The sequence below is a fragment of the Hyperolius riggenbachi genome, chromosome 1 (assembly GCF_040937935.1).
Source record: "Hyperolius riggenbachi isolate aHypRig1 chromosome 1, aHypRig1.pri, whole genome shotgun sequence".
Taxonomy (NCBI): Eukaryota; Metazoa; Chordata; class Amphibia; order Anura; family Hyperoliidae; genus Hyperolius; species Hyperolius riggenbachi.
In genome coordinates this window covers 618,714,147-619,002,504 of record NC_090646.1, presented here as the reverse complement: position 1 = coordinate 619,002,504, position 288,358 = coordinate 618,714,147, and the positions used below count along the sequence as shown (strand labels likewise).

The window sequence follows — 288,358 nt, the reverse complement described above, 5'->3', positions numbered from 1 at the left end:
ATGGCAACCACAGATAGAGAGGTTATTTCTGTCAAGTCTGAAATGGGCAAAACCATGCATGATGATAATGTTTATAATGCATCTGCTGATCAGTTTCCAGGTTTTTTGCCCCAATCCAAAGCTTATGTGGATCCTGCTATAGGTAGGATCGCACACTATATTAAAGCAGTCAAAAAATCTGTACTCGTTCCTGATCCCCACCCATATGGAGATTATTTAGATACTGGGTTGTTCGAACCGCCATTTGCCTCATGGGAAATCGGGGCCTTGGTGGAGGAATTTGATTTGGATTGGAAAGCCTTTTGCGATTTTTACATCGCAAAAAGCGCGGATGTCCTGAACGATTGTCTTGACTCTGTGTACCTTTTGATTGATTCTGATGAATGTGACAAGTGTGTTGTGGATCTGGTGATGTATGTGTGGCAGATCATTTTGGATGAATTACACACACACCAATTAATTGATCCCAATAAAGAGGTAAAAGATTCCCGTTCTGTTCCTGCTCCAGTTCCATCTGTAGACTGTGCGCACTATGATTGTTCATCCTTTGTTAAGTGTGCATGGGAGCCCCCGTTTGAGAAATGGGAGATCGAGCTCCTGGTCTATGAATTGGAATGTGATTGGAGATCGTTTTGCAATCAATACCGTTCTAAAAACGAAGCAGTTTTGTATGCGTGCATTGAGTCTGCGTGCACTTTAATCAAGACTGGTGAATGTATCTCTGACTTTGTGACTCCGCTGTTTGACGTGTGGAGAATGATTTTGGATGAACTACATGCGCTTCAATCTGCTAAAAACACATTGTCAGCGGACGATTGTTCCAATCCTCTGGATTTAAAGAAAGTGAGTTTTGAATGCATTCCCTTTCCCAAAGCAACTGAGTGTTTGAAGTCTGAGTGCAAGTCGTTCAGAGCAGTTGCTTGTGTGGAAGTTGAACCAGTGCGGTCTGATGTCGCCACCGCACGTATGGCTGCAAAAGGTCTGTGTGGTCCTGTGTCTAAGGAAGACAGATTTTTTCCCTCAGGATCTCTAAGATCGTCCGTTTGTGAGCCTGCCATGGGGAAAATTCCTAAGTTATGCAACTTTAAGAAAATTATTGATGTGTCTAATAAAGTTTCTCCTGTTGTTGTCGCCACTTCTTTTGCAAATGAATCTATGTCTTATTCTGTTCGCACCTGTGCAGGCCTGTTGCCTGATGACAGTTGCTCCAGTGTTTCTGTCCTAGATGCCTTGCAGTCTGCTCCGCAGATCGCGGAGGTTTGCGATATGGAAGCGTCAGTTTCGCAACCTAAAGCGATCGTGGATCCGCAAATTTTGCGTTCTGACTCCTCGGATTCGACCTTGTTAGCCGAATTTAAGAGTGAGACAGCGCTTCGGTTTTGCGAATCTGATGCTGAAGCTTCTTTGCCTTGTCCAGAGAAGCTTTCTCTGAACCTGCCCTGTACCATGAATGAAGGCATGATGTCCACTTGCATTGACATTTGCGAGTCTGATTCTGAAGAAAGTATTGACTCTCCACCCAGTACTCTGGATGAGTCAATATTGCCTTGTATAATATCTCCTGCCCTGCCCCTAGAGGCTCGTCTAGGTATTGCTGCTATTTTTACCTGTCTTTCTGCAGTTTTGGAGTTGCAAGCTAGTTTGATTACTACGCAGAGTTCTGGGTGCAGCGAGATTAAAGTTAGGGAGTCAGTGTGTGGTCCAGTGAATATTCCTGTACGTTCCACTCATGATGATGAAATTCAGTCTCAGTTTATGGTGGAACCTTCCCTGGGACATCTGCCCTGTTCTCAAAGTAAAGTTCCAGTTTTGCCCTGTAACATGGATAGTACAGAATCCTTCTTAGACAACTTGAAAAATGATGTTCCTGAGGTCTTGTTTGATGATCTGAAGGTCTCCGAGTTCCTCCCAAAGGGTGCAGAACTTGAAGGAGATGTCTCCTGCCCCCCAGGTCCTTCTGAGGTGTTGCCCACTTCAGTAGGCATTGCTGCCTTTCTGACTACTTTTGCAGCTCTTGTGGAGCTTCATTCATGTGTAGTCAATGATGATATTACAGTTACAGAAAATTCTGAATTTGAGTCTTCTTTTGAAAGACCAGTACCTGTGACCTTTACTCGTGATGATTTTCTGCCCGGTACTGGTTTTGGTCTTGTCGTGTCGGACTCTGAGGTTGGCAGTTCCCCGACATGTCCTGAGGTTTCTCCTGTACTAGTGTACCCCGATGTGCTCTGTGACCCAGAAAGCCCAAGTGTGCCTCGGTTACCAGCGTACTCAGATGCTTCCTCAGTGGAGACATGTTCTGATATAGCCTGCCTGCTTGCATGCCCAGAAGTGGTCCCTGAAAGTCCTGATCTTGATGGGTGTCCTGCTAATTTTGAGTCTGGAATGATCATAGGTTCCATAGGGGTTCTTGGTGGTTCTCCATGTGAGCCTGGTGAGCGTTCTGGCTTCTTGGGATCTCTGCGGAGCTTCAAGGCGTTCTGGGAGATTCCGGGAAAGGTTTTGCTTGGTGCCCTGAATACGATCAGCAATGGCTTTGGTGTTGTAAGGGACACTTCGAACAGGTATTGCGGCAGGTTTGGTATTCTTGGACGCTCCTTGGAAGGTGGTGGGTATTGTCTGGAGGGTGTCGATGGCTTCTTCTCTGGTGTCCACAGTCCTGATGGGTGTTACGCTGAGACTTGTAGTGCTGATGGGCATGTTTCGGAGGCTTCTGCTTCCGATGAGGTCGGTTTCGGATGGACTGACTCTGGAATTGGGTCTTGTCGGGCTGTCCTGACCTTCATGAGTCTTCAGTTAGAGTTTTGCGATGTTACCAGTCTTGAGGGATGTCTGGAATCCATCCCTAGAAGGGGGGGTACTGTGATGATCCGCTCAGCTGGCTGCACAGGCAGACAGCTGTTTGTCCATTCCTCTAGTCTGTGGGCTGCAGGTCTCTGGAACAGAGACCTGTCTTTTCATTGCAAGTTTCTGTTCTGTTCTCTTGCTGGGGAATTTGCATACATTCGTTATGCAAATCCCCTACCTGCCTTCTTTGATGACTGGCACTATAAGAGCTTTATGTTTCCCAGAATGCTTTGCTGGTCATTTCCCTTCCATGCTCAGTTCCTGATGGACACTGCTGGAGTGTCAGCCATTGCTATCTAGTATAGTTAATTCCTGGGGGTTGCTTTAGGCTCCCCTTCTAGCCCAGTCAGGTTGTATTATCTGTATTGCCTGTTCTGTCTTGTCTTGCCTGTTTGCCATTGTCCTGTCCCTATGGTGGTTGACAGGAAATGGTTCTGATCTATGTTCTTGGAGTATAGCTGGTGCAGCGGTTGCTACCAGCTATCTCTTCTGTTCTGTTTCCTGGGATCGCGCTAGCTACTTTGTGCTAGCGCTGGGGATCCTTCTGTTCTGTTTCCTGGGATCGCGCTAGCTACTTTGTGCGAGCGCTGGGGATCCTTCTGTTCTGTCTTGTCGGTCGCGATTGCGCTGTCACCAACGGCGGTTGATAGCGAATCGTTCTGTCTTGCTGAGATCGCACTAGCCGCTAGCGTTAGCGGCTGTGGATCTTTCTGATCTATGTTCCTGCTTGGATCACACTTGCTCTGGCGGAAGAGCGGTGGATCCTTCCTGCCTAGTTCTTGTTTTTCGTGTGTCTGTCTTGTCCGCTGCGCTTGCTACAGGCTCGGTGAGGTAACCGTTAAGCAAGCGCTCGCGTCCCCTGTTTCATGTTTGTCTGTTTATGGTTAGTTAGGCGTGCTTGTCTCTATTGTGCTTATCACGTGGAGATCGCGCATAACCGCGTGCACTGTTGCGAATGAGTGCGGTGTTTGCGGTTAGCTAGCGGTTGTTATTTTCCGTATCTCCTTATTGTATTTGCTGTGCCTTTGCTACCCTTGTATTCTATTCTGTTCTGCCTTGTGTCACGTCTCGCGATCGCACCTCTCGCGATCGCGTTCCTATTTCGTATCTGCTGTTGTGTGTGTGCGCGGTCGCGGAGTGGCGACTGGATTGGCGCACACACATACAACCTGTCCCTTTTGTTCAATCTCATTCACAATCGCCTCTCTTGCGATTGCATTCTGCGCTTCGTACAATTCCTGTCTGGCACTTGTGGAGGTGCAGAGGATTGGTTCCTCTGCACTCCCCAGCGCCATCTGCCGACGGGAATTTCCCTCTACAGGTGCGTAGCACCTTTTGCTGGGTTCCTGCAAATTATACGCTTGTGGAGGATCTCCGCCGTGTCAGCGCACGCGTTGTGCGCTGATCACGGGGAAAGTTCCACAATCGTGACATCTGCATTTTCCAATTGAAAAAGTACCCAAAAGTTGATGAAAAAGTGCTATCAAAATGATTTTGAGTATTTCCTTGCTTGCTGGTGGCTTAAATTGCATATTATGTCAAGTTGTGAAAAAACCACCTAGGAGAAAAATAGTGAATTGCATATGGGCCCTGGGCCTTGATTCAATTTACTTTTTATCCTAAGTTTTTCCCTTCTGCAGGTGAAAAAGTACCAAAAAGTAGGTGAGAAAAGTACTGTCAAAAATTATTCAGATTATTCTCTTGATTGCTGGTGACTTGAAAGGCATTTTATTGATTAGTTGTGAAAACATCACCTAGGAAAACTTAAGATAAAAAGTGAATTGCATAAAGACCCTGGGCCCATATGCAATTAACTTATTCTCCTGCGTTTCCTCCTAAAAGATATTTTCACAACGTGTAAGTAAAACCCCTTTTAAATCAACAGCAAGAAAATAAATACACAAAATTATTTTGATAGTAATTTTTCAACTACTTTTTGGTATTTTTTTTATTTGCAAAATGCTGAAAAGTTATTTTAAAGGGAAGATGAAAACTTATCTTCTAAGAAAAAACTAAGGAGAAAAAGTAAATTGCATATGGGCCCTGGTATCTTTTCCACAGAGTTCTCAATTAACAACCATTCCACAGAGATCACCTGGCAGGACTAAAGATGTTGCAGATGGTGATAAATTTCAGAATGTAAATCAGGGAGAGGAAAGCTCTTACCATGGCAAACACCGATGGACTGAGGCCAGAAATCCACTAGGACCGATTTCTAATCGCTAGTGATTTGAAAAAGCTCTAGCTAATGCAATGCTATTGGGGATTTTTATAAAATCACATCGCTCAAGTGAGATCACACCCATAGCAATATATTAGCAAGAGTTTTCTAATCGCAAAGCGCTCCTAAAATCGCTCCTGATGCGTTTCTGGCCTTAAATCTCACTAATATTATACATGCAAAAGTTTGGATGTTTGTTACTCAATCACGCAAAAATGGCTCGATGGATTTGAATGAAATTTGGCACACACATAGCACATTACCTGGAAACATATAGGATACTTTTTATCCCCATAACCAAAAAGTAGACATAGACGAATACAAATTTCACTAGGAAAATGTAAACTGCAGCGATTCTTACACTGTTACCATAATGGCAGGGTTCTTAAACTTTGCACAGTTGGTCACTGGGTCACAGGGATTAATATTCAGAAAAGTGGGTGGAGCCTACAAAAGCCAATCAAAATCCACCTAAATTGAATTTCAAGGGGAATATTTACCGTATTTTTCAGACTATAAGATGCACTTTTTCTCCCCCAAAACTGAGGGGGGAAAGTCGGTGCGTCTTATAGTCTGAATGTACGCATGGGGAGTCTGAGAGTGTGGGTGGTGAGCCTGGGGGCGAGTGTGCAGAGTGCAGGCGGGGAGCGTGGGCATCCAGCAATGGAGGGACATGTACAGTACTTCACAGCACGATCCTCTCCAGCTGGTTCAAACCTCCTGCCTGCATGTGCCAGCCCCTTTGTGCCCAGCGGTGGACACTCCTGAATGTGCAGCATTTATCAAGAGGAGAGCAGACCCAACCTGATCTGGCCACAAGGAGTAGACAGCAGACTCGATACGAGGTGGCGGCGGGAAGAGGACAGCAGACCCGATCTGAGGTGGCTGCGAGGAGAGGACAGGAGACCCGATCCCAGGTGGTGGTGATGAGAGGACAGCAGACCCGATCCAAGGTGGCGGTGAAGAGAGGACAGCAGACCGGATCCAAGGTGGTGGCGGGGAGAGGACAGCAGACCCAATCCGAGGTGGCGGCGAGGAGAGGACAGCCGACCGGATCCAAGGTGGCCATGAGGAGTCCTGCAGCTAAAGCGTAATCCCGGGCTCGGGGAGAAGAAGCAGGGCAGCGGAGCTTTGGGACAGCTGTGACTACGCCTGGTAGTGAAGAGGAACTGGCAGGCAGACTTAAGATCAGTGGTGCTCATCCGGATTCCAGATATCCGGGTTGCCCGGATATCCACATTTTTTTCAGCTATCCAATTCGGATGCGGATTCCGGATTTTTTTCAAAATCCAAATTGCACTATGTGGATATTTGGTCGCATACCCGGATATCCGCGGATATCTGCGGATATCCACAAAAATCCGACTATTGAGATGTTGTAACTAAGAAGATGATGTCCATGACTTCATTGAGCCAATCAGAGGGCTCCGAGCAGAAGCCCTAGCAACCAATCACAGAAGGGAACCCTGGCCAGCCCCACCTGACTGGGGTTCAAATACAGAAAAGGGGGTGGAGCCACAAACAGCCAGTCAGATTTGTTTCACCTATTGATTTTCAAGGTGAGTATTTCATTGCTGCCATGAGTAATTGAGTAATTGTGTGTAAGGGTTAGAAAAAGTGGGCACAGCCAACACCAGCCAAATACATACCCGAGCAATGCCAGGTCATCAGTGGGCAGAGACAAATACAAATTTCACTGGGAAAATGTAAACGGCAGCCATTCTTGCACTGTTTATGGTAGGGTTCTCAAACTTTGCACAGTAAGTCACTGGGTGACTGGGATTAATATTCAGAAAAGTGGGTGGTGCCTACAAAAGCCATTCAAAACTCAACTATTGATTTTCACGGGGAATATTTAATTGCTGCCATTCTTGCACTGTTAATGGCACAAGTCTCAAACCTGGTACAGCTGGTCATTGGGTGACTGGGGTTAAAATTCAGAAAAGGGGGTGTAGCCACAGACAATCAGATTTGTTTCATTTCAATGTAAATTATTGATGCTAAAGACAGAAAACTCACAAACTAGGTCATTGAGTAATTGAGTAATTGTGTTAGAGTTAGAAAAAGTGGGCAGAGCCAACACCAGCCAAATACATACCCGGGCAATTCCGGGTCATCAGGTAGTAGTTTATAAATAAATATTGTTAAAAAAATGCAATTTTATTTTTTGTTATTTTGACTGCAGTGCTTTAATGATGCCTGATGCAATTTTCTTATACATTGATGAGTTGAAGTAGGTGGTCATCATCAGCACCTGTTATTTGATTTTGAGTCATTCATGGACAATACAACCTTATGGACCACTAGTTTAACCACTTCCCCTCCCCCGGGAGTAACTATGCCCCTGCATTTCCTCATATCCTCTTGCAGGGACATAGCTACTACGTCCCTTGCTGCACCCGCACTCATTCTCACCCCCTATTGTTAGACGGGAGATCAATGAATGGGAACACAGTTCCCATTCATTGATCTGAGTCCCTGTGTGAATGACCACTGCCATCAATAAGATAGCACCGTCATTCACAAGAACCGATACTTACACATCCATGCATTACTTCCTGTTTGCGTAGTAATACTATGCACAGGAAAGTTATGCACCAGGACATCTTGTGGCCAAATAGTAAAATTACATCTACAAACATTTTTTTTCATCAAAAGACTTTTTTACATTTTAAATTAACCCCTTACCTCCCACACTCCCCAATACAGTAGTTCCCCCCCCCCCCCCCAAAAAAAAATTGTAAAATAAAGTATACAGTTAAAAAAATACATAAAAATACCAAAATAGTTACTGAACTAATTGGGAATGAACTTTTTTAATATGTATGTCAATAAGGTATATTACTGTTATATTATGGGCTTGTAGTTAGGGATGGATGCAAGGCTGAAAAAAATGCACTTTTATTTCCAAATAAAATATTGGCGCCATACATTGTTCTAGGGAACAATTTTAAAGGTTGCCATAATTGAGACAAATGGGCAAATAAAATGTAATGGTTTTAATTACGGTAGTATGTATTGTTTTAAAACTATAATGGCCGAAAACTGAGAAATAATGAATTTCTCCATTTCTTTCTTATTTTTCCTGTTAAAACACAGTTAGAATAAAATAATTCATAGCAAAAAGTAACCCAAAAGAAAGCCTAATTGGTGGCAAGAAAACAAGATATCCATTGTTTTGTTGTGATAAGTAGTAATAAAGTTATAGGTGAATAAATGAAAGGAGCGCTGACAGGTGAAAATTGCTCTTTTTTTTTAAGGGGAGAAACAGGTGAATTGCTTTAATAAGAGGTACCCAATTTGTGGTTTGCAAAGAAAAGGATTCTGTTTGGGCGAGTAAAATCTTTGTGGTGAATGTATAGTTAGATGGGAGTATTATTAACAATAAGATATCCATAATGACATTCAAACACTCCTATTTCACTCTTCATGGACAAAAGGATATATCACCAACTTCCTTATTCTTCTTTTATTAATGTTAAAAAACTTGATCATGATTTAAAGACATTTCTCTTCAAGAGCAATATTACACCAGTGTAAAAAAAAAAAAAAAAAAACATAGAAAAAAAATCATCAAGTCAATATCTCAACAAAATTGTGTGCATTCATTATTATATTTGACCAGAATATGGCTATTCGCCCCAGGCTGTTCCAAAAATCACGTGATTTCACTGAACAAATCCAGCAGATTGCATTGAAGTCAATTGCAAATTTGCTAGGTATGTGAAGGAGAACAGTGGGAAAGAGAGGAAAAACAATTTCAAAAAGACTTTGCAGTTTTAGAGAAAATCGATTTGAAAGTTATGATAGGGGGAGCTCTGAAATATGTCCATGCCTAACCCCCCTCCCCACCTCAGGTGAAATGGGTACTGAAGTAGTGTTAAAGGGAACTAGAGACGAAGCATAGGTAAAAAATGAAAAAGATTTTATACATACCTGGGGCTTCCTCCAGCTCCATAAGCCTGGATCATTCCCACATTGCCATCCTCCGCTGCCTCTATCGCCTGTACCGGGTCCCGTCACTTCCGCCGGACGCGACTAGTTGTACGCATGAACAGGGGCTCCCTTCGGCTTTGTACGCGTGCGCCTGCGTAGTACGGAGGGAGCGCACTGCGCTTGCGTCCACTGGCTAGTCTGGCGGAGATTATGGGACCCGGTACCGGCGGACATAGGCAGCTGAGGACGGCGGCGTGGGAGCGATCCAGGCTTATGGAGCTGGAGGAAGCCCCAGGTATGTATAAATCTATTTATTCTACGTCTCTGGTTCTCTTTGAGGGTGCTAATAATTAAATAAAAACACAACAATGAGAAAAGTATTTTAACGTTCTTAATTAACCATAAATACTTACTTTTACTGTATGTTCCCACACCAATATCCTTCGATAGGTCCCACGACATTATCCTCTGATACCATGATTGAAGATCTGCACACTGCCACCACACATGCTGCTCCACACTGACTGCCACCAGTACCCGCTGTCCTCCCTGCCTACACACACCTAAAGCACTCACCCTGGCACCTAGACCACCCAGGGTGCCAAGGCTAGGTGCTCTAGTTGCTCTAGGTGCTCTAAGTGCCGAAGGGTGGTGGATGCGATACATGTGGATGGGGAGGACAGCACGTGTCGGTGGCAGTCAGCTGGTCGGGACTTGTTATACTTTAGCATAGCAAGCCTCACAAAGCATCTTTGAAAGTCGCTCCAAGGCAACCCATTGGTCCTTTATCCGGCCCTGGAGGATTCAAATTGGTCTGACAAAGGACCAGTGGGCAGCCCTGGTGGGACTTTTAAAGATGTTTTGGGAGGCTCTCGCTATACTTAACATAGCAAGTGCTGTTGGCATAGGCCAGTGAAGCCGCATCTAGTAGACATAAAAAAACCTTTGAATTCAGTTCTTCCAGGCGCCATCCCTGCGCATTTGTGACAAGCATGATAATCTATCCAATCTGTTAGCCTGTTTTATTCATCTTGTGCATTTATTTGTGTTATTCTGAACCTTGGTAAATTCTCACACCATCTTTCATGTGGGACAGGCAGGCTAATTTACCACAGGGACTTTATTTATAGCTGGTGTGGGTTTCCATTACATATTTATTTTGGTAGTCTATAATTTGGGGTAAATTATCATGTCACCCTCTTGTTGGACAAGCATACTAATTTATCATGGGGACATGGCTGTGATGAGTCTCTATTATGTTCTTTTAATTTTGATTTCCTTTTGTGTATTGATTGCATGGTACATTGTAGGCTATTAAGAGTACTGTGGGAAACGATGTACTATCCCAATGCAGACAGTTTGCCGGGTATGGTCCGAAGCGGTCAAATACCTAGGCGCGGGTAACTACATTTCCCCATACACCCCATTATGGGACAATCCTAACCTTGTACACTTCACCCAGATTCCAGATCCTAGGCTATGGGCTAAGACAGGAATCAAAAGTCTGCAACATATCGTCAAAGACGGCTCTTTATTAACATTTAATGAGTTAAAACAGCTATACTCCGTTACAAACAAAATGTTTTTTCGCTATTTACAACTCCGACATGCCTTTGCGGCTCAGTTCCCTGGCGCGGCGCCTGTATTGGAGGTACACGACCTTGAACGTACTCTCCTGATGCAGAGCCTAGATAAATCCCTGTCCGTGATTTACTCAGTCCTTATGTCTAAAAATAATGAGAAACTCCTTAGGTGTCAAGAAAAATGGAATGCTGACATACCAGGTCTGGATAATACAGACTGGGAAGATATCCTTGAAGACTTTATAAAGGTTCCTATTTCAGCCAGAGACAGGTTGATCCAAGTCAAATTCTTACATAGAACCTATCTCACCCCAACAAGAATGCATAACATTAGTAACACTAATAGTGCACTGTGCCAGAAGTGCTCCGCCGCAAATGGCACGCTCTATCATATGTTCTGGAGTTGCGGGAAAATCCAGATATTCTGGAAAAATATATTTGATACTATTAATGAAATCCTGGAAACATATGTTGAATGTACACCCAAACTTGTATTGTTGGGGCTGTTTGAGGAAACGTCCTATAATAAATTCACACAATACTTGATCCGTATTCTATGCTTTTACGCACGTAAAGAAATATTAAGGGTATGGAAAGGCGAAGCCATTCCCTCATTAAATATGTGGAAACGTACTATAAATCAAGCTCTTCCATTATACCAAATGACTTATAAAAATCGCAACTGTCCACTAAGATTCCATAAGATTTGGGCGCCTTGGTGCGACAATATCTCTACAACTGGGTCGAATACAGAGTCTGATTAATATATCATTATTCTTTTGTTGGATGAAAGCAGGGTCTAGGTGGCTTGATGTCGTCTGTGCGGTGGCGGGGGGTGGGCCTGGAGCCAATCTTATCTTTTTCTTCCTTCTTTTCCTCTTCTCACTCTTTCCTTCTGTTTCTCATCTGTTCCTCTACTTAACTTTCTCCTTCCAGTTGGGACCCCGGGTCTCTACACGCAACTGGTGTGTTTAACTCACAGTAAGGGAGAGTCTCAACCCTGATACCTCAAAAATGGATTGCCAACGTATCTGGAAAATCATTAATACTATGCATGCGATTGTAGGAAACATTTCCTGATCTGTGTATGATATTGGTAACTCTTGTCTTACCTGTGATTACGATGCCTTGGTAATGATAATGTATATATGATGTACTCTCCTGTGTGTGGGAGCTCAGGATTCCTTCTACTGTATCTATATCCCTTTGTTGTTGTTTATCAAAATCAAAATAAAAACTGATTTGTTAAAAAAAAAAAGAGTACTGTGGGATTTTCATTAGCCCCTTTTGGTATAACCTTGTAACTGTGTCAACAATTCTACTTTTGAGTCCATTAGATGCACTTATTTTAGTCTGCATAGATGACATGAGGACCAAGTCGGGCAGTTTAGTCTCTTTTGGTCTGCATAGATGACATGAGGACCAAGTCGGACAGTTTGGTCTATTTTGGTCTGCATAGATGACATCAGGACCAAGTCGGATAATTTGGTCTATTTTGGTCTGCATAGATGACATCAGGACCAAGTCGGACAGTTTGGTCAATTTTGGTCTGCATAGAGGATATCATGACCAAGTCGGACAGTTTGGTCTATTTTGGTCTGCATAGATGACATAAGGACCAAGTCGGACAGTTTGGTCTATTTTGGTCTGCATAGATGACATCAGGACCAAGTCAGACAGTTTGGTCTATTTTGGTCTGCATAGATGACATCAGGACCAAGTCGGACAGTGGGGTTAAGTGGGGACAGGGTTGAGGAGCCTGTTTTTTAGGAGTGGCAATCAGCAGATCCCTAAGAAAATGCCGTTATTTCTGCAAAAATAATGGTACTTTTCTGTTTATTATCATCATATTTATAATGGTGGTGATCAGCTACTTACTGGATGCTGATCGCCATTTTCAATGTATTTGGTATTAACTGCCACTTCACTAATTGCGAGTCTCCTCTTTTATAGTGTTGAATGGTATTGTTATCAGCTAAGCATTTATTTATTATTATATTTATGTAGTATTTAATGATTTTTTAATTTTAATTTTATATGGGTATGCCATGTGTGTCTACTATCTGTCACCCCCCCCCCCCCCACCCCTCTTGGTGCTCAGTGTTGCCAGAATCTATCCCCCTCCCACCTCAGCAAGTATCCTTCCTGCCCTTAGTAATCAGTGCAGCTATTCCCCCTACCCTTATTAACCAATTGCAGTCAGTATTGCCCGCTCTTAGTAACCCACTGCTGCTAATATTGCTCCCCCCAGTAGCTGAGGCCAGTAACCAGGGGCATAAGTATAAATCACAGGGCCCCCAGCGAAACTTTGATGCAGCCCCCTAACGTTCACACCCTTTCCCATGCCAACACCTTGTGACCCTTGGGAGGCCCTTCTTGCAAGGGTCATAAAACAAGTGTGGACATCGTAATCTTCACACCTATAACAAGTATCGCCACACAAACACCTGATTTGAAGGCTGTATCTCTTTATCAGAGGATATGACAAGTAGTTGGGGCCCCCTTACAGCTCTGGGCTACCCTGTATTTATGCCCTTGCCAGTATCCCCACCCCACCTTAATAACCGAATGTGGCCAGTATTGCGCCCCTTTTAGTAACCAATTATGGCCAGTATCCCCTCTTCCCTTAGTAGCTAATTGCAGCTAGTATTGCCCCCTCTTAGTAACCAATTGTGGCTAGTATTGCTCCCACCCCAGTATCCAATTGTGGCCAGTATACCCCTCTTCCTTTGGAAACCAATTGCAGACAGAATTTCCCCTTTCTCAGTAACAAATACAACCAGTACTGCTCCCCCGGCAACCAATTGTGATCCATATCTACCCCCTTAGTAACCAATTGCAGTCAAGTATGGTGCCCCCCCCCCCCCCCCCCAAAAAAAAAAACCTCAAGCAGTAGTGGAGCACACGATCTACAAAACACCCCCTACCCCCAGCAGCGGAGTGCAAAGTATGCGCCCTCCCCCCTCCTCAATGACCATCATTGGGCAGTATTGTCAGTGGCAGTATTTCGCTTCCAAACTGCATCTGCTTAACAGAATGGTAATTTATCAACAGTCCAAACTCCTCCCCACCTTCACTTCCAGCAATGACTGAGCGAGTCGCGATGGAACTGGGCAGGCAATGCCAAGCAATCTTCAGCCTGATCTCTATACACCTACGTAGATTGACCAATCAATGCAAGCTGTCCCTTGAGCTGGTAGGCAGCATGTGTTTTGCTTTACAATAACCAGGCTTAACTATACTAGCAAAAACCACCTTTAAAGCCGACCTGAACTCAGAACTTCTCCAATCCTGCAAAAAATCTGAAGTGCGTCTACTTCTTGCTTTCATAGAAGCAGAAATATTGTTAAAGAGACACTGAAGCAAAAAAAAAATTATGATACCATGGATTGGTTGTGTAGTAGGGGTAATTACTAGAACATTGGTAGCACAAAAAAAATTCTCATATTTTTATTTTCAGTTATACAGCTTTTTTTATAACATTGCATCGTTCTTTAATACTTGCAGTTTACACATTACTCAGCATTTTAAACGTTTTTCAGAACAGGCACTGAATGTTTGACCTATCCTGAACTGTTTTCTGCAAAATAAAAACACAATACAGCTGAGATAATCTAATCAGAAGTCAGAGCTCTCCAACACTTTCAAAGTTGCAGAGCTCAATGGCTATTTGCATAGATAACAACTGGAGTTTCTTAACTCTTCCTGTACTGGAAACCAATATTAGACTTACGTCTCTGCTCCTAATGCTTTATTTCTTAGCTGTACTACACAACCAATTCATTATATCATAACTTTTTTTCGCTTCAATGTCTCTTTAACATCCTGTGTTTACCAATGAGCTCTGTGTCGTGGCAGTCAGCTGACGCAGCTAAGGGATCAAATTACAACTTGTGATTAGTCACAGATGAGTGGGAATTAGAGAAGCTAAACTCTCTAAATACATACAATGTGCATTCCTCTATGTTTTCCTTCTGTCCTGTGTAAGAGTTCAGGTCCATTTAACCACAATATAAGCTCCTTATGCAGTTGGCAATACCTCAGCGGGCAAATACAATAATATAACCAGGATTCACCATGAAGATGAAACCCTGGACAATACAAAAAACTCTAGAGCCCATATGCAATTAACCTTTTCTCCTGTGTTTTCTCCTAGGAGATAATTTTTCATCTTTTTAAAACATATTTTCAGGATTTTGCTATTGAAAAAAATACCAACAAGTAGGTGAAATAGTACTTCAAAATTATTTTTAGTATGTTCTTGTTTGCTAGTAGTTTAAAAAGCATTTTATTTACAAGGTGCAAAAATATCACCTGGGGAAAACTCAGAAGAAGTTAAATTGCATAGGGGCCTAGGAGCTCAAGAAAAGTCACTTATGGGATGCAATTATGAGATGACATGGAAGCGCAAACCCTTACCCTGAATTGTGCCAATGATGAGGGCTGGGCCTTGGCTGGAGAAGTGTGGGCTGCAGCATGAACCCCCTGGTGATTGCACCCAAAACCTCTGCCATAGTGCTTTGGCCCCTGACTGTCTGCTGCTGCTGCCTCCTCCTCCACACCCCAGACATTGTGCAAGTAGACCCAATCAACAGTCTTGTGCAGGATTGGTGGTCCAGAGCTTCCATCCTCCCTGTTTGCTTGTACTGCTGGTGGTGGAGAGGAGACCACTACCTATTACTAAGGGGCACATCTGGCTGGCTGTCAATATACTGAGGAGTGATGATCTAATGCTGTGGGCACATCTTCTGGCTATCAATACGGGGGAGGGGGGAACCTACCTAACACTGAAGGCACATTTGGCTGTCTATACTGGGGAAGGGGTGCGCTACCTAATAGTAGTACGGAAACATCTGCTTATACTGGGGGGGGGGGGGATACCTAATACTGGAGGTACATATGTCTGTACTGAGGAGGGGGGGTGCTACCTTATACTAGGGAAGATCTGACTATACTGGGTAGGGGGGGCTACCTTATACTGGAGGTACATCTGTCTGTACTGAGGAGGGGGGGGTTGCTACCTTATACTAGGGAATATCTGACTATACTGGGTAGGAGGGGCTACCTTATACTGGAGGTACATCTGGCTACCTATACTAGGTGGGGGGGAGGGGGTACCTAATATTTGGAGTACATCTGGGTACCTATACTGCAGTGAGTACAATTCGAGGAAGGGGTGGCACACTTCTTCTCTTTTGACGGGGAATCTTGTCCCAGCCATGCCGATGATGTTCAGTGGACTGTTTGGGCTAACTGGCCAGCTGCAAAGACATAAACGGAGTGATGAACAACAGATTATTGCATTTAACAGCTGTTTTTGAAAATTACCTAAGGTGGAACGCTTTAAAGCGGAACTTAAGTGAAAGGGGGGGATGGGAATAAATCAATACATTGCAAAGTGAGAAGTTAAAAAAGAGAGATGGAGACATTATTGATATTCCCTTGTAATTTGTTCATATTTTTTGATCCACAATCAGCCTGCACATCATCATCTTTACTACCAGCAGACATGAAAAAACAGACAGCACCAACTGCCATTATCTATAATTTCACCCACTAACAATGCGATAGGCTAAAAGGTTGTTTTTTTAATAGATATATGTATGCACAGAGGGAGATATTGGTTGCTTGGCAGTTGGAAAAATCTGTTATTTCCCACAATGCAAAAAGGTTCACAGTCAGCAAACTGTCTGGACCTTGGTCATGACATCACACTGTGGGAGGGGTTTTACCGCAATATCAGCCATACAGAGCCCCCTGATGATATATTTGAGAAAAAGTAAAGATTTCTGATGGGAAAGGGGGTATCAGCTACTCATTGGGATGAAGTTCAAACCTTGGTTAAAGTTCCTCTTTAAATGAGCTCAGTTAGGAACTCACTCACACATGTATTCGCTCTTCCAGTAGGAGCAAGCAGTGTTGAGAAGTCACAGATGCAGCTGCTGGACAGCTCCCTTAGTTGTTCCTTATACTATCCCATGCATTGCCCATCAAGAAGAGGCATTTTTTTTAATTTTAATAAACTTATTATGTGATATAGCAACACATAGCAACAGTCATTCAGTTTGTAATTCAGCAGTGACTGTGTTAAAGAATAGTTTCCAGCCACATAACTTATGTTCTTTCTCTGTTGTATGAAACCATCACACAGACCTTTCCATTTCATTGGACAGCTGCTGTAACTTCGAAATACTATCTAAAAAAAAAATAAACTAGGTGTGAGGATATGTGAATCGGGAGAGCCGAATGTCAAAATATTTGCTTCAGTGGATCTTTAGAGGGGTGATGTTGGAGATACACTGAAGTCAAAGTTCAGCGAGAGGTAAAGAGGAACTTAGCAGAATGTAATTTAGAGACAACTTACTGCAGTCCCAACGCAAGGGCAACAGCAAGTTACGCACGGTACTTGGGGTTACTGCAAATCTATGGGCGATGCACGTAGTGTAAATGATGGAGCATGGTGTGTAGAGGCATGCATACGCGGACCGGCGGGTATCTCTGGAAATTCCAGCAGGGAGTACGTCACAGATCAGGGGTGGTGCTATGCATATGTCCCTGTCAGCACACTCTGCCATCAGGGAGTACATCACTGAGCGGGGGCGGTGCTATGCATATGTCCCTGTCAGCACACTCTGCCATCAGGGAATACGTCACTGAGCAGGGGTGGTGCTATGCATATGTCCCTGTCAGCACACTCTGCCATCAGGGAGTACATCACTGAGCGGGGGCGGTGCTATGCATATGTCCCTGTCAGCACACTCTGCCACCAGGGAATACGTCACTGAGCGGGGGGCGGTGCTATGCATATGTCCCTGTCAGCACACTCTGCCATCAGGGAGTACGTCACTGAGCGGGGGCGGTGCTATGCATATGTCCCTGTCAGCACACTCTGCCATCAGGGAATACGTCACTGAGCAGGGGTGGTGCTATGCATATGTCCCTGTCAGCACACTCTGCCATCAGGGAGTACATCACTGAGCGGGGGCGGTGCTATGCATATGTTCCTGTCAGCACACTTTGCCATCAGGGAGTACGTCACTGAGCGGGGGCGGTGCTATGCATATGTCTCTGCCAGCACACTCTGCCATCAGGGAGTACGTCACTGAGCGGGGGCGGTGCTATGCATATGTCCCTGTCAGCACACTCTGCCATCAGGGAGTACGTCACTGAGCGGGGGCGGTGCTATGCATATGTCCCTGTCAGCACACTCTGCCATCAGGGAATACGTCACTGAGCGGGGGCGGTGCTATGCATATGTCCCTGTCAGCACACACTGCCATCAGGGAGTACGTCACTGAGCAGGGGCGGTGCTATGAATATGTCCCTGTCAGCACACCCTGCCATCAGGGAGTACGTCACTGAGCGAGGGCGGTGCTATGCATATGTCCCTGTCAGCACACTCTGCCATCAGGGAGTACGTCACTGAGCGGGGGGTGGTGCTATGCATATGTCCCTGTCAGCACACTCTGCCATCAGGGAGTACGTCACTGAGCGAGGGCGGTGCTATGCATATGTCCCTGTCAGCACACTCTGCCATCAGGGAGTACGTCACTGAGCGGGGGCGGTGCTATGCATATGTCCCTGTCACCACACTCTGCCATCAGGGAGTACGTCACTGAGCGGAGGGCGGTGCTATGCATATGACCCTGTCAGCACACTCTGCCATCAGGGAATAAGTCACTGAGTAGGGGCGGTGCTATGCATATGTCCCTATCAGCACACTCTGCCATCAGGGAGTATGTCACTGAGTGGGAGCAGGGGCGGTGTTATGCATATGTCCCTGTCAGCACACTCTGCCATCAGGGAGTACGTCACTGAGCAGGGGCGGTGCTATGCATATGTCCCTGTCAGCACACTCTGCCATCAGAGAATACATCACTGAGCGGGGGCGGTGCTATGCATATGTCCCTGTCAGCACACTCTGCCATCAGGGAATACGTCACTGAGCAGGGGAGGTGCTTTGCATATGTCTCTGTTAGCACACTCTGCCATCAGGGAGTACGTCACTGAGCGGGGGGCGGTGCTATGCATATGTCCCTGTCAGCACACTCTGCCATCAAGGAGTACGTCACTGAGCGAGGGGCGGTGCTATGCGTATGTCCCTGTCAGCACACTCTGCCATCAGGGAATACGTCACTGCGCAGGGGCGGTGCTATGCATATGTCCCTGTCAGTACATTCTGCCACCAGGGAATACGTCACTGAGCGGGGGGCGGTGCTATGCATATGTCCCTGTCAGCACACTCTGCCATCAGGGAATACGTCACTGAGCAGGGGCGGTGCTATGCATATGTCCCTGTCAGCACACTCTGCCATCAGGGAATAAGTCACTGAGCAGGGGTGGTGCTATGCATATGTCCCTGTCAGAACACTCTGCCATCAGGGAGTACGTCACTGAGCGGGGGCGGTGCTATGCATAGGTCCCTGTCAGCACACTCTGCCATCAGGGAGTACGTCACTGAGCGGGGACGATGCTATGCATATGTCCCTGTCAGCACACTCTGCCATCAGGGAGTACGTCACTGAGCAGGGGCCGTGCTATGCATATGTCCCTGTCAGCACACACTGCCATCAGGGAATACGTCACTGAGCGAGGGCGGTGCTATGCATATGTCCCTGTCAGCACACTCTGCCATCAGAGAGTACGTCACTGAGCGGGGGGTGGTGCTATGCATATGTCCCTGTCAGCACACTCTGCCATCAGGGAGTACGTCACTGAGCGAGGGCGGTGCTATGCATATGTCCCTGTCAGCACACTCTGCCATCAGGGAGTACGTCACTGAGCGGGGGCGGTGCTATGCATATGTCCCTGTCACCACACTCTGCCATCAGGGAGTACGTCACTGAGCGGAGGGCGGTGCTATGCATATGACCCTGTCAGCACACTCTGCCATCAGGGAATAAGTCACTGAGCAGGGGCGGTGCTATGCATATGTCCCTATCAGCACACTCTGCCATCAGGGAGTATGTCACTGAGTGGGAGCAGGGGCGGTGTTATGCATATGTCCCTGTCAGCACACTCTGCCATCAGGGAGTACGTCACTGAGCGGGGGGCGGTGCTATGCATATGTCCCTGTCAGCACACTCTGCCATCAGGGAGTACGTCACTGAGCAGGGGTGGTGCTATGCATATGTCCCTGTCAGCACACTCTGCCATCAGAGAATACGTCACTGAGCGGGGGCGGTGCTATGCATATGTCCCTGTCAGCACACTCTGCCATCAGGGAATACGTCACTGAGCAGGGGTGGTGCTATGCATATGTCTCTGTTAGCACACTCTGCCATCAGGGAGTACGTCACTGAGCGGGGGGCGGTGCTATGCATATGTCCCTGTCAGCACACTCTGCCATCAAGGAGTACGTCACTGAGCGAGGGGCGGTGCTATGCGTATGTCCCTGTCAGCACACTCTGCCATCAGGGAATACGTCACTGCGCAGGGGCGGTGCTATGCATATGTCCCTGTCAGTACATTCTGCCACCAGGGAATACGTCACTGAGCGGGGGGCAGTGCTATGCATATGTCCCTGTCAGCACACTCTGCCATCAGGGAACACGTCACTGAGCAGGGGCGGTGCTATGCATATGTCCCTGTCAGCACACTCTGCCATCAGGGAATAAGTCACTGAGCAGGGGTGGTGCTATGCATATGTCCCTGTCAGAACACTCTGCCGTCAGGGAGTACGTCACTGAGCGGGGGCGGTGCTATGCATAGGTCCCTGTCAGCACACTCTGCCATCAGGGAGTACGTCACTGAGCGGGGACGATGCTATGCATATGTCCCTGTCAGCACACTCTGCCATCAGGGAGTACGTCACTGAGCGGGGGCCGTGCTATGCATATGTCCCTGTCAGCACACACTGCCATCAGGGAATACGTCACTGAGCGGGGGCCGTGCTATGCATATGTCCCAGTCCGCGCACTCTGCCTCAATGCGGCAGGAGCATCACATCTCACCACAACGTTAAAAATAAGTGTAAACCTCTGTGAAAGTTATTCAAGAATCGGCGGGTGCCTAACTAGTAACTCACCCACTCCTCTGTAAATCATTATTCCATTTATATTTTACAAAATGTATTTATGCATTATTTTGTCAGTGTTTGCCATTTGCAAAATCTTTCTTCACCCTAATTTACATTCATACATTTCGGGTTTGATTCACTGTGCCTTATCACTTAGTGTGCACAAACTACAGCGCTAACCTTATCTGAGGTTAGTGTGCCTTATCTGAGGTTAGTGTGCCTTATCTGAGGTTAGTGTGCCTTATCTGAGGTTAGTGTGCCTTATCTGAGGTTAGTGTGCCTTATCTGAGGATAGTGTGCCTTATCTGAGGTTAGTGTGCCTTATCTGAGGTTAGTGTGCCTTATCTGAGGATAGTGTGCCTTATCTGAGGTTAGTGTGCCTTATCTGAGGTTAGTGTGTCACCTGAGTTTTCTCCTTGAAGATAATTTTTCATCTTCAATTTAAAATAACTTTCCTGCACTTTTCAACAAAAAAAAAGTACCAAAAACTAGGTAAAGAAGTACTATCAACATAATTTTGAATATTTTCTTGCTTTCTGGTGGCTTAAAAGGCATTTTATCAACAACTTTAAAAATATCACCTAGGAGAAAACTCAGGAGAAAAAGTGAATTACATATGGGCCCTGGTCTCCCAGAGTTTTCTGGGAGGAGAAGGCTGCATAACCAAATAGCCTAGGCTAAATATTAAAGGGAGCACAGGGTTACATACAAATATATAGCTATATATACATATAGGAAGTGTTTCTGTTGCTAAACCAGGATAATAAATGTTACATTGGACATTCTGAATGATGTATTGCATTCTACTATATGTTGTTTGCTACTAAGCAAAAAAGTTAGCAAGTTAATGGAAGGATTAATACTCAATTTTTCACTTCACTTGGCTGTTAGTTGAAACGATTGCCTTTGCCTTCCAAAATTGTCAGCTTGTGTTGGAAGTGGACTGAGCTGTGTAAACAAAGCAGAAAAATGCCTGCCGTATCCAATATATCTATGTCAATTTGATAATTTGCACGGAAACCAACCATTTTATCATTTAGATTCAGTTTAAATATGCCTTCAAATGACATTAGAGCAGTATATACTGCTTCATATTCGTATTTTACTGTGTTGAATCTTTTAGAACAAAAATTTTAATTTTGAGTTTCATCCCACTTAACCCATTCTGAACAGCAGCAGGTGCTGACAGTTCTGAACAGCTTGGCTCACACTTGAAGCTTATCCTACCTTAATGGCAATCACTTTACTGACAGGCATGTTGCCTTTATCTTTTCCCCTGTTTCTGTTTCCGCCCACAGCCTAGTGTAACCCTCTAAAAGAGGATAATATGCTGTGTAATGTATTTCTGGGTGTAAAGTAAACTTAGCATCTAAGGTGGAAATTCGCCTTAGAAATTAGCATGGTGGAACTAAAACGGCGCATGGAGAGAGAAGCTTAGGCACTCATATGGTCGCATAGACTGGTTGCTAAGGCAACCATGCAAACAAAGCAGTGGAACCTTCTGGAAGCTCTGTTCGGCCAGTCAGAGAGTACAGCGCAGGTGCAGAGGGGCAGAGCACAGGAGACATAGCCAGAGGGAACTGGTTTTAGCCAGTTTCCCTCAGAGCACTCTGGGGAGTCAGGAGGGGGCGGTGAGCGGGAGAGGAGGCTGGGGAGAGAACGTTCGCAGCAGTCCCCCCATGAGGCAAGGAGGGGACCCGGCGGCAACCCAGAGACCACCAGCAGAGAGAGGAGGGAAACGGTACAAGGCCAGACAGTTACCGGAGGCCAAGTGCAGTGTATACAGGCAAGATCCGAGCTAGCGAGGATGGAGAGAGACTCTGACAGGCCAGATGAGTATAGGCCTTTCGCCAGCTACAAGCCACAGTGTGTGTTCAGAGAAGGGCCAGCGTTCAGTAGTGGTTTGCTAAGTACAAAGACAGTTAACCCGAGTTACTGAAGAGGCATATTCTGATCAAAGTGGTGTGACTAAAAACTGCCTGTTTGATAAAGCCTTAAAGAGACAGAGACATTGTGGTGATAATTCATTTGTTGATGCAAGGTAGTGCTGCCCAGCCAAAAGAAATAGAATCTGCAGCTGAGTCTATTAAGTGTGTGAGCCTTTCTGTCATCAGAAAAGTTATCAGCCTTCATTAAGCTCCCTTAGAACTGACACAGTTAGCCGTTCGCAGTAATCCTGATTCAAAGACATTGTTCCTGTCAACCTGCTTCAAGTCAACAGTTCAGAGTTCATTTGTTCATCAGTTGATGTGTTCTGCAGTGTTTACTAAAAGTCAGATAGGAGAAGTGAATCAAGGTGTGATTTATGTGTTGCCTAAGTGCACGGTCTGAGAGAGAGAAAGATATCAAAAGCCGTGGAGATAACTAGAACCTGTCAGTGAAAGATAACTGAGTCTGTTAACCTGTCAGCGTAAAAGAGGATGAGTTTCCTTGCATCTCGTGTTACTAAGTGAATTACAGTGAAAAGTGGAGTGACATCTGACAGAGATAAAGAGTCAACAAAGTTGGATTTACAAGTTTTCCAACATAACAAAATTAGAGCTTATTCAGCCTAAAGTTCAAATAGCATAAGAAAAGAGTTATATTTAAGGAGTGGGATATTGATGGTATAGCTGGGTGCATTGGTCAATTTTGTGCGTTTATTTTATTTATTTTTATTTTTCTAACCCCATTTTGATTATTTGATTCTTTCTTTATTTTGTTTATTTTTTTGGGAAGCCCTATCCAAACAAGTGGTGCTCGAGAGTATTGTGAGTTGAGATACAGTGTAAATAGTATGAGTCTGAGATATCTTCCGAGTAAAGTGACATTCTTTTGGATGCCATATTGCCAACCAACGAACTGTGGAAACTGTTCAGTACCATATAAAAGAGAGTAACGAGTTCCCTAAGGTTTTGCTGAGCAATATAGCTTGGACTTGGCTACAAGGGACTGAGACTTTTTAGGAACTGAATTGCTCAGTAGACATGTCCCTGCCCAAGCCCCTATTCCTCAGTAGTGGTACTGTGATTTAAAGGTGCTGTATTGTAAAGTGGTTGATGATTGTACAAGAAGACCTTTTGTAGCTCAACTTTCATATAAAAGTTTTTGTGTAACTTAACCTTTTTATTTTACCGGTGCACCGGCTGTGAAGAGGAGAAGATTGTATTATTTGACCTATGATGTGCAAGGGAAGTGTATTTTATTGTTGAAGTGTCACTGGTTGAGCAAAGTTACCAGTGACCACTGTTAGGTCACAAATAAATCCTTGATGATCGCAGTCAGTGTCTGGCGGATTCTTCTCAGCTGGGGCCGAGTGCTAACGGATAAATCGGGTTACACTAGTAATAGACGAACTTTGCCTAGTCTGCCCTCTGCCTCGACCTCAACCTGATCATGGACCATAGTTTTGTCTGCTGCCCGAACTGACCTTCAGCCTATTTAAATGGTGATTGAATTCAGTTGATGGGTGAGCTATCAAATAATGAAATGTGGTGTTTCTGAACATTTTTCTTACATAAAATATACAAAAGATTGTGCTGTTTTGTAAATGACAATATGATTATAAGTGAACATGGGTTGACAAACATTAAAATATTTGCTTATAAGTTTGCTGGTATTAATTCAAAAAGTTGCCCTTATCCACTATGAGTTACACGACAATAATCAAAATGTGGAATAAGGCCTCGTTCTCATTGCGTTCTGATAGTGTGCCCGTGACGTTGGCAGTTTTTTGAGGCATTTTTTTTTTCCTTTCTCGGTGCTTGGGTGTGCGATGCGTTTTTGTTAAAAGTGCTTTTCCAGAGCGTTTTTTAATTCACTCCCTGACGCAAGTCAGGAAGTGAACTCTTTGATACAGAAAATAATAACAATGTATGTATTCGTAAAAAGCACAAAGCGAATTTGTGAGTGTTTTCCTACACCTTCCATTCAGGGCAAATCGCCCTGAAAATGGTCCATGCAGTGCTTATGTCAACTGACAGCACACGGAACGCCCCAATCCATGGTGTAGCCACTTTTAGGGCGCTTTTGAAAAATCGTCAGTGCTTAAAGTCCAAAAGCGCCTCTAGTGTGAACGAGCCCCCAATGAGTGCAGAACATATACAACTTTCTGAAAAAGACAAGAGACAGAATAAGTGAATATACAGTATTAGCTCAAATGTAGGCCACACCTTCTTAATACTTATTTTAAGATTTCTGAGTAATTATTTTATGAAAACTGATTAACCACTTACCCACTAAGAGCTTTTTCCCCTTAAAAACCAGGGCAATTTTCACATTTCATACGTCTCCCATTTATTCGCCAATAACTTTATCGCTACCTATCACAGCTACAGTGGCTTGCAAAAGTATTCAGCCCCCTTGAAGTTTTCCACATTTTGTCACATTACTGCCACAAACATGAATCAATTTTATTGGAATTCCACATGAAAGACCAACACAAAGTGGTGTACACGTGAGAAGTGGAACGAAAATCATACATGATTCCAAACATTTTTTTTACAAATCAATAACTGCAAAGTGGTGTGTGCATAATTATTCAGCCCCCTTTGGTCTGAGTGCAGTCAGTTGCCCATAGACATTGCCTTATGAGTGTTAATGACTAAATAGAGTGCACCTGTGTGTAGTCTAATGTAAGTACAAATACAGCTGCTCTGTGACGACCTCAGAGGTTGTCTAAGAGAATATTGGGAGTAACAACACCATGAAGTCCAAAGAACACACCACAAAGGTCAGGGATAAAGTTATTGAGAAATTTAAAGCAGGCTTAGGCTACAAAAAGATTTCCAAAGCCTTAAACATCCCACGGAGCACTGTTCAAACGATCATTCAGAAATTGAAGGAGTATGGCACTACTGTAAACCTACCAAAACAACGTCCACCTAAACTCACAGGCCAAACAAGGAGAGCCCTGATCAGAAATGCAGTCAAGAGGCCCATGGTGACTCTGGACAAACAGCTCAGGTGGGGGAATCTGTCCATAGGACAACTATTAGTCATGCACTGCACAAAATTGGCCCTTATGGAAGAGTGGCAAGAAGAAAGCCATTGTTAACAGAAAAGCATAGGAAGTCCCATTTGCAGTTTGCCACAAGCCATGTGGGGGACACAGCTATTTCTTACTTTTCAGCTATTATAGTTTTTAAATAAAACGTGCTATAATAGATAAAACCCACACATTTTATTTGCCCATTTGTCCTAGTTATTACAAGAGTCGATTTTCGCATGAAATCTTGCGGGAATCAACCTAGTGATGCCGCCTCCTCATCTTGCTGCCCCTGGCATTGTATCCCTAGTGTAAAATGTCCCCCCCCCCCCCTTCCCCATTGCCTGTGTGTGAATACTTTACCTGTTGGTGTCTGCCCCCTGCTTTGTCTCTGCACTCTTCATCACATACATGTGTCCCACATGGTTGCGGCTGCATGTGTAACGTCACATCAGTAACGTCCCGAAATCTCATGCCGTTGCTACTTCACTCCGGATTGAGCAAGTCGGCCCGACAACTTGGAGCATACCTGATCAATACATGCAACCAGTTTCGGCCCGAAATTGGTTGCATAGTGAATCGTGCATGTTCTTAGCTGCACTGATTTTCATCTGATTTGATTATAATTATTGAATTAGATAGTTAATTGGCTGCCAGGTTGTCTGATGTGTGACCTTATGAGAGACACACAGTCTCAGTGCAGCATTGTTACCCAGAGGTCAAAAAAGTGAAAGTGAGATATTGTGGCCCACAGGAGCGACGGGGAACAGTATGCATCACTTGCCTGTATCTGAGGGATGCATCTGTATGAGTGAATGGCCAGAACTCATGTGTGTGTGTGTGTGTGTGTGTGTGTGCGTGCGTGCCTTAAAATGGTATTAGACTCAGAACATTTGAAAGCAAGGGGCTTGATTCACAAAGCGGTGCTAACCCAGTTAGCACGCCTAAAGTCTAACAAGTCTAACTGGTGCTAACTAGGACTAACCAGGGTGTTAACTAGGTTAGCACCAATTTGTAAATTTAGATCGCGTGCAAAGTCCCGCGCGCAAAATTTTGCACGCGCACAGCACGGTGCGCGCAGAACGGCGCATCGCGGTGCGACCATGCGACGTTCAGGTCGCACCCAATGCGACTTTATAAGCACATCGGGTGCGCCGTTGTCGTCGCACCGCGATGCGATGTTTCGCGCACACCGCACTGTGCGCGCGCAAAGTTTTCCACGTTGGACTTTGCGTGCGAGCGCTAATTATCGCACGAGATTAGGTTTTGGCCGTAATAAGTGACTTTTCACAAGTGAATCAAGCCCAAGGTGTGGGATTGCTTTTTAAATGTTCTTTTCCGTAACTAAGAATAGCTACTGAAATTTTTGTTCTGGGAATATAATCCCACTTTAAGAGAGTTTGAAGGAAGCCCCTCCCCTGTGATAGTTAAAGTAATTCCATTGGATTTTAAATATAATAGATAGCTTCACCAATTAACAGGTGACCTGAGGAGTTTGACTCAATTTACATTCAGCTTCATTTTGCCTGATCGCATTTGTTGCTATTTCTTTAACTGCCAACAATCTGATTAAGAAAGGGCAGCTGGCAAGTGTTGAAGTCACCGCCCATCAGCTGCTCTCCTGCACCAACCAGGGAACGTGTTAGCGCTCGGTACCGGCGCTGTTCAGGCGTCCGTCCCACCCCCCCCACCGGCCTGGATGTGTGAATCTGTGAATGCATTTGTTTGAACATTTGCATGTGATTTTGCAAAGGGTTAACTGTCTTTTTTTTTGAGTGTTTTTTTTTGCTATTCTTCTAGCCACACCCCCTTTAGCACCTCCCTTTCATTTAAAACTTATTTAAGTGTCCTAACTAGAGGTGATGTGCCTGAATATATGTTGGGGGAGGGGGGGGATTTGAGGGGGGGGGGGATTAACGACAACTCACCAAGAAGATTGCCTTTAAAGTAAACATTAATAGCAAAGAAAAGAGTCTCATATTTTTATTTTCAGCTATATAGCATTTTTTTTTTTTATAACATTGCATCATTCTGTAATAGTCAGTTTTAAAACCACACTCTGGGCTTGATTCACTGATGCGTGCTAACACAGTTAGCATGCCTTAAAGCTTTGCACGTGCAAACTGCTTAGTAGTGCTAAGTAGTTTGCATGGGCAAAGCTGTTACTGATCGCGCGCTATTTGGTGCGTGCGAAACGTCGCACCGGTGACAGCGAATTGTCGCACCATCCGCATGCAAAGTTTGCTTATCAGGCTATTTTGCACGTGAACAGTGCGATGTTTCAGGCGCACTGCTAGACTTTGCGCGCGCATATTAGCGCATGCAGAGGCACTTTGCACGTGCTAAGGGCTTTTCACTGGTGTGCTAACACTTAGCACGCTTTTGTGAATCAAGCCCTCGGTGTTTTAAGCTATAAAATAAAGCAGAAATAATGACCCTTAGAGGGAACCTGAAATGAGTACAATTATTTAAAATAAACACATGATGTACCTGCAAATGAATATTACATACTAACCTCCCCGTCAGTTCCTCTCAGAAGCTCACCATTTTCTTTTTACAGTGATCCCTTTCAGTTCTGACAGCATTTTGTCAGAACTGAAATACACCAGTTGCTGTCAGTTATGTATCAGTAGCTGTCAGTTACAACTGAATGTGCAAGGTAATGTCCATATTTTCCTATGGCTCAAGTGGGGATATTACAGTTTAACAGTGTGCTGACCAGGAAGCTGTTATGGGGTAATGGCCATTTTTAAAATGGAGGACGGAGAATTCCATTGATCACAGTGGACAAAAGGGACGCAGGAGAGGAGAAAGTGATTGAGTTGTAGACAACTCAGGAGGTAAGTATGACCTGTGTATTGTTATTTTGACTTTTTATTTTCAGTTCAGGCTCTCTGTAAACTTTCCTGCAGTAAAACCTTATCTCAAGATGTTTTAAGCTTGGCGGCGCAGTTGTGCACAGGCGCAGTACGCTCCAGATGACGTGGACACGCAGACGCAGATCATCGGATCGCAATCATCAGGGCCAGCGAGCGGGGACACGGAGGAGGACCGGGGCTGCGGTGAAGGACTGAGATGGCTGAGAGGTGCTGGAGGAAGCCCCAGGTGATTAAAAAAATAGATAGGCTGTTTCGCCTCAGACGTTCATTAAGTGCTTCAGAAAAAATGACTGTAGTGGGTTGAATAGCTCAGAGAAGCTCTTTTGCATAGATAACTGAAGTTTTTTTAACTCTTCCTATACTGGAAAACCTTTTTCTTTGCTATTAATGTTCTCTTTCTTAGCTGTACTAAACATAAGTTTATTTTCGCTTGCAGTTTTTACTTGTATTCAAGCCCAATTTAATTAACAGAATGAATTCAAATTTTCACTTCATTGACCAAATACATTTGCCGAGCTGAGCCCACCGCACTGCTCTATCCTGCACTGGCAAACAACAACCAGTCATGTGGCAGCTGTACCCAGCAGGGGCCACATCAATCCTCGGCTGGGGTTCAGACATTGTGTATTTAGCAACACAATCAGGCTTGAATAAATAGAACTACTAAAAGATCAATACCCACACACAGGTGATAAAGCCGATAATAAGGATCAAATATTACAGAAACAGCCAGCTGCTTTCCCCCGTAAAGTAACAGTCTGACCGCCCAGGCTGGGACATGTCTGGTAGAGAGTTGTTTCTTCTTTGTTGTCAGAGTGCCAGGCCCATGTGCCGCACAGGTGACAAATTACATTTCCCTGCTTAAACCGACTGAGTTTTCATAGGAGTTTGTCCTGATAAAATATGTCTTAGGAGTGAGCAGAGATCAAAGGGATCTGAGGCCACCTGCAGTCTATCTATTAAATCCTGGAAGGAATGGCTTGAGAAGAGCAGCCAGACACAGCGATTCTCCATGTACTGCAGATTGAACATTCTTTCCATAAAGGATTTGCCAGCTCCTTTATCAGGCATGCAATTTTTCCCTAACTACAGTAGTTATTTAGCCTCAGGGGCGTAGGAATAGACCCTGCAGCCCCTGCAGTTGCAGGGGGGCCCCTAGCAAGTCAGGGGCCCGGAGGAGGAAAGGCTGTCACCACCGGCGTACCTACCGGGGATGCGACTCTCTCAGCCGCAGGGGGGCCCGGCCGCCCGGGGCTGCTCTGGGGCCCGCTCACTGTGCGTGGGGGGAGCGCTGCTCTGGACCCCCCAGCAAGGTGCTCAACTGGCCGCAGCGTCTAATAGACGCTGCGCCAGTTCATTCCCTGCAGCCCCGCTTCAGCAGCCTGCATAGTCTCCGGCAGGCAGAGCAGGGCTACGGCAAGATGGCCGCCGAAGAAGCCCTACACTGGAGACTTTGTGTCTCTAGTACAGGGCTTCGGCAGCCATCTTGCCGTAGCCCTGCACTCTGCCTGTCAGCGCGGGAGATGTGCTGCAGGAGGACTCGGGGAGCTGCGAGCCAGAGATGCCGGGAGAGGAGAAGACTTCTGTCAGGTAAGTGAATTGGTCTTTTTTCACAGGTGCATTTTTTTTTCTAGTGTCTGCTGCCTACATTGTGATTTTCAGGTGTCTGCTGCCTACATTGTGATTTTCAGGTGTCTGCTGCCCACATTGTGATTTTCTGGTGTCTGCTGCCCACATTACGATTTTCTGGTCACTGCTGCCCACATTGCGATTTTCTGGTCACTGCTGCCCACATTGCGATTTTCTGGTGTCTGCTGCCCACATTACGATTTTCTGGTGTCTGCTGCCCACATTACGATTTTCAGGTGTCTGCTGCCCACATTGCGATTTTCTGGTGTCTGCTGCCCACATTACGATTTTCAGGTGTCTGCTGCCCACATTGCGATTTTCAGGTGTCTGCTGCCCACATTGCGATTTTCAGGTGTCTGCTGCCCACATTGTGATTTTCAGGTGTCTGCTGCCTACATTGTGATTTTCAGGTGTCTGCTGCCCACATTGTGATTTTCAGGTGCCTGCTGCCCACATTATGATTTTCTGGTGTCTGCTGCCCACATTACGATTTTCTGGTCACTGCTGCCCACATTGCGATTTTCTGGTCACTGCTGCCCACATTGCGATTTTCTGGTGTCTGCTGCCCACATTACGATTTTCTGGTGTCTGCTGCCCACATTACGATTTTCAGGTGTCTGCTGCCCACATTACGATTTTCAGGTGTCTGCTGCCCACATTATGATTTTCTGGTGTCTGCTGCCCACATTGCGATTTTCTGGTGTCTGCTGCCCACATTACGATTTTCAGGTGTCTGCTGCCCACATTGCGATTTTCAGGTGTCTGCTGCCCACATTGCGATTTTCAGGTGTCTGCTGCCCACATTGCGATTTTCAGGTGTCTGCTGCCCACATTACGATTTTCTGGTCACTGCTGCCCACATTGCGATTTTCTGGTCACTGCTGCCCACATTGCGATTTTCAGGTGTCTGCTGCCCTCATTACGATTTTCAGGTGTCTGCTGCCCACATTACGATTTTCAGGTGTCTGCTGCCCACATTACGATTTTCTGGTGTCTGCTGCCCACATTACGATTTTCTGGTGTATGCTGCCCACATTAGGATTTTCTGGTGACTGCTGCCCACATTGCGATTTTCTGGTGACTGCTGCCCACATTGCGATTTTCTGGTGACTGCTGCCCACATTGCGATTTTCTGGTGACTGCTGCCCACATTAGGATTTTCTGGTGTCTGCTGCCCACATTACGACATTCTGGTGACTGACTGCTGCCCACATTAGGATTTTCTGGTGACTGCTGCCCACATTAGGATTTTCTGGTGACTGCTGCCCACATTACGATATTCTGGTGACTGCTGCCCACATTAGGATTTTCTGGTGACTGATGCCCACATTGCAATTTTCTGGTGACTGCTGCCCACATGGCGATTTTCTGGTGACTGCTGCCCACATTGCGATTTTCTGGCCCACATTACGATTTTCTGGTGAACACTGCCCACGTTACGATTGTCTGGTGAATGCTGTCCACGTTACGATTTTCTGGTGAACGCTGCCCACATTACGATTTTCTGGCCCACATTACGATTTTCTGGTGAACACTGCCCAAGTTACGATTGTCTGGTGAATGCTGTCCATGTTACAATTTTCTGGTGAACTCTGCCCACATTACGATTTTCTGTCCCACATTACGATATTCTGGTGAACGCTGCCCACATTACGATTGTCTGGTGAATGCTGCCCACGTTACAATTTTCTGGTGACTGCTGCTCACGTTACTATTTTCTGGTGACTGGTGCCCACATTACGATTTTCTGGTGAACTCTGCCCACATTACGATTTTCTGGCCCACATTACGATTGTCTGGTAAAATGCTGCCCACTTTACAATTAATTTACAGTGAAACGCTGCCCCATTACGATTATTTGGCACCTATGGGGGGGCCCCATCCAAATATTCGCAGGGGGGCCCAGTGATTTCTAGTTACGCCCCTGTTTAGCCTGTTCAATTAATGGGCGCTAGATTGCTCTGCCGCCGTACTGCTCATGCGTGGCCATGTGCATAGTGCCACCACAAGTACACAAGGCCGCAGCCCCTGCATGCTTGTGACACGCACCCCCTTGCATGCACAGCGCATGGCCATAGCTGTGGTCCCGCAAATGTGCACTAACCCAGACGGCACACACGGACATAGATGCAGGTAGACACCTGTGCGCAGGCCTGGATTTACATCCCAGGAGCCTTTTGGCACAGATGTCCTGACACCCTAAACTTCTCCCTCCATGTACCTACAACCCCCCACCGAACTGCACCACAAGTGTGTTGGCTGGCCCAGCTTTCACCTCTCCCTTACTTCCCTTGCCTGGCGTAGGTAGCTACAGGTGCCCCTTAATACTGAAGGTACCTCTGGCTACCTTTATTATTATTATTATTATTATTTAGTATTTATATAGCGCCGACATATTACGCAGCGCTGTACAATGTATATATATATCTTGTCACTAACTGTCCCTCAAAGGAGCTCACAATCTAATCCCTACCATTGCCATATGTCTATATTATGTAGTGTAAGTACTGTAGTCTAGGGCCAATTTTAGGGTGAGCCAATTAACTTATCTGTATGTTTTTGGAATGTGGGAGGAAACCGGAGTGCCCGGAGGAAACCCACGCAGACACGGAGAGAACATACAAACTCTTTGCAGATAGTGCCCTGGCTGGGATTCGAACCAGGGACCCAGCGCTGCAAGGCGAGAGCGCTAACCACTACGCCACCGTGCTGCCCCAATGTGTCATACCTAATGTGATGAACCGCTCAGCTGGCTGCACAGGCAGACAGCTGTTTGTCCATTCCTCTAGTCTGTGGGCTGCAGGTCTCTGGAACAGAGACCTGTCTTTCCATTGCAAGTTTCTGGTCTGTTCTCTTGCTGGGGAATTTGCATACATTCGTTATGCAAATACCCTACCTGCCTTCTTTGATGACTGGCACTATAAGAGCTTTATGTTTCCCAGAAGGCTTGGCTGGTCATTTCCTTTCCATGGTCTGTTCCTGATGGACACTGCTGGAGTGTCAGCCATTGCTATCTCGTATAGTTAATTCCTGGGGGTTGCTTTAGGCTCCCCTTCTAGCCCAGTGAGGTTGTATTATCTGTATTGCCTGTTCTGTCTTGTCTTGCCTGTTGCCATTGTCCTGTCCCAATGGTGGTCGACAGGAAATGGTTCTGATCTCTGTTCTTGGAGTATAGCTGGTGCAGCGGTTACTACCAGCTATCTCTTCTGTTCTGTCTCCTGGGATCGCGCTAGCTACTTTTCGCTTTTGCTACCAGCTATCTCTTCTGTTCTGTCTCCTGGAATCGCGCTAGCTACTTTTCGCTAGCGCTGGGGATCCTTCTGTTCTGTCTTCTGGGATCGCGCTAGCTACTTTTCGTTAGCGCTGGGGATCCTTCTGTTCTGCTACTCTGTACCTGGATCGCGCTAGCCACTTTTCGCTAGTGCTGTGGATCCTATCTCTCGCTTGTCCCTGTTTTCGTGTGTCTGTCTTGTCCGCTCCGCTTGCTGGAGCCTCGGTGAGGTAACCGTTAAGCAAGCGCTCGCGTCCTCTGTTTCATGTTTGTCTGTTAATGGTTAGTTAGGCGTGCTTGTCTCTATTGTGCTTATCACGTGGAGATCGCGCATAACCGCGTGCACTGTTGCGAATGAGTGCGGTGTTCGCGGTTAGCTAGCGTTTGTTGTTTTCCGTATCTCCTTATTGTATTATTTGCTGTGCCTTTGCTACCCTCGTATTCTATTCTGATCTGCCTTGTGTCACGTCTGGCGATCGCACCTCTCGCGATCGCGTTCCTATTTCGTATCTGCTGTTGTGTGTGCGCGGTCGCGGGGTGGCGACTGGATTGGCGCACACACATACAACCTATCCCTTTGCTCAATCTCATTCGCAATCGCCTCTCTTGCGATTGCGTTCTGCGCTTTGTACAATTCCTGTCTGGCACTTGTGGAGGTACAGAGGATTGGTTCCTCTGCACTCCCCAGCGCCATCTGCCGACAGGAATTTCCCTCTACAGGTGCGTAGCACCTTTTGCTGGGTGCCTGCAAATATACGCTTGTGGAGGATTTCCGCCGTGTCAGCGCACGCGTTGTGTGCTGATCACGGAGAAAGTTCCACAATCGTTACAGAATGACCAGCCCAACCCAAAACCCCAGTGTAGACGGAATTTCCGATTTGTACGATTTTGTCGAATATGGCTCTTGTACCTTTAAGAGATTTAAAAAAACTTGAACCTGAATCAGCAGACGAATTTTTGTCTGAGTGTACGAAACTGTTAGCGAACCCTGAATTCCAATGCACCCCAGTGTCTACCTGGGCCCCCCAAATGGTCTACATTCTGTTGGGGGGCGAAATGTCAATGTGGGGTTATGATGTGTTAGATCATACCACCCTGAGTCAAAGACCCCTAGAATTCTTGGCCTTTTTAATTCACAATTGGCTGAGATTACCTCAATTACCATACCCCCTTAATGAGTTGTTGTCAGCAGCTCAATCAGCTGTTCCATCTACTCTTTCATCCATAAAGCAGCCATCCAAAGCCTCTAAGTCTAAACGTAAAAGATCTAGAAAGGCTTCCCAGTGGAAAGATCCGTTGCCCATGGCAACCACAGATAGAGAGGTTATTTCTGTCAAGTCTGAAATGGGCAAAACCATGCAGTATGATAATGATGTTTATAATGCATCTGCTGATCAGTTTCCAGGTTTTTTGCCCCAATCCAAAGCTTATGTGGATCCTGCTATAGGTAGGATCGCACACTACATTAAAGCAGTTAAAAAATCTGTTCTTGTTCCTGAACTCCACCCTTATGGAGATTATCTGGATACTGGCCTGTTTAAACCCCCATTTGCTTCCTGGGATGTTGGGGCCTTGCTGGAGGAATTCGATTTTGATTGGAAAGCCTTTTGCGATTTTTACATCGCAAAAAGCGAAGATGTCTTGAATGCTTGTCTTGATTCTATGTACCTTCTGATTGATTCCGATGAATGTGACAAGGATGATGTGGATCTGGTGATCTATGTATGGCAAACGATTTTGGATGAGTTGCACACACACCAACCAATTGATTTCAATAAAGAGACATCGTTGTCGGATGATTGTTCCTGCCTTTCTGGGGTAAAGCATGAGAGTCTTGACTTTGTGCAATCTGAAATGAATGAGTATGCCACTGTGGTTGATTCCTGTGCGAATCCTGAAGCATTCTCTCCTGACAGTGTGCAGTTTGAATCTGTGCGATCTGATGCCTGTTTCTCGGATGTTCCTGCAGATTGTGATCGGCATGAGTCTGCCGGTTTCCTCAAGGATGTGTGGGATCCTTTGTCATTTAGAAACAGATCTTTGAGATCTTCCATCTGTGACCCTGCTATGGGGAAAGTTTCTCGACTGTGCAGCGTCAAAAGTAAAATAAATATGCCTAATAAAGTTTGTCCTGTTGATGTCACTATTTCTTCTGCAGATGAGTCTCTGTCTCACCCTGTTCACACCTGTAAGGGCCCGTTGCCTGGTGACAGTTGCTCCAGTGTTTCGGTCCTAGATGCCTTGCAGTCTGCTCTGCAGATTGCGGAGGTTTGCGCTATAGAAGCGTCAGTTTCACAACCTAAAGTGAATTTTGATTCGCAGGTTTTGTGTTCTGATTCCTCGGATTCGACATTGTTAGCCGAATCTAAGAGTGAGGCAGCGCTTCGGTTTTGCGAATCTGATGCTGAACCTTATTCAGAGACGCTTTCTCTGAACCTGCCCTGTACCATGAATAAAAGCATGTTTTCCTTTCACTCTGCCGTTTGTGAGCCCCTTTCTTGCTCTGAGGGAAGTTCTGACTCTCCACCCTGTACTCTGGATGAGTCAATATATTGCCTTGTACAGTATCTCCTGCCCTGCCCCTAGAGGCTCGTCTAGGTATTGCTGCTATTTTTACCTGTTTTTCTGCAGTTTTGGAGTTGCAAGCTAGTTTGATTGCTACGCAGGGCCGGATTTAGATCTAGGCCATCGTAGGCCATGGCCTAGGGCACCAGAGGAGGAAGGGCACCAAAGCAGCAGGCAAAACTGGTGCAGCATGTGCAAGCTTGCAAATGCTGCAATGCAGGGAGATCAGGCGAGCACCTGACTGCTGCCAGCCACCTGTGCAATGGCCACCTTGCTCTCTGTGCACGTTTGCATTGTGGTCGGTGGCTATGGAGCATTGGAGATGGAAATGAAAAGGAATCATCTGCACTGGAGATGAGTGGAAAAATGAGTGACACTGATGGCTGCTGCTGTGGTGTGAAGGTGAGCTGGCTACCTATACTGAAAGGAGGGGGGGGGATTAAGGGAGTCATCTGGCTACCTATACTGGAGGGAAGGGGGGAGGGGTCATCTGGCTACCTATACTAGAGGGAAGGGGGAGGGGTCATCTGGCTAACTATACTGGAGGGAAGGGGGGAGGGGTCATCTGGCTACATATACTAGTGGGAAGGGGGTGGGGTCATCTGGCTAACTATACTGGAGGGAAAGGGGGAGGAGTCATCTGGTTACCTATACTTGGAGGGTCATCAGGCTACCGACACTAGAGGGAAGAGGGGAGGAGTCATCTTGCTACCTATACTGAAGGGGGGCGGCTGGTGACAGTGGCCTAGGGCGGTAAAGAATACAAATCCAGCCCTGCTGCTACGCAGAATTCCGGGTGCAGTGAGATTGAAGTTAGGGAGTCAGTGTGTGTTCCAATAAATATACCTGTACATTCCCTTCATGATGATGAGATCCAGTCTCAGTTTGTGGTGGAATCTTCCCTGGGACATCTGCCCTGTTCACAAAATAAAGTTCCAGTTTTGCCCTGTAACATGGATAGTACAGAATCCTTCTTAGAAAACTTGAAAAATGATGTTCTGGAGGTCTCCGAGTTCCTCCCAAAGGGTGCAGAACTTGTAGGAGATGTCTCCTGCCCCCCAAGTCCTTCTGAGGTGTTGCCCTCTTCCGTAGGCATTGCTGCCTTGCTGGCTACCTTTTCAGCTCTGGTGGAGCTTCAGTCATGTGTAATCAATGATGATATTGCAGTTACAGAAAATTCTGAATTTGAGTCCGAGTCTTCTTTTGAAAGACCAGTACCTGTGACCTTTACTCGTGATGATTTTCTGCCCGGTACTGGTTTTGGTCTTGTCGTGTCGGACTCTGAGGTTGGCAGTTCCCCGACATGTCCTGAGGTTTCTCCTGTACTAGTGTACCCCGATGTGCTCTGTGACCCAGAAAGCCCAAGTGTGCCTTGGTTACCAGCGTACTCAGATGCTTCCTCAGTGGAGACATGTTCCGATATAGCCTGCCTGCTTGCATGCCCAGAAGTGGTCCCTGAAAGTCCTGATCTTGATGGGTGTCCTGCTAATTTTGAGTCTGGAATGATCATAGGTTCCATAGGGGTTCTTGGTGGTTCTCCATGTGAGCCTGGTGAGCGTTCTGGCTTCTTGGGATCTCTGCGGAGCTTCAAGGCGTTCTGGGAGATTCCGGGAAAGGTTTTGGTTGGTGCCCTGAATACGATCAGCAATAGCTTTGGTGTTGTAAGGGTCACTTCGAACAGGTATTGCGGCAGGTTTGGTATTCTTGGACGCTCCTTGGAAGGTGGTGGATATTGTCTGGAGGGTGTCGATGGCTTCTTCTCTGGTGTCCACAGTCCTGATGGGTGTTACGCTGAGACTTGTAGTGCTGATGGGCATGTTTCGGTGGCTTCTGCTTCCGATGAGGTCGGTTTCGGATGGACTGACTCTGGAATTGGGCCTTGTCGGGCTGCCCCGACCTTCATGAGTCTTCAGTTAGAGTTTTGTGATGATACCAGTTTTGAGGGATGTCTGGAATCCATCCCTAGAGGGGGGGGGTACTGTGATGATCCGCTCAGCTGGCTGCACAGGCAGACAGCTGTTTGTCCATTCCTCTAGTCTGTGGGCTGCAGGTCTCTGGAACAGAGATCTGTCTTTCCATTGCAAGTTTCTGGTCTGTTCTCTTGCTGGGGAATTTGCATACATTCGTTATGCAAATCCCCTACCTGCCTTCTTTGATGACTGGCACTATAAGAGCTTTATGTTTCCCAGAAGGCTTGGCTGGTCATTTCCTTTCCATGGTCTGTTTCTGATGGACACTGCTGGAGTGTCAGCCATTGCTATCTCGTATAGTTAATTCCTGGGGGTTGCTTTAGGCTCCCCTTCTAGCCCAGTCAGGTTGTATTATCTGTATTGCCTGTTCTGTCTTGTCTTGCCTGTTGCCATTGTCCTGTCCCAATGGTGGTCGACAGGAAATGGTTCTGATCTCTGTTCTTGGAGTATAGCTGGTGCAGCGGTTGCTACCAGCTATCTCTTCTGTTCTGTCTCCTGGGATCGCGCTAGCTACTTTTCGCTAGCGCTGGGGATCCTTCTGTTCTGTCTTTTGGGATCGCGCTAGCTACTTTTCGCTAGCGCTGGGGATCCTTCTGTTCTGCTACTCTGTACCTGGATCGCGCTAGCCACTTTTCGCTAGTGCTGTGGATCCTATCTCTCGCTTATCCCTGTTTTTCGTGTGTCTGTCTTGTCCGCTCCGCTTGCTGGAGGCTCGGTGAGGTAACCGTTAAGCAAGCGCTCGCGTCCTCTGTTTCATGTTTGTCTGTTAATGGTTAGTTAGGCGTGCTTGTCTCTATTGTGCTTATCACGTGGAGATCGCGCATAACCGCGTGCACTGTTGCGAATGAGTGCGGTGTTCGCGGTTAGCTAGCGTTTGTTGTTTTCCGTATCTCCTTATTGTATTATTTGCTGTGCCTTTGCTACCCTCGTATTCTATTCTGATCTGCCTTGTGTCACGTCTGGCGATCGCACCTCTCGCGATCGCGTTCCTATTTCATATCTGCTGTCGTGTGTGCGCGGTCGCGGGGTGGCGACTGGATTGGCGCACACACATACAACCTGTCCCTTTGCTTAATCTCATTCGCAATCACCTCTCTTGCGATTGCGTTCTGCGCTTCGTACAATTCCTGTCTGGCATTTGTGGAGGTACAGAGGATTGGTTCCTCTGCACTCCTCAGCGCCATCTGCCGACAGGAATTTCCCTCTACAGGTGCGTGGCACCTTTTGCTGGGTGCCTGCAAATATACGCTTGTGGAGGATTTCCGCCGTGTCAGCGCACGCGTTGTGCACTGATCACGGAGAAAGTTCCACAATCGTTATACCTAATACTAAGTAGCTAGTGGTGCCCCCGGCTGGAGGGAGATTTCGTCAGTGGGATGCAGTGAGCTGGGAGAGTAAGCTCTCATTTATGCTCTGCATAGGGAAGGAGGCACTAGGGGAAGGGAGTAAGCCGCCTTTCCATCCTCAGGCGCCTGTAGGCATGCGCCTACAGTGCCTTATGGTAAATCCGGCCCTGCCTGTGCGGGTTAAATGTATTTTCTCCTCTCCCCTTATATTAAGAATTGTGGATACTTTATTGAATCTGGCATCAGGCCCAGGCTCAACCGGGATGAAAGTTTTAATTGGCTATTGGTCTTCAACAGAGCACTCCACAAGGGATGAATGATTGGCCATCACCCCTGACAGACAGTGGAATGCTTTTCTGCAAATAGACACTAGAACAAGACCTCTTGCCTCACAAAATCTCCAGACAGATCTGCAGAAAAAGAAGAAGATAGTTGACAGTCTAGGACCCTCATAGAGTGTTTCTCTTGTGTTGTGTCTCCTAATACAAGGTGCTGCAGAGGAAAGCATGAGCAGATGGCAAAACCACACCCCATCCCATGGAATGCAGCAGGTTAAAGTAGGAATGGCAGCTTGGGCAGTGCTCTCTACCATAGAATGCTGCATGAGGGAAAGAGCGACAGCCTCTACCACGCCCCCTTCTCATAAAGTGCTGCAAGAGGAGGCATGACCGGCAGCCTGGGCAACACCCCTTGGAGAAACTGCAGCAGGAGGCTAAGGGGCACTGCAATGTTGCTGAACCCTGTCTACCTTCAAAAAAGTAGAAAGCCTAGCCTACAGACTAATGACCTCTGGGTTCTACACTTCAGGATAAGAAAATTCTACCATTTTTTAACATAGGATACTACTGCTTATGTCCTTTTTGGGGGCGGGAGTAGCAGACAACTGCAAATAAAAATTAGCGGAGAACTGCTTCAATTTTACTACTATGTACTCTAATCTGAGATCTGAGAGGAAACCTGTAATAGTTGATTTTGTACACATGCTGTGCTACACAGTATTCTGTTATTATAGTTACATAATAGCTCTACCTGCTGCTATTGTTTTCAGTTACTAATGCCAAACTATCTATGACCATATCTCAGAGTTAATCAGGCAGAACTGGTGCCTCAAAGCCAGGAGCAAAGTTAATCCCAACTGTTTAGTGGACACACACTGATCTCTGTCCTGGCCTGAGCTGCATGCTGCACATGGAGTCCAGCCCCTTCTAGACAGTGGTCAGTCTGTTTCCCTCACTTCTTTACTAATTTCTCCTTTACGTGTTTCTCATAGAGATTGTAACGATTGGTGTCAGCATGAACAGATTTTCTGATTATTGGTGATCTGCAGAATCACCAATAATACAAGTATAGCAAGACACAGGACACACAGGTGTAAGATAGTGTTTGGTGCAACAGTAAATATTGATAGAGATACCCACTATCCCAGAGGGCTGGTAGAAGGGGGTATCTCTAAAGAACACAGTAATCAGTACTCCAGCAGGCTGGAGACACAGAGGGATAGTGATAGTTTCACCCGAGGAGCGGGTGATGCATGGTGAGACCGTGTAGAGTGATCACTCGAGGAGCGAGTGATTCAGATTGTACTGCAGCAGGTGATTCCCTGAGGGGCAGGAGATCTAGACAGTACGGTAATAGCTAGTCACCTGAGGAGCAGGTGAATAACCACTTAACGGCCGCCTAACGCCGTTAGGCGTCGGCGGGTCGTTAGTGGTATAGCATGGAGCGGCCTTTCCATGCCAGTTCATGGAGGGTGTCTCCGTGAACAGCCGGAGACCCCGATAGTCAAGGCAAGGTCTGAGCCCACCGTCCTTCTTTTGCACAAAGAAGAACCCAGCTCTCGCTGGAGATCTAGAAGGACGGATAAAGCCCTTGGCCAGATTTTCTTTAATATACTCCTGCATAGCCAACTTCTCTGGTCCAGACAAATTGTAGAGATGGCCTCTATGAGGCATACAACCTGATCTTAACTCAATGGGACAATCGAAACTCTGGTGAGGTGGGAGTTTGCCTGCCGATTTGGCACAAAATACATCTGCAAATTCTGCGTACTGCACTGGCACCCCTTTGACTTGAACCTTGGTGGCACAAACAGCAACTCTCTCCAGACAATGATGATGACAATGGGTAGACCAGCTCTGTAGCTGACCGGACGCCCAGTCAATCTGAGGGGAGTGTAGTTGCAACCAGGGCATACCGAGGATAATGGTAGAGGTTGCCATCTGCAGGACAAAGAACTGTAATTTCTCCTTACGTAGCACCCCTATAGTACACAGCAATGAGGGAGTCTGAGAAAGAGGTTGTCTACACTGTAATGGAGAATCATCTACTGCTGTCACCAAAATCTGACGGTCCAGCGGAAGCAAAGGAATGCCCAATTTTTTTACAAAGTCATAGTCTATAAAGTTGGCTGCAGAGCCCGAGTCCACGAATGCCTCTGTGGCTGTAGCCCGACCCTCCCAAGTGATGGAACAGGGGAGGAGCAAACGGTTATTGTTTAGAGGTATGAACGGCTCGCCTAGGGTATTACCTCTGACTACACTTAGGCGGCAGCGTTTCCTGACTTTTTAGGGCAGTTCTGGACAATGTGACCCTCCTCAGCACAGTATAGACAGAGTCTTTCTGACCTTCTGCGATTCCTTTCCACTTGCGTCAACCTCGAGTGACCGATCTGCATCGGTTGGTCTGGAGGTGACGAGGGTGGAGAAGAGGCGTAGGAAACAGATCTTATAGCGTTCTTCCCACGCGTTTGTCTCTGATAGCAAAGGCGGCGATCAACCCGTACCGCCAACGCAATTGTTTAGTCTAGAGATTTAGGCTCAGGATGCCCTAACATTAAATCGGAAACTGCATCCGATAATCCTGACAGGAAACAGTCTAACAATGCATATGTTCCCCATCTAGCTGACACAGCCCACTTCCTGAACCCAGCAGTGTAAACCTCCACCAGATTACGACCCTGCCTAAACATTTTCAGTTTACTCTCAGCAGTCGAAGCAATATCCAGATCATCGTAAATAACGGCCATGGCCTTAAAAAACTCCTGAACTGAAGATACCGCTTGATGCTCAGCATTCAGACTATATGCCCATGTTTGTGAATCTCCTGACAGAAGGGTCTTTATGAATGTTACCCTCTGGTTCTCAGATCCTGACAGATTGGGCCTCAACTAGTGTTGGGCGAACACCAGGATGTTCGGGTTCGGGAACGTTCGCCGAACATGGCCGCGATGTTCGGCATGTTCGGGCCGAACCCCAAACTCCCCGAACATCCCGCTTTTGGGGGCCCTATGGGGTCGCAGGCATTGGGGGAGCATGCCCCGATCGCGGGGGGGTCGGAAATTCCCCCCACCCCCTCCGCTAGCGCTCCCCCCTCTGCCCGCTTCCCCATACAAAAGTTTGATGAAAGTAAAATAGTACCGGTGGTGGTGGCTGGCTGCTGCAGTGGCTGGCTGGCACTATGAAGTGACTGAGGAGGAGGAGTCGGAGTAGGACGCGTTGAGGGAGGCCGGGCAGCGGGCGGTTCAGCGGTAGTACCCTTGTGGTACTTCCGCCCTTTCTCTGACCTCACGTCCTCTGCGTACATCAATTTCTGACCCCCCCCCCGCGATCGGGGCATGCTCCCCCCTTATGCCTGCGACCCCATAGGGGGGCCGTATCCGGCCGAACAGGGCCCTGTTCGGCCGAACAGGGGCCCTGTTCGCCCGGGCATTCAGCAGTTCGGGCGAACCCGAACAGTTTGGCCGAACACCACCAGGTGTTCGACCGAACTCGAACATCACCCAAACAGTGTGATGTTCTGCAGAACCCGAACAGTGGCGAACTCAAAATTAGACAACACACAATTCCTGAAATTCTGAAAGTCAGATCTATGGCCAAAAAACGTTTCAGGTACGGACATGCGAAGTTTCGTGACTGGAGGGGATCGCACTGCATCAACGGCTGTCTGGAGTACTTGTACAGTCCCAGACAATTGAGTAATCTGAGTCTGTTGGGTATTAATCACCCCGGTAAGATTGTTTACCGCGGTGGTCAGGACTCCGACTTGGTCACGCAGTGCGTCCATATTGTTTGGTCTGCTGTTCTGTAACGATTGGTGTCAGCATGAACAGATTTTCTGATTATGTGGTGATCTGCAGAATCACCAATAATACAGATGTTATACCTGATTATGTGGTGATCTGCAGAATCACCAATAATACAAGTACAGCAAGACACAGGACACACAGGTATAAGATAGTGTTTGGTGCAACAGTAAATATTGATAGAGATACCCACTATCCCAGAGGGCTGGTAGAAGGGGGTAACTCTAAAGAACACAGTAATCAGTACTCCAGCAGGCTGGAGATACAGAGGAATAGTAATAGTTTCAACCGAATAGCGGGTGATGCACGGTGAGACAATGTAGAGTGATCACTTGAGGAGCGAGTGATTCAGACTGTACTGCAGCAGGTGATTCCCTGAGGGGCAGGAGCTCTAGACAGTACGGTAATAGCTAGTCACCTGAGGAGCAGGTGATTAAGACTGTACTGCAGCTATCAACCTGAGGAGCAGGGGATTAAGACTGTACTGCAGCTATCAACCTGAGGAGCAGGTGATGCAGACTGTACTGCAGCTATCAACCTGAGGAGCAGGTGATGCAGACTATACTGCAGCTATCTACCTGAGGAGCAGGTAATTCAGACTATACTACAGCTATCTACCCGAGGAGCAGGTGATTCAGACTATACTGCAGCTATCTACCTGAGGAGCAGGTGATAACTAAGCTGAGAGTCCCTCACCAGGACTAAGCTCCCTGGTGAGGGCAGAAGAGTCAGACAAGCAGGTTCGGCCACACATGCACAGATAGGGTACAGAGACAGGAAGCTAAAGCAGAGTAGTAGTTAAGGCAGAGTCGGCAACTTTTATATTAGATAGGCAAAGGTACCGAATCAGAGAGCAGAAGAATAGTCAAACCAGCAGAAGGTCATAACAAATAATACAATTCAATTAGTACTTTAAGCTATCAACAGAATCTGGCTAAGTGTGGATCCCCAGCTCCAGCTGGTTCTAGCGCACTGACTAGGTCTGAGTGCTAACACGTAGCATATGCAACAGCAGACGTGGAACAACTGACAGTCAGGTCCTATATATGCTAAATGCGCTCTATAGTGCCGCCCCGGTCAATAAGCCAATCCAGAGCATAGCTGGAGTCAGCTGACCGAGTGATCAGCTGACTCCCCTTCTAGATGCATAAAGGTCCTTTCACTCGGCGTGTTCGTAGCCCTTAGTCTATGAGCAATAGAAGGACCAGGCAAAGCACCAGCATGTAACTGTGCGGCGGAAACCGCCGGCTGCGACGCAGAGACAGCCGCCATGCCGCCTGCTGCAGCGGCGGCATCTCCGCTATCCATTACAGAGATCTAATGGACTCTTGGAGTGTACTTATATCATTTTAAACAATATAATGTGCTTGATCTGTTTTACCTTCAGTAGTGTCTGCCTGTCTGGATCACACACCTGATACCAGCATGCACCAAATCCAGTCAGACTTCAGTCAGAAACACCTGATCTGCTGCATGCTTGTTCAGGGTTTGTGGCTAAACACATTAGATGCAGAGGAGAAGCAGGACAGCCATGCAGTTTGAATTGTTTAAAATGAAATAAACATGGCAGCCTCCATATCCCTCTCACTTCACATATGCTTTAAGTGGTAATCCTCCCCTCGAGAACCACCAGATGTGTGCAATGCATCTGGATAAAATAAACTAGTAATGACAAAATAAGTCTCAAGGTGTCTGCACTCCGGTTTCCTCCCACATCCCCAAAAACACAGATAAGTAAATTGTCTTGCCCCTAAAATTGACCCTAGACTGCAATACATACACTGCATGATACATACATAGGCATATGACTATGGCAGGGTTTAGATTGTGAGCGCCTCTGAAGGACAGTTAGTAACAAGACAATATACTCTGTACAGTGCTGCGGAAGATGACTGCACTATATAAATACTAAATAATAATAATAGTAATTATTATTATGTTGTTGTTATTATTACAACCTTTACTAAAGGCTGCCATTTTTACAAAATCTGCACACTTATATTGCATTTGGTGGGATGATCAATGAGAACATTCAAATTTTCCAGAGTTGATTCAAATTTGGATGCAATGAAATTGGAGTAAGGAGTATATTTTAATCAATGATAAAATCATCTTGACATTTATCAGGCATAGCGGTTTTTCAGATGGGCTCCCCCCCCCCCCCCCCCCCTCATTTGTTGGCCACGTCTTGGCACATCTGTCTGGCTGTGAAATCTGCTGCAAATGGTAACTCAACAGCATTGAGGGCATACACTCCTGCAGCTCCTGCAGACTCGCATATGGGTTCCGTCTCCTGCATGGAAGTCTGCATGGCATGGCCAATATACAAGGGAGAGTCCATCCGAAAAAACCTCTCTGGCTTATCAACATCAAGAGTACATAAGTGCAATAGATATTTTTAACATTCTATATTAAAACAGTTTTACACTATTTGGGTCTATTGTTTGTCTGAGATTTAATATTCCACAAATATTCAAAGAAGATTATATTATTATGGACTGCGCACCACCTTTTATGAAGTGTATGTGATGAGAGCGCAATTTTAATATCAGTTTATATTGTAGCTTTCTGTCAAATATGGAAATTCACATTTGTCTGCTTAATGACTTTGGAAGCACAATTTATGGAAAAATCCATTAAAGCATACATGTCAAACTCCAGCCCCGCAGACCAAATCTGGCCCTCAGAGCCATTAAATTTGGCCCTCAAGTGGTTTCCCCACTTTGCATTATATTTGGCCCACTCTAGACCACCAGGGAAGCTACAGTATATTGGAGGTGTAGCCCTAGATCACAAGGGAATACATATGGGGAGGTAGAGGGAAAGCACTAAACACTAGGGACTGTATAGGAGAGGGTGGGGTCCACTAGACACCAGGGAACTTTATAGGGGAGGGAGGACCACTAGACACCAGGGAACTGAATAGGGGTTGGAGGGGGGCCATTAAACACCAGGGCAATTAAAAAGGTGGCCAGCAGACATTGAGGTTGACTTGTGACTAGGTCCCAGTGTTCCATTTTGGCCCACTTTGTATTTGAGTTTGAAACCCCTGGCTTAAAGTGAACCTGAGGCGAACCTCGGGTCAAAAAACGAATATTTACCTAAGAAGAGGCAATCCTGAGGAGCATTCCCGTGTCCTCTTCGGGAATGTAGGCGCAGTACAGCAGTGATCGTGCATGAAGAGGAGCACAGCCCATATATTCAATCTGACAAGCTCTTGTCAGATTTCTTTGGAAGCTCCCTAAGCAGTAACGGAGGCCCAGAGGATGGTGTGGAAAGCCTCTACAGGATCCAGAGGCTTCCCTCTTCTTAGGCAAGTATGTGTTTTTTGCCCCGAGAGCTTGCCTTATGGTGGCCATACATGGTACAATTTTTTCATACAATCTTACCATTTCTATGTAGTATAAGGGTAAATTAAGGGAATATACTGAGAGGATAAATTAGGCAGTTCCCTTATATTACATAGAAATGGTAAGATTGTATGAAAAAATTGTACCATGTATGGCCACCATTAGGCACACTTTAAAGAAGAACTTTAACCCAGGATTGAACTTCACTCCAGTCAGTAGCTGATACCCCCTTTCCCACGAGAAATCTTTTCCTTCTCTCGAATAGATCATCCTGAGGGTCTGTATGGCTGATATTGTGGTGAAACCCCTCCCACTGTGCGATGTCATGACTTGAACCGGATCATCCACCAGGAAACCTAAGCAAGTGCTTGGGGACTAGTGGGTGTCAAGGGGCCCACCTGCTACCTTCTTTGACCTCTCTCCACTAGAGATGTCCCGAATGGTTCGCCGGCGAACGGTTCCAGGCGAACTTCGGTGGTTCACGTTCGCCTGCCAAAGGCGAACTTTCCCGGAAGTTCGATAATGCTCTATTGTGCAGAACTTTGACCCTCTACATCACAGTCAGCAGGCACATTGTTGCCAATCAGACTGCACTCACTGCTGGAGCCCCCCCCCCCCCCCTTATAAAAGGCAAGGTCCTTGTGCCGTTTGACTCACTGGTCTGCCTACACTAATTAGTTAAGGGACAGCTGCTACACACACTCTGCTAGTGAGAGTTTAATTAGCCTCTTGTAGGCTCCTCCCTCCTCCTTTCTAGCTATTCCCTCCTACCAGAGGGAGGAGGGTCTCATCTGCCAGGCAATTACAGTATTTCAAAAGCCGGCTTACATACCGTGGCTGGGAATTGAACCCAGGTCTCAGTGTATGGTAGGTAAATAACATATCCATTATGCCACCAACACTACTAGTTGAAGCTAGCCTAGCATGTACCATTTATGCTCAATCCAAAAGAAAAATAAGACAAGACAAATAACATTTATATCACGCTTTTCTCCTGGCAGACTCAAAGCGGCAGAGCTGCACCCACTAGGGCACGCTCTATAGGCAGTAGCAGTGTTAGGAAGACTTGCCTTAGGTCTCCTACTGAATAGATGCTGGCTTACTGAACAGACAGAGCCAAGATTCGACCCCTGGTCTCCTGTGTCAGAGGCAGAGCTCTTAACCATTACACTATCCAGCCACTGCTTATGGATTTGTAGCACTGTACCACCAACACTACATGCTGAAGCCAGCCTAGCATGTACCCTTTATGCTCAATCCATTTATGCTCAAAAATACAATTCCGCGGAATGCGGTGACCATCCCTACTAGAGAGACAGAGAGAGAGAGATGAATCTACCTGGCTATCTGGTGTACTCTTTGGACAACTGTTGAACACAAAAGGCAAGGCCATGCCTGGCTACAAATCCTTCAGCAGTGGCTGGATGGTGTAATGGTTAAGGGCTCTGCCTCTGACAAAGTAGACCAGGGTTCGAATCTTGGCTCTGTCTGTTCAATAAGCCAGCACCTATTCAGTAGGAGACCTTAGGCATGACTTCCTAACACTGCTACTGCCTATAGAGCGTGCCCTAGTGGCTGCAGCTCTGGTGCTTTGAGTCTGCCAGGAGAAAAGCGCGATATAAATGTTATTTGTCTTGTCTAATTTTTCTCTTGACAACTGTTGAACACAAAAGGCAAGGCTATGCCTGGCTACAAATCCATAAGCAGTGGCTGGATGGTGTAATGGTTAAGAGCTCTGCCTCTGACAAAGTAGACCAAGGTTCGAATCTTGGCTCTGTCTGTTCAGTAAGCCAGCACCTATTCAGTAGGAGACCTTAGGCATGACTTCCTAACACTGCTACTGCCTATAGAGCGCGCCCTAGTGGCTGCAGCTCTGGAGCTTTGAGTCTGCCAGGAGAAAAGCGCGATATAAATGTTATTTGTCTTGTCTAATTTTTCTCTTGACAACTGTTGAACACAAAAGGCAAGGCTATGCCTGGCTACAAATCCTTAAGTAGTGGCTGGATGGTGTAATGGTTAAGGGCTCTGCCTCTGACACAGGAGACCAGAGTTCAAATCTCAGCTCTGTCTGTTCAGTAAGCCAGCACCTAATCAGTAGGAGACCTTAAGCAAGTTGTCCTGCTACTGCCTATAGAGCGTGCCCTAGTGGCTGCAGCTCTGGCACTTTGAGTCCGCCAGGAGAAAAGCGTGATATAAATGTTATTTGTATTGTCTAATTTTTCTCTTGACAACTGTTGAACACAAAAGGCAAGGTCATGCCTGGCTACAAATCCTTAAGCAGTGGCTGGATGGTGTAATGGTTAAGGGCTCTGCCTCTGACACAGGAGACCAGGGTTTGAATCTCGGCTCTGTCTGTTCAGTAAGCCAGCACCTATTCAGTAGGAGACCTTAGGCAAGTCTTTCTAATGCTGCTACTGCCTATAGAGTGTTCCCTAGTGGCTGCAGCTCTGGTGCTTTGAGTCTGCCAGGAGAAAAGAGTGATATAAATGTTATTTGTCTTGTCTAATTTTTATCTTGGATTGAGCATAAATGGTACATGCTAGGCTAGCTTCAGCTAGTAGTGTTGGTGGTATAATGGATATGTTAGTTACCTATCATACACTGAGACCTGGGTTCAATTCCCAGCCACGGTATGTAAGCTGGCTTTTGAAATACTATAATTCCCTGGCAGATGAGACCCTCCTCCCTTAGGGAGGAGGGTCTTCCTCCAGGTATTAGATCTCTTGAAATGTGTTTTTTATCATTTTTCCAGCCAGTAGAAAGTCTATTGCGGTTCGCTAACTTTTTCGTGAACCGAACTTTCCGCGGAGGTTCGCGAACAGGGTTCACGAACCGAAAATCGGAGGTTCGCGACATCACTACTCTCCACTTCAGCTTACCAAAAGGATTAGACGGGAGCCCTAAATCTACTACCTTGCCTAGGGCCCCATTACATCTTAATGCATCTCTGGTCTTGACCAAGGCAAAGACAGTTTGCTGTCTTTGAACATCATTACATTGTGGTATTGTATTAGAATGTTATTTTAAAGGAAAATTAACCAGAATAGAAAGGACTAGTGTGGTTTGAATTATAAACCAACTTATTTTTGGTATGAAATGTTTATGGTATGGGCAAATAGGGGTGTGCTGGGGGTGTGGTTAGAGGTGTGACAAGGGTGTGGCTTAAGTGCCCCTCTTTGTTATCTCAAAAAGTTGGGAGGTATGCTTTAACCTCCTCAGCGGTATGGACGACTATACACGTCCATCACCGCCGGAGGTCGCCGCTCAGGCCCTGCTGGGCCGATTTGAGCGAAATAAAAAGCAGCACACGCAGCCGGCATTTTGCCACGATCCGCCGTGAGCAGCGGCGAAAGAGGGTCCCCCCAGCCGCCCGAGCCCTGCGCAGCCGGAACAAAAGTTCCGGCCAGCGCTAAGGGCTGGATCGGAGGTGGCTGACGTCAGGACGTCGGCTGACGTCCATGACGTCACTCCGCTCGTCGCTATGGCGACGATGTAAGCAAAACAAGGAAGGCTGCTCATTGCGGCCTTCCTTGTTTATTCTGGGCGCCGGAGGCGATCGGAAGAACGCCTCCGGAGCGCCCTCTAGTGGGCTTTCATGCAGCCAACTTTCAGTTGGCTGCATGAAACAGTTTTTTTTAAATTAAAAAAAAACCCTCCCGCAGCCGCCCTAGCGATCTTAATAGACCGCCAGGGAGGTTAAGTAATGAACATTTCCGTACAGATCACCTGGCAGAACTAAAGATGTCACCACCAGTGATATATTTCAGAATGTAAATCAGGAAGAGGAAAAATTTTACAAACACTGACTAAATAATCTATAAAATGTTATTGTAAACAATAAGCAGTTTTATTCATTATGCTATTTTCACTACAGTTTCTCTTTAAAGAGAACCCGAGGTGGGGTTTACTTATGCTAGTGGGGCACAGAGGCTGGTTGTGCACACTAACACCAGCCTCTGTTGCCCCATGGTGTGCCTCCAGGACCCCACTGCGCGCCGCTATACCCCCCGCAGTGCTGGCGACACGCAGCGTGTCACCAGCATAATGTTTACCTCTGCCTGTCTGTTAGCGCAGCTCCCCCGCCTCCTCCGTATCGGCACTACCCGCCCGCGTCACTTCCCTCCAATCTGCGGGAGGGAAGGGACGCGGGTAGTAAATCCCATATCGGGTTCTCTTTAATGTAAACCAGTCATGAGAGGGTGACTGAGTTTGTTGGCCTCTTTTTTGAAAATGCTAATTACAACAGAATCCTCCAGATGATTTGCATACTTGGTCTCAATTAGTGACTCCGAAAGCTTTACATCCAGAGGATCAACATAACAATCAGACAACCAACACTTCCTGAAGCCTCCATATTTCTCTTACCACAGGTGTATTTTACACTTCTGCAGCAGGCAGCTTTACAGCAACACTTTCCTATGTCTCATCTCAGCCTGCCTGTTATCCTCTCTCAGAAATTCCTCTCTTTCTCTATCAAGCATCTTTCTTTCTACAGACTTCCTTCCCTCCCTGGGTGCAGCAAAGCATCCTGGAGGATACAAAGACATGAATTGTTTACACACATCACGCAGGGGGATGAGAGTGTCCCACAATGTAGCCCACGTGAGACAGGCCTCCCTTGTCTTCTCTCTGTAGGTTAGTGTACAGCGTAACAAGCTTTTCCGCCTCACAAATAAACAGAGAGGATTGTGCGCCTCAGAAACTGTTTTTTACAGACTGGATCAGCACCTGTTTGAAGTAAAAATGATTTAGCTCCCAATTGTCCTTATTGCCACGGCAGCCCTTCCACATTCAGGGCCGGTTCTAGTGACAATGCGGCCCCGGGCAAAATTGATCCCGGGGCCCCCCAATAGACACCCCCAATTAAAAATAGGCAGTAGGTACCCTTTGTTGCAGCCAAATTACCACCCAAGGCCCCTAAGGCAGGGGCTGACACCACCTGGCTCAGCCGAAGACTCTGCAGGGGCACCGGGGGACAACAGTTAATTTGGGGGAGACACCTTGGGGGCCCCTACAGGCTCTGAGGCCCTGGGGCAATTGCCCCCTTTGCCTCTATGGTAGTGCCGGCCCTGTCCACATTGTTCTGTCTGGCTGAGTGCATAGCTCCCAACTGTCCCTCTTTTGGAGGGACAATCCCTTTTGGGAGTCCTGTCCCCTCTGTCCCACTTTCCTCCTCATTTGTCCCTCTTTCAGGACTTTGTCCCTCTTTCTATGTAAATATATATGTTTCTCTACTTAACCACTTGAGGACCCACCCTTTACCCCCCCTTAAGGACCAGCGCTGTTTTAGCTGATCTGTGCTGGGTGGGCTCTGCAGCCCCCAGCACAGATCAGCGTGCAGGCAGAGCGACCAGATCGCCCCCCTTTTTTCCCCACTAGGGGGATGATGTGCTGGGGGGGTCTGATCGCTCCTGCCTGCCGGGTGTTGCGGGGGGGGCACCTCAAAGCCCCCCTCCGCGGCGAAATCCTCCCCCTCCCTCTCCTACCTGGCCCCCCCTGGAGATCCGGGCTGCACAGGACGCTATCCATCCTGTAAAATGTTCAGAGAGTTTGGCAGGCACTCAGGGTTTGCTGTAGAAGAACCAGACAACATTCACTCAGGCAAGCTATGTGCTCAAGATCAAAAAAGGAGTAGTATATGCAAACATATGGAGAGACAAGAAAAGATCTGGCACTATAGCTTTAATTGTAGCAAAAATAGACAAGTGCTAAAGTGCTGTAGTGCAGTAATACATGCTAACCTGAGTGTCAGGGAGGTAGCAGGTGTGGGTGCCAATTGGTGCACGGCCTTACGCCGTTTCGCAGGGCAAACGCCAAGCTTCTTCCGAGGAGTGCACTCCTCGGAAGAAGCTTGGCGTTTGCCCTGCGAAACGGCGTAAGGCCGTGCACCAATTGGCACCCACACCTGCTACCTCCCTGACACTCAGGTTAGCAAACCACCTTGTGCTATTGCCATTTTTCAATGTTTTTTGATCAATCACGATCCTGCATTGCTTTATGTATTACTGCACTACAGCACTTTAGCACTTGTCTATTTTTGCTACAATTAAAGCTATAGTGCCAGATCTTTTCTTGTCTCTCCATATGTTTGCTATCCATCCTGTGCAGCCAGTGACAGGCTGTCTTCTGTCACATGGCGGTGATCCCCGGCCGCTGATTGGCCGGGGATCGCCGATCTGCCTTACGGCGCTGCTGCGCAGCAGCGCCGTACAATGTAAACAAAGCGGATTATTTCCGCTTGTGTTTACATTTAGCCTGCGAGCCGCCATCGCACGAGCAGCTGCTTCCTGATTAATCAGCCTGCAGCTGGCGACGCAATACTGCGTCGCTGGTCCTGCAGCTGCCACTTTGCCGACGCACGGTATAAGCGTGCGGTCGGCAAGTGGTTAAATAATGTGTTTCATTTACTCTGAACTTTATTCCCATCGTTTAAATTGATATAGGTATTACTAATTTTAAAATGTTACTATAAAGGAAAATGAACTAGGATAGAAAGGACCAGTGTGGTTTGAATTATAAAACAACATATTTTTCTTATGGAATCTTTATGGTATTGTGAGAAAACGCGGAAGAGCCGCCGCAAGTGTTCAGAGTGAGGCGGCTGATTCTGCGTTTAGCATGGCATCTGGAGTGTTTAGGCACGCGTCCATTAGCAGGGCGGAACGCGGAGAAACCACCACATGCTCAGCGGCGGAATCCGCGTCCGACGCGGCAGTCGGTACGCATAGGCCTACTACTGACACAGTGACTGAGCGCGGGGAGACCGCCGTATGCTCGGTTGGCAGTGCGGCTGGTCCCGCGCTCGAACAGGCTGGCACATTGCAAGACATGTCTGGTGTGGCTGGGACTGGTAGTCCACACAGGTTCAGAAGGACGCGCGCGTGCGCTGAAAGGCAGAGCTTATATGACACTCAGAGGAGAGTCAGCTGACCAGGCCGGTCAGCTGACAAATCCTTCTGTTCTCATTGGTCCAGCACTTAGGGGAGGCGCTGGGAAGCGCTGGTGTATATATACTGGGTGCTGGCCAGTCCTCTGGTGTCTGGCGTTGCGATCACTACGTGGTAGCACTCAGACCTTGTCAGTATCTGTGTTTATTGGACCAGTTTCCAAGGTGTTGATGGCCAAGGATCTCACACCTTAGTCTAGGAAGTCTGTTACTATCTGTATTATATTCTAGTTCAGTTTCCAAGGTGTTAATGGCCAAGGAACTCACACCTTAGCTTAGGCATTTGTTATGACCTTCTGCTTTCCTGACCATTCTTCTGATCTCTGATTTTGTACCTTCGTCATTCTGATACTCTGTTGCCAAAACTCGGCTAGTCTCTGGATTCTGCATCTGCCTCCTGTCTCTGTACTTTATCTGTCCGTGTGTTATTGACCTGGCTTGTCCGACCTCGAGAACTATCTCTCCTGTTAGGAGATAGTTCACAGATCTGTCAGTGACACTTCACCATTGGTGTCACTCACGTTCTGTCCTTCCCTCTCTCTGTCTGACTCCTCCCCATGGAGAGTCCAGACTACGGAAGGAACCAGTTGCGAGCAGTATTCCTATCTGCTCTTGCACCTGTTTTCCAGGTGCGGTCCTCAAAGTATTACTGTTGCACCAATACACTCTTATCACTCAGGTGTCCAGAGGTTAGAGATATATCTGATTATCGGTGATACTGCAGATCATCAATAATCTGGTATATATCTGCATTCTCGGTAATACTGCAGATCACCGGTAATCAGATCCTTTCTGTGTTACACCGATCGTTACAGAACGCCAGACCAAAAAACAAATGGATGCACACAGCCGTCTGGGCACACTTGCCACTTCGGTGGATAACATCAACCAAGTACTCGGTGGTCATCAGACTTTAATAGACTCATTGTCTGAATCCGTACGAACCCTCCAGACAGCTGTAGATGAAGTGCGATCCCCTCCTAGCACAGACATACGTATGCCTGTACCTGAGAAATTTTCTGGTCACAGATCTGACTTTCGAAATTTCAGAAGTAGAGTGTTATCATACTTTGAGTTGAGACCTAGATCTTCAGGAACCATGGCCCAAAGGATCACATTTATTAAGACTTTGTTATCAGGCAATTCCCAAACTTGGGCATACAGTCTACCTGCCGGAGATTTAGCTTTAACCTCGGTAGATGAATTTTTTAAAGCCATGGCGATAATTTACGACGATCCAGACATTGCCTCGACCATCAAGGCAAGGCATACGTCAAGGCAAGAGTCGGGTCGAGGATTATGCCGCAGAATTTAGGAGGTGGTCAGTTTCAGCCAGGTGGGACACCTATGCCCTTCTAGATTGTTTCTTATCAGGGTTGTCAGATAAGGTCTCAGATCCTATGTTAAGTCAGCCCGAACCTAGAACCATCGATGAGGCCATTTCATCGGCCATTAGGATTGATCGCAGATTACGCTATCAAAAGCAGACCCGGGGTAGAAACAACATTAAAATGGTGTCCTACGCTGCCTCTCCGGTGACTCCACCTCCTCCCGACTCACCTCCACCCGAGCCAATGCAGATTGGCCGGTCCAGATTGTCTCAAGTGGAGCGGAGACGCAGGATTTCTGAACAGTTGTGTCTTTATTGTGCAGAGGGGGGGTCATAGAGTGCGGAGTTGCCCTAAAAAGTCGGGAAACGCTACTGCCTAGGAGTAGTTGGGGGTAATACCCTAGGCGTATGACTATCACCCCTAGAAGACAAACGGTTACTTCTTCCTTGTACGGTCACATGGGAGAATAAATCTGAAGTCTCTGAGGCCTTCATAGATTCCGGCTCAGCGGCTAATTTCATGGATTACGAGTTTGCAAAAAGATTGGGTATCCCGTTTACCCCGGTAAAACCACCCATCCAGGTTACGGCAGTGGACGACTCCCCCCTGCAACGTAACCATCCTCTGTCTCCAGGGCAGGATTTACCATAAGGCACTGTAGGCACGTGCCTACAGGCGCCTGATGATGGAGGGGCGGCTCACTCCCCTTCACTAGCACCTCCCTCCTTCCCTATGCAGAGTCCTAAGCAGAGCGTCAATGAGAGTTTAGTCACCTAACTCTCTGCATTCCACTGACAAGATCTCCCTTCAGTCGGGGCACCACTAGCTGGCTACCTAATGCTAAGGGACACCTGTAGCTACCTATGACTTGTAAGGGAGAAGTCATAGCTGGGTCAGCCAGCACACTTGCAGTGCAGTTTGGCGGTGGTTTGTGGGTTTCTGGAGGGCGAAGTTTAGGGTGGCAGAACATCTGTGCCTATAGGCTCCTGTGATGTAAATCCAGGCCTGTCTGTCTCAGACACCAGAGGTGGAAGTCACTATAGGGGTACTGCATAGGGAAAAGTTACAGTTTTTGTATTGCACATGTCTACCTCCACAGTCATCCTTGGCATGCCATGGCTACACCTTCACTCCCCTCAGTTTAATTGGGCCACGGGTCAGCTAACCAGCTGGTCAGCCCATTGTTTCAATCATTGTTTAGGGAAGGTGACCTTGGGTCAGACCGGGATTCGGGTGGAGGGAGTACCAGAACAATATTCTGAGTTTTCAGATGTATTTTGTCCCAAAGCTGCTGATAAGTTACCTCCACATCGCCCTTTTGATTGTCCTATTGATCTCCGATCGGGTTGTATGCCCCCTAGAGGCCATCTATACAATTTGTCTGGGCCGGAAAAAGTGGCCATGCAGGAATACATCCGTGAAAACTTAGCCAAAGGATTCATTCGCCCGTCCCGGTCGCCTGCCGGAGCAGGTTTCTTTTTTGTTAAGAAAAAAGACGGAGGCCTTCGGCCATGCATTGATTACCGGGGGCTGAATAAGATTACAGTAAAAAATCGCTATCCATTACCCTTGATAGACAATTTATTCACGCAGGTCACCAACGCTAAGATTTTCTCAAAATTGGATTTACGGGGTGCATACAACCTGGTACGAATCAGAAAGGACCATGAATGGAAGACGGCCTTTAACACACCCGACGGGCATTACGAATACCTGGTGATGCCCTTCGGGTTGTGTAACGCCCCGGCCGTCTTTCAAGAACTAATCAATGAGGTATTCAGGGAGGTGTTGGGTAAATTTGTTCTAGTATATCTAGATGATATACTTATTTTCTCAGACGACCTTTCCAACCACAGAACTCACGTCAAGTTTGTGCTGAACAAACTAAGACTCAACATGCTGTACGCCAAATTGGAGAAATGCATTTTTGAGAAAACTTATGTCGCCTTTTTGGGGTACATAATTCCTACCTCGGGTCTTGCTATGGACCCTGCTAAGGTCTCTGCTGTGTTGGAGTGGCCCCAGCCAGTGGGCCTGAAGTTCCTCCAGAGATTTTTGGGATTTTCTAATTACTATAGAAGGTTCATAAAGGGGTACTCCACAGTCATAGCACCCCTTACCAGTCTCACTAAAAAAGGGGCAGATACAGACCACTGGTCCCCTGAGGCTCGAGTTGCTTTCTCTACTTTGAAAGAGTTGTTTTGCTCTGCACCCATTCTGAGACACGTAGACACCTCTTTTCCCTTCAATGTTGAGGTAGACGCCTCAGAAGTGGGAGTAGGGGCTGTGCTGTCTCAACGCTCTGGGTTGCAGGGAAGATTACACCCGTGTGCCTATTTCTCTCGTAGGTTTTCACCAGCAGAGAAAAACTACGATATAGACAACAGGGAGCTCCTAGCCATTAAATTGGCCTTCGAAGAATGGCGTCATTGGCTAGAGGGAGCAGAGCATACGATTACCGTTTACACTGATCACAAAAATTTGGAATACATTGAGGGGGCTAAGAGATTGAGTCCCCGTCAGGCTCGGTGGTCACTGTTTTTCTCGAGATTCAGATTTATAATTACGTACACTCCTGGTAGTAAAAACGTTAAGGCAGACGCCCTGTCCAGGTGCTTTGAGCCAGAGATAGCACAGCCCTCAGACCCCGAGACTATTATTCCACAGAAAGTTGTGTTGGCAGTCACTGAAACTTGGAAAGACTGGAGGGAAACTTTAAGTCCTTTCCAACAGGATGTTCCTGAGGAGAAGCCTCAGGGGGTTATGTTTGTGCCACTGCCTTTTCACCTTCAAATATTACAGATGTTCCACTCGCACAAGAATGCTGGACATCCTGGGGCCTCCAGAACACAGGACCTAGTCGCTAGGTGTGCTTGGTGGCCTTCATTGTCAACAGACTGCAAGGAGTATGTAAGAGAGTGTGCTGTATGTGCAAAAAGTAAACCCTCCCGGCTGGCACCTGAGGGAACGTTGCAGCCTTTGCCCACCCCGAGTGAACCGTGGACCCATTTGTCCATGGATTTTGTGGGGGAACTTCCAAAGTCTGAGGGCATGTCGGTCATTTGGGTGGTAGTTCACCGTTTCAGCAAAATGGCCCATTTTGTGCCCTTGAAAGGACTCCCCTCGGCCCATGAACTGGCCGCTCTTTTCATCATCCACGTTTTCCGACTACATGGTATTCCGGAAAACATAGTGTCAGATCGGGGAGTCCAATTTATTTCCAGATTTTGGAGGGCATTTTGTCGTCAAATGGGCATGGAACTGTCATTTTCATCAGGCTACCACCCACAGACCAATGGTCAGACTGAGCGAGTGAATCAGTCATTGGAACAATTTTTAAGATGTTATGTTGCGGATGCGCAAAATGATTGGGTCAAGTTCTTGCCATTCGCAGAATTTGCGCACAATAATTGGAAAAGCTCTTCCTCTGGGTTTTCGCCATTTCAGGTGGTTACTGGGAAGTTGCCCAAGTTCTCCCCATTGCCAGTGGCTTCCACTCCGTTTCCAGCTGTGGAGGCATGGCAAAAATCATTTAAGGTCAATTGGGGGATTGTAAAGAGTAATTTGGAAAAAGCTTTTCAAAGTCAGAAAGGTCAAGCTGACAAGAGACGTTCTTTAGAGTGGAAGTTCCAACCAGAAGATTTGGTCTGGGTGTCCACCCGTCATTTGGCCCTGAAACAACCCTTGCCCAAGTTGGGTCCCAGGTTTGTGGGTCCTTTTCCAGTCACCAGGAAGATCAACAATGTTACTTATGCCATTGATCTTCCTGCCAGCATGCGTGGGGTTAGATCTTTTCATGTGTCCCTGCTTAAACCAGCAGTCCATGTGGGTGTCACTCCTCCTGTGATGGTAGATGACCAACCTGAGTACGAAGTAGAAAAGTTTTTAGACTCACGGTTGGTACAGAACTCAGTACAGTATCTAGTTCACTGGAAAGGGTATGGTATGGAGGAAAGAACATGGGTACCTGAATGTCGCAGGCACGCGGACAAATTGAGAAAGGAATTCCACGCTTTGTATCCTGAGAAACCTGGTAGGAGCTGTCCGGAGTCCACTCCTCGGGGGGGGGGGGGTACTGTGAGAAAACGCGGAAGAGCCGCCGCAAGTGTTCAGAGTGAGGCGGCTGATTCCGCGTTTAGCGTGGCATCTGGAGTGTTTAGGCACGCGTCCACTAGCGGGGCGGAACGTGGAGAAACCGCCGCATGCTCAGCGGCGGAATCCGCGTCCGACACGGCAGTCGGTACGCATAGGCCTACTACTGACACAGTGACTGAGCGCGGGGACATTGCAAGACATGTCTGGTGTGGCTGGGACTGGTAGTCCACACAGGTTCAGAAGGACACGCGCGCGCGCTGAAAGGCAGAGCTTATATGACACTCAGAGGAGAGTCAGCTGACCAGGCCGGTCAGCTGACAAATCCTTCTGTTCTCATTGGTCCAGCACTTAGGGGAGGCGCTAGGAAGCGCTGGTGTATATATACTGGGTGCTGGCCAGTCCTCTGGTGTCTGGCGTTGCGATCACTACGTGGTAGCACTCAGACCATGTCAGTATCTGTGTTTATTAGACCAGTTTCCAAGGTGTTGATGGCCAAGGATCTCACACCTTAGTCTAGGAAGTCTGTTACTATCTGTATTATATTCTAGTTCAGTTTCCAAGGTGTTGACGGCCAAGGAACTCACACCTTAGCTTAGGCATTGTTGATTATTTGTTATGACCTTCTGCTTTCCTGACCATTTTTCTGATCTCTGATTTTGTACCTTCGTCATTCTGATACTCTGTTGCCAAAACTCGGCTAGTCTCTGGATTCTGCATCTGCCTCCTGTCTCTGTACTTTATCTGTCCGTGTGTTATCGACCTGGCTTGTCCGACCTCGAGAACTATCTCTCCTGTTAGGAGATAGTTCACAGATCTGTCAGTGACACTTCTCCATTGGTGTCACTCACGTTCTGTCCTTCCCTCTCTCTGTCTGACTCCTCCCCGTGGAGAGTCCAGACTACGGAAGGAACCAGTTGCGAGCAGTATTCCTATCTGCTCTTGCACCTGTTTTCCAGGTGCGGTCCTCAAAGTATTACTGTTGCACCAATACACTCTTATCACTCAGGTGTCCAGAGGTTAGAGATATATCTGATTATCGGTGATACTGCAGATCATCAATAATCTGGTATATATCTGCATTCTCGGTGATACTGCAGATCACCGGTAATCAGATTCTCTCTGTGTTACACCGATCGTTACAGGTATGCGTGACTATGGGATGCGGCAGGGGCGTGATCAGGGGCGTGGCTTAAGTGTCCCTCTTTCTTATCTCAAAATGTTGGGGCGGTATGTAAGTGTATGTGTTTTGCAGTGTTTGTACACACAGAAAGTTATCTGCATACCCCCCAACTGTTTGAGATAACAAAGAGGGACACCTTTAACCACACCTCTGCCACGCCTCTAATCTCTAGTCATGCATATCACAAATAATTCATAAGTAAAGTCTGTGTTCCCACATGAGCGGAAAACGGACATATTTTGTCCATTCTTTACTCGTTGCTAAGTGGACAGTGAATTTATAATGTAAATAGCAACTGTTCACACTTGCTACGCTGCAATGGATTCGTGGGAGTAAGCAGACCACACTTCTGTGCAGTTTGCGACAGTGATGAGCGTAATGACCTAATTACTATTACGCAAAATTTCGCATAATTTGCGACATTACGAATATTGTCGTAATTGAACATTTTTAATTTTGCGAAATTACGTGAAATTTCACATTTATGCAGAATTTCGCAATTACGATCGTTTTTCGTAATTACGATCGTTTTTGTAACGGAAACTAAAAGGAATTTCATGTTTAACGTGGAAATTTGGCAGTTCTCGAAATTGTGTTCCAGTCCAGATCCTCCTGATACATTTAAAGCGACAGCACATTTAGGGACCTTTGCATTATTAAATATTGCAAGGCCCAAAATCAAGTGTCTCAGCATGCATGACCCTTAGGTGCACCTTTACAAAGAGCACCTGTCTTAGAAGTGGCTGCAGGTGCAGGTAAAGCCTCCTGATACATTTAAAGCAACAGCATGTGCAGGGGCCTTTGCATTCTCAATAATTGCAATCAGTAATTGCAATCAATGAGTGACTTTTCTGAGTTAGTAATTGCTTAAATTTGCATAATTACTATTAAAATCAAAATGATGTCCATTTTCATAATTAAAATGACTGTTTCTATAGAAAACACAAAATTACGAAATTTCGTGTTGAACACGAATTTGCGCCGAAATGTGAAATTACATGATGGAAATTTTGCTGACGTAATTTCCAAATTCCTGTTTGTATGGCAAATACAAATTTGCGACGTAGTGGCAAAATTTGTCTGTAATTACGGAAACATGAAATTACGTAAATTTCGGCTCAACACTAGTCTGTGATAATCCTGGGCAGGTGGATGCATCAGGGCCATCAGCAGAATTTTTTTGGCCCTATACTGGGCAAACCTACTGGGCCCCCCTGACTCCCCTCTGCCTCCACATGGCAAATCACAATCTTTGGAGGCCTGAACACACTAACGTCTGTGTGTCCGCTTGTCACATGGCTGGGAGTGTTTTGCGCATGCTCAGTTCATTAACTGCGCTTGTGCAGAATGCTCCCAGATATGGGAACATGATGGATGAGGCCCGGAACAGTGAATGCCCAGTGCCCTGCAACCAAGATAGATAGGGCAGACCTCACAGGAGCACAACGGATCGGATTGGACCGGAAGGGTATCGAGGGAGCTGATGGACTACAGAGGCCTGGAAGGAGCCCCAGGTAAAAATCCATTTCTCCCATTTGTCTCCGGTTTACTTTAATCACTTACTTACTATGGTAACTTCTGGATGAGCCTCCTGGCACCTCTGACCACATTAATGGGCAACCAAAAGGACAGACACAGACAGACACAGACTGCAGCTGGGTCCTGTGTTTGACACTGTTCACCGGGCCCCAGATTCACTCAGGCCCCATACAGCAGTCCCCGCCATAATGCCATGACGGCGGCCCTGGGATGAGTTCCCCCATATAGCCTATCTTCCCCATAAAGCCTATATAATGCATCTTCCCCAGGCTACACCCAGACTATTGAAGTGGACCTTACACTGTCTGCTCCCGCTGGCCAAACATGACCAGACGTGGTCCAGGAAAAGTGGGAACACAGCCTTAAAGATGTAGTTTTATAATTCCAACTCTGCTATCCATGTTTATAATAATTCGTTTTCCTTAATATTAACATTTGAAAAAAAAAATAAGTTGGGAATATAGTTAGCGTCAAATAAACACTTTTTTGAAAAATATATTTATATTGGTCTTTACATGGGTCCTGAAAGGGACAAATTAGCATGAAAAAGGGCCTGTCCCTCCGAAAAAAGGGAAAACTGGGGGAGGGGGGGTTATGGATTTGTTGAAAAAGTCATTTCTGGTAAATATGAACAGTAAAAGAAGTATCCCTGAAATTAAAGCAGGATTGGTATGTCGCACATCCAGAGGTTCCCATTTTGGTATTTTCTTGGAGTGCGACCCACCAAGTCTGACAGGAGATACTATATACAAGTGCAGACAGGATTCTCCACATGCCTGATACTGGCATTGCCTATTAGCAACACACATTTGTAAGATGAATAGCAAAAGAAAGCCACGGCACTTAGGAGCTGTGCGCAGCAACAAGCTGTATTGGAGCAAGCATTAGCACTGCATGTTTCGGACGGAGCCCTTCCTAGGTTCCAGACAGCGGTCCTGCGGCCCACATTGTGTCCAAAGTCCAACCGCACAACTGGGACATGAGTTTTCAGCCAAGACACCTCCAAAAAATTATGCAGCAATTGTGTTTTGGGATAAATATAGGCGGTATCAGTGGCCTGTGGCACTCTGTCCTGGAGGTGGGAGCTGCACAGGCAGAAGGAGCAGGGCAATGCTGCAGCAGCAGGTGTAACGTCTGCCAGGAGCATGACGGACATGGCAGGTGGCACATGGCACTTAGCACGTGTCACTTGGCACTTGGCACGTGTCACTTGGCACGTGTCACATGGCACAGTTAGTGTGCACTAGTGTCTTCTCCTCTGCTGTCTGACTGTCACTCGGCAATTGGCATGTGTCACGTCTGGCACTTGCCAAGTGGCACTTGCCAAGTGTCACGTGTGGCAAGTGACACGTGGCAAGTGCCACGTGACACGTGCCAATTGCCGAGTGACAGTCAGACAGCAGGGGAGAAGACACTAGTGCACACTAACTGTCACGCTGCCACTGCTCACAGCACAGCGGTTCTGTAGGAAGCTAACACAGTAGTACTACTACTCTAACAAATACTAGCACTGACTACAGTACTACAGTACTACTAACTACACAATAACACAGTAATCCTATCCCCTAATCCCTAACCTAACCTATACCTAAGGCTAATAGCTAGCCAGCAGGCAGCAGCTGGCCTGGTCTGTGCACAGCACACACACAGACACATAGCAGCTGCCTGCAGCACACACTCTGACTGTCACACAAATGACATCAAGCTAATTAATGATTTAACAATAGTGTAGTGATAGTGAAGGGGTTAAAGAGAATCTGTATTGTTAAAATCGCACAAAAGTAAACATACCAGTGCGTTAGGGGACATCTCCTATCACCCTCTGTCACAATTTTGCCGCTCCTCGCCGCATTAAAAGTGGTTAAAAACAGTTTTTAAAAGTTTGTTTATAAACAAACAAAATGGCCACCAAACAGGAAGTAGGTTGATGTACAGTATGTCCACACATAGAAAATACATTCATACACAAGCAGGCTGTATACACCCTTCCTTTTGAATCTCAAGAGATCATTTGTGAGTTTCTTTCCCCCTGCAGCTATCTTCCACTGAAGTGTCAGGCTGTTTCTTCCTGCAGAGTGCAGACAGCTCTGCCTGTATGTAATTCCTCAGTATGTGAAAGCCCAGCCAGCTCTAAGGAGGATTTATCCAGCTTGTAAAAGATAAGAGAGAAGAGAGAAGCTGCCCTACTCTAAATAATACACAGGCAGTGTGCAGAGAGGGGCCTGGAGGAGGGAGATGCATCACAGAACCACAACACTGAAGAACTTGGCAGCCTTCCAGACACAGGCTGACAAGTCTGACAAGAGAGAGATAAGTTGATTTATTACATAGATGGTGATAGTAGAACGTGCTGCAGTAAGCCAGAACACATTAGAATAGCTTTTGGAAGTTGTAGGATGATAAAAAACAGGATGCAATTTTTGTTACGGAGTCTCTTTAATCACTGAACAGCTTTCGGTTTATCACTGCTAGGCCAGGAGCACTGGAGCACACACTCTGACTGTCATACAATGACATCAATCAAGCTAATTAACAATTTAACAATAGTGTAGTGATAGTAATGAAGGGGTTAATCACTGAACAGCTTTAGGTTTATAACTGTGTACAACATTTCCTAGGCCGCCAGCACTGGAGCATGTCTCTCAGTGAGCATTCAGCAAGATAAGACGATATGTCTCATTATGGCAGCCCTCCTTATATACAGGAGGGCTGGACAGTGTTCCTTTCTGTGATTGGGTGCCAGGGTTTAGGCTGGGAGCCCTCTGATTGGCTCAATGAGGTCAGGTGGGGCTGGCCAGGGTTCCCCTCTGTGATTGGTCGCTAGGGCTTCTGCTGGGAGCCCTCTGATTGGCTCCAGGACGTCATTTCCTTAGTTACAGTATTTCGGATCCGGATACCAGCAATATCCACGGATATTTGCATTATGCGCCCAAATATCTGCAGATAGCTAGCCGGATTTTTTTTAAAAATCCGGAATCCGAATCGGATAGCGTAAAAAAGTTTGGATATCCGGGTTACCCGGATATCCGGAATCCTGATGAGCAGCACTGATAGTAATACAAATAATCTAGAATTACATACAATCATATAATATTGCAATAGATTAAATAATGAAGTAAGATGTATTTGGTTGATTTATGATCTCCAATTCTCCATATCTTAAAAAATACTACACTATATTGGCACTTCTGTTTTTTTGTTTTTTTTCTGTTTCCTCCTTTTTTCCCGGTCCCCTGGAATTGAATGTCTGAGTTTCACCCACTGGACACCCCATACAATATGATGAAGGTTGTAGAGGGTTGTTAGTCTAACCAGAAGCTGGAGGCACGTGGGTTGGAGCGGAGTCATTGACCACTGTCAAATATTGCCAATAAGGTCTGTATGTGTGAGAAAGGCAGACCCTCTATGTTTTCCCTCTTTTACCCCTCCTATTCTCTCACCACCTCCCCATGACCCATTCCCTTCTCGCTCTGTAGCCCCTAACCTTGTCTTTTTATTTCTTACTCACTTGGTTAAATGGAAGCACAGAGAATAATTGCGGGGAATGTTTACATAATGATTTATTATTTGTGCTAAAGTCAACAAAGATAGCCTGTGTGCTGAATACAATGCGACTCAGCTACTTCGCTCACATTTTTCTGTTCACATTTCTAATTTTATATAGGAGTTGATTCACAAGACTTATCTCATGATTTATCTCTCCTTAATTATTTTTCACCTAATCCTTTTAAAGAGACACTGAAGCGAAAAAAAATTATGATATAATGATTTGTATGTGTAGTACAGCTCATAAATAAAACATTAGGAGCAGAGAAATAAGTCTAATGTTTTTTTACAGTACAGGAAGAGTTCAGAGACTCCAGTTGTTATCTATGCAAAAAAGCCATTGAGTTCTACGACTTTCAAAGTCGCAGAAAGCTCTGAACTCTGAAGGTTGTTATCTGATCTGTAAGTCAAGGATTTTCTTTTTCTCTGCCAGAGGACAGGTCAATAGTTCACAGCCTGCTCTGTAAAAACATTTAGAATGCTGAGTGTTATCTAAACTGCACATATTAGAGAATGATGCAATGTTATGAAAAACATTATATAACTGAAAATAAAAATATGAGAATTTTTTTCTTTGCTACTAATCTTCTAGTAATTATCCGTACTACACAACCAATTCATTATATCATAATTTTTATTTTGCTTCAGTGACTCTTTGACCCCTTTTACGTGCTTAAAGAGTAACTGTCAGGCTGCAAAAGCTAATTTAAACCTCTATTCTCCTGTGTTAAACAGTTTAGAAGCAAGCCAAAAAGGCAATACTGAAGTTAAAAATCTCTCTTACTATGATGTGTGCTGAACAGCAAGGCTGTTTATTCCCAAGCTCTGAAGGAGGCCGGCAGGATGCATAACAGATACTGCAAAGCATTCTGGGGCTGCCTCTTCTCCCCACTGCAGTACCTTGGGTCATCCGCTTCATTTCCCTATCACGCCCTAAGGCTGCTTTCATTCACAGTGAGAAGTTACAGGCTCATGTTACAGCAGCTTGTAACAGCAGCCTAAACTGAATAATCACAGGGCACATGTTCCGTTAGAGTATACTGCATGAGTCCGCTATTGTTCCTAGCCACATGGCTAATTAATATTCACTGCACAGTAGTGTTGTCCATTAGGATCTGTTTTGTGAGTGGAATCATCAGGAAGCAGGGAGGATATGACATCACAATTGGCTTCATAGGAGACAGACAAACATGGAACCTGTTGTAGGAGGCACAGGAGATGTGAGGAAAGGTTGGCACTACAGCTGGATCTACATAGGATATGTGGGACCAGCAGGGTTACAGCAAGGCTGGTCTGTGGTCTTGATCAGCGTGCTCAGACTAAATAGTCAGTTGCTGAATATGAGGTACAAAGGTTGTAGAGTCGGCACTGCTGAAAACTGTATATTTATTCCACAGGTGGAAAAACATTACATCACGTGCAGATAAGAAGAGGTACACATACCATGTATTGAAGGATGTGAGCTGCCTTCAATACATGGTATGTGTACCTCTTCTTATCTGCACGTGATGTAATGTTTTTCCACCTGTGGAATAAATATACAGTTTTCAGCAGTGCCGACTCGACACCCTTTGTACCTCACAAACATGGAACCTGCCATGAGCTGTCAGGAGCATCATTCTCTGCAAATACTATATAAAAATTCTGTGAAATCCAAACGTGGACAGTGAAATGCATATGTAATGTAAGTACAGCCAATATTTAGCTACTGATATATGTGTTTTTTTCTCTGAGAGCCTATACCTAACAGCTCCTCTTTAACAAGCAAACATGACTAAAACTGAAAGTTAATCTAAGCAAGAACAACTTTTTTGAGTGATTTTGTTTGCTCGGAACCTGCTGAAAAATTATTTAATCAATAGTGTGAAAAATAAGAAAAAAAGAGATAAATCATTAAATAAGTTCTGGAAATCAACCCTGTGCCTAACCCTGTGTCTTATACTTCTAACCAAAATTCAGCTGGGAGTCCATCCAGACCATAACATTTCCCTCTCTGGTGAGCTGTTTACTGCCTCTATAAATTCTACTTTAGGAATTGTTAAATCTAGTAATTTTAATAAAAGAGGAATCTCTTACAATAATTCCCAAGGAAAGGAATGAATGTATAAATCACCACCCAATAGCTTTAATTTAATGGGGTATAAAAATGTATTCCAAAATACTATTCATGAGAATGGGAAAAATAACTGACTCTATTCTAAGAACTCAACAAGAGGATTTCAGAAAAAAAGACAAATGCAGGATAATATTTTTTCTATCATAAGTTTCTTGCACAAAGCAGGTCACAAAACAAAGAGGGCACCCTCACCACTATAGATGCTGAAATGGTGTAGATATTTCTTACTTGAAAGTTTGAAGAGATTTGGCCTGAGAGAATGCTTTTAACAACAGAGTTAGGGGTCTATTCACAAAGCTTACTTATTTACACCTTAAAGCGGATCCGAGATGAAAAACTAACTATAACAAGTAACTTGTCTATATATCTAAAGTATTCGATAGTTTACACAGCAAATATAGCTGCAAACAGCTTTAATAGAAAATAATAATTTCTTCCTGTGATACGACAGCAGCCATGTTGTTTGTAAACATTACACAGAGGCAGGCTTATCTGTATCTTGATCACTAAGCCTGTGAAAAAAAACCTAATCCCCCCTCCTCCCTCCTCCCCTCTGCCTCTGAAATCAATGGCTAGTAACACCTCCTCCTCCTCTTGCCCAGACTGAACTCCCATGAGCCCTTGCTACTGCCAAGGCTCTCTGAAAACCTGTGGGTGTGGTTTATTTCGTTTATATGGAATTAGAGTATTAAAACAAAAACAAAGAAGTATTTGGCTTGAGGAATGCCCTATAAACAATAGGAAAGGAACACAATTATGCAATGAGTAAAAGTTCACCTCGGATCCACTTTAAAGGAAACATCAGGGAACTGAATAAAAATGAGATCTACTTACCTTCCTTCAGCCCCTGAAGGCACATGTCCCTTGCCGCAACTCCTCTCCAAGCCGTTCTCCTGAGGTCCCCTTCTTAGCAGCCGCTGACTTGGCACATGCACGAATGCACAGCCGCGCCAATTGAGAGCTCGCTTCCGTAGCCAGGAGCGCTCTGCGCAGGTGCAGAAGTACTGCCTGGCCATGGGAGCACAATCATGGTAGTGCTTGTGCACGCGCCGAAGCTACTGACCTGGCTGGGATGGCAGCTGCTATGGAGGGGACCCCAGGAGAACGGCTTGGAACCGGGCTATGGTGAGGGACACATAGGCTTCCAGGGGCTGGAGGAAGCCCCAGGTAAGTAGACCTGATTTTTTTTAGTTCCCTGATGGTTCTTAAACTGTAAGGTGAGCTAATGCATAAGATAAATAAATAAGGGGAGATGGTTGATGAGATAAACAGATAAGGAGACGTAAATCATAAGTTAAGTCGAATAAGGAGAGATAACCTGGACGTTTTAAAACGATCAGCAGACGACCAAGATACACCCGCGGGTACCGCTGGGGCGGATCAGTGAATGATGGCGCACAGCGCCTATGCATAAAAATGGCGCCGCATTAAAAAGATACGCTTATCGCTATTTATCGTTAGTACTGCATAATAATGGCGCACAGGGAAAAAAGAAGAAAAACGGCACAAAGTGAAGATATTTATCAATAGCGCCGTTCATATGCCAAACAGCAGACATTATTGCGCACAGTAACGTTATTTATCAATAGCTAACCTACATAAGCAAAACTGCAGAAGTTATTTAACTGCAAAACGGTGAATGGATTTAATGTAACACTGTCAAGGTTAGGGTTAGGCACCACCAGGGGAGATTTAGTGTTAGGCACCACCAGGGAGGTCTTAGGGTTAGGCAACGCCAGGGTGGTCTTAGGGTTAGGCACCACCAGGGGGGTGCTTAGGGTTAGGCATCTCCAGGGAAGTGGTTAGGGTTAGGCACCACCAGGGGGGTGGTTAGGGTTAGACACCACCAGGGGGTTGGTTAGGGTTAGACACCACTAGGGCGGGTCTTAGGGTTAGGCACCACCAGGGGGTGGTTAGGATTAGGCACCACCAGGGGGTGGTTAGGGTTAGACACCACTAGGGCGGGTCTTAGGGTTAGGCACCACCAAGGGGGTGGTTAGGGTTAGGCACCACCAGGGGGGGGGGTTTAGGGGTTAGGGTACAGAGAGTTCTGTGTGTTAACGCTAAATAACGATAAGGCTTTAATGCTAAATAACGATAAGGCTTTAACGTTAAATAGCAATAAGCGACAAACGGATTAGCGGCAACACCGTGTGCCATTATTCGCAGGCACCATTTTTAGATGGATCCCCGCTGGGGAGGGGGCGCTTTTCGCTGCCTATGGGCGGTCTGTAAGTGTTTAAGGAGATATAAATTATGAGTTAATAAGTAAAGTGAGATAATTCAACAGAAAAGCTTTTTGAATCAGCCCCTATATGCTAACCAATTTGCATAGACAAAGTTAATAACCATTTTTCTGACAAATTTCAAAAGACTAATGGTGTGAGAAAGTGGCAAAGCCGGGACAAGGTCCTCCGGCACCCAATGCTGAGACACCAAAATGCACCTCTACATCCCACCCATGCCAGCCGTCACACACTGATTACTATTAAACTAAGTGGCGCCCCAGGCCCCCCAACACATTAATCTCTAGTTAACTGGCTTGTCACTGCCATGTATCCCCTTTTCTTATTTCTCTCTGCTTCAAACAGAATAGGGGAATGATAGCTGAGTGAGTTGTGCGCCCCCTCCTACACTGCGCCCTGAGGCTGGAGCCTCTCTCACCTCTGCCTCAGCCCGGCGCTGGGCAGTGGTGCCCATTATCACCATTCCTCTTAAACGCAAGTTAAGAACCGCTGACAAAAACCATAGTGGACAATCCTATGGTAGGAGCGTAAATACAAGGATTCTAGCCTACACAGATGACATCTCACACGCACAGACCCTGCAACATCCATTAAAGCATGCAAGAGTTAATTACGTAATAATTTCAGCCAGGACACCAACTATAAAAGTACCAAACCAAACACGTCTTTCTGGACTTGGGTTGTTATGCAGGTACTAAACAAAAGATCAGCCTGTACAGAAAGTTTGGAAAAACCATTTTAGGGAGAGATTCAGTAATAAAATGAAGATTTTGCCTAAGAAACTGTTTTTTTTTTTCTGAGTTTACCTCCACAGTATGTGGTTCTGAGATTCCCATGTCTCCCGCTGAAATAAAGGGCCCCAATAAACACTTTCCACCATTTCCTGTCCTGGGCAATATTGGGCCATGATGTCTCTGCATTCTTCATCCTCCATAATTCCTCTCAAAGTTGCTTTTGCTCTTTTTCCTTCTATTGAGGGGATTCACCTTAAAGAGAACCCGAGGTGGGAATTACTTTTACTATTGGGGCACAGAGGCTGGTTGTGCGCACTAAGACCAGCCTCTGTTGCCCCATCGTGTGCCTCCATGTCCCCCCTGCTCGCCGCTATACCCCCCGCATTGCTGGCTGTATCGCCAGCTCAATGTTTACCTTGCGCTGTCAGTCAGCGCCGCTCCCCTGCCTCCTCCGCATCGGCGCCACCCGCCGCGTCACTTCCCTCCTATCAGCGGGAGGGAAGGGACACAGGCGGGTGCGCCGATGCGGAGGAGGCAGGGGAGCAGCGCTGACTGACAGCGCAAGGTAAACATTGAGCTGGCGACACGCTGCGTGTCGCCAGCAATGCGGGGGGTATAGCGGCGAGCAGGGGGGACATGGAGGCACACGATGGGGCAACAGAGGCTGGTCTTAGTGCGCACAACCAGCCTCTGTGCCCCAATAGTAAAAGTAATTCCCACCTCGGGTTCTCTTTAAAGGGATATGAATGTTTTCTTTTAAACAATACCAGTTGCCTGGCAGCCCTGCTGATCTCTTTGGCTGTAGCAGTGGCTGAATCACAGACCTGAAACAAGCATGCAGCTAATCCAGTCTGACTTCAGTCAGAGCACCTGATCTGCATGCTTGTTCAAGGGCTGTGGCTGACGGTATTGATCAGCAGGAGAGTCAGTGAACTGGTATTATTTTAAAAGAAAAAATCCATACAGTGCTGGGCCGAAATTACGCATGAGCGTAATTACGCATCGTAATTCAATTTACTCGTAAGCGCTACGCGTAACTTACGGTCTTACGCGTAATTATTTACGCGTAAGCAGTTAAGTGGTATCGTAATTACACTGTCTACCGTAATTGCTAGGTATGCGTTATTTTACGAGGACTTACGCGTAATTTTACGCGTAATTACTAACGTAAAAACTCCCCTTTTCTAAGAGTAGCCAATCAGTCAACATCCTAAGCAACCAATAGTATCTTCTCCCGCCCTTCAGTATAAGCGTACGTTTTGACGCATACGAATGATATGTACGCAATAACTGTCACATTGACGGCTATTGCGTACACATCGTCCGCATGCGGCAAAAAATACGCATTAATGGGTATTACGGCACTACGCGTAACATCGTAGTGTAAGCGCCTACATTACGGTATCCTTACACGTAACTGCGTAAGTTAACGCGTAATTACAGTGATGAACCGTAGATAATTTCCTACGCCGTAACCGTTACGACCATTACGACCAGCACTGAATCCATATCCTTCTCGGTTTAGGTTCCCTTTAACACATCTTTCTCAACTGTGCTGTTCTTGTGAAGAGTCTGGTCAATCAATCCCCACTTTCTTTGTGTGATCTGTAGCAGTAGAAATGTTTCTGCATTTGTGTGATCTGGGAATTCACTGGTTCTTCTTTGCCTCTCTTCCACAGTATTTATTTGAAATTATGATTGGCCACCAGATATTAATTATTCTTGTGAGGCAGCGATTTCCAAAAATATGAGGCTTTTTTTTATCTCTATAATCACCATCCATGTCTCACAGCCATACAGTAGGACTGCCTTCATTTTGCTCTGGAATATTTTGAGTTTAGTTTTTAAGGGGATATCATGGGATCTCCATATTGGATACAGTTGTACAATGGCTGCAGTTGCCTTCCTGAGGATCTTGACATCAGAACTGGCACCATCATCCACTGTCACCAGATAGATACTGAAACTCTGTAAAAGTTTCAATGTGTTTCCCAATTATATACGAGCAAAGAGTCAGGACAAAATACAGGCTTGCCTACAAAATTATGGCACAAGACAAGAACAGGGGAGGTCTACCATCCCCAATATTTTGCTATATTATAAGAACAAAAAATAAAAGTACCCGCCCTTCTCCAATGAACTTTGCCTGACCACCCCCTGCATCACCAAGTCCCATGCACGCCTCCAGGACTTCTCAAGAGCTGCTCCAACACTATGGAACTTCCTACCTTTACCCATTAGGGCAGCCCCCTCCTTCACCATCTTCAAGAAGGCCCTCTGTGATGAATAGCGGAAAAGCCGCCGCATGTTCTGACAGTAAGGCTGCTGATTCCGCGTCTGATGCGGCGCTTTGTCCGCGTCAGCATGCGTTTGGGTTGTCTGGAACTGGTGGTGCACATGAGAGGAATGGCGTGGGGGCTGCCGCGTGTTCTGACGTTAAGGCGGCGGATTCCGCGTCCAGTGTGGCGGTTTCGCCAAAGCAACATGTGTCTGGGCTGTCTGGACCTAGTAGTGCACACAGATGGAGAGCTACGCGCGCGCGCACTGCAAGACAAGCTCTTTATACCAATAGGAGGAAGATCAGCTGATCAGAGCGGTCAGCAAATCCCTGATCAGTCAGTGAGTGGTTGATGGGAGCTGGGCGGCGCTGTGGAGCGCTTTACTATATATATCACCTGCTGTTCAGTTGCTGGTTGTCTGGCGTTGCGAATGCCTATGTGTTAGCACTCAGTCCTTAGTCAGATTCTTCAGTGTGGTGGAACCAGGAGGACCTGGGAATCCACACTTAGCCAGTTACTGTATATCATCTGTGTTATTCTCTAGCATAGTTCCAGGGTGTTGAGATCACGGCCCTCACACCCCAGACTAGGAATACTGTATATCATCTGTGTTATTCTCTAGCATAGTCCCAGGGTGTTGAGATCACGGCCCTCACACCCCAGACTAGGAATACTGTATATCATCTGTGTTATTCTCTAGCATAGTTCCGGGGTGTTGAGATCAAGGACCTCACACCTCAGACTAGGCCTTGTTCTGATATCTGTTATGACCCGTAGCTTTCCTGACTATTCTTCTGATCTCTGATTTGGTACTTTGCATATCTGATACTCTGTTGCCGACCCGGCGTGTCTGACCTTCTGGCTGTCACCCCCCGCAGGGTGTCCAGCCTTTCCGCAGGGGTCCCCTGCTCTACAGAGGGGACACTGCTCCTTATCAGTCAGGGACTCCCTCTCCAGGTGTCCTTGACTGCAGTAGGGTCTTCTCTACTTATTGGACCACCTGCTACCCCGGTGGTCCAAAGGTAACTGTTGCACCAAAACACTTACACACTCAGGTGTCTAGAGGTTAGACATATTTGATTATTGGCGATTCTGCAGATCCCCAATAATCAGGTATATCTGTATTCTTGGGGATACTGCAGATCGCCAAGAATCAGATTCTCTCTCTGGTTGCTGACACCTATCGTTACAGAACTCCAGACCAAAACAATATGGACGCACTTAGCACTCGTCTGGACACACTCACCACCTCAGTGGAAAATCTCATCAGAGTGATGGACGGTCATCAGGCCCAGATCTCTGCTTTATCTGGGTCACTACAAGTCCTACAGACGACTGTCAATTCAGTGCGATCCCCTCCAGTCACAGACTTGAGAATGTCTGTACCGGAAAAGTTTTCTGGCCATAGATCTGACTTTCAGAATTTTAAGAATCGTGTGATGTCATATTTTGAATTGAGGCCTAATCTGTCATGGACAGAGGCACAGAGAATTACCTTTATCAAAACCTTACTCTCAGGGGATGCTCAAACTTGGGCGTATAATTTACCAACAGGGCATGAAGCACTTAAGTCAGTTGAAGAGTTCTTCAAGTCCATGGCCATAATTTATGGCGACCCAGACATTGCGTCTACCTCTGAGCGGAAGCTAAAAACCTTGCGTCAAGGCAAGGATCCAGTGGAGGTCTATGCGGCTGAGTTCAGGAAGTGGTCATTGTCGGCTAGGTGGGGGGCTTTTGCACTACTAGATTGTTTTTTATCGGGGTTGTCAGACGCAGTTTCTGGGCTGATGTTGGGATACCCTGAACCTAAGACACTTGAGCAAGCAATCTCTCTGGCAGTGCGTGTGGATCGTCGGTTACGATACCAAAAGCAAACCCGTGGTAAAGACAGGGTTAGATATGTCTCCTATGCCACGTCTCCCCCTACCTCACCACCACCTGAGCCAATGCAAATTGGTCACTCCAAATTAACTCGTTCAGAGAAGAATCGTAGGAAGACGGAGCAGCTTTGTCTATACTGTGCAGAGGAGGGTCATATAGTGCGGAACTGTCCCAAGAAGTCGGGAAACGCTGCCGCCTAGGTGGAGTCAGAGGTAATACCCTGGGCGCGCAGTCTTTACCTCTACATAATGATAGTCTGTTACTCCCTTGTTCGGTCACATGGGAGGGTCAGACTGCTTCTACGGAAGCCTTTATTGATTCTGGTTCAGCAGCTAATTTTATCGATTACGAGTTTGCAAAAAGATTGGGTATACCCATGCTTCCCTTGAATCAACCAATCTTGGTCACTGCGGTAGATGACTCTCCTCTGCAGAGTAACCGCCCCTTGTCCCAGACTCCTAATGTGCATCTCAAGGTGGGGGTTTTACATGGGGAGAGTCTGCAATTTCTGGTCTTGCATATGGCAACCTCTACCATCATTCTTGGCATGCCCTAGTTACAAATCCACTCACCTCAGATAGACTGGGTTACGGGTCAGCTAACGAGCTGGTCGTCCCACTGTGATCATCATTGTTTAGCGAAAGTAACCCTGGGTAATACCAACGTTCAGGTTGAAGGTGTACCAAGACAATACGCAGAATTTGCTGATGTCTTTTGCCCAAAGTCAGCAGACAAGCTTCCCCCCCATCGTGCCTTTGATTGTCCTATCGATCTGAGATCTGGTTGTATGCCGCCCAGAGGTCATCTTTATAATCTGTCTGGGCCAGAGAATCTAGCTATGCAGGAATACATCAGGGAAAACTTGGCGAAAGGGTTCATACGTCCCTCTTGGTAACCAGCAGGGGCAGGGGGTTTTTTCGTGAAGAAAAAAAAACAGAGGTCTTCGCCCCTGTATTGATTACAGAGGACTGAATAAGATCACTGTGAAAAATCGCTACCCTTTACCATTGATTGACGATTTATTCACACAGGTGACCAACACCAAGATTTATTCTAAGCTAGATCTCAGGGGTGCATACAATCTGGTTCGCATCAGAGATGGGGACGAATGGAAGACGGCCTTTAACACACCCGATGGGCATTACGAGTACCTGGTGATGCCCTTCGGGTTGTGCAATGCGCCAGCCGTCTTCCAGGAGTTAATCAATGAAGTTTTCAGGGAAGTGTTGGGGAAGTTTGTTCTGGTTTATTTGGACGATATACTAATCTTTTCGTCCAACCTCGCTGAACATCGCAAGCATGTCAGATTGGTATTAGAGAGGTTACGACAGAATCAGCTGTATGCCAAACTAGAGAAATGCCTCTTTGAGGTAGAGTTGGTAGCCTTCCTAGGTTACATCATCTCCACTTCTGGTCTCTCGATGGACCCAGGGAAAGTTTCTGCTGTCCTGGACTGGCCTCAGCCTGTGGGGCTGAAGGCACTCCAGAGGTTCCTGGGGTTTGCCAATTACTACAGAAGGTTTATTAAGGGGTACTCTACCATCATCTCTCCTCTCACCAGTCTCACCAAGAAGGGGGCTGATACTCATCATTGGTCACCTGAGGCTCATACGGCCTTCTCGACTTTAAAGAAGCTGTTCTGTTCTGCCCCAATACTGAGGCATGTTGACGTCGCCTTTCCCTTCATTGTAGAGGTTGATGCCTCAGAGGTGGGGGTAGGAGCGGTGTTGTCACAAAGGTCAGGATTGCAGGGCAAGCTAGATCCATGCGCTTACTTTTCTCGCAGATTTTAACCTGCCGAGAAAATTATGACATCGTCAACCGAGAGCTCTTAGCCATTAAATTAGCTTTTGAGGAATGGCGACACTGGCTGGAGGGTGCAGAACATGTTATCACGGTTTACACAGACCATAAGAATTTGGAGTATATCGAGGGGGCTAAGAGACTTAGCCCCCGTCAGGCCCGGTGGTCCCTGTTTTTTGCTAGATTTAGATTTATAATCACGTATACTCCCGGAAGTAAGAATATCAAGGCCGATGCACTCTCTAGGTGTTTTGAGCCCGAGTCAGTGCAGTCTTTTGATCCGGAGACTATCCTGCCTCCAAAGGTAGTCCTGGCAGCTACTGAGACTTGGAGAGATTGGTCAACCACTTTAAGTCCCTATCAACAGGATGTTCCAGAGGGGAAGCCAGAGGGGGTCATGTTTGTGCCACTGCCCTTTCGGTTACAAATTCTACAGTTTTTTTATTCTCACAAGAATGCCGGTCATCCTGGAGCCACCAGAACTCAGGATCTACTGGCTAGATGTGCCTGGTGGCCTAGTTTGGCGTCTGATTGTAATTACTCAAAAAAGTTTGGGACCAGCACCATGCAAAGTAATATTTTATATATATATATGACAATTCAAAACAATATATCAATTAGAATGTGCTAGGGGGGAACAGGGGAGGATACACAGATGAAAGGGGTAGGAAAAGGAACCCCCACAAACAGCACCAGACTAATGAGTATCAAAATATCAAAATATATCAAAATATATATCAATCTTTATACTTCACATCCAAATTAAAATCCGTGGCATGTGCTATGGCCCTAGAAAAAAGGCAAAGACACCAAAAAAATGCAATTACTCAAAAAAGTTTGGGACCAGCACCATGCAAAGTAATATTTTATATATATATATGACAATTCAAAACAATATATCAATTAGAATGTGCTAGGGGGGAACAGGGGAGGATACACAGATGAAAGGGGTAGGAAAAGGAACCCCCACAAACAGCACCAGACTCATGAGTATCAAAATATATATCAATCTTTAAAAGATTGATATATATTTTGATACTCATTAGTCTGGTGCTGTTTGTGGGGGTTCCTTTTCCTACCCCTTTCATCTGTGGCGTCTGATTGTAAGGAATTTGTAAGGGAGTGCACGATCTGTGCAAGGAGTAAGCCCTCTCGTCAGGCCCCCGTGGGCACGTTACAGTCTTTGCCAGTCCCCAATAAACCTTGGACTCATATTTCCATGGATTTTGTGGGTGAACTCCCTCGGTCTGAAGGCAAGTCGGTCATTTGGGTGGTAGTAGATCGTTTCAGTAAGATGGCGCACTTTGTCCCTCTGAAAGGACTCCCCTCGGCCCAGGAACTGGCTGATCTCTTCATCCAGCACATCTTCCGGCTGCATGGCATTCCGGAAAATGTAGTGTCAGATCGGGGAGTCCAATTTGTTTTGAAATTTTGGAGGGCCTTTTGCCATCAATTAGACATGGAACTCGCATTCTCATCAGGCTACCACCCTCAGACCAACGGCCAGACCGAGAGAGTTAACCAATCCCTGGAACAATTTCTCAGGTGCGATGTTGCTGATGCGCAATCGGATTGGGTAAAATTCTTGCCGTTTGCAGAGTTTGCACACAACAATCTGAAAAGCTCTTCTTCTGGGTATTCCCCTTTTCAAGTGGTGTCAGGTAGATCACCTAAGTTTGCTCCTTTGCCAGTCGCATCAACTCCTTTTCCAGCTCTGGAGGACTGGCAGAGGGCCTTGAAAGAGATTTGGGGAATGGTTAAGAGGAAAAAAAAGCTTTCCAAACCCAGAAGAAGCAGGCAGATAAACATCAGTCAGTAGAGTGGAGATTCTCCCCTGGAGATCTGGTGTGGGTATCCACTCGTCATTCGGCCTTGAAACAATTGTCACCCAAGCTAGGTCCTAAATTTATAGGACCATTTCCAGTGGCCAAGAAGATTAATAATGTCACATATGCTGTTGATCTCCCACCCAGCATGAAAGGTGTGAGATCGTTCCATGTGTCCATGTTGAAACCAGCTGTACAGGTGGACTCCTCTCATCCCCAACCCCCCCCCCCCCCCCCCGTGTTGGTGGATGACCAACCAGAGTATGAGATTGAAAAGATTCTGGATTCTCGCTAGTGTTGGGCGAACAGTGTTCGCCACTGTTCGGGTTCTGCAGAACCTGTTCGGGTGATGTTCGGGTTCGGCCGAACACCTAATGGTGTTCGGCCAAACTGTTCGGCCATATGGCCGAACTAAGAGCGCATGGCCGAACGTTACCCGAACGTTCGGCTAGCGCTGTGATTGGCCGAACGGGTCACGTGTAGTGTTGGGCGAACATCTAGATGTTCGGGTTTGGGCCGAACATGGCCGAACTCCGAACATAATGGAAGTCAATGGGGACCCGAACTTTCGTGCTTTGTAAAGCCTCCTTATATGCTACATACCCCAAATTTACAGGGTATGTGCACCTTGGGAGTGGGTACAAGAGGAAAAAAAATTTAGCAAAAAGAGCTTATAGTTTTTGAGAAAATCGATTTTAAAGTTTCAAAGGGAAAACTGTCTTTTAAATGCGGGAAATGTCTGTTTTCTTTGCACAGGTAACATGCTTTTTGTCGGCATGCAGTCATAAATGTAATACATATAAGAGGTTCCAGGAAAAGGGACCGGTAACGCTAACCCAGCAGCAGCACACGTGATGGAACAGGAGGAGGGTGGCGCAGGAGGAGAAGGCCACGCTTTGAGACACAACAACCCAGGCCTTGCATGAGGACAAGAAGCGTGCGGATAGCAATTTGCATTTTGTCGCCATGCAGTCATAAATGTAATACAGATGAGAGGTTCAATAAACAGGGACCGGAAACGCTAACCCATCACAGATGTTCATTGTTCATGTTACTTGGTTGGGGTCCGGGAGTGTTGCGTAGTCGTTTCCAATCCAGGATTGATTCATTTTAATTTGAGTCAGACGGTCTGCATTTTCTGTGGAGAGGCGGATACGCCGCCGATCTGTGACGATGCCTCCGGCAGCACTGAAACAGCGTTCCGACATAACGCTGGCTGCCGGGCAAGCCAGCACCTCTATTGCGTACATTGCCAGTTTGTGCCAGGTGTCTAGCTTCGATACCCAATAGTTGAAGGGTGCAGATGGATTGTTCAACACAGCTACGCCATCTGACATGTAGTCCTTGACCATCTTCTCCAGGCGATCGGTGTTGGAGGTGGATCTGCCCGCTTGCTGTTCTGTGTGCTGCTGCATGGGTGTCAGAAAATTTTCCCACTCCAAGGACACTGCCGATACCATTCCCTTTTGGGCACTAGCTGCGGCTTGTGTTGTTTGCTGCCCTCCTGGTCGTCCTGGGTTTGCGGAAGTCAGTCTGTCGGCGTACAACTGGCTAGAGGAGGAAGAGGATATCAATCTCCTCTCTCAAACGTCTGAATCTCACGAAATGTCTCATGCAGGTAGAAGACATATTGTTAGACTTGGGCTCCAAAGATGGGTTCCCTACATCTCTGCAAGCCAGAGTTACAGGGCTCCAAATTTGGTAAAATCACCCATAGGCTTTCATTGGACCTCCTATTTACAGTTCCAAAATCTCACATCTTTTCAAAGGGCAATTACTCACAATTTTCTAGCATTGTAGGGACCCTTAGGGGGAACATGACTGGTGAGTTTCGGGCCCCTAGGCCAAAGAGGTCATAGCCTAGGGTCACAAAAACCTGTTTATTTGGGCTATTTCAATGGTAGTGATGGTGACGTACATAAATCGCAGCAATGGCCGTTAGCAAAGTCTGAATCTCACGAAATGTCTCATGCAGGTAGAAGACATATTGTTAGACTTGGATTCCAAAGATGGGGTCCCTACATCTCTGCAAACCAGAGTTACAGGGGTCCAAAATTGGTAAAATCCCCCATAGGATTTCATTGCCTCCCTATTTCACTTTCCAAAATCTCACATCTTTTCAAAGGGCAATGGCTCAGCAGTACCAAATTTTCTAGCATTGTAGGGACCCTTAGGGGGAACATGACTGGTGAGTTTCGGGCCCCTAGGCCGAAGAGGTCATAGCCTAGGGTCACAAAAACCTGTTTATTTGGGCTATTTCAATGGTAGTGATGGTGGCGTACATAAATCTCAGCCATGGCCGTTAGCAACGTCTGAATCTCACGAAATGTCTCATGTAGGTAGAAGACATATTGTTAGACTTGGATTCCAAAGATGGGGTCCCTACATCTCTGCAAACCAGAGTTACAGGGGTCCAAAATTGGTAAAATCCCCCATAGGCTTTCATTGGGCCTCCTATTTACCGTTCCAAAATCTCACACCATTTCAAAGGGCAATGGCTCAGCAGTGGCAAAACTCACCAGTCATGATCCCCCTAAGGGTCCCTACAATGCTAGAAAATTTGGTACTGCTGAGCCATTGCCCTTTGAAAAGATGTGAGATTTTGGAAAGTGAAATAGGGAGGCAATGAAATCCTATGGGGGATTTTACCAATTTTGGACCCCTGTAACTCTGGTTTGCAGAGATGTAGGGACCCCATCTTTGGAATCCAAGTCTAACAATATGTCTTCTACCTGCATGAGACATTTCGTGAGATTCAGACGTTGCTAACGGCCATTGCTGCGATTTATGTACGTCACCATCACTACCATTGAAATAGCCCAAATAAACAGGTTTTTGTGACCCTAGGCTATGACCTCTTCGGCCTAGGGGCCCGAAACTCACCAGTCATGTTCCCCCATAGGGTCCCTACAATGCTAGAAAATTTGGTACTGCTGAGCCATTGCCCTTTGAAAAGATGTGAGATTTTGGAAAGTGAAATAGGGAGGCAATGAAATCCTATGGGGGATTTTACCAATTTTGGACCCCTGTAACTCTGGTTTGCAGAGATGTAGGGACCCCATCTTTGGAATCCAAGTCTAACAATATGTCTTCTACCTGCATGAGACATTTCGTGAGATTCAGACTTTGCTAACGGCCATTGCTGCGATTTATGTACGTCACCATCACTACCATTGAAATAGCCCAAATAAACAGGTTTTTGTGACCCTAGGCTATGACCTCTTTGGCCTAGGGGCCCGAAACTCACCAGTCATGTTCCCCCTAAGGGTCCCTACAATGCTAGAAAATTTGGTACTGCTGAGCCATTGCCCTTTGAAAAGATGTGAGATTTTGGAAAGTGAAATAGGGAGGCAATGCAATCCTATGGGGGATTTTACCAATTTTGGACCCCTGTAACTCTGGTTTGCAGAGATGTAGGGACCCCATCTTTGGAATCCAAGTCTAACAATATGTCTTCTACCTGCATGAGACATTTCGTGAGATTCAGACTTTGCTAACGGCCATTGCTGCGATTTATGTACGTCACCATCACTACCATTGAAATAGCCCAAATAAACAGGTTTTTGTGACCCTAGGCTATGACCTCTTTGGCCTAGGGGCCCGAAACTCACCAGTCATGTTCCCCCTAACGGTCCCTACAATGCTAGAAAATTTGCCACTGCTGAGTAATTGCCCTTTGAAAAGATGTGAGATTTTGGAACTGTAAATAGGAGGCCCAATGAAAGCCTATGGGTGATTTTACCAAATTTGGAGCCCTGTAACTCTGGCTTGCAGAGATGTAGGGAACCCATCTTTGGAGCCCAAGTCTAACAATATGTCTTCTACCTGCATAATACATTTCGTGAGATTCAGACGTTGCTAACGGCCATTGCTGCGATTTATGTACGTCAGACTCGCCACCATTGAAATTGCCCAAATAAACAGGTTTTGTGACCCTAGGCTATGACCTCTTCGGCCTAGGACTGCATTGAACGCGACCCACGCATTGTGCGCATTCTGGACAACACCAATTACTGGGTTTATACCCTTCTGGATCCACGGTACAAACACAATGTTCCAAAACTGCTTGAAGAAAGAGCCAGACAGGTCAAAATGGAAGAATACCAGCAGGCCCTTGTGGAGACTTTAGAGAGGAGATTAACATCCTCCCCCTCCTCTAGCCAGTTGTACGCCGACAGACTGACTTCCGCAAACCCAGGACGACCAGGAGGGCAGCAAACAACACAAGCCGCAGCTAGTGCCCAAAAGGGAATGGTATCGGCAGTGTCCTTGGAGTGGGAAAATTTTCTGACACCCATGCAGCAGCACACAGAACAGCAAGCGGGCAGATCCACCTCCAACACCGATCACCTGGAGAAGATGGTCAAGGACTACATGTCAGATGGCGTAGCTGTGTTGAACAATCCATCTGCACCCTTCAACTATTGGGTATCGAAGCTAGACACCTGGCACAAACTGGCAATGTACGCAATAGAGGTGCTGGCTTGCCCGGCAGCCAGCGTTATGTCGGAACGCTGTTTCAGTGCTGCCGGAGGCATCGTCACAGATCGGCGGCGTATCCGCCTCTCCACAGAAAATGCAGACCGTCTGACTCAAATTAAAATGAATCAATCCTGGATTGGAAACGACTACGCAACACTCCCGGACCCCAACCAAGTAACATGAACAATGAACATCTGTGATGGGTTAGCGTTTCCGGTCCCTGTTTATTGAACCTCTCATCTGTATTACATTTATGACTGCATGGCGACAAAATGCAAATTGCTATCCGCACGCTTCTTGTCCTCATGCAAGGCCTGGGTTGTTGTGTCTCAAAGCGTGGCCTTCTCCTCCTGCGCCACCCTCCTCCTGTTCCATCACGTGTGCTGCTGCTGGGTTAGCGTTACCGGTCCCTTTTCCTGGAACCTCTTATATGTATTACATTTATGACTGCATGCCGACAAAAAGCATGTTACCTGTGCAAAGAAAACAGACATTTCCCGCATTTAAAAGACAGTTTTCCCTTTGAAACTTTAAAATCGATTTTCTCAAAAACTATAAGCTCTTTTTGATAATTTTTTTTTCCTCTTGTACCCACTCCCAAGGTGCACATACCCTGTAAATTTGGGGTATGTAGCATGTAAGGAGGCTTTACAAAGCACGAAAGTTCGGGTCCCTATTGACTTCCATTATGTTCGGAGTTCGGGTCGAACACCCGAACATCGCGGCCATGTTCGGCCTGTTCGACCCGAACCCGAACATCTAGATGTTCGCCCAACACTAATTCTCGCCTGGTGCAGAATTCCGTGCAGTATCTGGTCCACTGGAAAGGATATGGCATAGAGGAGAGATCTTGAGTGCCAGATTGCCGCATGCATGCGGAGGATTTGAAGAAAGAGTTCCATGATTTACATCCTGGAAAGCCTGGTGGAAAGTGTCCGGAGTCCACTCCTCGGGGGGGGGGGGGGGGGGTACTGTGATGAATAGCGGAAAAGCCGCCACATGTTCTGACAGTAAGGCGGCTGATTCCGCAACTGATGCGGCGGTTTGTCCGCGTCAGCATGCGTCGGGGTTGTCTGGAACTGGTGGTGCACATGGGAGGAATGGCGTGGGGGCCGCCGCGTGTTCTAACGGTAAGGCGGTGGATTCCGCGTCCAGTGCGGTGGTTTCCCCGCAGCAACATGTGTCTGGGCTGTCTGGACCTAGTAGTGCACACAGATGGAGAGCTACGCGCGCTGCAAGACAAGCTCTTTATACCAATAGAAGGAAGATCAGCTGATCAGAGCGGTCAGCTGATCCCTGATCAGTCAGTGATTAGTTGATGGGAGCTGGGCGGCGCTGTGGAGCGCTTCACTATATATATCTCCTGCTGTTCAGTTGCTGGTTGTCTGGCGTTGCGAATGCCTATGTGTTAGCACTCAGACCTTAGTCAGATCCTTCAGTGTGGTGGAACCAGGAGGACTTGGGAATCCGCACTTAGCCAGTTACTGTATATCATCTGTGTTATTCTCTAGCATAGTTCCAGGGTGTTGAGATCACGGCCCTCACACCCCAGACTAGGAATACTGTATATCATCTGTGTTATTCTCTAGCATAGTCCCAGGGTGTTGAGATCACGGCCCTCACACCCCAGACTAGGAATACTGTATATCATCTGTGTTATTCTCTAGCATAGTTCCGGGGTGTTGAGATCACGGACCTCACACCTCAGACTAGGCCTTGTTCTGATATCTGTTATGACCCGTAGCTTTCCTGACTATTCTTCTGATCTCTGATTTGGTACTTTGCATATCTGATACTCTGTTGCCGACCCGGCCTGTCTGACCTTCTGGCTGTCACCCCCCGCAGGGTGTCCAGCCTTTCCGCAGGGGTCCCCTGCTCTACAGAGGGGACACTGCTCCTTATCAGTCAGGGACTCCCTCTCCAGGTGTCCTTGACTGCAGTAGGGTCTTCTCTACTTATTGGACCACCTGCTACCCCGGTGGTCCAAAGGTAACTGTTGCACCAAAACACTTACACACTCAGGTGTCTAGAGGTTAGACATATTTGATTATTGGCGATTCTGCAGATCCCCAATAATCAGGTATATCTGTATTCTTGGGGATACTGCAGATCACCAAGAACCAGATTCTCTCTCTGGTTGCTGACACCTATCATTACACCCTCAAACTCAAATTTTCACTCTGGCCTACCACCCCTCACTGGTGCTCTAAACCCACAGCTGAACTCTGTTCCCCTACCTTTTGCGTCCCTACCTCTCCCTCTAGATTGTAAGCCTTTGGGCAGGGTCCTTCTACTTGTATGTCCTACCTGATCATGCGCCTCCATGACTGTGCACCCATGCTATGCATCTGAGTGAACTCGACTTGCCTAATCTCCATGATCCCATCCAGTGACTGACTAAGCATTACCTTGTACTCATACTGTGCTGCATGATCTGGTTTGTATGTATTCCTGTATTGTCTTATTGCTATGTCACCCCTAATATTGTCTGTAACTTTAACTAATGTCCAGCGCTGCGTAATATGCTGGCGCTTTATAAATACATTAAATAAACATTCACCTGGCCAGGATGCTAATTAGATTAGAGGATTTATGACTAAAAAAAATTGACAAAAACATCTGCACAATATTGGGCCTAGTCAAAGGTATCAAGTCCTGATCTTGGCCAATGGAATTATTTCTGTGCACATACCTTCTGAGAGATGATTAGATAGACTGATATATTAACAGACAGATAATAGTGTCAACTTTGTGAACAGTGAACTCTGCTTAGAAGAACAAACCTTCCTGCAGCTCACTTTTTGATGGAGCAGAGTGTTCTGTACACACAGATAGGCTCCCAGTATAACAAGTTAGAACTCTTTACTGCACAAAAACAAGCAGAGATTCAGTATATCATATATCACCATCAGGAAATGCAGCTTAGTTAAAACAGAGAGTAACATAGACAGTGAATACAGGAAATGACAAAACCGGAAAGATCAGCATCAAATTTTACACACACTGACATCTTGTGGTAGTTTTACTATACTGCAGTTTAAAGAGAACCCGAGGTGTGTTTAAATAATGTTATCTGCATACAGAGGCTGGATCTGCCTATACAGCCCAGCCTCTGTTGCTATCCCAAACCCCACTAAGGTCCCCCTGCACTCTGCAATCCCTCATAAATCACAGCTGTGCTGTGAGGCTGTGTTTACATCTGTAGTGTCAGTCTCAGCTGCTCCCCGCCTCCTGCATAGCTCCGGTCCCTCCCTTCGTCCCTTCCCTCCAATCAGCAGGGAGGGAAGGGATGCAGGCGGGGACTGGAGTTCTGCAGGAGGCGGGGAGAGCAGCAGACTGACACTTTAGAGATAAACACAGCCAGCTCTGACAAGCTGTTTGTCAGCAGCGTGGCTGTGATTTATGAGGGATTGCAGAGTGCAGGGGGACCTTAGGGGGGTTTGGGATAGCAACAGAGGCTGGGCTGTATAGGCAGATCCAGCCTCTGTATGCAGATAATATTCTTCAAACCCACCACGGGTTCTCTTTAAGGTTATAATGTTGTTAAATCTCTAACAATTTTAACTGAGAGCAAGATATAAATGATCTTTCAGAGCTTCTTATAAACAAAAGAATAGATGTTTTTGAAAATCAAGCACAACTGATAATTCTTAAGGTGGCCACACACCATACAATAAAATGATCCGATTTTACAGCAATTCGATAAAAATGATCAGATTTTCTGAAAAATCGAAGCTTTTTTTTTCAATCGAGCAAGAAGTCTGATCGTATTTCCCATTTTTATTTGATAAATGTCTATCGGGAGTGCTGGATTTTTCTGATCAATTTTTATGAAAATTGAATGTTGTGTGAGAGATTGTCAGTGTCCTTATATATACTTCCAAGCAATTCTCTCAGAGTTTTCAATCATTTTTTTCATAATTGGGTAAAAATTGACCACACGTGTGTGGTACGTTGGTCAGATTTTTTAAAATGTTACAATCAGTTAGAAAAAATGATTGCAATTCTTGAATTGAAAAGATATTTTAAAAACTGTATGGTGTGTGCCCACCTTTAGGGAATGGCTTTATTTAATATTTGGTGGAATTCTTCTGCAGTTGTGCATAAACCACAAATATCTTTTTGTGAAGTCCTCTGTTTGTCCTCCTGTCATCATTGTTTGAATTCACACAGCAATAGTGAATTTCACAGAATTGCGAGGCGGATCAGCTGCTTCCTTTTTTTCCCTTTTTACTGTGTCTCAATCTTATTACTCGTTTTACTTTATTTTTCACACTATTATACGCTTATAATACAGAGGAATGATATTTAAAATGCTTAAAGCAAACCGAAACTGTAAAATAAAAGTTAAAATAAACAAACATTATACTGACCTCAAACTTAGTGCACTTATTAATCTTTTTCTCCTCTCTTGCATTTCGTTCAGCAACCTTCAGAATTGAAATTCTCTGTCCTCCATGGACCATAAAAAATGGTGTTGACCGTGTATCAGCTATCTGGCCAGTAACCTGTGATATCGCCCACTTGAGCACGGATGTGAATGAGCCAAAAGTGGACAAGCCCAAAGAGGGGGATGGCCCAAATGCAGAAGCCCACCCCTCTTCAGAGAGAGAGAGAGAAGCATGGAACTGGAAGGAATTGTTGTCAGAAGAAAACGGTGAGCTTCTTAAAGCAACTGATGGTGAGGAGGTGAGTATGTAATGTTCATTTGCAGGTATATCATGTGTTTCATGAAACAGAAAGATCGCTACTACCACCACATACCAACCAGACTCAGGAGCAGGACTAGGGAACGGCCCACTTATCATAGGCAAATACAGGGGGGGATTTCAGCTGCCCAGAATCCCCCCTCAGACCAGGGCCGGTGCAGTGTCTGTGGTCAGGCACAAGTTGAGATAGAATATCTGCAGGTATCCTGCAGCTCACAGCACTGCCCCCTTTCTTTCCCGATTGCAGTTGACTTTGGATGTAGTTTGCAGAGCATGGAGCAGCTGGGGAAGCTGGGGAACTGAACAGAGTCAGGAATGAGCACAGCCTTGTGCCCTGCTGGGTGAATGCTTCACTTTCCCCTTCATTAGCAATGTCGGCTGTCCTCATTATTATCTGTATCCAAACTGCTCCTGATCAATCCCGCTGTCAATCAGGTGCAGATCAGACATTTAGGAAATAATTGTCAGATCCTGTCAGTCAGACGGGTAATTGCATTGTGTGTACCCAGCATGATGTTCTACCATATTATTGTACAGTGTTGTGTGTGGCTGAGGGAGACCTTTCAGGAATCCCTGCCTTGAAAATCCTGGGTTTGCCCCTGCTTATGGAAGAAAAAATAGTAAGGTCATGCTACACCAAGGTAGCATAAAAGTCCAATCTTTATTTATGTTACTGTGAACCTGCAGTATAACAGCAACCGTTTAAAAAAAAATATCACAAAATGCAAAAAAATAAATAAATCGAGATACATACTGTATTTACTCAGGGTCCCAGCCACACAGACCAGGTTTACAATTAACAGAGAGTGATGCTGGTCTTTTACCTTCCTCTAAAGCAATTAAATCAATAGACCCACGTTTGTACACACAGGGAGACTCCTACCAATAGATCTCCCTTCCTTCTTGCCAGCCACCGTCTGTCCACTCTAGCTGAAAGTCTCAGCAAGCATTTAGTATAATCCGGCATGTGTGTACGTACATTTGGCGTGGTGTCGTTACTGCCCTCCATAATACATCTAGCAGTAGCCAGTGGTGTAGCTAAGGAGTTGTGGGCCCCGATGCAAGTTTTACAATGCCCCCCCCCCCCCCCCCCCCCCCCAAGCACTCTATACATAGCAATTGACACCAAAACCTGCCAATGGCAACTACAGTGTCTGAGGTGCAAGAAGGGGTTGGGGAACAGTTTGTTAATAATTGGTGCTCGGATACCCCTTTTCAAAATCCGGATTGGATTGGATCCGGATCCGAATACCCAGATATATCCGATCCGGGTCGTATATCCGATTTCAAAATTTTCCAAACCGAATCCGAAACGGATATCCGACCCCAGTATCCGGGATATCCGGACAAATTAGGATATCTGGATAGAAAACCCGGAAGTGGCCTTTAAATTGCTTTAAAAACGTTTTTTAGGGTGAATGAGGCATGTAGCATCATTATTTTTTTAAAGGGGAACACTAATTGATGATGTGGGAAATTAAAATTCCCCCCAAAAAAAACAAAAATTGGCTGTCAATTAACATCAGGCCAAGGTTCCAGACAGCGGTCGTGCAGCCCACATTGCGTCCAAAGTCCAACCGCACAACTGGGACATGGCAGTTTTCACCTCCCAAAAATTACACAGCAATTGTGTTTTGGGTTAAATATAGGTGGTATCAGCACAGCAGCAGTGGCCTGTGGCACCCTGGAGGTGTGAGCAGCATAGGCAGCAGGAGCAGGAGCAGGGCAGTGCAGCAGCAGCAGGTGTAACATCTGCCAGGAGCATGCCGGATGTGGCACTTGGCAGTGGCACATGGCACGTGGCACTTGGCATGTGGCACGTGCAAAGTGCCATGTGCCAAGTGCAAAGTGTCAAGTGCAAAGTGCCACGTGCAAAGCGCCAGATGCAAACACATGTAAAGTGCAAAGTGCCACATGCAAACACGTGCAAAGTGCAAAGTGCTACGTGCAAAGTGCCATGTGCAAAGTGCAAAGTGCCATGTGCAAAGTGCCACGTGCAGGTGGCACATGGCACTTTGCACATGGAACTTTGCACATGGCACTTTGCACGTGGCACTTTTCACTTTGCACGTGTTTGCACGTGGCACTTTGCACTTTGCATGTGTTTGCACGTGGCACTTTGCACGTTGCACTTTGCACGTGCCATGTGCCACCTGCCAAGTGCAAAGCGCCACATGCCAAGTGCAAAGTGCCACGTGCCAAGTGCAAAGTGCCAAGGGCCACGTGCCAAGTGCCATGTGCCACAGTCAAACAGCAGAGGAGAGGACACTAACTGTCACACTGGCACTGCTCAGCAGCACAGCAGTTCTGTAGTAAGCTAACACAGTAGTACTACTACTCTAACAACTACAAGCACTGACTGCAGTACTACAGTACTAACTACACAATTACACAGTAATGCTATTCCCTAATCCTAACCTATACTGTAGCTAGCTAAGGCTAATAGCTGGCCAGCAGGCAGCAGCTGGCCTGGTCTGTGCACACAGCACACACACAGACACATAGCAGCTGCCTGCAGTACTGGAGCACACACTCTGACTGTCACACAATGAAATCAAGCTAATTAACGATTTACCAATAGTGTAGTTATAGTGAAGGGGTTAATCACTGAACAGCTGTTGGTTTATCACTGTATACACACTTGCTAGGCCAGCAGCACTGGAGCATGTCTCTCAGTGAGCATTCACAAGCAAGGGATGCTATTTCTCATCATGGCAGCCCTTCTTATTATACAGGGGGGCTGGCCAGTGTTCCTTTCTGTGATTGGGTGCCAGGGTTTAGGCTGGGAGCCCTCTGATTGGGTCAATGAGGTCAGGTGGGGCTGGCCAGGGTTCCCCTCTGTGATTGGTTGCTAGGGCTTCTGCTGGGAGCCCTCTGATTGGCTCCAGGACGTCCTGAACATCATACAGTATCTGAATAGTCGGATTTTGGCGGATATCCGCGGATATCCACACTGCCAGCCAACTATCCGCAGATAGCTATAGGATTTGGGCCCAGGTATTCGGAATCTGAATCCGGTCGGATAGCTGAAAAAAGTTTGGATATCCGGGTTACCCGGATATCCGGAATCCGGATGAGCATCTCTGATAATTACTACTATTTAAACTATCTATAGAAGTGATTATTATGAACACAGGACCAATAGAGAGCTAATAGTGTAGTTGAGGGAGGGCCCTTTGGGGCCTTTCTGGCCCAAGGGCCCCGATGCGGTGGCTACCTCTGCAACCCCTATTGCTATGTCCCTGGCAGTAGCTTAGTGGCTATGCAGTGACGTACTAATAGGGTATTTGCAGGTTGCAACTACACTGGGGCCCAACAGGGCCAGCCTTAGGTTTCACAGTGCTCTGAGCGAAACCTGATTTTGGTGCCCCCCTTCATCCTCTTTGCACGCGCGTACACACAAGCCCATATGCAATTCACCTTTTCTTCTGAGTTACCTCATAGGACAGTGGTTCTCAACCTTTTTAACGTGGTGACACATCACACCAAATGCTCAGATCTCCGTAACACATCACATATGTATAATAGAAGAATACTAACAACCGCAAAATGGATGGAAAGAGTGCATTATCCTGAATAAACTTAAAATGAAGGCTAGAACCTTTCAGGAATATTAATAAAAACAATCTGTGGGATAGTTAGAGCCCCCCAAATTTGGAATGATAGTACAGCACAAACAGTTTGCACTGCGCGTTATAGCCCCCCCCCCCCTGAAAAACCGCCCTCAGACTCAGTATAGGTAGGTAGATAGCCAGGTATTGGTGCCCTCAGTATAGGATCTTATGTGTAAGTGCCCTCAATATAAGTAGCCAAGCATAGGTGCCCACTCTCAGTATAGATAGACAGCTATAGGTGCCCCCAGTATAGGAAGTCACGCGTAGGTGCCCCCTGTATAGGTAACCAGGCATAGGTAGCTAATATGGTTGCCATCAGTATAGGTAGTATAGTTACCCCAGTATAGGTAGCTAGTATAGTTGCCCCAGTATAGGTAGCTAGTATAGTTGCCCCAGTATAGGTAGCTAGTATAATTGCCCCGGTAAATGTAGCTAGTATAGTTTCCCCAGTATATGTAGCCAGTACAGTTGCCCCACTTTAGGTAGCTTATATAGTTGCCCCCAGTATAGGTAGTATCATTGCCCCCATATAGGTAGCATAGTTGCCCCCACATAGGTAGCTAGTATAGCTTAGTGATGGGCGAACAGTGTTCGCCACTGTTCGGGTTCTGCAGAACATCACCCTGTTCGGGTGATGTTCGAGTTCGGCCGAACACCTGACGGTGCTCGGCCAAACCGTTCGGCCACATGGCCGAACTAAGAGCGCATGGCCGAACGTTCCCCGAACGTTCGGCTAGCGCTGTGATTGGCCGAACGGGTCACGTGGTTCGGGCCCGAACGCGCTCTGATTGGCCGAACGGTCACGTGGTTCGGGTAAATAAATACCCGAACCACGTCATATCTCCGCCATTTCTCTGTGGGTTTAGCTTTGGGTAGGCAGGCAGGGTAGTTCGCTCTCCAGCCACGCTAGCCAGGGTCCCCCCCAGTCATTGTGTGTCGCTGCTGGGAACAGTAGTACACCGCTCGCTCAGCCACACTATATAGCATTCTGTTTACTGCCACTCTGTGTACCTCGCTCAGCCACACTATATAGCATTCTGTTTACTGTTCTGTGTCTGCTGGGAATAGTAGTACACCGCTCGCTCAGCCACACTATATAGCATTCTGTTCACTGTTCTGTGTCTGCTGGGAATAGTGGTACACCGCTCGCTCAGCCACACTATATAGCATTCTGTTTACTGTTCTGTGTCTGCTGGGAATAGTGGTACACCGCTCGTTCAGCCACACTATATAGCATTCTGTTTACTGTTCTGTGTCTGCTGGGAATAGTGGTACACCGCTCGCTCACCCACACTATATAGCATTGTGTTTACTGTTCTGTGTCTGCTGGGAATAGTAGTACACCGCTCGCTCAGCCACACTATATAGCATTGTGTGTACTGCCACTCTGTGTACACGGCTCAGCCTGACTATATAGCATTGTGTGTACTGCCACTGTGCACCTCGCTCAGCCACGCTATATATAGCATTGTGTTTACTGCCACTCTGTGTACACCGCTCAGCCAGACTACATAGCATTGTGTGTACTGCCACTCTGTGTACACCGCTCAGCCAGACTCTATAGCATTGTGTGTACTGCCACTCTGTGTACACCGCTCAGCCAGACTATATAGCATTGTGTGTACTGCCACTCTGTGTACACCGCTCAGCCAGACTATATACCATTGTTTACTGACACTCTGTGTACACCGCTCAGCCAGACTATATACCATTGTTTACTGACACTCTGTGTACACCGCTCAGCCAGACTATATACCATTGTTTACTGACACTCTGTGTACACCGCTCAGCCAGACTATATACCATTGTTTACTGACACTCGGTGTACACCGCTCAGCCAGACTATATACCATTGTTTACTGACACTCTGTGTACACCGCTCAGCCAGACTATATACCATTGTTTACTGACACTCTGTGTACACCGCTCAGCCAGACTATATACCATTGTTTACTGACACTCTGTGTACACCGCTCAGCCAGACTATATACCATTGTTTACTGACACTCTGTGTACACCGCTCAGCCAGACTATATACCATTGTTTACTGACACTCTGTGTACACCGCTCAGCCAGACTATATACCATTGTTTACTGACACTCGGTGTACACCGCTCAGCCAGACTATATACCATTGTTTACTGACACTCTGTGTACACCGCTCAGCCAGACTATATACCATTGTTTACTGACACTCTGTGTACACCGCTCAGCCAGACTATATACCATTGTTTACTGACACTCTGTGTACACCGCTCAGCCAGACTATATACCATTGTTTACTGCCACTCTGTGTACATGGCTCAGCCAGACTATATAGCATTGTGTGTACTGCCACTCTGTGTACACCGCTCAGCCAGACTATATAGCATTGTTCACTGCCACTCTGTGTACACGGCTCAGCCAGACTATATAGCATTGCGTACTCTGCCAGTCAGTGTGTATATTGCTGGGATCAGTAATACTCCACTCACCGTCAACCACTATATGAGCTCACCATGAGTTCCTCAGAGACCTCCGCTGTGAGCAGCACTCCCAACAACAGCAACAGCCAACGCCCCACGCAAGCTATAACATCCACCCCAGCAGCCAGTGGTCAGCAGCAGCCCTCCCCGGAGGAGAACGTTGTGTCCATCGGTCCGGCGCCAGAGCGATTAATGAGGGCTGCCATTGAGGGGATGATGGGGCCTGATGTGGAGGAGGAGGTCGGGCTCAGGCCAGCATCCCAAGTTAATGTTGAGGACGATGAGGGGTCTGTGACTGTGTCTGGGGATGTTGGGGTGGCAGAGGTGGTGGGTGGGTCAGACTCAGGAGAAGAGTTGTATGATGAGGATGATGATCGGGACCATCTGTATGTGCCTCAGAGTCCGACCCCGGAAAACATGTTGTATCGTGTGTTTAGGTACTAAAATCTGCGTTCCCAGTAGTGTTGGGCGAACAGTGTTCGCCACTGTTCGGGTGCTGCAGAACATCACCCCGTTCGGGGTGACTATATAGCAGACTATATAGCATTGTGTTTACTGCCACTCTGTGTACACGGCTCAGCCACACTATATAGCATTGTGTTTACTGCCACTCTTTGTCTGCTGGGAACAGTAGTACACCGCTCACCCGCCACTGTATAGCATTGTGCTCTGTGTCGCTGCTGGCAATAGTGGTACACCGCTCACCCACCACTGTATAGCATTTCTGTACTGCCACTGTACTGCTGCCAGTCAGCGTGTACTGTAAGGATAAGTGAAATGAGGAAGAAATCCGGTGAAAGAGGGAGGGGCAAGGGAAGAGGTGTTTCCCCTGACGGTTGTGCTGGGGAGCTGTACTCCACGGCGGCGGCCCCCCACAATGACATATGACGAGTTTGAGGAGATGGAAGAGGAGGGTATGGACAATGTGGACATAGACCCAGATTTTGTTTGTGAACGAGAACATCGCCGTCGTAGCAGCAGCACAGATGAGTCTGTTGAAGAACCCACTGCTGCACGAGTTCGCCTTGTGCCACAAGGTAGGCGGCGCGCAATTTCAGGCACCACAAGCGTGGAAGTTCAAGTGAGAGGCAAAAGAGGCGCAAACAGAAATCGCCAGCAAGGCAGGTGCTCCAAATTCTGGGCTTTCTTTGAAGACTGCACTGAGGATGTTACCATGGCGATTTGCAAGGTGTGCAAGACCCGCCTGAGCAGGGGGAAAAGTATTAACAACCTCTCCACCACCAGCATGAGCCGCCACATGCTATCCAAACATCCCACTCTGTGGGCAAACGCGGCAGGACAGGGTACCACCAGCAACACTGCCTCCCTTGGGTTCACCAGACTCACCACCAGACCCGCCTCAGCAGCAGCAGTAGCCCAGCCATTGCGTGGTTCAAAACATTCCAAAAAATCAGATGACGCTGACACTGTCACTTTCCGGAGTAGTGCTCTTGAGGTCTCCCAGTGTTCATCAAACACAACAACCAACAGCCCTTCGTTGTGCAGCCCTACGGTTCAGTTGTCTGTCTCGGAGATGTTTGAGCGCAAGAGGAAATTGCCAGCAAATGACCCCCGGGCCGTGGCAGTAAGAGCCAGCATAGCCAAGCTTCTGGCCTGCGAAATGCTGCCATATCGAGTGGTGGAGACAAACAGCTTCAAGGGCATGATGTCAGTGGCCATCCCACGTTACGTGGTTCCCAGCCGCTACCACTTTGCGCGCTCTGCAGTGCCTGAGTTGCATGAGCACGTGGTCAGCAAAATAACCCGAAGCTTGAAGAATGCCGTTGCCTGCAAGGTTCACGTATCCGCCTCTCCACAGAAAATGCAGACCGTCTGACTCAAATTAAAATGAATCAATCCTGGATTGGAAATGACTACGCAACACTCCAGGACCCCAACCAAGTAACATGACCAATGAACATCTGGGATGGTTTAGCGTTTCCGGTCCCTGTTTATTGAACCTCTCATCTGTATTACATTTATGACTGCATGGCGGCAAAAAGCATTGCTGCTATATCCGCACGCTTTTTGTCCTCATGCAAGGCCTGGGTTGTTGTGTCTCAAAAAGCATGGCCTTCTCCTCCTGCGCCTGCTCCTGTTCCATCACGTGTGCTGCTGCTGCTGGGTTAGCGTTTCCGGTCCCTGTTTATGGAACCTCTCATCTGTATTACATTTATGACTGCATGGCGGCAAAAAGCATTGCTATATCCGCACGCTTTTTGTCCTCATGCAAGGCCTGGGTTGCGTCTCAAAAAGCGTGGCCTTCTCCTCCTGCGCCTCCTCCTGTTCCATCACGTGTGCTCTGTGCTGCTGCTGCTGCTGGGTTAGCGTTACCGGTCCCTGTTTATTGAACCTCTCATCTGTATTACATTTATGACTGCATGGCGGCAAAAAGCATTGCTATATCCGCACGCTTCTTGTCCTCATGCAAGGCCTGGGTTGTTGTGTCTCAAAGCGTAGCCTTCTCCTCCTGCGCCTCCTCCTGTTCCATCATGTGTGCTCTGTGCTGCTGCTGCTGCTGCTGGGTTAGCGTTACCGGTCCCTGTTTATTGAACCTCTTATCTTTATTACATTTATGACTGCATGGCGGTAAAAAGCATGCTATCTGCACGCTTCTTGTCCTCATGCAAGGCCTGGGTTGTTGTGTCTCAAAGCGTGGCCTTCTCCTCCTGCGCCTCCTCCTGTTCCGTCACGTGTGCTCTGTGCTGCTGCTGCTGCTGGGTTAGCGTTACCGGTCCCTGTTTATTGAGCCTCTTCTCTTTATTACATTTATGACTGCATGGCGGCAAAAAGCATTGCTGCTATATCCGCACGCTTCTTGTCCTCATGCAAGGCCTGGGTTGTTGTGTCTCAAAAAGCGTGGCCTTCTCCTCCTGCGCCTCCTCCTGTTCCATCACGTGTGCTGCTGCTGCTGCTGGGTTAGCGTTACCGGTCCCTGTTTATTGAACCTCTTATCTTTATTACATTTATGACTGCATGGCGGTAAAAAGCATGCTATCCGCACGCTTCTTGTCCTCATGCAAGGCCTGGGTTGTTGTGTCTCAAAAAGCGTGGCCTTCTCCTCCTGCGCCTCCTCCTGTTCCATCACGTGTGCTGCTGCTGCTGCTGGGTTAGCGTTACCGGTCCCTGTTTATGGAACCTCTTCTCTTTATTACATTTATGACTGCCTGGCGGTAAAAACCATGTTACCTGTGCAAAGAAACATGACATTTTCAGCATTTAAAAGACAATTTTTCCTTTGAAACTTTACAATCAATTTTCTCAAAAACTATAAGCTCTTTTTGCTAAATTTTTTTCCCTCTTGTACCCACTCCCAAGGTGCACATACCCTGTAAATTTGGGGTATGTAGCATGTAAGGAGGCTTTACAAAGCACAAAAGTTCGGGTCCCCATTGACTTCCATTATGTTCGGAGTTCGGGTCGAACACCCGAACATCGCGGCCATGTTCGGCCTGTTCGGCCCGAACCCGAACATCTAGATGTTCGCCCAACACTATAGCTACCACCAGTATAGGGTATAGTTGCCCCTGTATAGGTAGCATAATTGCCCCCAGTGTTGGTAGTATATTTGCCTCGTATAGGTAGTATAGTTGCCCCCCAGCCCCCCCCACCTTCTACGACACTGGCAGTGGGCGGGGAATGACTAACCTGACTTCCGCTTTCCAGCGCTAACGTCTCTCTTCTCTCTCCACCTCTGCTCCATCTGTAGTTATGCATTTGTGGACATCGGCGACCATTTTCTTGTAGTCCTGCTCTAATTACAGATGGAGTGGAGGTGGGGAGAGACAGCGGGGCAGCACTGTGACAGCAGGGCTGCAAGGGGCGACACTGTGACAGCGACGGCAAGGGGGGGACACTATCCTCTGCACATGCACCCTTGAGAGCTGGCTCCCTGAGTGACCATTCCGGTCGCTCAGGTCAAAGCCCAGCCATGGGTCCCAATGACCAGAGGGACCCTTCCTTCAAGCACTATAATAGCTCTTCATTAGAACTATACTGGTAATGATCACCTTTATATGTGCTTTTAAAGAGAAAAGTTAAAAAAAGTTCAGTACCTGCATCTATTTTCAATCCACAGAGGACACCATCCGCGCCCTCTGTTTTCTTCCGCCGGGTCCCCGCTCTGTTACCAGCCCCCGGTCGGCTCCCAACCCCTGTCCCCGGGTTGGGCTCTCATTCCTCAAGTAAAATGGCCACCGGAACTTGCCGCGGCTGCGCAGTCTGCATTGACGCGAGTGCGGCTGCGCAGTTCTAGGGCCTCCCCCCAATCCACGTGCAGGAGACAGCCTGAAGCGAGGACGCGGCGGGAGGAGCCCTGGAGCTGCGCAGCCTCACTCGTGTCTATGCGGACTGCGGGCAAGCTCCGGCGGCCATTTTACTTGAGGAATGAGAGCCCGGCCCGGGCTGTGGGGTCGGAAGCTGACCAGGGGCTGGTAACAGAGCAGGGACCCGGCGGAAGTAAACGGAGGGCGCAGATGGCGAATTTTTTTTTTCACCTCGTAAGTCCTTTAAATTGTGATAACCATAAAAAGTGTGGTGGTGGAGAAGAGTGCACGGGTGGAGGGCCTTGCAAATAGGCTTACAATATAAGGGGTGGGATGATGATGGTGAATTTTCATTAGTTAACAATATGCCGTGTTTTGTGCATTGCATATCTTTTTAAAATGGCTGTAGCTTAATTTCCTGTTGAGATTAACATTTTCCTAATGTGAAAGATACAGTAACTCCCTCCCCGTCCTGTCATCACCCACACATAAAGTGGAGAGTAGTTTGGAGGGGGTGGCAGCTTGTAAGCACAGATCACCTGACCTCTCCCACCCCCGTCCTCTGCTGAGAATGTAATTCTGTGAGGCTTGCATCACAGCTCCAGCCCAGTCTCATAATGAATCTGCTGAACTGCATGACCACACTAAAAGTCTAGGCCGGCCAGGGAATATGTCAGAGTCTGGCAATGCCAGACTGAAGAAATTGTTATTACCCACTTCTACTCATGTTATATTTGATTGATCTTATGGACCCAATTGCATACTATGTTATGTTAATTTGTTTCTTCTTTAATAAAAACAGAGTTACAAAAAAAAAAGTCTATGCCGGCCATAGCTATTCAAATGGAAGAAGAAGAATTTACTGTTTATACTCGAGTACAAGCCTAATTTTGGGGGTCTGGGCTTATGCTCGAGTCACTACTCTTTGAGTAACTGTAACAGTGCCCCCACTATATGCGCAGTGGTGCATCATCTGAGGGAGAACACATACTTGACATTTCCATGGGAGGTCCCAGCTAACCTCATATTGAGTTGTAGCCTTGCAAGGCATACAGGGACAATGTCTACTAAGTGGTAAAAACCCTTTCATTCCTATATCAAGTTTTAGATACATGACTATGTAGCTCTGCATTCCTTGCTTCATCTTTATGCCAGCTTAAACTTTGCAACAGGAGTTATTTGCACGTCCTTCTGCATTGTAGGGCTATGTTCTGGCATATTATTGCAATCTGTTGAATGTATGCTGCTTTTCTAATATATGGTTGTGCCCGGCCATGGCTGTGAGTGGTGTTGTGGTTATGGCTTTTGCCACCCCCCGGCTTATACTCGAGTCAAAAAAAAGTTTTGGGGTTTTTTTAGGTAAAAGTTGGGGAGTTGGCTTATACTCGAGTGTAAGTTTTCTTTTACTGATAGAACAATTTTTTAATAGACTGTAAGAGAAACTTGTTTACACAAGCTTTAAGTAGCAAACAACAAAATATATACAGCTTGGTGCTTACTGTAATCTGCTATGAGGGCAAATAAGCTTTAAGGTCCGTACACACGCCGGACTGGAGGCAACGACGGGTCCGTCGTCACCTCCCGCTGGGTGGGCGTTCCAGCGACAGTCCGGCGTGTGTCTGTCGGCGGATTGATACGGCTGTTTCTGAGCGATACGCCGGGCAGATCGCTCAGAAACAGCCGTATCAGACTATACACACGCCGGACTGTCGCTGGAACGCCCACCCAGCGGGAGGTGACGACGGACCCGTCGTTGCCTCCAGTCCGGCGTGTGTACGGACCTTTAGACAAGAAATGATAAAAGGCACTTAATACAATCGCATGCTATTAAAAAGTAAGTGTAGGGTATAACCCAGGTATGCAGTAAGATCATTGGGAACACTTGACACAGATCACATTACATGATATGCGATACACATATGCAATAGCTCTATGCACACCACAAACAGACCTGCTCCACTCAAAAATCAATAAAAATAAAAGAAAAAAAATGTAAAAATCTTCAAAGGTGAGGAAAAAAGCTACATGATTAAAAAAGGTAAAACAAATTAGAGCTGAAGTGAAGGTTCAGTGCTAGATTGATATGAGATGACACCTTGAAAATGGACAGATAATAAATAATGCTTGCTGCACTGAAAGCCAAGAGTCAATGGCTTCAATTCATTAAGCTTATCTCTTGTCTTTAACCTATTTTAGTTCCTGGACGTAGTTTCTATGTCCAGGAACCATGCGCGCACCCGTGGCCGATCGCGCGCGTGCACGCGCGCTCCCGGCCTGCGGTTCGTTAGCCAGGCAATCAGTGAATTGGGCTATGGTGCCCGATCACTGATTCGTCTCCCCCGCTGAAAAAGCGACAGCTTCTCCCGGAAGCTGCGTATGTTACGCTTAGAGTGACGTTATGTAAACAAACTCATGGCCGCCATCTTGTGGCCAAAAAGTAAAACTACAACTAAAAGTAAAAAAAATAAAACTAAACACACATTTACATTATAAAACTATTGTTTACATCCCGCCCTCCCAAAAATACCCAAATAAAATGTTTAATATGAAAAAAAAATGTAAATATTTACCTAAGGGTCTAAACTTTTTAAATATCAATGTAAAGATGAAATATTTCTATATTTTTTTTATTTTAACCCATTCGCGTTCCGTCGTTTTCACTTAAGAAATGTTCACCTCCCATTCATTAGCCTATAACTTTATCACTACTTATCACAATGAACTGATCTATATCTTGTTTTTTCCGCCACCAATTAGGCTTTCTTTGGGGGGTACATTTTGCTAAGAGCCACTTTACTGTAAATGCATTTTAACAGGAAGAATAAGAAAAAAACGGAAAAAATCATTATTTCTCAGTTTTCAGCCATTATAGTTTTAAAATAATGCATGCCTCCATAATTAAAACTCACGTATTGTATTTGCCCATACGTCCCGGTTATTACACCGTTAAAATTATGTCCCTATCACAATGTATGGCGACAATATTTTATTTGGAAATAAAGGTGCATTTTTTCCGTTTTGTATCTATCATCACTATTTACAAGTTTAAAATAAAAAAAAAATATAGAAATATTTCATCTTTACATTGATATTTAAAAAGTTTAGACCCTTAGGTAAATATTTACATGTTTTTTTTTTGTTTATTGTAATGTTTTTTTTTTTTTATATTAAACATTTTATTTGGGTATTTTTGGGAGAGTGGGATGTAAACTATAGTTTTATAATGTAATTGTGTGTTGTTTTTAATTTTTTTTACTTTTAGTTGTAGTTTTACTTTTTGGCCACAAGATGGCGGCCATGAGTTTGTTTACATGACGTCACTCTAAGCGTAACACACGCTTAGAGTGATGCAGGGGGGAGGCAACGGCCAGAAAAAGCACAGCTTCCGAGAGAAGCTGTTGCTTTTTCAGCGGGGAGAGGAATCAGTGATCGGGCACCATAGCCCAATACATTGATTCCGTGGCTACCGAATCCGCGGCCGGGAGTGCGCGTGCACGCGCGCGATCGGCCGTGGGAGCGCGCGGTAGCGCGCATGGTTCCTGGACGTAGTTTCTACGTCCAGGAACCAAAATAGGTTAAACTTGTAAATAGTGATAGATGGAAAACGGAAAAAATGCACCTTTATTTCCAGATAAAATATTGTCGCCATACATTGTGATAGGGATATAATTTTAACAGTGTTATAACCGAGACATATGGGCAAATACAATACGTGAGTTTTAATTATGGAGGCATGTATTATTTTTAAACTATAATGGCTGAAAACTGAGAAATAATGAATTTTTTCCGTTTTTTTTCTTATTCTTCCTGTTAAAATGCATTTACAGTAAAGTGGCTCTTAGCAAAATGTACCCCCCAAAGAAAGCCTAATTGGTGGCAGAAAAAACAAGATATAGATCAGTTCATTGTGATAAGTAGTGATAAAGTTATAGGCTAATCAATGGGAGGTGAACATTGCTCAAGTGAAAACAACGGAACGCGAATGGGTTAATAATGTCTCTAGAGTGATCACCATGGTGATGAGGCATGTAGTATTTAGGAAACATTTTACCTCAGGCAAACCTAAAGTTAAAGAGACTCTGTAACCTCAAAAAGATCCCCTGGGGGGTACTCACCTCGGGTGGGGGAAGCCTCGGGATCGTAATGAGGCTTCCCACGCCGTCCTCTGTCCCACGGGGGTCTCGCTGAAGCCCTCCGAACAGCCGGCGACAGGCCCAACTGTAAAATCAATATTTACCTTTGCTGGCTCCAGCGGGGGCACTGTGGCTGCTTTCCGCTCCGAACTACACGGAAATACCCGATCTCAGTCGGGTCCGCTCTACTGCGCAGGCGCCGGAAACTTGCGCCTGCGCAGTAGAGCAGACCCGACGGCGATCGGGTATTTCCGTGTAGTTCGGAGCCGACAGCCGTCAGAGCGCCTGCGCAGGAGCCGGGAAGGTAAATAATGACGTCATCTTGTACGGAGGGCTGCAGCAAGACCCCCGTGGGACAGAGGACGGCGTGGGAAGCCTCATTAGGATCCGGAGGCTTCCCCCACCCGAGGTGAGTACCCCCCAGGGGATCTTTTTATGTTACAGATCCTCTTTAACTATTCTGTCTTTAAGTTAAAGGATACCCCAACTAAAAAGGCGACATAATGAGATAGACATGTATATGTACAGTGCCTAGCACACAGATAACTATGCTGTGTTCCTTTTTTATTTTTCTGCCTGAAAGAGTAAAATATAAGGTATGCAAGTGGCTGACTCAGTCCTGACTCAGACAGGAAGTGACTACAGTGTGACCCTCACTGATAAGAAATTCCAACTATAAAACACTTTCCTAGCAGAAAATGGCTTCTGAGAGCAAGACAGAGGTAAAAAAGGGGAATTTCTTATCAGTGAGGGTCACACTGTAGTCACTTCCTGTCTGAGTCAGGACTGAGTCAGCCACTTACATACCTGATATTTAACTCTTTCAGGAAGAGAAAGAAAAAAGGAACACAGCATAGTTATCTGTGTGCTGGGCACTGTACATACACATGTCTATCTCATTATGTCACATTTCAGTTGGGGTATCCTTTAAGGTGAGATCTCTAAAGTTAACTCTTCAATCCTTAAAATAACCCCAGAATGGCTATTAATTAACTGCATGTGAAAATAACTACAGAAGAGGGAACTTAACTACAGAGGAGTTAACTTAAGGAATTAATAGATAAGTTAACTCTCTCACTGTGTGGTGGCAAGTTTTCTCTTGCCTTATTATCTCCAGCATGATCTTAGTGAATTGAGGCCAAGGTGAGTTCTCACAGAGGTAGATATCAGGCATTGTTAGGTGTAGGTTGTTTAATAGCCCCAACAGTCCCAAATGTTTTTTATAGATAACTTCAAACTCCACTGAAATTATATTATGCATTGTTGAACAGGAGGGAAAACCACCACAATACTAATGAGGATGGGAAAAAGAAACTCACACATGGTAGGAGTGTAAACAGCTTTACCACAAGTCGATTTCTACCTGTGATGTCACTGAAAGGCCTTTTACTGTGTACTTCATCAGGAACAACATATTTTAAAAGCTCTTACTTGCAAGGTGCTGAATAGCTATTTCATAGATTTTTTAGGTGCTGAATAGTTATTTTCATAAAGAGCATCACAATCTAGTTGTTCATTAAAGTGAACCTCCAAACTAAAAACAACACATAAATAAGTAGATAAATACTTACTCGACTTACATAACATATGTTTTATTGCACTGTCCATGTTTTGATTTTAGTGATTTTCATATAGTAAAAAAAGAGAAAATCCTTCTTAGCATTTTCCATCTTGACTGTGTCTGTCTTGAAGCCAATCCTGATGTCATTTCCTCCCTTACTCTTTTTTTTTCTCCTCTGCCTGATTGTGTATGCATTGCCCGCCCTCCTCCAAGTCTGCAGACACTCCCACCCAGCTCTGTAGTAAGAAGTGCATTGTCATAAACTATCATTGTGTAACTTTGCAGAGCTGGTTTGTTTGTATGGATCGGATTTCAAAAGCTGCTGCAGGGGGTGAGTCATTTTCTCAGCTTCTCATCGCGAGAAATTTTGGCCAATCAGAGAGGAACAGAGGTGTGGGTGGGGAAAGTGGGAGGGAAAAAGGCTTCAGCCAATCAGGCTGCATTAGTTAAGTCTTAGGGGAATAACTATTAGAAGGAGAGGTAAGTAAAGAAGAAGAAAAAACCTTATGCATTGCAACTTCCTTTGTCCGGCAATGTACCAAATAAGAGCCAGGGGACCTGGAGAATGATATTCTATGGAAATGAAAAGTAAGAGTGATTTTGAACTTTTGGATTGTCTGGTTAGCATCGTCATTGATTAAAAGATAAAAATAGAGAATTCATTTTTTATTTTATGCCTGACAGTTACTCTTTAAAGCAAATACTAAGCAAAAAATAGACTTATAAGATAATGAATTATATATGCTGTACAGATAACAAATAGAACATATTTTTCCAATACAGGAAGAGTTAAAACACTTGAGTTATTATCTATGCAAAAGAGCTTCTCTGAGCTATTCCACCAACTTGGTTGAAATCAGTCCTGTTTTCTGAAGAGCTTAAACAGCCAATAAACAGTTAGAGACAGCTTGGATAAGGTTTTACTGCAGGAAAGTTTAAAGTTCATTAGCTGTTTTACAGCTTAAAATACAGAATGTGGTCTCTAAACTAGAAACATGACACAATGATGCAATCTTATAAATAAAGCTATAGTATTAAAACTATGAGACTCTTTTCTTTGCTGCTAATGTTCTATTATTATCCATACTACAAATACAATACATTGTCTCATAGGTTCACTTTTGCTTCAGTGACTCTTTAAAGATGTTCTATTGATAATGTGTGATGGTATCTCTTGGGAGAAAATTAAGGAAAAAAGTTAATTGAATATAGGAGAGATAATTTAATAGATAAGTTTTGCAAATTAACTTCTTATAAGAAATGCTTAGTACTTCATGCCTTTACTAATAAAATTACCTTTCAGCAGGAACTAACAAAGCACTCAATATAAATTGTTCCTAATTGAATTTTTGTATAAAATTTTCTTTTTGGATTTTTTTGCTGGATTGGTGATATAAAAATGAATACACATATGGTTAAAATTCTATTAATAATAATAATTATAATAATAGGGTGAGCTACCACATGATACTTTGTGCAATGGGGAGGTGTATGGTATCAGTACCATCAGTACCAAAAGAGATGATGGGAAACTGCTGAGATGTAAAAAGATTTTCTTACTAATCAAATCATTTTTTGTGATATACATTAGGAATGGGATAAAGCACATTTCCTATATAGTCTCTATGAGTTGCTTGCTTAGCGCCAGGGCTGCCAGGCTTTCAGAGGCATACCTATGAAACAGCAGACGGGAGATTTGGGCGCAGGATAAAGACGATATATGGCTTACCTTCTCCTGAACAAGTCCTGGTGGAGTTAATTACTATTTCCCCTCCAGGTCGCCATGGATAGTGGGGGAATGATATAATTCGGCTTCCAGCGATTGCTGGCAGCAGAATTACAGTGTTTTAAATGTAATTGAACTTGGTCTTTTGATGGCACCCAAATTATTCTCTGAACTCTGTAATTCCTATTATGGCCTATGGTGACGTCGGCTGCACCCAAATCTCCTGGGCTGTTTTAACGGCGCTCGTTTCAGAGATGTCCATGACCTTGCCCCCACCCCCAGTCACTAATTTCCTTATTTTAGTATAGACTTTTTCTGACAGATGAAAGATGGAAAACCTTATGCTCTATCCATTAACAAAGGTTTTCAGTTACAAGAGAAGTTTTAAGAGAACCCGGGGCGGGTATTTTAAATCTTAAGAGGACACAGAGGCATGTTCTGTGCGTAATCACATGCCTCTGTGTCTTTCTATTGCCGCCTCTAGTCCCCCCCGGGGTCTGCTGTGCCCCCCTGAAAAAAGCGACAGGCTAGCGACAATCTGCTTGTCGCTAGCCTTCTATTTACCTGCAGCCTGTGATTCAATCCGCGCTCCCCCGCCTCTGTCCCCGCTGCTGCCCGCCTCCGTGACCTTCCTACAATCGGAAGCTAAGCCGCGATCCAGGAAGTACCTCCCAGGTCGCGGCTTAGCTTCTGATGTGATTATGTACAGAACATGCCTCTTTGTCCTCTTAAGATTTAAAATACCCACCTCGGGTTCTCTTTAAGTTCACTCAGCTAAAATATGCTTTATCAGAGTGATGTTACTAGCCAGTTATTGGATTGCGTTCCAGTGGTGTTCCAGAAACATGCTTAGTACCTAACTAGAATGTTATGCTTTTACACCAGGAAAGAGTCTCAAAAGTCTGGAAAATTAGTCCCGGGAATAATCAGTCAACTCAGCATTACCTATGTACTGTCACATTATGCTAATAGGAATTGCCCAAACAAATTTGATAAAGTGTGGACACCCTGGATGGAACACTCAGACACAAATCCCATGTCAGGGACAAGTGACTGATTAGGATAGGATGCAGGGAGGATGAAATCCGCACACCAACGGGTAAAGTCCAAGGGTTGTTTATTAAATCAAATCCAACTCACAAAACAGTAAAAATTGCCATTTTTACTGTTTTGTGAGTTGGATTTGATTTAATAAACAACCCTTGGACTTTACCCATTGGTGTGCGGATTTCATCCTCCCTGCATCCTGACGTGCCGTCTGCTTTCCAGCACCCTGCACAGGGTAACAGAGGTAGAGCGGTTTCTTCCTTCAATCTTCTGATTAGGATAGGACCTGTTGGCCCAAAACTATGTTCTTCCTCTTTCTTCTTGCCCATGGGGCACATAAATTCATTTCCTAAGAATTATTGCTCAACATTAGTAATTAATGTCAACACAGTCAGATATAGTATCCACGTGTAATGAGTAATGGCGCACCTAAAAAGATGTGGTAATAGATGTACAACTTTACTTTCTAATATGTTATTGTAACGATCGGTGTAACACAGAGAGGATCTGATTATTGGTGATCTGCAGTATCACCAAAAATACAGATATACACCTGATTATTGAAGATCTGCAGAATCACCAATAATCAGATATATTGCTAACCTCTGGACACCTGAGTGATATGAGTGTTTGGTGCAACAGTAATACTTTGAGGACACTACCTGGAGAACAGGTACAAAGGCAGTAAGGAATACAGCACTAGAGAACAAGAACCTAACAGTAGCCTGAGAATCTCCCGAAGGGAGGAGTCAGGCTGGGAGTAGGAAGGACCAGAGCGTGAGTGACACCAATATGAGGATGTCACTGACTGATCTGTGAACTATCTCTAAACAGGGGAGATAGCTCTCGAGGTCGGGCAAGCCAGGTCGGCAACACACGGACAGATAAAGTACAAAGACAGGAGGCTGATTCGGTAATCCTAAGGCCCGCAGGGTTTGGCAACAGAGTATCAGATATAGCGAAGTACCGAATCAGTGATCAGAAGAGAGATCAGGAAAGCAGAAAGTCATAACAGATAATAACAATGCCTAGTCTTGGGTGTGAGCTCCGTGATCATCAACACCCTGGAACTAGTCTGACATATAACAGAATGGTAACACAAGTCCCTAATCTTGGGTGTGAGGTCCGTGATCATCAACTCCCTGGAACTAGTCTGAAGTATAACAGAATGGTAACAGATTCTGACAAAAAGGTCTGAGTGCTTCCACGTAGTGATTGCAACGGCAGACAACCAGTAAATGACCAGCACCCAGTATATATAGCACAGCGCTCTCCAGCGCCTCCCCTAAGTGCTGGACCAATGGGAACTGGTAGAATCATCAGCTGACCGGCTTGGTCAGCTGACTCCCTTCTGGCTGTCATAAAAGTTCTGCCTCTCAGCGCGCGCGTCCTTCTGAACCTGTGTGGACTATCAGTCCCAGCCACTCCAGACATGTGTTGTGTACCACTACCACCCGCCGCGCTGGACGCGGAACCAGCCGCACCGCTATTAGGGCATGCGGCGGTTTCTCCGCGTTCAGCCATACTAGCAGATGTAGGCCCATGCGTGCAAACCGCCGCGTTAGACGCGGAATCAGCCACCTTGTTCTGAGCACACGCGGCGGCTTTTCCGCGTTTTCTCGCAGTTATCTTATGAACTGTATGTACAAGATCATTGTGAAAAATCCTAATAAAAAGTATTCTTTAAAAAAAATGCATGATGGTCTCGACATTTCTCACCCATTGTTCAACTAACTGTTACCAATATAAATATTTATCTCAGTGTAAAGCAAGCACCTAAGGAGTTTGAGTTGCGATGTGCTATGACTTGCAGTGTCCCTGCACCAATGGACACTCTCCCCAGCTTCCTTTCCATCAGTAAATATAGCTCTTTATTGGCTAAAACAGCAGCATGACAGTCATCCTGTTCAGCGACAGCCTCGCTGTTTCGGTCCTCAGACATTTTTCAAGCTGTACAGAATTCTATACAGCTTGAAAAAGGTCTGAGGACCGAAACAGCGAGGCTGACTTGACTGGAAAGGAACCAATATAAATATTGAAATTTCCTTTTCTCACATACAACCTTAACTCTATTGTAAACCTTTCTGATGCCAAACCTTAACACCGAACCACCACACGAACACACACACAACTCAGTCTTAGCCCTTTCTAATGCCTCACCTTAACCACCCACCTTAATGTTGGCCCTTTTGGAAGTTACCTTCCAAGCCCCTAGCCTCTTAACTCTAAAACGTTGATCCAGGCTTTACTACTCTATCTGCTAACCCTCCTAAACTGATGCCTTATCCTAACTGCTTATCTTAGCCAATACTCACCTTCCGTTCGTTGTCTTCAAGCCAAATCCAAGCACCTGGAGATAAAATCTTAATAGATGAAAAGCTAGCATAGCTGAGTCCAATTATCCAAATGAAGTTCCTATGACCTTTAAGAGCTGGTTCAGACGGGCATCTGCAGGGCGTTTACCTTGGCGTTAAACGCTCCCATTCAAGTGAATGGGAGCGTTTGTACCAGGCTTTTACTGGTGTTTACGCGAACGCGGCGTTCGGGTCCTGATTTTCCCTGGCGTTCAAGGCGACCCTGGGCGCTACATGTAGCGTCCTGGGGCAGTTAACCGCCATGGGAAATGTTCCCTTAGGGGAAGAAAAACGCAGACCACATCTGAAAGCTACGTGAAGGCTGTTGAAAGCCCAAACGCGTCGCCGCCGCAACGCCACCAAAACGCGACGCCACAGAAAGCCAGACAGATGCCCATGTGAACCAGCCCTTACTCTCCAAAATGCCACACCCAACTGAGCAGCGCCTCAGTCAAATACTTTTCCAGAAGTAATCCCAAGCAGCACCACGCAATTCTGAACTCCGCAGGCATGAATTTTGAACTGTGCGCATGCAGAGAAAGCAAGGGCTCACCCCTAAGCCCTTTCTTTTCTTGCATCTGCACAGATCAGAATCACTCTGTGTCTCTTGGATGAACTTCCAGGAGATTGGGGAATTAAGAGGAACGGGAAAGGAGAATGAGAGGGACTCCGAGGAGAATGAGCAGCATCTGGAGAGCAGCAGGTGATGGCCCAGCAGCGGACAGGCGATCAACAACACATGCAGCCAGGCCAGCGCCTTTGCACTAATGTCCGGCCAACCAGGAAGTAGCTGTGGGGGTATCTGCACAAGAAAGGAGGAGGACGGAGGAGAATGGCTGAGTGGTGGGCATGAGGACAACTTTATATACATACCTGCTCCCCTCCTTTTTACTGTATGTTTTTAGCTCTGGTATCCTTTGGGCAAATGATCCAATTCTACACTTCAAGTTATGAGTCCATTAAAAATTCCTTAGCTAAATGCATATTTTCAAGCACTTATAGATGTCGAGAGGGATGAATACTAGAAAATACTAGAAAAACATTCACTTTTTCTCCTAAGATTTCTCCTAGGTGATATTTTTACACCTTCTCAATAAAATGCCTTTTTAACCAGCATTAATAAAATACTCAGAATCCTTTTGGCAGGACTCTTTCACCTACTTTTTGGTACTTTTTCAATTGGAGGGAGCTGAAAAGTTATTTTAACAAAAGATGAAAAATTATTTTAACAAAAATGATAAATTATCTCCTAGAAAAAAAAAACAAGAAGAAAAAGTAAATTGAATAAGGGCCACCGTGTTTGATAAGCAAATAAATAATTTTGATACTGATCACAAAGGATCCCCTTTTGTTATTAGTTAAAGAGGAACTGTAGTGAAAATTACAAAATTAATAAAATTGCTTATCTTACACAATATTTATTTATAGATTATTTAGTCAGTGTTGGCCCATTGTAAAATCTTTCCACTCCCTGATTTACATTCTGAAATGTATCACTGGTGGTGACATCTTTAGTTCTTCCAGGTGATCTGTATGGAATGTTCCATCATGCACATAGCGTGATATTGCTTTCTTGGCAGGTGGAAAAAGCCATTATTTCCCACAATGCAACGTGGTTCACAGACAGAAAACTTTCAGGACCATGGCCCTGACATAACACTGTGGGGGATTTCCCCACACTATCCGCGCCACACATACCCCCCCTGATGATCTATTTGAGAAAAGGTTACGATTTCTCGTGGGAAAGGGGGTATCAGCTACTGATTGGAATGAAGTTGGATCCTGGGTTACAGTTCCTCTTTATTTATTTATTTATTATTTATTTATTGTATTTATAAAGCGCCAACATATTACGCAGTGCTGGACATTAGTTTAGGTTACAGACAATATTTAGGGGTGACATACAGCAAAATGACAATACCTGAATACAAGAAAGACCAGATCATGCAGCACAGTATGAGTACAAGGTAATTCTTAGTCAGTCGCTGGAGGGGAGCATGGAGATTAGGCAAGTTAGGTTCACTCAGACGCATAGCATGGGTTCACAGTAATGGAGGTGAATGATCAGGTAGGACACAAAAGGAGGAGGACCCTGCCCAAAAGCTTACAATCTAGAGGGAGAGGTAAGGACACGAAAGGTAGGGGACCAGAGTTCAGCTGTGGGTTTAGAGCACTTGGGAGGGATGGTAGGCCAGAGTGAAAAGGTGAGTTTTTAGGGCATTCTTGAAGATGTTGAAGGAGGGGGCTGCCTTAATGGGTGGAGGTAGGGAGTTCTATAGTGTTGGAGCAGCTCTTGAGAAGTCCTGGAGGCATGCATGGGACTGGGTGATGCGGGGGCGGTTAGGCGAAGTTCATTGGAAGAGCGGAGTGAGCGGCTAGGTGTGTACCTCTGAGTAAGATCGGAAATGTAGGTTGGACAGGTTTTGTGGACAGATTTGTAGGTCAGACACTGTTCTTGAATCTGATTCTGGACTGGATAGGAAGCCAGTGGAGGGATTCAAGGAGGGGATCCGCCATGGTGGAGCGATGGGAGCAGTGGATATTTCTGGCTGCCGCATTTATGATGGACTGCAGTGGGGCTGTTCGGGTCATAGGGATACCAGACAGAAGGGCATTGCAGTAGTCAAGGCGGGAAATTATGAGGGCATGGATGAGGAGTTTGGTGGTGGCAGAGGTCAGGAAAGGGCAAATCGTACAGATGTTACGAAGATGGAAGTTGCAGGACTTTGTGAGGTTTTGGATGTGGGGAGTGAAGGAGAGTGCGGAGTCCAGGGTGACACCCAGACAGCGTGCTTGAGAGGTAGGGCGAATGGTAGTGTGGTTAACAGTGACATGCACATCTGGGAGGTTCATGGATGGCCGGGGTGAGAAGATCATAAATTTAGTTTTGTCTAGATTTAGTTTCAGGAACTCAAGGAGGAGATGGCTAATAGGCAGGAGGAGACCTTGTCCATGGTAGTGGTGGATATGTTAGGGGTGTGGAGGTAGATCAGGGTGTCATCTGCATACAGATTATAGTTAAAACCCATGGAGGAGATAACCTTGCCAATGGAGGATGTGTATAGGGTGAACAATAGGGGGCCAATGACCTAGCCTTGGGGGACTCCCACCGAGAGGTGGTTGGGGGTGGAGGAGGACTCATTGGATGCGGTCATGAAGGAGCGGTTGGAGAGGTAGGATGAAAGCCAGGTCAGGGCGAGATCGTGAATGCCCATGGACTGGAAGGACTGGAGGAGTAGGGGATGATCTACTGTGTCAAAAGCAGTGGCGTACCTAGGGCATTTGGCACCCGGCGCTGGGTATTAAAAGACACCCCCCCTAAACAAATGGGCGTGACCACAACCTGCGGCATACTTTGCGGCAAAAATAGGCGTGGCCATGACCGGATGAGGGCGGAGCTAACTGTAATTTAAAGTATTAGCTAGTATAGTTGCCCCCAGTATAGCTAGTAGTTTCCCCCAGTATAGCTGCCCCCAGTGAAGCTAGTATAGTTGCCCCCAGTGAAACTAGTTGCCCCAATGAAGTTAGTATAGTTTCCCCCAGTATAGCTAGTTTAGTTGCCCCAGTATAGCTAGTATAGTTGCCCCAGTATAGCTAGTATAGTGGCCCCCAGTATAGCTAGTATAGTTGCTCCAGTATAGCTAGTATAGTTGCCCCCAGTATAGCTAGTATAGTTGTCCCCAGTATAGCTAGTATAGCTGCCCCCAGTATAGTTGCCCCAGTATAGCTAGTATAGCTGCCACCAGTATAGCTGGTATAGTTGCCCCCAGTATAGCTAGTATAGCTGCCCCCAGTATAGCTAGTTTAGTTGCCCCCAGTATAGCTAGTTTAGTTGCCCCCAGTATAGCTGGTATAGTTGCCCCTAGTATAGCTGGTATAGTTGCCCCCAGTATAGCTGGTATAGTTGCCCCCAGTATAGCTAGTATAGTTGTCCCCAGTATAACTGCCCCCCAGTATAGCTAGTTTAGTTGCCCCAGTATAGCTAGTTTAGTTGCCCCCAGTATAGCTAGTATAGCTGCCCCCAGTATAGCTAGTATAGCTGCCCCCAGTATAGCTAGTATAGTTGCCCCCAGTATAGCTAGTATAGTTGCCCGAAGTATAGCTGGTATAGTTGCCCCCAGTATAGCTGGTATAGTTGCCCCCAGTATAGCTGGTATAGCTGCCCCCCGGTATAGCTGGTATAGCTGCCCCCAGTATAGCTAGTATAGTTGCCCCCAGTATAGCTGGTATAGTTGCCCCCAGTATAGCTGGTATAGCTTCCCCCCAGTATAGCTAGTTTAGTTGCCCCCAGTATAGCTAGTTTAGTTGCCCCCCAGTATAGCTGCCCCTAGTATAGCTAGCATACCCCAGTATAGCTAGTTTAGCTGCCCCCAGTATAGCTAGTATAGTTGCCCCCAGTATATCTAGTATAGTTGCCCCCAGTATAGCTGGTACAGTTGCCCCCAGTATAGCTGGTATAGTTGCCCCCAGTATAGCTAGTATAGCTGCCCCCAGTATAGCTAGTCTAGTTGCCCCCAGTATAGCTAGTTTAGTTGCCCCCAGTATAGCTAGTTTAGTTGCCCCCAGTATAGTTGCCCCCAGTATAGCTAGTATAGTTGCCCCCAGTATAGCTAGTATAGCTGCCCCCAGTATAGCTAGTATAGCTGCCCCCAGTATAGCTAGTATAGTTGCCCCCAGTATAGCTGGTATAGTTGCCCCCAGTATAGCTGGTATAGTTGCCCCCAGTATAGCTGCCCCCAGTATAGCTAGTTTAGCTGCCCCCAGTATAGCTAGTTTAGCTGCCCCCAGTATAACTAGTTTAGTTGCCCCCAGTATAGCTAGTACAGTTGCCCCCAGTACAGCTAGTACAGTTGCCCCCAGTATAGATGCCCCAGGAGGGGGGAAGCAGTGCTAGAAGGAGGGGCAGTGGGGGCAGCGGTGGGGAGGGGGGAAATATCCCCCCCTCCCTCACCTGGGACCCCTCCTTCTGCCTCTCTCCCCCGCCATAGATTAGCAGGGGCAAGTGTGCGCCCGGCGGCGGGGAGACATGCGCAGAATTACTCACCACTTCCGCGTTCCAAACGCTGACAGCGTCATGTCATCACAAATCTCCGCCTTCAATGACGCCCACTGTGCTTCCGCTAATCAGGAAGCACAGTGGGTGGCTTCGAAGGCGGAGATCTGTGACGACATGATGCTGCCAGCGCTTGGATCGCGGAAGTGGTGGGTAATTCTCCGCTTGTCACCCTGCCGCCGAGCCCGCACTTGCCACCGCTAATCTATGGAGGGGGAGAGAGGCAGAAGGAGGGGTCCCAGGTGAGGGAGGGGGGGATATTTCCCCCCTCCCCACCGCTGCCCCCACTGCCCCTTCTTCTAGCGCTGCTTCCCCCTCCTGCTCTGCTGCTGTAGGGGGTCGTGGTGACACCCCCCTAGCTGTCTGTCACCCGGTGCACCACGCCCCCCTGCGCCCTACAGTAGGAATGCCACTGGTCAAAAGCTGCTGAAAGGTCAAGGAGGAGAAGAATGGAGTATTTACCTTCAGCTTTAGCTAAGGCAAGGTCATTGACCACTTTGGTGAGAGCAGTTTCGGTCGAGTGGGCAGGCCGAAATCCAGATTGCAGTGGGTCTAGTAGTGAGTTGGCATTGAGGTAATGGGTCAGGCGTTTGTGAACCAGATGCTCAAGGAGTTTTGAGGCAAAGGGGAGAAGGGAGATAGGGCGGTATTTGGAGGGTAGCGAGAGGTCGAGGGAGGGTTTCTTGAGCAGGGGTAGTACAGTGGCCTGCTTGAAGTCTGAGGGGTAGTTGCCTGTGAATAGGGAGAGGTTAAATGGGGTAGTGAGGACTGGGGCCAATTCCGTGAAGTGAGGCTGGAGTAAATCAGAAGGGATGGGGTCAAGGGGGGAAGTAGTGGTATGTGAAGTCTGCAGTAGGTGGTTGACTTCCTCGGTGGTAGTAGGAGTGAAGGATGTTTAAATAGAAAATGTAGTTCCCCAGATCTGTTCATAAATTCTAAAAATAAAAAAGGGACAGCAGAGGTGAAGAGAGGGACAGGAGAGTTTATCCAAAAGTAGTACAGTCACTGCAAAAAAGGGACAGTTTGGAGCTATGCATGGACTCCGGTGGGTAACGTCTCCGCAGGGTCGAGTTTTGCATTCCATGTAAAGCACAACTAACAAAGTGTGAATTGCTCTGAAAAGGAGGAAAAAAAACACACAGGGATGCCAAAGCTAATCAATATTCAAAAAAGCAAAGAACCTTTTCTACCCAGTTAGAAGTTCTCTCCCTCTGTTCTCCCTCTCCCATACTCTGCTCTTGGCCCAGGAGTCTCCTCCTCTTTTCTTAAGTCATGCAGTCACAGTAGTGTGCAGCAGAACACATGCTCACAAGTTCGCTCTGTCTCTGTTCCTCCTGTGTCCTCTCTCTAGAAGCTCCACACTTGAAAGGTAAGCCACAGAGGGTCCTAATTTCCCCATCTTTTCCTCTATAGCTTCCTCTCTGCAGAATAACCATGATCAGAGAGTCAGTACAAAAAAAACCAAAAAGCTCTTTGATGTCAGGCATTCTGTAGCATAGAGCAGCATAAAGAGTCCTTATGTATATCTCACATTCCAGCTGGCTGCCGTACAACTGCAGTAGTCCACGTCTTTGTATCTGTTTTACATTGGCTAGTCATGCATTTTATTAATTTGAGCATACTTCTACTACTTTCAACTTTTTGAGATGAATGATTTTGCTGCTGGCTTTTCTGATCTGCACAGCAAACTCGATAGATTTGTGCAGAGTTGTCAACATTCCACCAGTGACTGTTCAAATCATCTAGTCATTGAAGTAACAATCTGTTCTTTATTGTCGATGAGTGACGGGAGGCGAAGCAGCTGCTAATGTGGCTGGTATTTAAATCTTTGCAAAAAAAAAAATAACAATAATGATTGTGATTGTGAGTTAATTCCATGGCTGATTTATTGAAAGGATTTTAATCTTAGGCTTAGGTTCATGACAAAAACAATCCAACAGGTTGAAGAATAGGGATAGTGGTGGTGATTTTTGGGGGCAATTTAACGGTAGTTTTTTTATAAGAACCTAATTGATTGGGTACGTTAACATGTTAGAAGATCACAAGGGTGAAAATAGTTTTTAGAGTTTATGTTATGCTATCTGTGTTTTTCTTCAAAACTTAACTAAACGCATTTTGTAAAAGAATCGGAAACACAGTGTTTGAATGCGAGTTTATGGAGCAATGTCATCTTTCATTCATAATGGATTATTTTTATCTTCTTTATAGTTTGTGTGCTTTATGTTATTTTTATGTTGCCTGTCCAGTAATGCTGCTTTTGAAATGCTTCTGTGACGGCACTGAGATCAATGTGAACGCAATGTTCCTGCACGGTCTGATAACTCAAACACATTTCTAATATGATAAAAGCACATGGTAAAAGACTTTGTCAATGCATAACTAAAGCATCCTTCTATCCCAAAGTGCTTAGTGTGGTTTGCCTGGCTTAAAACAGAAGGTATTTGCAATTATTCTGATTTATGTCTAACTGTGGTTACCCACAATGCCCCATTACTGAATATGCAAATTATCTCTTTATGCCGCTGAAGCTAGGTTTATATCCAGACCCACCGATGTACAGCAAGCCTATAGCTTATACATTTTACAGAGCCACATCAACCCAACATGCAGACAGCCTATTTCGGACTTTTGGTCTTCCTCAGTGCATAGTAGGGATTGATATGGCTCTATAAGATAGGGGCTTGGACCAGTACAACCGAGTACCTAAGAAGCAGGGAGACCCACTAGGAAAGTATAGGGGACTAAAAGTGACTGAAAAGCCCTCCTACTGAAAAGCAATGCTTAGTGTGGTTTGTCTTCTTAAAACAGAAGGTATTTACGATAATTCAGATTTAGGTGTATAACTGTGGTTACCCACAATGCACCACTACTGTGTATGCAAATTATCTCTTTATGCCCCTGAAGCCAGGCTTACATCCAGAACCGCTGGTGTGTAGTAAGCCTACAGCTTATAAAATATACAAAATCCCATGAATCCAACATGCAGACAGCCTGTTTCAGGCTTTCCTGAAGTGATGCCTTTCCTAGGTTGTGGTTAACTTTCTTCATGCCTGACATTCATCTAACAACCTGCCCCCCTCCATAGAGTGTAATTAAGGTAAACATACATGGGGTTAAATTTTCCAGTAGATTTAAACAGATTTTTATTGTGTCTGCTAATAATTGTTTCGGTAGCACCTGTCAAATGGATTTCAGCCAACCTGCACGGGTTCATGGTGGCCCAATTTAGCAAATGATTTATCAGTCCCTGGTTCCTAAATCGTTTGTGTAGTAGTGATGAAAGTACCACCACATTCCACTCAATCCCCGATTAGGTTTTATGCGGTTAACGTTCGTCATGCCTGACATTCATCTAATACTTAGTGACAACCTGTGCCACCCCCACCCCACCACCACCACCACACCACCACATTTCCATAGAGTGGAATTAAGGTAAACATACATGGGGTTAAATTTCCCAGCAGGTTTGAACACATTTTGATTGCCTGTGCTAATAAGTGTTTTGGTAGCACCTGTCAAATGGATTTCAGCCAAACTGGTCTTAAGCCAGACAAACACTGGTTCATAATGGCCCAATTTAGCAAATTAATAATCACTTCCCATTCCTAAATCAATTGGGAAGTAGTGATCAACTTAACACCCCGTTCCACTCAAATCCCAATTAGATTTTAGTAATTGAACTACTAGCATTATTCCACTCATGATGCAGAGATCAATCCTCTTCCTGATCAATAAAATTTTTTACCATCAAGCCTCATCACCCTTTCGATAGATAAACTGCTCAAATTTAATCGGATAGGTCGGGACAGTGGATCTGTGGCAGATTCCATCAAAGTGATTGGACCTTCCATTAAAGTCGGCCTGCATATCAGATCACATAGCAATCAACAGTATGATCGGGAGCAGCAGTAACGTGTCATGCATTGAGCTGTGCAGTGATTAATGCCTTGTACACACCATGCAATTACCCGTCAGATAAACGGGTCAAATAGATTATTTCCAACAACAAGTCCGCTCTTATTTCCGATTGCTTTTCTGATCCATTTTCTGATCACTTCTACATAAAAAATCTTTCAGAAAAATAATCGGAAATCAGATCAAACCAGTAGAAAATAATCGATTCTACCCGTCTATCTGACGGGAAATTGCATGGTGTGTACCAGGCATTACAGAGGCATAGTTGGGCATCGCATTGAGCAGTACAGGACTAGAACGATAGCCAATTGTTTCTTTTTCTGAGCATATTGCAGCAGACATTTGCTCGACGTGCAATTTTTTTAAACTTGGTGGACCAATTAAATCTTAATCAATAAGGTTTTTGATTAAAGAGGTTTAGCCGTTTGCATAATTGTGCAAGAAAGGACGCATGTATCGCATCTCAATTTGTGACCTGCAGATGAATTGCAATCAATCACTTCAACACAAGTCCGGCATACAATGTTTTCTATTGATAATTTTTTTCCTGGCCGTAATTAGAACTTGACCAACCGCGAGCTGTCCTTCTTCTCTTTGTATTTTTGACTAAAACACCTTCATAGACAGAACAAACGTTTAAAGAACATGTACAAGAGGAAAAGGTGGGAGGTGCACAGGTTCGTTTTCCATTGGTTCAAAGAAAGTGAGCAAACAAGCGTTGATCCTAGTGTTATTTAATAATGCCATACCCTTGTTTGCCCATTCCCCCTTGTAGTTTCCGTGTACAGCAGTGCAGCTTAGTGCAGAGAGTGCAAATACTTTTACCTGTTCAATATGTGGAAAGCCGAAACATACAAAAAAAAAAGACAGGCACATTATAGGATTATATCATCAGGAGGATGTTTTGAGATGATGTGGTCAGCACATTCCTGTATCTCTAGGGTCTAGGGTGGCTGGATAGTGTACTGGTTAAGGGCTCTGCCTCTGATGCAGGAGACCTGGGTTCGAATCTTGGCTCTGCCTGTTCAGTAAGCCAGCACCTATTCAGTAAGGAGTCCATGGGTAAGACTCCCTAAAATAGCTACTGCCTCCTGGGTGCATCCCAGTGGCTGCAGCTCAAGTTCTTTGAGTCCACCAGGAGAAAATAGCGCGAAAAATGTTATTTGCCTTGTCTCAAATCCCAGAGACATCATCTGCATGGAGTTTGCATGCTACCCCTAAAAAAGTCTTTCCTCTTGGGGATCTCATATCTCCTATGATGAATAGACTTCTAGGTTATTTGGTGGCCCCGCCAAATTACCTAGAATTTACTCCCCTAGAGTAAATGCCACTTAGGGGCAGTAAAGCCTGGTACATACTTTCAATTATGATTGGCCAATCAATGAACAATTTTTCCACCTCCATGTAGCATGTGGGTTTATCTACACAATCTGCTCAGTATTCAACATCTGTTGACCCTCATAGTACATGGAGGAGGTAAAATTGGTCAGTGATTGGCCAATCATAATTGAAGCTGTGTGCCAGGCTTGCCTCAGTCACACTCAGGCATTTTCAGCCCACGTTTCGCACTTTGCTGATCGCCAGTGATCAGCAAAGAGCTGTAGCACAAGTAATGCTATGGGATTACTCACACTGCTGTGATTGCAGCACATTTGCGATTTCCGCAATCGGCGAAAAATCGTGGAACGCAGCAATGCAAAATTATTGTCGCAATTGCTAGGGGATTGCGATTTGTGATTGGAATTTGCAGTTACGATTGTGACTGAGGCCTTAGGTTGCCTCACACATCCAATTTTTATTGACCAATGATTTGTTCAATTTGACCTCTTCCATGTAGTATCAGAGTTCACTTCCACAATCTATTCACAGTATTACAAAAATGTTGTCTCTCATCCTACATGTGGTAAAATTGGCCAAGCATTGGCCAATAAAAATTGGATGTGTGTGCGCACCCTTATGCCTGGTGCACAAAATGCAATTTTCCATCAGATTGATGGTCAAATCGATTAATTCCGTCAGGTGCGATCATATTTCTGATAAACGATTGGAAATCAGATGTGACCTTTCGATCGTCAATCTAATGGAAAATTGTAATGTGTGTATCAGGTGGTATAATACAACCTGTTTTATTATTATGTTTTTAAATGTGCTTATTTGCTTGGAGGGAAATGTTTCAATCAAAGAAGTCATTTGTGCTTCCAGGGATCTGATATGGAGAAGATCTCTATCACCTCTATTCAGAAGTGCAATTACTTGTCTAAACTCACTCAGTAGATCAGATGTCTGTCCAAGAGTCGTCAGACCAGTTCACTCCTATAGAATAATGCATCTTTACCCTATCTCAGCGTATTTCAAAGTGGGTATCGAATTACACAGAAAGTACAGAATGTACAAGGTTGCGTTATTTAGTATATTAAAAAGTCTTGGCAGGCTCTTCCAGATGTACAGAGTGTCTCTTTACTGCTATCTATCAGCAATTCAATTGATCTGGACTTGTTGCATAAGCCATCTCCAGTGTGAGACAGGCTGTACTCTATATAACCATACATAAAATGCTGAGGAATGTTCTGAGCCAGGAGCGATTCTGACAGATGCTGTGTCACAAATGGAATCCTTCTGTGAGATCGGGCCAGCTATAGATTGCATGCAAGGGGAATAGATTGGATTTCCCATTCCTACTCGCTACAGGAAAGCATGACATCTCTCACTTTTTTACCAGCCTCTGGATTTGGAGTAAACGCAATGGCCGATGCATTTGTGGGCATGCCGGCGTATATAAAGGAATTTAAAACATCCACAGTGTGAAATTTAAGAGGACTAAGCTCTGAGCAATAAAAGAGAAAGTATAACAAAGTCCAGATTTATGCAGAGAGAAACGTTAAAAGCAGACCTGAAGTGAACAAAAACATATGATATATTGAATTGTATGTGTAGTGCGGATAAGGAATAGAACATAAGTAGCAAAGAAAATAGTCTCCTATTTTATTTTCAGTTATATAGCTTTTTTTTATAAACATTGCACCATACTGTCATATTTGCAGTTTAGAAACCACACACAGCTATAAAAAATAAGAAATAATGACCCTTTGAACTTTCCTGCAATAAAACCTTATCTCAAGCTGTCTCTCACTGTTTCTTGGTTGTTTAAGTGCTTCAGAAAACAGGACTGTATTCAGCCCAGTGGGTCGAATAGCTCAGAGAAGCTCTTTTGCACAGATAACAACTAAAGGATTTTTTTGTAACTCTTCCTGTACTGGAAAGCAATATGAGATTCTTTTCTTTGCTACTAATGTTCTATTTCTTAAGGGGCCCATACACTGGTCGATTTCAGCCATCGATCGATCGATTCTATAGAATTGATAGATCGATCAGAAATCGATTCTTTCAAATCTATCGATCGATTGATTTGTGGTCGATTTCGAATCGATGTCGATGGATTTGATCTATCTGACAGGATGAAAGATCTAGGTCGATCTGCTGCTGGTAGCAGATCCCATGGCCCATAGAGTTGCATTGGATCTAATGGTGCAATAATGCATTTAGATACATTTCCAATAGATTTCCTTCCGAAATCTATTGGAAATCTGTTCCTAGTGTGTGGCAAACATCAGATAGATTCCTGTCAGATTCAACTTGACAGGCATCTGCCAGAAATCTATCTGGTGGTTGAATCTGCTGCAAATCTATAAGCGTATGGCCACCTTTAGCTGTACTAAACATACAATTCATTATCTCATAAGCAGGGATGGTCATAGTCAGCCAACTTCGCTACACTGGAACTACGCGTATTTTTACGCAAATACGCTTCGCAATCTACGGCTCCGAAATCAGCCACTTTGCTACGTTAGCATACCGTAGACTACGCATTAAAATACGCAAGCTTCACGTATTGCATAGCGTAGTTGATGCGACCGCTTATGCCCTTATGCGGAAAAATGTCCGCAATAATCTGCTAACTATGGGCATACACAAACTAATATAAGCATACATTCCAACACCCAATGCGGAATTGCATGCGTATAAAGGGCAATAAAATTTCTGCGCATGCGCAATGACCCATATGAATGCAGTTACCGCACGCGTAGTTGACTTCGCAATACATACGTCAACTACGCGTAGCGGGCGAAGCTAAGCATAGCAGGACTACGACTACGCGGAAATGCGTACGTGTAGTTCTTAAACTTCGCCTACGAACTACAATGCGTAGATTCGTGCTGGCGTAGTTTACGAGCAACCCTGCTCATAAGTTTATTTTCGCTTCAAGTTTGTTTAAGTATGAACTGTGCCTCTGTGGTTATCAACATTGTCATGTGTCCTTTTTTAATTTATTAAGCTGTAGATAATCATGTTATCAAGGTTTTCCCCAGTGTCTCAACTGCGACCTGCAGTGGCGTAGCTAAGGAGCTGTGGGCCCCGATGCAAGTTTTACATGGGGCCCCCCAAGCACTCTATACATAACAATTGATACGGCGCACCAAAACCTGCCAATGGCAACTACAGTGTCAGAGGTGCAAGAAGAGGCTGGGAAACAGTTTGTTAGTGATTACTACTATTCACAGCATCTATAGAAATGATTATTATGAGCACAGGACCAATAGAGAGGTAATAATGTAGATGAGAGAGAGCCCTTTGGGGCCCCTCTGGCCCAAGGGCCCCGATGCGGTCGCTACCTCTGCACCCCCTATTGCTACGCCCCTGGCGACCTGATACAAACCTCTGACCTTCTGACTCCAGGAATTATGCACTTCTAAAATGATTATTGTGGTGTCAGACATGCTGCTGCTACACTGCAAAGCATGATGGGAGCTGAGCATCTGGAGAGCAGTGGGCGGTTTCTTATGAGCCAGTGCTTGGCAAATCTATTCAGAGACTAGTGTTGAGACTCTCCCCTATCCTTAGCCTGAAGCAGAGGCAGTGGCTGCCTGTTGGCTACACACAGTCCCTGCCCCTAAACAGCATTGTCTGAATGAAAAACGGGGAACCTGAGATTGTGCAGTCAGATGATCACTAGTATATATATATTGTAAATCAACTTGACCAAAAACCACCCCATAGTCATGTAATTAAGTGAGTACACCCCCTGTAACGGTTTTTCTTTTTAATGTGTGTCACTGGTCATATAAATATTTAATCTTCAGTCAAACAAAATATAAACATAAATGTAATGTAACTGAACATAATAAACTTGGAAAATATTAGTTTGTAACAATTAAACAAACAGGCCATTTCCTTTGGAACAAGGAAGGACACTATTTGCTTGGAACTGCCCACTTCAGCTACAGTTCGCATTTCTTATAGCAGTTTACCAGGTTTGGATATTGACTTCTTCCCAATTTCTCCATACAATTTTTTGTATCTGCTTCTTGCTGAGAGGGTTTCCTGCCTGCACTGCCCACTTCCAATCTCTCTATAGCATCTCAATGGGATTTAGACCCAGGCCTTGACTTGACTATTACAGCATCCCCCATTCTTTTTTTTTTTTGTCAGCCATATTTGTAGGATTTGATTGACTGTATAGGCTAATTCTCATGTTACTAAATCACTTTCAGGAGATGTTCAGTTATCTCATAGGCTGGCTTAAATGATTCCCAAATACCGTCTGCTACAATGAAAACGTTTTTGTGGATTGTGGTGAGCTAACCAGTCTTGATACTCTAAAGCAGATCTATCTAAGCTATAACATTTCCACCACAATGCCTTACAGTTTTTCTTTTGATGAAACATCGTCTTTTGGTTTTATCAGGCATGTCTTCTGGTACTCAGGCTATATAATTTTACTTTTGCCTTATCTGTCCAAAGAACATTGTTCCAGGAGCCCTTGATGTTCTTTCTGGACAGCAAAGGTTTCCTCCTGGCACTCTCTAAATAGGCCCGGCTCAAGACTTCCTGGATAGCAAAGGCACTCTAACTGCCAGGGTCGGACTGGGACACCAAGGGCCCACCAAGGAAGTTTCAGCCTGGGGCCCGCTCCCCCCCCCCCTCCCCACAGTCCCCTTCTCCCCCAATCCCCCCCCCCCCCCCCATTTTGGGCTCACATACACATGTACTCTAGAAATTTTGCATGATTATGGTAGGGAATAGATTGTGAGCAATTCTGAGGACAGTCTCCAATAAGGACATGTCCACATGCGGCAGCAAAAATAGATGGGTGTCACCACGCACTGGAACATGGGCGTGCTCATGATGGGTCATAGGCAGACTTAAAAAAAACAACACAAAATAAGTAGCAGTGTTATTCACAGAGATTAGGGCCCGACCAGATACATTTTAGATAAAGATAATCAAGTATGGTAGTTACATGCCTCATGATAATTCATCAAGTAGTCAAATGGCAGCAGATTTCCCGACAAAATGCAATTAGATTGGCGGCAGATTTCCCCACAAAATACAATTAGATTGGCGGCAGATATCCCCACAAATTGCAATTAGACTTACGGCAGATCGCCCCACAAAATGCAATTAGACTTACAGCAGATATCCTCACAAAATGCAATTAGACTTACAGCAGATATCCCCACAAAATGCAAGTAGATTGGCGGCATATTTCCCCACAAAATACAATTAGATTGGTGGCAGATATCCCCCCGCTAGGTAGGGAGTGACAGGAACCCCCAGTTAGGTAGTGAGTGACAGGGACCCCAGGTTAGTTAGTGAGTGACAGGGACCCCAGGTTAGTTAGTGAGTGACAGGGACCCCAGGTTAGTTAGTGAGTGACAGGGACCCCAGGTTAGTTAGTGAGTGACAGGGACCCCAGGTTAGTTAGTGAGTAACAGGGACCCCAGGTTAGTTAGTGAGTGACAGGGACCCCAGGTTAGTTAGTGAGTGACAGGGACCCCAGGTTAGTTAGTGAGTAACAGAGACCCTAGGTTAGTTAGTGAGTGACAGGGACCCCAGGTTAGTTAGTGAGTGACAGGGACCCCTGTTAGTTAGTGAGTGACAGGGACCCCTGTTAGTGAGTGACAGGGACCCCCGGCCGTTAGGTAGTTGGTAAAGGGATCTGGCTGTGCTCAGTGGGCTGCTGAGTGAGTCTCCTCACCCCTCCCCGCGCCCCCCCCCAACACCACACACACAAAGTAGCCCACCGTGTGCAGGGAAACTCTGCTGAGCCTGACTGGCAGCGTGGCAGCAGGTCCCGGCGGGCGGCGGCGGGCGGCAGACTCAGGCGGTGTGTGGCTGCTGCGGGCCTGCGGCGAGCGGCTGCCTCCTCAGAGTGTCCCACTTACTGCACTGGCCAGGCGTTCCCCTTGCGGCGGGCTGCGGCGAGCTGCGGCGTCTCCAGACAGGCCTCAGACTCACAGTCTGTCTGGCGCCAGGCGGCGTGATGCGGCGTAAGGCGGAGCTTGTCCCACAATGATCAGGCCTGCCTCATATAGGTCTGCGGGCTGCGGCGGGTGCGCACAGGCGGCTGCGTGATGACGTCACACTGGCGCAGGCCCGGTCGCCCAGGGAGGAGAGAAGGGCCCTCTCTAGTCATGTGACCGAATTTTTTCACAGTAATTCGGTGGGTCAGTACGACCCTACTAACTGCGGTGGACTGAAAATAAGGTAGTGCTGCCCTTTAAGTGCATCAAGTGGATGTGTGGACCCTCTGGATACTGGATAAAATGGTACACTGACACCCCTGAGTTAAGGTGGTCGCAGAACTTGTTGCTGTTTACCATTGAGGTCACGAGTCACGGCTGTCCTTGATTACTTACTGAGCCACACTGGCAGGTGCTGCAACTACACTCTGCTGTCTCCCCCACTCTTAGTAAGCCGGCTAGCTTTAGGTACCTGTACCTATAAGTGTGATGTGAATGTGACCTGGAGTGGATGTGTTGAGCACTATATGGGGTGCTACTTTTGTTTTAGATGATTTTAGATTTCCATTGGTACTTTGCATAGGAATAAAGTCTAGTATTTGTACTTTTCCATAACCTATGCTTTATGGAATTCTTTGAACCACTCTCTAAATAGGACCAATAGCTTTAAATAGGACCAAAGAGATACCCCAAAGATTCCTCCAAGACCCAAACTACTAATATTCTGACTATTTGCACTTGAATCGGCACAGCTCACTCTAATTTATTTGTTTGGGAGGCAAAATTTGTATTTAGGTTTATTTATGTTATACAGTAGACTAAAAAATAAAAGATCCATGACTGTTGTTATTTTGTATTACCACTATCATTGTTAAAAAGAATCTCACATATCTTTTTAATTATTACAATACATAGGATTACAGACAATGATAACAGGGGTGAACGACAGCACAATACAGGTAATAGGCAATACATACAACAATACAGGTAAAATAAGCAATAAGATACACAACACAATACAGGTGGTAATACAATGCCAGATCATACACTGGAGTAGAGTGTACAATCAAGTATGATACACAAGGGAAGAGGGCCCTGCCAATGGGTTACAATCTAGAGGGAAGTGGCAGTGAAACAAAAGGAGGAGAAGGTGCATCGAGAGGTTCTTGGCAGAGAGAGTTAGGGCATCAGCGAAGTGGTGTAGGCCTCCTTGAAGATGTGAGTTTTGAGGGCTTTTTTGAAGGATGGTTGTTGGAGGTTGCAAGCGTGATGGGCAGTGGGAGAGAGTTCAACAGGATAGGGACAGCTCTACTGAAGTCCTGTAGTCATGCATGGGAGTGCGAGGTGTGTGGGGTGGTTAGGGGGAGGTTGTTGGAGGAGCGACGTGGGTGGCCAGGTGTGTATCTGCCGACCAGGTCATAGATATAGGTAAGGCAGGACTTGTGTATAGATTTGTAGGTCAAACATAGGATCTTGAAGCTGATTCAGAAAGGAGCTGGAAGCCATTGAAGGGATTTCTATAGAGGTGTCGTGAAGACAGAGCGGTGGGAGGAGTAGATTAGTCTGACTGCTACTTTTATAATTAATTGTATGGAGGCAACGCGGTTCTATGGAAGGCCTAACAGGAGGGTGTTGCCGTAGTCCAGGCGGGAGATGATGAGGGCATGGACAAGGAGTTTGGCAGTGTCTGGGGTCAGGAAAGGTCGGATCTTGGAGATGTTATGTAAATGGATATTGCAGGCCCTAGCAATGGTTTGGATGCGAGGGGGGGGGGGGGGGGGGGTGAAGGAGAGGGCTGAGTCCAGGGTGACACCCAAGCAGCGGGCTTGTGTGATTGGATGGATGATCTTTTTGTTAAAATACATGGGAAAAAATTGCTTATGGGCTTTCAATCAGTTTTCTTTGCGCAGACTACATGATTAATCAAAAAGTGCAAATTTTGTGATTAAAGGAGGGAAGATCCTCTTTCTATCCCTTGGTCCCTATCAGGAAAAAATCCACTCACTTCCTGTTGAGGAAAACAAACCACAATCACCTGGAAATAAAGTGATGGTAAATTTCCTCACTGATGACATACATTATTGTAGCCTTACTGGCAGTATTGACGAGCCTGGCTCGTCCAGCAGAAACATGCTGAAAGCGGTATTGACGAGCTGAGCTCGTCAATACTACAAGGGAGATTTCCTGTTTGTCTGCCCCGCCGGCTTCATCTTTCCCTCATCAGAGGGATTATCCAGGATGGCTGGATGCCTGACTGCACGCTGCGGGTAGCGATCTGTGCTACCCCCAGCGTGCAGAACTAGCATCCAGCCACCCTGGGGAATCCCTGGGCAGCGGATCAGTGGGGCAGAGTTCTGCAGGGCTGGTGGGGGCTCCCCCTTCTATGCGGTGGGCAGGGCGGTCCCTTCTATGCGGTGTGCGGAGGGGTCCCTTTTGTACAGGCTGGTGGCCGGGCGGGGACTCCTCCCTCTATGGGAGGAGTCCCCTTCTATGCGGGCGGGCTGTAGGTGGCCTCTCTCCCTCCCTCGTACCATCTCCTCTCCCTCCCGATCCCCTCTTCTTCAAACCCCCCTGATCTGAAGCCCTTTGAGGTCTACTCACCCGAGGGCTCTCTCTATCGGTGGCAACAGCGCTTCCTCCTCCATCGCTGAAGTACCGGTCTGTGCAGTTACAGTACGAGGCTTGGTGACGTCACCAAGCCTCATACTGTAACTACACAGAGAACGAGACTTCGGCGATGGAGGAGGAAGTGCTGCTGCCGCCGCCACCAGCCCGGACAGAAGGGACCCCCCCACATAGAGGGGGGGAGTCCCCGCCCGGCCACCAGCCCATACAGAAGGGACCTCCCCATCCACCGCATAGAGGGGGAGCCCCCCCATACAGGGGCTTCAGACGGGGGAGCAGAGAATCGGGAGGGGGACGACGACACATCTGGCTACCTATAACTGGCTACACATCTGGCTACCAATAACTGGCTACACACCTGGCTACCAATAACTGGCTATACACCTGGCTACACACCTGACTACCCTTACATCTGGCTCCCTATAAATCTGGCTACCTAAAACCTGGCTACACATCTGGCTACCTATATACCTGGCTACACATTTGGCTACCTATATACCTGGCTACACATCTGGCTACCTATATACCTGGCTACACATCCGGCTACCTATATACCTGGCTACACATCTGCGTCCTATACTCACCATTGGCATGCTGATTCCTCGTCGCGTACCTCTGATTGCTTACCCAGTGCCTTCTTCCATTTTTTGCTTCTTCCTCAGCGATGACATGTCCCTCGGCGATTACATGTCCCCCACCGATCGGCGTTGATGACACCAGGGTCACACAGCGTCATCAACATCTTGAAGCAAACACTTTTTTTATTAAATTCAATACAATAACCTGTATTGCATTCAATATAGAAAAAAAAATGATTGCAAAAAAAATGGTTGAAAATTATTGGAAATTAATTGAAACACTTTTTGCACGGAAATCCTGGGGAAATTGAACGCCAGGGTGGTTCAGAACAAAGGTGTAACTATGGGAAGTGGGCTGTCCCTGTAGCAGCGGTGGGGAGGGGGTTTAAGAGCTCTTGAGAGCTTCAAATTCTTAAAGGGATACTGTAGGGGGGTCAGGGGAAAATGAGTTGAACTTACCCGGGGCTTCTAATGGTCCCCCGTAGACATCCTGTGTTGGCGCAGCCACTCACCGATGCTCCGGCCCCGCCTCCGGTTCACTTCTGGAATTTCAGACTTTAAAGTCTGAAAACCACTGCGCCTGCACGCCCGTGTCCTCGATCCCGCTGATGTCACCAAGAGCGCACAGCGCAGGCCCAGTATGGTCTGTGTCTGCGCAGTACACTCCTGGTGACATCAGCGGGAGTGAGGACATGGCAACGCAGGCGCAGTGGTTTTCTGACTTTAAAGTCAGAAATTCCAGAAGTAAACTGGAGGCGGGGCCGGAGCAACGTTGAGTGGCTGTGCAGGCACAGGATGTCTGCGGGGGACCATTAGAAGCCCCGGGTAAGTTCAACTCATTTTCCCCAGACCCCCCTACAGTATCCCTTTAAGCTTCCTCATTAAAATGTAGGGCCGCCATTCCACTTGTTATGATTGGAGGGAACTCTTGGAGGCCATGTTTATTTTTTGATTCCTGGCGGATGGGCCTGCTGGTTTTTGGGATCATTATGGGGGAAAGGGGTGAGAACATCAAAGGGACCTCTTCAAAGATTTTCTAGGGGCTCCATGGTTTGTAGTTACTCTTCTGACTGAGGTAAATTTTTCCCCTTTTCAAACACTTAAGAGTCTTGACAGGGGTGTAACTAGAGGGGAGCAGTCCCTGTGACTGCAGGGGGGAGCAGAGCTGTAAGGGGGCCCCAACTACTAATTCCCTCCCTCTGATAAAGGGGTCCATCCTTCAGATCAGGTGTTTTTGTGGCTACATTTGTGATGGGTGTGAAGTTTATGATGTCCACACTTGTTTTGTGATCCTTGTTGGATAGGCCAGCAGGTTGCGAAGGTCACTAGGGGTAGGCAAGGGAAAGGGTGTGACCATTGGGGGGCCCGATCATAGTTCTGCTGGGGGGCCCCGTGATTTGTAGTTACGGCCCTGAGTCTTGTTATACATTCCTGTTTAACACGTATTTCTAAGTGTTCCTAGTAATGTATTCCAGTGTAGAGTAGCATTAGGGCTTGCATAGTGTGTTGTTTTCCAAAAGTTATCGCCTGCAGAATTGTTAAACACTCTGTCTAACTAAATGGAAACTTACCTATTGGAATGAATCAGGAGACACCGTAAGCAGAAAAATAGTTTATCAGCACTACAGCTTAAAAAACCATTGGGGTTATATTGAAAGATAATACAACGGCTGGACTCTGGCGGAGACACACTTCTTATCGTTATTGACTCAATGGGAGGTGTCAAACACATTCTTTTTACATTTTTCACCAATCTTTTATAGCACATTATAAGGAAGAAAAAGATCAGTTCCTACAACTGACATAAATGGGAGAATACTTGTTTTTTACATATTTTGTCTATCTCCTTTCCTTTTTATTTCTAAAAAAAAAGTTAATACCCCCCAAATCCCCCTGCATAATCCACCACTTTCTTGGATTTTGCACTTCCTGGAGGCAGAGCTATGAGCTGTAGCTCATAGGGATTTGGGGGTTATAAACCTATCCACAGGCAGCACGGTGGCGTAGTGGTTAGCTCTCTCGCCTTGCAGCGCTGGGTCCCTGGTTCGAGTCCCAGCCAGGCCACTATCTGCAAAGAGTTTGTATGTTCTCTCCGTGTCTGTGTGGGTTTCCTCCGGGCACTCCAGTTTCCTCCCACATTCCAAAAACATACGGATAAGTTAATTGGCTCCCCCTAAAAATTGGCCCTAGACTACAGTACTTACACTACATAATATAGACATATGGCAATGGTAGGGATTAGATTGTGAGCTCCTTTGAGGCACAGTTAGTGACAAGATATATATATACACTGTACAGCGCTGCGTAATATGTCGGCGCTATATAAATACTAAATAATAATAATAATAATAATATCCAAGCGGCAAAACGAGGGGTTTATAACCCCCAAATCCCCTCTCCTACCTCCGGGGATCGCTTCCTACTTGAGGCGGAGCTACAGCCATAAGCTCTGCCTCAAGCGCGTCAATCCCCGCTGATCGCCGCCTCTCCCCCGCCCCTCTCATCTGCCTTCACAGAGAGGGGCGGGGGAGAGACAGAGATCTGCGCGGCGATTGATGCGCATGGAGGCAGAGCTGCAGCTCATAGCTCTGCCTCCAGGAAGTGCAAAATCCACGACCAAGAAAGTAGTGGATTTTGCAGGGGGATTTGGGGGGTATTAACCCCTCATTTTCCCGTGGGATAGCGGCGGTTTAGCAGTGCTTATGGGGCTTAATATGAATATAGGCTAAAGAAGAGAAATGAGACTCGCTTCAGAGTCTTTTTAGGTCACAGTGTGAAAAACCTCACACCTTTATCATACAAAATGAATAAGAAAACACCTCTTCTGTCCCTCTCCTCTGACCTCCCTCCCTTATCCTTCCACCCCCCTCCTTCTCATCCATTGCTCTCTCTCTCCCTACCTTGCCATTGTGAGGTTCGGTTATAGATGTGACTCAACCTCTTTGCAATTATATTCCTCTAGTATGATTGATTTAAGCTCTGGTCCAACCAGAGGCGGGACAAGGTCCTTCAGCACCCAAGGCTGAGACAGCAAAGTGCACCCCTCCATCCCTCCCACCCCAGCCTTCACACACTGATTGTTATCAGAATAATAGGTGCCCCAGAGCCCCCAACCTCCCCAACACCTTAATCTCTAGTTATCTGGCTTGCAGTCACTGTCATGTATCCCCTTTTCTTATCTCTTTCTGCTTCAAACACAATTGGGAATGACAGCTGAATGAATAGTGCACCCCCTCCTACACTGCGCCCTGAGGCTGGAGCCTCTCCAGCCTCTGCCTCGGCCCGGCCCTGGGTCCGACCATTTATGTATTTTCTACGACTTCTAGGGTTATCAGCAATTGTTGGCTAGTGCTGCTCAAATCCGGAACCGGGAGATACCCAGATAGTTGCTATCCGGATATCTCCCAGTAAATCTGTGTGGGGGGGGGGGGGGGCGGTACAATGTCTGACGTCTTCTTCGTCCGTCCCTCGGCGCCTCCCACGATGTGCTCCACGCGCGTCACGTGATTACAAACACGTCCTCCTTCAACCCAGAAGGAGGAAGTGTTTGTAATCACGTGACCGCCACTTGGAGCGCATCATGGGAGGCACCGAGGGACGGACGAAGAAGACGTCAGACAAGTAAGATTGACACCTCCCCCCCCCCCCCCCCCCCCCCCCCCCCGCACAGATTTACTGGGAGATATCCGGATAGAAGTATCCGGATGTCTCCCGGTTCCGGATTTGAGCAGCCCTGTTGGCCTACCAGCTTTTATATACATTTACACTTGTGCGTATTATTCATGCTTGCGTGACCCTTAAGGTTCTTTCATACTCTGAAAATGTATTTGGCAGATTAGGTCGTTTTAACAATAATTAACCCTACATGTTTTACACCAAGTACTTGAGAACCTGAAGACATAATGACAAAAGTTGATTAGGTAATACATTTAATGACTAACTGGACAAGATTTCTTTGCAAGCTTTCAAAACTTAAAATTTCTTCTTCAGGCATAATACAGAAATGGACCAGAACCGTACAAAAGTAATGTCAATGTCATTACCTGTAAAGTTCTGTACCTAGTACCTTGAAACGTTCTGTTTCAGTTATGTATTCAATATCATGCATTGAGAAGAAACTTTTTGATAGCTTACAAAGAAATATTGTACCGTTAGTCATTAAAAGTATTACTAAACCGGCTTGGGACCATGGAAGTTAGAATCTACGCAGCATACAGATGCTCTCTTGTTCTGATGTGGCGTAGATTCTACACCAAAGCTTTCCGCAGTCCCTAGCCAATCGCTGCTCGTCGCAGCTGTGTGGCTGTAGACTCAGCTGTCATATGACAACCGAGCTTCCACCAATCGGTAAGGAGCCAGTTTCATTGGCTCTTTATCAGGTGATCAGTGTGAGCCAATTACAGGGATCACTGAATGGCCGTGTGAAAAAAAAGCTCTGGTCCTTAAAGCGGAATATAACCCTGCATTTCAACTTTGCTCTAAAACATTATTTACAGTATATTATATGCAACCAGCATTTTTTTTTTTACTAGACCAGCATTGAAAGGGTTACACAGGGCATCCGAACTTGAGTTAGATACTTTTTGTTTACATAAATGTATCTAAGTGTTTATTGTGACTCATCTCTCTCACTGAGAAGGAGTTGGAGGACAGCCAAAGAGTGTGTAACATTTCTAAATATATACATATAACTAAATAGAATGTAACTATCTGAACGTCTGCACCGAACTTAAAACCTCTGTGTTTAACCCTTCCAATGCTGGTCTAGTAAAAAAAAAATGCTTTTTGCATATAATATGCTGTAAATAATCTTTTAGAGCAAAGTTGAAATGCAGGGTTATATTCCGCTTTAAGGAGCCAGAGCCTTGCAGTCCGAAATGAGTTAATCAACCTTTGTTGTTATGTCTTGGGATTCTCTCCATGATGTGATAACACCAGACTACGTACTTGAAGGCACCGTTCAATTAGGTGATGAATATTGGGATCAGACAATTAAGGACAAACTTTCTTTTATGGATCCTCTGGTGTCCCTGACCTACCCCTAAATCCAAATCCTAGTTTATCCCTTACTTCCCCAAACCTTTTAGGTAAACTGAGGCCCTGAGAAAAAATGATCCTAGGGGCCCTAGCATTCTTATAATGTACTGATAGTAAACTTGTGGCCTCTACAGTCCCTCACTTGTGGAGCCCCTAAGGAGATTGGGGCCCGGTGCAGCCAAGAGTCAGGTCCTGTATCTGTTTTGTACTGGGAATGGGGACATTTTTCAGGATGCTGTATAGCTCCACTAGCTGACTGTATACACACACACATAACGGTATAAAGTGGGGTTACAGAGCTCTATATCTTTATACTGGGCAGGGGTGAGTTTCTGGTTGAGTTTATATTGTACAATATAGAATCTTACAGCTCTGCTCCGTCCCTTTGGTATAGATGGTACCCTCGGCTCCCATCATGCTTTGTAAAAGCAGCAAGTGTGACTCCACTGTAGTAAATTCAGCAGCTGTTAATTGCTGGTGTCATAAGTCAGGAGCCTGGGCCAGGTAGCCGCTGAGACATTGGGATAAATGTGAAGAATCCATTGTTAAAAACATCAATTGAAGAATATTGATAGCTGTTTAGTCTTTCATATTTTAAGTTTTGTTTTTGTCTTGTCTTGGACTGATTATACATAACAGTAACCTACCTCTATGACTTATTAACCCCAATGTAACCCAAAACATTCACTTGACTATAACCTTACCCGACCATCACCCTGACACTGACCTTTCTGAATCCTGACACCGAATCAGCATTGGAACTTCTAATTTAATTATTTTTTATTACTTTGTAATGGATGATTAGTTTTAATTTCATTTAATTTTTCTAGGTTTGCTACTATATGTTTACTTGTTCGTCTCATCATGGCACAAGTTACTTCACAGGCCCTTTAAAATGTTCACTTTAACTCTTAAAGTGGACCTGAACTCTTGCACAGGACAGAAGGAAACCATAGAGAAATGTACCCTGTATGTATTTAGAGAGTTTCGCCTGTCTAATTCCCCCTCATCTGTGACTAATCACAACTGTAATTTCTTCTCTCAGCTGTGTTAGTGGGCTGCCTTGGCAGACCAGCTAATTTGTAAGGATGGTAACCCTATGTCTGCTTCCATGAAAGCAGGAAGTAGACACATTGCAGGTTTATTGCAGGATTTACATCAGCTGTAACAAATAAATGTTTTCCTGTAAAGGTTATTATGCTGCTGCTTATCTTTTAGAGCAGAGAGGAAGTTCTGAATTCTGAATTCAGGTCCTCTAAGACTAAAGTCTTTGCATTCATAAATGTGTTTCATTCTCCTCATGATGTCATTCTAGTCCCATTGCACTATTCTAGCAACAATATTATTGTGAAGGGTTGATACTACCTTCTGCTCTGTCTGTTGAGCACAGGACTACAACTCCCATGATTCCAAGTGGTGACTTTTGTCTACTAATACCCAGGTAGCAATGCTGAATCCTGAAGGCTAGTGCCAGTTTATTAGGCCCCGTTCACACTTGCGTTTTGGCATGCAAACGGACCGGATCCGGATCGTATCAGGACCTGATCCGGATTGGAACCGTACGGTTCCAATCCGGATCCGGTCCGTTTGCATCAGAACTGCTTCAGGCTGCCATCCGGATCCATGGGGGGAAAAAAAAAATACCTTAAAATTTATTGGGGTCTGCAGAAGGTGCACCTGGTGCACCTGTAGAATCAGGTCCTCCGCTGTAGGCCTCACCTCCACCTCCCGACATCAGGGCCGGATTTCTGCAAAGGCCACAAAGGTCACGGCCTAGGGCGGAAAAAAATCAGAAGGATAAAAGGGCGGCAGGACCTGAGAGAGATAAGAGGCTGCATGTCAAAATAAATCATTTCTCCTGCTCCAAAGCGCCCCGGCTTTGCTGCACACACACAGTCAGAATTCCAGAGCTCCGTGTATTTTCCTTACTTCGTGGTGTGCGATGAGACAGTGCTATCTACTGAACATACACGCTTCAGTTTATTGCCAGGGGTGAGAGAAACATGGATCACAATGTAGACAATTTCTGATCCAGTAAAAGTAAATATTTTAACAGAATTATTTCCACTTTACAACTCAAGCTGGGCTAAACAATGTATTGCTGGTCAGATTCTGTTAATGACTTGAGCCATTCCTTCTCCTCTCTCCCCCTGGATTGTAAATCTTAAACAGATAAGGGTTTTTTTTCCTTAGAGAGATTTATGGCAGCCCCTTCTAAGCTAAATCTTAACCCCTTGCTGGCTCATTTTAAAGGCAGCAGTAGTCTAGTATGAGATAGACAACTTCTCTATAATTATAATTACAAATGTACTTTTGTATTGTTACATTCTGTTTTGTATACCAAAAGTAATAACATACACTAAAAATTAAAAAAATATATATTTGTACCGTGTTGGCAAACAGTAAAAAAACACCTGTGAAAGAATCAGTACATTAAATACTATAAAATAAATGCAAAAGATCTGTGATTACAGAAGAGCAGAGAGGGAGATGAATGCCGCTCTGCTACTTCATGCCCGGTACACACCATGCAATTTGCCATCAGATAGATGGGTTCAAATTGATTATTTCTGACAGGTCTAATCTGATTTCTGATCATTTTTCTAATCGACTTTGTATAAGTTAACGGAAAATCGATTCAACCCATCTATCTGGTGCGTACCAGGCATTAGGGACTCACTGCTCTAACAGGAAAAACAATCATTCATCATTTTTCAGAGAGAAAACATTCATAGGTATCCTGCAAACAAGTGATCGTTAAGGCTCATACACATATCAGACTATAGTCTTTGGAAAAAGAAAGATCACAGTCCAATCTTACCACCCTTCATGTAGTATGAGAGCCATACCTTCACAGTCTTTTCTATGGAGCTGAACTCCCCATCAGAAAAAATCTTTGCAAGATTCTGCACACACAGATGCTGTACAGACACAAAAGATCAGTATCTGCAAAAGATCAGTTCCTGCCACAGATCCGTTCCTGCAAATTGCATTCATAGTCTATGAGATCTGCAGATCATCATACACACCTTGTTTAACTGACATTCATCTGCAGATCAGACAATCATCTGCAGATCTGAAAATCCATCCTGGTGGATCGGATCTGCAGATGAATGTCTGTTAAACAAGGTGTGTATGAGGATCTGCAGATATCATAGACTATGAATGCATTTTGCAGGAACAGATCTTTTGCAGATACTGATCTTTTGAATCTGTACAGCATCTTTGTGTGCAGGATCTTGCAAAGATTTCTGTCTGATGGGGAGTTCAGCTCCATAGAATAGACTGTGTAGGTATGGCTCTCATACTACATGGAAGGGGGTAAAATTGGTCTGTGATCTTTCATTTTCCAAAGACTGTGGTCTGATGTGTGTATGAGCCTTTAGGAAAATGAAAGATCACAGACCAATTTTACCCCCTTCCATGGAGTCCGAGAGCCATACCTACACAGTCTATTCTATGGAGCTGAACTCCCCATCAGATAAAAATCTTTGCAAGATGCTGAACACGTTCAAAAGATCAATATCTGCAAAAGATCTGTTCCTGCAAAAGATCCGTTCCTGCAAAATGCATTCATAGTCTATATCTGCAGATCCTCATACACACCTTGTTTAACAGACAATTATTTGCAGATCAGACAATCATCTGCAGATCTAAAGATCCATCCTGGTGGATCTGATCTGCAGATGAATGTTTGTTAAACAAGGTGTGTATGAGGATCTGCAGATATCATAGACTATGAATGCATTTTGCAGAAACGGATCTTTTGCAGGAACAGATCTTTTGCAGATACTGATCTGTTGCATGTGTACAGCATCTTTGTGTGCAGCATCTTGCAAAGATTTCTATCTGATGGGGAGTTCAGCTCAATAGAATAGACTTTGTAGGTATGGCCCTCATACTACATGGAAGGGGGTAAAATTGGTCTGTGATCCTTCATTTTCCAAAGACTATGGTCTGATGTGTGTATGCACCCTGAGTGTGTGTGTGTGTGTGGGGGGGGGGGGTATTGGCGGTTGGTGGTACCGGGCCTAGGGCACTGGGAAGTCCAAATCCGGCCCTGCCCGACATACTGCCAAACAGCTCCAGCACGTGTGTCACTGCTGCTCCACTCCAGATATGCTGGGCCCATGTGTCCCCATCCGAAATGGCCGCTATAAATACGCATAGGAAGTGGGGTAGAACGTCCGGTGTTGTCTCCAGTGTGTTCTGTGCTTCCGTTTCCCATTGGTTTTCTATATCCGGATGGTGCAGTCAGGCTCCGGTCCGGGTGCGTGGGCCGGATGAGCCAGACCAAAAAATAGCGCATGTTGGAAAAGTGTCAGGAGTCTGGATCCGGTCCGGCTCCATACTGTACGGAACGGACGCGTGTGAATGTCCGCATAGCCTTTGCATTGCTATGCGGAACGTACGTTCCGTTTGTACAGTATACGGTCAGGCGGATTCGGACAGGGAACGCTAATGTGAACCGGGCCTAAGCTTGCAGTTCTCCATAGGACAACATTTGCTGAAAAATGCAAGCAATATCACATGAACAAATGTGCAAGAATAGCTGATGTATCTGGTGGAGAAACAACAGAAGTGGGAATTAAAATGACGAAATAAAACACCAGGTTAATTATAGTGTGTTGATTAACATACTTGCCAGATACACCCATATAAAGCACATTGAGAATTCCACACGGATTCAACCCAGAAACTTCTTTAGGGTATTGTCGGTCGCTCTCTAGAAAAAAATCCTACTAATATAATAAATGGGAAAGTTCGGATGTTTGGATGTTTGTTACTCGATCACGCAAAAACGGCTGAATGGATTTGAATGAAATTTGGTACACACATAGTACATTACCTGGAATAAAGTATAGGATACTTTTTATTCCCATAACCAAAAAGAGACAAATACAAATTTCACTGGAAAATGTAAATTGCAGCCATCCTTACACTGTTACACTGGAGGTGTGTTTAGCTTCTAAGGGTAGAATGGTTAATTTGCATATATTCAGCAGTGATGCACTGGGAGACATCTCAAGCTCACTCCAACCTGAATTATCGCAAATTCTTTCTGTTTTAGGAAAGCAAACTTTTATTTTTCTTAACATCTTAGTAAGGGGACTTTGAGGACCATTGTAGTCACTTACACACTCCAATGAGTTCTGGGTCCCCATGAGCTTGCTGGTTAGTCTGTACCTCTCGGTGTTACAAGCCCTACTGCATAGAGCCAAATTAATCTATGCCATGCACTGATGAGGATCAAACAATCCAAAACAGTCTGTATGCATGTTGGATTATTATGGCTCTGTACAAATTAACAAGCTGACACATCATTGCATTCCAGCGGTGCTGGAGGTGTATTTAGATTCTAAGGGTAACAATGGTTAATTTGCATATATTCAGCAGTGATGCGCTGGGAGACATCTCAAGCTCACTCCAACCTGAATTATTGCAAATTCTTTCTGTTTTAAGAAAGCAAACTTTTGATTTTCTTACACTGTTAATGGTAGGGTTCTCAAACTTTGCACAGTTTGTCATTGGGTGACTAGGATTATTATTCAGGAAAGTGGTTGGAGCCTATAAAAGCCAATCAAAATTCACCTATTGATTTCCAAGGGGAATATTTACATTTCTGCCATTCTTGCACTGTTAATGGCACAAGCCTCAAACCTGGTATAGTTGATCATTGGGTGACTGGGGTTCAATTTCAGAAAGGGGGTGAAGCCACAAATTAGCAATCAGATTTGTTTCATTCCAATGCAAATTATTGTTGCCAAACACTGCAAAGCTCACAAACTTGGTAATTGAGTAATTGATTAATTGTGTGCTAGGGCTAGGATAGTGGGCACAGCCAACACCAGCCAAATACATAAGCGGCCAACGCAGGGTCATAAGTGGGCGGAGACAAATACAAATTTTACTGGGAAAATGTAAACAGCAACCATTCTTACACTGTTAATGGTAGGGTTCTCAAACTTTGCACAATTGGTTACTGGGTGACTGGGGTTAATATTCAGAAAAGTGGGTGGAGCCTACAAAAAACAATCAAAAATGACCTATTGATTTTTCAGGGGAATATTTCATTGCTGCCATTCTTGCACTGTTAATGGCACAAGCCTCAAACCTGGTACAGTTGATCATTGCGTGACTGGGGTTTAAATTTATATAAAGGGGTGGAGCCCCAAACAGCCAATCTGATTTGTTTCATTTTAATGCAGGTTATTGATGCCAAAGACCGCAAAGCTCACAAACTTGGTCATTGAGTAATTGAGAATTGTGTGTTAGGGTTAGGAAAAGTGGGCGCAGCCAACACCAGCCAAATACATAATCGGGCAATGCTGGGTCATCAGTAGGCGGAGACAAATACACATGTCACTGAGAAAATGTAAACTGCAGCAATTCTTACACTATTAATGGTAGGGTTCTAAAACTTTGCACAGTTGGTCACTGGGTGACTGAGATTAACCGGTTCAGCACCACAGTGCCGAAATTGCACATCCAAGCAACGTTCACCTTCCATTCATTCGCCTATAACTTTATTGCTACTTATCACAATGAATTGATCTATATCTTGTTTTTTCCGCCACTAATTAGGCTTTCTTTGGGTAGTACATTTTGCTAAGAATTATTTTTTTTCTAAATCTATTTTAACAGGAAGATTAAGAAAGAAATGAAAAAAAAATCATTATTTCTCAGTTTTTGGCCATTATAGTTTGAAATTAATATACGCTACCCTAATTAAAACTCATGTATTTTATTTGCCCATCTGTCCCGGTTTTTACACCGTTTAAATTATGTCCCTATCACAATTTAAAGAGAATCTGTATTGTTAAAATCGCACAAAAGTAAACATACCAGTGCGTTAGGGGACATCTCCTATTACCCTCTGTCACAATTTCGCCACTCCCCGCCGCATTAAAAGTGGTTAAAAACAGTTTTAAAAAGTTTGTTTATAAACAAACAAAATGGCCACCAAAACAGGAAGTAGGTTGATGTACAGTATGTCCACACATAGAAAATACATCCATACACAAGCAGGCTGTATACAGCATTCCTTTTGAATCTCAAGAGATCATTTGTGTGTTTCTTTCTCCCTGCAGTTCTCATGCACTGAAGTTTCAGGCTGCTCTTTTTTCTCCTGCAAACAGCTTTGCCCTTGTCTGTAATTCTTCAGTATGTGAAAGCCCAGCCAGCTCAGAGGACGATTTATCCAGCTTGTAAAAGATAAGAGAGAAGAGAGAAGCTGCTCTAATCTAAATAATACACAGGCAGTGTGCATAGAGGGGCCTAGAAGGGGGAATTCATAGCAGAACCACAACACTGAAGAACTTGGCAGCCTTCCAGACACAGGCTGACAAGTCTGACAAGGGAAAGATACATTGATTTATTACGGAGACTGTGATAGCAGAAAGTGCTGCAGTAAGCCAGAACACATTAGAATAGCTTTTGGAACTTGTAGGATGATAAAAAACAGGATGCAATTTTTGTTACGGAGTCTCTTTAAGGTGCCGATGTTTCATTTAGAAATAAAGGTGCATTTTTTCAATTTGCGTCCATCACTATTTATAAGCTTATAATTTTAAATAATATAATAACATAATCTCTTGACATGCATATTTAAAAAGTTCAGACCCTTGGGTAACTATTTATGTTGTTTTTGTTTGTTTTTTTAATTGTATTTTTTAATAAAAAAAAGTGTATGTGGGTAATTTTTGATGTGGCAGGGAAACTGCTAATTTTAAATGTAAAATAATATTTTTTTTTTAATTAAAAATGTATGTGGGTGCAGTTTACTATTTGGCCACAAGATGGCCACAGTGAAAAAAGTCCTGGATGCGAACGATCTCGCATCCAGGAACTAAAATGCTGGAGAGAAGTTTCCTGGGGGCAGAAATACCGCGCTCTCTGGAGAGAAAGCGTCGGTATTTCTGCGGGGAAGTTAGATCGGTGAATGGGTATTATATTACCATTCCCTGATCGGGGGGCTAGCGGCGGGCAGCGGGAGTGCGTGCGGGGGCGCGCCCTATCGCGCGCACCAGCCGGCGGCAGCAGCAGTGCCTATCTGGACGAGGAAGCTCGTCCAGATAGACCGAACTGGTTAATATTCAGAAAAGTGGGTAGAGCCTACAAAAGCCAATCAAAATCCACCTATTAATCTTTAAGGGGAATATTTAATTGATGCCATTCTTGCCCTGCTAATCACTTGTACCTGGTACAGTTGGCCATTGGGTGATTGGGGTTCAAATTCAGAAAAGGGGTGGAGCCACAGCCAATCAGATTTATTTTATTTCAATTCAAATTATTGATGCCAAAGACCGCAAAGCTCACAAACTTGGTCGTTAAGTAATTTTGTGTTAGGGTTAGAAAAAGTGGGCGGAGCCAGCACCAGCCAAATACATACCTGGGCAATGCCGAGTCTTCAGTGGGCGGAGACAAACACAAATTTCACTGGGAAAATGTAAACTGCAGCCATTCTTACACTATTAATTGTAGGGTTCTAAAACTTTGCACAGTTGGTCACTGGGTGACTGGGATTAATATTCAGAAAAGTGGGTGGAGCCTACAAAAACCAATCACAATTCACATATTGATTTTCAAGGCAAATATTTAATTGCTGCCATTTTTGCACTGTTAATGGCACAAGCCTCAAACCTGATACAGTTGATCATTGGGTGACTGGGGTTAAATATTTAGAAAAGGGGTGGGGCCACAAACAGCGAATCAGATGTGTTTCATTTCAATGAAAATTATTCATGCCAAAGACCACAAATCTCACAAACTTGGTCATTGACTATTGACAATTGTGTGTTAGGGTTAGAAAAAGTGGCCACAGCCAACAGCAGCCAAATACATACCCGGGAAACATTAGGTCATCAGTGGGTGGAGAAAAATACAAATTTAACTGCCACAATGTAAACTGCAGCCATTCTTACACTGTCTGACAATGGCAGGGTTCTTAAACTTTGCACAGTTGGTCACTGGGTGACTGAGATTAATATTCAGAAAAGTGGGTGGAGCCTACAAAAGCTAATCAAAATTCACCTATTGATTTTCAAAGGAGTGGAGCCACAGCCAATTAGATTTATTTCATTTCAATGCCAATTATTGATGCCAAAGACCGCAAAGCTCACAAACTAGGTCATCATTGAGTAATTGTGTGTTAGGATTAGAAAAAGTGGACAGAGCTAACACTAGCCAATTAGATACCCGGGCAACGCGGGGCGACCAGCTAGTAATAAAATAAAGCTAAAAATGAGGCCGCTCATATAAGTATCTCGGGGGTAAATACTAGGAGTGAACTGAGATTGGTGGGAGGAGGTGCCCCAAGGAGGTTATTCACAAATTGGATAAACTAAGCTGGTTTACCTCAGAGCGAGGAATAAGAAATAAGATAAATATTTATTGGACACAAAGACAACACGTTTCGCAAGTCCAACAAGCTTCTTCCGATCCACAGCACAGGGTCTTTACAGACAGTCTTTTGGAAGATTGTCTGCAAACACACTGCAGTGTTCACCTGAAGAAGCGGGTAGGACCTACAAAACGAAATGCATTATCTTTTTGTCCAATACATATTTATCTTATTTTGCATTCTTCGGAGATAAGACTGCTTATTTTATTCAATTTACAATGTATCCCCCTGGGGCACCTCCTACCATCAATCTCAAATATGCAAGAATATGCACATGCAACTTTACACATATATATCTGTGTAAATACTGTATATACTCGCGTATAAGCCTAATTTTTCAGATTAAAAAATGTGCTGAAAAGTTACCCCCCTCGGCTTATATGCGAGTCAGTGGAGCAAAACGGATAGAGGAGCAGGTTTTGTTAATGGCAGAGGAGCATAAGGATTGTACACTAGTGATCCTGCTCTTGCCAGCTGCCTCCCTGCTGTGTCCGTGCCCCCATCCCCTGCAACATGGTGTGCAGAGTGCGCTGCTCAAGACTACATGTGTCCCCTGTTTGTGGAGTGGAGCGTGCAAGCAACGTGTCAGTGGTGGAATGATCTGGGATTCTTCCTGTGTGGCAATCGCTGTGTTTCATAACTCTGATGCCATCTAGTGGCTTCTTAAGACACAGCTGTATGATCCTGGGGCATATCTGGCTATGGGGAGGGAGGTTGACTTGTACTGGGGGAACATCTGGCTACTGTGGAGGGGCTATATTGGGGAGGGGGTTTATACGTAAGTCAAACACTTTTTCCTGGTTTCTTTTTTTTTTAAATCCGTTTTATGAATCATCATAAAGGGATATAACAACAAAATTAGGTAGAGGCAACATACCTACTACCCAATTAAATTACATCATGCATTCAGAATACACTAGCCATTATCTCTCACAAATGCAGTGGTGTGCAACTACAATAGTAGAATATTCTCTCGGATATACAGAATGACATTATATTTCAATAGCATTATATTCATATAAATATTACTCAAATATAAAGAACCTGAGCAACAGCTCAGGGAACTCAGTGTAACTTCTTATCCAATACTTATATAGACCAAGAGTGCCTGTGTGGGGGTTGTAGTTATATGTGGTAGTACAATATCGTGAGTTGAGTTGTAGTGTCAGCTTATAATTAAATGTGAATTAGACTGTGTTCAAGGAGTCTAACCATTTGTCCCATACTTTGTGGAACTTCATGGGGCATTTCTGATTAGAGTGAAGTACTTTTTCGAACTGTATAATTTCCATAATCAGTAATTTCCACATGGAGATCGAGGGGCTATCCGGGGAGAACCATTTCAAAACTATTGCCTTTCTGGCCAAAAACAAAGATTCACGAATGACAATACAGTGATGGTGTTGTCCATCCTCTTCTGTCATTAGGCCAAAGAGGCAGAGTTTGAGATCTAAATCAAGTGCATCTCCTCCAATGGTTGAAAGTAGAGATGTAACTTGGCGCCAAAAACTGGCAATCTCTGGGCATTGCCATATCAAATGGTAAAAGTCTGGCTTGGGAGCAGTGCATTTAGGGCATTTGTCATCACTACATAATTTTTTGTTGTACATCTGTGCTGGAGACCAGTATGCTTGGTGTACAATATACAGCTGTATGAGTCTATTATGGGCTGCTGTAGAAGATAATTTAAAGCGGAATATAACCCTGCATTTCAACTTTGCTCTAAAACATTATTTACAGTATATTATATGCAACCAGCATTTTTTTTTTTACTAGACCAGCATTGGAAGGGTTACACAGGGCTTTAAAATTCCTGGAGATTTCTGCAGACGCACTCGAAGCTGAAATAGATACATTTTGTTTACATAAATGTATCTAAGTGTTGAATGTGACTCATCTCTCTGACTGAGAAGGAGCTTGGAGGACAGCCAAAGAGTGTGTAACATTTATTTATTTATTTATTTATAAAGCGCCAACATATTCCGTGGCGCTGTACAATGTAAGAAAACAAACAAGGGATACATAATGATACAGACAATGATATACATGAAAATATGAACACTGATACAAGATACAGCACTGCTGATTACAATTTGATTTAACAGGATGACTAAAATGTATAAATGTCTAACAGTGTGCAAGCAATTGAATTAATAACATTCCATGACACAAAAGGGTGAGAGCCCTGCCCTTGCAAGCTTACAATCTAAAGGAATGGGGTGGAAACAAGAGGTGGGGACGTATACAGTATATGTACAGGCAGTGCGTAATTAGGTTATTTAGTGGGTGCATGGCCTAAGCTAGAGAATATGCTTGTCGGAAAAGGTGGGTTTTGAGGGAGCGTTTAAAGATTTCAAAGGTGGGAGAGTGGCGGATGTGTTGTGGAAGGGCATTCCAGAGGAGGGGTGAGGCACGTGAGAAGTCTTGTACACGTGAATGAGAGGCGGTAATTGTAGAAGAGGATAGAAGAAGCTCGTGTGCAGATCTGAGATTGCGGTTGGGTTGGTATCTGGAGACTAGTGAGGAGATGTACAGGGGAGAGAGATTGTGGAGAGCTTTGTAGGTTATGGTTAAGAGTTTGAACTGAATCCTCTCATTAATTGGTAGCCAGTGAAGAGCTTGACAGAGAGGGTCAGCAGAGGAAGAGCGAGAGGAGAGATGAATGAGTCGAGCAGCAGAGTTCAGTACAGAATTGAGCGGTGTTAGTCGGTTAGTTGGAAGTCCACCAAGCAATATATTGCAATAGTCCAATCGAGATATAATAAGAGCATGTACTAACATTTTGGTTGTGTCATGGGAGAGAAAAGGTCGGATACGTGCTATGTTTTTCAGTTGGAAATGGCAGGAGCTGGTTAGGGAGTTAATGTGAGGAGTAAATGAGAGAGAAGAATCAAATATTACCCCCAGGCACCGTGCTTTGGGAAGTGATGTTATAGACGTGTTGTTAACATTTATTGTAATATCAGGCAATAGATACATGTAACTAAATAGAATGTATCTATCTGAACTTCTGCATATCTCTCCACGGAACTTTAAACCTCTGTGTTTAACCCTTCCAATGCTGGTCTAGTAAAAAAAATGCTTTTTGCATATAATATGCTGTAAATAATATTTTAGAGCAAAGTTGAAATGCAGGGTTATATTCCGCTTTAATTGATAAAAAAAAATCTTCCCAGTCTTCATCCTGAATAGAAATCCAATTTACTTTCCATTTCGCTACCCCGGTCATTGTCTGATTCTCAATTCTCCCATTTAATAAATTTGTATATAAATATGAAATTAGCCCCTGGGCTCCCTGTGTTCTAAGAACTCCAATTAGCGGATAGCCAGATATGGGCAGTGTTTTTGTTCCAAACTGGGCTCTGAGTGCATGTCTAATCTGGAGTGCTCTGAGGACCGCGGCATTAGGTATCTGAAATATTGGCATGAGTGCAAACACTGAGAGTAGGTGATTATCAACATCCACAACCTGTTTAATGGTGCACAAATTCCTTGTCTTCCAGAAGATAGGGTCTGGTAAGGACATCAAATGGGATAGATTTGGATTAGACCATAAACGAGTTTCAAAATGAAGATCTATATAATGTTATACTTTCTTACTACTACGCCAGACCTGTAAAGCTAATTTATGCAAGGGGACAAGGGGATGTAATAAGCTTTTAGAACCTGCCTCTAGCAACGTGAAGAGAGATTGGTCTCTAACATATTGGGCCAGGAGCGATTCTGACGGGTCTAGTGTTTGGTTCGGCATCCAGGTTTGTAAGAATCTAAGCTGGCCTACCCTTTTTCCTGGTTTCTGAGGGAAAAGTGGGGACCTCGGCTTATACGCGGTCGGCTTATATGCGAGTATATACGGGTATGCATTTTTTTAAAAATAATAATAATTTGCCAGGCTCTCTTAGCATAATTCAAGGAAAATCCTGAAGCATCAAAATATATAAAAGTTAGAAACTTCAATCATTAATGGGAATCCTCTGGATAGTCCAGAAGCTTCCCAGATCTATCTCCAGCCTACCAAGCCAGCGCTGAGTCCCTCAAAAGACCCCCAGTGGGACAAAGCACTCTTGCAGACAGCTTTGATGTAGGACATGTGTGGTCTGTACTTGTCCATGCCCAGTGTGGATGAGTCCATTCAGGTGGCTGGAAGGTGTAATGGTTAAGAGCTCTGCCTCTGACACAGGAGACCATGGTTCAAATCTCGGCTCTGCCTGTTCAGTAAGCCAGCATGTATTCAGTAGGATACCTTAGGCAAGTCTCCCTAACACTGCTACTGCCTATAGAGCGCGTCCTAGTGGCTGCAGCTCTGGCACTTTGAGTCAGCCAGGAGAAAAGCGCGATATAAATGTTATTTGGCTTGTCTTAGCCATGCTCTCGGCCAGAATATAAACATGGACCCCACTGGCGCATTGTTGGGCTGGAGATGGGCCCAGGAAGTCTCTAGACTTCAGGTCCCGCTCTCTCCTGGAAAATCTTCCTATCTCTCTGGAAGGTCTTTCACAGTCTCTTACTTGGATCAGATCTCATCTCCCCATCCTTTATCTGTGGGGGTACTTCAAGGCTCTGTCCTTGGCCCCTTCTCTTTTCCATCTACATGCACAGTCTTGGCAACTCAATCAATGAATTCATTCTAATTATTTGGTTTTCAATACCACTTATATGCGGACAATACACAACTGTACCTCTCAGCCCCAAATCTTAACTCCCTCCTCACATGTGTTCCTGACTATTCAGGACCTCTCGCTTCTTAAAATTTAATATGAGTAATACAGAACTAATCATTTTTCCACCGTCTCTGTCTATCACTCTGCCTGAAATAACAAAAAATGTTAATAACACCCTTTTAAAGAGAGTCTAAAGCGAAAATAAATCTCGCATCAGACCTCATAGATAGCAGGGGCATGTGTGCCCCTGCTAAAACGCCACTATCCCGCAGCTTAACGGGGGTCCCTTTAACCCCCAAATCTCCTCCGCCCCTCTCAGTCTTCCTTCACTAAGAGGGGCGGGGGAGAGGCGGTGATGTGCCGCTGATAGACGCGCTGTGAGGCAGGGCTGCAGCCGTTAGCCCTGCCTCTAGGAGGAGCAAAATCCACGACCAAGCTGGTCGTGGATTTTGCAAAAGGGGATTTGGGGGTGAAGGGACCCCCGTTTAGCCGAGGGATAGCGGCATTTTAGCAGGGGCACACATGCCCCTGCTAACTATGAGCTCTGAAGCGAGATTTAATCTCGCTTCAGAGTCTCTTTAACTTCAGTTTTCAAAGCATGATGCTTAGGGGTAATATTTGACTCCTCTCTTTTATTCCTCACATTCACTCCCTAACCAGCTCCTGTCATCATTTTGATGGTGCTTTATAAATCAATAATAATAATATCAAGAGGCTTGCCACTGAGATAAATATATACCTTTCATTTTTTTTGATGCTTTGGGTTGCTTTAACAATTCACTTTACCCTATTTCATTCACTGTGTAGTGCTCCCTTTTGAAATGATGCTCGTGCAGCTGGTCTTAAACCTGGCATTTTCATAATAAGTTCTTCACATCTTGTATTACAGTTCTGCTGCAGCTGACCTGCTGACTTTGATTATCCACTGGAGATTTCAGTGGTCATTTAACTGAGAGAAGAGACATCTTCAGCTGGCACAGATGACTAAAAGCAACGGGGAGGACCCAAGATCCGGGAACAGGATGGAGCGTTTCCAGCAAGGCGTGCGGCAGCGATCTTTGATGGCCAAGAAGAAGATGCAGAACATAACAAAGGATGACGTCAAGGGCTTCCTAAAGCGGAATGGCTTTGTGCTCTTTACTGTGTTTGCTGTTGTCATTGGTGAGTATTGTACTGTACTTTTCTGTTTGTTGTTGTTGGGTTTTTGTTTTGGTTTTTGGTTTTTCTTTTATTGCTGTGTTGAAACACACTTTCCAACCAAAACAAGTATTTCATTTTTATAGTGAATGCTGGTTTAAACCAAAGATGGATCAGGATGAAATGGGTCCCCAGACAAGGTAGTAGTTTTTGCCCCCTCCCCTTATGGTCCTTTGGGTAGTCTGAGTTGGGAAAGGGGTCAAAGAAAGTGGCAATTGGGTCCCTTGACACTTACTAGGCCCGGGGCACCTGCCTAGTTTGCCTTGTGGAGGACTCCGCTCTGCGTTGAATCACTCAATAACTTCTTATGTTTGTACAGTTTGCCATCAGTGAGATTTCTGCACTTGGGTTACCAGCTACAGCCACTTGGGTGTCATCTCTGTATTATTAAAAGGAACCCTAGGTGCGAAACCTAAGGAAGCTGCCATACTTGTGTTCCTTTTCAACAATACCAGTTGCCTGGCTGGCTGCTCAGTGCGGTCTAAATCACACACCTGAAACAAGCATGCAGCTAATCTTGTCAGATTTGTCACAGACCTCTGATCTGCATGCCTGTTCAGGGTCTATGGCTTAATGTAACATAGGCAGAGGAGCAGCAAGCCAGCCAGGCAATGGGCATTATTTAAAAGGAAATTAATATGTCAGCCTCCGTATCCCCCTCACCTCAGGTTCCCTTTAAACCAATAATCTTTCCCCGCAGGAAAAGTGTAATTTGTGAAAGAAGAGTAGACTGGATCTCTGAAACAGTTGCCAGTTTTTATTTATATATACTGTATTTTTCCTGATTTACTAAGACAGACATTGCCATGGTTCTTCAATGGGGATATCCTGTGTGGCATTCAAAACTATGTTGGGAAATCTCAGATTCCATATCTAAGTAACTTATGTAACCACAGTTAGTCTAAGCATTGCCTGTTACACTCTTTCTGGCTTTGCGTGACCATCATTTTTGTAGTTGAACCTCCTCATAAAGGAGATTTATAACAGTGTCTGCCACTGGGGGGCTTGGGGGTCAGGGGGAAGACTATTACTTATCTACGGGGTGCTGATCCTCTGGCTCCCAGCCCATTCAGGATCCTACATTTTCTTGAGCTGACTGCAGCTTCTGCTGGCATTTGTAATTCCCGGAGGGGGTCATGTGCGCGCACATGCCACCATGCATGCTGGGAGATGCAGTTTGTGAGATGTAAGTACAGCGCTTTATCTTAAACGGGAACTATGCCGAAAAATTTTAAAATTTAAAGAAAACCTGTAATGAAAAAACCTCCCCTGGGGGGTACTCACCTCGGGTGGGGGAAGCCTCCAGGAACTTTTTTTTGTTACAGGTTCTCTTTAAAATATGTGCAAACATAAACAAATAAGAAGTACATTTTTTCCAGAGTAAAATGAGCCATAAATTACTTTTCTTCTATGTTGCTGTCACAGTAGGTAGCAGAAATCTGACAGGTTTTGGACTAGTCCATCTCTTCATAGGGGATTTTCAGCAAGACTTTTATTCTTTATAAAGATATTCCCTAAAAAGTATTTAAACAATGATGCTGGCCAGCTTCCCTGCTCGCTACACAGTTTTTTGGCAGTTGGACAGAGCAACTGCCATTCACCAAGTGCTTTTGAAAATAAATAAATCCCTGAGAATCCTCTATGAAGAGATGGACTAGCCCAAAACCTGTCACTTCTGTCAGATTTCTACGACCTACTTTAAGTGACAACAACATAGGAAAAAAGTAATTTATGGCTCATTTTACTCTGGAAAAAATGTACTTCTTATTTGTATATGTTTGCACATATTTTACATGTTACAATTTTTCACCATAGTGCCCCTTTAACGCATACACATATTATCCATTCATATGTTACACTCTCCTGCACTGAGAAAGGCAGTGGTAGGGGGTAGAAGGCTAGGATTGTTCTCCTGATAAGGAATACCTCACTTTCTGACCACCCAAGAAGCACAAGGTTTTGATCTCGTCTGACCCAGTGCTGAATCTCCCAATTATACAAAGGCAGAAAAGAACCTATTTAACAGGTGCAAATCCTAGAAGAATCGGGTTACTCTTGTTGGTGGTGTTGCGTCTGGTGTGTTGTTTTAATACAGAGCACACTGGAATGACAAACAACACAAGAAGTAATTTGTAATGTCTTATGACAACAGACAGAGATCACCTTCACAAAGTATAAGATTATGTAAGGCGTTTGCTGATTATTCTAAAGCCACTGGCTATGTGGACTGTAACAAGCTATGGCCAGTTCTGTGAGAAATCGAGATATTGGGCTATTTGCCTTTAAAGGAATCACAAGGTGATAATAAAATGACGAGAGAGCAATTATATCTATCCTCCTTTCTCCTAAAAATGACCTTTTTTTAGATATCCTACAGTTTTATTTTATATTTAAATATACTTTTTAAGTTTTTACAGTTTCATTGTCTCTGCTCAACGACACATTAACTGAAGTATTCAAGAACTAAAATCTTTGAACTACTGACCCCCCAAATTGTGGCAGATACAACATATTGTGTAAAAACTTTTATATTTTAGGCCTCTTTCCCACCAAGACGTTGCGTTTTAGGGAACGTTATAGGTCACATAACGTGCCCCTAACGCTACGCCTGGTGGTGTTGGAGCAGGACGCTACCTAGAGCTGCGTTAAGCTGCGTTGGTGCGCCTGTTTTGTCCTATGCGCCGGCGGAGACCACGTAAGCGGAACACTCCGCATCATGTGGTCCCGCCAGCCAATAAGCGGCCGCTCCAGGAAATAAACACTGCAGTGCAGTGAATATTAAATAGCCATGTGGCTGGCGGACTATCCCTGCCTCCTCTCCGCCCCCAAAAATAAAAAAAGCCCACATCACTGAGCATGTGCAAACAGCCTAACGCGGCTAAAGCCACTTAGAACGCACAGCATGCTGCACTTTATGGGAACGTGTAGCGTTACCCTGTAACACAACGTGGGCACTGTGAACAGCCCATTCATTTTACATTGCTGTGAGTTGGGCTGCATTACAGGCTGCACTAACGTGCGCCTGTAACGTCTTACTGTGAAAGCAGCTTTAGTATGCACAGTAAATATTATGTAAAGCATTATCTAGACGCTATCTGGAAACAAATGCGATGACCAGCAAACATATCCAAACATAATCCACAAAGACCCCCCACACATTGACACAGTTTGTTTTTACTTCATATTTAGGAAAGGCAAGCCCTCTAGGATACATTTCCTAGTTTAGGAAGTTCAGGCTGTGGTATGTTGGTGAGCAGCTGTTATACCCCTCGCTGTGCGTTGCCTACTCCCTGTTCTACAGTCTCTAATACACCAGTGTGTCCGACACTGGAGATGATTGTGTCCCTCCACTGCAATGCAAAAAAGCCTTACCACAATATAGCAGATCCAGATTATAAGGTCCTTAGCGCATAGGTGCAGTCTCCTGGCAGGTCTGTTCTGTGGCTATAAATTAATGATCCAATTTCTCGTTCACCACTACACCATCAACAAACCAATCTTTGCTTCCTATCACAACCAACAAGAAAATCCAAATTTTGGTTCAACGGAAATTCATTCAGACGGCACACGGATTTTCACTCGTTCAAAATCGATTATGTCCATCAACTGAGGTCATTTACAACCAATACGATCAGAATTTCTGATCGCTCTACTGATTTTTCACTAGAAATTGGACAGTTAGTGGCCACCTTTAGTTTAGTCATAAAAGGAAGAGGAAGAGCATGCAGTAGACACTACCACTATGGCAGAGGATAAAGAGGGAAGCCTGGATTGCGTTCTGGTATGTGTAGAGAAATGCACTCTGGGATTGGTGAAAAAGGTTAATAAAGTGTCCAGTAAGCAATAGAGTACTGGCACTACTGCAAGTCTTTAACCTAGTGCAAGTGCAGTGTAAAATTACAGGTAGTGCAATCAAATGAACATACCAGAGATTCAGATGGTGGTTGTTGGGTGAGAGGCAGGGGAGTAGCTAGAGGGGAGCAGCCCTTGCACCTGTGGGGGAGGTAGTATGTATACCCCCGAGTTGTGGGGGTCACTAAGGGAAGCAAGGAAAGGGTTGTGAACAGTAACCACTTCACCTCAAAGGGTTTTTCCTCTTTAAAAAAATGAGAAATTTTCACCTGTCACCGCTCCTTCCATTCATTCGCCTATAACTTTCTTACTACTTATCACAACAAAATAATCTGTATCTTGTTTTTTTCGCCACCAATTAGGCTTTCTTTGGGAGGTAAAAAATTGAAAAACGTCATTATTTCTCAGTTTTCGGCCATTATAATTTTAAAATAATACATGCTAACGTAATTAAAACACACACATTTTATTTGCCCATTTGTCCCGGTAATTGCAATGTTTAAAATTTTTCTCTAGTAGAATGTATGGCGCCAATATTTTATTTGGAAATAAAGGTGCATTTTTTCGGTTTTGCGTCCATCACTAATTACAAGTCCATCATTTATAAAGTAATGGTAATATACCCTCTTTACATACATATTAAAAAAGTTCAGTCCCTAAGGTAACTATTTATGTATTTTTTTTTATTTGTAAATTTTTTTTAATTTTTTTCCCCCAAAATAAAATTTGGTAACTATTGGGGAGTGTGGGAAGTCAGTGGTTAATTTAAAATGTATAAATAAGGTAAAAAGGGATTTCCCATTCATTGATCTAGTTGGTACCGATCGGGGTAACAAGTGGCGGTAACGAGTGCAGGGGGACGAGCAGGAACGCGCGGCGGGGAGGGACGTAGTAGCTATGTCCCTGCTCATAGTTATGGCATGTCGCAGGGATGTAGTTACTCATCCCGGGGGAGGGCAAGTGGTTAAGGTGGCTCCATGATTTGTAGTTACGCCCCTGGTTAGAGGTAAAGTCTAGCACCCTCTGTCCAGTTTTGGCCAAACCAGGACAGTGGCTTCATTTGGGTGGGCTCATTTGGTTGCATCAGCTGTAATGTCACACTGCATCTGCACTGAATTATAGACGTTCATTATCTGAAGCCTGCAGTAGTGTCGGGACTCTATTGCTTACTGGACATTGAATAAGCTTAGTTTATAATTCACTATCAACACAATATTCAGCCGCATCCTACCCATCATGCTGCTGTTACTCCTCACAGGCGTCCAGTCATCTGAATTTCAGTTTTCTACAGTTTATAGAGGAACATTTTAGTGAAAAGGGGAAAAAATAAATCAATACATTGCAAAGTGAGAAGTAAAAAAATAGAAGAGAGATCAAGAAATGATTGATATTCTCCATTTAATTTGTTCATATTAGTTGATCCACAATCAGCCTGCAGTGCACATCATCATCTTTACTACTGGCAGGCATAAAAAAAAACAGACAGCACCAACGGCCTTTATCTATAACCACACCCACTAACAATGCGAAAGGCTAAAAGGTCGTTATTTTTATAGAAATACATATGCACAGAGGGAGATACTGATTGCTTAGCCGGCAACTGGAAACAGTTGTTGTTTCCCACAATGCAACAACGCTCACAGAAATTAAACTGTCAGGATCACGGTCATGACATCATACAGTGGGAGGGGTTTCACCACAATATGAGCCATACAGGCGCGCACGCACACACACACACACACACACACACACACACACACACACACACACACACACACACACACACACACACACACACACACTTTGCAATAGTGTGAGTTTCTGCTGTGTCATCATTCTTTTTAAGTAGATAAACTGTTTTTCTTTTTATGAAGCTCACTTAATCCCCAAACTCTCCTTAGGGCAACTCTAACAAGCGTAAAAACATCCAGCACTGCATTAATACTATGTGGCTGTTTCTGGGATGGACTGGCCACCCCTGCTGTGCTCATGTGACCTGGGTGGAGAGAGGTCCCCATTCATTTGAATGCAGTTGAAATCCTGAAATATTGTTTAGTGTTACACTGTGCAGAAGAGAGTTGGGAGTATGAGTGCATCATTATTTACAGGCCTCTAACTACAAATTAGAAGCTGGTTTACGTAAAGCAGTTCGATATACCAGAAAAACCAATCAAGTTTGCAAGTATAAAAAACTCACTGGAGGACATTTATCAAGAGTGTCTGAGACAAAATATTGGTAGGTTTTTAGAAAACCGTGCAAAACTGTCTCAGGCATCTTAAAGAGGAACTCCAGCCTAAACAAACATACTGCCATTAAGTTACATTAGTTATGTTAATTAAAATAGATAGGTAATATAATCTCTTACCCACACTGTTTTAAAAGAACAGGCAAATGTTTGATTTCATGATGGCAGCCATCTTTTTGGTTGAAAGGAGGTGACAGGGAGCATGAGACACAGTTCCAACTGTCCTGTGTCCTGACCACCTCTCCCAGTTGCTAGGCAACGTGAATAACAACATAGGAAATTCCATCATGCTCTGCACAGCATCAGGGAAAAAAAGCCCGGGCTTTTTTTCTTTGATGGGTGGAGCTTGCAGCTAAAAATGATGCTTTGGTAAGAAAAACAAAGTTCTGATGCTGTGAAACTGTTAAAGAAACACCAAGCCTTTTCAGCTCTGCTGAGTAGATTTTTAGTCCGGAGGTTCACCTTAATAAATCACTGGATAGCGCTGTCTTAACCACTTGAGGACCCACCCTTTACCCCCCCCCCTTAAGGACCAGCGCTGTTTTAGCTGATCTGTGCTGGGTGGGCTGTGCAGCCCCCAGCACAGATCAAACACCAGGCAGAGCGACCAGATCGCCCCCCTTTTTTCCCCACTAGGTGGATGATGTGCTGGGGGGGTCTGATCGCTCCTGCCTGCCTGGGTGTTGCGGGGGGGGGGCACCTCAAAGCCCCCCTCCGCGGCGAAATTCCCCCCCTCCCTCTCCTCCCTCCCTTCCCCGGAGATCCGAGGCTGCACAGGAACGGATCTGTCCTGTGCAGCCTCTAACAGGCTCCTGCCTGTCATGTGACAGCGATCCCCGGCCGCTGATTGGCCGGGGATCGCTGATCTGGTACAACGCTGCTACTGTTAGCAGCGTTGTAAAAATGTAAACAAAGCGGATTATTTCCGCTTGTGTTTACATTTAGCCTGCGAGCCGCGATCGGCGGCCCGCAGGCTATTCACGGAGCCCCCCGCCGTGAATTGACAGGAAGCAGCCGCTCGCGCGAGCGGCTGCTTCCTGATTAATTAGCCTGCAGCCGGCGACGCAGAACTGCGTCGCTGGTCCTGCAGCTGCCACTTTGCCGACGCGCGGTATGAGTGCGCGGTCGGCAAGTGGTTAAACAGATGTAAAATAGGAGGAGTTAGGAAGGTCTCTCAGACAGTGCAGTGTTAGAGGAATTGCTGTTGCTGAGGTAACAAATACATCTGCTGTAATGCCCAGCACTGGAAGGGTTAAGCACAGAACAGCTTCACAGGACACCTAGCAGCAGGGGGGGAGGTGCACTTCACAAATCATGCCTAGCCTGTACTGCTGCACTATCTGGAGAACTGCTATTAAGCACTTTTTAATCTGCAGCAGTTTAGGAATGGATTTGAACTTTTCTTAACTGTACTGCAGCTCTAAAAATTCACACTAAACTGTCACTATTAAGTAAGATTTAAGAATCTTACTATTATTATGCAGAACAGTTCCCCTGCTGGTTAGAACTGTTTAAGAAGAAAAAAACTGTTGGTAATGCTTTGATAAATTTGGCCTACTCTTTTTAATTTCTCTCCTCTTGCTGGAAGCATCAGTGACGCTACTAATATATATTAAAGAGACTCTGTAACAAAATGTTCAGCCTAATTTCTTCTATCCTATAAGTTCCTATACCTGTTCTAATGTGGTCTGTCTTACTGCAGCCTTTGCTAGTTGCACAGTGGCTGTATTATCTCTGTTATGTAATCTAATCTTCTTTCCTTTGCCGGCTTTGTCGGCTCAGGCTGGAATGTGCTGCTCTGCTGTGATAGGATAGAAGTTATGCACACCCTCTCCATGCCCCCTCCAGGCTCTGTATGAGTCACTGACTGAGCTTCTCTGAGCCTGTCACATGCTGGTTAGCAGCCATGTCTTTTGTTTGTAAACACTGCCTAAAACTGGCAATTTCAAGCCAGGATCTCAGCAGGGAGTGGCAGCAACAGCAAAGAGGGGCCCAGGAGAACATACTGAATAGAATGGTATGCTTTTTATTGTAAGAATTTTAGAGTACAGATTCTCTTTAACCCTCAGGAGCGTAGCTAGAAATCATGGAGCCCCATAGCAAAGTTTTGGTTAGCCCCCCCCCAAAAAATATATATATATTAAGGTGCATAAAGGTGCCAAAGGTGCCTTTATGCACCTTCAAGCCCCCCCCCCTCTCCACCCCCAAAGCACACACACCAGTTTTAGGTAGTCAGAGGTGCCCCCCAGTACTAGATAGACCAAGGTAGCCCCCAGTATAAGTAATCAGAATCCCCTGCCTGAAGTAGTGCCTCCCAATATAGGTAGCTAGATGTGCCTTGCAGCATAGGTAGCCAGATATGCCTCGCAGTATAGGTAGCCAGATGTGCCTGCCAGTATTGGGTTTTGTTTTGTAGCCATGGCCCTGCTCACCTCCAATTGATGCATTTCATGTTTCTGAAGGTATGGGACTTTTATCATTGGGAGTCAGTATAGAAATCAATTTTCCAATTTCCATTCCAAAGGTTCATGTACTCTTTTAGGCCTCTTGCACACTGCAAGCGATTCAGATTCAGATTCCGCTATTTAATCAGTTTTTACATTCAATTCAGATTCCGATTTGCAGTGTGCAGGGAGCAAACTGCAAATCTGAATCGGAATCGGAAGTAAAAACTGATTAAAAAGTGGAATCTGAATCTGAATCGCTTGCAATGTGCAAGAGGCCTAAAGGAGATTGTAAGAAAAAAAAAACACAGTGTCTTATTCCTCCAACCACTCCTCAATTAAGTCATAACAGTGAATACTCGAATATAAACCAATTAGAAGAAGCCCATCTTAACATTTTACCTGATAGAACAGGTAAAAACTTGACTTTGAGTTGTTGACTCGACTATAAACCAAGGGGGTGTTTGGCCCTGCTGCCAATGCCACCGCAATGCCAATATTGTGATCACCCTGCCAATCTCCTGTCAACAGAGAAAGCAACAGAATGACCCCCTCAGTCATCCCCTCCTCATATTTATGCATATAAAGCACAATTAGCACCTTCTGCCTCCCAACCAGTTAAACCAAGGATTCTTCCATGGAATATCATGGAGTGGAGCATGCTGGAGAGGTACTGTGTTCCAAACTGTCAAGCTCTTGTCTTCAGCTAATGCTGTCAAGCTCTTGTCCTTCCACCGCTGTCTGTAGCCACTGTGTCTTGCTGTGTCTCTGTAGCCACAGTGTCTCCAGACTTTTTTTGGATCCCTGGTGTAGAGCCAGTTCCAGAGCAATGCTAAAGGCACAGCATGACACAGTGGGATACAGTACCTATAGATATCAGTGGATGCAGAAGGAAGCATCGGCTGAAGAGAGGAACATGGCAACTTTTCTAGCAAGCTCTGCTGGACATAGACTCTGCAATAAGAGGACCTCCATGCCAGAATCCTTGGTTAAATAGGAAGGGAGAGGCAGAAAGTGTGCTGGACATGGGCAAGGGGTGACTTGGGTAGGATCGGTCTGTTGCACTCTCTGCTCTAACCCAAATATATACCAATGATTTAAAGAGGTAGTCCAGTGAAAATAATGTACTAAAAAAAAATGCTTCATTTTTACAATAATTATGTATAAATGATTTAGTCAGTGTTTGCCCATTGTTCTGACAACTATCACATGGTGACATTTTTACTGCTGGCAGGTGATGTCACCGGAAGTGGCTGCTGCTTGCTTTTTTGGCAGTTGGAAACAGCTGTAAACAACTATTTCCCACAATGCAACGAGGTTCGCAGAGAGGAAACTGCCAAGACCACGGTCCTCACAGTTTCCTCTGGGAGGGGTTTCACCACAATATCAGTCATACAGCGCCCCCTGATGATCTGTTTGTGAAAAGGAATAGATTTATCATGTAAAATGGGGTATCAGCTACTGATTGGGATGAAGTTCAACTCTTGGTCCCGGTTTATCTTTAAATAAAAGGTTGTTTTGGGGCCATAATTCAGCTTTAAGTGAGCAACTGTGGTCTCCCACAGTGTATCACTGCTGAATATGCAAATAATTTCTTTATGTTACTGAAGTCAGGTTTCCATACAGAACCTCTGGTGTATAGCGAGCCTATAGCTTATAAATTTTATAGAGCCACATTAACCCAACATGCAGACGGCCCATTTCAGACTTTTGGTCCTCATAAATGCATGGCAGGGATTGATATAACTCTATGGAATAGGGCTTGGACCAGAACAACAGAGTAACCAAGCAGCTCGGGTGACCCAAACCACTAGGAAAGTATAGGGGACTAAAAGAGACTGAAAAGCCCTATCCCATAGAGCCATCTCATCTCAATCCCTGCCATGCATAGTGCTACAAGGTAAGGGTGCTAATCATTAATATTTTGTATATCAGTAGAAATTATAAGAAGGGCATTTTGCCTGCGTACTTCCCTTACCTCTTAGTCTTCACTACTGTGTCTCCTAACTTCATGGATGACCTTATTTTCCTGCGATTATCACTCAGCACTACTCCATTCCATCAAACCTAAACCACTAGCTGCTTTCTGTCTGTGCTTAGTTAATGGAGATGGAGAAACGTTTCCCCGAGTCGTTTTACATGCAGAATCAGTTGAGTACCCCGAGGCAGAATGCTAATGACTGGGAAGGGGGCTGGGCATCATTTACCTCAGATGATGAATGTCCCTGTTGATCTGGCATGCAGACACTTAAAGGTAATATAAGGATATACATTGTAATATACTCTGGCTCCAATCTTAAATATTATCAAGGTTTTGGCTTGCTGACAAGATCATCTCAGCACGGGTGTTTTTACAAGCGATTTGAGCTTGTGCGAAACTAATACAGATAAGAAGGCCATGAGACCTCTACACTTCTGTAATGCTTCGTTATGTTTTAGGTAGAGAATGTTAGCTAAAGGTAGGAGCAGGAAAATTAAGGGTTACTGGGAGGCCTAGTGGATCCACTGCCTTATATGAGTTCCTATACCCTAATCTCCTCCACAGTCTTCACCCAGTGTGGCGCGTCAACCGAAGGATGACAAGTGCGTCGTCCCAACACCTGGTTACACCCAGACCTTGATATGTGGAAAGTATAGGAACTAAAGGCCGTAAGACAGTGGTACCACCAGAACCCACTAGGCAGGGAAACAGGCAATATCATAGTCGAGAAAAGTCCAGGTTGGGCAGCTAGTAATCAGAGACAAAATACCAAATCATAAGGAAAAAACGAACCCAGCAATGGTCCAAGGGTCATGCAGTGAAGAGAAGAAATAACGCCGTTCTAAGGGCAAGACAAGAAAAGGTCGGGTACCAAGGTCTGTCCAGGCAGCAATCCAAAACAAGGTCAAGCAAGGTCACAGACAAGAAATCCAGAAATAAACACACCCAGCAAGGCAACCCTAAGACAAATGAATGCTATAACGGGCAACGGGAAGCCTTTTATAGACTACATCAGTCAGAAACAGCCATTGGTAGTAAAAAGCAGAGTGACCTAATTAATCAGAGTTTCAGGTTGTTAAAGTGCCTACATCCTGTTATGACAATGTCTGGCTGGTATCTGATGAGCCTTGGATGATACAAAATGCTGCACAATCTCCCACATGAGGGCAAGGCGGGATTTCTTGAAAGGCCATGAAGACCTGGTTTTTGGGCAGGGGCTGTTGGTTCGTGAATTTTACATAGGAGAGGGGGGCTGCACATGGAACTGGAGGGGTATCTTTACCCATGGGTAGAGAACAACCAGAAAGTTAGCCTAGGGATGGAAAGAGTATAAATCCGGCCTTGTGTGGTGGAAAAGGGTATGAACTGCCATTCCTGCTCACAGGGTGGAGCAGAGCCGGAACATCCACAAGGTGAATTAGGCAGGTGTCATGGGCCTGGAGAGAATCTAGGGGCCTGGCTTATGCTAGTCCCCAACACATCTTACCAAAAAAGTCAGGTAGCCATTAGGGTGGGCCCAAAGTTCATGCTTCCCAGGGGCCCCATTTCACTTAAATCCATCTCTGGGGTGAAGAGACATCCATTCATACTGCACCACCCAGTGCCCAACTCAAGCAGTGCCGCTATAATACGTACTCCTAAGTGAGGCTACATGGTCTTCAAACAGCAGCTTGCTTTAGACATACTGTTTTTTTTCTAAAGTCAAATACAGATTTTAGATCAGTAGCCTTATTGTGTCATTTTTAAGTCATTTTGCAGGACTTAAAAGGAGTTCTGTGGAGGCTAAGAAAAACAAAAAACTGACACTTACCTGGGGCTTCTATCAGCCTCCTGCAGCTGTCATGTCCTGTACCGTCCTCCTCCGTTCCCCACCGCCGGTCCCGGTCTAATATTCGTCAGAGGAATACTGCTCGCTCCCGCGCGTGTCATCAAGGGCTTACTGCGCAGGTGCCGTACAAAGTTTTCTTGTACTGCGCAGTAAGCTCCCGATGACGCGTGCGGGAGCGAGCATGGCCGCGCAGCTGCAGTTTGGTTAGAAGCATAATTAGACCGGGCTCGGTGGCAGGGAATGGAGGATCATATGAGGACGGCACGGGACATGACAGCTGCAGGGGGCTGATAGAGGCCTCAGGCAAGCATCAGTTTTTTGTTTTTAATAGCCTCCCCAGAACCCCTTTAAAAGATGCAGAACTACAAGGAATAAGGGTCCGTCAAAGATGGCTTGTCATTGGCAGAGAAATTAGCATAGGAGTAAGGCGCCTTCAGTTGCCTGGCTACCACACCCCTTAATAGCGCCGACGCGAATGGAAGGGTTCTGTATGGAAAATTAAAATGAAAATCAATTCCTACTGGTACAGCTCTACATATTTTTGCATATGAAATTAATGCAGAGGACCAGCTTCTCCATACTGGCTGCATCGGACCAGTTACTCAGTTATGGCAGTTGTGAGAAAAAAAATCAATAATTGTTCCAGCTTTGTGCATATAATTTACTCATGAAAGAAGAGAAAATACCTGGGCTGTCTGTACTGAAGTGCAGTGTGACATATGGAACAGATTCCAGATCACAAGTGCAATTTTAGCTTAAAGACTAGCTATCCAATCTCAAAGCCAGATTTATACTTTTTCCGCCCCTAGGCCAATACGTTCATGTACATATTTTAAAATTTTACAATTTTTCCACAGATGTCCTTTATAGTTTTGTAAAATGATAGCTGACTTAAAGCAAAGCTGAACTGAAAAATAAAAGTCAGAATAAACATACACATGTCGTACATACCTCCCGTGTAGTCTACTTATCAATCTCTTTCTCCTCACCCACGTCCTGCTTGTCCACTGTGATTGATGGAATTTCCTGTCCTCCATTTTAAAAATGGCCATTACCCCATAACAGCTTCCTGGTCAGTACACTGTTAGGCCTGGAACCCACTAGAGCGTTTTTTTGGGTTAGGGAGCGCTTTAAATCGCTGGCTATTTCCCTAAATGCTCTGCCAGTGTAATTAAATGTAACAAATCCCACTGTAGCAATTGCGATTAGCAAAATCGCTATCACAGAACATGCAGCATTTTGGGAGCCTTTGCGCTTCAATGTAAAGTATTTAAGCGCTGGCAAATCGCTCATGAATCGCTACACATAGCGATATCTGTGCGAATTTAAATTACTGCAAAAAAATTATAATAAATTGAAAGGACCAATCGGAATTAAAATCACTAATCGCTATCACAATCACTGGCAAAAAGCTTACACTTTTTTAAATTGCTACCAAAATCGCCGAATAATGTTCATGAAATCGCTTACAAAATGCTGATTAAAAATGCTAGGGACTTTCTATTTGTAGTGGGTTCCAGGCCTTAAAGAGAATGGTGGGTTTGTGAAATCATATTAGTACACAGAGGCGCGTTCTGTATACAATCACCAGCCTCTGTGTCCTTCTATAGTGCCTCCAACCCCCCCCCCCCCATGCTCTGCTGTCCCCATTATAAAAAGCGCCAGGCTAGCAACACACAGATTGTCGCTAGCCTGTTATTTACCTCAGGCTGCCACTCATTGCCGCTTTCCCGCCTCCTGTATAGCGCGGCTCCCCCGCCTGTGTCCCTTCCCTCCCCGCTTCTGTAAGCTTCCTCCAAACGGCCGTGCTATACAGGAAGCGGGGGAGCGGCGGTGAGTGGCAGCCTGAGATAAATAACAGGCTAGCGACTATCTGCGTGTCGCTAGCCTGGCGCTTTTTATAATGGGGGACAGCAGAGCCCTTGGGGGGGCTGGAGGCACACTGAAAGGACACAGAGGAGGTGATTGTACACAGAACAGGCCTCGGTGTCCTAATATGATTTCACAAACCCACCTCAGGTTCTCTTTAAACTGTAATATCACCCACTTATGCCATAGGCAAACAGGGATATTATCTTGCACATCACTTGTCCTTTCAGTTATAACTGACAACAACTGACATATAACTGACACCAACTGATATATCTCAGTTCTGACAAGATGTCAGAACTGGAAGGAATCATTCTTAGCAGAAAATGGTGAGCTTCTGAGAGGAACTGACCGCGAGGAAAATATGTAATATTCATTTGCATTTATCGATAAAACATTCAATAAATATATAACACCTTAGTGAATTCAAAATTAGATTTTACCCATGAGGTCAATTATCAAACGTTTGATAAAGTGTTTGATAAAGCTTAGTGAATTGAGGTCATGTGTTTATTTTAAATAATTTTACTCGGTTCAGGTTAACTTTAAAATTCAAATGTAAATGTATTTTTAATATCATCAATATATATAAAAAAACACATCTGTGCAGCCCTGATTCATGTTAATAGGTTTTTAGTGAGAGTGTACAGAAGCAGTTTTCTCAGGTCAATGGATTCGGAGCTGGCAGCAGATGTAAGGAAAAGCATGTGGATCAGCTATCTCAAACACTACTGCAGTAATACTCCTGATAGTCACAAACCTTTTATTAGTCATACATTTGCTGTAAAAAGTCAGGAGAGAAATTCTTTCAGCATGAAACTTGTTTGAATTATAAATTCATAGTTTGCCATGTATCTGTTTATTAGCCCTTAACCACTTAACGAGCAGCCAACGCCGATAGGCGGCAGCTGGTCGCAGTGGTATTTCCATGGAAACGGCCGTTCGTTCGAGCGGCCGTTCTATGTCAGTTCAGGGAGGGAGTCTTCATGAACAGCCTGCGAGCCTCCGATCGCGGCTCGCAGGCGAAATGTAAACACGCGGGGAAGAAATCCCCGGTGTTTACAGCATACGGCGCTGCTGTCACAGCAGCGCCGTAAAGGAGATCGGCGATCCCCGGCCTCTGATTGGCCGGGGATCGCCGCCGTCTGATAGGCTGAGGCCTATCAGAGGCGGTACAGGACGGATCGCCATCCTGTGCCGCCCACAGTTAGGAGAGGGAAGGAAGGAGAGGGAGGGGGGAATATCTCTGCGGAGGGGGGCTTTAAGGAGCCCCCCGCGCTAAACACAGCAAGCTGGCGGCGATCAGACCCCCCCAGCAGGACATCCCCCTAGTGGGGAAAAAAGGGGGGAAGTCTGATCGCCCTACCTATTACCTATTAGGCTGCCATATTTATTTCCTTGTAAACAATGCCAGTTGCCTGGAAGCCCTGATGAGCTTCAGGCATAAGTAGTGTTTGAGTCAAAACCCTTTGGCTAATCCGGTAAAACCTGAGTCGGCTGAGTCAGAGTACCTGATCTGCATATGTTTGATCAGCGTATATGGCTAAAAGTATTAGAGAAACAGGATCAGGATGACTGCCAGGCAACTGGTATTGTTTCAAAGGAAATAAATATGGCAGCCTCCATATCCCTCTCACCTCGAGTTCCCTTTAAAATGTGGTTATGTGCTGCTGCTCAGTTTAACACCCTGAGCATTGTCCGTCCTCAAATGCTATCGGTGAGCTGCAGGATCAGAGAATTGCACTCTTTATCACTGGCCTACGGGGCTGCTGGCGTAATTACCTTAGAAACAGTAAATATGTGCGGTCCTTTGATTATATTATTATTACTACTACTATAACTATTAATGTGCCACAGAGCTTATATTTTGTCCTAAAAAGTGAACCGCATCCCTGAAAGAATAATGTTTGCTATTCCATTCAGTAGGCTGCTAATAACTCCAGCTTGCATGCAAATTTAATGCGGATTGCATTCAGCTGGACTTCAGCCAATCAAAAGCACTTCCTGGTTATTTTGATCGGTCCAGTTCCAATTTGCATACAAGTTGCATTTAGTGTACTTGCAAGCCTGAACTTTTGGCATCTTATTGACCATCTTGAAATATACGGCACGTGTTCAAAAACACTTGATCTGATTGAGGCCTCCTCCAGATAGATGGCTGAACAGTGCGCTTGACGAGCAGTTCAGTCTCTACAATTAAAGTGCAGTAAAATTGCAGCAGTTGTAACACCACACGTGACAATCGCTGACACGCAGTGGCTTTTCAGGGCAGCGGAGGACCGCGCCATGTTGAGTCTGTGCGCGGCTACAGCTGAAATCTGACTTCATGGCGGGGGGATCACCTGTCTAGCGCAGGGACTGAGCACTAACAAATGCATGTTACCAGGCCGGTGCAGGAAAGCAGCTGAATTTGTGCTGGATTGAGAATATAGGAAGATATGAACGCTAACATTTGCATAGCGATTTTCTCCTGTCAGACTTGTGTAGTTAAAGTGTACCTAAAGGGGAAAAAACGTCCCAAGTTGATACTTACCTCAGTAGATCGAAGCTTCTGGATAATCCAAAGGCTTCCCCCAACCCCCTTCCTCCACCAATCCAGCGTTGCCCACCCCACAGCAAACAGGGCTTGGCCGCCCTCCCCGTCTGTGACTCCCTCTTGCACGGTAACATGCAGTTGATCGAGCTTAGCTTTTTCCGCCGAACCCAAGAGACTCCGTGCTACTGCACAGGCTCCAAGTAGTCTGCGTCTTTGCAGTCCGGCTGTGCTCATTCACAGACAAGAGCACCCCCGCAAACTCCTAGAGGGTCCCAATGCTGGTCCCAATGAGGATGTGGGGAGCCTTTGGAGGATCTAGAGGCCTCCCTCTACTGAGGTAAGTATGTGCTCTTTTTAAAACTACAGGTTTACTTTAAGAGGAGCTGCAGCCACTTAGCGTACAGTCATTAAGCCTCCATTGTAGGAATTTGAAGCATTAAGCTGAATACTAACCTGATGATGGATCAGGGAACCACACAGCGATGCCTCCTGATGAACGAGGTTCCTCGATCCATCCTCGTACCCGTGGGACACGTGGCATGCAACGTCACATGACGGACGCGAATGAGAATTCAAACAATCGCAGCTGTTTGTGTGGGAGTTGTTGGGGGCCGTCAGGGATCTTACAGATCCAATCCACTGTGACAGTCGTTGTTGCTGCGCGTTGCAAAGAGTTTAGCTAATCACGCACTCATGCTAGGATTTAAATCCTGGTCTCCTATGTCAAAGGTGGTGCCCTTATAACTAATAACTGCAAGCACTTCCTGCTTTTATTAATGGCTAACACAGTACAATAATTCACTGCTACTACTATGATGTTATGAGACCAGTTCCTTTTTCATGATTATTTTTGCCATTTCTCTACAGGAGTGGTCCTGGGATTTTCTGTGCGGTCGTACCACATGTCCTACCGAGAGATCAAGTACTTCTCCTTCCCTGGAGAGCTGCTGATGAGAATGCTACAAATGCTGGTTCTGCCTCTCATTGTGTCCAGTCTGGTTACAGGTAAGTGGAGCATCTTGTTATATGACATCATGCCACTACAGTTCAGGGGTGTAAATAGAGCATAGCAGATCACAGGGGAGCCCAGAGCTGTGGGGGGCCCCCAACTACTAACCTTCCCTTCCTTCTATACAGGGGACTATACTTCAGATCAGGTGTTTTTGTGGCTGCACTTGTTATGGGTGGGAAGTTCATGATGGCCACACTTGTTTTATGACTCTTGTGAGACGATCCCCCAGGCCGTAAAGGGCACCGAGGAGGGAGGGGGGGGGGGGCAACGGAAGGGGTGTGAACATTGTAGTTATGCAACTGCTACAGTGTCAGAAAATTCTTATTTTGCTGATGACGGTAATCTTTGTGGAGAGGTACGAATATAAAAGCCAAGGCACATAGCCAGAAAAAAAAGTTCCACCAAGCAAAGCTGAGACAAGGTCCTCCAGCACCCAAGGCTGAGACACCAAAGTGCGCCCCTCCATCCCTCCCACCCCAGCTATCACACACTGATTGCTGTTAGACTAAGAAGCGCCCCTCCATCCCTCCCACCCCAGCAGCCCCACACTGATTGCTGTTAGACTAAGAGGCGCCCCAGGGCTCCTAACGTCACTCCGCTCGTCGCCATGGCGATGAGGAAAGCGAAACAAGGAAGGCCGCTCATTGCGGAGGCGATCAGAAGTGCGCATACGGAGCGCACTCTAGTGGGCTTAAAGTTGGCTGCATGAAATAGTTTTTTTTTTATTTAAAAAAAACCTCCCGCAGCCGCCCTGGCGATCTTAATAGAACGCCAGGGAGGTTAATATCTAGTTATCTGGCTTGCAGTCACTGCTATATATCCCCTTTTTTTATTTCTTTCTGCTTCATACACAATTAGGAATGACAGCTGAATGAATTGTGCGCCCCATCCTACACTGCGCCCTGAGGCTGAAGCCTCTCCAGCCTATGCCTCGGCCCGGCCCTGGCCTGGACTGCCTTAAAGGACATCTGAGGTGAAAATAAACTGATAGGATAAACAATTGTATCTATCCTCCTTCTCCTAAAAATTACTTTTCAACACATGGTTTTATTTTAAAAAATATTTTTTTAAAAATGTTAAAATCTATGAACCATTGATCCTTTTTATCTCTTTACTGCTCTCAGAAGCCATTTACTGCCAGGAAAATGTTTTATGGCTGTAACTACTTATCAGTGAGGGTTATGCTTTAGTCTGACCCAGTCCCGACCCGAACAGAAACTGTTTTTTAACTATTTCCCAATTTTTAACTCTTTCAGGCAAAGAAAGAAAAAAAGGAATGCAGAATAGTTATTTTTGTGTTTGGCACAGTACATACCCATGTCTATCTCATTATGTCACATGTCACCTTGGATGTCCTTGAAAGTCTAGCCACTCTCCCAGGACTACAGAGCTGCTGGCACACTATAGTTCCTGCAGGTGCATTGAATATGAGCTGCGCTTTGACTAAGGTCATTAACATTATATCTCTTTTTGAGATGAGAACGAGGGACTCTTTAAGAGACACCCCTGACAGGCCTCTAATCACACCCACACCCCTAGCTACACATACCCACAGCCAGATCATCCACAAGCCATCCTAGGCGGTTGCCTAGGACCTGGAAAGAGTCTAGGGTTTTGGTTTATGCTAGCCCCTAACAAATCTTACTAAAACAGCTAGGTGGCCATCAAGGGTGGGCCCAAAGTTGTTGCTTCCCTAGGGCCCCGTTTAACCTTAATCTGTCTTTGCGCATACCACTAAAAACTCATAAGCCAAAGATGTAATTTTTTTATTAAATCCACAATGGTCTTTCTCTTCTATCACCACTAGTCTTCATATTAACGTTTGAAATTAAGAAATATATCAATTTAAAGGATGGGAATAAAGTCTGGAGCCAATTAAACAAAAATTTCAGTACAAAAAAAATACATATTTAGTTAATCTGTACATCAGTCCTGAAAAAAGGGAGAAATGAGGGAGAAAGAGGGATAAAGGGATTTGGCTTCCAAAGGAGGGACAGCTGGAGCTATGATTAACATGCCTAAGCAGGGATGGTCGTAGTCAGCCAACTTAGCTACGCTGGAAATACACGTAGTTTTACGCAATTACGCTTCGCCAAACTACGGCTTCAAACTCAAATATTCACTTCGTATGCATTTCGCAGACTACACGTTAAAATACGCAATTACGCGTCGTGCGGATGCTTATGCCCGTATGCAGAAAATTTTACGCATCAATTCCTCTTTTTAAATGCTTATACCGGGAACTCTTCTATGCGTACATTCCCCCCTTTCCAATGTGTAAATTTGTAAGCATACAACCGCACGCGGAAAATTAGACGCGAATAATGCATTCGTAGTTCACTACGCTATACACATGTTAACTACGCATAGTGGGCGTAAGCTACGCGGAGCGGTACTTCGCTACACGTAAATTCGTAAGCGTAGTTTTGAAACTTCACCTACGAACTACGATGCGTAGATGCGAACTACGATGCGTAAACTTGCACTGGCGTAGTTTCTGCTCATTCCTGTGCCTAAGGGCTCATTCACAATGGAAGCGCTTTTGGAGTGTTTTAAGCGCTGGTGATTTTTCCAAATCGCCCTGAAAGCGCTTGTGCAATGATTCTCTATGAGAGAGTTCACATCTGAGTGGTTTGTTTCCGATCCGCTCAGAGAAACGCTGCATGGACCATTTCTGAGGCGATTTTGCCTCAATGGAAGGTATAGGAAAACGCAAAACACTCACAAAATAACTTTGTGCAGCAATTGCGTGAGCGTTTTACAATGTATTTATTCTTTTCCGGATCAAAGAGTTCACTTCCTGACTGAAGTCAGGAAGTGAAAAAACGGAATCACTCTGCAAAAGCGTTTACAAAAATGCTTACCAAAACTGCCCAACTCACAGAAATCGCCAGGAAGGGGGAAAAAACATGTCAAAAAAACACCTAACGCAAACGCAACCGCGATCGGAACGCAATCTGAACGAGGCCTAACAGTCTTCCTACCTATGTTTTTTTAATGAAATCACGGATTCCAGATAATAGTGCTAGCAGAGGTTAGAAAACAGAAGAAAGTGAGTGAGTGCTATTTGCAGCATTACTGAGATGCAGCATAAGTTTCCCCAGGGCAAACAACCTCACCCCCCCTTTGTTTAAGACTTGGCATGTTAAATATCCAGAAAAGTAGGTAATTCCTGTTTCAGCCTTGCTTATAGAAATGTTGTGGGGTTTTACTAAAAAAGGCCTTTAGACAGGCAAGCGAAAAGGTTAGCTGTAAGCAGTAAACCCCTGAAATATAATACATGTGTGTTAAAGTATACCTGACCAAAGGCAAAGCTATGTAAAATAAGAACAGAGTTATAGAAGTGCTGGACACGCATATTTTACAGGACATTCCACAAACTACTGTATTTTTCAGACTATAAGAGGCATTTTTTTCTTCCCCAAAATTGGGGGGAAAAGTCGGTGCATCTTATAGTAAGCATGTATGATTGCAGAGTGCGCAGAGACGTGCTTACTGATTCAGCCGGCGTGCTCCTTTCCTCCATCTGCAGAGCCGATGATGAATCCTGCCAAGCTACACATCCTCCGAGGGTGCCGTTATACACGCTGCATGACCCCAGTAACCGCTCTCTTCTCCCCCTCTGTCTCCCCCTGCAGCCGCCACACATCCTGCCACTGTACACACGCCATCCCTCCCGGTTATGCCATCCTTCCTAGTTACTTCCTGGTTACTGTTGCCCTCTTACTGCACATGTGCGCTGCTGGGGTCAAGCATGACATGCGCACCAAATGCACCATTGGGGTCACACAGTAAGGGCAACAGTAACCAGGAAGGAAGGAAGGTGTAACCAGGAAGGATGGCACATGTACACCGGCATGGGGCAGCTGGGGCTAGTGTACATGGCTGGTGTAGCTTAAATAGTTTGGGGGGGGGAAAGGTCCACAAGACACCCCTGCATCATGGACGTACCAGGTTTTGTACATTTTTTTTCCAGATTTTGTCCTCTAAACCTATGTGTGTCTTATAGCCAGGAGTGTCTTATAGACTGAGAAATATAGTATGTAACGTAATGTTACATGGTTTGTGTAACTTGCACTATATAAGTAATTGGTCCCTCTAACAAAAATGTTATGGGCCCCCCTCCCTAGGCTTCCCTTTCACGTACATGCAAAAAAGGCATGTGTAAAAATGGGTGCCACATAGCAATGGTAATTTTACCGATGTTCTACTATCGCCCTCTGTACCCTAACTCTTATAGGAACCCTCCCTTATCTATGCCTAATCCTAACTACCTAATTTTAACACTAACCCTACCCTATCGATTCCTAACACTAACCTCCCCCTCTATGCCTAAAGCCACCCATACACTACCGCACCAACGATGGGACTGTGATCCTCCTGCAATCAACATTAGGATCAATATCAGGCACTGCTGGGTCAGCCAAATAATTATTGAATGTTGCCCACAGGTCAATCAAAGAGCATTTAAATGTTGAACTTGGGTAAATATTGTATAGTGCATAGCCAGCTGAACACTAACCCCCCCAAGCTGGAGTGAGTTGTATGATGTAGCCAAACGCCAGTGCCTTAGTACTCCCAGCGAGCAGGCAGCTGTATAGCAGCTCAACTCTGGCAGCAACCTGATGTTGTCCTCTTAGAGTTGGGCTACATAGCAGTGGAACTCCACTACCGCTGCTACTTTTCTGTCCTGGGGAACTTTGGACGCCACCAAAAGCACCCATGTTAAACGTCACGAATAGCGGCTACAACAGGAAATATGGGCCCCGAAGGCCCAAGAAACTGCGGCTACATATAGTGGGTGGCACTGCCCAAACCTCCTATTAAAGCCAAATGTTTCCGATGACTCTGGTGCCCAAATTTCCTGCTTCCTTGACACCCCTCCCCCTTTATTTTTCACACATGTACAAAGCAGCTTTCATGCAAATGGTTAAAAAATGCAAAATATTTGCAAAAGGAAATAGCTATTGCAAGCATCAAGCTCATAAAAAGAAAGCAGACCATTGCACAGCATAGCCACAGTACTAGCTTCTGGTCTCCTCTCTCTCAAGCAGGCTAAATACCTAATTAGATTAGTTCTACTTGTAAAAAAAATACCAGTTTAAAAAAATTAATGATATCAGGCTGGAAATCGTGTTTTTTTGTTTTTTTTATTTACGGTATTAGCTGCACACGTTTATACTCTTTTTTTGGGGCTTGAATGATTCATGCTGAATGAAAGGTTTTCGCAACCAATGGTAACCTGACTTTTCAGTGGTGAGTGATATAATCACTTCTTAAGTTTATTTCTCGGAAACGAAAGGAAGAAAAAAGAAAAACCTTTCCTCGGTCTGTAGATTAGAGGCTTTCAGCTTCATCTCTAAAAGCATGTTCATCTGCAGTGCCATGACCTAGACCCAGAATGCCACCCAGCACACATCAATGGGTGAAATGAGTGCAGCAGAGAGAGTGAATGGGTCCATTCCCCGGCCGTTATTGGCCATGACTCATTCAGGCATCTCATTGTCCTGCTCTTTGTGGCCGAGGTTTACTAGATGCCATGTGATTTAGACCGTGTGAACGCTTTACTACCTTCCTCCGAGCTCAGACGGGACAAAATAGATTAAGCGGACATGGCCTCCTTCCTTCTGTGCCGCCCATGGAAAGAGCTATTGATTGCATAATGTGCTCATGTTCCTCAAGCATAAAAAGTATATAAAAAAATAGAAGAAAATAAATAATGTTGCTTCTTTTCCATAATCCCAAGACTGACCTGACCAGAAGAACTTTTCCGGCAAAGCATGGGGGGTACATCCGCATGTGCAGCCCGGTGTCCACGGGGGTACCATGCGCCCACTGTCACTGGTCGCCGGCTGATCAGACGCTGGCTGCTGGCAAGCTCCCTTTTACATGATAGCAGCGGGGACGCCGGGGGGGGGGGGGGGGGGTTGTGTTCGACTGATGATGAGACGATGAGTGGGGGTACCTGTCACTATTTAAAACTGGGGGCACCTGTCACTAAACATCGGGGGCACCTGTCACTACCTAAACTGGGTGGCACCTGTCACTACCTAAACTGGGGGGCACCTGTCACCACCTAAACTAGGAAGGGGGCCCTGTCACTAAACATGGGGGGTTTCCTGTCACCACCTAAACCAGGGCCACTTTGTTACTTTTTGTACTACTGGATAATGCGGCTGTGTGTCAAACATGACACGCGCAGTGTTACCGAACGCTGACGTTTAGCTGCATGTAATTGCACTAGCGAGCAGTTCAGCCATCCATGGAAAAGAGGCCTTACTGCTGCTTGTGTGCACTGCCTGCTGACATTTGCTGTATGCTGACCCAGGGCCAATAATAGACATGGCTCTGCAGAGTCAATGAGTTAGTCTGCAGCCAGTGGTGTAGCCAAGGAGCTATGGGCCCCAGTGCAAGCCTTACACTGGAACCTCTCAAGCACTCATTACAGAACAATTGATATGGAGCACCAAATTCTGCCAAGGACTAGAGTGCCAGAAAGGTGTAAGCAGACAAACAGTTGGCTGGTGGGTGGATAGAGAGTACTGGTTAAGGGCACTGCCTTTGACATGAGAGACCAGGGTTGAATCCTGGTTAAGGTCAGTACCTATACAGTCGGGAGTCCTTGGGCAAGACTCTCTAACACTGCAGCGTGACCTCTTGAGTGTGTCCTTAGTGGCTGCAGCTCTTGAGAGCTTTGAGTCCAACAGGAGAAAAGCGCTATACAAATTTCCGAATTATTAATGATTATCGCTATTCAAAGTACATTGAAGTGGCCGTATATCACATGATTTTGCCAACTGATTGACCAAGAGACACATCTCTCTCTGATCGAATCTTACAAAGAGATCTCTTGGCCACCATAAACTGCATAGTGATTCCTGATCGATGTCAGCGTGAAATCTTTTGGAAATCAGCCTTGTAACACCCCTGGCAGTGTCCCCCCAAATGTATATGTAGATACATCAATACTTTACCTGTCCTGTGTTCACCACTGTGTCTGCACTCTTCTTCGCCATTGGCGCTCCACGTGGTTGCTGGCATATTGCACATGGGGCCCGAGTGTGACCTCACACATATGCTTCACGTACAAATCGCCAACAACCATGTGGGGCGCCAATGACAAAAAGAGAACGGACAAGTAAAGTATTCATGCACGGGAAGGAGGGGGGTTAATAATCCACATTTGGAGGGACGTGGCTGGGGCATTTGCCGTTACTGCCACGCACCCGTTTCAGCGTGTCGGCCAGAGATTTCATGTTCAATCAGCATGCTCTTGGCGGCACCGATTTTCGTCCGATTCGATAATAATTATCAAATCAGATGGTCGATTGGCCACAAAGTCTACTGATGTATGGCCAATTGGTCACCTTTAGAGGTGATCATTACCACCATAGCACCAATGAAGAGCTAATACAGCAGGTGACAAGGGCCCCTAGTGAGACCCTCTGGTCCTGGGGCCCTGATACAGCCACAACCATTGCATCCTCTATTGCTTTGCCTTTCCCTGCAGCTGCTGAACTAGCTATCTGTAGATGATTAGCAATTTGTTCTGGCACTCCCCAATTAGGGAAACATCACATGGACATACGTCAACGACTTAACACAACAACTGATACATTGTATTACATGTATTGGATAATAGATTTTTTGGGGGGGGCTTACCCATATCCATTATATGCACTGATTGTCTTCTTTGAGCTTTGGGTTACATTTTCAGACTAAAGTTTCAAATCTATGGCTATCTTAAAGAAAACCTGAACTGAAAATTAAAAGTCAAAATAAACATACACAAGTCATACTTACCTCCCGTGCAGTCTACTCCTCAATCTCTTTCTCCTCTCCCGCATCCTGTTTGTCCACTGTGATCAATGTAATTCTCCGTCCTCCATTTTAAAAAATGGCTATTGCCCCATAACAGCTTCCTGGTCAGCACACTGTTAAACTGTAACATCGCCCACTTGAGCCATAGGGAAAGATCGACATTACCTGGCACATCAGTTGTTCTCTCAGCTATAACTGACAGCAACTGATATATAACTGACAGCAACTGATATATTTCAGTTCTGACAAAATGTTGTCAGAACTGGAAGGGATCATTGTCAGAAGAAAATGGTGAGCTTCTGAGAGGAACTGATGACAAGGTAATTATGTAATGTTCATTTGAAGTTACCTCATGTGTTTATTTTAAATCATTTTACTCAGTTCAGATTCCCTTTAAAGAGAACCTGTACTGAAAAAGGGCCCCGGGGGGGGGGGGGGGGGGTACTTAACTCAGGAGGGGGAAGCCTCTGGATCTGATTGAGGCTTTCCCCGTCCTCCTCCGTCCCACGGTGGTCTCTCTAGGCCGCTCCGAATGTCGGCCATGTAAATATTTACCTTCCCCAGCTCAGCTCATATGAGGCAGAACTAGCCGATCCTAGTCGGGTCCGCTCTACTGCACAGGAGCAGGTCGCCTGAGCAGTAGAGCGGACCTGACTGGGATCGGCTATTTCCCACTGATCCGAGCCGAGAGCCGGTGATGCAATTAAATCTCCATAATTCGGGTGTCGGCAATAGGTGGAACCTGATTCATGTCCAGAGTGGGAGAATTTAAGTCGCTGAACTCTATGTCATGCACTTTTTAAAGTGAACCTGAACTCAAAATATTCTTACGCGATAATTAATTGTATGTGCTTTACTAAACTACTATGCTAAATAGAACATTAGTAACATAGAATTGATATCTTTATTTTCAATTTCAAACCTTCATTTTTAAGACTGCATTCTAAACAGCAGCCATTACAGTCCGCTGTAAAATCTGCTTTGTAGATCTGCAAAGCAAAATGACCCTTTGGACTTCTCTACACTAAAACCTTAAAGAGAAACTCCAACCAAGAATTGAACTTTATCCCAATCAGTAGCTGATACCCCCTTTTACATGAGAAATACAATGATTTTCACAAACAGACCATCAGGGGGCGCTGTGTGACTGATTTTGTGCTGAAACCACTCCCACTAGAGGCTCTGAATACCGCGGTACTCCTGGCAAACTGCCACAATGTAACAATGTTCACAGACAGGAAATGGCTGTTTAGAGCTGTCTAACAGCCAGAATAGCTAGAAACAGCTACATAACATGCCCACAGTAACAATGTCACCATGTAATACATGTCAGAATGTGAATCTGGGAGAGGAAAGATTTTACAATGAGCAAACACTGACTAAATCATTTATACATAATTATGGTAAAAATGAAGCACTTTTTTTATTACATTATTTTCAGTGGAGTTCCTCTTTAAAGAGACTCTGTAACAAAATGTTCAGCCTTATTTATTATTCAGCCTTATTTATTATTCTATCCTATAAGTTCCTATACCTGTTCTTATGTGGTCTGTCTTACTGTAGCCTTTCCTAGTTGCACAGTGGCTGTATTATCTCTGTTATATAATCTAATCATCTTTCCCCTGACGGCTTTCTAGGGCTCAGGCACTCAGGCAGGAATTTGCTGCTCTGCTTGTGATAGGATAGAAGCTATACACACCCTCTCCAGGCCCCCTGCAGGCTCTGTGTGAGTCACAGACTGAGCTCCTCTCATCCTATCACATGCTGGTTAGAAGCCAGGTCTTTTGTTTGTAAACACTGCCTAAAACTGGCAATTACAAGCCAGGATCGCAGCAGGGAGTGGCAGAAACAGCACAGAGGGGCCCAGGAGAACATAATGAATAGAATGGTATGCTTTTTATTGTAAGAAGTTTAGAGTACAGATTCTCTTTAACATCAGCCTTTTCTCCGCCACATGAGTGTATTCTGCCTTCTTTTCCAGTCAGGAAACTGGGCTGACTTCAACAAGGTGTTTGACAAATTAATTTACATACACAACAACTAGATCTAGATTTTTAACAATTATTTTACAAAGGGACTTAAAGCAATTTCTTAGATGGACTAGTACTATATGTAACTTTGTTTATCTCATGTCAATTGTCACTTCAGGTACACTTTAAAGGATAACTGTACTAACAAAGCACAGAGTCCCAGGTTCCGTTCCTTGATCAGGACACTATCTGCATTGAGTTTGTACATCCTTTCCTTGTTAGCATGGGTTTTAATCAAGCACACTAGTTTCATTCCTAAAGCATACTAGTAGGCCCCAAATTGGCCCTAGATCATGGTATGGTAGAGGCATTAGATTGTTAGCTTCTTTGACAGTTAGTGGCTTAATAATGAGTTACCGTACTCTGTATATAAAGTCACTATTATATACGCTAAATGCATAATAATTCTGTAAGTGTGTATGCTTCCAAAATGCATCCATTAAATATTAGCGGCTTCTTACCTGGTGTATAAGTAAATAAAGATATATATATTATTTTGCTACATAGGTAGTCCCCGACTTACAAACACCCAACATACAAATGAACTGCAGATAGGAACGGCAGGAAAATGGGAACTAGTAAAGAAAAAAAACATTTTTTTAAATAGATCTTGCCATTTTTGAGAAAATCGATTTTAAAAAGTGCAAAGCAAAAATGTTTTTTAAATTCGGTAAAATGACATTTTGCAGCGGCACACTATACTATATAGCGAGTTCTGAGTTCTGCATACACATTTTATACATTTTAAAGCAAACCTGTAATCAAGCGCCAGGACTATCTGGAAATGATAGTTATGTGAAATCAATTCAATTTCAAAATCGTATTTAGATAAAATCGTAACTGCAAAATTTTACGTGAAATTTTGTGCCATTCGAATTTAGCACATTGCGATCATCACTAGGACAGAAGGAGGCACAAAGGGGGACAGAGGGTGCAGACGTGGTGACACTGAAGGCACCGGGGAACAGAGGTGACACAGAGGGGGGCACTGAAGGCACCAGGGAACAGAGGTGACACAGAGGGTGACACTGGAGGCACAGGGGAACCGAGGTGACAGAGAGGGTGACACTGAAGGCACCGGGGAACAGAGGTGACACAGAGGGTGACACTGAAGGCACAGGGGAACTGAGGTGACACAGAGGGGGACACAGAGGAGGTACAGGGGACAGAGATGGCACAGTGATCCGACTTAAAGTACCCTAACCCCTGACCTGGTCCCCGATACTTTTAATATATTTTGCTCCCGGTGCTGTGTGACTAGCACACAGCACCATCCTCCCACCTCCAGCGCCCTCTGCGGCCCCGTTCTGACATGAAATAAGTGCGGGAGGAAGTGGCAGCTCTTCCTCCCCACTGCCAGTCCTTAGCCCCGCCCCTCCACTCGCCGCTGTAGTTCCCCATATGAATCACATACCACAGCGTGCAAGGGAGCTGCGCTATGTGCGGCCTTGTGTTAATTCAGGTCGGAACGATATCTTACCTCAAATACCACGAGATCGCACACAGCGCAGCTCCCCTGCGCGCTGTGTGCAGAGAATAATAAGGGGAACTATAGCAGCTAGTGGAGGGGGCTGAATTATGGACAGGCAGAGGGGAGGAAGAACTGACACTTCCTCCCGGCACATATTTAACCGTTCTGCTCAGTGGGTACTTTAAAAAGGATTCAGGTCAAGAACAAATCTACACTACAGTTCCTATCTCATTTATTAACCAGGGACTAACTGAATATTTTAATATATCATGGCCATCCCTCAGCCTTTTGTTGTAGCTAGGGTCATCAGTGGAGGAATGATCAACATTAATATACTGTATGCATGCTATTTACAACAAGTGTTTATATTGCTCAGCAAATTGTCTAAACCATATCTGGCTTAAATCAAATTAAATGCACAATTTGGGGGCAGCTTATTACCATTTCCATTGACTTCGAAACAACTGAAAAAAAAAGCTGCACAAAGGCAGTGATTGAAGCAGATGCCCACACATGCCGTTATTGTGCATAATTTGATGTTATCAGAGAACATATCAAAGAGACTTCTATTTCACAAAATTAGATTGGCTTCCTTTGAGAGTCTTACTGAAAAACGATACTATTGTTGATCAGGTTTATTAATCTTTACTCAACACTAGCTGGTTATTTAAGTGTCCTGAGGTACCAGGGTCATCTTGTTAGGTTTGCGTTCACACCTAATGGTCAGTTCCATTATTTTGCTGAGGGTTAATTGTGGTTACGGTTAACTTTGAGTATGAGTGGCAGAGTTTCTCCAATCATGGCACAGGAAGTTGGTAGTGGATACTTGTTCCCATTACTTCAAAGGTCTTCGACCTTTGCCTGAATCTAATCAATTGTGCCTCTAAAGTTGCCCGTGCATCAGGCAATGTGTGGGGCAGATCTCTCTCTGATCAGATCTGCAGTTCAATAAAGTATGGAAACCATGTATTAACTCTACGAGTACCAAAGAATATGGTGTGATCCTGCACAAAAGCATGGCGTACTGCAACCATTGATAGTATTTCCAGACTAAGATTCCAACAGTAGTTTGTCTCTGCAGTGTTCTGTATGGAGGGGGGATTCGTGTCCACTGCAAGTTGCATTTTATTTCCTTGTTGTCTTCCACCCGCGTGTGGAGGAATGTTGTGTAATATAATCCCTACCATAATCATGCATTCATCATAGTCAAGGGTCAATTTTACGGGGAAGTCAGTTAATTTATCTGTATGTTTTTCGGATGTGGGAGAAAACTTGAGTGCCCAGAGGAAACTCACACAGACACAAGGAGAACATACAAACTCCAAACAGATTTCAACCTGGGATACAGCACTGCAATGCAACATTTGTTTAGGGGTCTAAGTAACTTTTTATACATTGCTTATACAGTACTCTTTAGGGACAGTCACACAGCCACAGGTCACAAGTAGATCTGCCTACTTACTAGTGACCAGCCGCTCATCCAGGAGGGAGCAGAGACCAGGAAAACACACAGGTGAAGATAGCTCGGAAAGCCGACTCCTCCATGAGCGCTGCGCACTGACAGCCTGCAGTACCGCTACAGGACATCAGGTGTCATCACGCGGTGGTGAGGTGATGATGACTTGACATCGGACGCAGGCAGCCCAGGAGGAGTCAAGGAATGTGATCGAGCTGGTAATCTTCTTCTTCCATTTGACTGCACCGCGCATCACCAGCTCCCTAGTGGTTATGTCTTCTGCCTGCGCCCCCCCCCCCCCCCTTCTTCTATTTGCCGTTCTGCGCCCAAGGCGGTCGCCCTGCCCACACTGCCCAAGAAACAGCCCTGGTAACTCCACTTGGTGCCTAGCGCAGGCTGAGCCTATTATTCTCCTAGTCATCCATGCCGTCGGCTCTCCTCCCCACTCCATAGCATCAGAAGTCACCAAACTGCTGCCGTTGAGATCGAGTCCTGATCCCTGTGCGTGACAGTAAAAGCATGTCTGACTTTTATAGAAACATAAATTATTTAAAGTAAACCCGAGGTGAACCTCATCCCAAAAAACAGATACTTACCTAGGTAGAGGAAAGCCTCTGGATCCTCCAGAGGTTTTCCGTGACCTCCTCGCCCCTACCACCTCTGCCTGGGACCCTCCTGAAGATCATAACCTCTCTCTTCTTCATGCACAAACGCAACTGTGCTGCACATGCGCAAGTACGTCTGACTCTGCGCCTGCACAGTAGCACGGAGCCGCATCTGCAGTGGTCAACTGTTCCTCTCCTTACTAGCTGCTCCATCATTTCTAGTGTCGTTTTTCTTCCTCCCATCTTCATACACACAAAAGTTATTGCTTAGTGAGGTGTCTGTGCAGCATTGGAGCCCTGCGTTGTCTCCCACAGGTTCAAGTTTCTTTCCTAGTGGGTGCCACAAATGAAGGGAGAGATTGTGGCTGTCTACAAACCTTTAGTCTGTAGCATAGAGTTAAACTGCTTAATATGTTCTCAGCTCTAAGAATAATTTGCCTTCTTAAAACAGAAGCTGTTTGCAATAATTCATCTTTAAAGAGAACCCGAGGTGGGGTTCTGACAATGCTATCCAAATACAGAGGCTGGGTCTGCCTATACAGCCCAGCCTCTGTTGCTATTCGAAATGAAGGAGGCACTCAACTGGCGTTTTAAACTTGCGTTTATCAAAACAGTAGCCGACACGACATGTTTTGGGGTTTCCCCCTTCCTCAAGTGTAGGGGTACACTTGAGGAAGGGGGAAACCCCGAAACATGTCGTGTCGGCTACTGTTTTGATAAACGCAAGTTTAAAACGCCAGTTGAGTGCCTCCTTCATTTCGAATTGTATCCTACTGGTGTGGAGTGATGACCAACGGAGGGATTGTGCACTGGCGGACCAGGTGTCATACTTGGTGTGGAATCCCAGCTCAGCACCCCCCTTTGTTTGTTCAGCCTCTGTTGCTATCCAGATCCCCCCTAAGTTCCCCCTGCGCTCTGCGATCACCCATAAATCACAGCCGTGCTGCCGACACGCAGTGTGTCACAGGGGGCTGTGTTTACCTCTGTACTGTCAGCCTGCTGCTTCCCCGCCTCCTGCATAGCTCCGGTCCCTGCCTGCATCCCTTCCCTTCCAGCTGATTGGAGGGAAGGGACGCGGGCGGGGACTGGAGCTATGCAGGAGGCGGGGGAGCAGCAGACTGACACTACAGAGGTAAACACAGCCTGCACAGCGCAGCTGTGATTTATGGGGGATAGCAGAACACAGGGGGAACTTAGGGGGATCTGGATAGCAACAGAGGCTGGGCTGTATAGGCAGAGCCAGCCTCTGTATGCGGATAGCGTTGTCAGAACCCCACCTCGGGTTCTCTTTAAAGGGACTCCGAGCAGTGCAGAAACTATGGAAAGATGCATATCATTTTAAAGCTCTCTTTCTCCTCTTTCCAATGATATATAAACCACCACCCTACGTCTTTTAGTTTTCGCTATTTTCGCGATTGAAATTGCCGCGACCGCGATTTCGATCGCGAAAATAGAGAAAACTAAAAGGTGTAGGTCAACGATTTAGGTGTCGTCAGAAAGAGGAGAAAGAGAGCTTTAAAATGATATCCATCAAGCCATAGTTATATTGTATTACACAGGACGACACTTTCCCCAGTGTCAGCAGCTCCATTCTGCTGAATGCAGCTGCTGACTTTGACAAAAAGTCGCCCTGTGTAATACAATATAACTATGGCTTGATGGATATCATTTTAAAGCTCTCTTTCTCCTCTTTCTGACGACACCTACATCGTTGCCCTACGCCTTTTAGTTTTCTCTATTTTCGCGATCGAAATCGCGACCGCTGCAATTTCAATCGCGAAAATAGCGAAAACTAAAAGGCGTAGGGTGGCGGTTTATATATCATTGGAAAGAGGAGAAAGAGAGCTTTAAAATGATGTGCATCTTTCCATAGTTTCTGCACTGCTCGGAGTCCCTTTAAGTGAGCGACTATGGTCTCCCACAATTCATCACTACAGCTAATAAGCAATTTATCTCTTTATGCCCCTGAAGCCAGGCTCACATCCAGACCCACCGATGTACAGCAAGCCTATAGCTAATACATTTTACACAGCCACATCAACCCCACATGTAGACAGACTGTTTCGGACTGTTGGTCCACCTCAGTGCATGGCAGGGATTGATATGGCTCTATGGGATAGGGCTTGGACCAGAACAACAGAATACCTCAGCAGCTCGGGGGGTGAACGAAAACCACTAGGAAAGTATAGGGGACCCAAAAAGCCTTCTCTCAGAGACTCCCTTGGCAGATTAATTGGCTTGAGTTCCCAGGTCTGAATATGAGTCTTGTGTTGCTTTTTAGACACATGGAAGTGGTAACCTGCAAACGCTTTGCTTTAAGTCGCTGCTACATCATGTTTCAATGAAGAAAATCAGAAAAGTAGGCTTTGCTCCCTGACTGAGTTCCAAGTCTAGTACTCTGTTTTGACAGGAGTGTGCCTCTATTCACTTGCAATGACAGGGGCACTAAATAACTTCAGCAGCTGTTTGACAGCTTTACAGTGAAGTATGTCTGGGCTGCATGTGCGAGAGATTGTGAATCCATGTATCAGCTGTTCACCGTGCTCCACCCCAGTCATTGCCACGTATATAAAAATCTATATGGTGGATTTTATGCCGCAGCTGTAAAGCCGTTCCTGGCATAGGAAGTATCAGGTGACTGCCAAAGTTAAGCCCTTAAATAACCTTAGGAGAGCAATGTTAGGTTCAGTAAACATTAATATAACATGGAGAACTGCTTTATACAAGACATTTATGATTTGACATTATTAGATGTAACATTGCAGCCTGCAATCATTTTCTACAACTGCCGTAGATAGTTTTCCTCCTTGCACTATTGCCAGCTGTTTTCAGATTCAATGAAAGTAGTCGGCAGTTTTCAGATTGTCATTTGATTACAGCTTTTACTTTAAAAATAAGGGATTTCCCAATTTCTTATGGCTTTTTAGTGGATAGTGGATGAGTTCTTATGAGACCATCTTTCCTGTTTCTGGATGGGCACTTCATGTGCGTACATCGAAAAAAGGCGCATAGAAATTTTGGCACCCAGTAATCCCGATAGTAAAATATTTGTATTTAATACTGATATTTTACTATTAAAGTGTAAGATATCTGTATTAAATACCAATATTTTGGACTCTCACACAGAACTCTCCCCCTGACACCTAACTCTAACCCCCCACCCGAACCAACTTCCCCCCGATGCCTAACCCTAAACACCCCCCCACACACACACACACACACAACCTTCCTCCCTGACGCCTAACCCTAAGCCCCCCACCATCACAAACTTCCTACCTGACACCTAATCCCACCCCCCACAAACTTCCTACTGGATGCCTATTCCCTACCTTATGCTGAACCCTAAACCCCACCACCGCCACAAATGTCCTACCTGATGCCTGTCTGTAACCCCCCCCCCCCACACACACACACACACACACACACACACACACCTAGCCTTAACCCCTGCACCAATCACAGAGAAAAAAAAACCTACTTTCTCGGGTGCTGCTATAGGCGCCTACTGAAATATCGTCAGGCGCCCAAGTTATCCCTCATTGCTGATATTTCAATAGACGCCCATGGTGGCGCCAAAACTTCCGGTGTGCCCAAATTGCCTGCTTCGACTTCATGTTGCCCATAAATCATGGGAATAGATATCTAGACAGATCCTGGTACCTGTACAAGTTCAATGTGTGTCTATGATACCGAAATACCTTCCCTACCAGACTATAACCATCAGAAGCCACTGGCAGTATAATACACTGTAGTCCTATTATCTAGCCTTCAATGGCCTTTCTTCTAGCATAGAGCACCACACAATGCAAAGAGCAGAGCAGGAGCCTGTATAGGTCATTCCTGGAGAGCAATTCATTGTTTCACACAATGATCTCCTTTACAGTGAGCCTGTTCAACACCTGCTGTGGTACCTGGATATTGGATTACCTCTTCACAGAGATGCATTACCTTCTGTGGACTCCAAGGAACACACAGCAATGCTCTATATTTGGAATATGGTATCCAGTATGTGTTGTACAGTGATAAAGTATTTTCGTAGCTTGCTTATCTGTTTCATTAACAGCCCAGCAGTATCTGTACTCTGGTCTTGCACTGGCAAAAAAAAGCGAAAACTCAAAGAGGTGACAGGACCTCTTTGTGGGCACTTGTCCGATGTTCTTTTGTATGGTCTGCTGTTTGCTGCAGAAACCCTTCCTTTATAACAGTGGCCCTAAGCCTACAGTATGCAGATAAAGCAAGTGGACCCAGAGCTCTATTATCTCAACATGGATCAAACCCCAGTTACTGCTTTCCAAGTGCCTTTGTAGTGAGAGAGGTATGAAAGCATACATATCCCTCTCAATAAAGGATCACTCTAAAGCTGCGTGTGCATGCTGGGGGTCTGCTTTTCCACCATGCCAGGGTGGATTCCACCTAGCCTCAAGGTCGCCATATATGGACATTTCGAGATGGTTTCAGATGGGTAAAAACTCTAAGTCATGGCTCCCAACTCTCCCCTCAACAATTTATGCTAGGTTTTTTCAAACCTGTGGGCTAGTGATTTTTTTATTTCCTGAAAGTAGAACATAATTTTAAATGTATCTGGAAGACAACAACAAAACATTTGTAGAGTGCTTTTCTCCATAGCGCATAAGCTTGTCTCAGATCAGTACATAGTGATGTGTACAGGGAAAAAGTTATCTGATCATAAATGCCAGACTAAACAGGTAGCTTTGAAGTTATGATTTAATCGTGTCCTGGGTTGGAGCTGTCTTGATTAAGTTTGGCAAGGCATTCACAGGGTAGGAGCAGCATGACAGAAAGCTCTGGCTTCAAAGGTTTTTAGTTCAGGTTTTCAGTATCCGGGGCCTAGGTCATGTAGGGATTTGAATGTTAGCATACTCACAGGCAGGAATAAAGCAAAAAACGTTCTGTTCCTTCTAATATGTGCAAGCACCTAATGCAGATCTTTATTGGTGACAGGCTCTCTTAAGGATCTGATCATAGGCAACAGGAAGAGATTTGCAGAAAATGACTTCCATAGAGAAGAATGCCTTTCATGTGTGACAGAGGTTAACTAGGAATCAGTCCTGAGCCCTGTAATGATGAAAGGGCAGTTCAGTATTCATGTCAGCAAGATCAAAAAGCTGGAGGCTACACAAGAGTGCAAAAGGGAATCTACTATTAAGCTTAATCCCTGTGTTTTGCTGCATAATGCTGTCATGACAAGACTTAGAACTGATGCAGTGCAGTACTACTCGGCTCAGTGTGAGCAGCATGAAAGCCCTTCCCTGACTAAAATGTCTCCTATGAGTCAATCACAGTCTCCTCCATCACACAGGTGGTGTAGCAACATTGGACCATCCCAGAAGAGAAGACCTCATTTTCAATCACAGACAAAGACCTCAATTACCCAAGTCCATGCTGGAGATAATAAGGCAAGAGAAAACTTACCACCATACATTCATCTTGCATTATTAAAGTGTAGAGATAAGTTTTCACAGTGAGAGAGTTATCTTATCACTTCAGTCCTTAACCACTTAAGCCTATCTGGACGAATATGTTTGTCCAGATAGACTGTGCAGTAGCTGCCTCCTGAGGCGCGCGAACGTGCGCGCTCCTGCCGCCTGCCGCTAGCCCCCTGATCAATGAATGGGAATATAGTTCCCATTCATCGATCTAAGTCCCCCACAGAAAAACCGACGTCCTCTCATCAGAGGCCGCGGTCTTTGTGAGTTAAAAAAAGTTTCCCGTCCTCATTCTAGTTCCTGGAAGCGAGATCGTTCGCTTCCTGGACTTTTTCAATAGTAAAACTACACCCACATACATTTTTTAATAAAGCTATTTACCTCCCACACCAAAAATTACCCAAATAAAATTACAATTAAAAAAAAAAACAGAAAAACAACATAAATAGTTACCTAAGGGTCTGAACTTTTTAAATGTGCATGTCAAGACAGTATGTTAATATATTTTTTTCAATTATAGGCTTGTAAATAGTGATGGACGCAAATTGAAAAAAATGCACCTTTATTTCGAAATAAAATATCGGCGCCATAAATTGTGATAGGGACATAATTTATACGGTGTAATAACCGGGACAAATGGGCAAATAAAATACATGAGTTTTAATTACGGTAGCATTTATTAATTTAAAACTATAATGGCCAAAAACTGAGAAATAATGATTTTTTTTCGATTCTTAGCAAAATGTACCCCCCAAAGAAAGCCTAAATGGTGGCAGAAAAAACAAGATATAGATCATTTCAGTGTGATAAGTAGTGATAACGTTAACAACACTGTGGGCTGAAGTGGTTAACTTACCTCCTCTGTAGTTATTTTCACATGCAGTTAATTAACAGCCTGTCTTTAACTTTAGAATTCTAGAGTTATTATAAGGATTGAAACGTTAACTTTAGAGATCTCACCTTAACTTAAAGACAAAAGAGTTAACTTTAGGGGCTTGATTCACTAAATCTTGGTAACTCATCGCACGGCCGCCCTAGCGTTTTTGCTCGTGGAAATTCGCGATTGCACACAAAACCGCTAGCGCGGCCGTGCTATGAGTTAGCACAGTTTAATGAATCAAGCCCTAGGTTTGCCTGAGGTAAATTGTTTCCTGAATACTATACTATACGCTTTTCACCATGGTGATAACTCTAGAAACGTTTTTAAAGACAGGAGATAAGCTTAGTGTACTGAGGCCATTGTCAGTGAGTTGTAAGTGGCTGGGTGGTTAATGTTTGCACATATGGGCCCACATTCTATTACCTTTTTCCTCTGAGTTTTCTCCTAGGTGATATTTTTAAAATTGTCAATAAAATGCCCTTTAAGTCACCAGCAAGCAAGAAAATACTCAAAATAACTTTGACTGTACTTTTTCACCTACTTTTTGTACTTTTTCAGTTGAAAAGTGCTTGAAAGTTATTTTAAACTAGTAAAAAGGCCCGCCCGTTAAAAAACAGGCGCTAGGTCACAGCCGCTACCCCCCGCAATGCGCACACATATGTCCCGCTTGCTCGTTCCCCACCACTGTCTGAAGTATATGCACACAGGGAGCTGCTTGCTTGGCAGTTGAAAAAAAGCTGTTATTTCCCACAATGCAATGAAAACCTCTGTGAACCACACACAGCAAACTGTCAGGTCCAGCCCTGTGTCCTAACTGCCCTGGCTGCGCACATGCTCAGTACAAAAAAGCCAGGGACACACAGACAGGGAAACAGGACGACTCAGGGACTGTTAAGTTTTATTATAGAGGATAAAAGATAAAAATGTATCTTCCAGGAGAAAACTTGGGAGAAAAAGTTAATTGCATATGGGCCCTGGGCCTTTATTTAATTTACTTTTTCTCCTAAGTTTTCTCCTAGGAGGTCATTTTTCTTCTTCTGTTTAAAATAACTTTTCAGCATTCTGGAATTGAAAAAGTACCAAAAGGTTGGTGAAAAAGTACTGTAAAAATTATTTTGAGTATTTCCTTGATTGCTGGTGGTTCAAAGGGCATTTTATTGGTATGTTGTGAAAACGTCACCTAGGAGAAAACGTAGAAGAAAAAGTGAATTGAATAAGGGCCCTAATTGTTATCAACACCAGCATAGCACCAATGAAGAACTAATACAGTGGTATATGGAGGGCCCCTCCTGGGCCCTCTAGTCCAAGGGCCCCAAGGCTGTCACAGGCTTTGCATGTCTAATTTCTACACCACTGTTTTTTAGATGAGCAATTTCTTCCATCAGTTTTATGTCTATAGTGAATTTATAGGAAGCAGGACTGGCTTTTAGTCCTGTTATATCCATATGAACTGTTTATTTCTAATTAATATTTATTTTTAATAACAGGTGTCGTTGATCGGGCATCACAGGGGGCCTGGTGTATGGGGCCCGAGTGTGTCTGGGGCCCGGTGAACAGTCCCATATATACACTGGTTTTTTTTTTCTTCCTCCCCGATTCCCCCTGTTGCAATTAAATTGATGGGAGAGAAGAAGGGGGAGCAGAGAGCAAGGCCTCCTTCCAACTTGATGTGCCCCATCGCCTGTACTGTAGCCCCATAGAAATTGCTAAGGGACTACAAGTAAATGGCTGCCAGAGTCCGTATTTGCGGACATATTTTTCCAGGGCTGAGGAGTCAGTACAAAAATCTTCCGACTCCAACTCCGACTCCTCAGTTTATGAAACCACCGACTCCGACTCCGGGTACCCAAAATGACCTCTGACTCCTCGACTCCGACTCCTTAGTCTAATACTTACCAGGGCTGTGGATTTTGTACAAAAATCATCTGACACCGACTCACGACTCCGACTCCTCAGTTTATGAAATCACCAACTCCGACTCCGGGTACCCAAAATTGCTCCGACTCCACAGCCCTGTATTTCTCTCTGGTGGTCATAACATTTGAAAATAAGAAATATATCAATCTAAAGGTTGGGAATAAAGTTTAGAGACAAACACATTTTCAGTAGAAAAATACATATATTTACATAGATCTGTAGATGACTCTTGAAAGAGGGACAGATAATCAGGGCCGGATTTGTACTCTTTACCGCCCAAGGCCACTGTCACCAGCCACCCCCTTCGGTATAGGTAGCGAGATGACCCCTCCCCCTTTACCTCCAGTATAGGTAGCCAGATGTCTCCCTTAATCCCACCTCCCTCCCCACCCCCCTTCAGTATAGGTAGCCAGCTCAACTTCACACCGCAGCAGCCATCTGTGTCACTCATTTCTCCGCTCGTCTCCAGTGCAGAAGCTTCCTCTTCCTTTCCATCTCCAATGCTGCCCAAGTCCATAGCCGCCAGACACAATGCAAATGTGCACAGAGAGCAAGGTGGCTGATGCGCAGGCAGCTAGCAGCAGGGTACCGCGGTCAGGCGCTCGCCTGATCTCCCTGCATTGCAGCATTTGCAAGCTTGCAAATGCTTCACCAGTTTAGCCTGCTGCTTTGATGCCCTTGCTCCTGTGGTGCCCTAGGCCATGGCCTAGGTGGCCTTGCCCTAAATCCGGCCCTGCAGATAAGGAGGAAAGAGGGACAGCGGGACTGGGATTTGAGGATTTGGTTACCAAAGAGGGACTGTCCCTCCAAAAGAGGGACAGTTTGAAGCTATAATAACTGTACTGATAAGTAGTAATTCCACAGAATCTTAATCCGAAATTGCAGACTATTTCGAAATTAGTTTTGCATTTTATCGTAATTACTGTATGATTTGTAATTTTGCAAGGACACGTAAATTTTTGCAAAAATGTAGCTAGCTTTCTCATGCCCATATACTTTAATGCATTCATTTAAAAATGTGTATTCTCATATGCAAAGATTTGTTTTCTTATGCCCCATAGACTTCAATGCATTTATGGAAAAGCATTTTCTTATGCTTTATAGACGTCAAAGCTTAAAATCATAATTAGGATCAGAATTGTAATTGTAGAAATAAAGCATAATTTCACAAAACCAAACTCATTACGATCAATGCTAGTGAAGTGTCCACAGTGCCCTTATTCTATTCCCTTTTTATCCTAAAATTTGTCATCATCTGATTAGGGATAAGACATTACGACATGAATATGTACTCTGTTAAGCGCTGCGGAAGTGATGGAGTAGAGTGGTCAGTACATACAGATAGGCACCCAGTATAACAAGTCACAACTCTTTACTGAAGAAAAACATGCAGAGAAATATCATACACAACCATCAGGAAATGTAGCTTAGGTAGAACAGAGAGAATACAGAGTGAATCCAGGAAATAACAATCCCATAAAGATTACCATCACATTTTACACACAGTGACATCTTGTGGTTGTTTTACTATACTGCAGTTTAAGGTAATAGTGTTGTTAGATCTCTAACAGGAAGATGTCAGCGCTATAGAAGTATAATAAATACTAAATAATAATAATTAATAATCATCATCAGTTTAAAATAACTTTGCAGCACTTTGCAATTCAAAAAGTACCAAAAAGTAGGTGAAAAAATACTGTCAAATTATATAGTTAGTGGACCTCATCTGGCTACCTCTTGGTTGGTCTATATGGTTTGAACATATAAGTAAGTATAGAGCCTTAAAGTGGATCCGAGATGAACTTTTACTCATTGCATAATTGTGTTTCTCAAGCCAAATACTTTTTTGTTTTTGTTTTAATACTCTAATTCCCTATAAACTAAATAAGCCCCACCCACAGTTTTCAGAGAGCCTTGGCAGTAGCAAGGGCTCATGGGAGCTCAGTCTGGGCAGGAGGAGGGGGAGGTATTACTAGCCAGAGATTTCAGAGGCAGAGGGGAGGAGGGAGGAGGAGGGGGGATTAGTTTTTTTTCAGTCTGAGTGCTGATGGTGCAGATAAGCCTGCCTCTGTGTAATGTTTACAAACAACATGCTGTCATTGTATCACAGGGAGAAATTTTCATATTCTATTAAAGCTGTTTGCAGATAGATTTGTTGTTTAAACCATCTAAACTGTACATAAGATATATAGACAAGTTACTTGTTATAGTTAGTTTTTCATCTCGGATCCGCTTTAAGCCTCCAGATCAGCACAGGACACGCCAAGCAGCAGCAAGGTAGATCCTTGGAGTCCACCTACACACAGCAGGATTCAGATGAAACACATGCAGCTCATCCCTATTATAAAATGCTAACTTTATTTGTGCCACTGAGTAGTACATATACCATTTAAGCATATGCTGACAATAGTTAAAGATCTTATTCACCTTACAAGCAATATTGTTCTGTCTAACTTCATTGTATTTCAGTTTGATTGTCTTGGCTGGCAGTTTGTGACCTAATATCCTTCTGTCGACATTTACCTGGTAATTACTTTCTTATGTTTACTTCAGTAAATCATTGGCCACGGAATGCTTTAGGACCTTTTTTCTCTCTACTCTTATGGATGGGATGCATTGTTGTGTGATAGTTTCTCAACAGCCACGAACAACAAGGCCCCAGTCATGTCCAAAACATCCTTCCAGTTGTGTACCAGTTGTGAAGTTGTGGGCAGAATCTGTGGCCTAAAAATCTGTGGCTTAAAGATTGTTTTGTGTGTCTTTGGTGCCTCCTCCTTGGCACAGCAGCACTGTGCCTCAGAGAGGGATCCAGCGAAGTATAAAATGTCCTTCAGACCACAGACTCTGCAAACCCCTTCACATCCAATACCAGAAAAGGAGGCTCTGAACACTGCCATTTGTAACTCTGCAGTTGTACGCAGTGGCATGACTACAATTCATGGGGTCCCTTAGGTAAAGCCCTGCAATGTTCACACCACTTCCCTTGCCTCCACCTTGTGCCCTTCATGGCCTTGGGGCCCATCTCACAAGGCTCATAAAATAAGTGTGGCCATCATGATCTTCACACCCTTAACAAGTTGCACATCAACAAAAGGACACTTACAATGACCAAAGCCCTGGTTTGCTCTTGGCTGGGGAGAAAAGTTCTGTCTCCAGTAGCATGTGATGATAAACACCTCTCAAAGTTCCATGTTCCTACCCTGGCTGGTATCCCTCCTTGGTCACTCCTTGGTCATTGCTTACTGCCAAAGAACAAAGGTAGGCCAGCCGCGCAAACAGTGCTAGCAGAAGATACATCACTCTCACGTATGTAGATACCAGAAGACGGAAGATCCACACTCGCTTTATAGACTTCCATTTTTTTATTGTAATACCAGATTAAACATAGAGAGAGTCATGACATGGCTAAAAAAAAACAATGCATTTCAGACTGGAACGCATTAAGATCTTTTTGTGCCAGGTTGTGACTGTCTATATGTTTGATCTTGTTTTACAATAAAGAATTTGCAGTCCATATAGTATATAGTGAGTGCAGACCTTTCAACTTTTGGTATCATTTCTTAAAGTGAACCTCTGGACTAAAAATCTACTCAGCAGCACTGAAAAGGCTTGGTGTTTCTTTTACAGTTTCACAGCATCAGAACTTTGTTTTTCTTACCAAAGCATCATTTTTAGCTGCATTTTTAGCTAAGCTCCACCCATCAAAGAAAACTGCCCGGGCTTTTTTTCCCTGATGTTGTGCAAAGCATGATGGGATTTCCTATGTTGTTATTCACATTGCCTAGCAACTGGGAGGGGGTGATCAGCACACAGGACAGTTGGAACTATGTCTCATGCTCCCTGTCACCTCCTTTCAACCAAAAAGATGGCTGCCCTCATGAAACCAAACATTTGCCTGTTCTTTTAAAACAGGGTGGGTAAGAGATTATATTACCTATCTATTTTAATTAACATAACTAATGTAACTTAATGACCGTATGTTTGTTTAGGCTGAAATTCCTCTTCAAGGCCCACACACTTGAATCTGCAAAACGATAGCCCTAATTTTGCATGGGTGATTTTAAAGCTATTAATGCTGTAAAATCACTGTACACTCCCCCGATTCCCAGCGATCACAATCAGCACTTGTTTAAGCACTGTACCGCGGCAAAATGCTGCAGGTAACACGTTTTGGGATTGCCATTAAAGCGGACCCAAACCAAACATTTTTTTAAATTCAAAATATTTAGTTGCACCACTCTGACACATACAAAGATAAATTAACACTCCTTCAAGCCTATGAGCATTTCAGTGCATGCTTTTCACCCTTCTCTTTTCATAACTAGGGTTATACAGGGGGCAGCCATTAGCAATTCCTCCCTTGCCGGACACCACCTACTCCAGCAGTTTGCCGGATTATTTGCCGGTAATATGAAAGGAAGGGAGGGGTTTCTCCAATAAATGTAAAATATTTTATACTAGCTGATTGCCCGGCGTTGCCCGTGTATGTATTTGGCTGGTGTTGGCTCCGCCTACTTTTTCTAACCCTAACACACAATTACTCACTGACCAAGTTTGTGAGCTTTGCGGTCTTTGGTATCAATAATCTGCATTGAAATGAAACAAATCTGATTGAGTGTGTGTGGCTCCACCCCCTTTTCTGAATTTGAACCCCAGTCACCCAATAACCAACTGTACCAGGTTTGAGGCCTGTGCCATTAACAGTTCAAGAATGGTAGCAATTAAATATTCCCCTTGAAAAGCAACAGGTGAAGTTTGATTCACTTTTGTAGGCTCCACCCACTTTTCTGAATATTAATCCCAGTCACCCAGTGACCAACTGTGCAAAGTTTAAAAACCCTGCCATTAACAGAATGGCTGCAGTGTACATTTTCCCAGTGAAATTTGTATTTGTCTCCACCCACTGATGACCCGGCGTTGCCCGGGTATGTATTTGACTGGTGTTGGCTCCGCCCACTTTCTAACCCTAACACACAAACACTCAATGACCAAGTTTGTGAGCTTTGGAGTCCTTGGCATCAATAATTTGTATATTCCCATAGAAATTAAACAAATCAGATAGGCTGTTTGTGGACTACACCCCTCTCCAGCATTTGAACCCCAGTCACCCAATGACCAACTGTAGCAGGTTTGAGGCATCTGCTATTAACAGTGTAAAAATGGCAGCAATTTAAATATTCCACTTGAAAATCAACAGGTGAATTTTGATTGGCTATTATAGGCTCCACCCACTTCCCTGAATATCTCAGTCACTCAGTGACCATCTGGGCAAAGATTGGGAACCCTGAAATAAACAGTGTAAGAAGGGCTGCAGTTTACACTTTCCCAGTGAAATTTGTTTTTGGCTCCGCCCACTTTTTGTAACCTGGACACAAAGTCACTACTCAATGCCCAAGTTTGTGAGTTTTGGGGTCCTTGGCATCAATAATTTGTATTTTCCCATGAAATGAAACAAATCTGATTCACTGTTTGTGGCTCTGTCCCCTTTTCTGAATTTGAACCTCAGTGACCCAATGACCAACTGTACCAGGTTTGAGGCTTGTGCCATTAACAACCACTTTTCTGATTATTAATCCCAGTCACCCAGTAACCAGCTATGCTAAGTTTGAGAACCCTGCCATTAACAGTGAAGAAGGGCTGCAGTTTACAATTTACCAGAAAAATCTGTTTTTAACTCCACCCACTTTTTGTAACCTTGACACACAGTCACTACCCAATATCCAAGTTTGTGAGCTTTTGGGTTCCTGGCATCAAAATTGTGCTAATGGAAGCAGTTTATCCAGCAAAGAAATCTGGCTGTTTTTGGCTCTGCCCCTTTACTGAATTTGAGTCGTTAAGACTGACTGTAGCAGGTTTGAGGCCTCTGCTATTAACAGTGTGAGAATGGCTGCAGTTTCAATATTCCCCTTGAAAATCAATAGGTGAATTTTGATTGGCTCTTGTAGGCTCCACCTACTTTTCCGAATATTAATCCTAGTCACCCAGTGACCAACTGTGTGAAGTTTGAGAACCCTGCCATTAACAGTGTAAGAAAAGCTGCAGTTTACATTTCCCCATGTAAAAAGTTAGTTGTTTTTGGCTCTGCCCACTATTTCTAATTTTGACATACAGTCACTTAATGACCAAGTTTATGAGCTTTGGGGTCTTTGGCATCAATAAGTTGCATTTTACCATTGAAATTAAACAAATCTGATTGGCTGTTTTTGGCCCGCTCCCTTCAGAATTTAAATTTCAGTCTCCCAGTGACTGACTGTAGCAGATGTTAGGCCTCTGCCATTAAGAGTGCATGAATGGCAGTAAAGTAAATAGTCCCCTTGAAAATCAAAAGGTGAATTTTGATTGGCAGCTGTAGGCTCCACCCACTTTTCTGAATATTAGTCACAGTTACCCAGTGGCCAACTGTGTCATGTTTGAGAACCCTGGCAATAACAGAATGGCTGAAATCAATCTAACAAATCTGATTGGCTGTTTGTGGCTCCACCCCTTTAGTGAATTTGGATCCCAGTCACCCAATGACTGACTGTACCAGGTTTGAGGCCTCTGCCACTAACAGTGTAAGAATGGTAGCAATGTGAATATTCCCATTGAAAATTAATAGGTACATTTTGATTGGCTGTTGTAGGCTCCACCCACATTTCTGAATATTCATCCCAGTCACCCAGTGGCCAATTGTGTAAAGTTTGGGAACCCTGCAATGTAAAAAATGAAGTTGTTGGCACCGGCCACTTTTTCTAACCTTGACATACAGTCACTCAATTATCAAGTTTATCAGCTTTGGGATCCTTGGTATCAATACTTTGTATATTCCCATTGAAAAATAAACAAATCTGGCTGTTTGTGGCTCCGCCCCCTTCCTGAATTTGGACCCCAGTCACCCAGTGACCAACTGTACCAGGTTTGAGGCATCTGCTTTTACCAGTATAAGAGAATGGTAGCAGATGAAATATTCCCTTTGAAAATCAAAAGGGGAATTTTTATTGGCTGTTGTAGGCTCCACCCACCTTCCAAAATCTTAATCTGTGACCCAATGACCAACTGTGCAAAGTTTGAGAACCCTGCCATTAACGATGTAAGAATGGCTGCCGTTTATATTTTCCCAGTAAAAGTTGTTTTGGCTCCACCCACTTTTTGTAACCTTGACACACAGTCACTCAATGACCAAGTTTGTGAGCTGTCAGGTTCAAGGCATCAAAAATGTGTGAATGGAAGCAGTTTATCCACCAAGGAAATCTGATTGGCTGTATGTGGCCCTGCCCCTTTAGTGAACTTTGACCCCAGTCACCCAATGACCGACTGTAGCAAGTTTGAAGCCTCTGCCATTAAAAGTGTAAGAATAGCAGCAGTTTAAATATTCCCCTTGAAAATCAATAGGTGAATTTTGATTGGCTGTTGTAGGCTCCACCCACTTTCTTGAATCTTAATCTCATTCACCCAGTGACCAACTGTAGCAAGTTTGAGAACCCTGCGATTAACAGTCTAAGAATGGCTGCAGTTTACATTTTCCCATTTAAAATGAACGGCTGAAATTTGATAGGCTGTTTTATGCTCCGCCCACTTTTCCTGGATTTGTAACCTCACTCACCAAGTGACCAACTGTGCAAAGTGTGGGGACTCTGGCTCGATTACTGTGAGAATGGCAGCCTTTTACATTTTTCCATTGACTTGAATGGGTGGAATCTGATTTGCTGTTTGTAGCTCCGCCCAGGTGTGCAGGGGGGCCGCGAGTCCCCCAGAACATATCATCCCAGGTAGTAAGGGATCTGTGTACCAAGTTTCGTTCAAATCGGTCAAGCCGTTTTCGCGTGATCGCGGCACATACACACACACACACACACACACACATACATACATACATACATACATACATACATACATACATACATACATACATACGATTTTATATATATAGATTTGTTATTATGCAGCTGAAAAAAGGCTGCAATTTATTATTATAATTTAGAAAATAGATTTTATTTCTGAAATCTTGTATTTTTAATTTGGGTCCACTTTAATCATGAAACACCCACGATCGGCGGCAATCGCGGCAGTGAGATCACTGCCATAGGGTTATCATTTAAAATTTAAAAAGCGATAGCGCTTCGGCGATTAGCAGGAATCGCCCAAGTGGTAGAGCTAAGGAGCTTTGGGCCCCAGTGCAAGTTTTATATTGAGCCCTCCAATCATTCCACACATAACAATTCATCAGATCGGATCAGTTAGAAATAATCGATTCAACCGTCAATCTTACAGGAAATTGCATTGTGTGTACCAGCCAGGCATTACACTTGCGACTATCAATGCTACAAGTTGCAATCTTCTCAAGGAGCTTCAGTCTGGGACTTCCCTTTTATAGATTGAACAGTGAGCTCAGAATGCATTATGTTCAATCCCTGTAGTCTGCTGCTACTTCAGGTCATGTGATCAGATTTCTGTAGCGGATTTTTAGCTGCGCATTCAAACACTCTAATTACTCAGCTAACTAAGATCACATAGTTATGTGCCTGGAGATAGGCGTTAAACTCTGCAGATAGTCAGAAAACACTAATGAAACACTAATGAAACCTTCCTTTGTAGAGTTGGGGAACCTCTGCCAAGTTTTTATTTGTGTCCCTTATGTCCTCGCTGGGAGATCACAAGGGTTCACATTAGAGGCACGGTAGAAAAGGAGGGGTGGGGAAAGTTGTCTGAGTGAGGACACAAACAACTAGAACAGTGCAGTACTAACCCTTCTCATTTCCCTTCCCCATTCTGTCCATAAGACCCTGTAAGACTCTGTAGATAAGACCCTTGGGCCTACCTGTAGGCTGAAACTGAGAGTTTTATAAAGACCCTATCTTGTTCACTGTATGCTGCTGGAGCCTTGAAACAGTTAACTGTATGTTACTTAGTGTGGGGGGCACTTTAGGGGGCCTAGTGATTCCCGGGGAAGGGGGGCAGTGCCCCAGCATGCCCCAGTGTAACGGCGCCCATGTTTATTGATTAACTTAGAAGAAAAGGATTAAGATTTCGGCTATGAAGTCGACTCCATTCCTGTATGTTCCTGTAATACAGGCATTGAGTCTGAGGTAGGCTTCATAGCCGAAAGCTTACTCCTTTTCTTCTAATGGCCCGTACTCACGGGCCACAATTGTCGGCCGTGAGTATGCGCCGTCGCACGGGCACGCACCCCGAACTGTCGCCCGTCGCTGATGTCGCCAGGCGATTGGCGCGGTCAATCGTCTGGCAACAGTCGCCGCTGCAACTCCGCCGCAACTGTCGCTAGTCTGCGTGAGTACGCAGACTAGCGACAGCAACCTCCATTGAGGTATACGGAGCTTCCGGCGGGTGGAGGAGGAACGTCGGCGACAGCTTCCGTCTCGCCGCTGGTCCCTCTTCCGCGTGTGTACGCGGAGGGACCTGGCGAGGAGCTGTCGCTGGCCTGTCGCCCACACGCTCACGTGTGCTGGCGACAGGCCACTTTTGCAGCCCGTGAGTACGGGCCATAAGTCAGCCAATAAATGGTATCATCCTGATTCAAAACGTCTTTCTTTTACTAACATGGTACAATACTCCACTGCTACTTGAAGGAGAAAGCAATGAAGTAACGTCAGGACACAGTTCATGTGGTCTTTGTTGTGTTAGGAAGGTTCAGCAGTTTGACATACGGCAAGCTTTGATCTTCTGCAGCTCTTCCAAACAAGGGCTCAAAGGTCACCCGAAGCAAAGTATGGTGAAGATAGGACAACAAAAAGCACATTGAGGAAGAACAGCAGAAACTAATCATCTCCATGGTCACCATTAAACAGCATCAAAGTTGTATTCATGCAAGAGAAGAGGCCCATGCCTCGGTCTGTACATTGAATTTAGATTTGACCATATCTTCGACATCATATCCACAGCGTGTACACTAAAGGCCCCATTCATCAAACTTGTCAGAGCTCATGAGGAGCTCCCATGCTGAGTCACGCTTTGTTCACATGCATTGGTTGATTCTGTAGGGACGTTTCTCAATAATCAGCACTGTGTTAAGAAAAGAAAATAAGCAAAGCAGAATGTGTGGAAACTCAGGAAATACTGGAGGGAAGTTTGACAGATATTGATATTTTGCGAAACTGGAGCCCAGAAAGGGACTCTTGTTCCAGCTTTGCAACACCGGTCCCTTATGTACCATATAGGTGTGTGGATTTCTGTACGTTTTCCAGTCATGTCAGTCAATATTTGTGAATAGCAAGAATGTCTGCACCAGGCTTTCCACTAACTGCTAAAATACACAGTTGAAACATGTATAGTATATCTTGCCTAGCTGCTATATTAATGTGCTTTTCCCATTCCCACTGTATTACTAGGATACTCAGACTGAATTTTGGTCATACACTAGTTAATGTTTTTTGTTTAGTTCGACAATTAAGCAGAGGAATTTCTGGACCTGAATTCTTTCACAGGACAAAGTAGAGAAATGCACCCTGTATGTATTTAGAGAGATTAGCCTGTCTAATGCCCCCTCTTCTGTGACTAATCACAACTGTAATTTGATCTCTCACCTGTGTCAGCTCAGGAATCTCGGCAGTCCTCAGCACAGCACCAAATTTGTAAACACAGGATGTTAACCCTATGTCTGCTTCCATGAAAGCAGGAAGTAGACCCTGCAGATTTATTGCAGGATTTCTATCAGCTGTAACACATAAATGTTTTTTCTTTGAAGGTTATTATGCTGTTGCTTATCTTTTAGAGCAGAGAGAAAGTTCTGAGTTCAGGTCTGTTTTTTAACCAAAGTGCTTTGGTTGTTTCCTTTTTCTCATATTTACCTAGTTACATCTTCGTAAACCCCAACAGTAGTATTTTGAACCTAAAAGCCCCCTTACTAAATAAGCTATGCCAAATATAAATTAGCCTTTTTAAAATAGAAAGTATTTGCAATTATTTAATTTTGCATCACCAAAAAAGAAATCCCATGATGCATCACTTCTGCTCAGTGAGTTAATATATAAATCATTTCTTTGCGTCCCTGAAAAGCCAAACACACATCCAGAGCTGTTGGTGCACAGAGTGCCTATAGACTGCCTATTGCAGTTTACAGTCATACTAATATAACAGGTAAACAGCTGTTTCAGGCTATGTTACATTGGCCTTCATCAGCGCTAGGCATGCATTAATATGGCTCTATGGGTAGGACTTGGGAATATAGGAGTTGTACAGAGTACCCACTTATGTCATGGTGAATCCAGAACTACAGGATTTTGTAAGAGACTGAAGGGCCCCTAAAAGAACCTCATACAGGGCTGGATTTCTGGAAAAGGTCACAAAGGCCCGGGCCTAGAATGGCAGCTGGCTGAGGGGCGGCTGGACGTGGAAGGAAGGTTGCTGCAAATGAAATACAGAGATGGCAAATAAGGAGCAACAGATAGAAATAGGGAGCTGCAGCCCAAGGAATTTGTATATAATTAAAGGGGCTGCTGTGCATGAATGTTAGACATGGGAGAGGGGTCTGCACAGGGAATAGGAGGGGAATGCTGCACATGGAAGGGAAGCTGCAAGAAAGTTGGCCTAGGGGCATAAAAAGTATTAATTCAGGCTTGTCCTCACAGTAAGGTTTTCCTTGTTTATTACAGTAGTAGTAGTAGTAGTAGTAGTAGTAGTAGTAGTAACAGTAGTAGTAATAGTAGTAGAAATATTTTGTTTGATGTTTATTGATGTTTAAGGGCCGGTTCACATGTGCTTTTGCCGGCGTCTTGTTTAGACAACGCTAAGTGTTTTTGTTCAAATGAGCAGAAAAGCATTTGCCATTGGTTCCCATCATCCCGTAGTGTTTTAGGGGCCCTAGAGGACGACAGAGATGCCAAAATTAGCCAATCCTGGACACAGACAAGCTGAGACAATGGGATCTAGCGCAGCATTTACACGAAGAACGCAAAAAGCTGCTACCGTCGTTTAAAGGGAAACCGTAACCAAGAATTGAACTTCATCCCAATCAGTAGCTAGGATACCCCCTTTCCCGTGAGAAATCTATTCCTTTTCTCAAACAGATCATCAGGGGGCTCTGTATGGCTGATTTTGTGGTGTGGGAGCCTTGTTGCATTGTGGGAAATAACAGCTTTTTCCAACTGCCAAAAAAGCAAGCACAGACATCACCTGCCAGCAGTAAAAATGTCATCATGTGATAACTGTCTGGATGTAAATCAGTGAGAGGGAAGACTTTACAATGACCAAACACTGACTAAATAATTTATACATAATTATTGTAAAAATAAAGCACTTTTTTATTACATTATTTTCACTGGAGTTACTCTTTAACCATTTTCGGACCGCAGTGATTGTGATCTACGCCCTGTTTTGGTGGGCTCCTGGCTGTCAGGGCGTAGATCTCAATCACTGTCCGCAGCGCGCATCCGCCGTTTCCGCCGCTCCCTACCGATCGCGCTGCTCAAACCCAACGATTCTCGCCGCATCTCACAGGCTCTGCCTGTCTCTATGACAGCAGAGTCATGTGAGCCGGTCAGGAGCCGATTTCATCGGCTCCTGGCCCTGTCTTTCAATGTAAGCTGTTCCCATTGGCTTACATTGAAAAACAGGGTCAGGAGCCAATGAAAGCGGCTCCTGACCGGCTCACATGACTCTGCCATCATAGAGACGGTATAGTCTATGTCCTGAGGGTCTCGGCGAGCGGCGATGACAGCGGTTGCGGCGGGTATGTGCGGCGATTCGTCGGGATTGGACCAGCGGTCTCTGGTCTTTAAGTGCCCAGAGACCGCTGGTCCTTAAGTGGTTAAAACGCGGTTCCATTTATTTGAATGGACATCGCTTTAGTGACGAACTGCCGCATTGAACGCGCTCTAAAATGTACCGCTCTTAAAGGACACCCGAAGCGAAAATAAACTAATGAAATGAACGATTGTATCTATCTTCCTTCTCCTAATGAAATGAACGATTGTATCTATCTTCCTTCTCCTAAAAAATGACTTTTTAAGATATTCCACAGTTTTATTTTATGTTTAAATCTACTTTTCAAGTTTGAACTGTATTATTGTTTTTGCTCAATGACACATTCATTGAAGTATGCCAGAGTTAAAATCTATGAACTATGGACACTTTTATCTCTTTCCTGCTCTCAGAAGCCATTTTCTGCTAGAAAAGTGTTTTATGGTTGGAATTTCTTATCAGTGAGGGTCACACTGTAGTCACTTCCTGTCTGAGTCAGGACTGAGTCAGCCACTAACATACCTGATATTTAACTCTTTTAGGCAGAGAAAGAAAAAAGGAACGCAGCATAGTTATGTGTGTGCTAGGCACTGTACATACTCATGTCTATCTCATCATGTCACATGTCACCTCGGGTATCCTTTAAGCAGTTTTATGAAGTATTTCATTTATTATCTGGACTTTAAGCTGATTCTCTGAAACAAACGAGGAGAAACCAACACAGGGATGACAGCAGAAACAGTTTCACGTATATCGCTACCTGCGCCATCCACACACCTCACCCCTCACAGAACATTGATACCGTCTCCAGCCTCTCCCAGTTCTTTTCATTTCATAATCATTAGGAAGTACAGTATAGACAAATATAAGGTGTCCATTCATTATCTACTGTCTGCGGGCCCGGGAAAAGAAATACCTTCACACTGTATCCTATGTTGGTTGAATAGGTTGACATAAAAAGGTATCATTTGGGGGAAGCCATTGTTCAGGTAGGGCAGATATTTGGTTACGGGAATCTGTGCCTCTATTTTGTTGTGTTCCGGGCCTTCTCATTCTTGGCCGGGGGACAGTCGGCTCTTTGTATTCAGCGATTCCAATGAGGTAACTGAAGAAAAAGAGTCTCGGGCTGAGACTGTCAGCTGTTACTAATCACCGCTCCATGGCTTGTAGAGAATACAGAATGGAGATAAATAAGCAAGGTCCTCCCCCTCCTCCCCGTTGGCACATTCCAATACAGCAAAGAGGGGATGGCTCGATAGAAAGAGTTAAGATTGGTATCAAACAGAGTCTCAGCTTGAGACCCAAACTGCTAAACTGCTGGTCACAGGAAACACTTTGTGCACAAAAGACTGAATGTGAAGCAGTTTTTTGTTTGTTTTTTTTATTTCTGCAACAACTTTATTATAAGTAGTAGCTGCTGACAACACTGCATTTAGGCATTTATGAAATGATGAAGTAACTGCTCTTCAACAATGATGCCTAAAAGCTTTCACACTGGGCTTTTATCTTCAGCATGTTTCACATATATGAACGGTTTTTAATGCTGACATTCTGTAGGAAAGATTCACAATTACATGGAGGCATTTCGGCATGCTTCAGCGCACCCACTTCAGTCAATGAAATGTGACAGTCATGGTTTTAATTAAATACTTTGGGATGGTGTCAAGAGGAAGCGTTGGCCAAGCTGGGAGTTCAGCGATCTCACTTTCTGCCTCAACATTGTTTATTATGTCTAGAGAGACATTTTAGGTTTTTTTTACCTTTAAAGCGAGTTGAGTTCTCGCTCAAGGTGTTATTTTTCAAGTTGTTCACATATTAGTGCAGTAAATACGTAAGTCAATAAAAGTAACTAAATTCCCAAACTATAATGGGAGCAAAAAGGAGACCTGCAGTAAGGCCTAAGGGCTGGTTCTAGACATTTTGCTGCCTGAAACAAACATTGTGAGGGCACACCCCCCCTCCCCCTCTTACCAAACATGCCCTCCCCAGCAAGCACCTGATGTTTATGCCTCTGGAGTGCAAAGCCCAAATCCAAATTACATTTTAACCACATTATAACATGAAACAGTGTGAGCTACCGCAGACATGGACAATCGTTGCCAGGGACTGCAGCCCAGCTTTTATTCACTTATTTTCCTAACCTTTTAGGGTGAAAAAGCTTAATACATGTGGCTGGGCTCCACGTCATGTGAATATGCCTACCAAGATCATGTCTACCAAGATGCATGGTGGGAGATTTAAACAGAGCCTGCAGAAATACCCACACAGCTTTACAGCAATGCAATTGAAGTTATTTTTTCCTGTAAATCTTTATTGAATAAGCTTAACAGTTAAAAGTACCATGTATGTAGGACAGGAGAATACCAAGATTACAGTAAACCAGTCAGTACATTTTAGGTAGCGGGTTTAAAATACTGTGAAAAAATGTATAAAACAGAAGTTTAGATCCACTTTAAAATATGTTGTTGCCCCTATAAGTGGTTCTCTATACCCTAGGTTCTCAACATGCGGTACGCGTACCCCAGGGGGTACTTCTGATGGGTCCAGGGGGTACTTGGGCTTGATATACTTAACCTAGAATAACAAATTTAGAGATTTAGAAAATTATAATTCTTATTTAAACAACACCAAATTAGTATTTTAGCAAATCAAAAGCAATAATAAATGCTTGCACATTGTTTACAACCAATTATCATGTACTACGATTAAATATATATTTGCCAAGGGGTACTTGTGATCATGTTTACTATGCTAGGGGGTACTCGATGAGTACAGGGTTTTAAAAGGGGTACACACTTATAAAATGTTGAGAAACACTGCTCTATACCGTACATCATCAGAGTATACATGTATGCATCACCAAACACCCGATGTCAGTCAACTTAGAGCATGTGTTTGGTGAACTCTACAGAAGAACTCACACAGTTCAGTGACACCAGATGACCACGGGTTACCTCCTGTCACAAGGTCATCTGGAGCAGTAGTTTCTTCCTCAAATACTCAAGCCATGCATGTTAATGCTTAACATGGAATGACAATCATACAATAGCCATGTACCTACCGTATAGTAAAACCGCCTGTAAAAATGCTTCAGTGTTTTATATTTATATATTTCTGGCCACAAGCATAAGCCATTGTGTAACAGTTATGAGGGTCATGTGTGCTGTGAGAATGACTGAAACAAGAAGTTCCCCAATTAGAATGTCTCGGGTATGTTTTAGTTTCAGATGACTGGGCACAAACACGACAAGAGGCAATTAGTTATTTTTGGACCTGGCTATTCCTGGCACCATGGTCTTTTCCTGATGTCTCCATTTAGCTTATTCAACAAGAAAGGACAATGGCAGTGTGAAAATCGAGTTCTCCTTTCCCCATTCAAAATATTGAATGATCCTTATTTATTGGTAATTGGTGTACTGCATTTTTCACTCTGCTGTACCTTAAAGTGTGCCTGAACTCCAGTCTCCAGATGTCTTTAAAAGAATTCTGAGGCTAAAGCATGACTAGCTAGACAAGACAAATAACATTCACATTGTGCTTTTCTCCTGGCAAACTCAAAGCACCAGAGGGAGTCTAGGCCAAGGACTCCTTGTTGAATAGGTGCTGGTTTACTGAACAGGAAGTTGAGATTTTAACCCAGGTCACCTGTGTCAGGGGCAGAGCCCTTAACCATTGCACCATCCAGCCACTACATACGCTTGTTTTGTCTCTGCGAAGTCTCATTGCTCAAATGTTCCTCCTGCCAGCCTACGGAAAGGAGGTGGAAATATGTGAGGTATGGCACTTCATAGCGACAAAGTTAAAGCATTTAGCTAATCATACTTCAAGGGAGAGCATAGCAATACTTTTAAATTGCAATTCCTCAAATATATCCACTTGCTGCTTGTAGACTAGCAGCAAGTCTACAGTCGTGAAGTGAGACTTCAGGCAAAGCAGGTGATTTGGGCGTTGTGCACGTTGGCCACAAGAAGGCGTTGCCATAGACCACAATGCAAGACACTGGTTATGCGGTGCTGAGCGGGTGATTTGGAAGCCTGCTATGGATTAGGCACCAGTGATTGATTATGGCTTTGCACACTGATGATAGGGTAATGGCTCTAGAGTTCAGGGGTTATTAGCTGAGCTCCGGATATCAGGTTTGGCAATTTTGAATAGCTTCAGAGTATTTTTGTTGTTCGCTGGTGGCTTAAAAGGCATTCTATTTACAAGGTGTGAAAATATCACCTAGATGAAAACGTGGGAGAAAAAGTGAATTGAATATTGGTCAATGCAGTCTAGCAGTAGAGGATTTGGACTCCTGAAACACACATTTCTATTAACCTTGATTAGGTCAGAAAGTTAAACAAAGTTAGGGTCTGGAAATATAAGTGTGAGTTGTGAGTTAAAATAAGGTTAGGCTAGGAATTTCATTTAGAGTTAGGTAAAGTTTTGGGTTAGGTTAGAGTTTTCATCAATAATTGTTAAGGTTAGACATTACCTAAAGTGTAGAGGTTATGGTTACCTAAAGTGTAGAGGTTATGGTTACCTAAAGTGTAGAGGTTATGGTTACCTAAAGTGTAGAGGTTATGGTTACCTAAAGTGTAGAGGTTATGGTTACCTAAAGTGTGGAGATTATGGTTACCTAAAGTGTAGAGGTTATGGTTACCTAAAGTGTAGAGGTTATGGTTACCTAAAGTGTAGAGGTTATGGTTACCTAAAGTGTAGAGGTTATGGTTACCTAAAGTGTAGAAGTTATGGTTACCTAAAGTGTGGAGATTATGGTTACCGAAAGTGTGGAGAACTTGACAAGGAGATGGCAACTCATAAAAGTGGTGATTAATGATACAAAATGACGGACAATCAATTGTTTCTAATCATTGTTATCATCCTTTGGAAACTTTTGTTCGTGGCCACTACAGGCTGAAAACCTGCTAAGAAATTTGTTGAGATGAATTAAATCGATTCATTTTTCAGATCGAATCAAATTAGTTAAAGGGTTTCCGATCAATCATAACAAGGATCGGAAATGATTGAGTGTCCCTGGGATTGTATTGATAATGATCACCTTAAGAGGGGTAGCAGTAATCAAAGGATTAAAGTTACTGATATGCATGGAAAGAGAGCTACACACTGGCTGGGGTTGAGGTTAGGGATAGGGAAAGTAATGTTGAATTAGGGACTTTAGGACCAACTGAAAATTGACTTGAGAAATGCGGTCATCTTAATTTTTGTGGCCCAAACTGCTATGTGCCAAAAGCCTGTTGCTCTATGCTATTCAAAGATTACTATGTCATAAAAAGAGGATAGGTAGTAGGACGACAACAACAGTTACTCCTATTACATTATAAATTGGCCCCTTTCTTTATAAGTGTGCTATAGGAATGCCGGGATATAGATGAGCTAGAGTTTCATTACAGACGAAGCTGTGTCATCTACAAATCTCTGAGGTATGACTCAGAATGCAATACCCCTCACAATTGCTCTAAACCCACAGCCGAACTCTGGTCCCCTACCTCTCGTGTCCCTACCTCTCCCTCTAGATTGTAAGCCTTTGGGCAGGGTCCTCACTCCTTTTGTGTCCTACCTGATCATGCACCTCTATTACTGTGCACCCATGCTATGCATTTGAGTGAACCTAACTTGCCTAACTCCATGCTCCCATCCAGTGACTGACTAAGCATTACCTTGTACTCATACTGTGCTGTGTGATCTGGTTTTCTTGTATTCCTGTATTGTCATATTGCTGTTTGTCACCCCTGAATATTGTCTGTAACCTAAATTAATGTCCAGCGCTGCGTAATATGTTGGCGCTTTATAAATACAACAAATAAATAAATAATAAATAAATACATCACATGCTGCACTTACCGTGTGTTAGACTTTACGCACATAATTCTGCTTATAGAGAATCTGTATTGTTAAAATCGCACAAAAGTAAACATACCAGTGCGTTAGGGGACATCTCCTATTACCGTCTGTCACAATTTCGCCGCTCCTCGCCGCATTAAAAGTAGTCAAAAACAGTTTTAAAAAGTTTGTTTATAAACAAACAAAATGGCCACCAAAACAGGAAGTAGGTTGATGTACAGCATGTCCACACATAGAAAATACATCCATACGCAAGCAGGCTGTATACAGCCTTACTTCTGAATCTCAAGAGATCACTTGTGTGTGTTTACCTTCTGTCCCCAGCTTCTCTCATGCACTGAACATTACAGGCTTCCTGCAGACAGCTCTGCCTATGTCGTTAATTCCTCAGTATGTGACAGACCAGCTCCTTTCACAGCCTCCAGAGGAGGATTTTTATACAGCTCTCTTCTATCACTGATAAGATAGCAGAGAGGCTGCTGGCTTATGTAAATAAAACACACACTGGAGTGTGCATAGAGTAACAGTTCAACACTGAAGAACTTGGCAGCCTTCCAGACACAGGCCGACAAGTCTGACAGGGGAAAGACATTGATTTATTACAGAGATGGTTATAGTAGAAAGAGCTGCAGTGAGCTAGAACAGATTAGAATAGGTTTAGGAACTTGTAGGATGGTAGAAAAAACGTTGTAATTTTTGTTACAGAGTCACTTTAATACACTCCTTTATATCAGGGAAAAACTCTGTTTCCTTTTCCACACTAGCGTGACTCTTTGTAAATTGGGAACAGTTCATGACTAGTAGGTCTCAGGTAGATTGGTAATCTCAGAGGCGAAAAGCATAGCATTTTTTGACACCTTTGAACAACATCTAGGTAAGACCATCAAAACAGCCTTAGGACTCAGACAGGAGAAACCAGTAATGTCCAAGCCTGTAAGGACTGCAACGTTCCCACCATCAAGAGACATTGTGTTGGAACTGAGGCTGCAATCCAAAGGGCAAAAATACTTGGCACATACTCTGGGCACCTCTCCCAGAACACTCATGGTGCCCACAGCAGAAGACCCTTCTGGCTCTGGCAGAGGCGTAAGCTATGTATTTTAGCTTTCTGTTTCCAACCAGGTGTCTGGAACCAGTAGGTTAATGTATGTTCTAAAATTATGCAGCTGGAATTCTACATGGCATTGTCAAAAAGTTACGATCACTATGAGTTTGTTTTTTCACTGGGATTTTTTCAACTACTGCCTATTGAGTTTAATTACGTAATACATTGTTTTATACTTCATTCAGTACAGATTTGTCTTTGGAATCAGTGTCATCCTTTTTACTATAAGATGATGGAGAATACATTTTGCTAATTCAAGAAGTAAAAATGGGGAGTTTAATTATTGTAAACCCTTTGAAGTACAGTACCATGTTGTGTACTGAAATTTAAAAAAGGAGAACTTTGGCTTTTTAATGACAATGGTAGATAAATACGAGGAACTTTTTATCAGCACTTAATAGTTGTTTTTAGATGCATAGCTGTAATTTCACCAAGTACCCCACCTCCCTCAGGGCTACCTTTGTAACTCCACCTGTCGATCAGCCCCCAGCTATTTGCATCATCTCAGACTGATGAGCATTGAACCCCCACAATGTAAGTAGGTAAGTTACTTCTGGATGGTGGAGGGACTGTCTCTATCATAGACATAGTTGAACATTCTTTAATATCTCTGCCATGCCAATTTTGGGGTATGCTAATTATGCTAATTATCCCATCTGTATGTTTTTGGGGACATGGTTGAAAACAAGAATTCCCAGCGGAATCCGACACAAATATAAGGAGGACATTTAAACTTCATGCAAGATAGTGTCCTTGTCAAATCTTAGACGCTGCAAGTCAGAGTGCCACTTGGCATTTTCTTGACTAGTAGAACATCAAATGAATTTTTTAGAGCTTTCATAAAGTTCAGATTACACTATTTACCACTTTGTCTGACTAAATAGTTACCTCTTTGGAAGGAAGCGTGCATGGTAATTTGCAACAATAGCAGTACCCTATAATATAAGCGAACTCCGGATATTGAGAGTATATAGAGTGGTGTCTGAGCAAAAAAAAGGCGCTCTGAGTGCAGGTTAGATTATTTAGGCCCCAGGATATCGTAATTAGCATTAAGGCATTCAGCAATATTATAGCCGGCGTTAGTGTTAGGAGTGGAGAGGGAGGAGGTTAGTGTTAAGAGTAGGTAGGGGTGTTAAGCATATAAAGGGGGAAGGTTAGTGTTAGGACTAGGTGGGGGGGAGATTAGTGTTAGTCGTAAATAGGGGAGGGTTAGTGTAAGAATGGATAGGAGTGGAGAGGGAGGAGTTCAGTGTTATGAATAAGTAAGGAGTGTTAGGTATATAAAGGGGGAAGGTTAGTGTTAGGAGTAGATGGGGGAGGTTAGCGCTAGAAGTGAAGAGGGAGGAGGTTGGTATTATGAGTAGGTGGAGGGAGCTTAGTGTTAGGCGTAGATAGAGAAGGGGTAGTGTGAGGATGGGGTTGCAGTGAGGGTTAATAGAATATCGGTATAATAACTGATATTCTACCATTGAGGATATTAGTATTTTGGTACAATTACCGATATTCTTGTTTCAGGATTTCCACACATCCATTTTACTGGGCTCCCCTTTTAAATGTACGCCTTTTTTCTGCCAAGTGTAGAGTCATGACTTCCTGTACACTGTGAACTTGTCATAAAGCTCCCTTCTAAAACTTTTTCTGTGCTAGATATCATACAGTTTCTTAGTCTTCATACTTGTTCTGATCTCAACAGGGAACTATTGTTGCATTTAAGAAGGTAGATGAGTTGCCATGGCTTGGCTTTTGAGACTATAACTACAAAGATTGAATTGTTGTTCCTGTTCCAGGTGGTCCTGGAGACAAGTGACCTTTAGTCACTACAGCTGCAGTACACAACGCGTTAATCAGACACAGTGTTGTGCAGAACAATGCATTTATGTGTAATGTTGATTGCATGCCTATCTTCAGTGTGGAAGCACCAGCCTTATCACCCATCCAGAAATGCTTCCTTGCAGACCTCAGGACCAAAGGAACAAAACAGGGTGGATTAACCTCCCTAGCGGTATGGACAGAAATGTCCGTTCAAAAAAACATGCTGTGAACAGTATAAACATGCATACACATCAATACTCTCCTGCACTGTATACTAGACCCTTGCTTGACACATTTTGGCAAGTTACAGGGAAAAAAAGTTTTAAAAATAAATTTTATCACTGTTTGCACAGAAATCCTGGGGAAATTGAACGCTGGGAAGGTTAAGGCTTCCTGTTTTAGCGGTTGAGAGATTTTGTCCAGAGAATTTTGACAATTGTTGGACAACCCCATCATTCTATAGGTTGCCTAGGCTGTGTCCTCTTTAAATCTCAATGTTCATGTTGTTAGTGACACAGAGTGTAGAAGTGCATTGGCCACAACGGCCGAGTACTGTTCCTAACAGAAGTTTTGAGTTAAATTGGGTGGCAAGTGCTGCTAGTTCTGAAAGGGACCTGACATGGACACTTGATGGAGGAGCGATAAAGTTAGTTCTGTATCCTAAACCTGTCACAAGCCTTTGTGCTGGCTGTTTTCTCTTTCTCAGACCCCCAGCAAAAGCCCTCATTGTTTTGGGGAGATGTATGTTCTCCTTTAATCCCAGGGCAAGCTCTCTCTCTCCCACATCCCTCATAGAGTATTCATGTCCATTTTCCGTGGCCCCCTCCTCCTCCCATCCTAGTCTGTGACGGGCCCTGGGAAACTTGCAGCGCCAATGGGCACCACAAACAAGGATGCCTCTCTAGTTGCCACGGCAACCCTAAATGTAGCCCAGGAGATTTTGTCCCTCCGCAGCTCACACACACTCAAAGAGTGAAAAGGAATGACGTGAGGGACAAACAGAAACTGCAAAAGAAAAATATCCCTCAATCTCCTCTTTCTCTCTCAGCCTGGCCCCTTTTTCCTTAAGTGAGTGTGAAACGGTCACACTGAGCCAATATAAAGACATAACAAGCTCTTCTGTGGATGGTATTGGACTCAGAAAAATCCAGTTTTACTCTACATCAGCTCAGAACAAAGAGCCTGAACAGAATGTTTTCTACCTCAGAAAAGCTGGAAATTCCATAGTTGAGGGTTCTCACGTGTTAAAGAAATCCTTTAATCACTACTTGCGTCCAATCTGGCCACGCCACATAACTACTCCTATAAAGAATCCATTTTAGAGGATTTAAAGCCGCTGTCCAATGAAAGTTCTTATTAGACTAATGCTTCGCTTCCTTTCCCTCTAGCCATGGAAGTGTAGTGTAAATGTCGAAAAATTATGGAAAACAAAACAGTATTTCTTGGTGGCCTTAAGAACGTCATTGCTCAGTGTCCTCTTTGACCTATGTTGTCCCAAGTTGTGCAGCCTTCTGGGAGGAGAGGTGTGGCCAAGCTGTTACTCACTATGTCTTCCTGTCAAGACAGGCCCGGGTTTACGTCACAGGAGCCTATAGGTACCATAGACTTCACCCGCCATAAACCCACAAACCCCCAACAAAGCTTGGCTTCCCCCATTGTTGTGAAGACAAAAAAAGAATGGTAAACCATTTAGAATGTATGGACCTCAGAAGTTTTTATTTATTTTATTTTTGTTTTTTATAGTTTTTCTTTCTTTAGTTTAGCTCTTAACAACTGAGGCATGTCAATTTGCTCAAAACAGAATTTTGTAGGTCTGCCTTAAAATGTTTAATGTTCTTATATTTATTGTGTACCTAAACTCTGGATCTCTATTTAAACAAAACATATCTGTATATTCTCCACTAAGGCTAGAATGACTACATACCTTTACTTTGTCTCTGTGAAAATCCATTCTGCAAATCTTCTCACTTCCTGCTTTTTGACTCACTGCAGTCAGTGGCAGTAAATACTCCTCTTAACCCATCCTTCATCCTCTTGTCACCTTCTGTGTAAGCATTTGTTTTTTTCTAAGAGGAACTTAGAGACAGAAATAAACTGTTTAGTGACAGAAGAAGGTGTCAGGTGTAGGTAATTCCATTTTCAGAATTTGAAAAAAGCAAAATGGCTAAAAGGATAGCAATAGGGGATGTAGGAGTTTCCCCTGCACTGGGGTCCCTGTGCTGGAGGGCCTACATAAAACCATTCCTCAGCTGCTGCATTGACTCTTTATTGGCGTAAAATAAAAATGATCATTGGGTGACACTTGTGTATGTGTTTTAGTAAACAAGGTTATTTTGGTATGCAGAACAAGGCAGTCAAAATCAGCAAAGGACAGTTGAATTGAGGTTTAAATAACCAAGGATTGAACTTCATCCTAATCAGTAGCTGATACCCCCTTTCCCATGAGAAATCTTTTCCTTTTCACAAACGGATCATCGGGGGGCTGTGTATGGCTGATATTGTGGTGAAACCCCTCCCACAGTGTGATGTCAGCACCATGGTGCTGACATCACACTGTGGGAGCTGTGTTGCATTGTTGGAAATAACAGCAGTTTCCAACTGCCAAAAATGCATCATCTCTTTCTACAGACATCACCTGTCAGCAGTAAAAATGTCACCATGTGATAAATGTCAGAATGTAAATCAGGGAGAGGAAAGATTTTACAATGGGGAAACACTGACTAAATCATTTATGAATAATTATTGTAAAAATTAAGCACTTTTTTCATTCCGTTATTTTCTTTTGAGCTCGTCTTTAAATAATTTCATGTGAGCTCTTTATTGGAACGCTAAAATTGTGCCATATACTGCATATCTACCCTTTTTAAATGGTCGAGCTATGTGTGTTGCCTTATGGATTGGCCTCAATTCAATAACCTTAACTCCTGTCTTTAATAACTCTTCTGAGCTGTTTTACAGTTATCACCATGGTGATATAATTGTGATAACTGTAAAACCGCTCAGAAGAGTTATTAAAGACAGGAGTTAAGGTAAGTGAATTGAGGCCATTAATAATAATGTGAGCGATGTGTTGGTACTGTTTTTATATTTTTATGTTGATATTTCATGTTCCATTCTCTTATACTCTACTTTGTATCTGGTATGATACAGAAAAAAAATACAAATATGAAAGTAAAACAGATAATTTCATGTGAGGACATTACTGATTTTATTTCCAAGTTATATACAAGTTTGTCACTACCCTTCCTAACATTGCAAAAATGAGTCGTCAACGACCCATACTAACCTATTCACTGTTTAATCAGCATTTTAGAAGAGGTTGTTAGTGAGTATAAAAAGTTTGTCCTTGTTGAACAAATAATTTGCCAAATATGCCAATCTCGCTACCCAGGAGTTAATGAGTTAAGATGGCTGCCAGCTACTGGATTAATGACTTCCACCTTTAATTTGCTTGATGTGGCTTCCTCTTCTATGTGAGTAGAGACTTGAATATTGGGAAAATTCTTACCAGTTTCTTCCCTATATATATATATCAGTTTTTTTTATAAGTGTTTAATATAACTTGTCTATGCATACAAATGCATAGTAATGGTAAAATGAAGAAGGAGAAAGCTGTACTAATTCTTGAGAAGGGGATAGGAGGTGCCTGTAGACATATACCTGTATTTATTATGGTATAGGATCAAGCTATACAGTAAAGTATGATATACATGTTCCTACCTTGAAGGAGTCGAATTCACACGTAAGGTAGTGTAAAAGCTTCTCAAATTTTATGAAGGCACAATTGACAACGCGTTTCACGGTTACTACCGCTTCCTCAGGTCTATAGGTGTGCCCTGAGAGGAGTTGCCAGTCGTTTATTTCATCATTGGTGAAAACTTTAGCACGTGTGTGATACATTGGTCAGATTTTTCAAATGTTGCAATCAGTCTAAACAATTAACTGTAATTCTCAAATTGAAAAAAAAATATATAAAATTTGTGTGATGCCACCTTCAGCGAGATTGGGGCTGATCAAACGTTTGCACGCTGGTCCCTAAAGTTCCCATCTGATCTGTGGTAACAAGGTGCCTCTCTCCATCTAACCCCCTCCCCCAACTCCCCCCCCCCCTTCCCCCTATAACCACCATCATGTGGAGCTACTCAAATTTGGCCATGTTATTCCTAATTATGAATCATGATTTTGTGATGATATTTTTATGTAACATTAGAGGAAAACTAAATTTAATTTTTTTTTTTTATTTATTTACCTGGAGCTTCTTCTAGCCCCCTGAGGTCTTCCTGGTCCCTCACCGTCATCCCGCACTCCACCTTCTCTCCGGTGTCCCCCTCCACTGCTGGGTGCTCGGCCTCGCGAATTCTATTGTGATCCCCATAGCTGGGAGCACTCTGCGCCTGCACAGCAAGCAACAATTGCTACAGCACATGTGCAGAATGCACCCAGCCACGGGAGTGCATTAAAGGACGTGCGCAGTGGCCAACAGACTCGTCAGTCGGCTGCATTATGGAGGGGGACCGCGGAGGAGTGGCGGAGCATGGGATGATTGATGGCAAGGGACCAGCAAGACTTCAGGGGGCTGGAAGAAGTCCCAGGTAACGAAATTAGCTTTTTTTTAACTTTAGGTTCACTTTAAGCCTGAGGCCAGGTTCACAGTGGTCAGTTGCATAAGGCACACGTTATAATGCGCTATTATGAGTGTGAACTGCAATGGAGACTGGACATAGACTTTAAAGGACACCCGAGGCGAAAATAAATGAATGAAATAAACAATTGTATCTATCTTCCTTTTCCTAAAAATGACTTTTTAAGATATTCCACAGTTTTATTTTAACTTTAAATCTGACACATTCATTGAAGTAGGCCGGAGCTAAAATCTATGAACTATTGACCCTTTTTATCTCTTTTCTGCTCTCAGAAGCCATTTTCTGCTAGGAAAGTGTTTTATAGTTGGGATTTTTTATCAGTGAGGGTCACACTGTAGTCACTTCCTGTCTGAGTCAGGACTGAGTCAGCCACTTACATACCTGATATTTAACTCTTTCAGGCAGAGAAAGCAAAAAAGGAACACAGCATAATTATTTGTGTGCTAGGCACTGTACATAGACATGTCTATCACATCATGTCCCATGTCACCTCGGGTATCCTTTAATAAAAAAGCCTGCACGCAGTGAGGTAGAATAAACAATTGCAATGCTGTTCTGTGAACAGCCCCATATTTTTGTATGGGCAGTAAGCTGACATGCAGAATTATTCTACAATGCAAATGAGCACTGTGAACAGGGCCTAATTGAAAAATAATTGCTTGTTAGTGAGTGTAAGTTGCACAAGGCTAAATCCGCTGCCTCTTTCCCAGGTATGGCTGCACTGGATAGTAAGGCTTCAGGGAAGATGGGTATAAGAGCTGTAGTCTACTATATGACAACCACAGTGATTGCTGTGTTCATTGGGATCATCATCGTCATCATTATTCACCCCGGGAAGGGCAGCAAGGAGAAGATGCACCGGGAAGGAAAGATCGAGACGGTCCAGGCTGCCGATGCCTTCCTAGATTTAATAAGGTATGCTGATGCTTTAAAGAACGTTACAATTTATGTCGATAAATATGTTTAAGGCCCCTTTCACAGTGGGACGTTGCGTTTGATGCGACGTTAAAGTCGCACAACGTGCCCCTAACGCAGCACAGGTAGGTTATACAATTGGACGTTATTTTGCACTGCGTTATGTGTCTCTTGGTGCGCCGTTTTCGTTGTATACTGATGGAACTAAAACTCTGCATACGTTACATTTAAAAAAAAAACATTACTGAGCATGTGCAACACACATAACGCAGCAAATGTCTTGCTAAATACACAGCATGCAGCACTTGCTAAATATTGCTACACGTTACACACAACGCAACGTGTGCACTGAGAATGTCGCACAGACTTTGCATTGCTGTGTGTTAGTCTGCGTTATAATTTTTTCTAACGTGCGACTTTAACGTCCCACTGTGAAAGAGGCCTAAAGGGAACCAGAAGTGAGAATATGATGAATATGGGGGCTGCCAATGCCATATTTACAGTGGATTGCAAAAGTAATCGGCCCCGTTGAAGTTTTCCACATTTTGTCACATTACTGCCACAAACATGAATCAATTTTATTGGAATTCCACATGAAAGACCAATACAAAGTGGTGTACACGGGAGAAGTGGAACGGAAATCATACATGATTCCAAACATTTTTTATAAATCAATAACTGCAAAGTGGGATGTGCGTAATTATTCAGCCCCCTTTGCTCTGAGTGCAGTCAGTTGCCCATAGACATTGCCTGATAAGTGCTAATGACTAAATAGAGTGCACCTGTGTGTAATCTAATGTCAGTACAAATACAGCTGCTCTGTGACGGCCTCAGAGGTTGTCTAAGAGAATATTGGGAGCAACAACACCATGAAGTACAAAGAACACACTAGACAGGTCAGGGATAAAGTTATTGAGGAATTTAAAGCAGATTTAGGCTACAAAAAGATTTCCAAAGCCATGGACATCCCACAGAGCACTGTTCAAGTGATCATTCAGAAATGGAAGGAATATGGCACAACTGTAAACCTACCAAGACAAGGCCGTCTACCTAAACTCACAGGCTGAACAAGGAGAGCGCTGATCAGAAATGCAGTCAAGAGGCCCATGGTGACTCTGGACGAGCTGCAGAGATCTACAGCTTAAGTGGGAGACTCTGTTCATAGGACAACTATTAGTCATGCACTGCACAAAGTTGGCCTTTATGGAAGAGTGGCAAGAAGAAAGCCATTGTTAACAGAAAGCATTATAAGTCCCGTTTGCAGTTTGCCACAAGCCATGTGAGAGACACAGCAAACGTGTGAAAGAAGGTGCTCTGGTCAGATGAGACCAAAATGGAGCTTTTTGGTCAAAATGTAAAATGCTATGTGTGGCGGAAAACTAACACTGCACATCACTCTGAACACACCATCCCCACTGTCAAATATGGTGGTGGCAGCATCATTCTCTGGGGGTGCTTATCTTCAGCAGGGACAGGGAAGCTGGTCAGAGTTGATGGGAAAATGGATGGAGCCAAATACAGGGCAATCTTGGAAGAAAACCTCTTGGAGTCTGCAAAAGACTTGAGACTAGGGTGGAGGTTCAACTTCCAGCAGGACAACGACCCTAAACATAAAGTCAGGGCAACAATGGAATGGTTTAAAACAAAATATATCTATGTGTTAGAATGGCCCAGTCAAAGTCCAGATCTAAATCCAATCGAGAATCTGTGGCAAGATCTGAAAACTGCTGTTCACAAACGCTGTCCATCTAATCTGACTGAGCTGGAGCTGTTTTGCAAAGAAGAATGGGCAAGGATTTCAGTCTCTAGATGTGCAAAGCTGGTAGAGACATACCCTAAAAGACTGGCAGCTGTAATTGCAGCAAAAGGTGGTTCTACAAAGTATTGACTCAGGGGGCCGGATAATTACGCACACCCCACTTTGCAGTTATTGATTTGTAAAAAATGTTTGGAATCATGTATGATTTTCGTTCCACTTCTCACATGTACACCACTTTGTATTGGTCTTTCATGTGGAATTCCAATAAAATTGATTCATGATTGTGGCAGTAATGTGACAAAATGTGGAAAACCTCAAGGGGGCCGAATACTTTTGCAAGCCACTGTATTTCCTTTTAAACAGTGCAAGTTGCCTGGCAGTCCTGCTGATCTCTTTGGTTGCAGTAGTGTCTGAATCACACACCTGAAACAAGCATGTGACTAATCCAGTCAATTTTTTGCCAGAAACATCAGATCTGCATATTTTTTTTTCAAGGGCAATGGCTAAAAATATTAAAGGCAGAGGATCAGCAGGGCAGCCAGGCAACTGGTATTGTTTAAAAGTTGAGATGGGATGAATCTCAAATTTCCTTGAATCCAAATCCAAAAAGATTCTCAAATCTTTTAAATCTCTGGAGTCTTACAAATGCTGCACACGATATCCTGTCCTGTCTCTAATTTTTGCTCCAATAGAGGCATTAGGGCTTATTATCAGGGGATCTTTTAGTCTTCCACAAACAACTAACTACATTTTTTCTTCAAAGAGACTCTGTAATAAAAAAAAAATCCCCTGGGGGGTACTTACCTCGGGAGGGGGAAGCCTCAGGGTCCCAATGACGCTTCCCCCATCCCTGTAGCTGCAGGCAATCCAGCGCTGGTCCACCGAAGCGTCCCGCAATCCTCCCCTGACAAGCCTGAGAAGGCTTGATATATTTACCTTCCCGGCTCCAGCGGGTGGCACTGTTGCGGCTCTCCCCATGGAGATAGGCGGAAATAGCCGATCTCTGTCGGGTCCGCTCTACTGCGCAGCTGCAGGAGACTTGCGCTTGCGCAGAAGAGCGGCCCGACAGCGATCAGCTATTTCCACCTATATCCGAGCGGAGAGCCGATACTGCGCCTGCGATGTAAATATTTACATCCCCGCTGTTCGGAGGGGCACAGCGAGACTGCCGTGGATCAATTCACAGGAGGACGGGGGAAGCCTCGATAGGACCTGGAAGCTTCCCCCACCCGAGGTGAGTACTCCAAAGGGGAACTTTTTTTAGTTACAGGTTTTCTTTATCAAAAAAAATCTACATTTATTCAAATATAGTCATGGCATCACATTTTGGAACATCATTATAACTTTCCAAACCCTGAACTCCATCATGAATTTCTCATAATTGCCTCTATTTTCTTTTTCCATGTACAGCAATCTGCATTTACCCAAAGCCTCCCATTTGCTAATCCTAATTGTTTTGGGTCTTGTGGGGTCTTTGAGTGTAATTTTTTCGGGAGTGACTGCTTTCCTTGGCAAAGGGTCTATCTGTCCTGCTGTATGCTATTGCCAATTGATTTCAGTTTTTTACATGTATACCGTAGCTTGCTGGCACTATTTACATTGACTATTTTATGAACTGTATCTAGCTTGGACTTATTTTTGGAGTAGAGCTTATATTTCGAGCATCCTCAAAAATCCTGAAAAATCATGATGCTAGGGCTTATTTTCGGATCAGGTCTTATTTTCGAGGGTACAAGGTAGTACCCTTTTCTTTCTTACTGTAAGTATCGACAGCCGTTGAACTTGGTCGGTCCCTGCATTACCTCATCTTCTATCTTTACATTGTATGTTTATCTACCGGTATATGTATTAAGGTGGACATATTAGGCAGACAATTTTAAATCTGCATGCCTCTGTATCAGGAAAAAAGTGCCTCGGCTGCAGCCAGTAGTAGCCCTGTAGACTGTATCGAAAAATGAAAAAATATAGAAAATGAAGTGGGCACCGTCTCGTAGCAATGGCTCTTTAATGTCATATTGTATACAGGAAAAACAATCAACTGTAACAGCGACATTTCGGAGTGACCCTCTGTCAAGCACTGCCCAAATAAATCAAACACAGGCACAAGTATATATGTGGTATCATAATTTGGGAGAAAAGAACTGCTGTGCCTGCTTGCCTTATTTAGCTCCACGATTGCTCTTGCACCAGCATAATACATAATCAATTATCTTAATATCACAGAGTATCTATAGGTTTTTTGTTTTGATGCAAGGTTTGCTGCAATTTTGGATTGTTAGCAAGGTTAGGGAATAGGTGTCAAGGTCTCTTAGGGGTGTTGTTGAAATAGGTAAGGGTTAGGACAGATTTATCATTTAGGGTTATGGGAAATAATCAGATTAAGATAGGATTAAGATTAATGATAGATCAGGTGATAGGCTAAAGTCAGGTAGAAATGAAAGGGCAGCAGAGGTCAGGATTTCACTGAAATAGCGTGCTGTAGCGTGCTGCTTTGAGTTTTTGTTAAACTTTTGGGTATGCAAGCATCCGTTCACAGGAGTATAAGACTTTTACTTCTTTTTGAAATACTTCCTGCAATTTTGTGATAAGGCTGTTTGGCTGTTTGCCTCTTTTTTGCTGTAAAATTATAATTTACCAAAATGTTTTCTCTTTTTGTTTTATTGAAAACTTTGTTTTCTTTTAACAGAAATATGTTTCCTCCAAACATGGTAGAAGCATGCTTCAAACAGGTAAGATGTCATAACACGGTAAATTACATTGGAGCGCTCATTTACTCAAAGGGATGAGCGCATTAGATAAGAAAGATCACAATTTAACCTAGGAGTTTTCCCAAGTCCTACCCATAGAGCCATATTAATCCATACCTTCCTCTAATAAAGGCCAAATTAAGCCTGAAACATCTGTCTTCAAATTAGATGAGTATGGCTCTGTAAAATGATTAAAGGACACCCGAGGCGAAAAAAAAAGAATGAAATAAACAATTGTATCTATCCTCCTTCTCCTAAAAATAACTATTTAAGATATTCCACAGTTTTATTTTATATTTAAACCATGTTTTAATTTTTTACTGCTTTATTGTTTTTGCTCAATGACACATTCATTGAAGTATGCCAGAGATAAAATCTATGAACTATTAACCCTTTTTATCTCTTTCCTGCTCTCAGAAGCCATTTTCTGCTAGGAAAGTGTTTTATAGTTGTAATTTCTTATTATTGAGGGTCACACTGAAGTCTGACCCAGTTTTCACTAGGACAGGAACTGCCACTTACATACCTGATGTTTAACTCTTTCAGGCAGAGAAAGAAAAAAAGGAACACAGCACAGTTATTTGTGTGCTAGGCACTGTACATACCCATGTCTATCTCATCATGTCACATGTCACCTCGGGTGACCATATACAGTACAAAAGCTGTGGGCGCTGGTTTTCTTAACTTATGCAGCTGCCTGCTAGTCTGCTGCACCCTCGTACAGCTGTTTCACCTGACTGACCCGCATCGGGACACTGCATGCATCAGGGGCCTTACAGAGTGGATGCAGCAGAGCAGCTGGCAGCTGTAGAAGAAGACCCACGCCAAGAACTTTTATAAGTGCTTTCCCCTGTGTGCTGCTCTGCATTTGCTCTGAGGGAAGGCTAGTGTTGCATTTAAGCCCCGGTTGCTTTACTTCTCAAAGACCTGAAATTACACCAAGGCCGGATTTTCCAGAAGGCACAGTAGGCACGCGCCTACAGACGCCTTATGTGGGAGAGGCGAACCCCTCCTCCTCCTCTCATGCCACTAAGGATGATATGAGACAGTGATTAGAGTGTAAGATTCTAAGGACAGTTAGTGACATTCTAAGGACAGTTCGGAATATTTCTACTTGGGGGTGTGGCCTGTTTTCAGGGGCGGAGTTTAGGGCACCGAGACGCCTGTGCCGACAGACCTCTGAGTTGTAAATCCGGCCCTGAATTACACACATTCCGCCTGTGCCGAATAATTGGGGCTTTCCTGTGGTTACAGTATAAACTATGTGCTGAAGGCAATCTCTGCAAGGGAATGGGGCTGCACATAGAGAGGTGGTAACATAATTAGGGGGCATAATAACATGTAGTACTAAAAAGGAGGGGGAGGTAGGTAGAATATGATACCGTATAATAGGGGGCAGAATAATAAGTTGCACTAAAATGAGGATCAATACAACAAGGAGAACGGTAATAAAAACACTATGATGGGGAGACAGTACAATGAGGAGCACTATAATGGGGGTAAGCCCCGGTTCACATCTGCATTTCAAGCCAAAAAGAGACGGTGAGCGGATCCGGTCTCCACTTCACCCGATCCGGATGGCTCTGTCCGCGGCCTGGTTCACATAGTGAAAACGGATCTGATCAATGATTGATCGTATCCGTTTTCACTCAGCAATACATACCTAATCTTCAGTAGCAGCCGGCGGTAGAGGCTTCCTCTTCTTCCGCAGTGACTACACAGTGCGTCATGTGACTAGTCACATGACGCGTCATGTAGTCACATGTGGCGTAAGAAGACGGAAGCCTCCACCGCCGGCTGCTACAGAAGATTAGGTATGTATAAGCCCTCCCTCACCCATCCGCCCGGCTGCAGCACCCTCCCGTCGCTCAGGTTCGCGTCAGCATATGCCCCCATCCCCCGTGGAACGGTCCGTTTGCTCACTAGTGTGAAGAAACGTTCCGTTTTCCATTTCCCCAAAGCTGCAGCATTTTTTGTTCGGATCCGTTCCGCTGGGCAGAACGGTCCGGAAAATTAGGGCCTGCAGCAATTTTTAGATCCGGGGACCGGAGCGTACGGAACGTATCCGTACCAATGGACGCATGTGAATGGATCCATAGGTTAACATTGGAATCTTTTACATCCATTCCGTTTGTACAGTATACGCTCCGGTCCCGATCTGGGAAAAAAACGCTAATGTGAACCGGGCCTACATATAATAAGGAGCACTGTAATTGTGGGAGCTATAGGAAGAATCAGGGTTATGTAGGACACTATGAGATCTATAATAGAGGGCATAAAAGAGGAACATGGAACAGCATTAAAGAGACACTGTAACATCAAAAACATCCCCTGGGGGGTACTCACCTCGGGTGGGGGAAGCCTTGGGATCCTAATGAGGCTTCCCACGCCGTTCTCTGTCCCACGGGGGTCTCGCTGCAGCCCTCCGAACAGCCGCCGACAGACCCGACTGTCAATTCAATATTTACCTTTGCAGGCTCCAGCGGGGGGCGCTGTGGCTGCTTTCGGCTCCGAAGTAGAAGGAAATACCCGATCTCAGTCGGGTCCGCTGTACTGCGCAGGCGCCGGAGACTTGCGCCTGCGCAGTAGAGCAGACCCGACGGCGATTGGGTATTTCCGCCTACTTCGGAGCCGACAGCCGTCAGAGCGCCTGCGCAGGAGCCAGGAAGGTAAATATTGACGTCACCGCTGTACAGAGGGCTGCAGCGAGACCCCTGAGGGACGGAGGATGGCGTGGGAAGCCTCATTAGGATCCTGAGGCTTCCCCCACCCGAGGTGAGTACCCCCCTGGGGACGATTTGACGTTACAGATTCTCTTTAAATAAGGAGAATATAACAATTTAAAAAAAAAAAAATATTTAACCCCGCCCATGCCTCATGCAAAATAAATCCCCTCTCCATTCAATAATATCAAATTTGTATACAGGGGTTCCCTGAGATTCCCATGCAGCAATAACGATAATTTACTGATGGAGTTAGTGCATGCTCAAATCAGGTCATTTCGGCGTTCAGTGCCAAGCGGCAAAGCTGGGTGCAGCTAGTGTTAGGCGAACACCTGGATGTTCGGGTTCGGGAAAGTTCGCCGAACATGACCGCGATGTTCGGCATGTTCGGGCCGAACCCCGAACTCCCCGAACATCCCGCTTTTGGGGGCCCTATGGGGTCGCAGGCATAAGGGGGGAGCATGCCCCGATCGCGGGGGGGGTCGGAAATTCCCCCCACCCCCTCCGATAGCGCTCTGCCCGCTTCCCCATACAAAAGTTTAAGAAAAGTACCGGTGGTAGTGGGGATGGCCTGGCAGTGGCACTGTGGAGTGAGGAGGAGGAGTCCGGAGAGTGACGCGTTGAGGGAGGCCGGGCAGCGGGGGGGGGGAGGGGGTCGGAAATTCCCCCCACCCCCTCCGATAGCACTCCCCCCTCTGCCCGCTTCCCCATACAAAAGTTTAAGAAAAGTACCGGTGGTAGTGGGGATGGCCTGGCAGTGGCACTGTGGAGTGAGGAGGAGGAGTCCGGAGAGTGACGCGTTGAGGGAGGCCGGGCAGCGGGCGGTTCAGCGGTAGTAACCTTGTGGTACTTCCGCCCTTTCTCTGACCTCACGCCCCCTGCCCGGCCTCCCTCAACGCGTCACTCTCCGGACTCCTCCTCCTCACTCCACAGTGCCACTGCCAGGCCATCCACTACCACCGGTACTTTCCTTAAACTTTTGTATGGGGAAGGGGGCAGAGGGGGGAGCGCTAGCGGAGGGGGTGGGGGGAATTTCCGACCCCCCCCCCCCCCCCCGCGATCGGGGCATGCTCCCCCCTTATGCCTGCGACCCCATAGGGGGCCCTGTTCGGCCAGGTTCGGCCAGGAATTGAGCAGTTCGGGCGAACGCGAACAGTTTGGCCGAACACCACCAGGTGTTCGGCCGAACTCGAACATCACCCGAACAGGGTGATGTTCTGCAGAACCAGAACAGTGGCGAACACTGTTCGCCCAACACTAGGTGCAGCCATAGCACTAGTGCTATACTGTGCACTAAATGCAAGGGTAATTCAGGGCTCTGGCGATCACCAGACACCAAATTACATCTCTCTCCGAGTTGCTACAACTTGGAGGGGGAATCGTATTTAACGGGGCACTATGGCGAAAAACTGTAAAATTTAAAATATGTGCAAACATAAACAAATAAGAAGTACGTTTTTTCCAGAGTAAAATGAGCCATAAATTACTTTTCTCCTATGTTGCTGTCACTTATAGTAGGCAGTAGAAATCTGACAGAAGAGACAGGTTTTGGACTAGACCATCTCTTCATGGGGATTCTCAGCAAGCCTTATATTCTTTATAAAGATATTCCCTAAAAAGGATTTAAATAATGATGCTGGCCAGCTTCCCTGCTCCCTACACCGTTTTTTGGCAGTTGGACAGAGCACCTGCCATTCACTAAATGCTTTTGAAAATAAATAAATCCCTGAGAATCCCCTATGAAGAGATAGACTAGTCCAAAACCGGTCGCTTCTGTCAGATTTCTACTACCTACTGTAAGTGACAGCAACATAGGAGAAAAGTAATTTATGGCTTATTTTACTCTGGAAAAAAGTACTTCTTATTTGTATATGTTTGCACATATTTTACATTTTAAAATGTTTTGCCATAGTGCCTCTTTAACACCACCGGGGTATTGAGTGGCAGCAGGGTGAGCCCTCATACGGCTCACCCTGCGCCCAGCTCAAGTGCGGCCGAATGAAATGTACACTGCATGCAATCTAATGACTGGCGTCCTGTTGGCTGCTACTTATCTACAGGTTATGTGATGGGCTTAGCGCACATACTGTGTGCCTGAGCAAAGAGGCCATCCAGATACCCTGCTACTGTCTTGTTACTCTATTGGTTATAGTGTAAGCCTCCTTTCTGCAAACAGCTCTGATCCTAAATTAATGTCTTGTCAACCTCTTGCCCATCCTGCTCTGGCCCTGACAGCCTGGTTAACTGTCACACTTGCAGAGCCCTGTGGTGATAGGAAGGATTTACCACCATCTAGCTTGATGAAGCATGACAACACCCAAGAATGTCCCTGGGGCACAGTGAACAGGCAAAACTTAGGTTTTTTAATAAGCCTAAATAAAATAAGCTATGCTGTTTTGTGTACATATTTATTCATTTGACGGTGTTACCACTGCTTTTGAGCTCACATGATGAAATAAAGATGTGCAATTGCTGTATCACCATATTAAATGTAAATTTGTGTTTTCTGGATTTAGTTCAAGACAAACTATGAGAAGAAGCAGTTTAGGGTTCCTGTTCCACCAAATGATACACTGGCCGCGATTGCTAACAATGTATCAGAAGCCTTAGAGTCTCTGGTCAAGTTTCGGGAGGAGATAGTGCCTGTGCCAGGGGCGGTGAATGGGGTGAACGCGCTGGGACTTGTGGTCTTCTCCTTGTGCTTTGGACTGGTGATTGGAAACATGAAAGAAGAAGGGAAAGCCTTGAAGGATTTCTTTGACAGCCTCAATGAGGCAATTATGAGATTAGTGGCTGTTATAATGTGGTAAGTGCCCACAGATATAACCCTAACATTAAAGTGGAACTCAAGCCTGAGCATTCTCTTTCAGCTTTAGAAACTGAGGAATGTTAGAATCCAGGAGCTCTCGATTTACATCAGAAATGTGTTGCAACTGAGGACTGTGTTCACCAAATTTTACATACTTTAAAGGGTGCCACCTAAATAAAAAAGTTACATACTCACATAAGAAGAGGGAAAACTGTAGATTCTATAGAACCATCCCGGTCCTCTCTCGGTCTCCTCGTTCCCCTCCTGTCCCCCGTTCAAATTTCCGACCTGCTGGGTCTTCAAGTTGTGTCTTCTGGGTCTTCAAGTCTCATTGAAAGCTTTAGAAGTACTCAGGTCTTCGAAAGTACTTTGCATGTGTGAGTCTGCGCTTACATGTATGCAGTATGGAGCTTATCATCGTTGGTTTGGAAGTAATTGGTACTTCTGAAACTTTCAGAGAAGACCTAAACTTCTTTGACATTAAAGTCGGATTGCTGCAACAGGGGCCCAGCGGTGGAACAAGGGGATGTAGAGAGGACCAGGAAGGCTCGCAGTGGTGTTCCCCAACCCTGTCCTCAAGGCCCACCAACAGTGCATGTTTTTTGGAAATCCACAGAGGTAGTTAATCAGCTCTGCAGTGCAGAGACACTAATTACCTCACCTGTGCATGTTTGTGGTTTCCTGCAAAACATGTACTGTTGGTGGGCCTTGAGGACAGGGTTGGGGAACTTTACTTAAGGGATTCAAAGCCTTCCCTCTACTGAGGTGAGTATGTAACTTTTTTATTTAGATTGCTACAGGTAAAACTGGTAAAAAAAAACTGGTAATGTAAACATTTCCAACAAAAATTCAAGGTGATGTCTATAACTGTGTTTTATGTGTATTTTAACCCATTTCACACCCTTAAAGGGTGAACGAAAGAAGGAACCTTACTATACACTTAGTATAATGAACTAAGGAAAACTATTGTGTTCACGAAACATAAATGTAATAAAAATGCTGCTCAATTTACGGTAACCACTTGTTTTGTCCAGGGAAGTATATTTCATTTAAGCCTCAGGGACATAGCTATACATCTTCAACAATCAGCTAACATGCATATGTACTCATCCCCAGGGATCAATAATGGTCCAATCAGGAAACTCATCCATGATGTTCAATAATAATCGTAACATTTGTATAGCGCTTTTCTTCTGTCAGACTCAAATCGCTCAAGATTTTCAGCCAAAAAAGGGCGCGCTCAAGAGGCCACCCTGCAGTGTTATTAAGTGTTGCCTTGAACTCCTTACTGTATAGGTACTAACCCAAGCCAGGATTTTAACCTTGGTCTCCCATGTCAAAATATATATCAGTGAGAACATTAGAGAAAACACCTACCCTGCTCTCTGTTTCATCCTTCACTGCTCAGTCTGCTTGTTATCAGCCCTGATAAAATCCCCGATTTAGCATTCAGTCTGGCTTTGCTCAGGAATCATTATAGCTAAGTCATTATAGCAGAGCCAGAAGAGGGCAGGTTTGAGCTTGAAAATACATCAGAGAAGACAGACTCAGCTATAATGATTCCTGAGCAAAGCCAGACTGAATGCACATTCAGGGATTTTATCAGGGCTGATAACAAGCAGGCTGAGCAGTGAAGAATGAAACAGAGAGCAGGGTAGGTGTTTTCTAATGTTCCTACTGATATATATGGAAAAATACATGAGGGTGCTTCGTCTCTGGTTCCCTTTAAAGAGAGTCTGAAGCGAGAATAGATCTCGCTTCAGACCTCATAGCTAGCAGGGGCATGCGTGCCCCTGCTAAAACGCCGCTATAGCGCGGCTTAACGGGGGTCCCTGTCCCCCCAAACCCCCTCCGAGCAGCGGGGGACGCTTCCTGGTTGGGGCAGGGCTAACCGCCGCAGCCCTGCCCCATGCGCGTCTGTCAGACGCGTACCTCCGCCTCTCCCCCGCCCCTCTCAGTCTTCCTTCACTGAGAGGGGCGGGGGAGAGGCGGCGATGCGCGTCTGATAGACGCGACTGGAGGCAGGGCTGCAGTCGTTAGCCCTGCCTCCAGGAAGATCAGCTCCAGCGACCTTTTTCCGACCCAGGTTTGCGGGGGGTGGGTTGGGGGTGAAGGGACCCCCGTTAAGCCGCGGGATAGCGGCGTTTTAGCAGGGGCACACGTGCCCCTGCTATATATAAGACCTGAAGCGAGATTTAGTCTCGCTTCAGTGTCTCTTTAACCAGTACATTATTCAGCCACTCAATCATATATGAGGCACTATGTAGGGGGCACTGTGTTTTGGAGGCAGTATAATGAGGACTTCATGTGAGGGTCAATATAATTCATGGACACTAAAAAGGGGGTAATGCGAATGGTGGCACAATAAAGGGGTGAGTAAATTATAAGGGAGCCACTATTCAAGGCAACATTATATATGGAAGCCCAATAAGGGGAACACTATAATGGTGGCCCTATTAGTGATGAATGTAATGACCTAATTACGATTACGCAAAACTTCCCGTAATTTACGAAATTACGATTTTAGCCGTAATCGAATATTTGTAATTTTGTAAAATTACGTGAAATTTCACGTTTATGTGGAATTTCATAATAACAATCGTTTTTTGTAATTACGATCGTTTTTGTAACGGAAACTAATCGTAATTTTCTGTTTAATGTTGAAACCCTGGACCCTACATTAGTTGGCATGCGAAAGCAAATGCATATTTGCATGAGCATTGCCTCATGAATAGCCAATCAGGCCAAATTTGCTCAGCCAGTTATGTCAGGTGTTCACTTGGTGTTTAATGCACACATTTAATTCTCTGTGCAGTGATTAATGTTGAAATTCGTCCGTTCCCGAAATTGTGTTCCAGTCCAAAGCCTTCTGATACATTTAAAGCGACAGTACTTGCAGGGACCTTTGCATTATCAGATATTGCAAGGCCCAAAGCCAAGTGTCTCAGCATGCACGACCGCTAAGTGCACCTCGACAAAGAGCACCTGTCTTAGAAGTGGCTGCAGCTAGAGCCTCCTGATACATTTAAAGCGACAGCATGTGCAGGGGCCTTTGCATTATCAGTAATTGCAATCAATGAGTGACTTTCCTAAATTTAGTAATTACTTACATTTGCATAATTACTATTAAAAACCAAATTACGCTCATTTTCTTAATTAAAATAACCATTTCTATAGAAAACATGAAATTACGAAATTTCACATTAACACGAACGACGGAAATTTCACTTACGGAATTCCGAATTACTGTTTGCATGGCAATCGCGAAATTACGAATTCGCAATGTAGTGGCAAAATTTGTGTCCGTAATTATGGAAACACGAAATTATTTATATTTCCGGTCAACATTAGGCCCTACACATTGATATAGGAAGGCAATATAAAGGAAATACTTCACCACTTTTAAGATGATGACCCCTTATATGACAACATAATCAGTGAGTTAACAGTTACCCTTCCTATCAACCTTCTTCTCCTGTTTTTGCCATTAAAAAAGTGTTTAATAGTTGGTGCAGTACAAGGAGAAAGAAGTGCGCAGTGAAAAAAATATATATCTTTACTTCAAAAATCATCACCTCACATTGTACCAGCAATGTAACATATTTTGTGAGAAACTGTTTAAACAGTGAAATTTGTTTGTTTTTGGTTTTTTTAAACATGTAATTGATAAAGTGGTATATATCTTTCTTTTTTCCCCTTCTTTTTTTTCTTTTAAATTGATTAAAAAAGTAAAAAAAATAAATAAATCTGGGAAAATATACTGTACAGCAAACAGGCATTGTAGTTTGTCCCCCAAAAGATTAATAAATATAACTCTATTCATTTGAATGTAAAGAGTTTACAACATGCATTACATCTTACCTATTCCTTTTTTAAAAGGACAACTGTAGTGAGAAGAATATGGAGGCTGCCATATTTGTTTCCTTTTAAACAATACCAGTTGCCTGGCAGCCCTGCTGGTCTATTTAGCTGTAGAAGTGTCTGAATCACACCAGAAACAAGCATGCAGCTAACTGATCAGATCTGACAATAATGTCAGATCACCCTGATCTTCTGCATGCTTGTTCAGGGGCTATGGCTAAAAGTATTACAAGCAGACAATCAGCAGGATAGCCAGGCAACTGGAATTGTTCACTTTTTAACCATATACATGCTGCCACTTGGAGAAATCATACAAAAACATGGCCTGACATATCATAACACCCAGCTATATTTGTCATTCAAGCCTGGTGTCACAGACCCTATTCCACAAATAAACTTATGCTTAGCTGAGCTTCAGGAGTGGATAAATAATTATTGGCTAAAACTTAATGCTGACAAAACTGAGGTACTTGTTATCGAGGGCCAGGACTCAGCAGCAAAGCAGCCCCAGTCTCAACCAACACTGCTAACGATAGGGAGCTCAGACCTGAACAAGTCAGACTGTGTGCGTAGCCTGGGAGTACTGATTGATGGGAAATTAAGCTTCAGGAATCAAATCTCAGCTGTTGTGAAACATTCCTTCTTCCATCTAAGGAATATTGCAAAGATTAAACACCTAATTCCTTCAGAGGATCTTCCAACCCTAGTTCATGCCTTCGTCACATCAAGGTTAGACTACTGCAACGCCCTCTACACAGGCCTGCATAAGAAAGACTTACGCCGCCTGCAATTAGTACAGAATGCCGCAGCAAGGCTGTTAACGAGCCAACCCCGCCATTGTCACATAACACCAACCCTGTGCTCACTCCACTGGCTACCGATAAAATGGAGAATTCTGTTTAAGATTGGCTTACTGACATTCAAATCCTTGCACAATCTGGGCCCTGGATACCTGAAGGACTTGTTGCAACTGCATCACACTCCCCACAATCTTAGATCAAAAGGACACAACACCTTGGTCACCCCAAGAGTCCACCTCAAAACCTTTGGAGACAGAGCCGTTTGTCATGCTGCCCCTACACTTTGGAACTCCCTGCCACACCCAATCAGGACAGCTCCATCCCTGGAAGCATTTAAGTCTAAATTGAAAACCTACCTCTTCAGTCTGGCATTCATGAACATCTGACTATCTCCTCTGTAACACATCCCAGCCTGCAACCCTGTATTAATCTGAGGCACAACTATGCGCTTTGAGTCCTATTGGAGAAAAGCGCTTAACAAATGTTATTGTATGGTATTATTGTATTGTCATATACCTCTCTCTTCAGTTGTCCTTTAAAAGCTCTTCTTCTAAAGGAAACAATGAAAAACATGCATCAGGGCTAGTTTTGTGAGAACAATATTATATAGCAAGTTGATTAGAATTACGGCCAAAGCCTAACTTATTATATGTGAATTATTATTGCCTGTTGCTTACAAGCCTTTCTTTGTTATTGTTAATAATGGAATCCTTGATCCTTAGGTATGCTCCTATTGGTATCCTCTTCCTAATCGCTGGGAAGATTGCAGAGATGGAAGACATGGGGGTAGTCGGAGGACAGCTTGGCATGTACACAATCACAGTCATCATTGGACTGCTTATACACGCTGTCTTTGTTCTACCCTTACTTTACTTCCTTGTAACTCGTAAGAACCCCTGGATGTTCATAGGAGGACTTCTGCAAGCCCTCATCACAGCTCTGGGTACCTCATCAAGGTGAGTCATCTGTTTGTCAGGCTATCTTTAGGAGGACGTAAAAAATTACACTTAAAGAGAACCCGAGGTGGGGTTCTAAGAATGATATCCGCACACAGAGGCTGGGTCTGCCTATACAGCCCAGCCTCTGTTGCTATGTATTGTCCACCCAGGCCCCCTCCTGCGCTCTGCTATGCCCCCATAAATCACAGCCGCACTGTCGACACGCAGCGTGTTGCAGCGGGCTGTGTTTACCTATGTAGTGTCACTCTCGCCGCTCCCCCTGCCTCCTGCATAGCTCCGGTCCCCGCCCGCGTCCCTTCCCTCCAATCAGCGGGGAGGTAAGGGACGCAGGCAGGGACTGGAGCTATGCAGGAGGCAGGGGAAGCGGCGAGAGTGACACTACATAGGTAAACACAGCCCGCTGTGTGTCGACAGCGCGGCTGTGATTTATGGGGGCATAGCTGAGTGCAGGGGGGGCCTGGGGGGACACTACATAGCAACAGAGGCTGGGCTGTATAGGCAGACCCAGCCTCTGTGTGCGGATATCATTCTTAGAACCCCACCTCGGGTTCTCTTTAACCACTTCAGCCTTCAGTCGTTTGTCACCTTATGCATCTGAGCAATTTTCACCTCCCATTCAATAATTTTTTTTTTATTAAAAAAATTATTTGGGTATTTTTGGGACAGTGTGGGAGGTAAACTGTTCATTTTAATGTAAGTGTATGTATATTTTAAAAAGTATGTAGATGTAGCTTTACTATTTGGCCACAAGATGGCCACAGTGATAAAAGTCAAGTACACTTACAGGAAGTGCAGAGGGGATATAACACTTAGAAAAAATGCAGCTTCTCAAAGAAGCTGTCGGTCTTTCTAACAGGGACTTCGGTCACTGAATGGTAACTGTGTTCCCATGCATTGATCTCCGGGCTAACGGGCGGCATCACGGATGCACGCATGATCATCCGCGGGAACATGCAGCAGTGCGGCAGCAGCCTTTTGGACGTAGCAGCTACATCCAAAAGGCTTAAATGGTTAAAGAGACTCTGAAGTCTCATTTTTTCTTGTTTTTTTATTTAATCCTGTTCAGCATTATATTGTAAGTGGATTCGCCGCAATCCCGCAGCAGAACAAGTGTTTTATATTAGAGAAATAGACCTGCAATGTTCCACAACTTTGCAGGTCGCAGATTCTGGGGAGGCAGAGCTTTGTGCTGTAGCTCTGCTGTAGCTCTGCCTCTCCGCAATCAATCTCTGCCGATCTCGCCTTTTCCCAGCTCTCTCAGTGAAAAAAGAGTGAGAGGGGCGGGAGGAGGAAGAGATCCGTGGAGATTGACGCGAGTAGAGGCAGAGTTACAGCGTAAAGCTCTGCCTCTACCAGGAAATAGGATCTGCTAAGCCCAGGAGCTTTGCTGGGCTTTTTTCTGTAGTATAAAACACTTGTTCTGCCGCGGGATTGCAGCGAATCCACTTAGGCTCTAATGCCAAACAGGATTAAATTAAAAAAACAGGAAAAAATTAGATTTCAGAGTCTCTTTAAAGAGGCACTGTAGTGACATATAGCATAATGCGGTAAATTGTTCAGGACACCCACTTTTATGGTAATTTTCCCAGTTTCAGCATCAGAAACACTTCCTATATCTATGTATGGCTGTATATTCAATATAATGCTGCATATTGAATAGTGAATGTAGTCCGGCCCTCTAGTGATGTTTAGCCTAAGCTGATTAGCTGCAGTATGTGGACCCCACAAGCAATCTGGAAGACCAGGAATATTTTGTATTGGCTTTGGAAACTATCAGTACAAAAAAAACATTCTGCAGAGCTCACCTGGCAGGTCTAAAGATGTCGGCCTGTAATAAATTTCAGAATGTAAATCGGAGTAGAAAGCATTTACAATGGGCAAACACTGACTAAATTATAAATGAGTATTGTAAAAAAATATGTATATCATTTTATTAATTACATTAAATTCACTACAGTTCTCTTTAATATGTGTTTGTGAATGCTAATGGTAAAGCTAACTTGGATCATTAGAGCAAATACAGTGGAATCATTTTATAGTAAACTTCAAGGGACCTGGCCAAGTAGTTTACTATATTAGAAGTTTTTTTTATTAGAAGTTTACTATATCGTAATTTGTCATGCATTGTATATTTATACAGACGCATTTGCTGGGAACTGGGGACAGAGTTTACTATAGCCAGAGGTTTATTATATCAGAGTTTACTATAAAGAGATTCTACTGCAGTAACACTCAGATCAGTATCTGTACGTGCAAGTTATTATGCTTGCAACATGTTGGCTGTATTGTATTAAGTATAATTTTGAGGTTGAGATATCATGATTAATGTGAACAGAATTTGATTTCCTCTTAAGCCTTAACTCATCCTGACATTCCTCTTTTGTTGAAAAATAAATAATCTCTGGTTAATTTGTACCTATTTTTTTTAGAATCAATGGCACATAGTACTAGAAAGCTGTTAATCCTATATAATAATATACAAGTGTCCCTGCGTCCCATGTCCCCGAGGTGAGTGCTTTTGCGCTACTGTGCATGTCCCACACTGACAGCCGTTGGGACAGGACGCAGGTCGGGCCAGGGGGCGGGCCGGCCGGCTGGGCGGGCGTGTGCACGCGTATGCATGCTGTAAAGCTGCGGTGGTGACATACCTAGAGTCCGTTTTTAAACGTGTTTAGGTCGCCTAGTCTGACATAAATCATTTCAATACTCAGCTACTCCAAAATTATCATAATAGGCTCTGTCAAGACTGGGAGTGTTGGAGCAGCTAACAGTAAATCAGTTTAAGCAGGCGTAGAAAAGAAGCAACAATTGTTCGTGCTCTGCTCCTCTCCTTATTCATACACATGAACTGGAAAGTACCTAGGCTGTCTGTATTGAAAACTAGTGCAAAACAAGTACAGATCTAGGACTGGAAAAAAATAATTTTATTATCTGGCTGCAAATTGAAATAAAAAAGGTGACTTATAACAACATTTAATTAAAAAAAAAAAAGTTTATCCAACAATAATACACATTTATAGCAAAGTTGTGAACAAATGTGGAAACTACACTTTAAGGCCTCTTGCACACTGCATGCATTTCCGATTCCGATTCCGCTTTTTAATCAGTTTTTACATCCGATTCAGATTCCGATTTGCAGTGTGCAGGGAGCAAACTGCAAATCGGAATCGGATTTAAAATCCGATTAAAAAGCGGAATCTGAATCGGAATCGCTTGCAGTGTGCAAGAGGCCTAAATGTTCCAGAGCTACGAAAAAACACACACTTTTGGAAGTAAAAAAACATGAGCAGGGTAGGTGAAGAGACAATAGGCTTGATTCACTAAGACAAATAGCATACCTTATCAGAGATAACATGCCTTCTCAAAGTTAACACGTCTTATCGGAGTAGCATAGCGAGCGCTACGAACCCGCAGGGGCTCAGGGCAGGACGAGTGGAGCTCTTGTCATTGCCAATTAGCAGGCATAAGTTCGTAGAGTTCGCTATGATACTCTGATAAGGTGTGTTATCTCTGATAAGGCGTGTTAACTTGGATAAGGCGTGTTATTTTAGTGAATCAAGCACATTTAATGTTACCAAATTACATTAAATGCTGAACAAATGTAATGCCAAGCACAGTGAACATATTATCTGTTTTTGTTTCCAATGTCTGTCTGAACATTGCCTTATACTGTGATGTTAATTTTTACAATTGTGTAATGTCTGCATTGTGTTTGCAGCTCGGCCACTTTACCAGTCACATTTAAGTGTTTGGAGGAGAACAATAAAGTGGACAAGAGGGTGACGCGATTCGTACTCCCCGTGGGAGCGACAATCAATATGGACGGCACGGCTCTCTATGAAGCTCTGGCAGCCATCTTTATTGCGCAAGTCAACAATTACGACCTCAACTTTGGACAGATTATCACAATCAGGTAACGCAAAACGCAGTTCTCTGACCTTGAAAGAGAACCAAATAATGTTAAATAGAAATAGAAAGATTTGATACTTTCCTGGGGCTTCCTCTAGCCCCATAAGCACCAACAGAAAGCCTATAAAAATTATTTTGTCGTGCAGTTTTCACTAAAGGTAACTACTTTGTCATATGCAAATGTTTTATTTCCTAAGTTTTCTTTTGGGTCACTTTTAATACATGGCCAACTGCTGCACTGAGCCTGTGATGTGATCAGAGCAGTGTTTATGAAGAGGAAGGTCAGAGTTGTACTAATGTAACCAGTTATTTTTATATTTTTTACTAATTTTTTTTTTGTTCTTGATCACACATACGTACTGTGTCTGGGCAACTCAGGTTTCTTTTAAAGAGACATTGAAGCAAAAAAAAATTGTGATATAATCATTTGTGTGTGGTACAGCTAAGAAATAAAACATTAGGACCAGAGACATACGTCTAATATTGTTTCCAGTACAGGAAAAGTTAAGAAACTCCAGTTGTTATCTATGCAAAAGAGCCACTGAGCTTCACGACTATCAAAGTCCCAGAGAGCTCTGTCTTCTGAAGCTTGTTATCTCAAGTGTCTGGCACTGTATTGGTTTTTTTCTGCAGAGGACAGTTCAAAAGTTCACTAGCCTGCTCTGTAAAATCATTTAGAATGCTGAGTGTTGTGTAAACTGCAGATATTAGAGAATGATGCAATGTTATAAAAAAAAACGTATAACTGAAAATAAAAATAAGAGACTCATTTCTTTGCTAATAATGTTCTAGTAATTATCCGTACTACACAACCAATTCATTATATCATAATTTTTTTCGCTTCATCTTAATAAACCTGTATTTAAAGTGAACCAGAGATGAGGTGTGTGGGGCTGGAGGAAGCCCCAGGTATGTATATATTTTTTTTATTATTATTGCAGTCATCTCTGTTTCCCTTTAAAGGGAACCAGAGAGGAAGGAAAATAAAAAAATAGGAAAAGCTTTTATACATACCTGGGGCTTCCTCCAGCCCCATAAGCCTGGATCGCTCCCACGCCGCCATCCTCCGCTTCCTTTATCGCCGCTACCGGGTCCCGTCACTTCCAGCGGACGCGAGCAATTTTCCGCATCACGAACTCCCTCCATATCCTTACGCATGCGCCTGCGTAGTAAGGAGCCGCACGCGTAAAGATACGAAGGGAGCTCCTGTGATGCGGTAAATTGGCCGCGTGCTTACGTCGACTGGCCCGACTGGCCGAAACTACGGGACCCGGCACCGGCAGATAGAGGCAGCGGAGGACGGCGGCGTGGGAGCGATCCAGGCTTATGGGGCTGGAGGAAGTCCCAGGTATGTATAAAATCTTTTCCCCCAACATCTCTGGTTCTCTTTAAGCATGAATAAATCCAATGTTAGCCTCGTACTGCTTTTTATATTGAAACCTGACATAACTTCATGTTAGACAAATCAATCTTACGCTTAATATTGTTTTTTTTCCAGTATTACAGCTACAGCGGCCAGTATTGGAGCTGCAGGAATTCCGCAAGCTGGTCTGGTCACCATGGTGATTGTGTTGACATCAGTAGGACTGCCCACAGAGGATATCACACTTATCATTGCTGTTGACTGGTTCTTGTGAGTATCTGAGCCTGTAACCTAAATCAGAGTTGCACTTAAAATTATTCCTTTGCTCCAGTAGACTTGCTACACTTTTATATAAAATCTTCGGGGGAGAGGGGGGGGGGGGGAACCAGTTGCTGACAACTTCACTATTCCTTTCTAGCTCATTGGTTAGAGTGCTGCATCACTTTAACCTTTATAGATTCCCTCCAGCAAAAAAGTAAGCAGTTAAAATCTGACAGAACTGACAGGTTTTGGACTAGTCCATCTTCTCATCGAGGATTCTCAGGGTTTTCTTTGTTCTCAAAAGCATTTCCTGTTTAATATTGAGATACCAGCCAGCCTCCCTACTCACTTGCACACTATTTTATCAGTTAGACTTTGCAACTGCTGTTCAGAAAATGCTGATGAAAATAAAGAAAAACCTGAGAATCCCCCACGAGGAGATGGACTCGTTCAAAACCTGTCACTTCTGTAAGATTTTAACTGTATACTTTTGGTAAATGTTGTTAACTGTATACTTTTTTTGCTGGAATGTTCCTTCAATAACTTCTTCATTTGTTAAAGCAATCATTCAAATGAATTTTTTATCATAGAAAACAGGGCATTCTGTAGTAAGACTGTAAAATTGTACCTTTTATTTCAGACACATTAGGGTTAAAAATAAATAAATAAATAAATAAAAAATAATTATGGTTCCAAAACCAAATATCCAGTTTTTACTCAGCAATTTGGACTCGTTCTCACTTCTGTGCACTTTCTAGTGCATCAAACCCATTATCCTCAGCACAAAGCACAGGTAAAATGCATCTGCATGCATGTAAAACAACCTCTGGTTTAACTCATGATTTATCTAACCTTGGACCTGATGAACGAAGCAACATATATATATATACTATGTGAAGACCATGAGACACGCCAACACAATTTGCCACCAAGAAGAGTAAATAAACGACCGCTCATGAGGGAAAGGGAGGGAAGAAAAAAACAGCAAAGTGATAGCCACCAGAACAAACACAGAACATTTATATCTCGCTTTTCTCCTGGGGGACTCAAAGCGCCAGTGCTGCAGCCACTAGGACGCGCTCTATAGGCAGGTGTTAGGGAGACATGCCCAAGGTCTCCTACTGAATAGGTGCTGGCTTACTGATCAGGCAGAGCCAAGATTAGAACCCAGGTCTCCTGTGTCAGAGACAGAGCCCTTATCCATTACACTGTCCAGCCACACCAAAAGGAAAGAATGAAACACAAGAGAGTGTGTACAAGCATAAGCTTACCAGGAGGTGGAGACAGAGACAGACGACACCGCGCCACCCCACACACGCCGTCACGATTCGCCGCAGGAAGCGGTTTCTTGCGGGCATAGTGTTATTGTTTATATAGTCTTCCTGTTGGCATACTGTGTTGCTGTGTGTCACGGTCTTCACATGGTATATATATATTTTTCCATGTCCTCCACTCCTTGTTCACTTAATTTATTCCAGTTTTGTACATCTCTTTCTTTTTTACTTTGCTGGTCACTCTGCGTTACACCAATTATTGCATATTAGTGCAATGGGCACTTTATTCATTGTGCATTTTTTCTGTTAGATGGTGCTTGCCACTTTGGTACAATTTCACGTTAATAGGGTAATGCACACTACCTGCTGCCTGCACACAGTAATTTTGCCCCTTATCTGGAATTCATGTAGTTAAAGAGACTATTTAGCAAAAGAAGTTCCCCTGGGGGTACTCACCTCGGTAGAGGGAAGACTCTGGACCCTATTGAGGCATCCCCGTCCTCCTGTGTCCCACGGCGGTCTCGCTGCAGCCCACGGAACGCATAGCCAACAATTTGTCAGGCTGTGCAATATTTACCTTTTCTGGCTCCAGCGGGGGCACTGTTTCAGCTCTCCGCTTGGAAATAGGCAGAAATAGCCGATCTCTGTCGGGTCCGCTCTACTACGCAGGAGCAAGGAGACTTGCACCTGCGCAGTAGAGCGGACCGACAGAGATCGGCTATTTCCCCCTATCTCCGAGGGGAGAGCCGATACTGTGGCTGCGCTGGAGCTGGGAAGGTAAATATTTACATTATCGCTGCCGCCGTGGGACACAGGAGGACGGGGGGAGCCTCGATAGGATGTGGAGGCTTCCCCCACTTAAGGGCAGTACCCCCCAGGGGAACTTTTTTCGTTACAGATTTTCTTTAAGGAACTGGGAGATTTGGGGGCATGGTAAAACGGTTCACCCAGCTCCTGCAAAAGTCCTGTTAGCGTTAATAACCATTACTCCTCCCCATTGACACTGGGGAAAGACGTAATTCGCCTTCCAGCTATTGCTGGCAGCTGAATTACCAGTAGCTGTTGTTATCATGATTTGGGCTCCGACTATAGCAAGGACATCTAGAAAAAATTAAAAGTAAAATATAACATAAAAGTGGTCATCAGAATATACAGTGGAGGAAATAATTATTTGACCCCTCACTGATTTTGTAAGTTTGTCCAATGACAAAGAAATGAAAAGTCTCAGAACAGCATCATTTCAATGGTAGGTTTATTTTAACAGTGGCAGATAGCACATCAAAAGGAAAATCGAAAAAATAACCTTAAATAAAAGATAGCAACTGATTTGCATTTCATTGAGTGAAATAAGTTTTTGAACCCCTACCAACCATTAAGAGTTCTGGCTCCCACAGAGTGGTTAGACACTTCTACTCAATTAGTCACCCTCATTAAGGACACCTGTCTTAACTAATCACCTGTATAAAAGACACCTGTCCACAGAATCAATCAATCAAGCAGACTCCAAACTCTCCAACATGGGAAAGACCAAAAAGCTGTCCAAGGATGTCAGAGACAAAATTGTAGACCTGCACAAGGCTGGAATGGGCTACAAAACCATTAGCAAGAAGCTGGGAGAGAAGGTGACAACTGTTGGTGCAATTGTTCAAAAATGGAAGGAGCACAAAATGACCATCAATCGACCTCGCTCTGGGGCTCTACGCAAGATCTCACCTCGTGGGGTGTCAATGGTTCTGAGAAAGGTGAAAAAGCATCCTAGAACTACACGGGAGGAGTTAGTGAATGACCTCAAATTAGCAGGGACAACAGTCACCAAGAAAACCATTGGAAACACATTACACCGCAATGGATTAAAATCCTGCAGGGCTCGCAAGGTCCCCCTGCTCAAGAAGGCACATGTGCAGGCCCGTCTGAAGTTTGCCAATGAACACCTGAATGATTCTGTGAGTGACTGGGAGAAGGTGCTGTGGTCTGATGAGACCAAAATAGAGCTCTTTGGCATTAACTCAACTCGCTGTGTTTGGAGGAAGAAAAATGCTGCCTATGACCCCCAAAACACCGTCCCCACCGTCAAGCATGGGGGTGGAAACATTTTGCTTTGGGGGTGTTTTTCTGCTAAGGGCACAGGACAACTTAATCGCATTAACGGGAAAATGGACGGAGCCATGTATCGTGAAATCCTGAACGACAACCTCCTTCCCTCTGCCAGGAAACTGAAAATGGGTCGTGGATGGGTGTTCCAGCACGACAATGACCCAAAACATACAGCAAAGGCAACAAAGGAGTGGCTCAAGAAGAAGCACATTAAGGTCATGGAGTGGCCTAGTCAGTCTCCGGACCTTAATCCAATAGAAAACCTATGGAGGGAGCTCAAGCTCAGAGTTGCACAGAGACAGCCTCGAAACCTTAGGGATTTAGAGATGATCTGCAAAGAGGAGTGGACCAACATTCCTCCTAAAATGTGTGCAAACTTGGTCATCAATTACAAGAAACGTTTGACCTCTGTGCTTGCAAACAAGGGTTTTTCCACTAAGTATTAAGTCTTTTATTGTTAGAGGGTTCAAAAACTTATTTCACTCAATGAAATGCAAATCAGTTGCTATCTTTTATTTAAGGTTATTTTTTCGATTTTCCTTTTGATGTGCTATCTGCCACTGTTAAAATAAACCTACCATTGAAATGATACTGTTCTGAGACTTTTCATTTCTTTGTCTTTGGACAAACTTACAAAATCAGTGAGGGGTCAAATAATTATTTCCTCCACTGTATGGTAGCACTCACCCAATCTTTCCAAGCCTATGCATAGGCAATGCAATACATGCTACCTAATCAAGTGATAGAAAGCCATGAGGATTATGTCCTGGGAGCTAAAGAAACTATCAGCAATCTACTGAAATCTTTGAAAAGCACACTATTGTCTTCTTAAACCAAAACTGAACTGGAGGTCATCACTTCTCCAAGCAAGCCCATATTGTATGAATTCAGAACTGAAATGTTAACATTGGCCTGTTTGTATTTCTCTAGGGATCGCCTCCGTACCACCACTAACGTGCTTGGTGACTCCCTCGGTGCTGGCATAGTGGAACACTTGTCCAGACATGAGCTGAAAAAAGGTGATGCTGAGATGGGCAACTCTGTGATTGAGGAAAATGAGATGAAGAAACCCTACCAGTTGGTCTCCCAAGAGAACGAAACAGACAAACCCATAGACAGTGAAACCAAGATGTAGGCAGCAACAGGCTTCTCAGATAACTGACCAGAATCACATTCCTCCAATTCTTTTTTTTACGTCTTTAAACATCGGGGCTGGTTGAAACAACGGGGGAATTATCGGAGGTCTATCACCAACCGGTGCCACAATATCTGTCTCTGTACTACGTAAAACAATGTAACATTTTGCCATCGTGGCCCTGCCAACTCTGTGCTAACCAGGAAAACCATTGCATTTTTGTACATCCTTTTTTTTGTTTTGTTTTGGGTTTTTTTGTGTTGTCATTTGTATTTTTATGAATGGGGAACCTTTTTTTATATCAGTAAGAAACTTGTCTTGATGAATATTGAAAGTTATTACATTTGCCTTTTTTCAGAAGCTTAACAAAAAAAATCCACCAATAACGTGGCATGAGGCTAATTTATCAAGGCAAGTGCACAGAAAACTGAAACTAAAGTGGAGCAGTTGCTCAGAGTAACCAATCAGATTTCAGCTGTTAAACAAACCAAGGATTCTGATTGATTGATTGATTGATTGATTGATTGATTGATTGATTTGGACAGCTGCCCCACATTTACTTCATCTCTCCTGACACCTGTCCTGATAAACTCAAGAACATTTTTTAGGCATTGTTTTTTTGGAGCTGGGAGGCGAGGGAGAAATTATTTTTAATTTCTAATTTTTATATCGTCTAATGAGCTCTTCTTGCTGTAGGATAGTTGTTTTCTGTTGTACACACACAATGTGCCAGTATACATACAAATAAGGCAATTATTATTGGGTTCATAAAACTACTGATGAGTACCATAAAACTACTGAAGGACAGAATGACCAATGGGAATGCACGGTGCCACTGAGAAGTAGCTGAGGCAGCTAGAAAGTGATTGTAGGGACAACAGGTTCCTGTAGGTCTAGCAGGGCAAAATTTACATTTAAAGAGAGCCCAAGTTGAAGCTCGGCTTCTGAAACACATACCTACCGGGATCCTCCAGCTGATATGGCCCACCCTCCTCTTCTGATGAGCACGGCTGTGTTGTAGCTGCATGAGCAAGGCCACGCTTGCTTAGTGGCACAGAGCTGCTTATCTACGAGCAGCTGTGGCTTACTGCTCAGGCGTACCCGATGCAGTATGGCTATGCTCACGCTTGAAGAGGAGCGTGCCCCAAATCAGATTACCAACAAGCCCTTGTTGGTAAGCTTTGGATGGTCCAAAGGGGGTCCGGAGGATGCTGTGGGAAGCCTCTATAGGATCCAGAGGGTTCCCTCTCTTTAGGTAAGTATGTGATTTTGTACCCAAGCTTCGGGTCGAGTACACTTTAAACCAGAAAGGCAACAAACTGAAAAAAACACTGCCACTTGTCTACTGAGAAATGCAAACACCGTCCTGTTACAAGCCAAATACATTAAGAAAACAGCATGACAGGAACACACCCATGATTTCTATGGTGTTTACTATGCTCTCTCACTGAGTTCAGAGTAATTACTCCCAAATTATGTGTACACATGGATGTGAGGAATCGGATCCCTACACCCCGTGGATTGAAAGTGTCAGTGCAATTAACAAGGAAAGCTGTAGGCGTGCAAAGGGAAAAATATATTTCACTTCCTGCATTGCGCATATCCAGGAACCAATGGGACAGAGAGAGAAATATTCAGAATATCTTTAAAACCAAGCCATATACTGTTGCCATGGTTTCCAGTAAGTTTCCTAAAAGAAACACTTGGATGAAATATTTTATACAATTTTGTGCTAAAGTGAACTAACTAACTAGCCCCCCTCTGAGCATTATACAAAAAAATCCCTTTCTTTCTTCAATACTAATCAAGAATTGGCTATTAGGGATGCTCATTCGGATTCCTCGGAATTTGCAATTTCCGAAATTCCGATTGGAAATTGCATTTCCGCATCGGAATGCGGAAATCGGTAATGCAAGTGTGGTAGGCGGATTTCCGCCGGAAATCGCAGAAATTTCCGCCGGAAATCACGGAAATTTCTGCCGAATTTAACATCGATTTTCTCAAAAACTATAAGGTTTTTTTGAAAACTTTTTTTGCATCTTGTTTACAAGATTCAGTTTAATAAACCCTGCAAATTTGGTGGTTTTAGGACTTACGGGGGCTTTGCAATTAACCTCTAAAGTCGGCTGATTTTTACTGTAATGTAAAATGCAGAAAATCTGCATCTGCCTATTTTCTGCATTTTACATTACAGTAAAAATCCGCCGACTTTAGCGGTTAATAGCAAAGCCCTCGTAAGTCCTAGAAACACCAAATTTTCAGTGTTTATTAAACTGAATCTTGTGAACAAGATGCAAAAAAAGTTTTCAAAAAGACCTTATAGTTTTTGAGAAAATCGATGTTAAAGTCGGGCGGAAATTCCGCATTGGAATGCGGAAATTGGTAGCGGAAAGCGGAATCGGTAATTGGCAATGGCGGAATGCGGATTTCCCACAGAATCGGAAACTGGCATTTCCGACCATTCCTATTGGCTATGTTAAAAAATACTTGAGGGATTTTTCTTTTTTAATTTGCAGCTGAAATGTTGACCACTCTTGACCACAGTAGGACTTTATGTCTTGCTAGTAGGCTGATTGAATCCTAGGATAGTGACGAAGCTCTCCATTCATTTTTACTGACCCAGCAAGGAAATTATTGTTCCTGACTTCTGCAAAGGCACTGAGGTCACAGAGACAACAATTGTGAGTTATGACTACTAGGGATGAGCAAGAACGCCCTCGGAGAAAACAGGATTGCCCTGCAGCGTGTGGGAAGTATTGCCAGCTCTGAATGCGGAAGTGTAAGCCAATGAAATGCACCTTAGACCGCATTGGAACACAGGTGGCGGCCAGGTGAGTTGACCCCCACAGATCTCGCTCTCACTTCCTGCACACTGCAAGACTCTCTCTAACTTTTGCAACAGCATTCTCTCTCAACCCTAGCCATGACGAGGGGCGTAACAATAGCCTCTGCAAGGGATGCAGCCGCAGGGGAGCCCTTAGAGGGAGAAGCCTGAGGGGGGCCCTCCAAGGCCATTTTTAGGGGCAGGAGGGGGCACAGGAAGGGGGAGCAGCAGGCACAAAAAACAGTGGGGAGGGGGGGGGGCGACTCCCTCCTTCCTTACCTCAGGCTACCATCAGCACTCCCCCTCCAGCATCTGGGGGGCGGGGCCTATCCAAAGTTTAGCAGGGGGGATTTCTAGTTATGCCCCTGGTCATGACCACAAGTTCCCTGGAGTCTTCATGCCATTGAGGAGGTGTGGTTCAGCGGTAATATTTCTATCATGCTCAGAGTTGCATTCTAGAAGTTTGCTGGCCTTTTGTTGCTCAATCTACTATAAGCTGTATTAATATATATACTGTATGTAAGGTCCCCTTTCATAATTTCTATATTGTATTACATATCTCTTTTGGGTTGGGGACCACAAATTGAATAACAAGTTGTAACTGCCTAGATTTTCTTCAATCTGGCGAAAAGAAGTATAAGTATGACACATGTGAGCATCAAAACAAAAAGTATCTATTATTGGCCTGTTTGTAGCTGTTAAAAGGTGACTAATTTCATGGGTAACAAACTTGCTCTTTGCTCTGCAATATAGATATGCCTGACATATTTTCATCACTGGAATCTGCAGATCAATTATAGATAAATATGTTGACTAATTTTGCAATGCAAACGCAAAAGGCAATAATTTGTTCTTTAAAAAGAAAACTAAAATAGCCTTTTTGCACCTGTACAAATAGGCCCCCTGGATGACCCATCTATACAGAAGAATTCTATTATTTGACATTTTTATTTGGCGTCTTTAGTGATGCACCAATCAGCAAACATTTTGTTATTATTACTCTAATGTACTGTACATATTGATGACACATGAGACAGCAAGTGGGGGCTGATAGTTTAAAAGACAATGATGCTGGATGTAATATAGATGAGAAGTTTACTACCTATAAGTGTAATAATGCTGGGTCAGAAATGTTATGATAGAGGGAGAAACACTTAGAACAGGTGGCAACAGAGAAAATCAGCGGAAGTCAAAGAAAGCTAAGAGAAAGTTGAAGGAAAATTGGAACTGTTAATATAGGTGTGATTTATTAGAGGAGTAATTTTTGCACTGACTAATTACACTTCTTTCCCCTCAATATCTACCGAAAGTACAACTGTACAGTTAATACAGTTGTTTTAAAGCATAGCTGCAGGAGTAACGAATAGCATCAAATTCCTCTATTGGAGAAATCTTGGGGCTCCAGTGAAAGAGCCTTGTGGCAGCTGGTGACTTGGCTGAGCAAAATCAGCCCTCACAACTTCCAGACACTAGAGGTCACTGTTGGAAAAAGGAACTCTTTTTTACTTTTGGGTAAAAAGTCTATCTCACATTTTCAAGAGTCATCTGTAGTTGTTTTAAAGCGGAATATAACCCAGCATTTCAATTTTGCTCTAAAACATTATTTACAGCTTATTATATGCAACCAGCATTTTTTTTACTAGACCAGCATTGGAAGGGTTACACACAGAGCTTTAAAGTTCCATGGAGAGAAATGCTGCCGCAGCGGAAGTTTAGATAGATACATTTAAGTAAACACAATGTAACAAGTGAGGAATGTGACTCACTCTCTCTGACTGTGCAGGAGCTGGAGGACAGCCAAAGAGTGTGTAACATTTACCACTTGTTACATTGTGTTTACTTAAATGTAACTATCTAAACCTTGGATGCATCTGCATTTCTCTCCATGGAACTTTAAAGCTCTGTGTGTAACCCTTCCAGTGCTGGTCTAGTAAAAAAAATGCTGGTTGCATATAATATGCTGTAAATAATGTTTTAGAGCAAAGTTGAAATGCTGGGTTATATTCCGCTTTAAGTAAGCAAGATATATGAACAAACGAGAATGCAAGGAATTGCTGAAACTATGCATGGTTAGCACCATAAAGGAAAAAAGGCATTGCTTTTAACCTAACTTGATGGAAAGAGATTGAGGGCTAGTTCACGGTGCTCAGAATAATTCTGCATGTCAGCTCACTACCCGTACAGTTCTATGGGCCTGTTCACAGTACTGTGTTGTGACTGATCACGTTATTTTAACTCGCTGCATGCAGGCTTTGTATTAAAGTCTATGTCCAGTCTCCATTGCAGTTCACAGTCATTATAACGTGTGTGTTATGAAGCTGACCACTGTGAACCTAGGCTGAAAATTCTTTGAGCCAGGGTAAAAAATTATTTCAATAATTATCACCGCAGACATATATAGAGAGAGACAAAAGTAAGTTGTACAGATAGACAAATTATATTATATTTTGACTCACTGTAACTATATTTCTTTAGTATTTATGTTACATTTCTCACTGTTATATTATGCGCATTACATCAGCATAGAACTAGGTCGCAGCCTAGCAGGGCTGGATTCACCATAAGGCACTGTAGGCACGAGCCTACAGGCGCCTGATGATAGAAAGGCGTCTCACTCTGCTCCTCAAGTGCCTTCCTCCCTCCTACCCTATGCAACATACAATAACATTTCTATAGTGCTTTTCTCCAATAGGACTGAAAGTACTTAGGCTCTCTCAGATTCAGTTATTGGTAGTAGGGTACCTCTGGCTACCGAATACTAAGGGGCACCTGTAGCTACCCATGACATGCAAGGGAAATAAGGAAGAAGTGAAAGCTGGGATAACCAGCACACTTGTGGTGCAGTTTGTGGTTTGTAGGTTCATGGGGGGGGGGGGAATCTAGGGTGCCAAGACATCTGTGCCTATAGGCTCCTGTGACGTAAATCCAGGACTGCAGCCTAGTAAAAATACTGTTTGGTGTATACATTTTTAAAGGGAATTCCACCTACTTTCTTATGCCTCTCAATGGGGTATATGCACTAAAATGCGTTATGATGAAGCAGAGTGGTCTGTACACGCAGATAGGCAAGCAGTATAACAAGTTAGAACTCTTTACTGAAGAAAAACGTGCAGAGATATATATCATACACCACTATCAGGAAATGCAGCTTACTTAGAACAGAGAGGAACACACAGAATTAATACAGAAAATAGCAATGCCATAGAGATCATCACTTTATTTTACAGACAGTGACACCTTGTGGTTGATTTACTATACTGGAGTTTAAAGTAATTCTGTTGATACTGCCAACACATTAAGCAGAATTACATGCATAAAGTCTTACCCATGATGAGTAAACCGTAATGCATTGCATGTAATGTATTGCATTCTGCAATACTCATAGTAGGGTAAGATGCTGGTAATGCAGTTTAATGCATACACCCCAATGTAGCATAGAAGTCACTCGAACCAGACCTTAATAGCAGTAGACCAGAGGATCATGCAGCATGGAAGTTGAATTCATGTAATACCTTCAACTTCTGCTATCCACTTTTTCATTGTATCTATAAAATGATAAATCCATCCAAAACAGATATGTTAGCTTAAGGGAGAACTCTGGTGCGCCTAGTCACCTGCAAGCTTCCTGTGTCCCCACAGACTTGCTATGGTTTCACCCAGACTCTTGTTCACAGTGTTCAGTTGCTTTGCAGAATAATTCTGCATGCCAACTCACTGCCAATACAATTCTATGGGCCTGTTCACAGTGCTGCGTTGCAGGCAATGTATTAAAGTCTATGTCCAGTCTCCATTGCAGTTCACACTCATTATAACGCATGTGTTATGCAACGGACCACAGTGAACCTAGCCTCATCCTCCTCCATTTGTTTTGGTGTAACCTATAAAAGAAGACTCAGTGGACCAGATGAATCACTTGAGCTAGGAACTTGGATTGGGCAATAGTATTATCAAAGTTCTTAAAGAAGGTACAATCTGGTTAGTGATTCAGCAGACCCGGACTTCACCCTAAACTGAAATATTTATTTTGGGTGACATGAGTCTTTAACTTGAACTTGCCACTTAATAATGCTGAAAGAAGGTCTATTGTTTCTATCTGTGAAGTCAAGAAGTCCAGATGAGGATTACTTTGGTCACAGAAACACATATGCCTCTTAACTTTCAATTTTCAAGCAAAGTATAAAAGCTCTTTAGAAATGCATTATAATACTGAATACATTTAAACTGGACTTGAACTCAACTTTTAGGTCCTCTTAGAGTGGGCAGGTAGAATCAGCACACACATATCTCTTTGCCATTGGGCCTCTGGTTACAGGTACCGGTCTAGTAGCACAGGCTCTGCACTGTGGAGCAGTGTCAGCCAAGGCTTCCATCAAAATAAATGTGGTCTGCGCAGACTATGGAAACCACAGTGGCCCATATGCAATTCACTTTTACTTTTGAGTTTTCTCCTAGGAGATATTTTTCATCTTCTCTTTAAAATAAATTTTCAGCATTTTACAATTGAAAAAGTACCCAAAAGTAGGAGAAAAGTTACTATCAAAATTATTTTGAGTATTTTTTTTGCTTGCTGGGGGTTTAAAAGGTGTTTTATGGCAAGGTGTGAACATATCACCTAGGAGAAAGTTCAGGAGAAAAAGTGAATTGCATATGGCCCGTGTTTCTTGCCATGTGATCTAGGACATTTGACCGAGAATTAGAGCACCATAAAACGTACTTGTTACTAGGAAGATGAAAATTTGTGCTGCTTATTCTACTTCTACCCATTCTCTCTAATGCCTCATTATTTCGTTAGAGTAGGCCTAATCTTTGCATTGAGATCCCCTTTAAGTGTAATTTGGAAACTCACCAGACATTGAACTCAAATGTATTTGCAACATTTTTTAATTTTTTTTTTTTTACTTTTTTATTTTTGCTTTGGAAGGATATGTAATACCGGTTCTGTATGTTCTGTATATATAATTTGTGAAAGAAAAGAGAGTTGTTTTTTTCATAAATGCAGAGTTTGTACTATCTCGGAGATATCTCTGTATTTTTAGGATCTTAAACTGGGTACCTTTCTAAAGGAAATACAGGCATTACACAACACGTCGAAAGTATACAGATATGATATAAATGTTTTATTTTGCTAATATGGATAGAAAGAAAAGAAAACATATCTTATGTAAATGTAAGTAGAAATATTTTTATAATAGAAAAAGAGTTTACATTTGTACAAAAGTTAACTTTAGAACAGTAACTGTATTTTTTTTTCTTGACATCTGTGAAATTTTACGACAAGATTCTAATGTCAAAGTTGGTCTTTTATTTGTTAAATGTTTATTAAAAAAATCATGTGTGTTGCATGTACTTGATTGTAACTAACTATGTTTGTGAATACCGGGTACGATAGAAAGTTGTTTTCCATGTCAGTCACTGGTTCTTTTCTCCTGTACCCAGTGTGAACTGAAGAACTTTACTTTGTAGATGTATTTTCAATAAAAAAAAATAGAGATTTGAAAATACTTACTTTTTTGTGGTGATTGGAAAATACTTTTTGTCTTTTAGTGATATATTTTATTTTTTGTTTATTTCACCTTTGTGTTACAAGAATAACACAACTTTTAAAGGCTCATACACATGCTCAACAAAAGTCTTGTACATGCACGATTATCAAACAACTTAAAGTTGGACAACTTTTGTCAAGACGACAAGGCGTTATCTTAACTGTTGGATTGACTTAAACTGCGTCTTATCAGTCATTGGTCAACTCTTATCAGTGATAGCGCCTAGTCGTTTGCACGTCTTTTACTTGACAAAAGTTGTCCAACGTCTTCAAGTTGTTTGATAATCGTGCATTTAAAAGACTTTTGTTGAGCATGTGTATGTGGCTTAAAGTGAACCTCCAGACTAAAAATCTACTCAGCAGAACTGAAAAGGCTTGGTGTTTCTTTAACAGTTTCACAGCATCAGAACTTTGTTTTTCTTATAGAAGTTACATTTTTAGCTAAGCTCCACCCCATCAAAGAAAACTGCCCGGGCTTTTTTCCCCTGATGCTGTGCAAAGCATGATTGGATTTCCTATGTTGTTGTTCACATTGCCTAGCAACTGGGAGGGGTGATCAGGACACGGGACAGTTGGAACTGTGTCTCATGCACCCTGTCACCTTCTTTCAACCAAAATGATGGCTGCCCTTATGAAATCACAAACCTTTGCCTGTTCTTTTAAAACTGGGTGGGTAAGAGATTATATTACCTATCTATTTTAATTAACATAACTAACGTAACTTAATGACAGTATGTTTGTTTAGGCTGAAGTTCCTCTTTTTAAGTGACTATTATACTTTTTTTTTTCATTTTGTTGTATGGTTTCATATTTTATATGTAAAAAGACACTGAAGCGAAAAAAAATTATGATATAATGAATTGGTTGTGTAGTACGGATGTAATGATCTGCTCTGCTGTCTGCATAGGCAGACAGCTTTTTGACCATTTTCTAGGTCTGAGTGCTGCAGGTCTCTGGAAAAGAGACCTGTCTTCACTCTGTGAGTTTCAGAGCTGCTGTTCTGATGAGGAATTTGCATCCGCTTGTCATGCAAATTGCTTAGCTGCTTCCTTTGATGGCTTGCAGTATAAATACCATTTCTTCCCGGAATTCCCTGCTGGCCATAGAGGTTTGTTCCTGCTAACTTACCTGGAGTCTCAGCCTTTGCTAATTGTTTGCTAAGATTATCTTAGAGTAATTCCTTGGGAGTGCACTTGCATTCCTTCTAGCGTAGTCAGGTTGTTAATTATCTGTATTGCCTTGTACTGTCTATCTGTTACGATTGTCTTGTCGCCAGCGGCGGTCAACAGGAAATCGTTCTGTCTGTTGGGATCGCATTCGCCCTAGCGGTAGAGGCGGTGGTTCCTTCTGTACTCTGTCTTAGGGGTGCAAGCCAGAGCAGCGGTTGCTACTGGTTGCTCCATCTGTCTGTCTGTCTGGATCGCATGCGCCCTAGCGGTAGTGGCGGTGGTTCCTTCTGTACTCTGCCTGGGAGTGTAGGTCAGAGCTGCGGTTGCTACTGGTTACTCCTTCTGTCCGTCTTGTCTGGAACGAACGCTTGCTGTAGGCTCAGTGAGGTAACCGTTTAGCAAGCGTTCGCGTTCTCTATTCATTTTCGTGTTTTAATTTGTTAGTTAGGGTTGGCGTGTTTTGTCTCTGTTGTGCTTCTCGTGCGGAGACCGCGCCATTAGCGTGTTTTGTCGCTGTTGTGCATCTTGTGCGGTGACCGCGCTTAGCGAGTGCGTTTGTTATTTTCCTTGGCATTATGATCATTATTGTTTGCTGTGTCTGTTCCTTTGCTCTGTCTTACTCAGTCTGGTGTCGCTATTGGCAATCGTCATTCTTGCGATTGCGTTTCCATTTGGTTTCCGCTGTTGTGTGTTTGCCGTCGCTGGGTGGCGACTAGATTGGTGGACACACATGCATTCTGTCTCTGTGCTCACTCTCTCTCTCTAAGGGCTATCTTGCCCTGCATTGCTTCAACTCGTACAATTCCCATCTGACATCTGTGGCAGTGCAGAGGGTTTATTCCTCTGCACTCCACAGCTCCATCTGCCGGTGGGAATTTCCCTCTACAGGTGCATTGCACCAAAGCTGGGTTCTGTTATTTTATACGCTTGTGGAGGATTTCCGCAGTGTCAGCGCGCATCTTGTGCACTGACCACGGAAATAATTCCACAATCGTTACAACGGATAATTACTAGAAAATTAGTAGCAAAAAAAATTTTCTCATATTTTTATTTTCAGTTATACAACTTTTTTTTATAACATTGCATCATTCTCTAATATTTGCAGTTTACACACTACTCAGCATTCTAAATGTTTTTTACAGAACAGGCAGTGAACTTTTGACCTGTCCTGAACTGTTCTCTGCAAAAGAAAAAAACAATACAGTTAAGATAACAGCCTTCAGAACACAGAGCTCTCTGCAACTTTGAAAGTCGTGGAGCTCAATGGCAATTTGCATAGATAACAACTGGAGTTTCTTAACTCTTCCTGTACTGGAAACAAATATTAGACTTGTGTCTCTGCTCCTAATGCTTTATTTCTTAGCTGTACTACACATACAAATCATTATATCATAATTTTTTCCGATTCAGTGTCTCTTTAAAGACATTTAGTTCTAAAAAAAAATGTTTAATTTATTTAATAATAATTTAACCCACTTTTAATTTAGTTTTGAAAATGTGCATGTTTCATTTTTTTGCCAGTCAAATCTTATCAGGTGGAGCTCCAACACTGAAATTCTTATGTAATATTTCCTCTTCGTAATTTAAAAATAAATCTGTTTTTAAAGATATTCTTATAAATACAAAATACACGATGCATGTTTTTTAAATGCTCATTTGATTTATTAAAGTTTAGATCCTTAAAATTGTTTATATCACACACATGAAAAGTAATTGTCGCCTAAGGTACTAAACTTATAAGGCAAATTTCAACAATTATGGGAAAATATAAATACAACACACCCCAGCTTGATAGCTGATAGTCCTACTGAATCTAAATATGACCTAAACAGAACCTTTCTGGCAATGTGAAACTACCTAAAAGGTTTCAAGCACAACACCATGCCTCAATAAAAAGAAACTCCAGAAGAACTGAGAAAAAAATAAGTTAATGAAATATATCTATTGAACACTAAACCATGGGAATAAAAAAAAAAACATTGTGAAACCAATCTTCAAATGAAAGAAAAAAATCTTTGAACAGTGGTAAAACTTCCTAGGAGCCAATGACCTAACAAAATGACTCCTTGGGCCATATGAAATTCACTTTTTCTCCCACGTTTTCTCCTAGGAGATAATTTTGCATCTTCTGTTTAGAATAACTTTTGCACTCTGCACTTGAAAAAGTCCCCAATAAAAGGTGGAAAAGTACTGCCAAAATTATTCTGTGTATTTTCATGCTTGCTGGTGGCTTAAAAGACATTGGGCTTGATTCACTAAGACAAATAGCGTGCCTTATTAGAGTTAAGGGGCCTTATCAGAATTAAAAGGCCTTATTGGTGCCTTATCAAAGTTAAGGGGCCTTATCAGAGTTAAGGGGCCTTATCAGAGTAGCATAGCAAGCGCTACGAACATATGCCTGCTAATTGGCAATGACGAGAGCTCCACTTGTCCTGCCCTGAGCCCCAGTGGGGCCAATCACTTTACAGGACATTATCCCCGCACTTTGATTGGCCCAATAGTCTGCATGTCAAGTTTCCTGTCAAGTGACAGGCAGCCTACTGGGCCAATCAAAGTGCGGGGATAATGTCCTTTAAAGTGACTGGACCTGCTGGGTAGGACGAGTAAAGCTCTCATCATTGCTAATTAGCAGGCATATGTTCGTAGCGCTCACTATGCTCTCTGATAAGGCGTGTTAACTCTGATAAGGCCCCTTAATTCTGATAGGGCCTCTTAACTCTAATAAGGCACACTATTTGTCTTGGTGAATCAAGCCCATTGTATTTATAATGTGAGAATATTACCTAGACGAAAATATAGGAGAAAAAGTGAATTGGACCAGGCCCCTTTAGTGCATAGCAAACTCACATAGGAAGCGACTGAAGAATGAAAGACAAATATATACAGAACTACAGGTCTTTTTCAGCTCAGGTAATGTTCACAGCTCCATCATTAGAATTACATTGGTTACAAACACTATCCGTTCCAAGGTAAGACTACTATTAAACTACCCAAAACTTTTGGAATAATGTTCAGTGGACTGATTAGTCAAAAGCAGAACTTTTTGGAAGGCATGGTCCCATGACATCTTGAAAAAGCTGACTCATTTTATGACTCTAAAAACATCATGTCCAAAGTCAAACATGGTGGCATAATAAACTTGGTAATAATTTGAATATCCTTTACAGATTTATTTGGAGAAACAACATTATTTCTATGTAAACTATCAACTTCTTCTTGGTGCCCTTGGTGCCCACAACCTAAGTGATGTAGGCTATGTTCTTCCTTTTAACAAAATTGGGGTAGGGAAATTAAAGGTGCCTTTCTTGGGGTGCCAAACCGGCCAAAACCAGACCTGGTTACGCTGACCCCATCTCACCTTCTTTGTCTGCTGCTGAGATTCAACTCCTTGTAGCCAACACTGCAGGACTACAGTCTTGCCTTCCTGTCCCTGCCTTACGTGTAAAAAATAATTTACACCATCCCACACCCATCCCAGTGTCTTTGCAGGGGCTAGATAAATATGAACAATGGTCTCTTATTGCAAGCAAGGCTGGGGAATGCCCATTTTTCTTGCAGCTGAAGTTCTCTCAATAGATCCTGAATCACATGACTGATTTTTCCAAAGGGAATTTCTCTGAAACAGCTGTACCAAATATGGAAATCCTGGGAGAAATGGATCAGTACCTTATTCAGCTTTATAAACAATTAAAAACGCAAGAGAGTGAACTAGGACTTTAAAGAGAGACCAAGGTGGGCTCAAAAAAAAAAAGTAGGCTACCTGATCCGCGGGCTGAGTGGATCAGCTAGTCGCAAAAACCGGACTTGTAGGCCACAATGGCCCTCTTTCACTTGCGTGACCTATAGGTCATGACGCTGCACTGAGAGACTGAGTGTCTCTCATAGCATGCAGATAGGTGGGGGGGGGCGGCATGGGGAACATTTTAAACAGGGCATTGCTCTCCTCAATGTTTACCTCCGAGATAGCGACAAATATTGTCGCTAATCTTGGGGGGGATATAGCGCGGCAGTGGAAGGGCAGAGAGCGGCGGTGTGGGGACACAGAGGCATGTCAGGAGGCAACGAACATGCTTTTGTGTCCTATCTGCCCCCCAAAGATGCACCTCGGTTTCTCTTTAAAGGGGCACTTAAGTCGAACGAAAAAAAAATAGTTTAACTCACCTGGGGCTTTCAATAGCGCCCTGCAGCTGTCCAGTGCCCTCGCCGTCTCCCTCCGATCCCCCTGACCCCGCCGGCAGTCACTTCCGGTTTCGGCGACAGGAGCCGACAGGGAACGCAAGTGATTCTTCACGTTCCCAGCCACAATAGCGCCCTCTATGCTGCTATATGATAATGATATATACTCTATGCTATAGCAGCATAGAGGGCGCTATTGTGGCTGGGAACGCGAAGAATCACTTGCGTTCCCAGCCTGTCGGCTCCTGTCGCCGAAACCGGAAGTGACTGCCGACGGGGACAGGAGGATCGGAGGGAGACGGCAAGGGCACCGGACAGCTGCAGGGGGCTAATGGAAGCCCCAGGTGAGTAAAACTAATTTTTTTCGTTTGACTTAAGTGTCCCTTTAAGGATAACATGATTTCAGTCAAATACATAGGATCAGTATTTTATCCAGGTCATATACATATTTTAAAATGTGTCTTTACAAGCAGCTAGCATGTATTTACTTGAATTTGTCTTTATATGAGCCTTTTATCATCCACTGCATCTTAGGGCTCTTATTAGGAGAGAGAGAGAGAGAGAGAGAATCAGCACTCTGAAACAGTTGCACATATACATGCATACTACTGTTGCACGCAAGGAGCAGGATTCGATCCATGTGGGCGCGCATTAAGGCTTGAGTTCTGTAGAGACTAGTGATACAATCTGCCGCTACAGAACGATGTGTAACGCATGATGGAGCAGGCTAAGGAGGAGAACAATGCCCTTGGCCTGCACACAGATTAGATTATCCAGCGGTCCAGATCTCTTGAAAATGCAATGGAGAGGACTGGGTGGTTTAAGGGGAAACATTTAAATGTGTTGGAATGGCCTGGTCAAAGTCCAGATCTGAATCCAATAGAGAATCTGTGGTTAGACTTGAAGACCATTCAACATGCAGGACCTGGGGCAGTTTTGCCTTGAGGAATGGACAAAAATCCCAGTGGCAAGATGAAGCAAGCTCACAGAGACTTATCCATAGTAATTTTCACCTGTAATTGCCGCAAAAGGTGGCTACACAAAGTACTGACTTGGGGAAGGGGGGGGGGGTTTAAATAGTTATGCACGCTGAAGTTTTCAGCTGTTTTGTCCTATTTGTTGTTTGTTTCACAATAAACCAAATAATAAATGATAAAAGTTGTAGGCATGTTCTGTCAATTAATGGTTCGCGGTTCGCCTCACATTTTGTGATGTAACAAAACATGAAAAATGCCAAGGTGGGTGGGTGAGTGAGTAATTTTACAAGGCACTGTAAGTCTGTTGGATACTGCAGCCCACAGGCTGCGGAGAGATAAAACCTGCAATGTGTAGGGAAAGAAAAGGACATACTCACCGCTCCCCTCACTCCCTGCTGTTGGGTCCCGCTCGTCAGCCACAGCTCCCGGTACTGGCCGACTCTCCTGACCCCTGACATACTGCACCGCGCATGCGCAGTATGTCCTGTAATCTTAGCTTCTGGCGTCGCATCATGACGCCAGAAGTTCGGACACTCCCCCGCCTCCTGCGTGTGCGCTACAGCGGCTCCACTATAAAGCTAGCATGCTAGCGACGCCAGAAGCGGAGATTACAGGACATGCTGCACATGCGCTGCGCAGTATGTCCGGGTCAGGGGTCAGGAGAGTTGGCCAGTACCGGGAGCTGTGGCTGATGAGCGGGACCCGACAGCAGGAAGCGAGGGGAGCGGTAAGTATGTCCTTTTCTTTCCCTACACATTCCAGATTTTATCTCTCCGCAGCCTGTGGGTGTGAGGATCCGCGCGGCTGCCTGCGCAGGCAGGCAGCCTTTTGACCACTGTTCAGGTCTGCATTCTGCAGGTCTCTGGAAGAGAGACCTTTTGTCAGTTTTGCAGCTTGTTTCTGCTGAGGAATTTGCATGCGTTTGTCATGCAGATTGCCTAGCCACATCCTTTGTGGGCTTGCTCTATATATACCATGTGATATCACAGACCTTCGCTGGTCATAAGGATTCTTCCTGTGAAACACTCTGGAGAGTGTCAGCCTTGCTCATTGTTTGAAGATTAGCTTAGAGTAATTCCTGGGACTGCACTTAGGCAGGTTACCCTAGTGCAGTTAGGATTGTATATCTGTTTTGTTTGTCTGTTGCGATTGTCCTGTCCCTGCGGTGGTCGACAGGAAGTCATTCTGATCTTTGTTCTTGGAGTATAGCTGGAGCAGTGGTTGCTACCAGCTATCTCCTCTATCTGTCTTGCCTGGATCGCACTCGCCTAGCGCTAGTGCTGTGGATCCGTCTGATCTCCATCTCTCTGTCTCCCTGGATCGCACTGGTCTCTTTTCGCTAGTGCTGTGGATCCTATCTCTCACTTGTCCCTGTTTTCGTGTGTCTGTCTTGTCTGCTACGAACGCTTGCTGGAGGCTCGGTGTGGTAACCGTTAAGCAAGCGCTCGCGTCCTCTGTTTCATGTTTGTCTGTCGGTGGTTAGTTAGGCGTGCTTGTCTCTATTGTGCTTATCACGTGGAGACCGCGCATGAACGCGTGCACTGTTGCGAATGAGTGCGGTATGCGCGTTCAGTTAGCGTTTGTTATTTTCCTTATCTCCTCATTGTCTGATTTGCTGTGCCTTTGCTACTCTCGTGCTCCGCCTTGCTGTAGCCTTGTGTCACGTCTGGCGATTGCACCTCTCGCGATCGCGTTCCTACTTCATATCTGCTGTGGTGTGTGCACCGTCGCGGGTTGGCGACTAGTTTGGTGCACACACACACAATCTGTCTCTGTGCTCACTCTCAATCGCTTCTCTTGCGATTGCGTTTCTTCCCTTCGTACAATTCCTGTCTGGCGTGTGTGGTAGGGCAGAGGAGCTGTTCCTCTGCACTTCACAGCTCCACCTGCCGACAGGAATTTCCCTCTGCAGGTGCATTGCACCTTCTGCTGGGTTCCCGCACATTACACGCTTGTGGAGGATTTCCGCAGTGTCAGCGCACGTCTTGTGCGCTGATCACGGAGAGAATTCCACAATTGTTTCAGTGGGCTGCAGTATCCGTTAAGGAGGGGGCCAGGAGCAAGAGCAGGGGAGGTAAAGGAAACAGGCAGGCGGGTGGGGGGAATCTATCTATTGTATACACTAAAGGAGATCTGGCTACTACCATAGAATATAAGACCTCCCCGAAAATAAGACATAAGGCATAACTCTTGAAAGACAAATTAATAAATGAATATAAGAAAGTGTCTTATTTTCAGGGAAACACTGTACTTTAATCTGTGGAAGTTTGCAATTGTCTGGATGATAATTGGGGGGAGGGGTGGTGTTGGGGGGGGGGGGGGGGTTATATACTGTTCTTGTACTTTAAGAAATGTAGTATTTTTAGATATATAATTAGAGGTCTGGGGGGTCTATCATTTATAATTTGTTGGGGGGTGGGGTTTGGGAGTTTCATAATTATTGAAAAAGGCCTTTAAAGGGAAATGGTAAACTTATGTTGTTTATTTATTTTATTTATATGTCATTCAATCATTCAATACATATAAACGACATCTTACTGTCTTTTTGATGAACCTCTCCTCTGCTGTACTTGTGTATACATGTTTAATGGAAAAACCTGTTAACTTCAACATACATTAGATAAAAGTTGGCCGAAGTGGCGAATTATGACCGTGATCGTTCACCTTTTTAATGTGTGTACTGCGTATGGTTAACATCAATTAAAGTGTACCCAAATTAAAAATACAAGATTTCAGAAATAAAATCTATTTTCTAAATTATAATAATAAATACCAGCCTTTTTTCAACTGCATGATGACAAATATAAAATATTTTACATTTATTGGAGGAACCCCTCCCTTCCTTTCAAATTGCCGGGACAAAATCCGGCAAACTGGTGAAGTAGGTCGTGTCCAGCAAAGGAGGAATTGCTAATGGCTGCCCCCAGTATAATCCTAGTTATGAAAAGAGAAGGGTGAAAAGCATGCACTGAAATGCTTCTAGGCTTGAAGGAGTGTTTATTTATCTTTGTATGTGTCAGAGTGGTGCAACTAAATATTTTTAATAAAAAAAATGTTTGGTTTGGGTCCGCTTTAAGAATTCAACATGAGTGACAATAATCACGTGTTAAAAAACACACACGTTTAGCCAAGAGATATTATTGTAAATATTTTCACTGATCTACTATCCATGGCTAACACGGTACAAGACGCTACAAATGTTATCCATGTAATTAGGTTCTGCACATTGCCTAATGCCAAATTAGTGCAGTGTGTGTCTGTCAGACGTATGATCTCATGGATACCTGCTGGGCCCATTCAATGTTCTTTGCTGCTATAGAACTTAAAATGGTTCTTTTTTTCCCACGATTGGATGACCTCATCCTTTGCATCTACATGCCATGATCAATGATAGTATTTCAGTGTAACGGTGTCTCCCTCTAGAGGTAACTAACAAAAAATGCCATTCGAATCCCACATTAAGTGAAGGACTGATTTGAATGCTGTCTGTATGGTATCTTTGTGTGTTGTAATTTACAAATTTACAAATTGTTACTTAAAATTTCGCAAATACACTTGAAATGCAGAGGTTGTGACCGCATCCGAGTCCCTAGATCAGAGGGGCCCGTATTAGCTCAATCTTCATTGGTGCTATGCTGGTAATGATCACCTCTGTAAGTGCTTTGAATAGTGATCATCATTAAAGGGGCACTATGGCGAAAAATTGTAAAATTTTAAGTATGTGCAAACATAAACAACTAAGAAGTATGTTTTTCCACAGTAAAATGAGCCATAAATTACTTTTCTCCTATGTTGCTGTCACTTACACTACGTAGAAGAAATCTGACAGGAGCGACAGGTTTTGGACTGGTCCATCTCTTCACGGGGGATTCTCAGGGATTTATTTATTTTCTAAAGCACTTATTGAATGGCAGTTGCTCTGTCCAACTGCCAAAAAACTGTGTAGCGAGTAGGGAAGCCGGCCAGCATCATTGTTTAATCCCTTTTAGGGAATATCTTTATAAAGAATAAAAGCTTTGCTGAGAATACCCTATGAAGAGATGGACTAGTCCAAAACCTGTTGCTTCTGTCCGATTTCTACTACCTACTGTAAGTGACAGCATTATAGGAGAAAAGTCATTTATGGCTCATTTTACTCTGGAAAAAACGTACTTCTTATTTGTCTATGTTTGCACATATTTTGCATTTTACAATTTTTCACCATAGTGCCCCTTTAACCTTTTGGGGACCGCCTGTAGTAAATCCTACGCCACACTTGTGGCTGCCTAAACCTGATGCGATGTAGGATTTACGCCATCTGCCATCCCGATGTGATTGTGCGCACCCGAGAGGGGAGATTACGCTCTCATATGACAGCTGACATCTCCCCTCAGTGATCAGGAGCCATCGCAATTGGCTCCTGATCACATGATCACTACAATCGCCAATGGATCGTAGTGATCACTATTACAGCAGTGGCAGTAGGAGGGGAAGAAGAAGATCCACTTACCTTCCGGCCTTCCCCTCGGCGATCATCACTCCTCTCCGCTCCGATTGGCATCCCCGCTCGCTCTGACATATCGAGTCTCGACTTGATGATGATGGGGATGCCGGTCAGAGCGGAGGGGGCTAGAGCTGCTCATCGCTGGAGCCTGGGAGGTGAGTAAAGGCTTCTGGCATTTCGGGGGACACCGGGCTACACCATGCCTACCATGCCCACCATGCTATACTGAGGATCCAGCTGCATGACCCCCTCAAATGCGCCCCCCTGTATGTAAAATGGCCTGGTCCTTAAAGAGAACCCGAGGTGGGGTTCTAAGAATGAAATCTGCGCTCAGAGGCTGGGTCTGCTTATATTGCCCAGCCTCTGTTGCTATTTCAATCCCCCCTAAGTTCCCCCTGCACTCCGCACTCCCCCATAAATCACAGCCGCGCTGTCGACACGCAGCGTGTCGCAGCGGGTTGTGTTTACTTTTGTACTGTCAGTGTCGTGCTCCCCCGCCTCCTGCATAGCGGAGGACGCCGCCCGCGTCCCTTCCCTCCAATCAGCGGGGAGGGAAGGGACGCAGGCTGGGATCGGAGCTATGGAGGAGGCGGGGGAGAGGCGGAGAGTGACAGGACAAAGGTAAACACAGCCCGCTGCGTGTCGACAGCGCGGCTGTGATTCATGGCGAGAGCGGAGTGCAGGAGGAACTTAGGGGGGATTGAAATAGCAACAGAGGCTGGGCAATATAAGCAGACCCAGCCTCTGAGCGCAGATATCATTCTTAGAACCCCACCTCGGGTTTTCTTTAAGGAGGGTTAGGCAGCTGGTCCCCAAATGGTTAAAGGATACCTTAGCTGATGGAAATTTTAAAAACGAGCATGTGTTGCTAGCAGACCTCATGCCCACTGCTCCCCCTGTTTTCCTCCGTCCCCCTCAGTTATTATCTAAGGGCCCCCCCCCCCCCCCCCCCCGAAGCTACTTCTGTGTAAAATTTCCGACAGCTAGGGCATCCTTTAACAATTATCACTGTTCAAAGCACTTACAGACAAGGCTGGATTTAAACTTTTTTCCTAGGCCAAGTGTGTTGGAGGTCTCATGTGCAGCAGTACCCCTCCCATTCCATGTACAGCCCCTTCTTCCACATATAACAGCTACAGTAAGTACTGCAGCCAGTACAGCTCCCTTGGGCAACAGTTTCAGTTTTCATGTGTTGCTCCCCATTTGCAACCATCTCTTTCATATGTAGCAACCCCTATTTCAAGTCCAGGGGACCCGTTGGGCTGCAGCCGCCCGAGGCTCGGGCCTTTGCGGCCTTTCCAGAAATCCGGCCCTGCTTACAGAGTTGATCATTACCAGCATAGCACCAATGAAGAGCTAATACAGGAGTTAAGGATGTCAACTAATGGGCCCGTCTGTCGTCATGACTACGTAGAGTGCATGCGCAGAGCAATCCCAGCCATGGGCATGAGATCAAGGACGCGCATCACCGGGCAGCACCTGCACACTGCTCACGGACCCTGGCCGATACAGAAGTAGCTTCGGGGGGCCTTTAGACAATAATGGAGGGGGATGAGGGAGAACGGGGGGAGCAGTGAGCATGGGGACTGCTTGCTACGCATGCCTGCTCATTCTGTTTTTTTTTATTTCCGACAGCTAAGGTATCCTTTAACCATTTCAGCCGCGCGGACGTGAGCTTCATGTCCGCAGCGGCAGGTGCTAGAGCCGCAAGGACACGCTAGTCACATCCCTGCAGTTTGGGGGTCTGCAAGCGATCCTGTGGGCAGATGCCCGCGATCGCGCTGCTGCTGCTAGAAGGGGGGATTGGCTGCCGGGGACAAAAGTCACTGTTTTTGTTCTGCCGAGAATAAACACTGTTTTTGTTCCCGCAGTTAGAGCTAGGACCTTTTTGGGCCTTATTAGAGGGGACTGGCCAAGAATGGGGAGCCTTTTGGTAAACGGGACCCTTCCTTTAATTAAGGACTTGTTGCCTAAAAATAGCACTGGCCCGGATTTATTGGAATGGTTCCAATACCAACAGCTATGTAGCTATGTCAAATCACTGTCCCCAATGTCACAGATCAAGAGGAACTGCACGGCCTTTGAGAATCTATGCGTCTGTGAACAATGCCCAGATCATGTTTTATCAAAAATTTATAAGATTCTTTTGGATATTTCTCCCTGTCAATTCAATCATATTCGACTACAATGGGAAGTAGATTTGGGCAAGCAGTTCTCATCTAGGGATTGGGAAAAAGCTTTAGCCCTGACGCATGGGTCCTCTAGGTCAAGCAAGGTGCAGGAAAGAAATTATAGGATTTTGACCCGTTGGTTTCGCACTCCAGCGCAGATCTCCCGATGGCAAGAGGGCGGGTCGGATGCTTGTTGGAGATGTGGGAAGGAGACAGGGGATTATATACATATGTGGTGGAAGTGTGATAGTATTTCTCATCTATGGAAACTAGCTTTTGGGTGGTTTGGAAAAATGAACTCATGTCAAATTCCCTATTCCCCGGAAATTGCGTTACCCTCCATGTACCCTGGGGCATTAAAACACACAAAGGGATCCATTTTGGGTCATTTAATTTGCTCAGTTAGGTACCTGATAGCTAAAAATTGGAAAATAGATGCCAAACTGGGGGCTCCAGATCTCGTTGAAGCCATAAATGATACAATGAGGATGGAGGAATTGGTTCTGTCGGCACAGGATCAGATGGCTAAGTTCCATAGCCAATGGGCAGTATGGATGAAGTTTAGGGAAAGGCTCAGGGAGTGACTAATATCGGGAACAAGAGGTAGATGGGGGGGGGGGTCTTCTGGGCCCTAAATATCAAACTAAAACAATAAAATTGGTATGCATTTCTTTCTCCTTTTTTTTTTTCCCCCTTTCCTTTCTCTTTCCTTTCCCTCTTTTTTTCCTAGTAGGTTGGTAGTGGGTTTTACATCAATGTTGGGGGCCCTTTAGGAGAGAGGGCGTCAATTAGATATAGGGCGCTCGGTGCTAGAATGGGTTTGGGTGATTTTTCTCCTTACCTATTCTTACTCTTGTACCAACACGGCGGAATGGTTGTACTGTTGTACCCTTTGCTATATATTAACATATTAATTCATATTTCTGTGTTTATATGTACTCTAATACTGCCTTAATAAAAATTTTGATTACAAAAAAAAACAAAAAACAGTGTTTATTCTGTAAATGGAGCCGCCACACTATCTCCGGCCATCATTTCTGCCGGTTTCCGCCGCCCAATCGTTAAATTTATGAATGGAAACAATGTTTCCGTTCATAATCTCCCGCCGCCGCCGCTGTGATCGGAGGCTTCCGATGGAAGCCTATGTCACTTCCACTTGTTACAATACATTATACGTTATAACAATACATTATATCCTATGTAGCGTAATTGTACGCTACATAGAATTTTGCTCAGCGGGGACATCTTGTGGCCAAATAGTAAAATACACCTACTGACTATAGGGTAAAAAAAATAATCATATCTATGTCAAGAGGGCATCTTATTATTAAATAATGGGCTCAAAATTAGTGATGGATGTAAAACTGAAAAAATGCATATTTCTAAATAAAATATTGTCACCATACATTATACTAGGGTTATAATTTTAACATTGCAATAACCGAGACAAATGACCAAATAAAATGTGTGGATTTTAATTATGGTAGCATGTATTATTTTTAAACTTTAATGACCGAAAACTGAGAAATAATGATTTTTTTTTTTGTATTATTCCTGCCAAAATGCATTTACAATAAAATAATTTTTAACATAATGTACCACCCAAAGAAAGCCTAATTGGTGGTGGAAAAAGCAAGGTATAAATCATGTATTTGTAATAAGTAGTGATAAAGTTATTGGGGAATGAAAGGGAGGAGGGCTGAAAGGGAAAAAATCCTTTCGTCCATAAGATGAAAAATACCCGCGGGCTGAAATGGTTAATAAACTGTCCCCCTATTTATTCACACCTGTCTGACTCTTTATCCCGTCTTGCTATGCCACAGTCATAGTAAGGGGTCTCACCTACTAAAGGCTTCTGAAGGGGAATACAGTGGCTTGCAAAAGTATTCGGCCCCCTTGAAGTTTTCCACCTTTTGTCACATTACTGCCACAAACATGATTCAATTTTATTGGAATTCCACGTGAAAGACCAATACAAAGTGGTGTACACGGGAGAAGTGGAATGAAAATCATACATGATTCCAAACATTTTTTACAAATAGATAACTGCAAAGTGGGGTGTGCGTAATTATTCTGCCCCCTGAGTCAATACTTTGTAGAACCACCTTTTGCTGCAATTACAGTTGCCAGTCTTTTAGGGTATGTCTCTACCAGCTTTGCACATCTAGAGACTGAAATCCTTGCCCATTCTTCTTTGCAAAACAGCTCCAGCTCAGTCAAATTAGATGGACAGTGTTTGTGAACAGCAGTTTTCAGATCTTGCCACAGATTCTCGATTGGATTTAGATCTGGACTTTGACTGGACCTGACTGGACCATTCTAACACATGGATATGTTTTGTTTTAAACCATTCCATTGTTGCCCTGGCTTTATGTTTAGGGTCGTTGTCCTGCTGGAAGGTGAACCTCCACCCCAGTCTCAAGTCTGTTGCAGACTCCAAGAGGTTTTCTTCCAAGATTGCCCTGTATTTGACTCCATCCTTCTTCCAATCAACTCTGACCAGCTTCCCTGTCCCTGCTGATGAGAAGCACCCCCAGAGCATGATGCTGCCACCACCATATTTGACAGTGGGGATGGTGTATTCAGAGTGATGTGCAGTGTTAGTTTTCCACCACACATAGCATTTTACATTTTGGCCAAAAAGTTCCATTTTGGTCTCACCTGACCAAAGCACCTTCTTCCACATGTTTCCTGTGTCCCCCACATGGCTTATGGCAAACTGCAAGCGGGACTTCTTCTGCTTTTCTGTTAACAATGGCTTTCTTCTTGCCACTCTTCCATAAAGGCCAACTTTGTGCAGTGCACGACTAATAGTTGTCCTATGGATAGATTCCCCAACCTGAGCTGTAGATCTCTGCAGCTCGACCAGAGTCACCATGGGCCTCTTGACTGCATTTCTGATCAGCACTCTCCTTGTTCGGCCTTTGAGTTTAGGTGGACGGCCTTGTCTTGGTAGGTTTACAGTTGTGCCATACTCCTTCCATTTCTGAATGATCACTTGAACAGTGCTCCGTGGGATGTTCAAGGCTTTGGAAATCTTTTTGTAGCCTAAACCTGCTTTAAATTTCTCAATTACTTTATTTCTGACCTGTCTGGTGTGTTCTTTGGACTTCATGGTGTTGTTGCTCCCAATATTCTCTTAGACAACCTCTGAGGCCGTCACAGAGCAGCTGTATTTGTACTGACATTAGATTACACACACGTGCACTCTATTTAGTCATTAGCACTCATCAGGCAATGTCTATAGGCAACTGACTGCACTCAGACCAAAGGGGGCCGAATAATTACACACACCCCACTTTGCAGTTATTGATTTGTAAAAAAATGTTTGGAATCATGTATGATTTTTCGATCCACTTCTCACATGTACACCACTTTGTATTGGTCTTTCACGTGGAATTCCAATATAATTGATTCATGTTTGTGGCAGTAATATGACAAAATGTGGAAAACTTCAAGGGGGCTGAATACTTTTGCAAGCCACTGTATACTATGAGCAAAGTAAATGTTTATGATTGGATGATGTGCCCATACATAATACAATCTCGATTGTGTGTACAATCGTACAAAAAGTTATTGATTTTCGCTCTGAAAATCTGGTAATTTGCTGCCACCACTCTCCAGATTGAAATGAGGTGGATAGACCTCAGACTAGCTATTCCTAAAAGGAAGAAAAACAGTTATTTGCAACCTAACTAGCAATCGACAATTAATAAAGATGAGACAATGCAGCAGTGTGTCTCTTCTGAGGACAGAGAGTTCTAACATGGATCAGAATCACCAGGAAATAGCCCACAGCACACCGCATGCATGAAGAAATGCTTTAAGGGGTATGTATTTCTAATTTAATATTATATTACTGTAACCAGTATATTTTTGTCCGACTGGGAGGAATCCACCAGACACTGACAACTTATAAGTAAGTATGTAAGATTATGTCTTTTGCCCGCAGCTTGTGTACTGGTTCCAGGAATCGCTCCTTGAGCTTCTTGAGGTAGCTCCGCCTCCATCCTGCCGACTACACCAAATTATGTAACCAGTATCGTCTTTGCATCACTGTGAGGCATCCACCAGACACTGACAACTTATAGTAGTAAATTAACAAGTTTATTGCAACCAAAACAGTTGGTCCAAGTTTCTATTATTTCAAACAATGAAGTTGTAAATTTCAACAATTTGAATATTACATCACACACTATTCCTTAACCATTCTGTTTCTTCTTGGCCAAAATAACCATAGAGCTAGGAAGCAAATAGGGTTAGGTGAATGCAATCAATATCTCCTAACACCAAAAAAAACTAGAAATAGGTTAGCTGCTGAACAAGGACAGTCTACAGAAATTCTTTAACTCTATATGATATAAACATATACAGGTCCTTCTCAAAAAATTAGCATATTGTGATAAAGTTCATTATTTTCTGTAATGTACTGTTAAACATTAGACTTTCATATATTTTAGATTCATTACACACAACTGAAGTAGTTCAAGCCTTTTATTGTTTTAATATTGATGATTTTGGCATACAGCTCATGAAAACCCAAAATTCCTATCTCAAAAAATTAGCATATCATGAAAAGGATCTCTAAGCGAGCTATTAACCTAATCATCTGAATCAACTAATTAACTCTAAACACCTGCAAAAGATTCCTGAGGCTTTTAAAAACTCCCAGCCTGGTTCATTACTCAAAACCGCAATCATGGGTAAGACTGCCGACCTGACTGCTGTCCAGAAGGCCATCATTGACACCCTCAAGCAAGAGGGTAAGAAACAGAAACAAATTTCTGAACGAATAGGCTGTTCCCAGAGTGCTGTATCAAGGCACCTCAGTGGGAAGTCTGTGGGAAGGAAAAAGTGTGGCAGAAAACGCTGCACAACGAGAAGAGGTGACCGGACCCTGAGGAAGATTGTGGAGAAGGACCGATTCCAGACCTTGGGGGACCTGCGGAAGCAGTGGACTGAGTCTGGAATAGAAACATCCAGAGCCACCGTGTACAGGCGTGTGCAGGAAATGGGCTACAGGTGCCACATTCCCCAGGTCAAGCCACTTTTGAACCAGAAACAGCGGCAGAAGCACCTGACCTGGGCTACAGAGAAGCAGCTCTGGACTGTTCCTCAGTGGTCCAAAGTACTTTTTTCAGATGAAAGCAACTTTTGCATGTCATTCGGAAATCAAGGTGCCAGAGTCTGGAGGAAGACTGGGGAGAGGGAAAAGCCAAAATGCCTGAAGTCCAGTATCAAGTACCCACAGTCAGTGATGGTCTGGGGTGCCATGTCAGCTGCTGGTGTTGGTCCACTGTGTTTTATCAAGAGCAGGGTCAATGCAGCTAGCTATCAGGAGATTTTGGAGCACTTCATGCTTCCATCTGCTGAAAAGCTTTATGGAGATGAAGATTTCATTTTTCAGCACAACCTGGCACCTGCTCACAGTGCCAAAACCACTGGTAAATGGTTTACTGACCATGGTATTACTGTGCTCAATTGGCCTGCCAACTCTCCTGCCCTAAACCCCATAGAGAATCTGTAGGATATTGTGAAGAGAAAGTTGAGAGACGCAAGACCCAACACTCTGGATGAGCTTAAGGCCGCTATTGAAGCATCCTGGACCTCCATAACGCCTGAGCAGTGCTACAGGCTGATTGCCTCCATGCCACCCCGCATTGAAGCAGTCATTTCTGCAAAAGGATTCCCGACAAAGTATTTTTTTTACCGATCGGATGAAATATGCTAATTTTTTGAGTTAGGAATTTTGGGTTTTCATGAGCTGTATGCCAAAATCATCAATATTAAAACAATAAAAGGCTTGAACTACTTCAGTTGTGTTGTAACAATCGGTGTCAGCACACAGAGAGAATCTGATTATTGGTGATCTGCAGTATCACCAAGAATGCAGATATATACCTGATTATTGATGATCTGCAGAATCACTGATAATCCAAGTATAACTAACCTCTGGACACCTAGATAGTGTGAGTGTTTGGTGCAACAGTAATGACTTTGAGTAAAACCACCCGAGGAGCAGGTGGTCTTTAGCAGTATGAGCGATACTGCCTTTTGAGAAATACAAGAGAGCCTTCCAGCAGCCTGAGACCTCCAAAGGGGTGGAGTCCCAGGCTGAAGGTAGGAGGGACCTGTGAGTGAGTGACACTTGAAGGTGGATGTCACTAGCAGGTCTGGAGACTATCTCTTAAAGGAGAGAGATAGCTCTCGAGGTCGGGCAAGCCAGGTCGGCAACACACGGACAGATAAGGTACAGAGACAGTAGGCTGATTCGGTATCCAGGGCAGGCAGGGTTGGCAACAGATAATCAGATATGCGTAGGTACCGAATCAGAGAGCAGAGGGATAGTCAGGAAATCAGTAGGTCATAACAGATATCAAACAATGCCTAGTCTTGGGTGTGAGGTCCGTGGTCTCTACACCCTGGAACTAGTCTGGAGTAATAATAAGATGGTACACAGTATCCCTAGTCTTGGGTGTGAGGTCCGTGGTCTCTACACCCTGGAACTAGTCTGAAGTATAACAGAATGATAACACAAGTCCTTAAGCTTGGGTGTGAGGTCCGTAGTCTCGACACCCTGGAACTAGTCTGAATAATAACACAATGATAACACAAGTTCCCTAATCTTGGGTGTGAGGTCCGTGGTCTCAACACCCTGGAACTAGTCTGAATAATAGCACAATGATAACACAAGTTCCCTAATCTTGGGTGTGAGGTCCGTGGTCTCGACACCCTGGAACTAGTCTGAATAATAACACAATAATAAACAGAAGTAATCTGGCTCAGTGTGAATTCCCAGGTCCTCCTGGTTCAAACACACTGAAGGATCTGACTAAGGTCTGAGTGCTTCCACGTAGTGTTCGCAATGGCAGACAACTTGAGACTGAACAGAAGTAACTATATATAGAGCAGCGCTCTCTGGCTCCACCCATCAGTGATTGACCAATAGTCACTTGTTCTGAGGTCAGCTGACCCGCTCGGTCAGCTGATCCCTCCTTGGTTTGTCATAAATGCTCTGCCTCTCAGCGCGCGCGCGTATTCCTGAATCTGTGTGAACTAACAGACCCAGTCACACCAGACGCACGCTGCTGCGTGCAAACCGCCGCGCTGGACACAGAATCAGCCGCCTTGCTGTCAGTACACGCGGCGGCTTTTCCGCGTTCACTTACAGTACCCCCCTGAGGAGTGGATTCCGGACACTTCCCACCAGGCTTAAGTGACAGTTGCTTTAAGGCCAAATGTCGTGTGGACACCCAGACCAAATCTCCTGGCAAGAATTCCCATTCTGTGGAACGTCTCCTGTCAGCCTGTTTCTTCTGGTTCCCAGCCACACCAGACGCACGCTGCTGCGTGCAAACCGCCGCGCTGGACGCGAAATCAGCCACCTTGCTGTCAGTACACGCGGTGGCTTTTCCGCATTCCCTTACATGTGTGTAATGAATCTAAAATATATGAAAGTCTGATGTTTATCAGTACATTACAGAAAATAATGAACTTTATTACAATATGCTATTTTTTTGAGAAGGACCTGTATATATACAAATATATTTTTTAATCCACCAGGCCTAGCTAAGGAAAATACCTTGCACTATTCAGGTACACTGAGCAATTTAGTTCTAACAGTTTCTGTCCCTTGCAACCAAGTCCAATCTGTTGGACAGGGTGAATTTCCAAAACTGGTCTTTTGACGGTAAATTTTGCTTTATATCACAATTTACTTGTCAGGGTCTTTCTGTTATTTTGTGTGACTCCGGATAGATGAATCAACTAATAGGGTGTTTAATTAAATTAAATAAATAAGTTAAAATAAATAAATCTTTCATTCTTTTTCTTTCAGATGAATTTCCAGCAGGTATCCTGAGGAGGTTGGTATGTGAACACATGAAACAAGTCTGTTCTTCTTCTTTAAAGGAACTTATCGTATTGGTACAGGTAACAGGTGATCCCTTCTCGTGGGACTGGATCACCGTTGCCTGTGAAGAAAGGAAGAATGGGAGCCCTTATGGTGCAGTATCGTTAGACCCAATAGTGGCAAAAATGTGTTGTGGGTAGTTCTACTCACAAAGGTGGGTTGCAATCCTGCAACCACTGTATAAGCATGTGGTAAAAAAAAAAATTTCCGCTTGGTATCCCGGAACCTTCTGGGTCTGGGCGGTTGCTCTCCTCCTGTGGTCCCGTGAAAGGTATGCAGTGACTGGTATAATACAGCGTGCAGTCACACAGATGCAGTGAAAGGTATGCAGTGACTGGTATAATACAGTGTGCAGTCACACAGATGCAGTGAAAGGTATGCAGTAACTGGTATAATACAGTGTGCAGTCACACAGATTCAGTGAAAAATATGCAGTGACTGGTATAATACAGTGTGCTGGGCCTGGCACAGTACAGCAAGGGCTAGCTGAAAGGACAGGGCTGTATATATGAAGTGTCAGTCACTGTGGCACACACACCAAAAAAAACCATCAAAAGAACATTAGTTCTCAAAAGAACTGTTTTGAGGTGCTTTCAGCAACAAATATCAGCAAGGAGCAAGCTAACAACAGCCTAACTAACACCCTATCTCCAGCAAGCTCTGCCCTTCCTCTCACTATAGCAAGATCAGCAGAGTGAGAACATGGCTGACACTGCAGCGTTTTTATAGGGGGGCGGGGGTCCTGGAGGGAGTGCAGCCTGATTGGCTGCCATGTGTCTGCTGACTGTGATGTAGGGGGTCAAAGTTTAGCCCAATGATGTGGTATAGGGGGAGGGTCGAACTCGCTATGTGTTCGTGGTTCAACGCGAACCGCTCAGATTCGTTTTTCGACAAGTTTGCCGGCGAACCGTTCGGCTATTTCTATTCATCTAAGGTAAGTAAAGCAACCAGCTTTGTCCTCTATGACTTATAAACACATAAATATGCTTCTGCTTTTTAACAGGCACAGTTTCTTTCCTTACACACATAGCAAGACAATCATCTTGTACTCAACGCAACAAAAACAGTCGAACTGATAGTGGACTTCAGAAGGCGCCCTCACTCACTCAACCCTGTCTTCATCGAGGGCATCGACGTCTCCAGGGAGCCGAGCGTTCGTTACCTGGGTGCCACCATCACAGACGACTTAAGGTGGGTGGAAAACACCTCCAAAGCCCAGAAGAAGGCCCAGCAGAGGCTGTTCTTCCTGAGGCAGCTGAGGAAATTTGGGATGCCCCGGGAACTAATGATCACCTTTTACACCGCAACCGTGGAGTCTATTCTTTGCTCCTCTATTGTCGTTTGATACGCAGGCGCCACGGCGAGCGACAGACTTAAGCTCCAGAGAGGATCATTGGGTCTCCCCTACCACCCCTAGATCTCCTACACACCTCCAGACTGTGGTCTAGGGGAAACAAAATACTGAACGACCCCAGTCACCCTGGCAGTCGATACTTTGACCGTCTGCCTTTGGGACGCCGATACAGATCGATCCTCACCAAGACCACCAGACATTTGAACACTTTCTTTCCCCAAGCTGTCCTCCTGCTGAACTCGAACTACCACCCTAGCAAAGCCCCCCTAGCCCCTCCCTAGCCTGCACTGAAGGTGCACTGTTGCTCAATCATGGTATCCCCTTTGTTTTGCTCGCACATTGTATGCTGTAATCCCTTTAGTTATGTTTATGCTTGTCATGCTGTCATGCTGTAATCATGTTGTTATGCTGTAATAGTTCAGATTTATGTTTGTAGATATTTTGCTCCTTTTTTTCCATCTGTACGGAATGCCCCTTATCTGTATAACACCTTTCCCTGCCGTGTGAACCACAAAAAAATCTGGGTGCGACATTGTCGCACTCGGCGAAATAAAGATGATTCTGATGATTCTGATTCTGAGTAGGCGGCTGAGGTCAGTGTTATGCTGGATACACACCATGCGTTTCCGCGTTTGATGCGTCCGTCGATACACGTCGATTCGATTATTTCCGACATGTCCGATTTGCGGTTCGATGGATCGTTAGGTCGATTTGCCATACTTTACATGGCATTCGACCTAAAAATAATCGAAATGCGCTCGGAAATGCTCGGAAATAATCGAATCGACGCGTATCGACGGACGCGTGCGACGCAGAAACTCATGGTGTGTATCCAGCATTAGGCAGAGGGACACAGTAGTATTATACACAAGAGCAGCTTATAGTTATCTTTGTTAGAACACTTTCTTAGAGGGTAAAGCTCTCAATGTACGTCAACGTAGTGTAACAGTTTATCTCATGTGAGCAATAACACATGTCTATTTTATTCTCAACAATGCCCCTTTGCAATGTAGCAGACAGGCGAATTATTCAGGTTACGATAGATAGAGTTGGATGCTTAATAATGGCTGATTAACAAATTGCTTGCAGAAGTCTTTCCCATGATCTTCACACATCCAATACTGAATATCTTCTTTATACTCTCTCTTTTCAGTTCCCTCTATCTATTCTTTTGTTAGTATAAAACTCGGGCAACTTTTAACAATTACTTCTTGTCACTTTTGCATTCACTCATCTGTGCTATGTAGCTCACTTTTTCTTTTTCCTGGATTTTCTGTTCTTTCTTTCTCTCTCGCCTTGCTCTGTGTCTTATCATGCTGCGCTTTGCTCTCTCATGGCTGCTGTGGTAATCGGAGAAGTTGCATCGCATAGGCGTCAATTCATAAAAGGCTGTGCGGGGAAAAAATCTTGTCGGAAAAATACAGCATTCGGTATTTTAGACTTTTGCGTGCTAATTCATAAAAACGTTTACAGTTGCGTTAGAAGTTCGGGGATTTCCCAAACTAAGCTGGTGGTATGAGGAGAAGCTGCCTGAGTTCATACATTTTCTCCGTGCAGAGACAGCGTTACAATAAAAGAGGCATCCCTAACTTCCCTTTTAGATGTGCATTTTTTTTTTAAACTGCCTCTGTTTGCCCTGAATCTGCGCTAAATCTGTCTATTAGTCTTTCTAAACAACGTATTTAATTGCCACAGCTTAGAAGAACTTCAAGAAATGTTACACATGCAGGCTTTCTGATGTAAAAAAAAAACATATGAAAACAGGTACCCAAGAGGTTAAAAACCACAGCCTGGGGTATTCTGGGAAGACTTTTTTGTTCTGCTCTCACCGCTGCTGCCTGGGAGATCTGTCCCCATTAACTTTGCTGTTATCCACACCCTTATCACCTCTTCAAAGCAGACAGTATTCTCAATCCCAATACCGCCTGCTCTAATCTTTATGAATTGACATTTAGTGACATGTGTTGAGATAATCACCGCACAAGGCGGTCATTTACCTCACTGCTCAGGAATTTCAGTTTTTCATACAGTAACAGCTTTAATGAATTGACATTTTGCTAAGTAGTCGGTAAAGTCAGCTGTTTTGAGCATTACCGCATGCGGAAATGCTTTATGAATTGACCCCTTTGTCCGGTGCCAGAGGCTTCACTTCACCCAGCGCTGTGTGCCCTCCGCTTTCCTCGCTCACCACCGCCAACTGCGCTACATGTGTCAGGGGAACTGGTTAAAACCAGTTCTCTCTAACGGCTCCCCGCACGCACTTGTCTTCCCGCCGCCTGCTCGAGCGCTCCCCTCTCGCGCACGCCGCCTCACGTCCCTGTTGCCGGGTAACCTAAAGGAGTGCACGCGTCAATAGATACGCGTGCACATCCGCCTTCTTACCCCAGCAGCCACACCAATTCGCCTGTCAGCTCGCCTGCATTCCTGAGTCAGCAGCAGCATACCATCTTTTGCTGCTGACCAGGAAAAAACAATAAACAATTAACTATGTGGGTACTGTGTACCCAGGGCTGGAGCTACCATAGGAAAAAAATGGGCAATTGCCCCAGGGCCCCAGAGCCAGTAGGGGCCCCCAAGGTGTCCCCTCCCCATAAATTTGGCTGTAACAAAGGTCCCCTAATGACGCTTTTTGGTCGGGAGGTGTCTGTTGGGGGGCCCCCAGGATAATTTTGCCCTAGGGCCCAATTGTTACTTGAACCGGCCCTGTGTGTACCCCTAAATAGGCTACATTATTTTAATCCTTTCCTGTCTCAGGGAAAAGATCACAGAAAACAGGAAGTTTCAGCAGTCGGGACAATGACAGAAGCAAAAACCTGACAAAGATTCTCTGCCCTGCTCTATCAAAAATTAGAATAATTTTCTTTTGGGCTGTAGTTACACTTAAAAAAGGAACTTTAGCGAAAAAGGGGGGGAAAAATCAATACAATGCAAAGTGAGAAGTTAAAAATAGTAGAGAGATCCAGAAATGACTTATATCCGCCATGTAAATTGTACATGTTGTTTGATCCATAATCAGCCTGCACTTCATCATCTTTACTACTGGCAGACAAGAAAAAGACCAACTGCCATTATTTATAACCACACCCCCTAACAATGTGATAGACTAAAAGGTTGTTTTTTTATAGATAAACATTTGAGATACTGGTTGCTTGGCAGTTGGAAACAGCCACAATGCAACAAAGCTCCCACAGTGTGATGTCAGGACCTAGTTCCTGCAAGGCCGGATTTATCATAAGGCACTGTAGGGACATGCCTACAGGTGCCTGATGATGAAAAGGCGGCTCAGCTCACTCCCTTCCCCTAGTGTCTCCTTCCCTATGCAGAGTCTCGAGCAGAGTGTAAGTGAGAAGGTTACGCACCCGGCTCTCTGCATTCCACTGATGAGATCTCCCTTCAGTCAGGGGCACCACTATCTACTTAATACTAACCACCTAATGCTAAGGGGCACCTGTAGCTACCTATAACATGCAAGGGAAGTAAGGGAGAAGTGAGAGCTGGGCCAGCCAGCACATTTGTGGTGTGGTTCAGCAGGGGTTTGTAGGTTCATGGAGGGAAAAATCTAATGCTAGGTACACACTATGAGATTTTCTGGCAGATTTACTGTCAGGTCGATTATTTCCAACATGTCCAATATGATTTCCGATTGATTTCCGAGCATTTTCTTGATAGATTTTCTATTAAAGTGAATGGAAAGCGGTCGGACATTCATCGGAAAATGCTCGGAAATCAATTGGAAATCAGATCGGACATGTTGAAAATGATTGATCTCATGGATACCTGCTGGGCCCATTTAATGTTCTTTGCTGCTATAGAACTTAAAATGGTTCTTTTTTTCCCACGATGGGATGACCTCATCCTTTGCATCTACATGCCATGATCAAAGATAGCATTTCAGTGTAACGGTGTCTCCCTCTAGAGGTAACTAACAAATATGCCATTCGAATCCCACATTAAGTGAAGGACTGATTTGAATGCTGTCTGCATGTTAACTTTGTGGCAGCCCCAGGACCGCCTAACGACGATTGGCGTAAAGTCCTGGGGCTTACATCTCCTGCTTGGTTGGTGAAGCGGAGCTCCGCCTTCAGGCTCGGGAGACTGTAACAGCGAAACCGCCGCTTGATTGTACTGTACAGCGCTGCGATCAGCAGCAGCGCTGTACTGGGGACAGCCGTGTGACACGGGCACTATGGCGAAAAATAGGGGCACTATGGCGAAAAATTGTAAAATTTAAAATATGTGCAAACATAAACAAATAAGAAGTACGTTTTTTCCACAGTAAAATAAGCCATAAATTACTTTTCTTCTATGTTGCTGTCACTTACAGTAGGTAGTAGAAATCTGACAGAAGCGCCATCTCCCCTCAGTGATCAGGAGCCATCACGATTGGCTCCTGATCACGTGATCACTACGATCGCAAATGGATCGTAGTGATCACTATTACAGCAGTGGTGGTAGGAGGGGAAGAACAGGATCCACTCACCTTCCGGCCTTCCCCTCGGCGATCGTCACTCCCCTCCGCTCCGACTGGCATCTCGCTCGCTCTGACATGTCGGGGGATGACGACGGGGATGCCGGTAAGAGCGGAGGGGGCTAGAGCTGCTCATCGCTGGAGCCTGGGAGGTAAGTAAAGGCTGCTGGCATTTCGGGGGACACCGGGCTACACTATGCCTACCATGCCCACCATGCTATACTGAGGATCCAGCTGCATGACCCCCTCAAATGCGCCCCTCTCTGCATGTAAAATGGCCTGGTCCTTAAGGGGGGTTAGGCAGCTGGTCCCCAAAGGGTTAAAGGATACCTTAGCTGATGGAAATTTTAAAAACGGGCATGTGTTGCTAGCAGACCTCATGCCCACTGCTCCCCCCGTTCTCCTCTGCCCCCCTCTGTTATTATGTAAAGGCCCCCCCGAAGCTACTTCTGTGTAAAATTTCCGACAGCTAGGGTATCCTTTAACAATTATCACTGTTCAAAGCACTTACAGACAAGGCCGAATTTAAACTTTTTCCCTAGGCCAAGTGTGTTGGAGGTGTCATGTGCAGCAGTACCCCTCCCATTCCATGTACAGACCCTTCTTCCACGTATAACAGCTACAGTAAGTACTGCAGCCAGTACAGCTCCCTTGGGCAACAGTTTCAGTTTTCATGTGCTGCTCCCCATTTGCAACCATCTCTTTCATATGTAGAAACCCCTATTTCAAGTCCAGGTGACCCCTTGGGCTGCAGCCGCCCGAGGCCCAGGCCTTTGCGGCCTTTCCAGAAATCCGGCCCTGCTTACAGAGTTGATCATTACCAGCATAGCACCAATGAAGAGCTAATACAGGAGTTAAGGATGTCAATTAATGGGCCCGTCTGTCATCATGACTACGTACAGTGCATGCGCAAAGCGCTCCTAGCCATGTGTACGAGATCAAGGACGCAAGGTAACATGAAAAGAGAAAAGTGTAGAGACGCTGGCACTGCAGTAGGTCCTTATGAGGAAGAGGGAGGAGGGGGAAGGAGGCGGCACTGTCACCACAGCGGGCATGAAGATGTAAATCCCAGCGTGCTCAGGCATAAATAGTATCTGTGCATAAAAAGGAGAAGAGAAGCGCCGGCACTGCTGTCATTACTTTGCGGTGGGTGCAGAGGGAGAGGAGCCTGATGGCCGTTTCGCGCTATGCGTTTCTATGGAGGCTGCAAACATAGCGCGAAACGGCCGTCAGGCTTCTCTCCCTCTGCACCCACCGCACCTGATCCACCTCCACCTCGGGTATGTGTTTTTTCCGCAATGTATGTGAACTTTTAGCTGCATTTTGTTCTGGAACCCATAATAAAAGTAATGACAGCAGTGCCGGCGCTTTTCTTCTCCTTTTTATGCAGAGATCAAGGACGCGCATCACTGGGCAGCACCTGCACACTGCTCACAGACCCTGGCCGACACAGAAGTAGCTTCGGGGGTCCTTTAGACAATTATGGAGGGGGATGAGGGAGAACGGGGGGAGAAGTGAGCATGGGGACTGCTTGCTATGCATGCCTGCTCATCCCGTTTTTTTTTTAATTTCCGACAGCTAAGGTATCCTTTAACCATTTCAGCCACGCGGACGTGAGCTTCATGTTCGCAGCGGCAGGCGCTAGAGCCACAAGGACGCGCTAGTCACGGCCCTGCAGTTTGGGGAGCCCACAATCGCACTGCTGCTGCTAGCAGGGGAGATTTGCTGCAGGGGCCAAAAGTCCCCTGTGCCAATCAGAGCATGTCCGCCGAGCATAAACACTGTTTTTGTTCAAAAACAGTGTTTATTCTGAAAATGGAGCCACCGTCATTTCCGCCGGTTTCCACCGCCCAATCGTTAAATTTATGAATGGAGGGGGGGCGGGGCGGGGGTTCTGGAGGGAGTGCAGCCTGATTGGCTGCCATGTGTCTGCTGACTATGATGTAGGGGGTCAAAGTTTAGCCCAATGATGTGGTATAGGGGGAGGGTCAAACTCGCTATGTGTTCATGGTTTGCCGCGAACGCGAACCGCTCGGATTCGCGCAAACAAGTTTGCCGGCGAACCGTTCGAGTTATCTCTATTCATCTAAGGTAAGAAAAGCAACCAGCTTTGCCCTCTATGACTTATAAACACATAAATATTCTTCTGCTTTCCAACAGGCCCAGTTTCTTTCCTTACACACATAGCAGGCGGCTGAGGTCAATGTTAGGCGGAGGGACACAGTAGTATTATACTCAAGAGCAGCTTATAGTTATCTTTGTTAGAACACTTTCTTAGAGGGTAAAGCTCTCAATGTACGTCAACGTAGTGTAACAGTTTATCTCATGTGAGCAATAACACATGTCTATTTTATTCTCAACAATGCCCCTTTGCAATGTAGCAGACAGGCGAATTATTCAGGTTACGATAGATAGAGCTGGATGCTTAATAATGGCTGATTAACGAATTGCTTGCAGAAGTCTTTCCCATGATCTTCACACATCCAATACTGAATATCTTCTTTATACTCTCTCTTTTCAGTTCCCTCTATCTATTCTTTTGTTAGTATAAAACTCGGGCAACTTTTAACAATTACTTCTTGTCACTTTTGCATTCACTCATCTGTGCTATGTAGTTCACTTTTTCTTTTTCCTGGATTTTCTGTTCTTTCTTTCTCTCTCGCCTTGCTCTGTGTCTTATCATGCTGCGCTTTGCTCTCTCATGGCTGCTATGGTAATCGGAGAAGTTGCATCGCATAGGGGTCAATTCATAAAAGGCTGTGCGGGGAAAAAATCTTGTCGGGAAAATACAGCATTCGGTATTTTAGACTTTTGTGTGCTAATTCATAAAAACGTTTACAGTTGCATTAGAAGTTCGGGGATTTCACAAACTAAGCTGTTGGCATGAGGAGAAGCTGCCTAAGTTCATACATTTTCTCCATGCAGAGACAGCTTTACAATAGAAGAGGCATCCCTAACTTCTCTGTTAGATGTGCATTTTTTTTAAACTGCCTCTGTTTGCCCTGAATCTGCGCTAAATCTGTCTATTAGTCTTTCTAAACAATGTATTTAATTGCCACAGCTTAGGGCTTTTTCACATCAGAGCTTGCGTTGGAGAACGCTCAAAGCATACGTTTTGTTGTATGCCTTTTAATGCGTTTTGATATGCGTTGCACTGCAGTGAGTGTGCGTTTTTAATCCGTTTTCAATGCGTTACTGCACATAGAAAAACGCAGGTAATTTTTTTTTCTTTTAGTTTTCAACTTTCTACATTGTTCCTCTGTTGCATTCTGGGACTGATTGCCTGCATTAACGGATTAAAAACGCGCATAGTGTGCGTTTTACATTGACTAACATTGTAACGCATAAAGCTAGCGTCGGCCGAAAAACTGCGCATGGGTGCAGTGTAACGCAACGCACAAAAAGGCTGCGTTATATGTGAAAGCTAAAATGAAAGTCTATGGACTTTCATTTCACCTTGGGTAACGCAAACTTTGCCCTTTGCGTTGAAACGCAGAAAATCTGCCCTAATGTGAAAGAGCCCTCAGAAGAACTTCAAGAAATATTACACATGCAGGCTTTTTGATGTAAAAAAAAACATATGAAAACAGGTACCCAAGCGGTTAAAAACCACAGCCTGGGGTATTCTGGGAAGACTTTTTTGTTCTGCTCTCACCGCTGCTTCCTGGGAGATCTGTCCCCATTAACTTTGCTGTTATCCACACCCTTATCACCTCTTCAAAGCAGATGGTATTCTCAATCCCAATACCGCCTGCTCTAATCTTTATGAATTGACATTTAGTGACATCTGTTGAAATAATCACCGCACAAGGCGGTAATTTACTTCACTGCTCTGGAATTTCAGCTTTTTATACGGTAACAGCTTTAATGAATTGACATTTTGCTGAGTGGTTGGTAAAGTCAGCTGTTTTGAGCATTACCGCATGCGGAAATGCTTTATGAATTGACCCCTTTGTCCGGTGCCAGAGGCATCACTTCGCCCAGCGCTGTGTACCCTCCGCTCTCCTCGCTCACCACCGCCAACTGCGCCACCAGTTCTCTCTAACGGCTCCCCGCACGCACTTGTCTTCCCGCCGCCTGCTCGAGCGCTCCCCTCTTGCGCATGCCGCCTCACGTCCCTGTTGCCGGGAAACCTAAAGGAGTGCACGCCTTAATAGATACGCGTGCACATCCGCCTCCTTACCCCAGCAGCCACACCAATTTGCCTGTCAGCTCGCCTGCATTCCTGAGTCAGCAGCAGCATACCATCTTTTGCTGCTGACCAGAAAAAAACAATAAACAATTAACCTTGTGGGTACTGTGTACACCTACATAGGCTACATATTGTAATCCTTTCCTGTATCAGGGAAAAGATCACCGAGAACAGGAAGTTTCAGCAGTCGGGACAATGACAGAAGCAAAAACCTGACAAAGATTCTCTGCCCTGCTCAATCAAAAATTAGAATAATTTTCTTTTGGGCTGTAGTTACACATAAAAAAGGAACTTTAGCGAAAAAGTGGAAAAAAATAAATAAATACATTGCAAAGTGAGACGTTAAAAATAGAAGAGAGATCCAGAAATGACTAATATCCGCCATGTAATTTGTACATATCGTTTGATCCATAATCAGCCTGCACTTCATCATCTATACTACTGGCAGACAAGAAAAAGACCAACTGCCATTATTTATAGCCACACCCCCTAACAATGTGATAGACTAAAAGGTTGTTTTTTTATAGATAAACATTTGCCAAGAGGGAGATACTGGTTGCTTGGCAGTTGGAAACAGCCACAATGCAACAAAGCTCCCACAGTGTGATGTCAGGACCTAGTTCCTGCAAGGCCAGATTTATCATAAGGCACTGTAGGCACATGCCTACAGGTGCCTGATGATGAAGGCGACTCGGCTCCCTCCCTTCCCCTAGTGCCTACTTCCCTATGCAGAGTCTATGCTGTGCTCTCGGCATTCCACTGACGAGATCTCCCTTTAGTCAAGGGCACCACCATCTACTTAACACTAACTACCTAATGCTAAGGGGCACCTGTAGCTACCTTTAACATGCAAGGGAAGTAAGGGAGAAGTGAGAGCTGGGCCAGCCAGCACACTTGTGGCGTGGTTCAGCAGGGGTTTGTAGGTTCATGGAGGGTGAAGTCTAATGCTAGGTACACACTATGAGATTTTCTGGCAGATTTACTGTCAGATCGATTATTTCCAACATGTCCAATATTGATTTCCGAGCATTTTCCCGATAGATTTCCTATTAACCTCCCTAGTGTTCTGGATGAGCTAGGCTCGTCCAGAGACGTCGGAGGTCACCGTTCAGGCCGATAGGAGGGTAGGGAGGGACGGCTCAGGGAGGGGGGAATCATGTAGCTAGCACTAGGCTAGCTACATGAAAAAAAAAATGTGCAAAAAACGTCCGCGGGAATCAGAACGCCAGGCAGGTTAAAGTGAATGGAAAGCGGTCGGACATTGATCGGAAAATGCTCGGAAATCAATTGGAAATCAGATCGGACATGTTGGAAATGATCGATCTAACAGTAAATCTGCCAGAAAATCTCATAGTGTGTACCTAGCATAAGGTGCCAGGACATCTGTGCCTATTTGCTCATGTGATGTAAATACGGGCGTGAGGTCTGACATCACACTGAGGGAGGGGTTTCACCACAATATCAGATGTCCCTGATGATCTATTTGAGAAAAGGTAAAAGGGGTATCTCGTGGGAAAGGGGGTATCAGCTACTGATTGGGATGAAGTTCAATCCTTTGTTACAGTTCCTCTTTAACACTACCCATAATTCTTTGCTATTGTGAGCAAAGAACCTGCACTGTACTCTAAGCAATTCTAAGCATTTCATGCCAGGCCAAACATAGCCAGCCGTGCTCTCTGTGAACAGGACAAGAAGAATGTATTTTGCAAACACAGTGACCCCGCTCTGCCCATTTGGAATGCTGGGAGGTATAGCTTATTGTAGGGAGGCTCTTAGCAGCCTTCAGCCAAAGAAAGCTGGACATTGGATTTGACTCAGAGTAGTTTTATCTGGACTGATGTAACAGGCAAATATTGTAGCCAACAAGAATGTGATTTTACATGAATTTAAAGCTAGCTTACACTGCCTTTGTATCCATTCAGATGTTATTATAATCAACCATGTCATTATCACAGTGAAAGTTTAGTTTTGCTAAGAAATAAGGCCAGCTATGTAAACGGCAGTGCTAGACTGGTGAACTGTGAACTGGGTTACCAGTACACATTAGAGACAATCTACCACTGCTACCTATGTATATGGTTGTGTTATGAAATAACCATATAGATAGGTGTTGAAAAAGTCTTTTTGTAATTTTATGTTATTAAAATTATAAGGGTGGTCTAGAAAGTAACAGCCATCTGCTTTTATCTGCCAAGCAAGGTATTCTTACTGTGTGATTTAGGGCCCATTCATACTGACGCTTGGACAGGCGTCTACCGCCAGCACCTGGGACTCGTTGTTAAACACTCCCATTCAAGTGAATGGGAGCATTTGTATTGGGAAGCAGGAAATTTGGGCGCATGAGGCAGGTGGACAAAAAGGGCGCCGCCATTCACTCCCATAATAAATATCGTTTAAATCGGCGCCCAACAGGAAAAAAGGGCGCCGGAGAAAAATAACGCTTTAAAAGCGGCGCCCGGAGACTTTTAATGTTTTATAACTGTTTCTCATGATTACACATTATTTAATGATTTATAATTTTTAAAACATTATTTTTAAACGAAAAACAGTACAATATTTTTTAAAACATTACTTTTAAACGAAAAACCGTACAATATATATTTTTTTTTTTCATTTTTAAACGAAAAACCGCACCATATTTTTTTTAAACGTTATTAATGCTTATCACAGGGGGGTTTTAGGTTTAGGCACCACCAGGGGGGTCTTAGGTTTAGGCACCAACAGGGGGGTCTTAGGGCTAGGCACCAACAGGGAGGTCTTAGGGTTAGGCACCAACAGGGGGGTCTTAGGGTTAGGCACCAACAGGGGGGTCTTAGGGTTAGGCACCAACAGGGGGGTCTTAGGGTTAGGCACCAACAGGGGGGTCTTAGGTTTAGGCACCACCAGGGGGGTCTTAGGGTTAGGCACCAACAGGGGGGTCTTAGGGTTAGGCACCAACAGGGGGGTCTAGGGGTTAGGGATAGGTACAGGGAGGGTTCTGTGTGAGAGTAGGGTTAGGTATAGCTTTAGTAAAATTCTTATTAATGTTTTATAAAACGTTATTATAAATTTCAATTTTTAAACAGGGAAGATTAACATTTTTAAAATTGCCGATTTTATACACATTATTTAATGATTTATAACTTTATAAAACATTATTTTTAAACGAAATATAACACAATTTTTTTTAAACGTTATTCATGATTATCTCTTAAAACCCTGCGCCCTTTTTTCCCGGCGCCCTTTTTTAACGTACGCTTTGTATTGGGCTTTTACCAGCTTTTTGCGCAAATGCGGCATTCCAATCCCGCTTCTTCAAATCTTTCCAGGCGACCGTGGACGCTGCATGCGGCATCCAGGGTAGATTATCGGAGTGTCTTCATGTCCCCCTGGGGACAAGAAATGCCGGTCGTGACAGAAAGCCACAGAAAGTCCCCGAACGAGACGCAACTAAGCGGGATGCCTCTGGAAGCCGGGCAGAAGCCCATGTAAGATGTAACCGGCCCTTAACTTACATCTGTTAAACCTCTTGTCTCATGTGACTGCAGAATGCCAGTAACTGTTTTTTCAGCAGCACTAACATGAAGCCTCCCATCCCCAACTCCTCCAATTCACAGGTGAGGAATGTGATGCTACTAAAACAAAGAGGTTGAAAATCCTTCTTAAAGATTTGATATAAATAAAGGAGGTGATTATATAAAGAACTAATCAGACAATGCAATTGTCCTACACAATGCAACACACCACTGTAAGCATAGATTTACAGTTAACTGCTATAGAGCCCAGGGGCAAAGCAAACGGCTTCTCCAAGGCATGTCTATTTCTGGTCCTTTTGGTGCTTCTCCAAGGCATGTCTATTTCTGGTCCTTTTGGTGCTTCTCCAAGGCATGTCCATTTCTGGTCCTTTTGGTGCTTCTCCAAGGCATGTCTATTTCTGGTCCTTTTGGTGCTTCTCCGAGGCATATCCATTTCTGGTCCTTTTGGTGCTTCTACATGGCATGTCTATTTCTGGTCCTTTTGGTGCTTCTCCGAGGCATGTCCATTTCTGGTCCTTTTGGTGTTTCTCCGAGGCATGTCCATTTCTGGTCCTTTTGATGCTTCTACATGGCATGTCTATTTCTGGTCCTTTTGGTGCTTCTCCGAGGTATGTCTATTTCTGGTCCTTTTGGTGCTTCTCCAAGGCATGTCCATTTCTGGTCCTTTTGGTGCTTCTCTAAGGCACCGTTTGCCTCCCCCAATCTGGTGAACAGAAAGTTTGTAGCCTGCATAAGTTACCATAATTTTGAAGGCACTTATGACAAATTGATAGCTTATATACAGAAATTATGTTGTTTTTCATAAAGAATACAAAAATTATTACCACATCGCTGGTCTAATCTCTCAAAACCACATAAAAAAAACCTTCTTTTAATTGTTATAGAGGTGTGTAGCCAGTAGCTCCTTTATAAAAAATATTATACTGTTTAATAGAAGTCTGAGTCTTGACAGGTCAGAGTATTGTCCTGGAAATGCAGAAGTCTTCCAACAATCAATACAGACCAAATCTAAAACAATCACAGGTTAATTAGAACATGAATAGCACTTGCCATATCATTGTTATGCTATTCAGTTCTCCTTTGTTATGATAATTTCCAGCAAAGCTGCATCAGATATTAGCTCAGGAAGTCACCACTGCAAATACAGCCATATATTCTCTTTTATTATATGTAATCTGAGGGTGAATCAGGGCTTTAAAGTAAACCTGAGATAAAAAATAACTAAAAAATTATACATACCTGGGGCTTCTTCCAGCACCTTTCAGGCTAATCAGTCCCTCGCTGTCCACCTCTGGCCCCTGGATCTTCCGCTACAGGTCCCAGTACTTCAGGCAGTTGGGGCATAATGAGCAGGGATGGCCCGGCTGTGCGCATGCGTGCTCCGTTGTTTTCCCATCTCCGGGAGCGTTCTGTGCCTGCGCACAATGGTCTAGGCCATGGTACATGACTGCACCTGCCCCGACTGGCCATGACTGGCTGAATTACCAGAGCCCTTAGCAGAAGCATCAGTGGCCTGAGGAGAACATTGAGGGACCAATTAGCCTGAAGGGAGCTGGAGGAAGCCTCAGCCTTTATCTTAGGTACCCTTTCAAGAGGAACTTAAACCCAAGATTAGACTTCATTCCAATCAGTAGCTGATAGCGCCTTTTCCATGAGAAAACTGCACATTTTCTCAAATAGATCATCATTGACATCTGTATTGCTGATATTGTGGTGAAACCCCTCCCACATTGTGATGTCATGACCATGGTCCTGACAGTTTGTTGTCTGTGAACCTCGTTGCATTATGGGAAATAACCGCTTTTTTCCAACTGCCATGCAAGCTGTATCTTCCTCTGTGCATAGAACTCTCAGTGACCAACATTCCGTACAGATCACCAGGCAGAAGTAAAGATGCCACCACCAGTGATATCAGAATGTAAATTGGCGGAGAGGAAAGATTTTACAATGAGCCAACACTGACTAAATAGTCTATAAATGAATATTGTAAAAAATAAGCAATTTTATTCATTATGTTATTTTCACTACAGTTCCTCTTTAACTAATAACAAAGGGGATCCTTTGTGATCAGTATCAAAATTATTTGTTTGCTTATCAAACACGGTGGCCCTTATTCAATTTACTTTTTCTTCTTGTTTTTCTTCTGGGAGATAATTTTTAATCTTTTGTTAAAATAGCTTTTCAGCACTCTACAATTGAAAAAAGTACTAAAAAGTCCTGCCAACATTATTCTGAGTATATTCTTGCTTGCTGATGGCTAAAAATTTTATTGAGAAGGTGTAAAAATATCATCTAGAGAAAAAGTGCAATTTTTTCTATTATTCATCCCTCTGAGATCAATTCGGACATCTATAAGTGATTGAAAATATACATTTTCAAGTGTTTGGGAGCCAAAAGCTGGCACTCTGTTGTTGGAGATAGTTGGTACCCTTTAATACATTTCCATAATGATTTAAGCACATGCACTCCAACCAAAAATTGAACTTTATCCCAATCAGTAGCTGATACCCCCTTTTACATGAGAAATATATTGCTTTTCACAAACAGACCATCAGGGGGAGCTGTAAGACTGATTTTGTGCTGAAACCCCTCCCACAAGAAGCTCTGGGACCGCGGTACTTTTGGCAGTTTGTTACAATGTAACAAGGTTCACAGACAGGAATTATCTGTTTACAGCTGTCTCCAACGGCCAAAACAGCTAGCAGCAGCCACATAACCTGTCCACAGTAAATATGTCACCATGTAATAAATGTCAGAATGTAAATCGGGGAGAGGAAAGATTTTACAATGAGCAAACACTGACTAAATCATTTATACATAATTATTGTAAAAATGAAGCACTTTTTTTATTACATTATTTTCACTGGAGTTCCTCTTTAAGGCCCTCTGTATTTAGAATACGGATTATGAGCTCTAGAGATGATCAATGAAATCTAAAATGTTCCCACTAGGTGCTAATTTTTGTTGCAGTTTGCATGTAACTTGAAGTTTGGATTGACATAGGTGGAAATACAAGCATCTTTCTGATGACCTCTGATAATCACTACTGCTTCAAAGCTTAGTCTGAACAATCTTCTTTTTTTTCCTTGATCAGCACTGCCATCTGGTGGCAGTTTAACAAACACTACAGCAGTTAGTAAATGGTATAGTTATAGTAGGATTAAGAAGCATTTAACAACTAAGAATAGAACATTTTTATACATCATCACTTTCAAAACCAAGATCTTATCACTAGTTTAAAGAGAACCTGTACTGAGTAAAAATATTTAAAATAAACACATGAGGTAACTTCAAATGAACATTGCACAGTTCCTCTCAGAAGCTCACCATTTTCTTCTGACAATATTCCCTTCCAGTTCTGACAATATTTTGTCAGATCTGAAATATATCAGTTGCTGTCAGTAAAATATCAGTTGCTGTCAGTTATAGCTGAGAGGAAAACTGATGTACCCGGTAATGTCCATGTTTCCCTATGGCTCAAGTGGGCGATGTTACAGTTTAACTGTGTGCTGACCAGAAAACTGTTATGGGTAATGGCCATTTTCAAAATGGAGGACGGAAAATTCCCTTGATCACAGTGGACAAATAGGACGTGGGACAGGAGAAAGACACTGAGGAGTAGACTACATGGAAGGTAAGTATGACTTGTGTATGCTTATTTTGACTTTTAATTTTCAGTTCAGGTTTTCTTTACGGATACTAGGGCAGATTTATCATAACTGATGCGCTAAACTGGAGCAAAATGAGAGCAGTAGCACAGACAAGCCAATGGAGTTTCAGGTGTTAAAGGATAACTGAAGAGAGAGGTATATGGAGGCCACCATGTTTATTTCCTTTTAAGTAATACCAGTTGCCTGGCAGTCCTACTGATCCTCTGCCTCTAATACTTTTATCCTTAGGCCCTGAACAAGCATGCAGCAGATCAGGTGTTTCTGACATTATTGTCAGATCTGACAGATTAGCTGCATGCTTGTTACTGGTGTGATGCAGACACTTCAGCAGCCAAACAGATCCGCAGGACTGCCAGGCAACTGGTCTGGTTTAAAGGGGAACTGAAGATACAGGTCTATGGAGGCTGTCATGTTTATTTCCTTTTAATCAATACCAGTTGCCTGGCAGCCCTGCTGGTCTATTTCTCTGCAGTAGTATCTGATGAAAACCAGAAACAAGCATGCAGCTAGTCTTGTCAGATCAGACTTATAAGTCTGAACCACTGAAACACCTGATCTGCTGCATGCTTGTTCAGGGGCTATGGCTAATAGTATTAGAGGCAGAGGATCAGCAGGGCTGCCAGGCAACTGGTGTTGTCTAAAAGGAAATAAACATGACAGCCTCCATATACCTCTCTTTTCAGTTCCCCTTTAACCAGCTGAGCGGTCTGGACAAGCTCAGCTCGTCCAGTACCGCCGGAGCCTGCCGCTCAGGCCCTGCTGGGCCGATTTGGCTCAATTAAAAAGCAGCACACGCAGCCGGCACTTTGCCAGCCGCGTGTGCTGCCTGATCGCCGCTGCAGTGCGGCGATCCGCTGCATGCAGAGGCGAAAGAGGGTCCCCCCAGCCGCCTGAGCCCAGCGTAGCCGGAACAAAAAGTTCCGGCCAGCGCTAAGGGCTGGATCGGAGGCAGCTGACGTCAGGACGTCGGCTGACGTCCATGACGTCACTCCGCTCGTCGCCATGGCGACGAGGTAAGCGAAACACGGAAGGCCGCTCATTGCGGCCTTCCGTGTTATTTCTGGCCACCGGAGGTGATCAGAAGATCGCCTCCGGAGCGCCCTCTAGTGGGCTTTCATGCAGACAACTTTCAGTTGGCTGCATGAAATAGTTTTTTTTTTATTAAAAAAAAAACCTCCCGCAGCCTCCCTGGCGATCTTAATAGAACGCCAGGGTGGTTAAAAGGAAATAAACATGGCAGCATCAAGATTCTTCTCACTTCAGTTGCTCTTTAATTTGAAGCAGTTGATTCAGTACTCTTCCAGTTTCTTTGCACCATGTTTTGTTAAAGAGAACCCGAGGTGGGTTTGAAGAATATTATCTGCATACAGAGGCTGGATCTGCCTATACAGCCCAGCCTCTGTTGCTATCCCAAACCCCCCTAAGGTCCCCCTACGTGTGAACTGGCTTCTTTTGGTCCAGTTAATTGAAACCAACATGCCTTCCCTGCTCAGCAAACATACTTCATG

General features: G+C 44.5%; 1 protein-coding gene across 1 annotated transcript; it reads left to right on the top strand.

Moving 5' to 3' along the window:
- Nucleotides 1-114,874: 114,874 nt before the first annotated feature.
- On the top strand, nucleotides 114,875-242,401 carry SLC1A3 (solute carrier family 1 member 3). The gene is made up of 10 exons (XM_068250780.1): nucleotides 114,875-114,962; nucleotides 148,003-148,274; nucleotides 165,934-166,071; nucleotides 214,498-214,702; nucleotides 219,148-219,190; nucleotides 224,448-224,737; nucleotides 230,124-230,357; nucleotides 234,079-234,273; nucleotides 235,768-235,902; nucleotides 240,192-242,401. Exons 2-10 carry the CDS (start codon nucleotides 148,094-148,096, stop codon nucleotides 240,394-240,396), a joined length of 1,626 nt encoding a protein of 541 aa, XP_068106881.1. The 5' UTR covers nucleotides 114,875-114,962; nucleotides 148,003-148,093; the 3' UTR covers nucleotides 240,397-242,401.
- Nucleotides 242,402-288,358: the final 45,957 nt, after the last annotated feature.

What these genes read in the sequence shown, in the direction of transcription:
- SLC1A3 (XM_068250780.1), top strand. Translation starts at nt 148,094, where the DNA reads ATGACTAAAAGCAACGGGGAGGACCCAAGATCCGGGAACAGGATGGAG. An exon ending in GGACAGATTATCACAATCAG is followed by an intron (nt 234,274 to 235,767) that starts GTAACGCAAAAC and finishes TTTTTTTTCCAG; the next exon opens with TATTACAGCTACAGCGGCCA. An exon ending in ATTGCTGTTGACTGGTTCTT is followed by an intron (nt 235,903 to 240,191) that starts GTGAGTATCTGA and finishes GTATTTCTCTAG; the next exon opens with GGATCGCCTCCGTACCACCA.